Here is a 242515-nt window from a genome sequence, read left to right on the forward strand (position 1 = left end):
TGCTGGCGTGTGTCTTTCCTAAAAAGTCCTTTTTTTATTGTGTGTCAAAGTTCATGTAGTAGAATTTGTAACTGAATAGTTCAGGCAGGTATAATTATTTTTTAGGCATTAATTCTTTAAATTAACAAATAACACATAAACAGTTAAACATTTACCTCGTCATTAAACACACTGATAAATTAAATGGTGTGCAAAAGTGTGCATACACTTGTATATAAAAACTGCTAGAATGTTCTTTAGCAACATTTCCTGTACTTGCACCAAGGTAAGAAAGGATTCAGAGGTACAACACAGAGTGTATTCAGACTCCATATCCTTCTTCCTAGTTTAAAAACACAAATATTTTTTTATACTATTATTGTGTGTGTGTTTTTTTTTGTCATTGTCTTGTGATAAGATAGCCAGTGCAATAATGGACAACTACAACTGGGCATGTTTTCATCTAAATGGTCTGTTGCAAATTTGAGACTCAAGTTTCTAGATGGCCATTGTTTCATAGAAACTCATCACTTTTCCATCACTTCCAGCATGCTTGAAATAATCAGCAACCAGTCATGTAGTGTGCTTTCCCCAACAACTACAATGCTTAAAAAATTAAAAGAACACTCCAGTCAAACATCAGATCTTGGCAAACAAAAGTACCATCAACTCAAAATTAAACAAAATAAAATCACAGACTGATCCATAATTTGATACAGTAGCAAGAATGGATCAACTCAGGTGGCGCAGCCGTAAAAAATACAGGGTGGGAAGCCGGAGAGGGACCTCATAACTGGTGCAATTATGCGTTGATCAGGGTGTGGCTCTCCATACACAAAGCTGATCCACATATGAACTCGCCTCTAACAGGTAAAAAGATGCAGTTGGCTATTGCACACATGTCGGAGAGGGGGTGTCAGTCTCGCTCTCTTTAATCAGCAGTGGAGCATCAGTAGAGAGGAAGTGTAATGCAATTGGGTAAATGGATACGACTAGATTGAGAGGAAAATTGGGAAAAATGCAAAAAATAAATGGCATTCTCCCGATGAGATGGCGAATGATGTCCTGGGGAATCTCTTCCCAGTGAGCTCCTGGACAGCCTGTGGTGCATCGATGGATGCACTGATACATAAAGTCCTAGAGGCTCTTAGTTAGACTCACGTCTAAGGATTGCTAGGGCCAGTCAATGGCATTATTTTCTTTGACATCCAGCAACTGCCTACACACTGTGGCCACATTCACATCTGTCACATGTGCTTAGTGTGAACCTGCTCTCATCTGTGAAGAGAACAAAGCACACATTCTAGTGTTCACTGGCAAATACCAATCAAACTGTATGGTGCTGAACTGTGAGCACAGGTCCTACTAGAGGATGTTGGGCCTTTATGCCACCCTCATGGAGTCTATTTCTGACAGGTCAGAAACATGGACACTGGTAGAAGTCATTTTGTAGAGCTCTGGCAGTGCTCTTTTTGTTCCAACTTTTGCAAAAATCACAGATTCTTCTTTTTATTGTATTTTCTAAAACGTACCAACTTTTCTGGAAATGGGGTTTGTATTTTTTAAGGTCATTTAGGAGTCACTTTTTAAGTGATTTACAATTGTTATTGAATACAGTCCAATCAATAGAGGATTAATCTCACATTGCCATGTCATTTCAGTTCATGTGCTTGCAATGACAATGTTCCTACCTAAAAACCTAAAAATATTTATAGCTGTGACTGATAATCCAGAAATTTTGGTGTCATATTTTTGCTATTTACTGTTTGTACCTTATGTAATGTTGACATAGTACACAAGCCCTAATCATCTGCAGGATTAATATTTAACCATTGCTTTGTTTAGTCGTCCTCGAGCTGTTCCAAAAAAGGTTTAACTGAGAATACATGCCTGAAAGCAATAGGGTATTTAAACCTTAAAATACAGTGTAATTATATAGCTTTAAAAAGAGACGAATAATTTTAGGGGTCATGTGTTTCATGTGGTTGTGTACTGACACAGTATGAATGAGTATTAAAGTCTAATAACACCAGTACTGCTCTTTATTGCATTACTGTTGGATCATTCTATTACAGTCTATTTAAAAATGTTGTTATAAAGGGGGTGAGAAACCTGTTTTGCCAGCATACTCTTCTAAAACTCCATATAAACTTGTCCAGATTACCTGATTAGTTTGTTTTCAGTATGGGGGTGTCAGTGCCATGGCTTTGTATTGTATTCATAAAGTAAACTAATCTACAAAGATCCTCATAAAACTGCAACTGAACAAACAGCAGAAGTACTGCTCACAAAAAAAGCAATTTTACAATTAATTTTATTATGCATGCATGGTCATGTATCGTGGTCACTGTTAGCATGTTTAACTAATTATGTTAATTATTAAATAAGTAAATGCACAGTAAACACCAGAACAATTCTGTTCACTCTCTGTTAAAATGTTTCTTTGTTTATTAGGATTTTAACGTCATGTTTAACACTTTGGTTACATTCATGACGGTAGTTACTCATTACACAAGGTTCATCAGTTCACACAAGGTTATATCAAACACAGTCATGGACAGTTTGTATCTCCAGTTTACCTCACTTGCATGTCTTTGGACTGTGGGAGGAAACCAGAGCACCCACAGTAAACCCATGCAGACTGCCCCCACCTGGGGATCGAACCCAGGACCTTTTTGCTGTGAGGTGACAGTCAAGTCAAGTCAAGTCAAGTCAACTTTATTTATATAGCACTTTTTACAATAGACATTGTCTCAAAGCAACTTTACAAAATCCAGGACCAACAGATACAAAAAACAAAACAAAAAACAGTGCTACCCACTAAGCCACCGTGCCGCCCCTGTTGAAATGACTGTTAAAGATTTTCTATAAGTATCTTCTGTAATAAATGAGTGACTAATTAATCCAATGTTATCTAATATAGAAATGCGATAATATTTTTATATTATTAGCTGGTTAAAACCAATTGTTTGTTTATTAGGATGTTAACATCGTGTTTTACACTTTGGTAAGATTCATGACAGGACAGGTAGTTACAAGTTATACATGATTCATCAGTTCAAATTTTATGTCAAACACCATCACAGGCAATTTTTTATCTCCAGTTCTAACTTGCATGTCTTTGGACTGTGGGAGAAAACTGGAGCGCCAAAAGGAAACCCACACAGACACGGAAAGAACATGCAAACTCCACACAGAAAATACCCACACCACTCTATCTGGGAATCATATCCATGGCTTTCTTGCTGTAAGGCGACAGTGCTACACACCGAGCCACTGTGCCACCCTGGTTAAAACCAATTATTGGGCCAGATCAGGCCAGAGAGACCTGCTGCAGAGCAAAACAATCCTTTCCCATGCTTATGAGGCCAGTCTGAGAAAAAAAACCCTTTCATTGTAAGTAATGGAATGGATACATTTTTTTAAGTAAATCATTTAAGCAATCCAGCTGTTCTTACCCTTTAGGACAAACACTGGCAGCATATTTCTGCAAAATTTTGAATATGTACCTAGCAATTAAAATTTGCTCATATAAAAGAGCACAATTACACGTTAGACCCCTGACAAATTACTACATTTCTTTTATTTGCTGTGAAATAGTATATTGCGTAATTTTGTGCAAAAACTTGTTTATCTGTAAGCTTGATTGCTTGTATTTCATTTCGCTCACATGAGTTCACACCGCATGGATATGCAGTGTTCGTGCACACTTTGTTTGGGCACATTTGCATGGACATGCTCAAAACATGCTGCCTTTGTGCAAATGTATGTTTAGGCAAAACACAACCAGCATGCACCATATTATATTTAGGTTGTAAATTGGTTGTTGCCAACTTACCAAACAAATGACATTCAGATAATTTACCTGCTTTACCTTTAACACCTTTATGGAACTTTCTATTGATTTTGTTTTCAATGAGCACAAAAAAGGAAATTTTACAGGGTGGTTTGTTCTGGATCGGAACCCTTGTTCATGTTTTAATCATGTTTTATTGTTTTCTATATGTTTTGCCATCATATGTTGAAACTTTATAAATATAATGATGTAAATTAAAACTCTCAATGTTATTAGATTATTATTACTTTTATTAAGATCTGATGCTCTAAGGTAACATTTTATGTCATAGAGATAGTGATAAATAAGTAATGATTATAAGTAATGAAGTATTTAGATTAAAGGTTAGTAACACAGTTTTTAATTTTACTGACAAATGGTTTAACATTTATTCATTCATTTGTTGGTAGGGTTGCTGTGAATCTGATACATTGAGGTCACCAGCATATCACAGGGCAGACACACTGATACACACTCATACTTTGTGGATTTTTAGTGGGTCCAATAGGCTTGATAGCCTGTGTTTGGATCCTGGTTACCCAGAATTGAACCCAGACCCTTTTTACTGTGAGGCAACAGCGTTACTCACTACTTATCATACATTCACCATTAGAACATGGGAAACAATGGCCCTTAAAAACATTAAATATTAAAGTTTGTCCTTTAAGCAGTGATTTTAAAAAGACCCATCGTAAGGAAAACCGTTCTAACATCTACTTTTTTATTGGTTGGGGTTTTATTTTATTGGAGTCAAAAAATAAATATAACATTTAATTGCTTTTTTCAATTAAGCTTAATTTTTCATGGGTCAATCTATTAAACATACATGAAAAGACAGCTTTATAACTACTGCAGGCAAGTGCAAGAAGAGCAAGAGAATTATCTGAGGAAAACAAGTCACAGGAGGAGCTGCCCTGTGTCTGCCACACTGTTTGGTTTATCCCATACTAGGATAAAGTGTGATTTATAGAAACAGCTGCAGTCACAGAGTCACAGACAAAAGGGAAGCCCGTCCGCAGGGGCTCTATCCAAATCAACATCTAAAACCACAGATCAGATCAAAGCCGTATCAGTGTCATATAAGATGACAGGTGGTCCCTCTGTATCTCATCACAACACCAATTTAAAGACTCTAAAGCCTGTGATGCCAGTAGTTTATATTAAAGCATGGGTTATATTTACATGTATTTATTTCAACAGACACTTCTATCCAGGGTGACCTGCAAAAATAAAATCCAGATATTCAGCCGAGGGCCTTGCTTAAGAGCAAAACAGTGGCTTGCTAGCATTTCTGGGATTTAAACTGTAGTCTTACTCAGTCTTACTCTATGTACATCAAACAGAGAATTTTAAATGTCAACAACTGAATAAAATACAATAAAGCACTTCTAAAATTACTAATTTACTAATAAGACATCTGATACCTGCATGTGATCCCATTAATAAACTCTTAATGTCTGTTAATGCCCTATAATGGACTGGAGATCTGTCAGGGGTGTTTCCCACCTTTTACCCTGTGAATCATACCCACCACGACCCTGAAGACAGGACAAAGCAGTGATAAAACAGTAATTAAGTGAATAAATGAATAATGTCTGTTCACTAGAAAACCATCTTTGGAATACCTTCAGGCTCTTACAGTATTTCCATTTTACATTTAAAATCATTGTTACAATATGAAACAATTGTATTAATTGTTGTCTTAGCTTAAATTATATGACGTATTTATCAGTTTCTTTTAAATATAATGCATGCAAAATTTTAACTGGACAAGAAATTAAGAGATTGTCAGTTCAAGCATCATCACTGCTAGGTTGTCACCACCTCTCATTGGCTCTGATTGCATTTGGTCACAATTGTAAGTCCCTTTGGATAAAAGTGTATTTAATGCTAAAAGCAGTAAATATCTGGTAGCTAATTCAGAGTTCGGTTGAATCCCAAATGGATTCCTACTTTCAGTTAACTAACCTTTTAAATCTACAACATCATACTTTTGAACCCTGGTAGTGCCCTTTTGTTTCACCAGTTCAACATTTTGTAGGTAAAGAGTTTAGAGATTCTGGCCTTTACAGTTTATAGTCATTACAGTTCATTAATATTCATCCAGGTCTTATAAAAAAAACTGAAATTTAACCATTTAAAAGCTTGTTTTTTTCATTTAGATTGGGACTTCCTGTAAAACAAACACTATATAAAGCATTAAGTGTTATCCTATTAGGGCTTTTTTGACACAGTTTGTTGCCTCATGTTTCTTCAAAATCTCACATTTCAAAAATCAAGGCTCTTTTAATGTTGACACATGCTGTTAACTGGCTGTTAACTTTATAAAATTATGTACAGCTGCAGTTTTTAAATGTGTGTAGGTTTTCTTGCACTTAGAATCAGAAATACCCTGCATATATTTATCTGCTTGTTGACATACAGACTAAAACAGGACACAGTCAGAGCAGGGATATCACAAAGTCAATAAAAGTTCAAATGAGGTCACTGTAGTACAAGGCCTTTGCCATGATTTGAAAAAGCTAGTTTGTTTGTTTGTTTATTTGTATTTTAATGTTATGTTTTACACTCTTTGGTTACATTCATGAAGGGAACGGTAGTTACTCATTACACAAGATTCATCAATTCACAGGGCTATATTGAACACAGTCATGGACAATTTTGTATCTCCAATTCACCTCACTTGCATGTCTTTGGACTGTGGGAGGAAACCTGATCACCTGGAGGAAACCCCCTGCAGACACAGGAAGAACATGCAAACTCCACACAGAAAGGACCCGGACCGCCCCACCTGGGGATCAAACCCAGAACCTTCTTGCTTTGAGGTGACAGTGCTACCCACTTAGCCACCATGCCAGAAAAAGCTAGTAGTATACTGGGAGTTCATTTTGAGCATATCTGAATATGGTGTGGGAGGTTGGTGTTCAATGCTGTTGAGCTTCCTTAAAACAGAGTGTTCTGTCGTTTTAAATTGTAAATTGCTTCATTATTTACTTTCATGATTTAATGTCTTAGCTTTTTCATACAACATAATTTCATAATCCAAAATAAAGTAGAAATTTAAGGTGAATCTACAACTAAACAAATATTTGAAGTACCTCAAAAATAGCTGAAGTAATAAATATACATGAACGTAATTTTAAGTTTATTAACAGGTTTTATCTTACCCCAGTGCGTCTACATAGGATATTTCCAGAGAGGTCTGATTCGTTTTAAATGTCGATCTCACAAAGGCACTTTTATTCATTCTTTTTGGACCTGTGATAAAATTAAAACTTTTTGGGAAAAGGTACATATAGCTATACAGGAAATTCTTAATATACAGTTTACATTGTGCCCTAAATTATAGCTGCTTTATGGCCAATTAGAAGCAAACAGATTTTCACCCTCTTAATCTTCATTGCAAAAAATTTTATTTTATTGATTTGGTCTACCCCTCAGGTCCCATCACTAAATTTATGGCTCTCTCAGGTAGCATCTTTTCTCCCTCTTGAGAAGTTAACCTTTGACTTGCATCGGAAGACTGAAGAATTTTGGCAAATATGGTCCCCTCTTTGGAATTACATTGGAAATCTTTGAATGATTTTACTCTTGAGGGGGGGGGGGGGGGGTCATGTCCTTCTTTGTTGTTTTCTTTATATATATATTTATTGTACATTTTATTGCCATCTGTGATGTTTCATGACTGTGCATTTTTTCTTATATCTGCTTATTGGGACCCTTCTCTCTCCCGTTCCTTTCATTTGGAAGATATTGTATTTGTGAATGTGCATGTGTGTGTTATGTGACATGTGTCTTAATAAAAAGTTAATAGCTGAAGTAAAATAAAAACATAAATGCACATCTAAAGAAGCCTGTTGATTTTTAAAATTTGCCACATTTTAGCACTTAAATTACTCAGGTAACAACAATGGTTTTCTCTGTTGGATAAATACCACCAGCATATTTCTGAAACGGTGTCAAATTGCGAAAACATTGTACTACCGGTAGATGATAGCAAAGAGCCATGTTTGGGTAGGTAACAAGCACCATTACATGTTAGGCTCCTGATATATTACTACATGTATTTTACTGACTGAGTAGTGTTGATAAACACAACATAGTTTCATTTTCTAAATGTACACAGTTTATTTAGTATAAATATTTAATATAGTGTAAGTCACGTCTCTATCCTTGATTCAGTTCGCATATACACTGAGAGTCGATTCCACCATTTAAGCAATAGAAAAATGTGAATCGACACCACATTTCACCTCATGTTTGTGCACAGACTACCGGTTATCAGAAGGTGTTCAGTTCCGTCGTATGGTAAAAGTCTGCATACCACAAACAGGTATTTTGTTAGTGTATTATTCTGTAGAAATACTGCAAAGTAAAGTGTAGAGTTCCAGGCAAAAACAAAGTTCAAAATAATTCAATCAAGTGATTCAATTGGCACCTGAAGGCAGAATAGTTGAATTAGCCAGCTTAATTACCTCAGTAAGCTTATGCTCATTTATTTATTATTATTATTATTATTATTATTATTATTAGCCAGATAATTTTAACCGGATAATATGAATAATAATTGTAGCGTTTTACCTATTTTTGCATGATAAACAAGTGATACTAATACTCACTACAAAATAAGGTGCATAAACACATGGTTTGACAAGTTTTGTGTGAAGGCCTGGACAGAGCCCTGACCCTAACCCTATTGAATCAAGCCTTCTTGTCCAACCCGTTCTAAAAGAATGGTGGTTGTTAAGTTGCAGTAGGTTAAGAGGTCCAACAGGCCTGTGTTATTAAGGAAAATAGACTTAAGTTCCGTATATGAAACAATTAAAATGATGTGGTGGAGCATTATATGTAATTAGGTTGCTATAGGAAGCAAGCTGTGGGGTCCAGCCACAGACAGTGCTATCCCATCTCTGGGTTTACCTCATATTTATCCTGCAACTGCATTAAATTTGAAGGATGTCTAGGTCTACAGGAAATTTGAGGCCTTTAAAGTAGAAAGATCAGATTTGCAAATGATTGGAGGCAACTGGAGCAAAACAGGCTGGCATGAAAAAACTGTTTGCATAGTCAAAACATGATGGTTGAATTTGTTCTAAGGTATTATTGTAATTATAATTATTCAAACTGGGGAATGAAAGAATGTCATTTATTTCTACACAACATTTTAATTAAGTATTAAAGAAATTACTCCGTTGAATTTGAAAAAGTTTCCCAGGATGACTCAATGTAATAAGTGTTTCATGAGATGTTTGCCTGAGCATGATTAATCAAAGACAGTTAGAACTAAATGTGAACTTCCATATGTCTGTGATTAATTTGTTTTGTTAATAATTTCTGAAAGCCATCCTGGCAAACTTTAATTTCTTTAATCCTCATTAAATTTAGTATGGAAGGAAATGACATTTCACCCACTATGTTTTTTTTTCTGTACTAATTATCATGATTAAGACACTCTGTTCAGGCTTTAATAACTTTTATCTCATTTTAATATAAATTTGTCTTAGTGCCCGCTAATATGAAATCACTGTACCACTGATTGAAAAATGTAATTAGGATGAGACCTTCAACTATATGTGCAATTAGTGAATTAGAGTGCTAGTTCTTCATATGAAGCACCATGCCTCTTGCTGTGTGTTATGTAAGAGACTTGGTTATGAGCTTTTGATAAAAGGTTTTTAGTATTTCATTTTGATTTTAAAATTTTAATATTATTACAGTCTTGATGCAGCAAATTTTATAATGTTTTGTCCCTGTAGAGATTTAAGTGAATTACATTGCCGATAAACCAGCTAAAAATTGCATGTGATGTTTGTAATGAAAATGGACAGTGTTTTTTATCAGTGTTTTATATAGGATTCCTGTTTATTTAGGCATGCTATAAGATGAATGAATGTGTAACACTTTTTTAGCTATTTGGTATTGCCATTAAATTTAAAATGAGCACAAGAAGCCATTTTTAAAGAGCAAAAATGTATATCCTCTCTTGATTTTATTTATTTCAAATTTTTTTCTACTGCCCTAGCTTTTTGGGGTCGTTGGTTTTGCAAAATTTATATTATATACAAAAGACATCAGTTAAGCTAAATCTGAAGATTTATAGAAGACTAAAATAATTAGTATACATTTAAATACAATTTCTAAAATCAGTTCAATTTGAACAATTCAAGACTTGTTCTTGGTCTTATTTTGACTCTAGGGTATTAGTGGTTCTGAACTTGTCTTGGACTCAAAAGTAATCCCCATGTCTTAACCACAAGCAAAGGTCTTTTCAGTTATGCTACAATACATTGTTTACTGTTATTTATAGTATACATTATATTGTAATTTATTGTACATATTTACAATATTTATTAACATATAACAGTTTTATACTGAATGATGGTATTACAGTATTTACATTTACATTTTCAGCATTTAGCAGACACTTTTATCCAAAGCGACTTACAGTACTGTGACACTATATTGTCTAAGCAAGTGAGGGTTAAGGACCTTGCTTAAGGGCCCAACAGTGGCAACCTGGCAGTGGTGGGGCTTGAACCAGCAACCTTTGAATTACTAGTCCAGTACCTTAACTGCTAGGCTACAACTGTCCATGACCGGCATTTTTTTTGGCATTTAGCAGACGCTTGTATCCAAAGCGACTTACAGTACTGTGACAGTATATTGTCTAAGCAAATGAGTGTTAAGGGCCTTGCTTAAGGGCCCAACGGTGGCAACCTGTAAGTGGTGAGGCTTGAACCGGTGACCTTTCGATTACTAGTCCAGTACCTTAACCAATAGGCTACAACTGCCCTATTTTGATAACTACAGTGCAGTTTTATAGCTGACTGAAATCTCTAAGGTGATCGTTATGCCTACCTGGTAGGAGGATTTTTAGGTCATGGGTCATGACCATTGTAAATGTGTTTTTTGAAGTTCATGGTGTGCTGTGTGGAGCAAACATTAAGTATTAGAAGATATAAATGCTTCACTGAGCTATTGATTCAGAGTGCTAAAAAAGGGTCAGAAGTGTGACCCAGCCTGATCTTTGTCTACAGATTACACACACACATGAACCATGTATATGGTCCCGTAAACACAGGGTGCGATAGCAGTACAGTTTATTGTCTGTGACCACTCATAATAATGAGACACTTAATCATTGTATGTATATGATTTATACATAATGGTGAAGCCATTCTGCTCTTTATTGTGATCTTAAACAGGCTAATTTTGGAGCAAAGGCTTTTAATTGTACAAAGTCTAAGGTGATACAAAGCTAACTTTAAAGTGTGCAGTGTTATTCATGTTCAAGTAGTCTCTGGTTAATGGCCTACCTGCTGTGTTTTTGGTTTACATCTGACTATCCACACAAATTTCTCTCAGCCTAAAATGACAGTCTGGGGGTTTTTTTTCTCAACCCTGACAAAAGGACCACTGTTACGTGTACTTTTCTTCTTTATTAGATGGGCCTTGTTTGGCTATTTAAAATCTCCCTGCGCACTCTGGTGATTTATATGGTACAGTTGTGTGTAGCACACTTGCTGGTTGAGGAGTCTAGCACTTGCCTATTCTTTAAAGATTTCATCAATCAGTTTTTACAGAAAGCCCTAACGCAAGTGGAGAATCTTGCTATGCTTTTGCTTTGCTTTCGCTATGATTTCTCTATCCCTCCACTAGACACCAGAGGTTATTGCAGTGGCAAAAAGGTTTGTTGTACTGTGCACCATTCATTTTTTGATCAATCTTAAACACTTTGCCAGTCACTGCTGCCATATTACATACCTATAGCATTTATCTTTTTTTTCTCTCCCAATCTAGTTGTTTCACAATTCCCTGATTCTACCACCCCTGCCCTGAATGAGGTGAGCCACAGACATCATCATATCATGCGCCCCTTTCAACATGTGCACGGTCGCCACCCACTAGTGCATTAGACAGCTGTGCGACCTGAGCGCCCCAGCATGTATCATTTTAAAAAGTGCCCCAATAGTTTGTTAATTAGAGGCTTAAAAAGGGTGACCAAGGTATTTTGGCTGTATAGTTTCATATTCCCCCCTTCCATGTTTGAGGACTGACTCAACTAGCTTTGAATGCTTTATCAACTTGTTTTTAATTCATGGACTCTTTATGGTCTTTAACATACCGATAGTGTTTGTCCTCATGCAGTAATTAAAACAGCTTATTTACAAAGGTCTTACTCAGTTCTTGACCATAAACAAATGTAAGTCAGCAAGGTAATGAGTTATGTAAGTTTGAAGCTAGTTACAAGGTGTATGAACTTAATATTTAAATTTGAGTAAATTGTCAAAAAGCTTAAAACCTTGATATAATTAAAATGTACAATCTGAGAGAGTAATTCTGTATCAGCACATTTAATTTAACTTTTATTTCATTTTTGTAGATTACTTCATACTAAGAAATTCCACCTTTAGTTCTGACCACTGATCTCATTCTTCCAACTCAATAAAAACGTTATGGACTGATCCCTGTCTGACACCAAATATTTCTTTCAGTAAATGAGTGGAGGAGCTGAATTAAAAGGTCTGGTAGAGTGGCATGTCTTTGTGGACAGCTGAACGATCTCAGGTTTAGTTTGGCTGGTGCTGGGAGTCTGGGCACTGTGACACTCTGGAGCGATGCCTTTTATGTGCTTACGTAATGTTGGCCGTGTTACACTGGAGAGACATGGAACAACACCAAGAATCCCCCCATCCTCTTATTACAGGATATTCATAAGAAAGTGCCGCTTGTGACTGACAGAGGCCTCTCTAAGTGTGTAGGTCAAAAGGATCAGTGACGAGTCATTTGGAACGTCTATAACTTTCCATCTCTTGCCCGTTCACTCCTTCATTCCTGTTGTATAATTTTGCCATGAACCTGGAACAAAGACTGATAGGACGCTATGCATACATTTCACTTCAGCGATGTAATAAATTATTTGGAGAGCTAATACATTTGCTGAGTTTTATATTGTTATGGTGTTACTACTCATTAAAACAAATAATTATTTCATTTCACTTTTAATGAGACAAACCAGGCTACACAAAAAAGTTTTTTTAAACAACCACACTCATACATACATTATTTTACAGTAAAATCTTCCCTGTTTTAAAACACCACACAAAAACTATATATTTATTTAATGGCTTTTTACTCATTTTTTTAAAAAAATGTTTGAATTTTTCTTTGCTCTAACAGAGTTGGAACATGATTTACTCTTGTACTTATTTGTCTTCCTCTCAAATTACTCATTGCTAGTTTTCATTTAGCATCTGACAGCAACCTTTGACCCTCGACCTTACCCTAGTTGAATGGAATTCACAACAAAGAATAAAATTTCAGGTTCTGCCTTTGAGGAACATGCTCATCTCATCTTTAAAGTACTACATTTAATAGATATTTTGTCACATATAAAAACAGAAGGTCCATTATATACATGTTATTGTTTGTATTGTGACACATTGTATGTTTTCCCTCCTGATCAATGCAGTAAATGTGCTAATACTTTTTTTAAATTTATTCTATTTAGCTGTGGTCAAAATTGTAGAGATTCAGTTGGTCAGTTCAGCCTTACAGTCTCATCTGATGGACTTCTTTAAGTCTTGTTACATGTTCTTAACCAGTTCCTGTTGCTGGACAGTGCATCAGAATCAAAAGAACTGTGGGTCAGATCAAAAGTGGGCTTACAATCAAACTAGGTTATTTTCTTATGAGCTTCATACAGGCCGGTCCACTGCATACTGGCAAGGGCTTAAGTTGGATACAGGGTTTTGCACTGCCGGATATGCGAAGTTGGTGTGCTGTTTAGCTTTGAGTCGGAGACTAGCCAGACTGGAGTTACAAGTGTCTCTGTACATGTAAGGGCTGCCTGTGGTGGCGTAGGGGCATGTGGCTGCTGACACTGCCACTGAGTTTAGCGTAGAGCTGTTCAGGTTGTTCAAGTTGCCCAGGTTATTCAGGCCTGAACCAGGCACTCCTGTCACTGCTGAGGGCACCATGGAGGAGGCCATGTTCATGGAGGGGATGGAGCTGGAGGGGGAGAACATGGGCTGCGAAGACAGAGGGCTAACGTTCATGGAGTTAAAGAAGGGAAAGCTTTTGGCCGATAGAGGGCTGCTAGCCAAGCTTTTGGTGGCCCAGTTGTTGTAGGAGTAACCAGAGTACATGTCGTCGTATGGCTGCATAAGTCCATTAAACTGGGCACTGAAGCCATTCTTACACAGCTCAGCCTGCTGGTTTCTCTCTCTCTTTCTCCATTTGGCACGGCGGTTTTTGAACCACACCTGGAGTCAAAGACAAAAAGAGAAAAAAGTCAGAATTATAAGATATACAAATAAGTGCTAAAACTGTTCTCTTATATATTGCTCTTAAATATAATTAATACAAACTTAAATCAGTGATTTATTATACATGTATGATGAATAATTGTATTATTATAAATTTGTGTACCGTTCTATTTTAGTTATTCTTATCTCACATGCCCAATTATTATAGCCAAACAAACAACTGAGACTTTGTTTTTTTTACTATTTTTTAATAAAATTCTTCTAATATAATAATAAATAATAAACATAAATTTTTATCTGTTCCCATTTAGTGATCAACATTATAAACTTACATATGTTAAATGCAAAATTTGTCATTTTTATATCTCATTTTTATATATAGTTATAAACATAATAATTTAGATAATAATTAAAAAGAGAGGAAGAAGCATTTCTCCTGGGCATTGTCAAATCACATTTATTAAACGAATTCATTAGCTTATTATGAGCTACTTTTGTGAGAAATGTCAGGAGAGAGATTCTCTCACATTAGTCAAATTTATGATCCTATTTTTAGGGGATAAGGGTGGATTAACGTTTTAATTGCAAATTTTAAATGATAATATTGAATTTAGCTCTGTAAAGTGTATTGTCTTAGGCATACATTGCAGAAGAAATTTAATAGGAGATATCCAATTATAATTCATAATAAAACACATTGAGAATCTAGGTAATTTTCAGTAATAGGTGGACTTTTAATGATATTATGTCTTTATGATATACTTGTCATATCTTATAAAAAGGTATAGAGGGTGAAATGTCTTTATGTGATTTTTTGACTTTGTGATTTTTTAACTTTGTCATTTATTAAGATGGAACTCCGACTTTAGTTATAAGAAGCACATTTAGACAGCAGAGACAGTGTAGTATAAAATATATGGGCAAAACTGTGTGGACAGTGCTCCTGAAGTGTTTCAGGGCCTTTTCTACTCTAAACATCTGGGAATAGCAAACAAATAGCTCAATCCTCATTTCATTCGTAAATAAAACTCTCCTTTTTGTTCATATCATTAGAAACAAACTACTTCTCCAAATGTGTCAGTGCAGTCAAACAAGCTTTATTTATATGGGCACAGAAAGTAAATCTCAGCCTCAATGTTCATCATAATCACTAATTAGGTATTGAAAGGCCATGTCACAATGGTAAATTACATTACTGAAGTTTAAACATCATTAATACTCTAATTAATAAAAAAAAAACTAACAAAATAAAATTTAATAAAATGGAATTAAAGTGTTTTTAGAAATTCCACAATCAGCTTATAAAATTATTCTAAATTCATTTACCAAGGATGTGTTCTAATTATTCAGTCACAGAAAATGAATATGCCTTGCCATTTTATGTAAATCTTTGACCAAGAAAGATCTTCTTGTATAACAGTTCTCTGACAAATTATATTTAAAAAATCTTAATATTTAAATCAATGCTTAGAAATATATTTTTAAGGTTAATTAATCCATGACAATGTGTTTTACTTAATCTCAAAGTCATATGGTGCATTTTGGTATACTTTAAGGTATTACTTTATAGTGGTACATTCAGTTATTTTAATACGTGATGATATTAAACTGTCATAAAGTACACAGTAAATAGTATTAGTTATAGTATATGACAAGGTTTTCCTAAGGAAAATCCCTTACTGTCTCGTGGGGCTTTAAAAACAGTCTAGGTCAGTTTGGCTTCAGGTCAGGGTCATGATTGAGGTTTTAAGAGTGTATTGGGAACACATACTAATTCAATTGCATAAATCAACATGACACAAGAAGCATTCAAAATATGCTGCGAGAGCAAACGTCCTGCTAGGATTAGTGGGCCACATACACGGTTCAAAAGGCCACCGATAGACATTAGGACAGAGAGAGCGCCAGCCCTGTTGTTCTTTTAAAATAACCAAGACTGCATGCTATGTGACCTTTCCTCTGTCCGGCATGAATTTGATCCATTAGATGGCAGGCAGGCAGAAAGGCTGAAGCTGTGCTGTCATTCATCAGGCTGGCAGCCCACCTGCTTTATTCTCTACTACACTTCAATAACCAAAACTCCTGGTTGGTATTTGAGAGGGATTGGGACTGCATTTGCACATGTGTATATTTATATAAACATAACTAATACAATCATGTTGTGTGCAGTTTGATTTATTACCATTACATTACAGATTGTGATACACTGTACAAAAATTACTGAAGCTGCATGTTAAAAGTTGTGAGTGAATAAAAATCTAATTGAAGTCAATTCTGTTAAAATCAATCATATATCCATACAATCTCCATTGGAATGGGATGTTCAATGTTGCCTCGAACATAGTTTGTTTTTTAGTTTAGCTATTTTTATTTCCTGATAGAGCTCAATTTAGGGATTATTTTATATTCCAAGATCACGCAGCCATGCACAAGCCTAGACTAACATCAGCTGGAATGGTGTAATGATAATAACACCGTTATTGCAACACATTCCTTGGAGTAATGGCATAGTGTTTAGACCCCTTAATTCTGGTAAAGAAAAATTTAAATGTGTATCATGTAATTACATTCTTGATAATCACGTTCTAACAAAAACGTGGCAAAGCTCATTTCTCATTTAGCCTACCAAATGCCTATGCACAATGGTAGGTTTATTTGTCTGTTTGCTTATTTCATGTAGAAGAGCTTGACTGGCCTGCCAGCACCTGACCTGAACCCTATCAGTCTATCCATCAGCCCTGTCTTGGTGAGGCATATCCACCAGGACTTATCACCTACATCAGTGCCTCACTAATGCACTGGTGGCTGAATGGAAGCAAATCCCTACTGTTATGTTTTAAAACCTTGTGGAAAGCATGGAGGCTCTAATTGTAGCAAAGTGAGATCAATTCCATGATAATTCCCATTGTTCTTCAGACATACATTCAGCTAAGTGTGTAAGATGAGACACAGTTTTTACTGCAAATTTTAAACCTCCACTATTCATCTAAGTGTGTTCATCTTCAAGACATAAGAACATAAGATAAAATTTCTTGCATTCAGTTTTAACATTGGCATCACTGAAGCATAATTAAACTATATTATATATTTGATAAATGTGTCTCCAGCTTAATGAATTACTGAACACATACCCGTACTCGTGCTTCTGTAAGATTTGTCCAAACAGCTATCTCCTCTCGTGTACTCATGTCTGGGTAGCGGTTCCTCTGAAAGGTGGCCTCCAGTTCTTGTAGCTGCTGGCTGGTAAAATGTGTCCTCTGTCTGCGTTGCTTTTTCTTTAAAGAGCCATCCTCTGGGTTTGATTCATCTGTCTGGTTGTGAAATGACTTCTCTGTGTCTGTTCAAAATTAAAAAGACAATTTATACTGGCTGTTTTGTGCCTGTATTTTGGCATTCAAAAATATTATTTTAAATCAAAGGTACTGAAAAATTACAAAATACAACTTACGACAAATATGACAGTGGTGAGAATTGTATAAGTTATAACTAGTTAGCTTGTAACCACTTCTGTTTGCACTGCAGTACATAAATAAGATGGAGATTAATGATATTCTGAAGGTATTAATAATTTAATGAGCCACAGACTGGCAGCTAAAAATAACAAAAATGAATTTGTATTTAGAGAAGTTTATGCTGAGACTTATTTTTTATTATAATTGTGTTTAAAATAGTAATTTATATGACTTATGTTATGTGTGTCTGAGTACCACTGCTCTAAATTCTACGTACTACACAGATATGACATATTTTATTTTTGCATGGAAAAAAATGTCACAGACATAACCCTCCTTTCATAACAAAAGCACAACAAAGACAAATAATGACAGACACAAAACAGGCAGGACAAAACAGCATTTGTTATGTCTGGAGAAAATCCCACACTAAAGCAGAGTTGTGCAAATTGAAGACCTCACAGAAGGAGCTAAATTAGCAGTCCACATAATCCCTGGATCAGGCATTAGTGGCAGGGCAGGTTTGGAGCTGTTTGGCATGGACTTAGCAGCAGGGGCTCTAAATGATGAGCAGGCATTTTAACACAACACAATGGCACCATACATCAATATGACACCACATTGTTACATTTTAAAGGTGAGATGTATTTCGGATCTCACTTAACTAAGCTAAGTACTGTATTTTAAAATGGAATATTTAGAAAGTAAGCATTCACCAAAATGGAGCTCAAGAACATTAAGATTTGATAAAAAGAGTAAGTACATTCTGTAAAAGATTACAGGCTTATTAGGAATACAGTAGTGAAGTTTTAAAATGTACGTTTTATTCAAAGATAAGACATAACTTTGAGCAGTTTTACTTTTACACACAGGAAATGTTGTAGTACATATTTAGAATAGAATAGAATAGAATCTTTATTGTCACTATACACAGGTACAATTAAATTTCGAATGGCATCTCTCCAATAGAGTAACAACAGTAGACAAAAAAGACAGTTATAGTAAAATTACACAAATTATTTACATTCTAAAAAATAAGATTAAAATAAAAATTTTACACTCTTAAGTAAATTTACATTTGTAGCTTTAAATATTAAATACTGACTGTGTGTGACCCATATTTGATTATATGTGTGTCAATTTTTTGTGAGGAAAAATTAGTTTTAAAAAAAAGTTTCTAGTTGAAAATGCATAAGCATCCCAAAATTAATATACTGTAGTTCTTAACTTTTTAATTACGTTTTGAGAAGAAAGCATATAGCATTTTCACCATGTCCCATAAACTGAATTACTGTTGAATTACTGTTGGCTTGATGTACAGTATAGTCTGTTGCCCTGTTAAAAGTGGATTTATACGTGTACTTCATCCTTAGTGATTTTTCATTACATAATATAAATGTATCTTTATGTGGCTGTCCCTTTGCTCACAGCATTAATATATAAATGTCCCATATGGGTTTGCTTTTATAGTGATCTAAACTAAACTAAACATTCACAGGTATGATTGTACAGTGTAAAATAAAATGTTAAATAAGTACATATGCCCATGTTACTTTTTATAGGTGAAATATTTAAAATGCATATCAGTATTTGTATGTATGTACATTATGACAATACTGTAATATAATCACATTACCTACACTTTTAGATTTTATTTAGGTAAATATGCACCAACCAGTTAATAGAAACTATATGTCCAACAAGTTATATGCCATTTTTCTCATTTGTATGTGTTTGATTGGTTCCATATCAATCAAAGCAAAAAAAAACTCATTTAAGATTCAATTTACAGTTAAAAATATAAAAATCCCCACTAATGATGAACTTATTCCCATGTATACTAAGTATAAATACACACACTGTAACACAAAGAGCTCTATAGGTTTCAGCACATCTATTTTATATTTCACTTTATCATTACAGTTTGTGCTTTACGATTTTGTTTGAAAGTAGTAATATATTTAATACCCTTTTGTATATAGATGTTTAGCTCTGGGATTAACCTGGTTTAGTCATGTCGAGCAATTTTAGCCAGATGTTTCACTGGTTTTCGGTTCATTTTATTATTTATTTGATAATACAATACACTGTGTTGTTACTATACATTTAGTCTTCATGTTAAAATACTTCATGAAAGTTCTAGCTACTGTAATACAGTATATGGAGGTGGTAGTGTTATAGTAAACAGTGGGCGGAAAAGTGCTGAAAGGCTGTTGTCCTTCAGTTGATGGCTGAATTGCTGAGGGCTGATTTGCGCCAGTGGACACAACCTTGTAAAATTTGCATTCGTAAAAGCGTAAAAAATGTAGTCATCTCGGGTCAACTAAAGAATGGACTGAAATAAAGCATACTCGATGTTATTTCGTTCAGATTTTATTGTGTCTCGCCAAGTTGCGCCAATATTTTACAAGTACTGTCATCTGATTATTCAATAGCACGTTGATAGAGGAATTAAATTACATTTGATTGTTATCGTGAACGTATAGTGCATGTTCAATAGTATCCCAACAAAGTATTTCTTTTATGAACCAAAGACATGATGAATAGCAAAAATTTCAAATAAAAACTAAATACTGCATTTGATGCATGCTCAATAATCCAGGTACACAAATCCACAAAGTTGAACCAGTTCATCTGGACACAAGTTTGTTGTAGAGAAAAGGAAACAAAAACATCTTGTGTCTAGATAAACTGGTTCAACTTTGTGGATCAATACTGCATTTCTCATTATTTTATTAAGAAATTTCCATTACATCCTTACAATTTTTAGATGATAAAAGCTTAGACACGCCTAATCATAGATGTTTTTTCAGTACTTTCTTCCCAGTCTATAAAATAGTTTAAGGATTTGTCCAGTAAAATGTGTTGTGTTATAGCTTCCTTTCTCTTTCATCGTTTTTGTCCACACTTTTTACTGCTATGTGGTTTATGCTGTTTCTGAGATTTATTGAGGATAGGTCAAAAGGAATCATGACTTGACAACACCCTAGCAATACAAACACCAACGTAAATCAAAATATGTTGCTTATTGTTTCTATACTTATAGCGCCCTCATTATAAGATAAGATAAAATAAAGATTAAGATTAAGATAAGATCAAATAAGATAGCCTTTTATTATCCCACCGGGGAATTTGTAACGTTACAGCAGCTTTCAAGAATATAAAGATATAAAAGTGTTTATACATATATTCAAAAATTGAAATGTAAGCATATAATATAAAAGAAAAAGAATTACAAAAAATTACAAAAGAATGAAGTCTTTAAAGCAGAACAAAAATGCCATGTTTTATAAAAGGTATTGCACAAAGTATAACAGGTATTGCACGGATTTTAAAAATGTTCTGCACATTGTTCAGGTTTACTTAAAATTATTGCAGATATAAAACCATATGAATTGTTGTGATTGTGCTTGGGGCGGTGAAGAAACTAAGTAAAAACTAAGCTGTTGTACATTGTTTTATAGAAAGTGATTTATTAGGTATTACTCATTCATGTTGCAGTGCATCATTACTAATCAGTGTTCTTAAATGTATTTTTTTTATTTAAATGTTGAATTATGCAAAAAGGTAGTGTGAATGAACGAGCCATTATTTTAAAAAAAACTGTTTTCTTAATTTTTTCTAAATTACTAAATCTTTACTAAAGGTGTTTAACACACGTACCTTTATTTTCTATAAAGCTGCCGTACTTAATCTTTCTTTAAAAATGAATAGCGCTGTTTGTGGATTTGGAGACCAATTGTGTAACCAAAGTGCTGTTGAATCAGATTCTGCGTTAGGAATTCAGACATCACAGATTATCACAAGTGGGCACTCCTTAACTTTTACATGACTACCAGCTTGTCAACAACCACATTAATCTGCACCACCCATTTGTTTTTTTCTTGTGTTTTTGCTTCAAGCACATTTTACTTCCAGTCAGTCTCCACCTATACAAAAAGTTACATACAACATATTACTACATATTACTTTAATAAACTCTTGAAATTTAAACAGTGAGTTTGTGTGTTTTTTCTGGTTGGTGTTTTAGTGGCAGATTTGACTGTTTTACTATTTTTGGGGTTTACTATTTTAATTTTTTTTAAAAAGCAATTTACTTTCACGGACATTTTAAGCGTAAAATTGATGTTTTTTTTACTGTATTGAGTTGTAGTTTATTTAATTAATCTGTACTATATGATATTATGTTGTGTTGCATTGTATTGACTGACCGCTGTTGTCGTGGCCCTTGCATGGCGCATCGTGTTGCGGAGTGCCGGAGTCGGACAGTGACAGGGTGGGACTGCGAGCCTCAGTATCCGCCAGCAGATTAAACTCCATTCCCCAAACCCACAGGTTCTGCAATACATACACACCAACATTAACACACTGACTTCAGCAACTTTAGGAGAGGTACAACATTAAAGAATAGAGAAATGTCATCAAATGCAATGCGCACTCCAAATTACCCAGTGAATATAAAGTTTACTTTTTTCAATCATTGTATTACAGAAAAAGTTTATTATTTCTATTTCTTCTATAGCATTTATTTATCTTATTGAATTTTAAACTTAACATGGACCAATGGGAAACAAAACTTAATTTAAATATACTTAATTTTTAAACCTTTTCCTAAAATTCTGTAAACCTTTAATTGTTAAAATTATTTAATTGTTGCAATTATTTTACTTTTGTTGGCAGTTTCTTTTGTTAAAACCCCTTCATTTCTTGCATAATAAATCATCCTTAATTATACATTTGTAATGCATGGATTTTGCTTTATTCACAAATTTTAACAATGAAAGGGACAATATTAAAAATGTTAGTCGGAAAACTACTTGTTTTACCCTAATATTAGTACAATATTAATAATCGCATCATTGTCCCTCAGTGTTTACGATGTCTACCTTCGTAGTTTCATTGGGCCTATGTAAATGTACTTTGGTAGTTTAAGGAATTCTGGTATACAAGTATCAGATTAGGCTATTATACGCAGTTTTGTAATATGTGCAAAAATTATGTCAGATGTACACAATTAATGGCCGGTTGAAATGTGTTTAACAATCATTTTTTTACCCCTGGACGTTCAACTAGTCTAGTGGTTATATTTGTGAACGTCTAGTTAGATTTTATGCTATTTTATCGTCGTGTTCAGTAAAGAAGTCCCAGTGATTTGTCAACTGTTGACACCAAGTACTTAACACAGCCTATACTAAACTCAGTCCACGCCAAACTAAGGGTCATTCTCATTTATTAATGGGTTCGAGTGACCCCCAATTTATGCTCTTGGTTAAAAACCACCCACTGATCAGCTGTAACTTCAAAATGTGACGTGACCATGCTCGTTGACACTAAATCACGCGTGAAAGTATTTAATAGCTTATATTAATACCCTTTCATGACCAATGCACAATACAGATACCAACAACTACCCATCACAACTCCAAAAATAATCTTAACTATGTAAAGCAGCAGTGACCCGCTTGCTTTGTTTTGAAAACTATTTTTGTAGGACGAAGCACAAATCCACGACCCGGTAATAGAAGCTAAAATAACAGCTCGTTTATTTATATAGCAGCAGTTAACACCTTCTATATAGAGGAACATAATCAGATCCTCAAATCGATGCTATGGAACTGCCATAACTTTTTAACTGAAATCGTATTTTACTTAAATATATTGATTCTGTTTATATATTATTGTAAAATAAAAGCCCTGTTACATTCTCTTACGTTGGTAAATTTGCTGTATTGTTATTTATCGTTTAACCTTTTATTTAAGCGTCTTTTAATTTAATGTACAGAGTTTAATTGTTTATACCGGTGTGAAAAATCCCAGTGTATTCGTGCCTTACACCCGGCAGATTTTATCTTTTAAAAACTGCCAATATGAATTCCAGATGGTGTTCCTTTAAGATGTATGTTTTACAATGAATATGATGCGGGGACAGGTCAGCTTTCAATGCTGCTGTCCTGAAAGTAAGCATCAATATTTACGTGTAGGCCTAGCAATAGAAATGCTGCAAATGGCAAACTTAATGCCATAATAATGATATGTCATTACTTCTAAAAAAAAGAAGAAAAAAAAAGAAATTGCTATAAATTAATGACGATCGTGTTTATTTAAATGACAGATCATATAGTGATTAGCATAGACAAATTGGACCCTCTAGATAGAGCTCACTGAGGAGACAGAGGTCTAAAATGAGGTTTAATTAACATACCATGACCTGATCTTTAGATATCTTTAGTTCACCAGTTCATTCTTAGGTCTATAAAACTAATGTGAGGTTTTGAACACTTGGTGTAATAGTAAGCTATATTATATAAAACGGTATGTGTAAGATTTATTGAGCTAAGGAAATGTTATCTGTTTTATCGGGTTACTTAATTATTACATTTTGCTAATTTGTTCCAATTAAAAGCATGTACAGACAAGATTTCCTGCTCCACTGGAAGAGAATAGGCCCAAGTACCGCTGCTGTACCGACCACTGATTTATTTGTTTAAATAAAAAAACCAAATAATTTGGAGATTTCAAACTCGTAAACTTGATAGAAAATAATCTCATAACACATTCAAATAATCTAGTTAGATATTTTATATATTCACGTCAACTTGCTGTCAGTATCACTGTCTTCCAACAATCAACATTAAGAATAAATTTGATGACTAGATCAGACTAAACTAATATAAGTTGTTTTTTATTCTTTACAGTGAGCTATATTTTAGTACATTTAACACTATAGGTTAGTTATTTTGTTAGTTAGTATGGCAAAACAAGAAGTCGGTAAACCCACTCCCCTTTAAAGCATCAGCTATTCAGTAATCTTTGAAATTACTTGGTTTACTTGAATTTACTTTAATTCTTGTAATTAGTTTCACGTTAATATAATATTAAACTGAACACATAAATTTTAGCAGACGGTAAATATGTAAAAATGCTAAATTGGGGAACTGATTCTTTTTACGAATAAACAATAACAAAAAAAGAATCTACTAGCTTTCACAGGCGACACCTCATTAATAATATTTCAAAAATGCTAAGTCTTTGTTATTATTATTATTATTATTATTATTATTATTATTATTATTAGTTATAACAATAGTAATAATAATACAATGACACAAGAACAAGAAAATGCATTAAAAGTGTTTTACAATAAGATAAAAAGTCAAAGGGATAGAGTAGAAGTCCTAATCAAAGGCATTATTAAATAGGTGCATTTTGGGTTGATCAAAATAATGCGGTTACAGAAGATGAATAAATAAATGTAAATAATAACATCAACATCAATATTTTTTGGTCAAAGATGTTTATTAATTACTGGACAAAATGCATTATTATTATGTATTATTATTATTGTTGTTGTTGTTGTTAGTATTATTATTATTATTATTATCATTATTATAACTTAGTGCATCATACAAACAGTTTTATTGAGATGTTAGGACATCCCGACCGCAGAACATTTTACAGGCGGAATAATGGTCTGCATAACTATTTGATATTCATTATTCAGCCTTGGTTTTATTAGAATAACTGCGATGGTTTGGCCAAGTGCGCTTTTCACCCCTGATTTTACAAGTTGCTGCTAATAGAAAGACTGCTTAATCAACTTTCTTTTCGGAGACCTTTTTGCTTTTCTTTTTAGGCATATTTCCTGGGGTAGCCTTATTTGCGTAAGTTTAGAGCTTATGTATTTGCGTATGTAAAGTAAAAACATCAAAACATTACAGAAAAAGAAAAAAAAATAGAAATAAGGATTTAAAAAACAGCAGTGCGTGTTATGAAGCTTGATTGCTTGTTCATTTTAATGCATATGCGCCCCAAATTAAAAGATTCGTTTGCACATTCTCATTGATCTCATTAAAAATTATATATAATAAGCAATGAGATAATGATAGGGGGAATCCTCTCATTTTTTAGGAGATTGGGGAGTCCATCTGTTTGTTCGACCAAAGGCATATAAGTCTATTTCCACTGGCTGCTGCATTAGCCTGGGAATTATTCATAAACGCGTCCAGAATTAATTCCCTGGATTAAGAGTTGATTAAGATGTGTGTCACTTTGCTGTCTGAGAACTTATTAAGGACCCACTCGAGCCGACGGCAGATGGAATTTCTTCCCAATGTTTGTAGATGTTAATTTCAACCCTTCTAACATCCATTTGCATTTGCCTGTGTGTGTTAAAGCCACAGCTTTACAGAATAAGAGATGCACAGCTCGCAATAACACACGCAAAATAAGACGCTCAGTTTTAATACATGTAGTATAACACACGCAATATCATGTGCAACATAACACACGCAATGTTTATACACGCAATAATACACACGCAATGTTTATAACCGCAATATGTAACATAACACACGCAGTGTTTGTACACGCTGTATAATATTTTTTGCGTTCGCATGAGCACAATGCCAGGAAATAGACGCATTTATATTTTAATATGTTTGTATTAAAGTATGTAACTTTTGCTTGTAATAAAATAGATGCAGTACTGACAATAAAAGGAAGAAAATAGTTCAAGCATGGTAATCATGTTGGTGTAAGTAATTACACATTATCTAGGACACACAATTTTATTGAAAAGGATATTAAAGCTGCAGTGTGTAATTTTTGCTTTTAGATATGCAGCTAACTGTAACATTGTGTTTGTGCTGCCTGAAGTTGCACTGAAAGCCTAAGACAATGCTATACATCATGTTTTGGGAAGCTATCAAAGCAGCAGTTCTTAACTTTTTTTCTGATGGACTTTTTAAAAGTAGCTTTACTGCAGTCAGTAAATCATAGTGTTCTTGTGCAGCTGTCCCAAAATGACTACAACATCTGGGACAAACTTGATGTTTTGTTATTGAAAGAAATATTCAAGCTGCAAACTGTCATATCATCTGTTAGAAATAAAAGAAGTAAATTATTGCTACCAATTATAGTAATAATTTTTAAAAACCTGAATGAATTGCAAATTAATATATATTATATGGAACAACATAAGAATTTTTAATTGAAGATGTAATTAAACCTGCAAAATGTAACTCCCAAATAAAGTAGAATTCTTGCAGCCAAAAACTATTTCAAGCATCCAGATAAATTGTACTGTAAAAGAATGTTACAAAAGGCAATTTGCTAATTAATATCTGGTTAATAATGTTACAGTATCCCTAAGATGGATGATGTTTATCATTAAATATAAAGCCCTAATAATGTTACTTATAACATCCCTAAATATTGCCGCTATTATGGTGAAATTACCCATTAATTACACATTGCACAAGAGAAATCATATGATGTGTTTTGAGAAATGTAACTTTACTGTTTTATAGTGATTTTATTATAGTTAAGTTTTTGTTTAACGTTTTTCTGGCATAGTTTACCGTATCTGTAGGTTTAAATATCTCAGCAAAACCAAATAACCCAAATTATAGGTTTTATTATAGCTTTGTGGTATCGTAAGGAAGGTTATGGGTTTGAGCTATCTCTGGGCCCTTCATCAAGGTCCTTAAACCTCTTGCCTCCAGGGGCGCCACACAATGGCTGACCCTGAGCTCTGGCCCCAGCATCCAAACAAGCCGGGATATTCGAAAGAAACATTTTATTGTACTGTACACGTGTGTATATATAACAAACAAATGCATTCCATAATTAGTTTAAAATTTACCAACAGTTTACAGATATTCGGCTAAATGTTAAACCCCAGTAACACTGTACATGTAAAGCTCATCTTAGCATTGGAAACATACCCCAATAAATCTATACTCCAAATCAATCCAACCAGCTAGGTCTTATAACTATGTTTAATTTAATCTTCATTTTAATCTTACAATTAAAATTACTTTAATCCTACAGTTTATTCATAATGCATAATCGTACTGCTTGCTGGTGTCACACACTTTCATTATTGGTTTGTTGAGGTAATGGACAGCAAGATAATACTATTATAATAGTGTAAAAACGGTACAGTATTACTGACCACATACAATCTCTAGGACATTGCAAATTGTCAAGTCAGATACGTTTTCAGGGTTGGATATGGACTTTCAAGTCTTTGCAAGTAGATCACTGTTTTTTTTTCTGACAAACGACAGTTCATTACTGCATAAATGTGCTTCTTATTAAGTCATTAATTTTGGCAATATTAACGCATTGATAAACCCATTTACAGATGCTCAATGAAATAAATATTAGTCTTTAAATTCCAGCTATGACAGTATTCTAGTCTGCATTTCGTTGCAATGATTATTTCACTGGCTAACTTGTTTGTGATAAAACATACATGTCTTATAATATATAAATGATTTAAAATGCATATTTTGGTAATTTAACAATTTGATATACCCCATAATAAATTGTATTTATTAAACACGCTGTTAAATAAAGCAGAAGTTTTATTCGGATTAATTAGTTTAATTTGTAGTTCTAAAATAATAAATCAAAACAGAAATTTATTTATATAAAGTCTATTTACGCAATAAAAAAAATCTTTCCTGTTATAGAACGTCAAGTGTTTTCGTTAATAAACAGAACTAAAAACATTGTGAATCATTGGTCTGAACTGCAGTTACAAAACATACATTTAAAAGATTGTTGAATGGGCTATAATGCATAATATAATAAAATATTTAAAAAATGTTTTTTTAATTTACAGTATTAACACTTAGAAAAAAACTAAACAGATACAAATAAATAGAACAACACACTAGATGTTTTGCATCCAAAGAAATAAAGTCTTTGGGCTGAAACAAATCCACAAGCCACCATTTTTGCTTGACCTAAAGCACAATTAAGTTAGCCTACTGTAAATGCAAAAGTATTGTGGACAAAAAAGTAACCTAATAAATGCAAAACTTATAATGATCAGTGATATGTATTAATGTATTATGAGATGTGCCAATATTGGCCAAAACTGAGCAGTTGAAGTCCAGCTGTTATTATATTAAGGTATTATTTTTGTAAGACTGGGTTGTGGAAGTGAAATGTGTATTATTTCAATGCCGTTTTTCCACGATGTGATAAAATCATAAGACTAAAAATAAATATACAAAAGAAATTCCCAGATACGTTTTTAGGACTTGATATTAACAGTCAAGTCTATGCATGTAGATCACAGGAGTCTTTTTTTTAGACAAACGACAGTTCATTTATGCATAAATGTATAATATATGTTTCTTATTAATTCATCAATTATGACAATATTAACGCACTGATGAACCCATTTACAGTCTAACATCAAGCTAATACTATGTTAACATGTTACATATATAAAGTCTATTTCCAGTCTTGAACTATTTCAACACCATCTGTTTTTAGGTGAAGCAAATAATTGTGATTGAATTGTTCATTTAAGTCAGACCCTCTTATTATTTTATATAAGCTTCTCTTTAAAGATAAGCAATGACATTTAACTAACATGTTAACATGCTGTCGGTTCTGTTCTGAGTTACTTATTCAGACTAAATGTAAAATCAGTGCAGGGTTGGGATGCACTACTTCTGGTTTTAGTGGTGAACTTAAAACGCATTATTCCTATAATACAGGACAGGATAGGGTTTCTCCCAACTTGCTAAACTACACCCTTGATTTCTCTACAAACAGAATTACTATGTTCTCTACTGAAAATCAAGACTTTACTCACCTCAAAAAGCTCTTTGATTAAAATAATCCCTGGAAAAATTCAACTTTGCTGTGGCTGAACTGCTGCTGTCCTGAACTGATGAACCGGACAACCGTCATGTAGAAATTCCCTGAACTGCAGGAGATGAGAAAGCTGCCGTTTCTGTATCTCACATTTGTCTGACTGAAAGACTGCTGGGAAAAAGTGAAGGCTCGAACCCCATAAGCAAAGAGAAGGACTGATTTTACGCCAGACCTTATGCGCGACAGGTCCATACCAGAAAGGACTGCCCACTCTCTCTCTCTCTCTCTCTCTCTCTCTCTCTCTCTCCTCCCTCTCTCTCTCCTCCCTCTCTCTCTCTCGTTCTTTTCTCTGTTTGTTTCTCATTCCTATTATTTAACCAAACCGTTTTCTTTGTTTTATATATTTTTTCCTGATCAGGGTCACAATGGGTCCAAGAGTCACCTTGACAATTGGGTGACAAAAGGAAAACAAAGTTGGCAGAGGGCCTGTCTATCTCAGGGCATCATACAGTCACCATTGCTTACTTGCTCACACCTAAGGGAACCTGAAAGTAACAAATCCTATTCTATGTTATATGTGGGGGAAAACTGCAAGACTTAAAAAATAGCCACAGAGAACTTCACAAAGAGCAATGAGTAAACAAGGTATTTTGCTGTATGGCACTCACATTGGCGCCAAAAGTTCTCAGTCACCACTCCCATACATACCCATACAACCTTCATCAACATTTTATTTTCTACATTTCTGTTCAACAACAGCTTTGAAATAAGGCATACTCAAACCAACGTTTTTGCTTTACATAAAAATATGTATGTTTCTATTACAATTTTCATATGTACTTCAGGTAGCTCTGTGTAAGAAGTGATTGCTCAATTTAATCTCCCTCTTTCTCCCGTTCTTTTCTCATTGTTCTTGTTTCTCATTCCTATTATTTGACCAAACCGTTTTCCTTGTTTTATATATTTTTTTCTTGATCAGGGTTACAATGGGTCCAAGAGTCACCTTGACAATTGGGTCACAAAAGGAAAACAAAGTTGGCAGAGGGCCTGCCCATCTCAGGGCATCATACAGTCACCATTCCGCACTTGCTCACACCTAAGAGAAACTAAAAGTAGCAAATCCTATTCTATGTTATATGTGGGAGAAAACTGCAAGACTTAAAAGAAAGCCACAGAGATTTTCACAAAGAGCAAACAAGGTATTTTGCTGTATGGCACCCACGTTGGCGCCGAAGGTTCTCAGCCACCACTCCCATACATACCCATACAACCTTCATGAACATTTTATTTTCTACATTTCTGTTCAACAACAGCTTTAAAATGAAGCATACTCAAACCAACGTTTTTGCTTTATATAAGAATATGTATGTTTCTATTACAATTTTAATGTGTACTTCAGGCAGCTCTGTGTAAGAAGTGATAGCTCAATTTAATCTCCCTCTCTCTCTCTCTCTCTCTCTCTCTCTCTCTCTCTCTCTCTCTCTCTCTCTCTCTCTCTCTCGTTCTTTTCTCATTCTTTTTGTTTCTCATTCCAAACCGTTTTTCCTCGTTATTTTTTTCCTGATCAGGGTCACTATGGGTCCAAGAGTCACCTTGACCATTGGGTGACAAAAGGAAAATAAAATTGGCAGAGGGCCTGCCCATCTCAGGGCATCATACAGTCACCATTCCTCACTTGATCACACCTAAGGGAAACTGAAAGTAACAAATCCTACTCTGTGTTATAGGTGGGGGAAAACTGCATTAGTCAGATGTTTTTACTGACTAATGTATTTTATTGTTATTAAAGGCAAATGTGATGCCTGCAACACAGTTAGAAACATATTTACCACTGTGTTTCAGCACATTTCCTATTAATTACACTTTTAAGAATTTTGGAAGTGAAGATACTGATTGTTGTTGTTTTAGACATTTCACTACCTTGTACATGTGATTTGCCTTTGACATTTCAGTATAGCTTTAAGTACATGTACATGTAAATGTAAATGGCTACAAATGAGACCTTAGAATACATTGGCAGTTGTAGCTCATTTGTGATCAAGGTGCTCGATTAGTAATCAGAAGGTTGCTGGTTTAAGCCCCACTACTGCCAGGTTACCACTCTTGGGCCCCTGAGCAAGGCCCTTAACTTACATTTGCTTCAGTTTTATTTGATTTTAATTGTAAGTTGCTTTGGAGAAAAACATGTTCTAAATGCCACAAATGTAAATAGCTCTGTCTACAGATGATTAGCTCTGAGTACAGTGTTTAATTTAATGTATAAATAAGTCACTAAACCATTTATGTGTACATGCACCCAAAGTACACTTAAAGATTTCATCTGAATGTTGTCTAACACACATTTTAGACATTGTAAATGCATGCAAGATAAATTTTTACTTATTTTTACATTTTTTGCTTGATACAGCTGCTCAACCATTTCTGGTTGCTGTTGTCTGATTCTCCTCTTTGTAATGTGTCATACATTTCCAATAGAAGATAGATCTGGACTGTAGGTAGGCCAGTCAAGAACACACTCTGTGTCTACGAAGCCACACAGTTATAACGTGTGTAGAATGAGGACTGTCTTGGGACTGTCTTAAGAGAATAACCTTAGACTTTCTGGAGAGTCCCCAGTCCCCTTTGGTGGCTGCATATGTCTCTTAAAAACCTAAATATATCCCTCAGCATCAATATACAAGTCACCCATGCTGTGACAAATGTTGGCTTTGGCATGTTTTGCTGATAACAGTTTGCATAATCCATTTATATTTGTCAAGGAAACCTCAACATCTATTTTCCCAAACACAAGATGAGATAAGCTCAAGCCCAGAGAACTCAGAGAGGATTTTGCATAGAAATGAAGTATGATTCGCTCTGTGAGTAATAAAGGTTCAGGTTGCATTTTTTTAATGCAGGTGTTAGAGAGTGTTAGGTAACAACAGTTTTCTAAGGTACTCCTGACACATGTTGCTATATTTATAACAGTTGCATAACATTATATTCAGTGTCATCAGAGTGCTTGAAGGTCACACACATTCAACAATGGTTACCAGCCTTACTTACATAGACTGAGATTTTTCTGGATTCCATGAATCTTTTCACATTATTATGTAAGGTAGATGGTGAAAGAACTAAAATGTGTAATAACCTAATAACCTAAAAAATAATGAGTCACAGCCCATTTTGCATGAGACTTTGTATAACTTGAATTTTGTCTTTCTTTCAAACTTTTATATGTATTTTACCACTGTAACATGTTTAAAAATGTATGGTACTTTTGCCAGTTAAATACAGCGTTAAGATAATTAACATTAAAATTCTTGATTTTACTGCAATTCACATAATGTCCCGTCTTTTCCGGAAATGGATTTTGTATATCTGTGAATATTATCAAGAGGTTTGTAATCAAGCATATTACTCCACTACCACACTGTGCATTAAACTTGAATGTTTTCTGTGTCGCAGTGTACAATTGTTGTCTCTAAAATATTGTACTGGACATCCAGATTTGCGCCTAAAATGTACAATGTCCACTATATTTATAACATTTTGGTTGTGTTAACATCTCTCAAATGCATACCATAAATGATAATTACAAAATTTACCCATTCTGTTTACATCCTGGGGTGGCATATTGGTGCAACTGGTTGAATGAGTGCTGCACAACAACATAGGTTTCATCCTCTGCTCCAGTTATTGTCTGTTAGGAGTTTGGCATCTCTCTGTGTCCATGAGGTTTTCCTCCAGGTATTCTATTTTCTTTAACATCCATACAACATTCCTTTAACAGGTAAAAAAAAGATTAGATTGCCATTTGATTGATTTGCAGGACATTAGATATTTTTATTTCACTACCTTGTACATGTGATTTGCCTTTGACATATTTCAGTATAGCTTTTAGTACAAATTGCTACAAATGGGACTTCAAAACAAATTGGCAGTTGTAACTCACTAAAGTGCTGGATTAGTAATTAGAAGGTTGCTGGTTTAAGCCCCACTACTACCAGGTTACCACTGTTGGGCCCCTAAACAAGGCCCTTAACTTGCATTTGCTCAAGTTGTATTTGATTTAATTGTACGTTGCTTTGTTCTAAGCATGTTCTAAATGCCAAAAATGTAAATAGCTCTGTCTACAGATGATTAGCTCTGAGTACATGTTTTATTTAATGTATAAATAAGTCCATTTATGAGTACATGCACCCGAAGTACACTTAAAGTTTTCCTCTGAATGTTGTCTGACACATTTTAGACATTGTAAATGCATGTCTTGCATTTTGATTGTTTCCTAATAAAAATTCAGCTATAATTATATACACATTTTATGTTAGCCAGATTAATCAAACATAGCAAATACTGTAAAGTCATTTGGAACCTATACGAAGCACAGCTTCATGGATATATTTGCCAGCAAAGACATTTATCCTTCATAAGCAATAATGCAGTGAAGCAACACATTTTTAAACATATAGTAAAACAGTGGGCACCGGTGTGTGCAGTGGTAGCTGAGTGATTTAGGTACTAAACTAGTATTTAGAAGGTTGTCAGTTTAACTTGCCATTGTTGGTCCCTGAGCAAGGCCCTTAACCCTCAATTGCTCAAGATGTATTTGGTCACAATTATAAGATGTTTTGGACAAAAGTGTCAGCTAAATCAGAATCAGATTTATTGGCCAAGTATGTGGATACACGCAAGGAATCTGGTTCCGGCTGACGGTATCTCTCTAGTATAAATACAGTGTACAAGCAATGTATACATTAAACATTAAACACAAAAATATACAAACTATAAGACTATATACAGGCAATATACAGAAAAATGTATGGACGTGTGCATGTATGTATGTACAGTATTCAGTGACCAATGTAAATGTAAGTTTAAAGTACTATGTGGAACTGATGTAACTTGTTTATTCTGCATGTTCGTATATGATGACATTCCTGTCACACGTTGTTAAACAGATTATAATTTTATTGATACAAATTAGAAATGGGTGCAGCTGGTAGAGTGCCATACACCACCAAGATTATGGGGCCCTGGGATCGATCGTTTAATCTGATTACTGTCTGTAAGGAGTTTTGGTATTTTCCTCCTATGTACCTGTAGGCTTTCCCCTACCTTTCCCCACAAACATTTTCAAGGTGGATAAGATATTTCACATTTCTCGGATTATGAGTGAGTTAATAAGTATGTGTAGCATCCCATCCAGGTTGAATTCCTGCCTTGCATCCAGTCTTTCCAGGTAATGCCAGACCCTGAACAGGACTAAGCAATTAATGAAAACATAAATTATGTTTTAGCTGTATTGCCATAGTCTTGTGTGGATGATTTAACACAACTATTTTTAGACATTTGTTTAGTCTAGGCAGCAGGTTCTATCGAGTGGATATACAGTATGTTGGATTATATGAATGTTGCAAAGTACCACTGGTAGCTGTTGTAAACCATTTACACTGAAGAGTATTAAATTAAATAAGCTTTATTAAATCAAATGAAGGGGCTTAATGCAGCAGAGAGAACTGCAATGAAGGCAGGCAGATGTTGGATTTTGCACCTTTTGCTGATAACAATCTGGATTGTTCTTTTTGTCTTTGTCACTAATAACTCCATGTCTATTTCCCCCACAACAAGCTGAAATGTGGACTCAACTTACCACAGCAGATTTATAGTCCATCTGAAGTGAGCTTGCAAAGAATTAATGTATGCCTTTTTGTGTAATGCACTTTATGGTTACATTTCTTGATGCAGCAGTTTTCCGAAGTACTCCCGAGCCCATGTGTCTATTTGTATCACAGGAGCATGATAGTTTCTGATACAGTGCTATCTGAGAGCTTGAGGATAATGCACATTTAACAGTGGTTTTCAACCTAGCCTTACACTGACTGAGATTGCTTCGGAGTCCCTGGATGTTTTTACAATATTGTGTAGGGTAGATGGTTAAAGATCTGGAATATTTGCAAAGTTGCATTGAGAAATGAAGATTTATTTAAATGATGGTACATTAGATTAAACGAACAACTACCAAATCACAGATTCTTTATTTAAATGCATTTTTCATCCTAAATTAAAAGCATTTTTGGAAATGGAGTCAACCTTCACCCTGATTATTACATTACAAATGTCTTCAACCCACAATGTATAATATGAGGCACTTTTACAGAACCAGAACACATTCCTCATTATGTTTCCACATTCCAGGAGTATACTGTACCTGTGCATACTGCTAAAATGTTTAAAATGATTTAATAAACACCAGTATTAGATCAAGTGCCCTCCATTGTCCAAAGTAGTTCTTCTTCCCATTGTTCCCTCAATGAACTGGAAGGTTGTCTTATCCAGAATCATCCAACATGCTCCCCACAAACAATTAGAGACTTTATTAAAGCATTTTTGTATAAATCTGAAAGTGGATAAGACACAGCAGCACTGCTAAAGTTTTTTAATACCATGTCCACTCACTGTCCACTCTATTAGACACTCCTACCTAGTTGATCCACCTTGTAGATGTAAAGTCAGAGACGATTGCTCATCTATTGCTGCTGTTTGAGTTGGTCATCATCTAGACCACAGGTGTCAAACTCAAGGCCCGCGGGCCAGATCCGGCCCGCCACGTCATTTTATGTGGCCCGCGAGAGGTTTAACGACTGTATGATTGTTGTGATGGTTCGAGTCGTTACAGAGGAGACGCGCTTATAATTTAATGCGCTCCTGCGCCTTTAAGAGCCAAAGTGACATCGAAGTCATGGCAACTAACTTTAACCTTCGCTAAGAAGCCATGTGACTTTTACGGCAAAAGAACGCGGGGTAGCGTAGTCAGTAATGTAAACAATAATAAATAAATACAAATAATTATATTGCAATATAATACCCAAGCATTGTCTGTAAGTAGTGGCGTTTATATTCTCAGTTGTTAGTAAAGAGTACATATAGTAAGAGTATATCACAGCGTTTTAGTTACAAATTTACCGTAATTAAATACTGTTGTTACCGTTACTATAGCAATTAGTAACTTTACACACAATTTTAACTCGTTATTTTACGTTTGGTTAAATCTCATATTGTACCAGATGTAACACTTGACTACAGCTGTGTGCTTTTTACTGTATTAGGTTCTTTATTGTTTTTATTGTTTGTATTTTTACTTCATTTTGATGCACACAGTGTATCACACAGCTGGGGAGCAAATAAACCGACTGTGTTCTGAAGAGAGCTGTCTGTCTGTCTGTCTGTCTGTCTGTCTAGCTGAGAAAGGGGGATAAACTATTAGTGAGGGCAGAATGATTGTCTTAAAAATACACTGTAAAATCCTAAATAAACTGCATCTTTAAAAATGCATGCTGATTTTGTGACCTGCAAAGTGACACATCCCGCCAGTAGATGATGTTACACATATTTACACATGATCCTAAAATGTACAAGAAGATAATTAAGAAAATTAAGCATAAGGAGGAAATTTAATGAAAGTGAAAACAAGTTTGTGCTTCAGGAAGAAAAACCGGTGCGTCTCTTGTGTTATGAGGCCGTGTCTGTGGTAAAGTATAACAATATAAATGCAGAATTCAGCTTCCAAGAAAAACAGCAATGTGACTGCAATCACAGCAGGATACGTTACAATCGGCCCTTCGAGGGCCACCATAATGCTGATGTGGCCCTCGGTGAAAATGAGTTTGACACCCCTGATCTAGACCTTCATCAGTGGTCACAGGAAGCTGCCCATGGAGCGCTATTGGCTGGATATTTTTGGTTGGTGGACTATTCTAAGTCCAGCAGTGACAGTGAGGTGTTTAAAAACTCCATCAGTGCTGCTGTGTCTTATCCACTCATACCAGCACAACACACACTAACACACCACCACCATGTCAGTGTCACTGCAGTGCTAAGAATGATCCACCACCCAAATAATACCTACTCTGTAGTGGTCCTGACCATTGAAGTGTGAAACAGAGTGAAAGCAGGTTAAAAAAGTATGTAGAGAAACAGATGGACTACAGTCAGTAATTGTAGAATTACAAATTGCACCATGTGTAGGGTGTGATTCCTGCCCTGCACAGAATGTTTCCCAAGTAAAACTGGACCCACCGCAACTAGGGTGGCCACATTCATAGTCACAAAAAGGAGGACGTCATACCAGGAACAGGGGGACATGATACTGCAACACAGAATGAAACCATAACCCATATAACAGAGTTTTTGACCAATTTAAGCAAGAATTCTATAACAAATTACTGTTTCATTCACCATGTGTTTACTTTTGATATTTAAGTCTGTTCCTCGCTGCCTCCAAAAATTTACTTATTGACTCCAGTAGAGGTGTATGCAGAACAGAGCGAGCAAGCGAAATTCAACCACCCAATCACAGACTACAATTTAGAGGGCGGACCTTCTGCGATTGGCCAGTGGTGGGCGAGCATTTGTTTTGACATGTACCTGAGCCAATGACAGATAATATTGATCAAAAATGTAACCAGTTCATTCCAAAAGGAGGATTTTTAAGTGTCCGTCCTAGCGTTGCATGGGCGGAGGATCGGCAGCTGAAAAACCGGACTGTCCGAACAAAAGCTGGGTGGCTGGCCACCCTAACCGCAACCCTGGTCATGACAAAGCAGCTTTTGAATAGAACGTTTTTATTTGCCATAAATACCCGTGTACAGTACAATGAAATTCTTTTTTTTTTTGCATATCCCAGATTGTTTTTTTGGAAGCTGGGGTCAGAACACGAGGTCAGCCATTGCAAGGCGATACTGGAGCAGAGAGGGTTAAGGGCCTTGCTCAAGGGCCCAACAGTGGCTGCATGGCAGAGCTTGGATTTGAGCTCTTAACCTTTGAATTGATAGCTCTACCCACTAGGCTACCACTGTCCCGTTTTTGCATTTTGCATTCATGGGTGATTCTTCACTTGCGGGCTCTTTTTACCATCTTAACTTTTGAAAAATAAAATTAGTAACAATTTAGTTTTAATTATGTCAAGATAATGCTTACATGCTTTAGAGCAAAGACTTAATGATGGCTACAACTGAGCTTATATAGAATTGTAATATTTCATATTTATTTGCGAAGTGGCATAGCAAACTGTCATTATGTGTTGGTAATGACGTGTTGCGGTAATGACAATTTTTACTTTTTTTTTAAAGAAAAAACTAGCTAGGCCATGGATTGCACTTTAAATACATATAAATAATGTGTAAATTTCTTTTTTTTTGGTAAAGTACTGCCATATTGATGTAAATGGTAATGACGCTGAATAAATATACTCTATGATCAGAAGGAATACATGATTAAATTACTCATATTTCCAGACATTAAAATGTCAATCTTCTCTCATGGCTGGCATGTGCTTCCTTGCGAGTCTTTGTTTCCATGGTTACAACATAAACAAGTGTTACCTTCAAATGATTCCCTACAGAAACCATACACTGTTGCGGTAATGACGATAATGCTGGGGACAGTAAAATATTGCTCAAAAATATGCATAGGTTGTACAAATATGAAAAAATTAACATTTTGTTTTTTTTTAAGTTATTATAAAACTCATATTGTGATTTTTATAATGAATTGATCATGTTTTAGCATTTTATTAGAGCAGAGAATTTTTTAATCATCATAAAAAATGGAAATCATAATTATTTTGGTATGTAATTTTTTTTTGTGTTGCAATGTATGATGTTTTTAATACCTAAAATATTTGTTTTGTAATAAAGTATTTTTTAACACAAATTTATAACCTAGGGACATAATAGTTCCCCCAATTGAAGAATCACCCTTATATAAATGAAAGTTATGCGTGCATATTACGTTTCAGGCTCAGGTCTGTTTGTGATAAGCTTTCTGTAAACATGGACAGCACTATTGATTCTAGTAAGCAGTATTTCGTCACTACTAGGATTCAACCGTGCATGATGGATAAAGTGGGCGTTACAGTGACTCATTTACATTTGTCAAACTAAAACTACATGATGAACGTGCTGTTTTATAACCGGTCATGTATGAAAGTTTAAGAGTTTTAGGATTTTATATGACACATTTACAGCGTTAGAGAATAAACATGCCTGGTGTGATCGAGTATTACGAAAGAAAGACTGCAAGCGATTGGCTGGAATAGGGGAGCGTGTCAGATGAAAACATCATGGTAGGTTGCACTGAAGGCTTTTCCACGTCAGTAAGTTCACTAGTAGACCGGCTAGCTAACCCAGTGAGATTATATACAAGCACGAAGTATACAGAGCAACCGGGGCATGACGTGAAATTATCCAAATGTAAGACTTTATTTTTAATGCGCTTGTTTGGTGTCATTTCTTTAATGTGCGTCGTAACAAGAAACGTTTATTTTAATACATAGTTAGCTTGCAGGCTAGCTGTAGCAGTGGAAAGCGTATCGAACGCCATTTTGGATTGGCAGCTGTACAGGTACTATATATTGTGTATATTTTAACAGTGAGACACGCTTATAAATATTAAACAGTGTCTCTCAAATACTGCGACTTTAGACTAAAGTACATTTTTACTGACATTTTCTATATGACCACATTTTACGTCATAGCCGGTATGCTAATATGCTAACATTAGCAAGCTAACGTGCAACTGTCAATATCTAACAGTAGAACCCACTGTTATTATATATATTGTAATATTTGCTTTAAAGACAGCACTAGTAATCGTTAAAACTATGTTTAGGCGAATTAAAGTGCCAACAATGCTTCTTTACCTTTGTTTAGCACCTGTTAAAACAGGCCAGATTTAATTTGAGTTGGCATTGCAAAGTCAGTCAAATAAATAAAAGCTGCTGCCACTTTAATCAAATCCTGAGGCATTTGGGTCTGATAGTAAATTTGGGTCTTATGATAAGGTGATGGGTTCTTTCTGTGTGGTTTGCATGTTCTCCCCGTGTCTGTGTGGGTTTCCTCTGGTAGCTCCGGTTTCCTCCCACAGTCCAAAGTCTTGCAAGTGAGGTGAATTGGAGATACAAAATGGTCCATGAGTGTGAATTGACATTAAACTTGTGAACTGATGAATCTTGTGTAACCAGTAACTACCGTTTCTGTCATGAATGTAACCACAGTATGTAAAACAGTTGTAGCCTAGTGGTTAAGGTACTGGTCCAGTAATCAGAAGGTTGCCGGTTCAAGCCTCATCAGTGCCAGGTTGCCACTGTTGGGCCCTTGAGCAAGGCCCTTAACCCTCAATTGCTTAGATTGTATACTGTCACAGTTCTGTAAGTCTCTTTGAATTAAAAGCATCTGCTAAATGCCGAAAAATGAAACTTTCCTACTGTGTGTAAAACAATACTAATAAATAAATAAAGATAAGGTGATGCCAGTTATTGTAATTATTTACTCCTGGCGACTGTATGAATAGGGTTTCTCCAGAACATCTCACCTTCTGTTTGGGTCTTTAGATTCTTTGTTGTATTTATCCATCTTGATGCAGGCTCTCATCTTTCTCTTTTACCTTTAACTCTTCCAAACATCTTTTTGGTTGAACTGATTCTTCTCACTGAAGTCAGAGACTAGGTTTGATTCGTCAAGAATCCATTTGATTCAGTGTCTTCGTCAGCACTGAAATTTGAAGAGAATAATATTACTCCTGTCCCACTATTTCTGTAAAGAACCACAGAGAAAGCCATATTCTCACTTTTCGTTTCCTTGTATACATATGCAGCCATTCTATATATTTTTTGCTTAATGTGCTTTGACACATATATTTATCATCTATTTGGTACTATTGGAGTAGAATATTATTAAGAAATGTAGCGCACACAATGTGCATTACAACACCTCTGTTAAGCTTATCTAGAATGTGCATAGTCAGCATTAGAGACAATATAATTATTGGCAATTCTCTGTGTAATATAGGCAACCAAAATGTCATAATTAGAGATGGGACGATCGATCGGCTATGAATCGGTATCGGCCGATTTTTAATCAAAATATGCTATCGGCGATCGGCGATATTTCCTAAAAGTAGCCGATCCGATCGTGTGATATATAAAGATCACGTTAAGTTAACAGCTCAGTGGATTGATCCAGACTTTGAGCTACGAAGCACCAACCATCACCATCACCATTCATCAACCATCGTACAGAAACCACAGTGAAAGCTCTTCATGACCTAAAATAACATCATTAACGTTGTGCATCATACATACGATGTAATTTTGCTGATTGTAATATTAACTTTAAAAAGATAATTCAATCCGGTCACATCTGAGTCGATTCTATCAGCACGTTATATAAACTCCTGGTTCACTTTGGTAAATCGTAAGCGGTTCTTACTTGTGATGTAGATGAGAACAGAAAACGTTACAGAGCCAATCAGAGGCAAAAGTTTATTCATTACCAAATTCGTTAGTTCAGGATCATCTGCTGAACTTTTAGCTCCTTAGACGGAACGAGTCTGACGGTCGGTTACAGATCTGTGGTAATAGCAGTTTAATTAAGCTTTTTAATGAAGCTTTTTAATGTAAGAGAGTCACACAAAATGTTCTGTATTAGTTGGTGTTTATTTAAAACCACGACATTTAATTAATAACAGTAAACACGGAGAGATAACTGAGAAGAGAAACTTACGCTTCGCGAAAAATGACTCGTGAATCAATGAATCACTTATAGCGATACAGTGAACAAAGCGTCTCTTCTAAAGGCGCACACACAAACACGCGCGCGCGCTGCTCCGGTTTATCTTCACTGTGAGGCTCTTTTTAAGTTTATTTATTTTAATAACTGCTAACCCCCCGATCGCAATCGGCTATCGGCAGATGTCTCTGAAAGGAGATCGGAGATCGGAATAGGTGCCAAAAACCCCGATCGTCCCATCTCTAGTCATAATTGTGACAGGCCCATTGGCAACACTTATTGTTGCCACTTATTGTACTGTACAGTATATAAACTATATAGAGCTCCTGAAATAAGCATTAAACCTTCCACAAATTATTGCTTAAATGCCTGTTAGCAGTTATTTAAAATAACTGTGACTACTTGAGATAATGATCTGGTCCACATTTATTACATTATTGCATTTACATTTATTAAAAATCAAAAACTGAAATCTCTCATTCACCAAAATATTTAGACACTTTACTTAATAATTTGTAAAATACTATTCTGCAACAATTGCAGCTTCAGGTCCATGACTGTCAGTGTTTTATTAGCTGTTTTTCTCTCTAAATATGATTTTACTGAATAAGCACTGTGCTTGGGATTGTTGTCATGCTGAAAAATAAAAACATTTCCAATCGATTCCAATTCGCCAACACCACTGACAAAACTGTAGCCCCAAACCAGGAAAGACCCTTCACCGTGTTACAGTAAAGGACGCAAGCACTCATTGTTTCATCTGTCTCCAACTCCTCTTTTCTCATATTTTTGATGATTTGACCCAAAAATTTCAAACTTGGGTTTGTCACTCCATAATACTCATTTCCACTGATCTTCATTCTAATTATTGTAAGCTTTAGCATATCTTAGCCTTTTTACCCTGTTACCCTTTTGTAAAAATGGTTTCTAGTCTGCTACCCTTCCAAAAAGTTCATTCCGAATTAAGCTTCTGCAGACTGTATAAGGGTCAACCTAGCATCCTGATGAAGCTGCCAGATGTATTGCTGGACTTCTTCTGGTCTCTCAAAAAAGAAACTCTAAAAACTTCTTTCTTTAAAAAAATTCTTTAAAACAGCTTGAAAACCACATCTTGGGTATACAGTTTGTTTGCTGATTTCTCTTCGAGAGTGGCCTTGCTGATGCATAATTATAATTTTATATCATTCAAATTCTGTGATCTTTGGCATTTTGAATAGAATGATGTATGTAATGCATTTTTTGTTAAGCCAAATAAAACATGACCAGCCTAAGTCATGCCAAGGACACCACCTCTGAAGGTCTTGTATTACCTGGTATCAGGCTGTTGCCAGCAGTTCCTACATTTCTGTATGTTTTGAGGTTTCCTGTGCTATAGTGCATCTTAGTGCCATTTTTATGATTCACACTTGCCTGACTGTTATTATGATGCCCAACATCTAATAAAACCCTGACCATGTTTCTGGCTGCGTTACTTTGTAATTTGAAATTTGTAAATGCAGTGTACACACGGATTTTCTGAATAATTTAATAAGGTTAAAAAATATAGACGTGGACATGGGAAGAGACAGTCTTTTTAAACTGTTGGACTGTTAGTTTACGCAACCCATCCTTGCTTGTAAATGACTGGAATGGATTTATATATTTTTCTCCTAACAAAAACGTGTATTTGTCAGAGTCTAATATCAGCACTACGGGCCGTGGACTGTTTGCCTTTAACAGCATGTCTTGTGCATTTTTTTACTTCAAATGAAACTGTATGTTCATATTTGACTTTTAGATTCACTATGGTGGACAAGAATATATACATCATCCAAGGGGAGATTTCAACAGTTGTTGGTGCTATCAAGAGAAACTTCAGATGGAGTACACACACACCATTGGTAAAATGACCTTTATGTGTTACACACATGTACATGTACTTATCTTGATGACAATTTGTATGTTCTTTCCAAGCAAAAATATTTTCAAAACTCTTGCAATAAGGCCTGTTTTAAATAAATTGCACATGGTTTATAAAAATCAAAGACAGCAATTACAAAGCAGATACACTTTAACAAGTAGAGAATGAAAATCAAAACAAAGTACTGTAAAATCAACAAGTGTTAGAAAATGTATAGCTTATTCTGTTTACCCTTTCACAGGATGAAGAGCAAGACCCTCTTCTGAACAGCTTCAGTCAGCTGAAGGAGACACTCAACAATATCAAAGGTTAGCCTGCATTATACTTTGGTCTTTCCTCTAATAGCCTCATTTTTAATCAGTTAGGATATAATTATTTCAGCTTTTTTATTATAAAAAAAAAATCAAAGGTTTGAGGATAAAAATCTTGGCAAAACTTTTGGCTTAAAGGTGGGTTTGAATGAAGTCTTCCTGGGGTTGTATCAAACTTAAAACCAGGAAATCTGTTGTATGCTGTCTTCTATATCTGTCTTAAATGACCACAGACCTAAGCTCTTATGGCTATCAAAATCAACATGGAGTTGTGAATATATTCTAAAGAAAACATGAAGACTTGGATCTTTGTTGGTGCTTAACAGTATGCACTTGAGAAGAGGATGCAAAAACCATCAGTGTTTCAAAACATTTTGTTTATCTGCTAATGTTGGAACTGTTATTTGGCTTGTGTTGTGTGTTGAACCCCTCTGGTAATAATACAGGGGCAGGTTTGTGGACATGGCTGCTTGTAATTTCAGTGCCAACATTTGCAGTAAATATTCTCAGATGTAATCTTGTTAGAAATCACTGCTAGCCTAGCGGGACTGACACAGTAGTAACAAATGGAAATAGGCCAAGGTTGTTAGTTCATTATAATTAAAGACATTATTGTAGTGCTAACTGTTCATCAGATAAGTATGGTACAGTACATCATTACAGCACAATCTTTTAATACCTTAAAAAATCCTTTAATTAATTAAAATACTACATTTAAATGTAATTATTTAAAATTCAATGTGTGACTGGTTCTGCCCACAATGTAAGGTAAAATTGAATCAAATAAGCAAAGACCCATCTAGCATTTACAGTACCCCTTTTTATGCCAGTGTTTAAAGCATATTTATTCAGCTGTGCAAAATATCCACTGAGGAAAGGGATGCCATTTACAAGTTAGTCAATATTATATTCTCGTCCTCTTATTGTTGGACTTTTATTCCACCTCATAATTTAAAGAGTCTCATGGAAACAATTTCATTGTTTGTTCATTTAGTTTTCTAAATGCCTCATAATGAAGAGGGCTGCCAAAGTAAATGTTATGCAGTCCTGTGCAAGTGTTCTATTTAATGTAATGAATATTATCTCCCAAATTCATTAGTGAGAAGAGGTTGTGTTAGGGTTTTGGAGGTAGCCCTTTTTTAATATTGTCTGCCACTGGTATGACGTTTACTGGAAAGAGCTACGTGTTGTCAAAGTAAATGTGTTAATAAACCTATGCTTAAGAATGCCCATTAGGTGGTTTGAATAACGAATCTAGAGTTTTAATAGTTATTTATAAACATTAACATTTTACTCGTGAAATGACACTTTGGGCAGCACAGTGGCTAAGTGGGTAGCACTGTCACCTCACAGCAAGAAGGTCCTGGGTTTGATCCCCAGGTGGGGCGGTCTGGGTCTTTTCTGTGTGGAGTTTGCATGTTCTTCCCGTGTCTGCGTGGGTTTCCTCCAGGTGCTCCGGTTTCCTCCCACAGTCCAAAGACATGCAAGTGAGGTAAATTGGAGATACAAAATTGTCCATGACTGTGTTTAATATAACCTTGTGAACTGATGAATCTTGTGTAAGGAGTAACTACCGTTCCTGTCATGAATGTAATGAACGTGTAAAACATGACATTAAAATCCTAATAAATAAACAAACAAACAAAATGACACTTCATTTGTGTAAACTGGACTGCACGCTGTCTCTTGTGTATTTTCTCTTGCGTGCAAAAGTGCTCCAGATCTAACAGATTACTGTGGCAAAAGTGACTGATGTTTTGAACTGTTCATAATTCCCTCCACCTTGTTTAAAACCCCAGTTCCAGCTGAAAAAAGAGACCCAAAGCATAATGCTGCTTCCACCATGCTTCACTGATGGTATGGTGTTCGTTTGGTGATCCTCAATGTTGTTTTGTGCCAGATATTCCTTTTGGAATTACAGAAAAAAAAAATCCACCTTGGTCTCATTAGACCATAACACATTTTCCCACATGCTTTGGCGGACTTGATGTAGATTTATGCAAAATGTAGCCAAGCGTGGATGTTTTTCTTGCCACTATATTTTACAGCCCTGATATATGAGAATGCAGGAGATTGCTGTCACATGTAGACAACCAGTACCTGTCAGAAATTCCTGCAGCCCACTGCCACTTGCACAGCCATCGATCTAATCAAGGAGAGCCAGACCACCACAATTTCTCCACATGTCCAGTCTGCAGCCACTTTTTGTCACCTGCCAATGTGGGGATTCCCACACAAAGCAGTATTGTGTACAGAGAGTCACAGTGGTAAGGGACCCTGTTTGACCTTTCTCGCCCAGAAACACAGCTAATTGTGTTTGTGTGGATACCAGGCCAGGTTGGGGTCTCTGCTGAGATTCAAACTTATTTTAAATACTATTCAGGGGTTTGCTAGTGTGTTAACTTGCTGCGCCACCTGAGCGCCTTCAGTTTTTGATTTAAAAAAACACTCAAGACCTTTCACTTTGACCTTATTAGTGATTAAGGGTGAACCGATGGCTACGATAACACTTATTTTAGTATATTGTTAAACCCAGAACTCAGTGAAGTGTACACAAGTCCACAGTATATTTTGAACCACATGCTGTTAGATTTAGCCCTGCTTTTTGTCTTATTCAATTGCATTCTTGATTGGCTGTAGGTTGGATGTAACCTGTAATTTCCAAGCTAAACTAAATTTATTCAGTACTTTAATGCAAGTATGCAAGACCGTTGATGTGCAGCATATGTAGTGATATTATGTAATGAACTGTGTTTACTGTAAGACTCTTACATCTGAAAACTGGTCAATACAGTAGTAATTTGTTACTACAGTGCAGTAACTGAAATTAAAATTTGATGCGACTCTGACTGTGCAATAGTTTTACAAGGCTTTGCTCATCCATCACTGCTTCTTGGGAGTCGATGCAAGATGTGACCACTGAGCTGCATGGGTTAGGATGTCACTTTAAGCTTCAGTCATAATATCACAGTCTCCATATGTTCAAAAGAAAGTCCACATGATTAATCGGATGAAGCATGCAGATAGTGACTTAAGATCCATAACAGGTTACTAAGGAATTTTCATGTTACACAATATGAAATCTGAAACTGTAGTCGACACTGTTGACAAGTGGCAGTCTGTGGGTATATGGAGAGTGTTCATGGGAAGTTTCCTAGCTTCCACTGCCTCCTTCTTTCATCTCTCGGGAGCACTGCTAGATGGACAGGAGCGCCTGCGTTTGGGGCCTGGGAGGAATCCGCCATGCTTTTTCGCTCCATCACAACCTCCTTTCTCTGCCAATTTGACGTTCAAACACCAGTTGCTGCTTTATAGTTACTGTTCACATTTCCGTAGCAGTTACTATGATGGTCTGTCATTACTGCTTCGATTCATTTACGCCGGCTGTGATACAAAGTCTACGAAAGTATCTAAATAAGGTTTAATAATTTGGACTTTGCTGGACCTTTGTGTATTATTTTCATTAAGTTTCTTGTTCTTATTTTAGATAAAAACTTGCTGGGCAAACTCTATATTTTATCTAAATATAATTGTAAATTTCAAATGCTGTGACTACCTGGATTACGAACTAAATCTTGTATGGTCACATGTTTGACTTGTTTAGGACACTATTATTTTACTCCCTTTTTTAAGTGAGTCAAATGTAGTTTATTTAAACACAATATTATTTGTAATTCCATGTAGTTTAGTTCATACTCCTTGTATTTTTGTTTAGAATTTAGTTTTGGTTTGCATTTTTTAATATCTACTGTCGGGATGGGCTGTACGTGTTCAGCTGTTTGCTAGATGAAAGCTCACAAATACCTTATACATTTTGGTTATATTTTCAAACAACCTCCATGTCAAACTTTCTCCAGTTTGACAAAGGTCCTGTTCTCAGTCCCTGTACTGGTTGTATGATTGGCAGGAGCATGTGCCGCATGGCAGCAGCGTGCAGCTGTAAGAATTTCAACTGCAGCTTTGGATGGGTAAATATAGCAGAGGGAATTGTCAGGCCGTGAGATGGATTGTTCTGGGAAAGGAAGTGTTGTCTCTTCTTCCACTTTTTTATGCTTCTAAAACAAAGAATAGCCTGTACAGTCAGAAGTCTTAAACTGTAGCATGTTTCCATGATCAGCATTTGGTTTTGTTAGATACGGCAGCAACAGTGAAAAGCTGAATGGGTTTAATAGAGCTAGGTAACATACAACAAGCTGTGGTACAAGTTTTATCTTAATCAGTTAGAAAAATCACTCAGGGTTTCTCTGAATTTTGGTAGTCAAGAGAACGTGAAATAGCTTATCTTCATCTAATAGAATTTAATAAAATTAATTTAGAAACGGCAGTTTGATTTGAAAAATAATTAGTGTTTAGTTAGTGTTGTTAATAATAAGTGTTTAGTTAACTGATCCATCTTATATGGTATTAAATTGCTACAGATTGTATAGTCTGCAACAACGTATTTTGTTGAGTTGATTTTGTAATGTAGTCCACACTATCATAATGCTTACAATAATCTGAGTCAGATAATACAAAAAGCAAATATAGAAATACTAGAAGAGTGTAGCTTAGAAAGTATGCTCTGAAGCATCTGATTCTATAAACTGCACCAATTTCTGATTTTTTAAATGAGTTGTCAGGAAGTACAATAAAATGGTTAATTTTTAAAACCAGTAAATCTTCTAAACCAGTAGCTTGTAAAATTGTAGAAAATAGAAATTTATTTGTACCATTTCTCGCTGTTTCCAGTTCTATTTAAAAAAAAAAGTCTTTTTAATATGTGTAGTCTTTCCATGTATATTTTGTTTAGAGCATTTGTTAACAGGCTAATATACTGATAGATTTATATTTTTCTGGTTGTTATATGTTTTAAATGGTGTTAGTACATGTTTCTAGTATATTTTGACAACATAAAATGCATCCTAAATCATTAAGCCTGTATTTTACAATGTAAAAGCTTAGTGGAAAGTAGTAGCTAGTTTTCATCATTCAGATTCTGTAACACATATTATTTTTCCACTGTCGACAGGGGCAGGCACTCAGACATGCGTTTGCTAATCCAGAGCTTCTCTGAAAGTACAAACAAGTGTGTTAAGGTGACAAATGGATGTTAGATGATTGGGTGTTGCTTTTCAGGAAACCGTTTTTATGATCTGAAAGGAACAGGCACAGACACATTAGAGGAAAGCGGATCAAACTGCTTGGTAAATCCAGGCTTTTATAATGAACATTCTGGTTTTAAGAAACGGATATAGTGTGAAATCAGATCTAGCGCCGATGTCGGAACAGTAAGCCACTGGGGAGGATTGTTGGGGGGTGGAACGTGAACCATTGATCAACTCAAAGATGTAGGTCTGTTCTCCAGTTCACATTATATTTCTTTCTAATTTTCATGCAGCAGCTAGCGTCAGCCTTGCCTCGCTAAATCTTTAAATCTTTCTGCTGTCTTCTCCCCCACTATCTGCTACACTGAGGGTCAGATTTTTGAGAGGTCTGCTGAGAAAGCTGGAGTGCTAAATCCCCTTATTTTTATTCATACAAATGCAGGTTTCCTCTGATTGACAGCATTGTCTCTTACCCTTTCCCCACCTTCATTCCCTTACCTATTTTTTTAACAATAAGAAAGTACAAGCCACAACTAATTGACTAGAATTGCTTGAACCTTATGAGTGAGTAGGATGTAATTGCACTGCACAGTGCACCACATGGAAATACTTTCCTCACTGACCTTTATTAGACTCATCTCTTGTACCCTGAACAAAGGACAGAGCCAAGATTACTTAGCAAGGTTCTCTTGCTTGATCAAATTAGTCGGCTTGCCTTTTATCTGTGCTTTTTTTAATCTGAGCAATGTTTGAGCCCTCAGTGCCTCTGAACATCTGACTGCTACCAACATTACTGTGTATTTATTACTGCCTATTTTTTACTGGCATACCTCTTAATGTTGGCTTACACTGCCCCTTAAATACATTACATCATTTTGGTACTTTGTTGGTTGTGTATTTGAAAACCACTCAGATATACACCGATCAGGCATAACATTATGACCACTGACAGTTGAAGTGAATAACACTGATTATCTCATCATCCCAGCATCTGTTAGTGGGTGGGACATTATAAGCAGCAAGTGAACATTTTATCCTCAAAGTTGATGTGTTAGAAGAAGGAAAAATGGGAGTTTGACAAGGGCCCAATTGTGATGGCTAGACGACTGGGTCAGAGCATCTCCAAAACTGCAGCTCTTGTGGGGTATTCTCATCTGCAGTGGTCAGTATCTATCAAAAGTGGTCCAAGGAAGGAACAGTGGTAATCCGGCGACAGGATCATAGGCAGCCAAGGGTCATAGATGAATGTGGGGAGTTAAGGCTGGCCCGTGTGGTCCAATCCAACAGACGAGCTACTGTAGAACAAATTGCTGAAGAAGTTAATGCTGGTACTGATAAAAAGGTGTCAGAATACACAAAGAATTGCAGTTTGTTGCGTATGGGGCAGCAAAAGGGGGACCAACACAATATTAGGAAGGTGGTCATAATGCTATGCCTGATCGGTGTAAGTGTAATTGCAAACAACTTATAGAGGCACTATAGACCTATTTTTTAAACATATTTTAGGTGTGATAGCTATGACCCCAGAGTACTTGGAAATGCACTTGAAAACAGATTACAAATTGTGTGTGGGGGGTGGGGTGGGATCAAATAGGGGTTGAATATACTTTCCATGGACTACACAAGTATAGTAGATGTATAAAAATGTTTAATGACCCCTAAAGTCTGTTTACAACTTTTAGCTTATATTATCATGCATTTGTCTAACAACTTTCCCTTCTTTTTTGCTCTTGTGGTAATTAAACAAATGCGTTTTTGTCAGGTCTTTAAACACTATCCTTTTGTCCCGTGTTGGAATCTGTCATCTGATGTTTCTCTGGCATCCTCTTTTTGTATTCTTTCTTTTTTTGTCTTACTCTCCTCAGTGAAACTCAAGGTCAAGAGCAAGCTGCCTTACGCTCACAGCTGTGCATGAGTGCCGGCATGTCCCAGGGAGGCCTTCACTCAGTAGGCCGGGTATATCCTGCACTCTGGAGACCTCATGCTGTTCTTTTGCCATTTGATATCTGCACATATATCTTACCCAAGCGAATGGCAAGAATGCGCTTAGGAATAAACAGTGCAAGAAGAAGAGCCATAACTCAAATTAATTAGCCACATATTTAAATAAGTTTAGTTTACTCACTGAGGCACTCCACCATACGCACAAGTAAAGAAAGCAGATCAACCCACCAATTTGACGTTTGAAGACTGAATCTATTAGCCATAGCATTTGACACGGCGTTAAGAATTTAACAACTACTGACTGAGGCATATGCTAGAGTGAACTGCCTATGTGTCAGTAATTTGTCTAAAGGGGTTACTTCTTAATCCAGCTAGTAAACCCTAATGTAAACCAGTATTTTGGTCCTGATTATTTGTGTTTAATGTTCATGACACTGAAGCACTCTGAGATAAGAGAGAGATATTTAAAACAACATTTGCTTTGTTTGTTCCTGAGTAAGCCACCAATGTTAACATTTTAACTGCTAGTGTATTTAACAAATTCTGAAATGACAAATTTATTTATTATTTATTAGTTTCTTAATGCCACTAGACAAATACTATTAATGAACTCAGTGAAGTTAATCATTTACAGTCTTTGGTCTTTAGAAAGTGCTTTTTGTTTTATTTTTGTTCATTACTAAATGATAAAATATAGTTTGGAGAAAATTAGATTTCGGCATAGATTAATGTAACGTTTAAGTTTGGACTAGTTTAAAATATATAATTTATTATAAGAATTTTGTATTGACAATTTGAGTAAGGGTACTGAAATAAAGTATAATAACAAGTAATAATAATAATTGGTACAATAATAAATATAGGTATATAAAAACCTAATATTGGTATAATAGTAAAGTATTTATTGCCCTAAAAGCTTAAAAATATCTTTCTAATCTTCCTAGGAACTTAAAATGATTTGGCATTGTGTGGTCATTACACTGACATGTATGTATGACTTTGGGGAATTACCATTATCCTTTGTGGGCTTTGATAAGGGTTTAATGTACCCCTTTAAAAACTAACCCTGTAAGTACAATAGAGATGGGACTAGGGCTCTGACTTGTTGAGTAACGAGCATTTAACTAGAAGGGAATTTACAACTGCTCTCCCCTGAGGAGTGAGGCCTCCTTTCATTAGGCCAAAACTGCAGTCCTGGGTTTCTATTACAGTGTAATGCTGCTGCATGCTATTTCTCAGATTTTTATGTGTCCATTATTATGGATGTCCTAAACTCATTTTTAATTGTTTTTTTTATTTGATATTAGAACTGCTCTTATAATAATCTTCAAGCAGTCACTAATGGGTTAGCATTTTAAGCCGATCTTGGAGCATGTACTCCCTATCAGATCACAACATCCTTGTTTAAATCTGAGCCAATACTAATCTAGCATTTTAGGCCAGTATCTGCCTCATACCAATATGCAGTATAAGAAACAGAACATCTCTTACTGATGCACTTTGTCAGTAGTAGTTTAATTGTTCCTTTTGCATACAGTAAGTAAGTGTTCATAACCAATGTTATTTTGTTTATTTTGATATATTGTGTCTGTATTGTAGTCACAGTGCCTCTGGCCTGTAAATTAATTAGCCTCTACCACAAAGTCATATTAACACAGTACTGTTGTTTAAGTATGCTAGTTTTGAGCCTTTTATTGAGTGTTTTTTTTTTAAGTTGATTGGATGAATTTGATATTCATTGAAGTGTTTTGTTCAGCAGGTGAGTTTTAACAGCACTGAAGAAGGTGGTATTGTCAGTTTAGAGACAAGCACATTGTGGCCTTTGTGCTGTGGCAATAAAACACTCCATCATTCGGGATGATGAATGCGCGTTCCCTTTCTGCCATGCAGTCATGCAGCCCTGGTTAGTAGCTGTAAATCTGGCCAGTTAGCAGTCCACTAACCGGCGACTGACAGGCGGGACTTGGGCCTGGTGTGAGGACAAGATGCAACTGTTGTTCTGTTTCAGAGCCTCTCAACAATGTGCTGAGTGCATGGAGGGGCCTTGCACAACCATTAATCACAGACTAGGTCTGTGGGTGTCTAGCAGGCGAGCAGAGTGTGAGCTGGAGGTGGAAGTTTTAGTGGATCGTGGGAGGTCTGGTAGTGATGAAGGGAAGGTACAGAGATGTGTTCCTGCTGCGAGGTTAAATACCTCACACTTATTCCTTATATAATTCTTAAATGAATTAAAACACTACAGTAAATTGCAGTACGGCATGTACTATTTACAGTGTTTATTGTAGAATAAATATGAGTAAGAAAGAATTCTGACTTCTTTTAAAAATTGTTTTTATTTTTACTGTGGTTATGCAAAATTAGTACATAAATTGGTGCCTACTGAGAGAAATTGATTTGTACTTGGTCTTAACACGCTCTTAAAATAGTGATGCTTCTTATGTCAAGAGCATCAGGGAAATGCAGATTTCCTCAAGTTACACTCAGCTTTATTTGTGGGAGATGTTCTAATCCCTCATCAACACACCAAATGATTTTCAGCAAACAAAGCTGCTTAATTGCTTTCTGCTTTCTAAATTAATATCATACTATTGTAAATAAAAATAATCCTCTGTTTATTTTAATTAGATCAACGTGCAGCAATAAATAAAGGACCACAGTATCTGTTACTCATGCATGCAAAGCCCATACGAATAGTAAAAAGGCAGTGTCTGATCGTGGCTTTGTTAGCTGTACATGGATGTGCTCGGTATATGTCAGGAAATGCAACCACACACTGCTTTGCTTAATAAATTGAAGAGTAATTACATTAATAGTGTTGTCATAATTAGTCCTTTCCTTTATATAAAATTGTGTGAAATTTGACACATCCAGAGATAAACCCCTGTAAACCCCTGGCATTCCTGTATACTAGACATGTTCCTGAAGGGCTGTCTCTTTTTGGTGTTGCGTCTTCAACCTGATTTAGTAAATTTTGGATATTCTGCACATTTATTTTATGCTGACTTTCTGCATCCAGTATAACATCCGATAAACTACTTTGACTTTTTAAAGTCTGTTCTTTTGCTCCCTGCAGCTCCCAACACATCTCTTATTTCTCTACCCCCCCCTTAATATTTTTTTGGTATACAGCTACAGTCACATATGAAGCTATTTCGTTCTATGTGTAGTGGGAACCAGGCCTGTGAATGCTGGTGTTTTTGTGTGGCCATTATAACTTTTTTATTTTACCAGCACTAATAATACAAGTGAAGTTCCCAGGATAATTGCATGCAAGATGTTGCTTATTATTCGTTATGTAAACATGAATGGAATATTTGCTTTACACACATGTTTACTCTATAAGCACAGATCGGTGCATACATAGCACGAAGCATCCACCGGCGTGCACACACAATAAGCACAGTTGTCCCCTTCAGTTATCAATTCAGCCTTATTTCATCTGCATGTTTAATTTTAAATGCAGTATTAAATGCAAATAGGGATAAATAACAGAATTGAATGTTTGACAAGTAGAATGCAAACATCTTTTACTTAAACGATGTGAGGAGAACCAGTTCAGCCTTTATAGTGTAGATTTTAAACTGTAGCTTGTAGCAAACAGTACATTATAAACTAAACGTTTTAATCATAAGGAATAAGGATACAGTTCATATTTTAAAGATCTTCCTGACAGCATTACTGTCATTAGTATAACATGTCAAGCAGAATTTAATATTTATATTCATCAATATCTCCATCATTAAACAAATAATAAAACAATAATGTTAAACACAGATCCACATGTGCAGAGTTTAACATGCAGTCAGACTCCTCACTGACACAAACATCTTCTGTCTGTTATTTTAATGTTTAATTAAATACATTAAAAATTGTTTTGTTCAGTTTACAACAGCAGCATCTTGTCTAGCTATTCTAGCTGGCACATGTGTAGGTTGAGTCTCAAATTAACAGCCTGAACTCTCACTAGCTTTTCCAACAAGCTTCACATGTTGGAAATGAATTGAAATGATCTTTTTAAACGGACTGCATCAATCTAACAGTGATTTCTTTGTCAGTTATCGATTAACTAGATTATCATAAACACGCTGGCGTTCAACAGATAATAAATTGTTTATTTTATTCAAGGTTATGCGTCACTGCAACACTTTTTGCAGTCATGTCTTGCAAGCTGCCATGTTCTCCTCTGCTCTGTTGTGTTAAGGGAATTCTTTTGAAGTGATGATGATTTAAAAAATAACAACTGTTTGCTGGTGGACGTTTTTGCCGGCTGGTTTTAACCAAAAAACTAGCTATAAGCAAGTTGATGTAAATTAGGTGAAGCCTGGACAACCAAAGCACTTAAAAGCAACTATGCATAAACTTTGGTGCCACTGAGCAACTAGTTCCTTATCAAGTGCTGGATATAGTAATATTTGGTAAAAATGGAAGTAAAAATAGTAAAATAGAGTACAGGATCTCTGACACTTTTCTAGTTATAAAGTCTCAGAATAGGGATGTTAAGGTGGTGCAGTTATCTTTTATGTTAGACCACCTTGGCTGGTCGGGCGTTTACACAGACATTATTGGCAAGGTGGAGGGGTGACTGAATCTCTGAATCTCTGTGCGCCCAGTATTTTCCAGGTGAAATTGGACCTGCCATGACCCTGACCAGGATAAAGGGGTGGATTAAATTAATTGACCTACTATTATTTTATACTTGTACAAGAACTTGTTTATTGTATGTTTTAACACCTCCTAATGCAATTGCCCTGTCATTTTTGTTATCGTCTTGAAATAATCTACTTTCTTTTCAGTTGGTGCTTAGTGAAGCCTCTGGTTTAACCTATATTGCATTCTACTGTACACTATACTGTAAATTGTAAGATTCCAAATGCCTTTTTTAGTATTCATAGTAATTGGAATTAGGTATTTATTCTATAAACAATATAGATGCAACCAGACTTGGATCTGTGTTGCAGTAGCATGTGTTCTGCTTGGCGGTCTTAAATAAGGTTTTGTAGAAATTAAAGAATACTGCTTTTGTATAAGTGAATCAATACTATATTTCTGTGTTGGATGAGGAGACACATTTTAACAATATTGGTGGCCTGCATCTAGACAGGTATGTGTAGTGTAAAAACATCAGTGAGGATATGCAATAAAAGCTCTTCTTTAAACAATTTTTATGCAATACTTGATTAGGGATTCCATGCATTTCTGCTGACAGTTAGGAGCTGTGCAGTAGGTAAAGGTTGTATCGTGAATCTGGGTTCAATAGTTGGCTAATCCTGAGCAGATGGTTTGCCGATATAAGGGCTAATATTAGTATTGCAGAGGCATTGCCTTGTGTGATGTTCAGACCTTAAGCCTAGGGCATCCTAGTGTGAATCCCCGACTGCCTATATGGATAGGGCTAATAAACCTCACTCTGCACACAGCTGTTTGTTATTTCATGCCCCATAAGGGCCCGGTGACCACGAACAATCTAATACACATATCTAATTGTGCATTAGCGCATTGAAGTCCAACAAGTCTAAATCCACTGACTGACAGCATTATTGGCACATAAAATTTAAACAATGTTGTGGTCATGTCGCTATTCAGAAAAGATTATGCTTTCTTAGTCATTTTATTAGTGAAATGTGCCTGCTGTCCATTTTTTAAATACTTTACATAAGATCTGTGGCTAATCTGAATCACATGTCTAACAATGAACTAAAAAATTATATTTGATGGCGCCGTGCTGAGTGGCAGCCGATTGCAACAACTCCTTTTCAGAGATGTGACCTTTAACCTATATTAGGTTGATCCTCTACCTTGGTTCTTATTCCTTTACTCATTTTTTCTGATGTACCTTGAGCTGTTGTAATACTTGACTTTCCCTCTGGGATTAATAAAGTGATATCTATCCACTTCCCCTATGCATTTTGGCAACCCCTGCCTTTCTCAACATCTTCAGGCAGAGAGCCATAACATGAATGGCTGCACACACTTTTTTTTACAGTGTTTCTATAGCAGTCTGTGTGTGTGTTTGTGTATGTAAACCTACAGAGGGGAAAATGCTGGTCTTATTTTCTATGTGTTATTATTTGTATGTATTGGCAGATAAAAAAAAAATGGGACATAGGCATCAGCTTAGAGTTTCTATATTTATGCATCAAGTTTTGACTTTGCATATTCACTGGGCTATTTGCAGAGTGTCTATTTAAAGCTAAATACATTTCTACCAAATGTGTTTCCCATTTATGTCATCATAAATATTTGGAGCAGTTGAGCTGCATGTAAATAGACAAGACATTTACAACCACAAATCAGAAAAAAAGAGTTGGGACAGTTGGGACATGTTATTTTTAAACATAATTTTTTCACTGATTTCTCAACAAAACCTGAGATCCTCTGTCCATCCTTGCTCCTCAAAGACGAAGCTTTTCATAAATACTGCTTTTGTTCCAAATCAGGAGTATAATCAACTGTTCTTGTCTTCTGTATGAAATCACATCATTATTTAGTTTTTAAGTTCCCTCATTACATCAATTCAGGAATGGATGTATATTAACAAATAAAATGAAGTTGACCAGAAAAAAATTATATGTTTGAGTTCATACTGCAATGAAATAAAAGTTTCACACTGTTTTAATTTTCTATACTGTCCCAACTTTTTCTGATATGGGGTTGTAATTGCCAGTGGTTTGGGTGCTGCTGTCTCTATACTCATCATGTTCATTGAACTTGTCCAGATCAGACTCAGTTATTTTAATACATTTCTGTCACCAAATTAGCCTTTATACCCAAAAGCGTGCCCCCAACCCGACTAAAACTGGCACCTCACACAATTCTGCCAAGGGCAATAACAGTCAAGTGATGCCTTGGCATTAAAAAAAAGTAATTCATATTTTAGGGTAGCAGCTGGGTTTACAGCGGAGCGCTATTGTAAAGGTGACGTGGGTCAGAACTTTCTTGTTGGCGTCTGGTGCATGGAGGAGAAACAGGCGCTCTTAGATAATAAAACAACTGCCTGCCATTCGGGGAGCATATATAAATATTCAAGGGAGAAGTGTGACACGCGGCTAGCCTTTCAAATCTTATGATGAGTTCTTCATAAATAGAATGAAAAAGCCCGTATGCTGGCAGGGGTGGGAGGCTGGCTGAAAGGAGAAGGAGCCCACAGCTGACCAGGGACATGCTAACAACCTAGGACGACAAGAAGGTGTTGAGTGCTTTAAAAGTAAAATAGACCTGCCAATATACTGCCACTGCAGCTCCCTCCCTCAACAGTTGCTCATTTTTTATTGCTTCGTGGGGTGCTATTCGAGCTGCCTAATTTACGGACAGCCAAAACCAAGTGGTTATAATTCTTTGTTATTTAAAGATCCTAGCTAGTTTTGCACTGTGTAATATTAAGATCTCTCTTAATGCTGGTTAATTAAATGACTCGCGTTGTCTATGGCTCACTTAGCTACTCAAATTGCTTTGCTTCAGATTTGAGTGTGTTTTATTATTATTATTATTGTATTTAAAATAATGTACTATTGATATAGACCGTCTGCAAACCTAGTGAGTTCTTTTCATAGACAGCATTTTTCATCATCCTACGTGCGCTTTTGAGAAGAAGGCTGTCTAAATTCTTAGTTACCTTAAAATCCTGCCTACTGAGATGCCTTATTCAGTGCGGCACACATTTCTTACAAAAAATCTCATTTAAATGCAGATAATTCTCAGTGATTTGTAATTTTTATACAAGTGTACACAGTACACAGTTTTCTGTACGCAAAGGGAGATGTTAGCTGGGTTGAGTCGCCTCGCCTGGTTGAGTCGCCTTACCCTATAAGTTTAAATGGCCTGAGGCTAACTTGGTTGGCTTAGTAAGCTGACACTGCAGCGGTAGGCAGGGACAGCCGATAAAGTAATCGCTGTCTAAGAAGTGCGTCTAAATAATCTGCCTTCTAAAGTTTGATGTCAGTTAGAATTCTCTCTACTTAGGCAGCTACCTAGGTAGGCAGTGGGGAGCAAGACGGCTCACTAGGTTTTCAGACAGACCAATAGTGATTATATTAGACTTATAAAAAAAAAAAGACAAGTGATTTTTGTCTGTTTTGTTAACCTGGCAGTGTGTTTTGTCACAACTGATTTTGTGGTTGTACAGCCCGCCTTACAGAAGGTCCTGGGTTCGATCCCAAGGTGGGGCGGTCTGGGTCCTTTCTGTGTGGAGTTTGCATGTTCTCCCAGTGTCTGCGTGGGTTTCCTCCGGGAGCTCCGGTTTCCTCCCACAGTCCAAAGACATGCAAGTGAGGTAAATTGGAGATACCAAATTGTCCATGACTGTGTTCGATATAACCTTGTGTGAACTGATGAATCTTGTGTAACAAGTAACTACCGTTTCTGTCATGAATGTAACCAAAGTGTGAATCATGATGTTAAAATCCTAATAAACAAACAAACAGCCTTCCTTACTGTTGAGGAACTCCAGTATCTACTAATAATAATAATCTAGGTCAGATGGAATGCCTTTATTTGTCAAATATACAGTACATGTGTATAGTACAATTAAATAGGTGTTTTTTTGCAAATCGTAGGTGTTCTTTGGAAGTTGGGGTCAGAACGGTTCCCCTGTGGTCTATTAGTTTAAGTGCCTTACAGAGCCGAGATTTGATCCTTTAACTTTACAACTGGTAGCCCAAAGATCTACCCACTAGGCTACCACTGTATGAACTTTGCTTAACTCCAGCTGTGTCATATTGTCCTATGTACATTTAAAACAGTAAATATTTCTGCTAAACTGTCATGGTGGCACTCAACCTGAGTGATAAAATTATTACTTTAGATGTATGACATGGGAGCACTTGCTGAGGATCGGTGTTGACTCTTGCGCTTTAAATTCGCTATTATGACTTCTACCCATAACCATGTAGACAAAGCTCTGAATTAAGGAGTCTGTGCTTGTTAGTGAAGTTCCTTGTTTGTTTTGTTGCTGGGAAAGCTTTTCAATCCTTTATTTGTTTGTAACTGCTTTATTTTTAAGTGACAAAATGAGCTGCAGATAATTAAATTATCTTTAACAAAGTGTTAGACAATGAAAAATGTTGTGCAGTTTTGTTGTAAGTTGTTGAGTATTTGTACCAAAGGCAACTAGCTTGCGTTATGATAATGTTGGTGTAGAAAGATTGCAATAAATAATATGCATCTCTACAGGTTACAGTAATTGTCTTTTAGGGCTGGTCATGGCTTATTTTTCAGTTGCTTCAGTGTTTTAGGTGTCGCCACAACAGATCTGCTACACATACCAGCCCTGGCCCAGATTTTATGCCAGATACCCTTCCGTGATGCAACCCTCCTATTTTTATCCAGGCTTGGGACCGGCACTGAGTTTGCACTGACTAGTGCACCTCCCAGTAGCTAGGCTGATTTGGCCAACCAGTCCCCCCTCCCACATCACCTCAAACAACGACACTCGATTGCTACACAATATAGACCAAACATGCAGTGATAAAATTGGACATTGTGGTAAACCAGAACAATTAAAATTGTTTTCCAGGTTTATTCACCATCACAAATGTGTTGTTCCTTGCCACTTAAACAAGAATTCTCATGAAATGAAACAATTAGTAGAAAATATATGTAGTGCTCAAACATAAACTGCAGTTTCAGTTCATTCTGGGTCAGTTCATGTAACCTACTGGCATTTTAAGGTCAGTCAGAGCTCAAACCTGACCTCAGTTCAGCCTCTCATGACCCCACATGGATACTCCAGAGACCAGCTTTAATTTAATTTACCATGATTGCCCTTTTGAAAACCTTTTACCCTTCCTCACGAACTTCTACCAAGTCAATTCCACATTGTCAACATTCTTTATAATGTGAACATTTTCCATTGGTATTGTATTACAACTAATACTGGAGCAGTTCACAGATCCTAACCATATCAAATCAATTTACGTGCCCTTTGCTTACAAGTTCACTATTAAGCATTAAATGTTTAGAGCTTTTTTACCAACAAGGAAAGACAAAATTACATTAAACATGTCTGTAGGCTTTTAAAATAATGTTTTATAAATGTGGATTTTAACTGCTATAGGGTTAAGATGCATAGTCATAAATTAGGCTAAAACAATTTCTTTCTGGTTTAAACCTGCCTCTGCCAAAGACTGTGGCACATTGTGTGCTTTGTGGTTAAACCTGTTAACTGGGAACAGTGGGGATTGCATGCAAAATGACTGGCATAAACATTATGCCATGGCTTGTTACTATTTTACTTTAGAAAGAGTAAACTTGCATCCATTATCATTATCATTTGCTCAGTTTGATTTCATGGACATTGATTAGCTATGTTTTGTACAGATGCGACAATGGGATTAATAAATTTAAAGCCGTGTTACTATGAGGAGCAGCTGAGCAAATAACACTGAATTTTCGAAATTAACACACTACTAAGGTCAATATAGTCAACAATTTTCATTACAATTAAAATAGCTATACCAAAAATAGCTATATAATAAATTTGCTATATGAATAGCTGTACTATTCATATTTTTGTCATATTGCACATCTCTATCACCCATTCTATTATATTCATTAAAGGTAACAAAAGGTGGAGCCAATTATTTTCTGTTTATCAGGGGTGACATGACCAGTGGCGCAAGTGAGCAAGGAGACCCACTGTTGCCATAGCTAAATATACATCCCTGACAGCTTCATAATGGGTTCCAGGAAGTTCAGTCAAAAATAAAAACAAAGCAACATTTCTAGTTGATTGGTTTTGAAAGACCGTTTTTCCTTGCTGAATGGGAAAAATGTGGACTTCAGCATTCCATGGCAGTGATGCCAGTCGCATTGGATAAGTGCAGCGTTGCATGTGCAGAATGAACTGGAAGAGATAGACATTCAACAGACTGCAAAAACAAGCCATAAAACGTTAAATTAGGATAAACAAAATTAAGGCAAACGTATTAAATAGAATGACCTGTAGGGCCACTTCTTATGTAGGGCTTACCGATTCTTAAGTGTATTCTTATGTGTATTTTCTGCTTTTAAGCTCACTTTCTTCCTGTTTCTTCTAAGTTTTATAGTATAACATAAACCTTGGGTTTAAATCTAGTATAAGTTCGAAAGCATGTGTAGAAAAATGGTTGCTGAATGTCATCAGTCAGTCCTCTTTGCTGTTACTTCATTGTCCTACCATTACATACATCATTAAAATAAGATCTGCCACAAACAATATACATGACAAATTTGTACAAAAAAGCAAACCATTTAGAACCTTATAACATTGTAAGTAGTTTGTATGTTTAAATTGTTTGTCCTGTAACACAATTAAAAAATGAAATAAAAGGCATGCAGTGGTCTGGGTAGTCATCAGTGCTCAGAAGAAGTGAGTTGGACATTTTTTGAGATTGTAGAGATTGTGTTGTTTTTCTAGATGTTTGTAATCTCTAGTGAGTAACTGATTAATACCGATTACTTTAATTAGTTTGGTTTGCTTAGTTAGGTGTCATGGACTTCACTGTAGCATTGTAATGTCCTAGCATAGTGCTAATCAGTTGGTGCTGTTACTTCAGTCAGTCTGTGATTCAGCCATGTGTGCACATGCAAATACTGAGGCTATGCTGTTAACTTTGAATATGCTGATAGGCTGTTGATTAGTCAAGCTTTTTTAAATAGTTATTCATGTAAATTCAAGAGAAATTTTACTGATTTAGAAAGTATTAATACCTTTAGCTTAATAATGTGTGAAAGTGATCTTCAATAAGACCCGCTTTAGAGTGGATTACAGACCAGATGAGCCACCACATTTTCTTTCATCTGCTGTGGGTCAGCTATGCTTTGATTGGGGGTGGGTAGATATATTTCGTTCCGTATTTTATCTTTTTTGACAACTACAGTCGGCATCTAAACTACTAAATTGGATTTAGTCTAGCCTAAAATGGACTATACGGAGTTTTGAGGGTTGTGTTTGAGGGTTTGTGTTGATCTGATGAAAGCAAGAGTTATACAAACACTGTACTCTTTGCAACACTGGCACTTCGTCAAAGGATGTCTAGTGGCCAAATGCTAGGAGAACAAATTTTTTAAATAAACAATGCTGTTAGAACTTTAATTGTGTAAGACATTCTCATGTGAAAGAAGCTTAAATGTTTACAAACACATAACTGACTATTGCTGTCTAAAAAGAATTTTGTCATGAATTCATAAAGATAATGCACTTTCTGGCGTAGAGCCCATGTGCTCAGCTGTCCCACATTACCACACAGTACGGTGGAAGAGCCACTTAACACAGCTCGGTTTAAAATTACCAGACTGCTTGCAAACGGCTGTAGTGTTCTACTCCTCCACCACTTCTGGAAATTGTGTTTGTATTTCTTTTTTTCGCCTCTCCGGTTTTGGGTAAATTGTGTGCTGAGAGATGTTTTATGACAAACAGCAAGTCCCAGGGAAGTGCACTTTAGCCATCACTCGAAAGGACAGGGAAAGGATGTAAATTCGACTCAAGTGCTTTAGTGTTGGATCTTCAGATTCTTAAATTCACAGTTTCTGAAAGATGGTTGAGATCAGGCAAGTCCAAATTGTTAGGGAAAATATTTCTAAAACCAAATACAAATCGGAGCTTCACAAGACCACTACTGTTTGGAGTTTGCAGTGTTCTCTGTGCCCCATCAGTGTCCCTTTTGCTCTAACTGAGCTGGTTACAGAATTGCAGACATGTTGGCTCTCAGGAGAGTCATTTTTGACATTTGTCGCCTTGGTCTGCTAAGCTGTGCGGGGCATTGCCTGCCATTCTCAGAGTAATGTTACGGTGCCCCACTGGGTTTTAACCTGATCCGTGCCAGTAATTGCCCACTGCGGAGACTATGAGGCATCAGTGCCCAAAATTTTTGTCCCTCAGCCTGTGTTGTCCAAAGTCATCAGCTGTTGCTGTGGAGAGCAAGATTGGCACTTGCAGCTTTCAGGGGGTGACAGTGCATCCAGGACAAAAGGATTGTGAGAACTTTTCCACTTACTTACTATTAAAATTGAATTCAGCATTTCTTATTATATTTATTTATTAACTATAGTTTACTTTGTAACAGGTTCAACTACATTTTATAAACTATTTTTTTAATTTACATTTTTGGCATTTAGCAGACGCTTTTATCCAAAGCGACTTATAATTATTTTTATTTTTTATTTTTTTATTTTTATGCATTTTCTATTATTATTATATTATATTATATTATATATATATTACATTATTTATTATTTATTGCTAAATCGTAAGGAAAATGGGGATTTTCCTTACGATTTAGCATACTCAATTTTGTCGAGATTGCCTTCCGCTGCTGACAGATACCAGATTGCATCCGAGGAGAGCACATCGTTGTACACGCTTCTTCCGACACGTGCACAGCCCTCCTCTTCTCGCCCATGCATTCTGCAGAGGCGTCTCTTCCGCCAATCAGGGTCCATACACAGCGTATGAAGGCCCACCCACCCACACATAGTCCGGCCCCCAACCTGCAGATACGCGGCCAATTAGTATCTGTTGCAGGCACTGCCAATTATGCCCGCTAGATGGTGCCCAGCTGACCTGTGGCAACACTGAGTTTTGAACCGAGGGGTTCAGAAACTCGGTGCTGGTGTGCTAGCGGAATATATTTACAATTATGGCCGAACGCAATCAAGGGTTAAGGGCCTTGCTCAGGGCCCAACAGTGGCAACAGTGGTGATGGTGGGGCTTGAACCGGCAATCCAGTCCAGTACCTTAATCGCTGAGCTATCACTTTTTCAAACCTTATGTTCTGTTTGAGACACCAGAGCCTTTGTAACAGTTTACAAAATATTCTTAGCCTTTTTCATTCAGCTTAATACTTAGTGATCTTTCCTGATTTTTTGGAAATTGATTGTTTTTTGGAATGTTGACATTGTGTTCCAAACACCCCCTAATTTATACACCCGGCTAGAATACATAATTAAAGGAAGTCGATTTTTAGATCTTTTTAGTTTTTGTCTGGTGTTGAGGGTACGGATGACATTTATACACTCAAAAGTGTGCACACGCACACGCATACACAGCCCTACCACCCTTTTCTCTCTTTGGTTAATTTAGTTAATTAATTTGGTTCATTTTGAACTTTACCCACACCATTCTGTGTTCTCTGGGACCCCAAACAACAAGGCAGTAAAGTCAATGTCAACAGAACACAAGGGTTAAAGTAAACTGAAGTATACCATTAGAGACCATTAGCGTATCCCATTTTTATTATATAACTTACATTGTTTTATTCTATTTCTCAGGCACAATAATCATTATTACTGTTTTACATTGTTTGGGCTTTTCCGGAGGGTTTTCACTCTTTGTTCTATTACATGGCTATAGCAAACTGAAGCAGCACAGATTAAGATTAATCCTCCTTAATGTGCCGGCTCATAACAGTCATTAGGTGACTTGAGCTTAATCCAGCCCACCTAACTGCTGTGCTTTATAAAACACATACACAGGATTTGCAGTCAGAGCTGAGGAAATAAAACCTGACTAGTGTGTCAGCATGTACTGATTAATACAAACCCTATTTGCGGAAAAGTTGGGACATTTTGAAAACTGCAATAAAAAAAAAAAAGCACATGTAATGTGGTAATTATCATGTACCTGTATATAACTGGCAAAAGTACAAAGAAATGTCTTTTAATGTTTTGGCTGACCAACTTCATAGTATTTTGTAAATCTGAACAAATTAAGAATGACTCAGAAAAAGTTAGGACAGGGTAAATAGAATGGTTTAGAGTTGCACTGTTTTAAAATATTGGTAGCAGGTGAAGGTATAATGATTAGGTCTAGAAGGAACGATGGGTAGTGGCTCACCACTTGTGAGTTAACTATGTGAGAGAATTGTCACTTATTTTAAAGAGCATGTCTCAATGCAAGATTGCAAATATATAATATTGTATAAAGACTCCGGGAATGCAGAGATATCTCAGGCAGTGAAGGAAAAGGCTAGAAACCACTGTTGAATGTTCGTGACATTCAATCTCTCATTTGGCACTGCTTGATAAACTGTTGAAACAGAGTCGTTTATTGGGATTTTAGAGAGACATATACTGCTATCAAGGTGACATGGTTATTTCTTCAATACAGAGGCCTTATTTTGCACATTTTGCAGACACAGAGTGCATGTGTTTGACTAGTCTGTCTGCAGTTCAGATCTGTCACCTATTTTATTTGGCAGATTAGATTAGATTCAACTTTATTGTCATTGTGCATAGTACAAGTACAAAGCCAACGAAATGCAGGAGCATCTAACCAGAAGTGCAAGATAGAGATTATTTACATATAATACAGTAAAAAGTGCAGTAGTGACCAGATAAGTAAAAATGAAGGTGCATATATTAAAAACAGTAAACAGATAATGGTTGTACAGTGTATATTACAGTGTATATTGCTAATAATATAGCTCTACAGGCTTGTTAATACTATATTTAATGAAAACGCTGTAGTGCAGTAAAGGTGGCAATAATGTTATTTATTAGGATTTATTTATTTCTTAGGATTTTAAAGTCATGTTTTACACACTTTGGTTACATTCATGACAGAAATGGTAGTTACTCATTACACAAGATATATCGGTTCACAAGTTTAATGTCAAACACAGTCATGGACAATTTTGTATCTGCAATTCATCTCATTTGCATGTTTTTGGACTGTGGAAGGACACCGGAGCTCCTGAAGGAAACCCACACAGACATGGGGAGGACATGCAAACTCCACACAGAAAGGACCTTGACTGGCCCACCTGGGGATCGAACCCAGGACCTTCTTGCTGTGAGGCGACAGTGCTACCCACCGAGCCACCATGCCGCCCTGGCAATAATGTAGAACAGTAACATAAACGTATGCACTCTCCACAAACATGAAGTTCAGCGTTCCGCATTTACTAGACACCTTTATCCAGTGACTTACATTACAGTTACAGTATACAGTCCGAGCAATTAATGATTAAGGACCTTGCTCAAGGCCCCAACAGCAGCAACTTGGCCGTGATGGGGCTTGAACCACCGATCTTCTGATTACTAGCTCAGTATCTTAACCACTAGGCTACAGCTTGCCCATTACAAGCACCAAATAAACATGCTCATTATAATGATTAGAGATGCAGTCTCTAACGATGGTTTAGTTATAAGAACAGATAAGTACAGTTTCACTTTCGTTTCACTTGTGCAGAGTTTAACATGCATTTAGACCTTCGTACTGACGCAGAGCAGCTTCCCTGTTTTTTTATTTTATTTTTTATGTTTAATTGTTCTATAGTTCGTGATTTAAATAATGTAAAAGCATTGAGTAATTTTTCAGTGTTGGGATTAGGACCTTGACAGTCTTCATGTTTGAAATCGGAGGTTTCAATTCTCAATTTAGTGAGAATAAGAGGGTGATCTAGCTTGCGTTCAATTTTAATCAAACGTTTGCTGTTGGATGTATTTAAAAGACGTTTTTAACCAACAGTATAAATTGAATAAAAAATTCTTTGTCAGTTATCGGTTAAACAGTTAATCCTTGACTCCCCTAGTTTCAACCATGAGTTTGATACTTTCAGAGGCTTTAAAGAAAATAATTTTTACAATCGTTTTAATACTTGTTGCCAGATGAAAATTAAAAAGTATATTTTACATGAAACAAAGTGATCGTATTTTATATTTTTTAAAGTCTAGCTTGTAGCTCTCCTGGTGCTTTCCAGGTCTGGACAGGAGTGTAATTGTATGCAGGGCTGGTTTAGTATGCGCCACAGTGTCTGTGGGTATTGTGTCGTGCTAACACAGTAGCTACGGCCTGGAGTCCAGCTCTACAGTGCGTGGTTGCAGGATTCTCTCATTGCCCATGGGAATGCCATTAGTGCAGAGTTGAAGGAACGCGGCAGGTGAAACAAATAAGGCACAGCCTCTCTTGTCGGCTTGCTTCATTTCTCCTTCCCCTTTTGTCAGTGTATTTTCTTACCCTCCCTCTCGCTCTCCCTTGCTTTCTTGCTCTCTCACTCTTATTCTTTTTGTGCAGTTGTGGATAGTAGTACTCAACAGGAAGGGTGTGAAATTTGCTCAGAGCCAGAGCATGTGTGTCGATTTATCCTGTGGTGCTGCCCATTCTCAAAGGCTTAACCCTTTCCTTTACCACAAAGGAACCATCCGGACTCAACCAAGACATATCAAAGCTCACAAAATAAAGGAAGGAAAGTGTGGGTCTTGCTTGTTCTATTTTTTTCAAATTAGGGGTGACACCAGGGACAACAAGTACACATGCCTGGAACCATAAAAGAAATTTTTACACAAGAACAGTTTAAACCTACCTCACAGCCATAACAATAAAAATGAAATATAAAATAGTTCAAATTATAAAAATAAGATAAAATAAGCAGACAAACATAATACCAATTTTGCCATAAAATGACGTGTTTAACATGGCATTAAAATCTCCTCAAATTAGGGGTGCATAGCAGTCTCTGATAGAGGGCATACTGGATTGAACTGTAAAGGTCTCTACAGGTGGGGGCAGCACGGTGGCTAAGTGGGTAGCACTGTCGCTTCACAGCAAGAAGGTCCTGGGTTTGATCCCCAGGTGGGGCCGTCTGGGTCCTTTCTGTGTGGAGTTTGCATGTTCTCCCCATGACCGTGTGGGTTTCCTCCCACAGTCCAAAGACATGCAAGTGAGGTGAATTGGAGACACTAAATTGTCCATGACTGTGTTTGATATAACCTTGTGAGATGATGTCTGTCATGAATGTAACCAAAGTGTGTAAAGCATGACGTTAAAATCCTAATGAACAAACAGTCTCTACAGGTGGAGTATGTTTAATGCCTAGTGCACATTTTACTCATTACAAGCATTTGTGAAGTGTGAACCTGGTTTCTCTAGTTGCTGATCACTCACTGAGCCTCCAGTATTTTTCAGCTTGTTTGAAATTCTTGGCAGTAAGTCATAAGGTGTGAACTCCCAACAACCAGCTGCAGGCTCAGCAGCTGGAAACAGCCAATTTGGCAGTGACAAAACTTAACAGGGTCATGCTAAAATGATAAAATTGATTATTGTATGTAATCCACTGCATGGCCAGAAGTAGGTGGACACCTAACCATAAGCTTGTTGCACAGTTTGTTCTGAACCTCTTGCTCCTGCACCTATCCATACTTCCAACAATGTGTCTACAGTTTGACTGAATGGACCCAAATTCTCGGTTGAATGTTGGATGAAAAGGCCTTGAAATTGACAAAACAGTATTTCTTAAAGATTTTTATTGGGGTTGGGGTCAGGGCTCTGTGCGGGACACTGTACCTGAGCCTGATATGTAGTTTTACATCTTATGCCATATGTATTTAATATTTAATTAATACTTTCTGTTAACAGACATCTTCTCTTAACCATTTCTTGGATATTTGCTTATTAATTTCACCTGTTTTTTAGTGCAGCCTTGATCATGTACTTAATTAAACAGCCTGTTGCTCCCCTGCCCATCTCTTGTCTATGTTTTTTGCCCTTTTTCCAGGACAGGGGTGACATTCTCTGTTGGTGAATGATGCATCAAATAAAGTGTGACACCATTGCATAGTGTGCACTACCCTCACTAGATAATAATTAGAAGAAATGTGTGTAGTATTTACTAGGCTTAACGATCATACCACTTCTTAGGGTATCAATTTCAGTCACATGCACTGTTTGCACCTGATTGGCGTGTGACCCGGTCTAAGAAGTAATTGGGACCCCTAATATTAGCTACATGGAACGTTTGAAAATGCAAACATATTTGATAAGCTCATGTGCCAGCCTGGAGTCTTTGTGTGAGTGTCAGTGCTTTACAAGTCTTCTAAATCAGGCGCATTTTTATGTGCGCATCCGTGTTGAATTTTCACTGGCCTCATGAGCACAGGAAGCAACCTTCAGCAACACATTCTTCAGGAAGCGTACACATGCACAGACACAAACACACACACATGCACAGCGGAACTAAACTATCTATGCCTGCCATTTTCTCAAATGTTTTAATTCAGCATGATAAAACATCCGTTATTCGTAAGATGACTGAGCGTAACGCAATTCAGAGCAGCGGTCCATCCATCATGAGCTGTCCCCAGACTGTGAAACACATTACTGTACATCCAGACCTGCTCTGCTCTGCCAGAATAATTTGGCTTCTGTGCAAATAATGAAGCATAAAACACATTTTATTTGTGGGATAACAGGTGTGAGCCATGCCAGGATCTGATAATCATCAGGTCATGGCTTGTAAATTCATCATATTTTGGAATACTTGTTGTAGGTGTTAAAGTGATTTATGGATTAAGTAGTGTTATTGACGTTGATGTTTCTAGCCACAGCCAATACTAACTGGTGTATAAAATAATTTACAGAAAATAAAATAAATGTATCCAAGGCTCTTTTTTATTTCACCATGACTGTGAAGCTGTGCACATAGAAATCTATAAAGACACCATTTGTCAAGTTTGGAGTAGAGGAACTCTTGTGGCAGAGTGTACAGAGCCCTGAGCTTAAGCCTGTTGAATGCTTTTGGGATAAATTGAAATGTTGATTGTGAGACAGCTCTTAATAGAATTTATATTATCTGAAGAAAGCAAAAGTCTATGAGCCAGGCTTGCCTGCCCAAAATCGGTGCCTGACATTGCAAATGCTATTTGACTAAAATGGCAAAAATTCCCCCACACACACTTCAAAATCATGTGAAGAATCTTATAAATTAATGACTGTTTTAGCTTATTCTATTTTAATACCCATGATTCTGAAATAGGATATACACTGATCAGCCATAACATTAAAACCACCTCCTTGTTTCTACACTCACTGTCCATTTTATCAGATCCATTTACCATATAGGAGCACTTTATAGTTCTACGATTACTGACTGTAGTCCATCTATTTCTCTACATACCTTTTTAGCCTGCTTTTACCCTGCTTTTTAATGATCAGGACCCCCACAGGACCACCACAGAACAGGTATTATTTAGGTGGTGGATCATTCTCAGCACTGCAGTGACACTGACATGGTGGTGGTGTGTTCGTGTGTGTTGTGCTGGTATGAGTGGATCAGATACAGCAGCGCTTCTGGAGTTTTTAAATACAGTGTCCACTCACTGTCCACTCTATTAGACACTCCTACCTAGTTGGTCCACCTTGTAGCTGTAAAGTTAGAGATGATCGCTCATCTATTGCTGCTGTTTGAGTCGGTCATCTTCTAGACCTTCATGAGTTGTCACAGGACGCTGCCCACAGGGCGCTGTTGGCTGGATACATTTTTGGTTCGTGGGCTATTCTCAGTCCAGCTGTGACAGTGAGGTGTTTAAAAACTCCATCAGTGCTTCTGTGTCTGATCTACTCATACCAGCACAACACACACTAACACACCACCACCATGTCAGTGTCACTGCAGTGCTGAGAATGATCCACCACCCAAATAATACCTACTCTGTAGTGGTCCTGTGGGGGTCCTGACCATTGAAGAACAGCATGAAAGGGAAAGCATGCAGAGAAACAGATGGACTACAGTCAGTAGTCTATCCAGTGGTCATTTTGAATAAGACATGAAAAAGTGCTCTGTACAGTCAACCATCTATTCTCCTGCCGTCCATTTTCTGTTGCTACACGGCATCTCCACAACATGATATCTGGCCCTTGTGCATTGTTAAATATACATCACACATATATAAATGGGAAGGTTCCACATTAGTCTTTTTATGAAGTCTTCCAGGTTAGTTTGATTCATTTTGGTACAGTTGGTAAGGTTTTCTATCTTGGATGTGATTGTTCCATGAACATTAAGCTCCAAGGTACTATAAGATGAATATCTTTGAGATGATCTTGTATCTTCTTTCAGATCTGTGCTTCTCTCTGATTAGCTCTCTGTTTTAAATGCACTAAATGTATTTGTTTATGGACATGATTTACCATACTGATGGACCTTACAAAGAGATCTATGTAAAGTATTGTAAACTGTGTAATATAAAATGCTTATTTACAAATTGTACACACAGATGTTGACTGTCAAACTGAGTGTGTTGGCAAGATGATGTTTTGCATTAGATTAAAGCTAGTTTTACAATGACAAGGGGTGTAAATGTTTTTGACAAACTGAGAAGTACTTTACTACATTAGAATTCTGCAGTCTGTGAGACTGAAATATAAAAAATGTTTAGGATCTCACATCAGTTTTAAAGTGAGCATTTGCAAATAGTGACATGAATGCAGTAGCTTGCTGCAGTGTTGTAACGTTGGCTTAAGTATACAAGTCTTTATTAAATTGTTTGATCTATAAGGACCAAACACTTTCTCCCATCACATTTGCAGTTTATGGAGGGAAATCAGTGATGTCAGTGGATTAACATGCTTCACATTTCCAATGTAAACTATTTATCCTTGGAGTCCATTCTCCCAGCTGCAGTATTTGAACCCTGTCAAATCCTGCAGCGTTTCAGTCTCTGGTTAATATGAGTCCGGAGGGCAATTTGAACAAAGCCCCTCAGGTCAGAGGTGAGGTGCAGGGCTTCTGTTTGTTTGTTTGCGCTCTCGCTCAGCAATTTTTTTTAATATCAGCCTCAAGGTGTGGCAAACAAAGCCTGGATCGCTCCAGCACCCATTTAGATAGCTGCACAACTGAAGCAGGGGGGAAATAAAAGAGGGTTTGGATTAGGGGAAAGGACTTGCCAAACATGCCAGTTTGTCTGTGTGAATTAAGTTGGTGCTCACTGGTCACTTTATTACACACATAACCTACCCTATGTTAGAAGGTTACTAAAAATAGATTTCTAAATTGACTTTTTATGTAAATTTTTATTTAAAGTTTTATTTTATTTATGGAGAAAGAGGACAAGTTTATCCCCCTTAGATTAAAAATGAAAGTGGAAATATTGAGATTATACTGACTGAGCTATTACATTTAATTACGTACAAATTATTCAGTAAAAATGATGCAAAATGGTTTATAATCAGTGGGGAGACTAACCTAGATTATTTAAACATGGTAAAAAGTTAGCCTTGCTATCAGCAATCTCAAACTGGTTGCCAGACAAGCCAGACTGCCAGCAAATTAAAATTCAGAACTGGGTTTGCACTCGCAAGTTCGAGTCACATTGAGCTTGGCGTGACCCACCATACACAATATGTCTCAGTGTGGGAAGCCAACACTGGCAGGTGATAAGAAGTGGCTGCAGATTGGACACACATCAGATCCAGCTATCATTGATCATATCGGGTGTTGTGTAAGCAGCAGCTGATTCACAATTTGAAATTGGAAATGACTTAATTAGGAGATAAAGGGAGGAAATACATAAAAAAAACAAAAGGAAGCCGCTCAGGTGGCGCAGCGGTAAAAAGAAACGCGCTGCAACCAGGGCTGGATTCTGAGAAGCGTCGTATCGAATCCAGCCTTGCTTTACCGGTTCGAAGCTGAGTGGCTATATGAGCAACGATTGGCCGGTTGCTCATGTGGGGGGTGGGACAAAGAACCGGATGTGGGTCTCTCTCTGTCAGAATGCGATTGCGTTCTCTGCCAGCTGATTGGAGGCGCTTACACAGAGATGGGAGGGGGTGCCCTTAGGGTGTGTCTCTCCGCATGCAACGCTAGGTGGCGCCAAACTCGTCAATGTGTGGGTGGCAAAGATGCATCTGGCTGCTGCTCGTGTTTCGGAGGGGATACGGGTTAGCTTCAATCACCTCCGTCAGGGCAGAGTTCGGCATAGACAGAGAGGAAGCACGATGCTAATTGAACAATTGGATGTGCTAAAAGGGGAGAAAAAGGGGTAAAAATAAAAAAACAAACAAAAAAAAAACAAAAGGAAGCCGCTCGGGTGGCGCAGCGGTAAAAACTCACGCTGTTCACCAGAGCTGAAATCTTGAACACATCGTATCGAATCTCGGCTCTGCCTGCCGGCTGAGGCTTAGTGGCTATGTGAACAACGATCGGCCTGTTGTTCAGATAGGGGTGGGATTAAAAGCCGGGTGGGGACTCTCTCTCAGACTTGTGCGAATAGGACCTCTGTTGGCTGGTCAGTGGCGCCTGCACGGAGATGGGAAAGGAGTGCGGTAGAGGATGTGGCTCTCCGTACACAGCGCTGTACTGCACTGCACTCGTCAAGTGTAGGTGATAAGATGTTCGATTGCTATGCATGTGTCGGAGGGGGGGTGGAGCAGCCTCGTCCTCCCCAATCAGGACCAGGCACCAGCATTAGTGAGAGGATGACTGACGGGTAGAAATTGGATGTGCTAAAGTGGGAGAAAAAGGGAAAAAAACTAAACAAAAAAACAAACAAAAGGAAATTCCAAACTGCATGGCACTGTCACTATTATTGGCTACACATATTCTGGAACGTGGGCAAACGCACTGAATGTTTTGTATTTTAGTGATACAGCTTATAAACAGTGCTGTTCTTGGAGTTTTTGCTCATTTTGTGGAACTTTTTGTCTTGCATGTTTTTTTAAATAAATGGACACTGTGAATATAAATGTCCTCTACATTTCATTCTTGGATAGAAAAAGCAATTCTCTGATCTCAGTACGTAACCTAAAAGCTGCATTGAGTTACTGTGGAAGCTCCTGGCGAAGTTTTAATTTCTCTGGGGGCTTTCAAAATTGCCTGTTTAGGTTGTGCAAGGCATTGTTCAAAGCATTCATAAGATACTGCTGCGGGTTGTACAGGACGACCATATGGAGTTCCATAACATTGTTACTTCCTAATTGCCCTCTTCGACAAGTGCCAATTTCCTTCAAGAGCCAGAGGAGAGGGAAAAGAGAAAAAGCACCGCTTTGACATGTGTCAAATCTCTCCCCCTCCCCAGCGCAGGTGGAGCAGAGTATGGCTGAGATGGTTAAGATGAGGGGTCTCACCGGGTTTGTTTTAGCCTTGCCGGCCTCGTTAGAGCATCCCCTCACACCCAGAGCGGAGTTCTGCCGAGGCCCTGCCTTTAATTCTAGCAGACGATCAATAAGCATGAGAGTTTGGTTTTGGGCTGCTTGGTCACTCACAGGGGGACTAACAAAACACCCCCAGTCCTTCTTACTTCTTACTTTTCTACCCCTGGCAACCTTTTGGTTGGCAGAGTTTCTCTGATCTTGTAAATTATCTTTCAGTTGGAACATATTTGGTGCTGAACATCAGTCTGAGGTTGTAATGTGTTGTGTGCTTATTTGTTAAGACATTTCTTAAAATGTACAGATCAGTTTAAAACAACAGTCCATTAGGTAAGTAATAAAGCGTGATGGGCTGTTTTTACACCATAATGGTGTAACAGCAAGTCAGCAAGGTGACTGTAAATAAATGAGCCATGAATATTATGTATGCTCTTTCTGTGGCGATTACCTTAATGGCTGGATTGTGGCCATCTCTTGTGTTGGCTAGTAAAGCAGGATTGGCTAATGAAATGCATTTCTTTGTCTGAAAATGAAGCTCTTTCTGCTCCAGTGCCAATGCATGTGCATTTCTAATATTCCTGCACAGGTGCTCCCAGGAGGTTTGGTGACCTCAGGGCTTATTATATTGCAGCACAAGCCACACACGAATGCACAGCCAGAGCGCTAAAATATGGGTCAGTCTTTGCAGGAGCTCTGTGTTGTTAAAATTGTGGACAAACTAATATAAACAGTTACATACAGAAAGTTGATACATTTATGGGGGAGAAAAGAGGAAAAAATAGGTTTTAGTTTAGATTCGTAGTGTTGGCTCACTATGAAACACCAGAAAAACTAAAGTGTGTGTTAGCAAACATTCAGTCTCTGATCAAATCTCTGAAATTGCACTTGAGGAATGGAGCATAATTGCATAGTTAATTATTTTGGATATAATAAAACATTTAGTGGCCTCTTGTTCCCTAAGGAGGAGACAACTATTGGGATCGACATCAATGTTCAGCAAGCTTAAGATTAGGTGTCCACAAAGTATTGGCAATGTGGTGTATTAACTTATATTTATCATATTATATTTTATCTATTTTATTCAGGGCAGCACGGTGGCTAAGTGGGTAGCACTGTCGCCTCACAGCAAGAAGGTCCTGGGTTCGATCTGTGTGGAGTTTGCATGTTGTCCCCGTGTCTGCATGGGTTTACTCCGGGTGCTGCGGTTTCCTCCCACAGTCCAAAGACATGCAAGTGAGGTGAATTGGAGACACTAAATTGTCCATGACTGTGGTGTTTGATATAACCTTGTGTGAACTGATGAACCTTGTGTAATGAGTAACTACCATTCCTGTCATGAATGTAACCAAAGTGTGTAAAACATGACGTTAGAATCCTAATAAACAAACATCTATTTTATTCAGGTGTTTTTACACCCATCTGTACAGTAGCTATAGTACAATAGTAACACGTGAAGAGCTTGTTTTGGTTGCTTTGGAGTGGGTTTTTTGTATTTTCAGTGAAACAAATGGAGCTTTGGGAGATTGTTAGAAATATCATTCAATTGCTTGTGTCAAGGAGTACCCCCCTCCACATACACACACACACACACACACACACACACACACACACACACACACACACACACACACACAGGTACCTAGATGTAATATACATGGATGGTAGGAGAACTTTAATCCCCATTTTATTTTAGGCAGTGTCACTCAGAGGTCACATTGTGGGATTATTGTAGGATTGTCTCACCGTGAGACTCCATCACCTCTTTATTTATTTACTCATGTGGTCCTGGAGAATGCTCTGAAGTACTGAAGTCATACTTATCCTTTATTTAAGAAGATTGGCCTGCACATCTGAGTGAAGGAGAGCGAGAAAGCCATGAGAGAATGCCTCTGCTTGTTGATGGCCTCCCAGATCAATACAACACAATTGTGTTCTCCAGTCTGAGAGACCAGCATCAGTATGGTGGCACTTATTGGGTGATCGCCTCTGATGAAGTCTTTATTAGACTGTATTGACAGATTCATTTTAGCTCTCTTGCCCCACTCTGCCCTTTTTCTATCAGACCCCCTCTCTCAGAGTAAAGTAATAGACTCTAAGCCTGGCCTTAAAAGTTTCACACCTGCACTGTATTATTAAATTATCTGGAGTTTTAAAGCTTAAGAAATGCTTTTGACTTTTTCTGGTTTTGTAAAGTTTCTTTTGTGTTTTGTAAAGGTTTTTATAGACTTGAGTAAAACATCAATAAGAAAACACTGTAAAATTTTGATAATACAAGTACTGCTTGTTAGCTATTAAAATATTCATTACCTTCTGGTTACTCAGAAATCGCCCCCACCAACATGTGAAATATGCTATACCATCATAACAATAAAACACATTGTTATTGAATGGCACAAAAACAGTACAATAAGGAATCAATTAGGAATCCCAAGTAATATAATAGAAGCTTTCAACCCTAAACAACCCTAAAATCCTTGCAAATACTGGACTTATCACAAACATAGAAAACATCAAAAATGTAACAAAACACCTGTCAGCCATGATTATTAATTTCATGTAAACCCCCCAACTGAGGACTCGCATATGAAGAGAAATAAAACAAAAACAAAACAAGAAAGACTGACTTGATGAAACAACTTCAGTGATCCTGCCATGAATGTAACCAATGTGTTAACATGGCATTAAACCATAAAATAAACAAACTAACAAACAAACTCAGAAATCTGGATTTAACCGCAAAATGATTTAATGTCTATGTACAGAACTGGCCATTTCATTAGATAATGGAAAGAAAACAATGAGTCCGGGGATAAGGTGTGTGTGTGTGTGTTGCTTGCAGCTAAATATTTTGGAAGTTAGTCTTTAAATGACCTGGCTCAGGATAAAAAGAAGGGAAGACATTTTCAAATTGTTTCATATTTGATTTTCAAACAATCCACAGAGATATTATATTCTACAAGTTAATGCTTCGTGCTCACGTGCACTTTCTGAAATCCGTCTAAGCTCAGGTTGGGCTTTGAAGTAAAGTTGCAACTTGCTTTTTTTGTGAAGCCTTTTTTCCTAGAGAATCCTAATCCAGGCTGTATTGCTATGGCAAACAGAGCTCCAGCTTAGCGATTTCAGCGCCTTCCGTGACTCGTTTAAATTTCCCCATGTTGTTTTACCTGGTTTGTGTTACGTTGCCCTCAATCTCTCTTTGCTGTTGCTCTGAGAGGGGCTGCTCATGAAACCTTGGTGGACTGGCCCGAGGTGCTTTCCCATCCACTGATTCAGTGCTAGGACATAGCGTGTTCTACCTTCTACTACCCATGTGAGCTTAGGGCTTTATGACGATCTAATGAGAACCTGCACTTTTTTTGTGTTATTGAAATGCTTATGTAGTACAAGCGAAATCTTCTTGCATTATGAGTAGAACTTTGCTTTCCTGCATATTTTTTATTTCACCACACACGTCATTTGAGGCGTTTTCATCAATGCTAAATCCTACATCTTATAGATAGTCAAATTTCTATTGCTTACTATTATGTGCCAGTTTCTGTGGAAACTTTGCACTTTTCTATTTCATAGTTATATTATAAATTCTTAATTTTAATAAATATTCTTAATTTAAACCTAACAAAAATACAAAAACTGTATAAAGAGCATTCACACTGACCCTGGGGCACCTACACTAAATACATGGCCAAATACACTAAATTTACCAGCCAAAATATACCCAGCCTGGCATACAGGCTGGCAAGCTAACAAGCTTCCAGGTAGGTCATTATTCTTTAAACTTTTATCCTTTTTTAGTGGGTGGATCCAGAAAAAGGTAGCTCCTGCAACACTATTACCATAGCAACTTTGTGAACAATACTTTTAGCAGTTGGCTTGCTATCCAGTTATGTCTGCTGGATGCTTTGATTAGAGACAAACCTAGTAGACATTCCAAGTAACTGTTCTGTTTGGTTCCAGCCTACTACTTAGTGTTATATTCACAGTACTTTCTGATTCACTGTCTAAAACAACACTGATCTGTAAAAAAAGGCACTCTCTGACTGACATCAGGATGGCATGAGCTATGCCCTTGAAGACTTCATTCTTTTGAGAGGAGTTAAAATTTACTTGCATAGAATGAATGGCTGCTTGGTGCTTGTCCTCCAAACTGACAGTCGCAGTTTGGAACTTCGAACTTAAAGATAGTTGAGCATAAATGTCTGGCTCTGTTGATTAACATTTGTTATGTCTTTTTTTTAAATAAGTATGTGATGAATTTGGATGGATTTTTGAATTGAGAGGGACTTTAAGTAAAAGGAAACGTACACCTATCATCTTTGACTTTACATCTATAAGGTGGACCAACTAGGTGTTGGTGTGTCTAATAGAGTGGACAGTGATTGGACGTGGTATTTAAAAACTCCAGCAGCGCTGCTGTGTCTGATCCACACATACCAGCACAACACACATTAACACACCACCACCATGTCAGTGTCACTGCAGTGCTGAGAATGATCCACCACCTGAATAATATCTGCTCTGTGGTGGTCCTGTGAGAGTCCTGACCATTTGAAGAACAGGGTGAAAGCATGCTAAAAAGGTATGTAGAGAAACAGATGGACTACAGTCAGTAATTGTAGAACTACAAAGTGCTTCTATATGGTAAGTGGAGCTGATAAAATGGACAGTGAGTGTAGAAACGAGGAGGTGGTTTTAATGTTACGGCTGATCTGTGTTTTATTAATGACGTCACTTTAATGTAGATGAATAATCCGGTGTGAATTTGTAAGCTCTGTGTTTTGCTGTGCATTTATGTGTCATGTTGTTTTTCAGGCCTCTCAGAAGTGGAGCCCAATGTGTTCTTGAGACCCTTCTTGGAGGTAGTTCGCTCTGAGGACACAACAGGACCAATCACAGGGCTTGCCCTTACATCTGTCAACAAGTTCCTCTCCTATGGCCTCATAGGTAAAATTATACTTTATTTCAGCTACTGTTTTATTCTTACATTATTCAGCTTTCTGTGTTTCAGGATTGTCCCCATCTAGATGTAATTAATGGCAAATAATTAAAAAAACAGCACATTCATTAAATTTGAAAATACTGTTTTAGATGTGTCATTAGGAGGATGAATTACATGCCTTTTGTATAGCACTAGGTAGCTGTAAGCAGAGTCTGTGCTCATCCTTAGAGAAATATGTGACGCCAGTAAATGTCAAGTGTGAAACCAGTACACGGCTCCAGATGTTAGACATCCATCATTTTTCTTTAATCTCTCATAAATAGCTGGTCCTGTTGAATAAATAATGACAACACTTGTCAAGCAGCTATATGGTCTGCATGATAAAATAGAGATTGAGAGATCTGCTGCAACCTAAAATGATACTGATGAATGTAGTTACATTTAAGTACAAAGACAGCAAGGTGATGCAGCTGATTGAGTGGATGACACATGGCAACATTGTTTCCAGTTTCCAGTGTGATCACGACTTACGAGGAGTTTTGCAAGTTCGCCGTCTGTCTGGTTAGGCTTTTGCAAAATACCCTGTATCTTTTTAGCTCCCAAAATGATACAGAAGGTAACTGACTGTTCTAAATTGCCTCTAGGTTTAAATGAGTGAGTGCATGTGTGATTGTTGCGCTGTGATTGATTGGGCACATGACAGTTATGCAATACTGATAGAGTTACTGTGTTTGGGGTACTGGACACACGTTCTAGTCTTGATGAGGACAACACAGTAGAAACGGATAAATGAATGTTGTACAGTGTATAAATAACTGCCTTGTAGTTCAGGTAATTATTAAAATAATTAATAATAAATGTTTCATATTTTAATTCTGTAAATTACAGGCTTTTAAAACATGATAAGTTTATTTTTTATGTATTATTAATCAGCAAAAAGGCAGAATGTAGATGATTAAGACAGGAAATATCCACACATGCACGTGGCCAACAAATAAGTCCTGGGCTCTCAGTGGACTTGATTTTACGCCAAATCCACAGCACAGAACTGCATGGGTTTCTATAGCAACCAGCCCTGCCAGTCCAAACCACGGCTCTAGCTGCCATGGGAAGGATTTTCTTGAATGCACACATGCATGCATAAGGACACAGAGCTCTCTAAAGTATCTGGTATCATAAGCTTAAGTTTCTCATACCGTCCTGCCTGCTGTCATCACCTCGGCGAGAGATGTCAAAGTGAGTTGCTCATTTTATTTGCTTCATATAGAGTTGCCTATAACTTGCGATTTAAAAATTATGATTATTAAAATTAGACAAAATCTTGTTCAACATCTTTTTTATTTTATGTTAAGAAGCCATTTTTATGCATGTCATGCAGTCCTTCTCATAGCTTTCTGTACAGGTATGTGGAAATTTAACATATCCACTATATTGTACACAGTGGGTGGCACGGTGGGTCAGTGGGTAGCACCGTCGCTTCACATCAAGAAGGTCCTGGGTTCGATTCCCAGGTGGAGCGGTCCTGGTCCTTTCTGTGTGGAGTTCTCCCCGTGCCTGCGTGGGTTTCCTCCGGGAGCTCCAGTTTCCTCCCACAGTCCAAAGACATGCAAGTGAGGTGAATTGGAGATACTAAATTGTCCAAGACTGTGTTTGACATTAAAGACTTGAACTGATTAATCTTGCTTAAACAGTAATTACTTTTCCTGTCATAAATGTAACCAAAGTGCAGGGCAGACACAGCGTAGTGGTTAAGGTACTGGTCCAGTAAACAGAAGGTTGTCGATTCAAACCCCACCACTGCCAGGTTGCCACTGTTGGGCCCTTGAGCAAGGCCCTTAACCCTCAATTGCTCAGACAATATACTGCCACAGCACTGCAAGTCGCTTTGGATAAAAGCGTCTGATAAATGCTGAAAATGTAAATGTAAGAATGTGTAAAACATGACATTAAAATCCTAATAAATAAATAATATTGTACAGAGACTCAATGAGACTTACACTGAAAAGCCAAAACTTTACTACCAACTGCCTAATAAGCTGTCAAAAACACATATGACCCCTGCATAGTGGCGGGGGAATAGACCGAACAACCTAGCTATTAAGAGGCGCACTTTGAGGCGCACTTGTCAGTGCACTTTCAGTGCTGGTTCCAAGCTCAGATAAAATGACATGGGGTGCATCAGAAAGCGCATCAATTGTAATTATGTGGACCAGAATGATCTGCTGTGGTGACCCCTGAATACGAGAGCAACTGAAAGGAGAAAAAGAAATGATATCACTTACAGATATAATGTCTCAAATCTAGCACCTACATAGTTTTGTAACAATAATAATAACAGTATTAATACTTTAGTAAATTCTTAAATATTGGCTAGATAGTAGGCAAAATGGTGAAAGGATTTTAATTCATTTAGCCAATCTTAATACACACTAAGAGCTGCTTTAATACCAGGTGAACTATCTTTGACGAGCGTGACACATTAATGCACTAGTACAAGTGTGTGATTAAATGACCTTTTGCTGTGTGAGTGATTGTGTGCTGATTGACAGGTTATGCTCATTCAGTCTTCACTAATCTGCCATGGAGTATGACATTATCGTTATTCCATATTAGCATTCCACAGATGTAACACACACCACACTTGGTTCATTGTTTTATAGCTCAAGTAGACGCTCAGCTCAGCTCAGTTTCATGTATTGGCACATTCAGTCACCTAGCATTTGTACAGGATGAATAGTAGCTTAGACTAATTCAGCTCTTCAGTCTGTTAAACTGCTCGTAGATGGTTGTGTTATCCTTTTAAACGACGGTGTTTAAGAGGTTTTAAGTCATCTTAGAGAGCCAGCAGCAGTCACTGCATAATGAGCACTGCCATCTATTGACCAAAGATTGAAATAAACTCTTCTGCAAATGGTGTCTTCATGTTATTAGCTGAACTTTACAGTTTCATGGTTTTTTAGTTTAATTTTTCACGTCTCACCATCCAGTCTTTTGTCCAGTTGAGTTCTGAGCTGAGTTCTGTGTTTGTGAAAGTTTAATAAATGTCATTTTGTTTTAAAGTTGATGCCGTTTTGCTGTCTTGTAGCCCAGTCAAATCTATTAAGATGTACAGCATGATATTTTTTATTTAATTTTTTATTTATTTATTTATTTTTATCCGGCCATTTCTGACGTGTCTGGTTGTGTCTCAGTCTTTGCATACAGTGAGACCCGAGCTCTTCCAGCACACTGGGGGGGGGCGGGGGTCTGTGTTTGTGTGAGTGAGCTTGTTTGCTGCGGGGTTAATTCCCCTCAATCTCAGGCCTTAGGTTGGCTGGCTCTGGGGGATGGCGGCACTGACAGATATCCAGATCCCACTTCACCTCTTTTTCCTCAGTCCGTTACTATGAGATTTCCTACGGCTAAACTGTGGTGACTAGACAAATGAACACCACCATGTACACATTTTATGGTAGCTTATTCTTGATTATGCATCACATTTATCCTGAGTTAGAGTTTTAAATTGTAATAAAAAAATTATATTAAAATAGATAATATAATACATAAATGCAGTTTATGCGGAAACTTTTTACTGTAATATTTGTTTTATAGTTTAAAAATGCTAAAAGGTCTGGGCTTGGTAAACTGAACTAAAAATCCAGCCATGCCTGGAATATTTTTAAAGCTTCTCTGTTTGGCATTATGCAGTCAAAGGTTTCATACACAAAATCATGACAATCATTGTTATACATTTAAATAGTTTTATTTCAGTGCACACAGTTGCACCACCTGCACCAATCATGTTTTTATTAATTTATTTGAACTGATTTACAGTCAACTGTTTTTCCTGATTAAAATAGTTTTATTAAAGCAGTTCATTTTAATTTGACATTGTGTGGAATAAATAAAAATAAAAATAATCTTCTATTAAAAAAAACACAAAAATACTCTGTAATCAACCAGTGCTTAAAATGAAATAAAGTGCTACCTTAAAAGAAAAAGGATAATTTAACAACTTTTAATTGAAAGACTTCACCTAAGTGCACTTAATGAGTTATTTACATGACATAATTGTAATATTTGTTGGCTGGACTAATTAAAGCTGCGAATAGTGTGTTTTGTGCAAAAGTTTAGCTCGTTCTCATGTAACCCTAGAAAGACTTGGAAATATTTGACAAGAAGTTTGTTTTTATCGATGACCCAGACAATGTGTTACGTCTGTTAGGTCAGGGCGGCATGGTGGCTAAGTGGGTAGCACTGTCACCTCACAGCAAGAAGGTCCTGGGTTCGATCCCCAGGCGGGGGTGGTCCAGGTCCTCTCTGTGTGGAGTTTGCATGTTCTCCCTGAACCTGCGTGGGTTTACTCCTGGTGCTCCGGTTTCCTCCCACCGTCCAAAGACATGCAAGTGAGGTGAATTGGAGACACTAAATTGTCCAAGACTGTGTTTGATATACTGATGAACCTTGTGTAATGAGTAACTACCGTTCCTGTCATGAATGTAACCAAAAGTGTAAAACATGACGTTAAAATCCTAATAAACAAACAAAACGTCTGAATCTGAATCTTAAGAAATCTGCTAATTAAAGTCATTTTTTAAACAATGTTGTTGATGTTGTAGTAGAAATGCAACAATTCAGACCATATTTTACAGTATTTATAATACACTACCTACCAGATTTAAAGAACTGCACCTATCTGTGCACCCTGTGCTGAGGACAGGCATGCATTATACATAATACCCATGATGAGCAGCTTTCTCAGTGATGATCGTGTCTGAATGGACTTTGACTTACCCTTTTACTATGCGACAGCTGTTTGAAGCCCGCTCTCGCACATGCACACAGTCCCCCAGTCCCAGCCGTACCGCTGTTATTTCAATGAGGACCTTGCTGCCTGTCTGTGTAGCTGGTGCCAAGTCAGGATTAGTATCTTAGATGACTTCTGATGTTGTGCTGAATGGCCCATGGATCCAGTTTCCATGGAGATTAGGAGTTGGACGAGGTTCTCAAGTTTATTGGGACCCTTGCGCCCACATAATGCTGTATTTAGTAGAGCTCATAACCCTTTCTGTCATGTAGTCTCAGTACATGGTTGTTAAAACGGGGGATTTAAGAAGAAGAGTGGGTGTCCGTATTTTAAAAATAATGTAGGACAATTTTTTGTGTGCTAGTTAAATAAGTTTAGGCGTTTCTTACTTTTTCTATAACCCTTAAAAACTTGGATACATCAGTTGATCCACCAGGATAATTAAAGTTCGAAAGCTGTAATTGCAAATTGTAATTTGAAGCATGTCCTTTGATTACTTAGAGAGTGAAGGCCACCCTGTCTCCTCCCTGTGTAAATTGTACTAAGTGAAATGTTTTCCGATGATGACATGCTACCTGCACAATACTCTGGTTTCCATTCCAGGCAGCCTTTGCTTATTAGTTAATGAAATGCTCTTTAAAGTGGTGGGAAAGAAAAGCAGCCTGGCTCCAGCTTGCTATCTGGCCCAGTTTAGGTTTCAAAACACTGACTCTCGTTGCCTAGACAGCCAATTTACCCACCTGCCCACAAAGGACACATCTGGTGATTAGATGTCAGATGGCCATGATTGACCCTCCTCATGGGGCATTCTGTGAAAGTGGGAAATGTGTTGGACAAATCAGACTATTTGTATAAAATGGGTATTATTATTATTATTATTTATATTAAGAATAAGAATAATTATTATAATTAGAATTATTGTTAATAATGGCCATGTACTGACAGATCAGCATGATTATTACTATTATTTTAGAATCTGTGTTGTTTCTGTAGCATTTAAAAGTTGAACCCTTCTAAACCCCTATTCTTTACAGATGCCAATCATGAAGGAGCAGCAGATGGAATTGAGAATATGGCTGATGCTGTCACTCATGCCAGATTTGTGGGCACAGACCCCGCTAGTGATGAAGTGGTACTTATGAAAATCCTCCAGGTAATGGCTTTCAAAGATTGAAAATTGCACAGACCAGAAAGTGTTAGAGGTTGCAGTACATGAAAACTACCTTAAGTCCAAGACACCCTAGTCACACTACTGATTTCTCAGACAAAACTCATTTGAATAAGCCCCATAGCATTTTCTTGATCCGTATTCGTGGTCACCAAATTTATCCATTAACCAATAAGTCTTTTCTGTTTTACAGCATGTTTAGAGTTATCACTATGCAGTCAGGTTGCTGATTTTAAGCTCAGTAATGAGCAGTTTTATGTAGGAGCATTAGAGAATACTCAGGGGTGAATAGACCTAAAATGTTACTTTACAAAGTTGTTACGTTTTAGTATGAAATGTTTGACTGTAATTTACAAGTCTTTGCACTAAAGCACATAAGGAGTAGATTTGAAGCTCTGCTACCATCTACTAGTCTACTAGCTGGTGTGTTCCATGTTTATATACTGTGAATATAAAAAGTCCACACATCTAGGTAGGGCTGTGCGGTATATCGTAAATACATATACAGTGTATCACAAAAGTGAGTACACCCCTCACATTTCTGCAAATATTTCATTATATCTTTTCATGGGACAACACTATAGAAATAAAACTTGGATATAACTTAGAGTAGTCAGTGTACAACTTGTATAGCAGTGTAGATTTACTGTCTTCTAAAAATAACTCAACACACAGCCATTAATGTCTAAATGGCTGGCAACATAAGTGAGTACACCCCACAGTGAACATGTCCAAATTGTGCCCAAAGTGTCAATATTTTGTGTGACCACCATTATTATCCAGCACTGCCTTAACCCTCCTCGGCATGGAATTCACCAGAGCTGCACAGGTTGCTACTGGAATCCTCTTCCACTCCTCCATGATGACATCTCGGAGCTGGTGGATGTTAGACACCTTGAACTCCTCCACCTTCCACTTGAGGATGCGCCACAGGTGCTCAATTGGGTTTAGTCCATCACCTTTACCTTCAGCTTCCTCAGCAAGGCAGTTGTCATCTTGGAGGTTGTGTTTGGGGTCGTTATCCTGTTGGAAAACTGCCATGAGGCCCAGTTTTCGAAGGGAGGGGATCATGCTCTGTTTCAGAATGTCACAGTACATGTTGGAATTCATGTTTCCCTCAATGAACTGCAGCTCCCCAGTGCCAGCAACACTCATGCAGCCCAAGACCATGATGCTACCACCACCATGCTTGACTGTTACAGTTGTCTTGGTACTTCTCACCAGGGCGCCGCCACACATGCTGGACACCATCTGAGCCAAACAAGTTTATCTTGGTCTCGTCAGACCACAGGGCATTCCAGTAATCCATGTTCTTGGACTGCTTGTCTTCAGCAAACTGTTTGCTGGCTTTCTTATGCGTCAGCTTCCTTTTGGGATGACGACCATGCAGACCGAGTTGATGCAGTGTGCGGCGTATGGTCTGAGCACTGACAGGCTGACCTCCCACATCTTCAACCTCTGCAGCAATGCTGGCAGCACTCATGTGTCTATTTTTTAAAGCCAACCTCTGGATATGACGCCGAACACGTGGACTCAACTTCTTTGGTCGACCCTGGCGAAGCCTGTTCCGAGTGGAACCTGTCCTGGAAAACCGCTGTATGACCTTGGCCACCATGCTGTAGCTCAGTTTCAGGGTGTTAGCAATCTTCTTATAGCCCAGGCCATCTTTGTGGAGAGCAACAATTCTATTTCTCACATCCTCAGAGAGTTCTTTGCCATGAGGTGCCATGTTGAATATCCAGTGGCCAGTATGAGAGAATTGTACCCAAAACACCAAATTTAACAGCCCTGCTCCCCATTCACACCTGGGACCTTGACACATGACACCAGGGAGGGACAACGACACATTTGGGCACAATTTGGACATGTTCACTGTGGGGTGTACTCACTTATGTTGCCAGCTGTTTAGACATTAATGGCTGTGTGTTGAGTTATTTTCAGAAGACAGTAAATCTACACTGCTATACAAGCTGTACACTGACTACTCTAAGTTATATCCAAGTTTCATGTCTATAGTGTTGTCCCATGAAAAGATATAATGAAATATTTGCAGAAATGTGAGGGGTGTACTCACTTTTGTGATACACTGTATATTCGATTATACTTTTTTACACGATGTTGAAATTGACCATATTCGATTTATCGAGTATGCATAGAGGACACAGGTTACCATTTGAAAACGTTTAAAACACAAAAGCGCTAAGCAGAACGCTTTCCTTCACGTATGAGCATGGAAACTGAATCACTGAATCACTGAATCACTGACTCTTCAGACGAATTATTCATTGGAATCGAATTAGAAAACTGTTCTCTTATCTATGTTAAAGATTCATTCGTTTTGCTCACTCTGTGGGCAAAACAACTCCGGTTCAAGAGATTCAGATGTATAAACCAATCAGAGCTTCCTAATTTAAATTTTGGGTGGAATCTCTCTTCATTGGTTGCTGTAAAATTGACAGATAAGTGAACGAATTAACGCGTTTCAGATTTCAACCACGACAGCCGAGAGAATAAATTAGGTTAAATGATCGAAGACGGTTTTCATTAGTTGGGTGGATAAACACAGTTAAATATGGATATTTATATTCTGTAAATATTCTGGAAATATACAAGATGGCCTCCAAGGTAAGCTGCAGTTATGATTTTATACCTCTGTGTGGTTGATCTGGGTTGCGATACTGCTGTTTACCTTGCGATTTCATTTTGCAATGATAGCAAAGCATTATCAAATGTTAAACGTTTTCAGGATTTTTATCGTATCGTATATCGCCACTTCTCAAGAGCATTTCGAGATATGACTTTTTTAGCCATATCGCCCAGCCCTACATCTAGGTTATAATGGCTGTTTTGTGATGCGAAACATTAGACCAAGATAAATCAGATCAGTGTTTATCTTGCTATTTTGTAAATACGAGGGTTCTTCAGAAAGTTTCCACACCTTTTTAAATTCTATTTATTAAGGATTTCGAAAACAAATTCCATCACTTTTCTACACAGTCACCTTCCGAAGTGAAGCGTCTTACCAACTTTTAATGCCATCAGCAAAATAAGATAAGATATACTTTATTTGTCATATATACACATACAGTTGTACAGTACAATGAAATTCTTTCTTTGCATATCCCAGCTTGTTTCGAAGCTGGGGTCAGAGCGCAGGGTCAGCCATCGTACAGTGCCCCTGGGGCATACAGGGTTAAGGGCCTTGCTCAAGGACCCAACAGTGGCTGCATAGCAGAGCCTGGATTTGAACCGCCAGTCTGCCGGTTGATAGCCCAAAGCTCTACCCACTAGGGCTACCACTGTCAAAAATGTTTTTGGTTGAGCTTTCATATCATCATCACATAAAAATCGTAATAAATCTTTCCCTTAAAGCTTCTTTGAGCATCCAAAAAGATGGAAATCAGATGGCGCTAAATCCGGACAATAAGCTCTCTCTCAGTCTCTCAGACACGACCAATTACTGCTCCTCCCATCCTCACCGCTTCCAACCGAAATAGAGAAGTGCGGAAACATTTTGACCATCCCTTGTAGTTGCTTCTTGCCTTAATAGTGTTTACATAGACAACTGAGACAGGTTAGTACACACATGAAGCAATTACCTAACCGCCGTTATTTAAGGTGTTTTGTTTGCTTGAGACTTGAGCTCAACAGTTTGCTGCTGTGAACTCAGAGTTCAGTGACTGTTTTCATGTTAAGCTTGACTGTCTGTGATGTTTCAGGTCTTGAGAACTTTGCTGCTGACTCCAGTGGGAGCCCATTTGACGAATGAATCCGTGTGTGAGATCATGCAGTCATGCTTCCGTATCTGCTTTGAGATGAGACTTAGCGGTAAGCCAGTAAACTACAGTACAATCCTGTTAAAACATTCTAACTTAATGATAATGTTGACCCAAAAAATCCACAACAATTTACTGTTATTATGTTTACCAGTATTGCATTGACATTTTCTGTTGGCACAGTTGATCCTTTAACTGCTAACCCAGTGTAGTTCCCAGCTCCCTGCCCCCTGCCCCCAGTCCCTGAGCAGGGCACTAATAAAGCCCAAGAATAATCCTGACCAAACAGTGCAGGACTCTCGGGCCCTGAGCTGCTGCTGCTCCCTGTTTTCCAAGATAATCTCAAACTCACTTCATCCATGCTTTCTCTGCCCTTCACAGAGCTGCTGAGAAAATCAGCTGAACACACGCTGGTGGACATGGTGCAGCTGCTCTTCTCCAGGTAACCAGAGCAAGGGGGTGAAGGAGAACAGAGAAGAAAGACAGCTAGCGAGGGGGGTGGAGGGGGGGATTAAGGACCCAGTTGTCTGCTGGCTGCAAACATAATCAAACGGAACCTGAGACCAAACACAGCAGGAACTTGCTTTGTGTCTTTAATGGTTTCTAATTTCACTTTTAGATGCTTCCTTGATTTTTTCCACTTCTGTAGCGGACAAGGTTCTGTTCCAGCTAAAACACAGCACATCATTGTCAGTTACATGATATATATACATAGACACACATATATACAGTATATATATACAGTATATATACACACACAATTATTGACTGTAGTCCATCTGTTTCTCTACATACTTTTTTTACACACTTATGTTGCCAGCTGTTTATACATTAATGGCTGTGTGTTGAGTTATTTTCAGAAGACAGTAAATCTACACTGCTATACAAGCTGTACACTGACTACTCTAAGTTATATCCAAGTTTCATGTCTATAGTGTTGTCCCATGAAAAGATATAATGAAATATTTGCAGAAATGTGAGGGGTGTACTCACTTTTGTGATACACTGTACTTTCTTGAACTTGCATGAATTGGCCACCCATTTAGTTGTAGAGACACCATTAGACTCTTTACCTGACCGAATTTGTTTTGATATTAAAAAGAGGCAGAATATCTTACTGAGGATGAAATTACACATCTGGGAATATTTTCATTGCAACTCATATCAAAGGCTTTTCCTTCTTTCTTTGACATTTCCCCATTTCTATTTCCCCCAATTTTTATTTCCCCTTGTTGTGATTTCTTCATCACTTGTACCACCTGACGTCTCACACTAACATGCCTCATCCAATATGTGTTACAAATCCAGTAAAACATTTTCTTTGCTCTATTTTGACAATATATGGGCAATAATATGGGCAGTTGTAGCACAGTGATTCGGGTACTGGCCTTTTGAGTAGGTTGCTGGTTCAAGCCCTTGAAAAAGACTCTTAACCATTAATTGCTTTTGTTAGTTGTATTCGGTCCCAATTGTATGTCACCTTTTTTTAATCATGGCTATAGGTATTATATAGCTACATATTATTAGCAGCACTAAGGTCCAATAGTCCCAAAGCAACAGCAGAAACTGATATTTTGCAAGAATACGTGTTATGGTAAAAAGTACCAGTGGGTGGGACATTGAATGCTATGAATAAAAGCATCTGCTAAATGCCACTAATGTAAATGTGAATAGGTCCTGGAAACCTGGGTTTAATCATTACCTGCAGTCACTGAACAATTCACATGCTACCATGTGTTTTTGAGTTTCGTTCACCTCCCAAAAATATCTCACGGAAAGGTAATTTTAAAGTGAGTAAATCTGTAAGTGCAATGGCCCTCCATAGATTGGCGCATTGTACACAGTGTGTTCCTGCCTTTGTTGTTGTCAGTCAAAAGTAGTAGGATGCTGGTGCCCACTTACCCTGTGTGAAACCTAAATGCATATTTAATGGTTAAGATCTTAAATATTAGGACAGTCAACAATGCTGGCTCGTTCGTATGTTTTCTTTAAGAAGTAAATAAACTGAATGGTTTATTAAGCTTCCACTGCTAAAACCTTTCCCCTATCTCAGCCTAACTTCAACAAACGCAGATTCCAGGGACATTTCAGATTGGCACAGCGTGTAAGAAAGGTTAATCATCGGTGTAGATTTATCTCTTTATCTACAACACTATTACACTGCAATACATTTCAATCAAATCATGTGCAGCTCATCTCAGTCCTGCCGTGCAGGTCATAGTGCACCGCTTCTTTAATGCAATAACATGATTATGGATGGCATTTATCAGAGCTGTGTATCTGTGGAGACAGCACTTGTATTAGGCTTCAAGTCACATCCCACTCAGACAAGAGATAGAGCCTACAAAACAACCTGGTCTACCATCTGCATATAGATGAGGACTGTATATACACACACACCCACACATACAGACACACACACAATATCAAGGTTTCATTGAAATTAAGTTCTTCCATGGTTAGAAAATACATGTTTTTTATTACTTTAAGAACATGCATGCGATTTATATGGATTTTTTTGGTATACATTCACACTCGGGCCTTACTCTGCCCTGTCTGTTGTTTTTATAACAGAGTAAAGACAGCTTAACACTAAGTATGTGTTGGTGTGTATGTAAGTTTGAGCATGCATAATAGAGAAACAGGGTAATAAGCAGTGACTACGGGGTGTGCGCATGCGCCTGCATGTGTCAGAGAGCCAGATAGAATAATGAACAGCAGATCTTATTGAGTGCTCTGGAGGAGGCTTAAGCAACCTGCTGAAAGCATTAAGGATGTTAATCTGTTGGACTCACAGATCATCCAATAATCACGCCTGCAAGACAACACTCTATTAACGTAGAGCAGAGTTAACATCGGGTCCTGTCTGCCCCACTGGGTGAGTGATGGCTTATTTAAGGCAAAGCTGCAGTGTCCACACAACGCATCATGAGAACATCATCTCATCTAATTTGGCTAATGAACCGGCAGTGCGGGTCAAGAAGTCGTGACTTGTGAACAAAGATTGCAGTCCCTCCGACATATTGGCTCTCAAGTGACCTGTGAGGCCTCTTAGAATGTCCAGGACTTTTAATCTGCCCCAGCTGGATGAAACTCACATTATTCCAGCTCTTGATTTAGGCTTCTATAAAGAGTACTACAGAGTTGGACATGTTGGAATCGTGAACATCCTGGAAAATCAAATTATAATTCTGGACACTTGTCCAGTGTGTAAGCAATTTCTTAAACTGGTAATATTGTAATATGGCCAGGATTATTATTTCTATTGGTTTTTGCTTTAAGGTTGCTAAAAGGTTGATTATGAATATGTCTGTCTGTCTGTCTGTCTGTCTGTCTGTCTGTCTGTCTGTCTGTCTGTCTGTCTGTCTGTCTTTGTATCTGTCTTTGTATCTGTCTTTGTATCTGTCTTTGTATCTGTCTTTCTGTCTGTATATCTATCTGTCTGTGTATCTGTCTGTCTGTGTATCTGTCTGTGTCTATGTATCTGTCTATTTATCTATCTGTCTATCTATATATCTGGCTATGTATCTGTCTGTGTATCTATCTGTCTGTCTGTGTATCTGTCTATCTATCTCTCTATGTATCTGTCTGTCTGTCTGTCTGTCTGTCTGTCTGTCTGTCTGTCTGTCTATCTATCTATCTATCTATCTATCTATCTATCTATCTATCTATCTATCTATCTATCTATCTATCTATCTATCTATCTATCTATCTTATCTATCTATCTATCTATCTCTCCCTCCATCCCTCCATCCCATCCATCCCATCCATCCCATCCATCCCATCCATCCCACATACCCATGTGTGTATGTACTCGTGTGTGTTTGTGTATATATAAATGATTACAGATAAATTAAGAATAAAACATACTACTGGAAACCATAATAACTAAATGCTTTAAACTTCTTATTTAAACCATTTCTAAACCTTACTAGTCAGCTGCAAGATGTGACACATGACCTCATAAATATTTCATGCAAGAAAGAAAATTACAAACAAATAAACACTGGAACACGGGGCTATCTAAATATTCTCACTGAATCACTTTCCCTCCACTATTAGCCTGTTTCTAAAGCATAACCTTTGTTGTTTACATAGTGTTTTGTTTAGTTTCCATTTATTTGAACTTGTCTTATTTACTTGCATATTTAGTAGCTAGCTTGTAGCCTGGTGTTCCAGATACACTGATCAGATTGGCTAGCTAATGAATTAATGATTTGTCCACCTTTGTGCTAGCAGAGAGCATTCTTACAGTTGTTATGGATTAAATGTATGTCCATAAAGTATCCTTTAATACACATTTCTCACTGTCTCATTCCCATGAGTGAAATGATGCTGGGCACATATTGAAATTTACTTAAGTGTATTTTAATTAAGTCATGTTAGCACAGCCCAGTGATAATACTGTGTTTTCCTTGCAGATTACCACAGTTTAAAGAAGAAGCTAAGAGTTTCGTGGGCACCAACATGAAGAAGGTAAATATCTGTGCAAAACCAACATAGCCCCCCTCCCCACCACCACCACCCCCATTTGATTGTTAGTGTGATTTAAAAACTGCTTATTTGGATTTTGTAAAGCACATTGCATCCTTTCATCCCATTGCTTTAATGCAGCATATTTCTTATTTTATTCACCACCTTACTGTGCTGGTCCTTCTCTACAGATTCCAGGATGTATCCTGGACACACAGGAGCTTATTTATGCAGATCACCCTAAAAACACCAATCAGAGGGGCTTAGAGAGGGTACTTTTTATTTGTATAATCAAAGTGTAATGATTAAGCCACAGCTAGTGCATTTAAATACAGTGGATATATAAAGAATCTACACATTCCTGTTACAATGCTATTATTTTTTTTCTGATGTAAAATATGAGACCATGATAAATCATTTCAGATTTATTTCCATCTTCCAAACTTGCACACTCTGAACTACGGAACCCCTTAGGGGTCACTAACGGGAAAAAATATGTGAAGAGCAAAATCCGTACCCTCGATTTAGTAATCTGTACATACGGATTTGTAAACTATACCCACGGTTTAGTAATCTGTACGCATGGTTTAGGAATCTACATTAAGATGTAAAGAGATGCTTTATTCTCTTCAATGCTTCGCAACTGTATTACCACAAAACAGGGTTTAGACGCACAGTAAAACCGGTAGTGCAGATAGCGTGACCGCGGTCGGATTTTAAAACTGAGAGTACGATTTACAAATCCGTGGGTACAGTCTTGCTAAATTGAGGGTACAGTTTACAAATCCGTAGATACGGATTTACAAATCCTTGGGTATAGATTACTAAACCGTGCGTACAGATTACTAAACCGTTGGTACAGATTACAAATCCATACTTACGGATTACTAAACCATGGGTACAGGTTACTAAACCGTGGGTACAGTTTACAAATCTGTGGGTACGTTTTACTAAACCGTCTGTACAGATTACTAAACCATGGGTACAGTTTACAAATCCTTGGGTATAGATTACTAAACCATGGGTACAGTTTACATATCCTTGGGTATAGATTACTAAACCATGCGTACAGATTACTAAACCGTGGGTACAGTTTACAAATCCTTGGGTATAGATTACTAAACCATGCGTACAGATTACTAAACCGTGGGTACAGTTTACAAATCCTTGGGTATAGATTACTAAACCATGCGTACAGATTACTAAACCGTGTGTACAGATTACTAAACCGTGGGTACAGTTTACAAATCTGTGGGTACGGTTTACTAAACCATGCGTACAGATTACTAAACCGTGGGTACAGATTACTAAACCGTGGGTACAGATTACTAAACCGTGGGTACAGATTACTAAACCGTGGGTACAGTTTACTAAACTGTGGGTACAGATTACTAAACCGTGTGTAATAATAATAATAGAATTTTATTTATAAGCGCCTTTCAGGTCACCCAAGGACACTGTACAATACAAATATGATCAAAAACAAAACAGATGACAACCAATAAGGTACATCATAACAGATTAATACAGGGAACACAGAACAGCACAACAAGCCAGAGAATCAAGTATAAAAGGAATAAAATAAGAACTTGTGTGTACAGATTTCTAAACCGTGTGTACAGATTACTAAACCATGGGTACAGTTTACAAATCTGTGGGTATGGATTACTAAACCGTGTGTACAGATTACTAAACTGAGGGTACGGATTTTGCTCTTTACATTTTTCTTTTGGTAAGTGACCCCTACCTAAGGGGCCTCGTTCTAAACTAACACTTTGTTGAAGCACCTGTTGAAAACTTTTATGACAGATTGATTTGATGTCTATTAGCATGGCACACCTTGACTTGCCAGTTGTTGCCCACTCTTCCTGGCAAAAGCTCTCCAAATCTGTTCAGTTGCAAGTGCATTTTCTCTGCACATCCCTTTTCAGGTCACCCCACAGATTTTCCATTGAACTCAGATTTGTACTCTGGCTAAGCCATTCCAAAACTTGGAACATGGTGAAGCCATTCTTTTCTTAATGAGCATGCTTTGTGTTGGCCTGAAGGTTTTGTGCCAAAATTAAGTAATATTTGGAACTGATCATAATTTCAATAACAGATTTTCCCATGAGCAGACTTTAAGATTAGATTTTAATGTAACCGGGCTTGGATATTTTCCCCCCCTTGTTTTTGTCACCCTACTACATATGGAGGATGTAGGAGATTGCTGTCACATGTAGTACACAACCAGTACTTGCCAGAAATTTCTGCAGCTCCTTTGATGTTGCTGATGGCCTCTTGGCAGCTTCCTAGACCAGCTTTCTTCTTGTCTTCACTTTTTAACTATGATGTTACTAAGAACTTGACGTCAATCCACTGCTGTGCCATAATTTATCCACTTGATGATGACTATCTTTGCTGTGTTCCATGGTATATGTAACACCTTGGAACTTTTTGTACCCTTCTCCTGACTGATACCTTTCAACAATTAGATCTTTTTGACATGTTGTAAGCTCTTTGCAGGTAACGGCTTTTGCTGTAAGATGAAAATAAGTATGTCAGCAAAGTCCTACTAGAAGAGCTGAACTTTATATTTAGTTTTTCCACTTTAAACATTTTTTTTCTATTTTATTTTTGCATTTTCTCCCAGTTTAGTGTAGTCAATTTGTCTTCCGCTGCTGGGAGATTCCCGATTGCAGTCGAGGTGGGTATATTGCTGCTCACGCCTCCTCCGACCTGCGCGCAGCCCTTAGCGGAACCGTTTTTGCACTCTGCACAGGCGGCTTTCTATCTGCCAATCAAAGTCCTTACACAGCGTTTGAAGACCCCACTCACATAGTCCGGTTATCCCCCCCTAGCAGAACCGTGTCTGCTGCAGGCACTGCCAATTAGGCCCGCTAGATTCCGCCCAGCCGACCGTTGGCAGCGCAAGTTTTAAATCGAGGAGTTCAGAATCTCAGCGCTGGTGTGCTAGCGGAATATCCCGCTGCGCCACCTTGGCACCCAGTTTTTTTTTTTTAATTGAATTGCACTAATTATGGCTCACATTATAGGTGTGAATAAATCTGAAATGATTTTTTTTACATCGCAAAAACCTGCCATTTTAACAGGGGTCCATATACTTTTTAATATCCACTATAGGCTAAAAAGCATGGCTTAAAGCATTGACTGCCTGCGGGTGTTTTTGAAAGACTGAACAACAAATGCCACAGCAAGTTCTTATTTCTTGCATTAATTCTATAGTGCTTATAGATAATTCATCAATTTTTATTAATTTTTAGCAACTGCAGTTGAACAAATTGGCTGTATTTTTGGGATAATTATAATGTTATTTTTCTTGGACTTGTACTCTTTGTGATTAGTTTTTCTATTTCTTCTCATACACATTTCTCACATCAGTTTAGATTTATATTAAACAAAGCACAGAATAAACACAGTAAAGTTTGTATTCGCCACCCTTGCCCCAGTGTTCTTTCCTAACAGTGCTATTCCCCCCCCCCCCCAGTGTTTTTTCCACAGCTCTGCACTGGGTTGATCACCAACTCCAGCCCGCACCCCTACAAATCAGTCCTCTGCAGACTGATACAGAGCTTTAACTCTCAGTATAGTCCATAATAATCATTAATTTAATATTTACATAGTAATGTAATATAATTCTGCTTAAGTATTAAATCTGTCGGCTTCTAAATGGCACCCCTTGCCACATCTTAGCCCTCTTGTTGGTTAAGTCCTGATAATGCCATAACTGTGTGTGTCCAGGAGTCAAAAAATATTACTAGCCCTGGTCTCTGGATAAAAATGAATGACATCTCCCCATCAATCAAAGCAGCACTAGCTAATCTAAGGTGGCTAAGAGCTTAGGCATTTAGAATTAGGCAGTTAGCACTGAAGTTAGTACTAAATGTATAAAGAGAGAAACTACAAATGTATATAATTTATATATTATATTCATGTTATAATGAATTTAAATAATATTGTACAATATACTGAGGAGGAAATATATTCCATTTATTTTTGGATAGTCAATGTACTTTCAGTGAATACATTTACTTTAAATTACAAACATAACATCTTTGGATACCCATACCCTTATGCATACCCTTATGAGCCAAAACATTAGGGACCACCTCCACCCCCAAAATGAGCATGGCAGTGCATATTTAATAACAGTGTTGGGCTGATGGTAGTTACTAGTAGTACACATAATGTGGAAGCAGCAGATATGGGCAGTGTAAAGCCCTGAATGAATTTAAGAAACACATTTTATGGCCAGGTGACTGGATTCAAGTATTTCTGAAACAGCGAGTGGTGTGTACTGACTGAGAGTGGTCAGAAAATGGTCAAGCCACAAACTGCTAACAGTTTGTCTGGTGGCCAATAATCACTGCTGCCAGAGGAAAAGAAGGCCAAGGTTTACCCATGGAATAGATGGCACTGTAGGATGATCTGTACAGAAGTTGAAGGACCTGCTGGTAATCCTTGCAACTCCTTCAGATGTCTTGTGGAGGTCATGTCTCGGCTCTGGTTTTGACAGCAGCGTTAGGAGGATGGTGCAATTCTTTTTAGCAGACTTTCTTCAACTCTCCAAGGTTGCAAGAGTTCCTATTATTAGTGGAAGTCACGTTAGGAGATTAGCTAGGCCATAGAAGAATCATCATCTTATTAACTTAATTTGGCTTTGTTTGAGGTTGTTTGGTTAAAAATGTTCACCTTTGTATACTTAGTTTCTTGGTTGCTAAGATTAAATCTTCTTTTAATTTGTCCTTATACATAACTCCAGTCATGTTAACTGTGTGTAATGCCTTAGTACTTTTGAGAAGTGCATTTACATTGGCAGGATTTAGTGGACACCTTTTCCAAAGCAATCATGACTGAAAACAATTCAAGCAATTAAGGACCTTGCTCAGGGGCCCAACAGGGGCAGCTTAGTGGTGGAGGGGCTTAAAACAGCAGCCTTCTGAATACTGACCCATATCATGATGCTCCCATTTCCATGCTTTACTGTAGGTTTGTGTAGCTGAATTGTTGACAAAGATCTGACCCAGCGTGTACAGTAGACCCTTGACTTACGAATTTAATTGGTTCCGAGGGGCTGTTCTCCTCTTTTTCCCATAAAAAATAATGTAAATAGAATTAATCTGTGCCAGACCTCCCAAACCACCCCTTTTCTATCCTTTCTAATGTCTGAAATGGTCTTTTTTTGTTATAAATACAGGTATATTTTCCTCTAAATCCTAAATTATAGAATAGACATTCCTGTAATATACAATAATAAACAACAATACACAGTAGTACTGTACGTAAAATCACACATCACATTTCAGTACAGTACGTGTGCTTTACTATACACCATAATACATTTCCTTCTTGTTTTTTTATAAAATGTATCTACCAGAAACAACAATAACTCTCATATTTCTCTATTATTTCCTTCTTTATTTCAATAGTGTTGTATTTTGTAGGTGTAATTGCACGAAAGAAAGTATACTTTACTCAGCCGAGTTCCTTCTTCTCTCTCACTTACTTTCCCCTCTGTCTGATACACAGTGACAGCTACTGGCAGGACTAATTATACAACAACAGATAGTGATAGATTTTTTCATATTCTCAACACTACGCTTTGAGGCCATTTTAATATAGAATTTTACAAAATATAAAGAAAGAAAAAAAAAAAAAATATATATATATATATATATATATATATATAGAGAGACGGTCGGAGTCAACTTGTTCGTGACGTCATGTGTTTTGCGAATTTCGGTTTGTAATCCGAAATTTGTTCGTACATTAAGTTGAAAAAGATCGCTCGTAACACAAAATGTTTGTATGGTAAACGGTTCGTAACTCAAGGGTCTACTGTACATGGTTCTGAAACTCTGCATTTGTGTAAAGGCTTGTTTGCAAATTTTAGACATGCACATCTGGTCATTTTTAGCTGAGGAGTTCTGCATAAGCTGTGGGAACAGAGCCGATTGCATTGGAGTTCATTGCTTCCTGTTTTCTGTGGAACTGTTAATATAGTGTGTGAATAGTTTTCCTTGTTCATTTCTAAAACAAATATTTGTTTATGCTTAAATACAAACTCTTCGTGTTTATGATAAGTACAACTCAAAAGCCATTGTGTGTAAACATGAACTGAATATATGCACTGCAGTATATGTACCCACCCCCAAACCACCAGTGTATAAGTTCCTGCCCTGTCATTTGTCCTAGCCTGCACATTCAATCCTTTTGTGTAAAAGCAGTGTGTTCTCATGTCTTAGTATAGATGTTTAAGCTTCCTTCTTAGTGTCATGTAGTTTGTCATAGAGATGTACAGTATGTGTATGAATGCATTTCTTCATGGAAGTTGCATGTGTGTGTATTGACCAATTGTGTATGCAGAATGCCACAAAATATTTCTGTTCATTAGGTTGTGTATGTGTGTTAGTACAATGCATGGTGTGGTGTAGTATACTTGTCTGTTATTCATCTGTACTCTGTGCGCTTGTTCTGCACTAATCCTGGGGCCTGCCCCATTCTCTCCCGAGGCTTACAATATCTTATGGAAAAACAAACGAGTCCAGGTAAGAAAAGATAGCAGTGTATGTATACATTCCTCAAAGATTCTTGTCTCCTTTGAGCCAATTCAATAATATGACTTTTTAAAAAGTTAAAAATAGATAGATAGATGGATCCTTTATTGATCCTTTGCAGGCAATTTCTTTATTACAGCAGCTCACATCAGACAACAAACAACTTCTTACATACATTATAAAAACAAGCAATACAAATTCACAGTAAGATTCTATATACATGTAAACATTAGTCTTATGGTGCATGCATAGCATACAAAAATTTAGGTATTTATTATAAATTGTAATGAATTATTCTGAATTATTCTGAATTGTTGAACAGTCCATGGCATGAAGTGAGTGTGAATGGTTTGTGATTATCGAGTTAAGCTTTGTGAGCATTCTTAACTCTGCTCTAAAATGATTGTAAAATCTGGGGTAAATATTAAAATAGATTTAAGGATGTCCAACAAAGAATGTTTAAAACTTATAGTTCCAAAATGTGGCTGTATTCATTGATTTTATTTATTATTTATTTATTTTGTTGTGTAAATTAGATATTTTTTGTAAAGGTAAAGGGCAGCATGGAGATGCAGCAAGTCACCCCTATGGACTTTAATTTTCTTAGGCCAATAGAAAACATTCAACTGATAAATTGGTTACTCTAAATGACCCCAGGTAAAAATAAGTGAATGTGTAAATGTATGATGGATTAGAGCTTGTATTGTACCCAATGGGTGGCATTGGACTGCGACCCTGCCCAGGATCTAGTGCTTAGGGAGACTGAATTACTTCACAGTGCCTTAAAACATAACAGCTAAATTCTAAATCTTGATTTTTTTTTAAAATTAATTGTTTCTAATTGATCTGGTATGCTCAGTAAAAACATTTAGTGATCGATCCTTGATAAACCTGATGTTCAACACACCTGCATTCAGGCTTTGCATGTTTACATGCTTATTATCATGTTACATTTCAGGACTGTATACACAGTGCTCAAATAATTGTGGACTTCTTAGTATCAAAGTATTCTTGTATTCTGCTTTTCAGCACACTTGTTTTATGTGTGATTTACTTAAGAGACTTGATTTGTTTTCTAGTTGAAGATGCGGGCTGGTGGAACAAGCGAATCAACCAAATGGAAGAAACAGAAGCGTTCTCCCCGCCCCTCTCGTCACATTGTGCCCAGTCCTTCAGGACAGAAGGATCAGGCCCAGCTTAGCACGCTCAGCAACAATCTTTCAGGTAAACGCCCAGCTCAGCTTTGATCAGCTGTGAGAGGGAGTGAAAACTATTGCAGAAATGCAGACAAACAGTGTATGAGGTTTTTATCCACTGAGCTGTAGTTTTTCGTTTCTCTCTCTCTCTCTCTCTCTCTCTCTCTCTCTCTCTCTCTCTCTCTCTCTCTCTCTCTCTCTCTCTCTCTCTCTCTCTCTCTCTCTATATATATATATATATATATATATATATATATATATATATATATATATATATATATATATATATATATATATACAGTGTATCACAAAAGTGAGTACACCCCTCACATTTCTGCAAATATTTCATTATATCTTTTCATGGGACAACACTATAGACATGAAACTTGGACATAACTTAGAGTAGTCAGTGTACAGCTTGTATAGCAGTGTAGATTTACTGTCTTCTGAAAATAACTCAACACACAGCCATTAATGTCTAAATGGCTGGCAACATAAGTGAGTACACCCCACAGTGAACATGTCCAAATTGTGCCCAAAGTGTCAATATTTTGTGTGACCACCATTATTATCCAGCACTGCCTTAACCCTCCTGGGCATGGAGTTCACCAGAGCTGCACAGGTTGCTACTGGAATCCTCTTCCACTCCTCCATGATGACATCACGGAGCTGGTGGATGTTAGACACCTTGAACTCCTCCACCTTCCACTTGAGGATGCGCCACAGGTGCTCAATTGGGTTTAGTCCATCACCTTTACCTTCAGCTTCCTCAGCAAGGCAGTTGTCATCTTGGAGGTTGTGTTTGGGGTCGTTATCCTGTTGGAAAACTGCCATGAGGCCCAGTTTTCGAAGGGAGGGGATCATGCTCTGTTTCAGAATGTCACAGTACATGTTGGAATTCATGTTTCCCTCAATGAACTGCAGCTCCCCAGTGCCAGCAACACTCATGCAGCCCAAGACCATGATGCTACCACCACCATGCTTGACTGTAGGCAAGATACAGTTGTCTTTGTACTTCTCACCAGGGCGCCGCCACACATGCTGGACACCATCTGAGCCAAACAAGTTTATCTTGGTCTCGTCAGACCACAGGGCATTCCAGTAATCCATGTTCTTGGACTGCTTGTTTTCAGCAAACTGTTTGCTGGCTTTCTTGTGCGTCAGCTTCCTTCTGGGATGACGACCATGCAGACCGAGTTGATGCAGTGTGTGGCGTATGGTCTAAGCACTGACAGGCTGACCTCCCACGTCTTCAACCTCTGCAGCAATGCTGGAAGCACTTATGTGTCTATTTTTTAAAGCCAACCTCTGGATATGACGCCGAACACGTGGACTCAACTTCTTTGGTCGACCCTGGCGAAGCCTGTTCCGAGTGGAACCTGTCCTGGAAAACCGCTGTATGACCTTGGCCACCATGCTGTAACTCAGTTTCAGGGTGTTAGCAATCTTCTTATAGCCCAGGCCATCTTTGTGTAGAGCAACAATTCTATTTCTCACATCCTCAGAGAGTTCTTTGCCATGAGGTGCCATGTTGAATATCCAGTGGCCAGTATGAGAGAATTGTACCCAAAACACCAAATTTAACAGCCCTGCTCCCCATTTACACCTGGGACCTTGACACATGACACCAGGGAGGGACAACGACACATTTGGGCACAATTTGGACATGTTCACTGTGGGGTGTACTCACTTATGTTGCCAGCTATTTAGACATTAATGGCTGTGTGTTGAGTTATTTTCAGAAGACAGTAAATCTACACTGCTATACAAGCTGTACACTGACTACTCTAAGTTATATCCAAGTTTCATGTCTATAGTGTTGTCCCATGAAAATATATAATGAAATATTTGCAGAAATGTGAGGGGTGTACTCACTTTTGTGATACACTGTATATATACATATACACAGGGGTTGGACAATGAAACTGAAACACCTGTCATTTTAGTGTGGGAGGTTTCATGGCTAAATTGGACCAGTCTGGTGGCCAATCTTCATTAATTGCACATTGCACCAGTAAGAGCAGAGTGTGAAGGTTCAATCAGCAGGGTAAGAGCACAGTTTTGCTCAAAATATTGCAATGCACACAACATTATGGGTGACATACCAGAGTTCAAAAGAGGACAAATTGTTGGTGCACGTCTTGCTGGTGCATCTGTGACCAAGACAGCAAGTCTTTGTGATGTATCAAGAGCCACGGTATCCAGGGTAATGTCAGCATACCACCAAGAAGGACAAACCACATCCACAGGGTCAATATACACGGCCGGGCTGCTATAGCCAAACCTTTGGTCACTCGTGCCAATGCCAAACGTCGGTTTCAATGGTGCAAGGAGCGCAAATCTTGGGCTGTGGACAATGTGAAACATGTATTGTTCTCTGATGAGTCCACCTTTACTGTTTTCCCCACATCCGGGAGAGTTACGGTGTGGAGAAGCCCCAAAGAAGCGTACCACCCAGACTGTTGCATGCCCAGAGTGAAGCATGGGGGTGGATCAGTGATGGTTTGGGCTGCCATATCATGGCATTCCCTTGGCCCAATACTTGTGCTAGATGGGCGCGTCACTGCCAAGGACTACCGAACCATTCTGGAGGACCATGTGCATCCAATGGCGGTGCCGTGTATCAGGATGACAATGCACCAATACACACAGCAAGACTGGTGAAAGATTGGTTTGATGAACATGAAAGTGAAGTTGAACATCTCCCATGGCCTGCACAGTCACCAGATCTAAATATTATTGAGCCACTTTGGGGTGTTTTGGAGAAGCGAGTCAGGAAACGTTTTCCTCCACCAGCATCACGTAGTGACCTGGCCACTATCCTGCAAGAAGAATGGCTTAAAATCCCTCTGACCACTGTGCAGGACTTGTATATGTCATTTCCAAGACGAATTGACGCTGTATTGGCCGCAAAAGGAGGCCCTACACCATACTAATAAATTATTGTGGTCTAAAACCAGGTGTTTTAGTTTCATTGTCCAACCCCTGTATATATGCACACACACACACTGATCAGTCATAACATTAAAACCACCTCCTCGTTTCTACACTTGCTGTCCTTTTTATCAGCTCTACTCTAATTGTACTTCTACAATTACTGACTGTAGTCCATCTATTTCTGTACATACCTTTTTAGCCTGCTTTCACTCGGTTCTATAATGGTCAGGACCACCACAGAGTAGGTATTATTTAGGTGGTGGATCATTCTCAGCACTGCAGTGACAATGACATGGTGGTGTGTTAGTGTGTGTTGTGCTGGTATGAGTGGATCAGACACAGCAATGCTAATGGAGTTTTTAAATACCGTGTCCACTCACTGTCCACTCTATTAGACACTCCTACCTAGTTGGTCCACCTTGTAGATGTGAAGTCAGAGATGATCGCTCATCTATTGCTGCTGTTTGAGTTGGTCATCTTCTAGACCTTCATCAATGGTCATAGGACACTGCCCACAGGGCGCTGCTGGCTGGATATATTTTTGGTTGGTGGACTATTCTCAGTCCAGCTGTGACAGTGAGGTGTTTAAAAACTCCAGCAGCGCTGCTGTGTTTTATCCACTCATACCAGCACAACACACACTAACACACCACCACCATGTCAGTGTCACTGCAGTGCTGAGAATGACCCACCATCCGAATAATACCTGCTCTGTGGTGGTCCTGGGAGAGTCCTGACCATTGAAGAACAGCATGAAAAGAGGCTAAGAAAGTATACAGAGAAACAGGTGAACTACAGTCAGTAATTGTAGAACTACAAAGTGCCCCTATATGGTAAGTGGAGCTGATAAAATGGACAGTGAGTGTTGAAACAAGGAGGTGGTTTTAATGTTATGACTGATCAATGTATATTGGAGAGAGTGGCATTTTATTTTCTGATAAACCTAATGAATGGGGATGAATAATTTTAATTGGAGCTGTATACAATAATATACATTTCCCTGTAGCATTGTATTACTTTTGCTAAACAATAAATTAGATTTAATAGAAGTAAATGGAAAATCACTGTGTGTGTACTTACAGGCGGTGTGCCCTTCATTGACGAACAGGGTGAAGGCTTTGCAGCTTTGCCCATGTCTGACAGTACAGCCTCCTCCATCTCCAGCCCTAGTGCTGACAGTGGACTCTCCAATTGTTCTAAAGCCACCTCCAAAGAAGACCTCACAGACCTGGACAGCTGTTCAACAGCCACCACACCCGGTGCAGTGCCCTCAACTGAGCCCAACCTGGTAGACTCACAGGTATAGAAAAAGGTTTCTGGGGGACTTAAGTGTTGTCTGATATGTGGTTGTGCAGATTTTCTTCTAGGCACCAAAATATGCCTACAGACATTGACTGCTCCAAATCACTGATATGTTGGAGGGAGCGAGTGAATGTATGAGTGTGTGTTGCCTTGTCATTGATTGGCACAATGTCGAGGAATTATTCTTGCTCTACTTCTAGTGTTTCTAGGTAGGTTCTGGACATGCAGCAACACTACTTAAGATGAAGTGGTTGCTGAGAATTCAATAATAAATGCATGAAGGAAACTGTCATTTGGTTTTGGTTATTTTAAGAGGAACTATACTAAGTATTTGCTGTTGTCACATTTTTCGTTCATTCACTATGACGTTAGAAATTACTTATTGTTGAGTAACATTTTACTGTAGAGAAACTTTGACGAAAAAAGATAAATATTTGCTGAGGAATGTGTGAGAGTTCAGTGCTCAGAATCTTGGAAGTTTTTCATTTATGTCTAATAGTGGGACCACACACCAGTGGCAAGTTCTGGAAACAGAAGTACAAACATCTCTTTAACACTTAACACAACTAGGCCTTTTATATCGGATTGTCTTTTTTCTGATTGAGAATTTATTACTGCTTACACAATCCCCAATCTGATCAAGGAGAGCCTGAATACCACACGCCCCCTCTGACACATGTCCGATCTGTGGCCACTTCTTATCACCTGCCAGTGTTGGATTCTTACACAGAGCCAAATTGCGTATGGAGAGACATGCTAAGCTCTGTGTGGATTATCATCAACTTTCAGTTCTGGGTTCGATTCCCAGGTGGAGCGCCCTTGGTCCTTTCTTTGTGGAGTTTGCATGTTCTCCACGTGTCTGTGTGGGTTTCCTCCGGAAGCTCCGGGTTTTCTCCCACAGTCCAAAGACATGGTCAGGTCAGTTGGAGATACAAAATTGACTGTGACATTAAAAGATTGAACTGATGAATCTTGTGTAACCAGTAACTACATGTCCTGTCATGAATGTAACCAAATTGTGTAAAACATGACGCTATAATCCTAATAAAATAAAAATTAATAAACTGTCCGACTTTCCCTCTTTCAAACATGGCCGATTGTGTTTGTGTTCATGCCCTGCCAGGTTGTTGGCTCTGTTGAGATTTACTCAGCAGTGGTGTGCTAGCTTGTTAGACCACCTAAGCACCCCCAGATTGGCCTTTGGTACCAAACATTTGTAACACTGGAATACTGCTTTGCCTGAAAAATATAAAATCTAATGATGTTATTTACTGGATTATTAGCATATGCCTACTTTGCCACCTCCATTAATTGTATTTTGTATTAATTGCTAGTAATGTCTTATTACCAGGGTGAAGGAAGACGACAGGTGGAACGTACACAGTCGGCCTCGGTCGAGTCAATTCCTGAGGTGCTTGAGGATAGAGACCTGCTGGTGGATCCATCCGACTCCACATCCGTGCATGACATGGACTATGTGAATCCTAGAGGAGTGCGCTTTACACAGTCCACTCAGAAAGATGGTATACTGTCTCTTGTTTTTTATTTGCTTTTTCTTCAATACAATTCAACTGTTTGGTAATGAGATTTCTGAGAACGTGCTCAAAGAATTTGTTTTCATCAGGTGCAGCTCTGATCCCTTATGGACTCCCATGTCTTAGAGAGCTCTTTCGCTTTTTGATTTCTCTCACCAACCCTCACGACCGCCACAACACAGATGTGATGAAGCACATGGGTCTGCAGCTGCTTAATGTTGCTCTCGAGGCCACACACATTGCTCCCTACCAGTCACTGCTGGTCCTCGTCAAAGACGAGCTCTGTAGACATCTCATTCAGGTTGGACTTTTTTCATATGGCTTTTTGTTTCATTATTTCTGATTATTTTTTCAACTGTTAATATAAAATGTTGCTCTTTTGCAGTTATTAAATGAAGACCGAATTAATTTGTATGCTGCTTCCATACGAGTCTGCTTTCTGCTATTTGAAAGCATGCGTGGACATCTCAAGTTTCAGCTTGAGGTATGTAAATGCATGATTTCCACAAATGATGTTTGTAAACATTTGGTAAATGTTGCTATAACTATATTTTGTTGACATGAAATCTGTGAAGGGAATAAATATGGGTGTATGTTTGTTTTAACGTCATGTTTTACACTTTGGTTACATTCATGACAGGAATGGTAGCCACTCATTACACAAGGTTCATCAGTTCACAAGGTTATACTGAACACAGTCATGGACAATTTAGTGTCTCCAATTGACCTCACTTGCATATCTTTAGACTGTGGGAGGAAACCGGAGCACCCGGAGTAAACCCACGCAGACATGGGGAGAACATGCAAACTCCACACAAAAAGGACCCGGACCGCCCCACCTGGGGATCGAACCCAGGACTTTCTTGCTGTAAAGGTGACAGTGCTACCCACTGTGCTATGGGTGTATGTAAACTTATGACTTCAACTGTACACTGCAGTTTCAATCGTACATATTCAACTTTTCTAAGAAAATAAGCATTTACAGTGTATCACAAAAGTGAGTACACCCCTCACATTTCTGCAAATATTTCATTATATCTTTTCATGGGACAACACTATAGAAATACAACTTGGATATAACTTAGAGTAGTCAGTGTACAACTTGTATAGCAGTGTAGATTTACTGTCTTCTGAAAATAACTCAACACACAGCCATTAATGTCTAAATAGCTGGCAACATAAGTGAGTACACCCCACAGTGAACATGTCCAAATTGTGCCCAAATGTGTCGTTGTCCCTCCCTGGTGTCATGTGTCAAGGTCCCAGGTGTAAATGGGGAGCAGGGCTGTTAAATTAGGTGTTTTGGATACAATTCTCTCATACTGGCCACTGGATATTCAACATGGCACCTCATGGCAAAGAACTCTCTGAGGATGTGAGAAATAGAATTGTTGCTCTCCACAAAGATGGCCTGGGCTATAAGAAGATTGCTAACACCCTGAAACTGAGCTACAGCATGGTGGCCAAGGTCATACAGCGGTTTTCCAGGACAGGTTCCACTCGGAACAGGCTTCGCCAGGGTCGACCAAAGAAGTTGAGTCCACGTGTTCGGCGTCATATCCAGAGGTTGGCTTTAAAAAATAGACACATGAGTGCTGCCAGCATTGCTGCAGAGGTTGAAGATGTGGGAGGTCAGCCTGTCGGTGCTCAGACCATACGCCGCACACTGCATCAACTCGGTCTGCATGGTCGTCATCCCAGAAGGAAGCTGACGCACAAGAAAGCCCGCAAACAGTTTGCTGAAGACAGGCAGTCCAAGAACATGGATTACTGGAATGCCCTGTGGTCTGACGAGACCAACATAAACTTGTTTGGCTCAGATGTAGTCCAGCATGTGTGGCGGCGCCCTGGTGAGAAGTACCAAGACAACTGTATCTTGCCTACAGTCAAGCATGGTGGTGGTAGCATCATGGTCTTGGGCTGCATGAGTGTTGCTGGCACTGGGGAGCTGCAGTTCATTGAGGGAAACATGAATTCCAACATGTACTGTGACATTCTGAAACAGAGCATGATCCCCTCCCTTCGAAAACTGGGCCTCATGGCAGTTTTCCAACAGGATAACGACCCCAAACACAACCTCCAAGATGACAACTGCCTTGCTGAGGAAGCTGAAGGTAAAGGTGATGGACTAAACCCAATTGAGCACCTGTGGCGCATCCTCAAGTGGAAGGTGGAGGAGTTCAAGGTGTCTAACATCCACCAGCTCCGTGATGTCATCATGGAGGAGTGGAAGAGGATTCCAGTAGCAACCTGTGCAGCTCTGGTGAATTCCATGCCCAGGAGGGTTAAGGCAGTGCTGGATAATAATGGTGGTCACACAAAATATTGACACTTTGGGCACAATTTGGACATGTTCACTGTGGGGTGTACTCACTTATGTTGCCAGCTATTTAGACATTAATGGCTGTGTGTTGAGTTATTTTCAGAAGACAGTAAATCTACACTGCTATACAAGCTGTACACTGACTACTCTAAGTTATATCCAAGTTTTATTTCTATAGTGTTGTCCCATGAAAAGATATAATAAAATATTTGCAGAAATGTGAGGGGTGTACTCACTTTTGTGATACACTGTATAACTCTCCTATTTCTTTGGGTTTGGAACCGGCACTAAGGGTGCCCTGATATGTGCCACCCCGATGGCTGGGTTCACATATCACCATGCCCCTTTTGTATTTGTGAGCCCAGGCCAGGCCAAGTATTGGGACACCTACACATTACACCATTCTAAATCCATAGACAATAATATGGAGATGGACCACTATTTGCAGCTATAACATCTTTCAATTCCACTTGAAAGACTCTCTACAAGATTTTAATGTGTGTCTGTGGACATTTCTGAATTGCATTATCATGAGGTCAGACACTAATGTTGGGATGAGAGGGCTCAGGAGTCTGTGGGGGCCATTCAAGTTTTTCCACATTACATTTTAGGAAGTTTTTTGGGACACTGGGACACAGTGAAAAGTTGTAAGCATACGGTTGTCCAAAATGTATTGGTATACTGAAGCATTAAGATTTCCCTTTGCTGGAAGCATTTTCAGCCAGTCCCTGAAAAAACAAACCCTTTTTTTCTTCTAGGTCTCGAATCTATAAGATGCCATGTCATGCTTCTCAGAATTGGCATTGTTAATAATAAACACCTAACCAGTGCATTTCTTAGCAGAATTGCATTTGGGCAAGACGTTCTAATATCTGTTTGAAAATTTTGTTTAACTGTAAGCTAATTTGTTCTTCTTGTCTTGCAGATGTATTTAAAGAAGTTAATGGATATTATTACCTCAGAGAACCCTAAGTTGCCTTATGAGATGAAGGAAATGGCTCTTGAGGCACTTGTGCAGCTCTGGAGAATCCCTAGCTTTGTCACTGAGCTCTACATCAACTACGACTGTGACTTTTACTGTTCCAATCTTTTTGAGGAGCTTACCAAGCTGCTCTCCAAGGTGATGCATCACACCATTCATTTCCAGATGATTAAGCATCATATTTCCTATATTGCTTTAAACTGAATTTAAACTCTTGCTTCAGAATGCCTTTCCAGTTTCCGGCCAGCTCTACACAACCCATCTTCTCTCACTTGAAGCCCTGTTGACTGTTATTGACAGTACAGAGGCTCACTGTCAGGCCAAAGTGATGAACAGTGGAGAGCAAGAGCAATCAGAAACATTAACAGCTGAAGGAGAGCTCTCAGTCCACACCACTACAGATGCAGGTTTGACAGGTTTGAATACAAACAGGGGTTTGGCTTTTGGTGGATTGTGTTTATTAAAAACTATACATGTTCACCGTGGCAACATCTTTATTACTTTTAGAAGCTGGAAAGACTGTACCTGGTTCAAATAAACAGACAGCAGTGGAGTCTGGGATGCCATCAGTATGCCCTCCAACCAGTGGATATCTCATGTCAGAAAAAATGAAACTGGGTAGACAAGACCAAGAGGAAACTGATTCTGGTAAAGTGCTTATTATGTACCGCTGAAATAATGCACGCATGGAATGGTGATGTCTGTCATTGTGTCATTTATTCAACATTAAAATAATTTCAGTTTTACTTTCCAAATATTTCAGCTGAAAAGAAAAGTCCTAAAAAGCCCCAGCGTTTTACTAGCTGTCTTCCAGACACTCAGGAACTGCTGGCCATTAAGAACAAGAAAAAGGTAACGCCTTGTTAATCCTATTCACTGAGTAAAATTGTGACTTGGCATGACAAATAGCTTCATTATGTATTTGCTGCACAAATATTTAAACATTGTCTGCTGATTATTTAAAGCAGGGCTGGGTGATGCACTGGAAATACACCGATCAGCCATAACATTATGACCACCTCCTTGTTTCTACACTCACTGTTCATTTTATCAGCTCCACCTACCATATAGAAGCACTTTGTAGTTCTACAATTACTGACTGTAGTCCATCTGTTTCTCTGCATGCTTTGTTAGCCCCCTTTCAAGCTGTTCCTCAATGACCAGGACTCTCCCAGGACCACTACAGAGTAGGTAACGCTGCTGGAGTTTTTAAACACCTCACTGTCACTGCTGGACTGAGAATAGTCCACCAACCAAAAATATATCCAGCCAGCAGCGCCCCGTGGGCAGCGTCCTGTGACCACTGATGAAGGTCTATAAGATGACCAACTCAAACAGCAGCAATAGATGAGCGATCGTCTCTGACTTTACATCTACAAGGTGGACCAACTAGGTAGGAGTGTCTAATAGAGTGGACAGTGAGTGGACACAGTATTTAAAAACTCCACCAGCATTGCTGTGTCTTATCCACTCATACCAGCACGACACACACTAACACACCACCACCATGTCAGTGTCACTGCAGTTCTGAGAATGATCCACCACCTAAATAATACCTGCTCTGTAGTGGTCCTGTGGGGGTCCTGACCATTGAAGAACAGGGTGAAAGCAGGCTAAAAATGTATGTAGAGAAATAGATGGACTACAGTCAGTAATTGTAGAAGTACAAAGTGCCCTTATATGGTAAGTGGAGCTGATAAAATGGACAGTGAGTGTAGAAACAAGGAGGTGGTTTTAATGTTATGACTAATCAGTGTATATCAGAAATATGATGCACATTATCTTTATGCTGGTGTTAAACTAACAAAAGACTTGTTTAGTAATAAAAATGTATTAAACGTTTAAGGACTCTCTACATTTACAAATTGCATGGATGAATAAAGAAATGATGAAAATAATATTAACTAATAACAGTACTAATATTAACAATAACATTACTAAGGTTTAAGGGGTTCCTACATTTACAAATTGCATGAATGAATAAAGAAATAATGGAAACAGTGACTTTACTAATATCTAGGGCTGCAATGAAAATTTATACATTTTTCAATTAGTTTTTAGTATTCCTAAAACACCAGCACAAAGCAGCACATGTTCATTTTAATATTTATAGATGTTACAGACCACAGAACAGCCTTTAAAATGATTTGTATTCCACTTTTAATTTCCGTTTATTAAATTATAAAGTTAAAAAGTTGTTTCCAGAATATTCTTTTTAAAAGAGACTATTCAGTAGTACGTATATTTTAGAATTAAAACGTTTGATAGTTGCAATGGCTCTGTTATAGAGTATAATAAGTTCTGATAGTACCCACAGTATTCTCAGAAAGTGTAATGTTAAATGATTATTTGCCACTCTGATGTGATTATATTGTTCTTTTTTTTAGCTTCTTGTCACAGGCACAGAGCAATTTAATCAGAAGCCTAAGAAAGGCATCCAGTTTCTGCAGGAAAAAGGATTACTAAGCAGCCCAATGGACACCAAAGAGGTGGCCCAATGGCTTCGAGAAAACCCTCGGCTGGACAAGAAGATGATTGGAGAATTCGTAAGCGACAGAAACTATATGGAGTTGCTCGACAGTTTCGTTAAGTAAGTGTTTTGTGTGTTTTCATGAACCATTAAGATCTGATATGTATCAGTCTTGTAGTGCAGATAACAAGAAGTTGTATTTTCTTAGCCTACATTGAAGTCAAAGTCTGCTTTATTGTCAATACTGCAATATGTACAGGACATACAGAGGATTGAAATTATGTTACTCTCAGACTTATGGTGCAGCAATAAACATTAAATAAACACTAAATGTCAAATATATGAAAAATATGTGAATTGAATAAACACACTAAACACACAATATCTGAATTAAGGAGAACACTGGATTGTAAAAATTAGAGATGCATGAGTACCGATACTGGTATCGGGTATTTGCCCGATACCGCGCTCATTAACTTGTACTCTTACTCGCAAACGAGGCTTCGATACTAAACATCTGATACCGTGTGCCTAGTGCGACTGGTCGGTGCTAGATTTGCCGGCTCGGGAGCAACTCGGCGTTCGCTCGGCGATCAAAACTCGGCTCTCGATCGCTAAGTGTGAACTATCCAACAACTCGATCCGACCGGCTCGCCGATCGAGTTTTCTAGCATGTCAGATATCTGATCCAATAGGTATTGGTATCGGTATCGGCAAGTACAAAAATACATGTACTTGTTGGGAAAAAATGGTATTGATGCATCCCTAGTAATAATATGAAATAAATACATATATATATAAGTCTAACAGCTAAAATTTAGTAATGATCAGATTATTAAGATAGTTTTACCATTTACACTGAGCTGAACTGAAAGTGCATCAGACCAGATGGGCAGTTTGAGACCAGGATTATCATTCTAGGCCCTGTGATGGATTGGTCTTTTGTCCAGGGTATTCCTGCCTTGCACCCACAGTTTTCTGGTGGAACCAAACCTAACACGACCCTGACCAGAATAAATCAATGAATGAAAATGCTAAAAAATCCCATTTCATATTTCACAAATGTGTGATTATAAAAATGTTTGAGGTTGGGTTGTGCAAATAAATAGTTTCTCATGGAATTAAAATGCAATTATTAATGTAATTTGTCTTTACAGCACGTTCATGTTCCAGGGGCTGCGGATAGACGAGGCTCTGCGATTGTATCTGGAGGCTTTCCGCCTTCCTGGTGAAGCCCCAGTCATTCAGCGGCTCTTGGAGACCTTCACAGACAACTGGCATGTGAGTCAGCTGCCATGCACACATTCACCTTGGCAGGGACATAGTTATGCCGAAGCAAATACACACACAGACTACACACATGCCTACTGTAAATAGATTTTAGAGCGCAGCATCTCTTGCACACAATTACTAGGATACACACACACACACACACACACACACACACACACACACACACACACACACACACCAAACGCACTTCTTCCATTACCACACGCTAAGGCAATCCTGACCACCAACTGGCCCTATCATCAGCTAATTAGTAACTGTGGAACAGCAACCCTACAGGGAAGAAGGACAATCCCATTAGTCATCCAGGTAATCAGGGTAAGGGAAAATATTGCAGTGGCAAATGTGACATAAGCATCTGTAGTCGGAGACTAGGTTATACTGGTGGAAATAACAATAAGAATGCACCACTTAAATATGGAAGGCGACTCTCTGTGTGTGACATGGAAAGTATTCATAGTAATGTCTTTTCTTAGCGACAGTCTAAGAAAAGCATGTGCGCTCACATCATACAGAATAGATACAACAAGGTCTTGATGTCCCCTCCATCATCAACTTATTTTGCCAGGATTGGATTTACAGTCTGGTTTACAGATCAAGCACATCTCAGTCATTTTTATCTGAATAAATAATCTACACACGTTTTCAGCTACTGTAGATGTTGAATGGTTTTATTGTGCCCTGCTTATTCTTTTGCTCTCCATTTTCAGAAAGTGAATGGAAATCCCTTCTTGACAAATGATGCTGGCTTTGCCTTGGCTTATGCTGTCATTATGCTAAATACGGATCAGCACAACCACAATGTTCGCAAGCAGAATATTCCAATGACTGTAGAGGTGAGTAGTGCATCTTCAAACTACCACTGGCTATCCTTTATGCCTTTTTTCCAATGCATGATACCCTACTGTGTATTTAAAAACACACTATACCATAGGGTTTTGTTTGTTTTAGGATTCTAACGTCATGTTTTACACTTTGGTTACATTCATGACAGGAACGGTAGTTACTCATTACACAAGGTTCATTAGTTCACAAGGTTATATCGAACACAGTCATAGACAATTTAGTGTCTCCAATTCACCTCACTTGCATGTCTTTGGACTGTGGGAGGAAACCGGAGCACCCGGAGGAAACCCACACAGACATGGGGAAAACCACCCACCTGGAGATGGAACCCAGGACCTTCTTGCTGTGAGGCGACAGTGCTACCCACCTAGCCACCGTACCGCCCCCATAGGGTTTTGTGCCATGAAGCCTTAGAATTGCATTACATATACACAATTACAGTCCACTCAAATTAAAAACATGTTCGTTTTATGAATACTTATTTCTTTCTTTCTTTTTTGTCTGGACAAACTTTAATTTTAGAACAGCTGTTGCTATGAACAGTGACAAGGCTGAAACATCCTTTTCTTTAAACGTTTTAAGGCTCTCTTCTTCGTCTTTTCATTTTCTACCCATCCACTTTATCCAGACAATCTCACATTAAAAAGGATTTGTTTTATCCCAGACACCCTCCCTCCCTCTTTAAATGTTAGCTTTTTCGATTACCAAATTTATAATGATCTTATGATGATCTTATGTGGTTGTCATCCAACGTGTTTCATTTACATTTTTGGCATTTAGCAGACGCCTTTATCCAAAGCGACTTACAGTAGTGTGACAGTATACCGTTTGAGCAATTGAGGGTTAAGGGCCTTGCTCAAGGGCCCAACAGCAGCAACCTGGCAGTGGTGGGGCTTGAACCAGCAACCTTTTGATTACTAGTCCAGTACCTTAACCACTAGGCTTCAACTGCCTTTACATTGTATTGCCTTTTTCTGCAATATTTTGGTTATTCCACTTAGGGAATTAAACAAGGGTTGCCAAATTAAGCATTTTGTTGAATAAAACATCTCTCTCTCTCTCTCTCTCTCTCTCTCTCTCTCTCTCTCTCTCTCTCTCTCTCTCTCTTTCTCCTTCGCTCTCTCTCTCCTTCCCTTTCTCTTTCTTTCTCTCTCTCTCTCTCTCTCTCTCTCTCTCTCTCTCTCTCTCTCTCTCTCTCTCTCTCTCTCTCTCTCTCTCTCTTTCTCCTTCGCTCTCTCTCTCTCTCCTTCCCTTTCTCTCTCTCTCTCTCTCTCTCTCTCTCTCTCTCTCTCTCTCTCTCTCTCTCTCTCTCAATTCAATTCAATTCAATTCAAAAGTGCTTTATTAGCATGACAAATATTCACATTTGTATTGCCAAAGCGCATTTACAAACTAGATAATAAATGAAAAAAAAAAAAAATAAATTGCATACATAAACATTTATATTAATTTAAAGAATGTTCAATAACATTAGTAATTAGCCTTAAAAAATAACAGAAACAAATTAGAACAACAAGTATATAAAGTGTGTATATGTATGTGTGGAAAAAGTATTTGTAAGTGTGTGTGTGTTTGTGTGTGTGTGTATGATGGTGTGTGTGTATGATGGTGTGTGTGTGCGAGTATGTGTGAGTGTGTATGGGATACAGTATAAGGTCACTCACTGTCCCTCACCTGGTGGCAGGTGTGTAGGTAGAGAGCTGCGAGTGTGCAGCTCGCTCTGTGCTCCCCCAATAGGTAGGGCAGCTTGTCAGGGTTTGAGAGAGAATTAAAATTGGGGATAATTTTGTTGATTTTGGTAAAATATTGTTTTCGAATGTGTGTGTATTTTGTACATTCAGTGAGGAAGTGCAGCTCTGTCTCTATCTGGTTTGAAGAGCAGTGTTGACACACTCTCTCCTCTCTGGGCATCCAGGACTGTCTGTGTCGTCCCGTCTCGATGGCCAGGCTGTGTTCGCTGAGTCTGTACCTTGTCAAGGTGTTTCTGAGTTTTGGATCAGTTATAGTGCTGAGATAATCTGCCACACTATACTGTCTATTTAGAGCCAAATAACATTGTAGTTTACTTTGGAGTTTAGTTTGTGTTTCCCAATAGGCCAAATAGTTTATCTTTAATTCATGTGTAATTTGATCAGTTCTGATTAGGTTCTGGTCTTGAGTCTTAATAGTGTTAGTCTGTGTTAGTGGTGTGTTAATATGTGTTAATGGTGTGTTGGTGCAGTGACTCAGGACCAGTTGGATGAGGGGGCTGGTATCTTTGCTCAGCTCTTGGTATTGCAGAGCTTTGTAATGATACGAGTGTGGGTCGCTCTCTTTTAGATGATTCCAGAATTTTATTGCCCTTTTTTGTATATTAATAATAAGTGGGTATCGGCCTAATTCTGCCCTGCACACATTGTTGGTGGTGTGTCTGTGCACCTTTAATATTGTTTTACAAAATTCTGTGTGCAGGGTCTCAATTGGATGTTGTTCCCATTTGTTAAATTGTTGGTGTGTAAGCGGGCCCCACACTTCACTGCCATACAGGGCAATTGGTTCAATTATTGCGCCAAATATTTTGAGCCAAATTTTGATTGGGATTTCTACAGAAGTTTGTTTTTTTATGGCATAGAAGGCTCTGCGTGCTTTTTCTCTCAGTTCATTCACTGCCAGGTTGTAGTTTCCTGATGAACTAATGTTTAGTCCAAGGTAGGTATAGTTTTTAGAGTGTTCAATTTCATGATGTCCTAATTTAAATGTGTGTTTGGTTCCCTGAGATCTGGATCTTTTCTGGAAGGTCATAATTTTAGTCTTTTTGAGGTTGACTGTCAGGGCCCAGGTCTGACAGTACTGCTGCAGCAGGTCCAGTTTGTGCTGGAGACCCTGAGCGCTGGGGGACAGCAGGACCAGATCATCTGCATACAGCAGGAGTTTAATCTCTGAGTCGTGTAGAGTGAGACCGGGCGTGGCTGAGTGCTCTAACGTGGAGGCCAATTCATTAATATAGATGTTAAATAGAGTTGGGCTCAGACAGCAGCCCTGTCTCACTCCACGCTCCTGAGAGATAAAATTTGTTTGTTTATTGCCAATTCTTATTCCGCACTGGTTTTCTGTGTACATAGATTTGATAAGATCATATGTTTTACCCCCTACACCACTTTCTAATAGTTTGTAAAACAATCCTTGATGCCAAATTGAGTCAAAAGCCTTTTTAAAGTCAATAAAGCAGGCAAATATTTTTACATGGTTTTGAACTACATATTTTTCAATGAGGGTGTGTAGGGTGTAAATATGATCAGTTGTGCGGTAATTTGGTAAAAATCCAATTTGACTTTTACTCAGGACATTGTGCTCAATAAGGAAGCTTGAAAACCTTGAGTTAATTATACTACAGAATAACTTCCCCAGATTACTGTTCACACAGATGCCCCGGTAATTATTAGGGTCGAATTTATCTCCACTTTTGTAAATTTGTCTCCACTCTCTCTCTCTCTCTCTCTCTCTCCTTCCCCTTCCTTCCTTCCTTCCATCCATGAAAATGAGTTTTGGGTTTGGCACCTTCTTGTTTACATTAGAAAGACTTTTTTTGAATCCACCATTACCGGTTTAGTCGATTTTTTTTAATTTTTTTTTTAATTTTTTATAAGGTATATATAGAGCTAAAGCATGGTAAAGGTAATTACAGTAGACTTGATAATATGTATGAAATCACTTATGGTGCTCCTTAGCATTGCTGAGGTTTTGAGCAAAGGTACAATACTAATTAATTTGGTGTTGGTTAATTAATTCATTTTAATTAATAAAAGTTATATTGTACATTAGATAACCACAACAGGCACACATAGTTGACTAGTGTCCTAGAATGTGCAATTAATGTTTAGATAGGATCAGTTTATCAAATTACTGTGGCATGCATTAGTTGCGACCATTCTGCTTTACCCATTTATCATGGCTGACAGCTGTTATAGAGGGGGTTAGTTATGCACACATGGCTTTTTTCCTTCTTCAAACAGTGAATCACAGAAATAAGTTTACACCTCGGCCTGAAATACACGTATATGTAATAATAACAAAAGCCCTTGAGGGAGTGCAGTAATCTGTTAGGCTAGCTTAACATCACTGGGATCTAGTTTTAAAGCTTGGCAGTGCTATCGGCTAGCTGTGCATCCAGACAGGCATGGTTGGCTGATGAGGGGTGGCCGAGGCCCTGCGATTGATTGACACTGTGCCCAGTGTTTGCCATTGAAACCAGACCTGCTGTAACCAGGATAAAGTGTTTGGATAAGGACAAAAAAAACCTTAAGGATCTTTTGGGTGTCAGTTCTACAACATGCTTTAAGAATAAGTAGCAGAGGAAAGTTCTGAGTGAAAGTGGAGCTCTTGAGACTGAGGGTTTGTGTTGTTTGGCTGACGTCATGCATCCAGCTGTCTTGTCTCTTTGGCAGCTATAGTAAATGTCTGGAGCAGAGCCCCAGCATGGAACGGCCCAAGCCCAGCTGGCACTCCCTCATTCCCTTTGTTTACTCCTCTGTTTATTTCTCTTTCTGTTTATCCCTCTCTCCGGGGAACATAGCTTTCCCTTGTTTTACCTGTCATTAGGAAGGCATGCAGTAAAACAGTGGCCTAATGCCATCACTCAGCAGCCTTGGTGTGTGTGTGTTTATTTGGCTAAATTTTGCTTTAGACCTGTCTGCCCAATCCCAACTGTTCAGGGGCACCAGGAGCAGTTAACTCAGGTCACTTTATTGGATTTGAAAGGTGATAGGCTAGAGATCTTAGCTGGAATTAAGGCATTTTAATCCATTTCTTCCTTGTTTATTTTTGTGTATTATCTAGCAATTCAAGAAGAATCTTAAAGGTGTGAATGGAGGTAAAGATTTTGACCAGGACATGCTGGAGGATATCTACAATGCCATCAAGTAAGACTTAGCTAAAATAATTAGAATAATAATTTACTTTCAGCTGTTTTTGAACTGACTTGTCTAATTACTTGAAATGTAGGACCACAAACCTTATTTAATACCCCAAACCATGTGCTGTTTAAATAAAATTGGTTCGTCTGGACCATGTGGTGAAAAAACCCTTAATAAAATACCTCAGAGACTGGATTATAAGAAGAGAAGAGTTTTAATCTTGTCTTCAGAGAAGGATCGCACTGACCAAGTCTCACATGGAGACTCTGTGAATGCCTCCTGGTTTCTACACTCACTGTCCATTTTATCAGCTCCACTCACCATATAGAAGCACTTTGAAGTTCTACAATTACTGACTGTAGTCCATCTGTTTCTCTACATACTTTTTTAGCCTGCTTTCACCCTGTTCTTCAATGTTCAGGTCCCCCACAGGACCACCACAGAGTAGGTATTATTTAAATGGTGGATCATTCTCAGCACTGCAGTGACACTGACATGGTGGTGGTGTGTTAGTGTGTGTTGTGCTGGTATGAGTGGATAAGACACAGCAGCGCTGCTGGAGTTTATAAATACAGTGTCCATTCACTGTCCACTCTATTAGACACTCCTACCTAGTTGGTCCACGTTGTAGATGTAAAGTCAGAGACGATCGCTCATCTATTGCTGCTGTTTGAGTTGGTCATCTTCTAGACCTTCATCAGTGGTCACAGGACGCTGCCCACAGGGCGCTGGATATATTTTTGGTTGGTGGACTATTCTCAGTCCAGCAGTGACAGTGAGGTGTTTAAAAACTTCATCAGCATTGCTGTGTCTTATCCACTCATACCAGCACAACACACACTAACACACCACCATGTCAGTGTCACTGCAGGGCTGGGAATGATCCAACACACAAATAATACCTGCTGTGTGGTGGTCCTGTGGGGGTCCTGACCATTGAAGAACAGCATGAAAGGGGGCTAACAAAGCATGTAGAGAAACAGATGGACTACAGTCAGTAATTGTAGAACTACAAAGTGCTTCTATATGGTAAGTGGAGCTGATAGAATGGACAGTGAGTGTAGAACAAATGTTATGCCTGATCAGTGTATAACTACCCAGTCTAAGTATCAATAATACTTTTGTGTAAATGAACATTTTTCCCCCACAACCTGTTCTACAGGAATGAAGAGATTGTCATGCCTGAGGAGCAGAAAGGCCTCGTGAAGGAGAACTACGTGTGGAGTGTGTTGCTACACAGAGGGGCCACTCCTGAGGGGATCTTTCTCCACGTGAGCCCAGGAAGCTATGATCACGAGCTGTTCACCATGACCTGGGGTCCTACCATTGCTGCACTCTCCTATGTGTTTGATAAGAGTTTAGAGGACACCATCATTCAAAAAGCCATCGCAGGGTTCAGGTAGTGTGTGCCTTTTGTGTATGTATGGTCCCTGAGAATTTTTCGACCCTTCCCCTACTTCCCCACTTCCCCCTGCATTGCTTATAAAGGAACAAAACTGATGTCAGTATTTTGGATTCTACTTGCCATTCATACTGTATTTATGGTGGATTTTATCAGCAGTCTTATGTAAAATCTTTTAGTGGATTCATTATTCTATTTTACATTTCTTGCTGTTTTGTTAACAAAACAATACGCATAACAGTAATTATACTAAAACTAATAATCAAACATGGGGCCCCAAAAGGTTCATGAATAGCCCACAATATTACATGCCACTGTAAACTAGTATACTAAGGGAAAGTCCGGCTTATTTACATTTGGATATAATACAAAAAAAAAAGACAAATATTCAAATTATTCAATTCTCAGCAGAGCAACCGTCCTGACCTTTGAGAGGAGGAAGGTCTGACATTGTCCCTTTCCGCTCCTACTGCGATATGGAATTACCGGGGATGGTCTGGGTGCCTGCGTGCCTTGGGCTTGGGAGTTGGGGGATTGGACGTGTTGGAGAGGGCGAGTGGTGATCTGGCTCTCCCTGATTAGATCAGGGTGGTGCAGACTGTGCTGATTCACAATCGGGAATTGGGAAATGACTTAACAAAAATGAAACCGCTGTTGGTCCAGTCTTGCAGACCAACACCTACATTTTGTAACATCTTATGCAAAACATCAGATACTAAATGCTATAATCTGTGTGTTACAATTCATGACAACATTCTCTAATATGGTTTTATGGTCAGTTTTATGCCTCAGTATTTAAAATATTTAGCTTGAATGATAAATTATGACCTTTTTAAATATTGAATATAAAATGTAATTTCAAATACTGTAAGTATTCTTGGGTTTTGTGAGGTTTTTAAATAATTGTTAATTGTTGGACCTGCACCAGGAAAAATGTGCTAGAGAGCATTTAAAAAGCTTAGCAATAAGGCTGTGGGATTAAAAAAACAAAAAACGTTATTATTATTATATTAGCTTTTTTTCTTGAAAAATAAACACAAAACAGACATTAACAATCATTTAAAAAGAGGAATATGATGACTGAAACTACCACAAAATATGAGTCTTCAAGGATTTTCTAAAGTTTATCAATTTTAGCAAAATAATTGTCTTTAATTTACAAAATAATGTCTATCATAGAGTCAGACATTTCCAGTTGTGGGCGGCACGGTGGCTTAGTGGGTAGCACTGTCACCTCACAGCAAGAAGGTCCTGGTTTCGATCCCTAGGTGGGGTGGTCCAGGTTTCATTTCTGTGTGGAGTTTGCATCTCCCCGTGTCTGTGTGGGTTTCCTCCGGGAGCTCCGGTTTCCTCCCACAGTGCAAAGATGTGCAAGTGAGGTGAATTGGAGATACAAAATTGTCCAGGACTGTGTTTGACATTAACACTAGTAAACTGATGAATCTTGTGTAATGAGTAACTACCGTTCCTGTCATGAATGTAGCCAAAGTGTAAAACATGACATTAAAATCTTAATAAAACAAACAAACAAACATCATTTCCAGTTAATAATGCTCTGATATTTTTCTTTTCTAGGAAATGTGCGATGATCGCGGCACACTATGGCTTTAGTGATGTGTTTGATAATTTAATCATCTCGCTCTGCAAGTTTACCACACTCAGCAGTGAAGTAAGAGCAGCATCATGCTAATCACTTTATCACTGATTCATGTGACCCAGCATTTTTAGACTATTTATTTTTCATGTGAAATCAGAGCTGCTTTGTTTGTGACACTTTTTTGTGTGTTTAGTCTGTAGAAAACTTGCCTACCATGTTTGGCAGCAATGCCAAGGCTCAGGTAGCAGCAAAAACAGTGTTTAACCTTTCACATCGGCATGGAGACATCCTGCGGGAGGGCTGGAAGAACATCATGGATGCCATGCTTCAGCTCTTCAGGGCTGAACTTTTACCAAAGTCCATGGTTGAGGTAAGAGAACGCTTGTTGAGAAGTATTTCTACCTAGTCCAACCCAAACTTGATAGATTAGGCGCCTTGATTTTACAGGGGTGCTACACTGCCCTCTATTGGAAAAAACAGATGTTGCGTTCAGCTTGTTGGAAAAAAGTAACCACTTGTCTGCTTTCTTTAAAGGTTGAGGATTTTGTGGAGCCTAATGGGAAGATTCCTTTACAGCGTGAAGAGACTCCAGCAAACAGGTGACATTTTTGTCATGACTTTATACATTTATACAAAACAAAACATGTAATGAGACTAAAGACTGTGTTTCTTAGGGGAGAGTCAGCTGTACTAAGCTTTGTTAACTGGTTAACACTGAGTGGTGGAGCAGAACAGTCTGGTCTGCGAGGCCCCTCTACTGAGAATCAGGAGGCTAAACAGGCTGCTCTTCTTTGTATAAAGGTAAAAACATTGTGTACTTTACGTTAGATGAGTACTCCCAACGTTTTCATGTGTATTTGCAACATTCAATGAAAATTTAATTCAATCACTGAGAACTTATAATGCCACACAGTATTTCTAATTCTTGTAATCAAAAAACGAACATGTCTGACAAACAGAAATTAATATTTTTAGGTCCTACTTATAGCTAAACAGTACAACCACAAATTTAGCTTTGCTTTAGCTTAGCTTTGCTTACCAGAGCTGCTCTGCGTAAAATTAATTCCAATGTTTACGCTTTTACTAAGGTTTTGTGATATCCATGTAAAATCCCAGCTACACTACTGATGCATAGTCACACTGTGGACAGGGTGTATTATACAGATTTTGTGAAAACCTTTTGAATTTTTAAAAACATAAAAGAAACTCCCCTTTTTGGTCTATAATTCGGATAGTTAAAAAAACCTGAGACATTTATTTAAAGGTTTGTTTAAATATAACTGTATGGCCAAAAGTATGTGTACACCTTCAACATCTTGTTCCAAATCAATGGTTTCCCAATAAGGGCTACAACAGGCTCCAGTATTCTGCTTTCAACAAGATCTAAAAAAGGTGTATGTCTTCTGCCTGGCTTGCAGTCTATTTACTAATTCATCTCAAAGGTGTTCATTTGGGCTAAAGCTGAGACCACTAGAGTTTTTACACACCAAACAAGTCAGACCATGGCTGTGTCAGAAATCTCATGCTTCCATACTGAACAGTATGTGAAAGCAGTATGCGAGAGCGGGTAGTGTGTCCGAATACGTAGCATTCATTAAACAGTATGCGAAAAGTACCTGGATGAACTACTACCTGGGCAGTCATTTTTGAGTATGCAGCCGATGCACACTTAGAATCCGGTAATCTATCCCATAATTCAACTGGAGCTGCAAAGGCGTTTGTAGCGAAGAACAACGATAGTGGAAAGCGGAGTTAGACAAACATTAAAAATGTTATGATTTTACGAAGTACGACCCTGAATAACAGTATGAGCAGCTTTGTGGAGAACGACAGAATTAATTTTGTCTGATTTTTAAATTGTTATAACTGTGGCGATGAGACGTCATGCATCACATGATGTTGGTAAGATGGCGGACGCAGTGCGTATGAGGTTGCGTTCATACTGCAAACTTGCGTACTGAAAGAGTTTACTGCTTTACCGGCCGAGCAGTGCGCACTGCCTCGAATCTAGTACGTACTGTTTAAGTATGCAATTTCTGACGCAGCCCACGTCTTTTTGGGGCTTCCAGTTACACTGCCATACATTTGTTAGTAATATTTGTGTGGCTTAAACAAATACATTCATGAGAGGCGTCCACATCTTTTTGGTCATATGGTATATTTTGTAATTGTGTGGATAAAGCTAATGTCTTTAAAATTCTGTTTAGCTTATTTCTTGTTCTTTTCTTATAACAGCATTGTGACCCTGAGAAACTAATCACAGAGAGTAAGTTCCTGCAGTTGGAGTCTCTACAGGAACTCATGAAGGTGAGAAGAGTTTATCCACTAATCCAGCAGTGGTCAGCTCGGAATAACTTACAAAAGTCTATTAACTTTCTAAATTTTTATATATAATACAGTGTATTGCATATTTTAGAAGAGATATTTGCTCAAGTACAGAAAAATTCAACCCCCAAATTCAACTGTATCGATAAATATTATTTCTCTGTTAACTGAGACTTGTTTTATATTTTAACTCAATTCTATACACATACTATAATACCGTTTTAAGATGAGGATGGTTAAATATATTCCATTGCAATTGTATATGTTTATCTCTTTTCTTTTCTGTACAAGGCTCTGATCTCAGTGACACCTGATGAAGAGACCTATGATGAAGAAGATGCTGCTTTCTGTTTAGAGATGCTTCTGCGTATTGTTTTGGAAAACAGGTACAATGACTGCTAGAAAAATCAGGGTAAATTAGGGTGTTTACCATTGACACATAGTACTCACAGCATGGTGAGCTCTTTGTGGCAACAGCTGAACAACCTAATGCAAATTTGTGCAAGTTTCCTGCGCACTTGGCAGTTAACCCATTTTTTTACACCTGTAAAATTCAGTTTACAAACCTACTGTTCCAACTTTTTTTGGAAATGAGTTTGTAAATATAGCGACATATAAGGATATGTTTAAGTATTTTTTTAAATATAAAAAAAAAAATAAAGGATTAATTTTATACCAGGAAATATAGATATCTTTAAGTTTTTTTATGGTTTTCCAGTTTCCAGTTTCCAGTTTGCATTAATTTTCCCCTCTTATTGTAACAGAATAATACATTTTATTAAATTTTTTAAATTATATAAGTTGATGACATTCTGACTGACATTTTCTGTGTAATGTTTCTTCCAGGGACCGAGTGTCATGTGTATGGCAGACTGTGCGTGACCATCTATATCACCTGTGTGTGCACGCTAATGAGACCTGCTTCCTAGTGGAGAGAGCTGTAGTGGGACTGCTGAGACTCGCTATACGCTTGCTGCGTAGGGAGGACATAAGCTCTCAGGTTTCTACAAACATTTGCATCTACACGCACGCCTGTATATAATATGTACACATTATTATTTATGTAATGCGTTTTTATCTTTTCTGATTGTGTAGGTACTGCTGTCACTGCGGTTATTACTGATGATGAAGCCTCACGTGTTGTCCAGAGTTAGTCGAGAAGTGGCTTATGGTTTACACGAGCTGCTCAAAACCAATGCCGCCAACATCCACTGCACAGATGACTGGTACACTCTCTTTACTCTGCTTGAGTGCATCGGGGCAGGTGTCAAACCTCCAGCTGCACTGCAGGTCACCAGCACCAGCCCGGACAGTGACACAGGTAAAGACACAGAGTGCATACCATGTTAAAATGTTGAGTTAAATTCAGTTGCTCTGTTGTGAATTTTAAATACATGCATGTATTTAGGTGCTCAGTCTGACAGTGAAGTGAGCTCATACCACCACAGTGAAGTCACTCTGGATCGAGGATATACTTCAGACTCTGAGGTCTACACTGAACATGGCAAGTCCAGATTACCCCGCTCTGCTACTGAAGTTGATGTGGGCTGGCTAGTGGTGAGTGCATAAAGACGAAATGATGACTTTATATGATTATATACACACATTATATGGTCCTCTCATGAATTACAGCTACTTTAAAATAGGTCATGTAATCAGGGTATTCTATCATGCTCATTTCAATATCGAGACATTTTGAGATTATAGGATACATTTTGAGCTACATAAAAGACATGCATATGGTTAATTTACATTTAGGGTTAGGGCATTTCCTTATACAACTTGGTAAAAGACAGAATTTTGTGCAAATTTCCATAATAAATAACATTTAATATTCACATTTTTGTGTTCTTTGATAGGTTGGGAAGGAAGACTTGGATGGCTCTAAAGCACCAATCGTTTCAGGTTCCAAATCTCAGACTCCTCTGATCAACCAGTATAGTTTAACCTTGGGTCAGGACATGGGCCTGCATGACACAAAGTCGCTCATCAAGTGTGTGGAGTCTCTGTCTTTCATCGTGCGTGATGCTGCACATGTTACACCTGAGAACTTTGAGCTTTGTGTTAAAGCCATTCGAGTGTTCGTGGAGGCCAGTCTTAATGGAGGTTTGTCTGTTTTCTGGTTTGCAATAGTGTGTTAATTTTAACACTCATGCATGTCTCCTATTTTAACTTACAAAGCAACAAAATATTTTCCTTACATTTGTACAAGTTCAGATGCATTCTCCCCAACCACCACTGTCCTTTTTGTTTGTTATTTTCTTTAGAGGGTTTTCCCATTGCATAATATATTTAAACTTTTTGCAACAGAAAACAAAGCACTGTGCTTTTCCACTCGTAACTGGTTTTATTCCAAAGATACCAGTTATAGGGTTTCCGGTATCTGCTAAAATTAGCTCCAACAGGACCTTGCATTTGTCCATTGCTTGCTAGACTTGTCTAGCAAAATTTGTCATTTTTGCCAGCTTATTGAAAAATTGGCCATGAGCAGTGCTGCCAGCCTCACAACTCTGCTGGTGCATTTTTTTAATGAACAGATCTTATTTAATGCCATTGTGTATTCTGCTTCTACTGAAAGATACCTCTCAATATATATAAATAAATAAATAAATAAAGTGTATATATTAGAGTATTTTAACTCAGTTATTTCCCTCACATTTAACTTAAGATAGTAAACACTTAACTGATGTTATGTGGTGGTTATTTCTCATGTCAGCTTGCATTATCGCAGGAGATCGCGGATTTATGTTCCCTACATAGTGCACTAGATAGTGAATTAGACAATTGGTTTATGTTCCCTACACAGTGCGCTAGATTGTATATCAGATTATGGATTTAAAACGTGATCGGGAATAAAGTCTGTGTCGCCTGCGTGCGCGTTTGTGTGCATGAAGCTTTTCGTTACTGGCAACGCGTCAGCGGAGTAATACAGTTGTGGTGTGAAAAGCATAGTTAGAACGCTTCTCAACCAATCAGATTGTAAGGTCGGAACTAACTGTTGTATAATGTGGAACTATACCACAGTGTGAATTCATGCGAGTGAATTAATTAAACATGAATATTATATTAGAGTGCAGTTTGGCACAGAACCTGCTATACCTTAATAGTTTAAGCTACACCTCCAAGTGGCACATATTGGCTTAAAAAGTTGCTTACCTACTTGTATGCCTGAGTTCCATTGCCGGTTTTGCCAGATGGCATATCTGGTTAGAGTGGGTAGCTAGCTTTTGCAGGGCAACTTGCTTGCCACTAACACTAAACTCCAGTGATTTTGGAAGTGCTTTAATTAGAATTTAGTTGTTACTATTGCAATTAATGACACATTAAAAAACAGACTGGGTGTTCCTTCAGACAGAACTTTTCATTCTAACTTCTGACTGGGCTAGTTTTTGTTTTGTTTTTCATAGTGCAGAGGAACAATGCTCTAAGACAGAGCTTCAGGGGATTTGGGACTCTACCTTAAGGGGAATCTGTGTGAAAAAAAGAACACTCTATAATTAAAAACTTCAACTGTCTTTCTCTGAGCTGACATCATAATTTTGCTTCCTCTTATTTTATTCAAACACACCACTATAACAAGACTGCTATGAGCACAGCGACTCCTTTTCAGACCTTATATGTGCAGATTGACTCCTTTGGGATTAGGGAATCTTAGTGTGGTTTTGTTCCATAGCACTGTAATTGGATGTGTCAGTGTGTGGAAGCTTATTGGTGAGGTCTTCCTTAAGCTATATTTTAAGGGTGAGTCATGTAACTTGGGGCAATCTGCAAACTGCGTGACTTGTATGCCCTCGCTCTGTTTATTCCAACCTCTTTCAATCCAGCTCTCTTCAGCAGGCTTAGTTAAGACATTCTGCGCTTTTGACAGTTCCATTAAACATGGGGTTCTCATTCATCAGACGGCTCTTTGCCCTTGCGCAGATACCTGCTGTCAACAGGGCTTTACAGGCTCACTATGAAGGTAGCCGGATCAAAGTGTGCTGTTTTGATCTGCACCAAAGCTAGTGGAAATTTGCCTCCAAAAAGGCAATGTAGTTTTTCTTTGTCATCTGCACATAGGATCCAGGAAAAAAAAATATTTTGATGTGTTCCCAAGCAGCCAGGTTATGACTAAGAAAGGCTGCTGTTAAAAGATAGAGATGTAACTGTACCTGTTGAAAAGTGGAAGTCTATTAAACAGATTGACAAATCAAGGTTTAAAGGTTTGAATGCACTGCTAACTCTCTTTCTTCTTGTGCTTAACTGTGGATTTAACAGGGTATCGTACTCATGAGAAAAAGAAGAACCATAAACACGACTTAAAAGCGAGTCGGTTACGAAAGAAGCCTCGAGAGAAGGAGGGTGTGTCTCGACGAGCTAAACCCACTAGCCAGCGGCCCTCCCGTTCCTATAGTGATGATGAAGAGGATGAGGGGGTGCCGGCTAGCTACCATACGGTGTCTTTACAGGTTAGTCAGGACGTAAGTACCGCAGACCTTTCCCTACTATACTGTCAATCGTCATGCCTGTCGCGGGGTCTCTACGGTGGTCAGGTGCCGGGCACCTCTTGGGACGTTTTTTTGTTTCCATTTTCCATGACATTTTAAGATTGTGGGTACAATATGAGACACCATCACCAAAAAAAAAAAAATGATATGCCAACCCACCAATATTTGAATCCACCAGTACAGTTCGAGTCTCTGCTGTGTTTAATGGGGGGAGGCCAGTTTACAATTTACCTGATGCTACTGCAACAGCGACAGTTAGTCAATATAACAGGTGCAATATAACCACCACCACAATGGGCCCCTGAGCAAGGCCCTTAACCCCTAATTGCTCAAATTACGCACAGTCAGATAAATGCTTCTTCTAAATGCTGCAAATGTAACTCAATATTCCTTCTTGAAATCAATTGGATTACTTAATATTGGTAGATTGAATCCTGATTTACCAAGAATGTAAATGCATGTTAACAGTGGCAGTGAAGTGCCATTTGTACACATCATCTTTTGCATGTTGTATTTTGTTTTCGAAAAATATATTCCATGCACAAATACCCTTTTTTTCCTTTCTTTCAACTCACCACATGGTAAATACAGTGTCTGCATGCTTACCATTTCTATTTAGTTTCTCTATGTATTAAATTGATGCAAAAACATTGCTGAAATTCAGTGTTTGGTTTATAATGCAGCGCTTCTGTTCTAGTTGTTAGATCTGATGCACACATTGCACACACGGGCAGCCAGTATTTACAGCTCGTGGGCAGAAGAGCAGCGCCTTTTGGAGGCTGGTGGAAGGAGAATTGAAGCTGACTCTCAGACTCTGTGGTCCAGTTGCTGGTGTCCTTTGCTCCAAGGTCAGACATACAACGATCCACCATAACAGTGTTCTAGGTCATTCATTCAGTACAGTAATACATTCTAATGGAAATTTTTAATTCACACAAAGTTCATTTGAAACACGTTTTGTGCTTAAAGACACCCACTCACTCACTTGTATTCAACAACTCTGGTTTGTAATGGTGGTGTGTTTGAAAAGTGACTGTCTGGTCTGCCGTTACACAAAAACGGACTAAACGTACTATTGCCCAATATTTTAAAGTGAAAGCATGTTTGATGGAATTTTTAATCTCTGGAAGAACCCTTGGGTGCGCAAGGTGCAGTGCTGTTTTTGGAATCCCAAATTTGTCACTTATCATCTACATACAGACATCTACATCTTAATACAGACATATGTACACCGACCAGCCATAATATTAAAACCACCTCCTTGTTTCTACACTCACTGTCCATTTTATCAGCTCCACTTACCATATAGAAGCACTTTGTGGTTCTACAATTACTGACTGTTTCTCTGCATGCTTTGTTAGCCCCCCTTCACCCTGTATTTTATTGGTCAGGACTGTCTCTGGACCACTACAGAGTAGGTATTATTTGGGTGGTGGGTCATTCTCAGCACTGCAGTGACACTGACATGGTGGTGGTGTGTTAGTGTGTGTTGTGCTGGTATGAGTGGATCAGACACAGCAATGCTGATGATGTTTTTAAACACCTCACTGTCACTGCTGGACTGAGAATAGTCCACCAACCAAAAATATTCAGCCAACAGCGCCCCGTGGGCAGCATCCTGTAACCGTTGATGAAAGTCTAGAAGATGACCAACTCAAACAGCAGCAATAGATGAGCGATTGTCTCTCACTTTACATCTACAAGGTGGACCAACTAGGTAGGAGTGTCTAATAGAGTGGACAGTGAGTGGACAAGGTATTTAAAAACTCCAGCAGCGCTGCTGTGTCTGATCCACTCATACCAGCACAACACACACTAACACACCACCACCATGTTATTGTCACTGCAGTGCTGAGATCATCCACTACCTAAATAATACCTGCTCTGTGGTGGTCCTGTGGGGGTCCTGACCATTGAAGAACAGCATGAAAGGGGGCTAACAAAGCATGCAGATAAACAGATGGACTACAGTCAGTAATTGTAGAACTACAAAGTGCTTCTATATGGTCAGTGAGTGTAGAAACATGGAGGTGGTTTTAATGTTATGATTGATTGGTGTATGTTGCTAATTTCAATAACAACATATTTTGGATTTTAAGATACATTTTGAGCTATAAAAGGACATGTATATCCTTCATAGTGCTTCTATATGGTAAGTGGAGCTGATAAAATATACAGTGAGTGTAGAAACAAGGAGGTGGTTTTAATGTTATGCCTGATAAGTGTATGTCATATTTACATGGAAATAGCACAAAATATAATAATACATTGTGATATGTATTGAAAATGTTCTCATTGTTCTCAGATCCCATATAATTGTAGCACCATACTGTCTGTCACATTCTGGTAATAAAGTGCTTTTGCATATCCTTACCATGAATCTTTAAAATGTATTTTAATCTAGTGTTATCCACACTATATGACTTATTTGTGACTAAATTCCTGATGCCAGTTCTATCAAGTACTGAAACTCCAATCAATACGTGCACACACATTATTATAAAGCATTCACATTGACTGTAAACTTTATGATTTATTGATGTAACTCCTGCAGGTATGGCATGGCTGTGCTGTGATGCTCGAAGGCAGGTCCGAATGCAGGCTCTCACATACCTACAAAGAGCACTTCTTGTACATGATTTGCAAACACTAGACCCAGTGGAGTGGGAATCTTGCTTTAACAAGGTGAGACAATCCCATGTGACAGATTAGATAAACAGATAAAACATTAAACACCCAAAAACTGATGCTGACACACAGTTAAACTCTCTCCATCTCAGGTTCTGTTTCCACTGCTGACTAAGCTGTTAGATAATATCAGCCCTGCAGATGTTGGGGGCATGGAGGAGACCAGGATGAGAGCCTGCACACTACTATCTAAGGTCTGAGTGATATGTTACTATATAAGCATTTAAATCTTAAATATACATTTTCTTTTAACTCTGTTAACTTATAAAGAACAATCAGGATTTGTTTAACATATATAAAGCATATCTGAACAGTTTAAAAGTTTACATATGCTTATAGGGGACAAGGATTTCAGTGATTTAAGCATATGTTCCTGTTCTGTGAATGATTGAAACACGTCTTTGTCTTAAAAAATAATGAGTTTGAGTTCTTACATTAGTTTATTGTGGATTTTCTGAAAATATGCTGGGTCAAAAATTAAGCCAACGATATTACAGAAGTTTTAGACACTCAGATGGTACAGTGATAAAGCACGCTAGCCCACTCCTGCTGAGATTGAGGGTTCAAATCCCAGCAGAGCTATCAGCTGGTCAACACAAACTTGATTGGCTTTGTCAGGGGGGTTGATGGTCAGGGATTGTGGCTGAACAGCCTAGCCATTGGGAGGTGCATTTGTCAGTGCGCTCTCAATGCTGGTCCCAAGCCCAAAATAATAATAAAATCAAAAACTGCCAAACCAGGTATGCGGACTAGCAACTTCTAATTTATATCATGTTTATGTGGTTGAATTACATTTGACAATCAAGACAAATTACAGCATAAAGAGAAAAATGTATATGGACTTTTCTATTAAAAGTAGAAACTACTGTGTATATAAAGACGAATTTGCATCTGCGTAAATACTTTTTGTAAAGATTTACACCTCTCTCTCTTTCTCTCTCTAATATCTGGTTTGCTGGCTTCCTCAGGTATTCCTCCAGCATCTCTCCCCCCTGCTTTCTTTGCCTACATTTGCTGCTCTTTGGCTCACTATCCTAGACTTCATGGACAAGTACATGCATGCTGGATCCAGTGATCTTCTGGTAAGAAGCCCAGTAATCCTTAGCTCTTTTCAATGCAAAGTTTATATGTGATAGCACAATGGCATAAAGTATTTAATGATTTGGTTTTATACTTAAGCACACAGTTTATATTAGCTTGAAAAATTTCAAAAATAATTGTAGCTTTTTAATAAAAAAACATTGTCTATGCAAAATATATCCCTTTCTATAATTATTATGCACACACAACCACCCATTTTTGTTTCACACAGGTTTCATTGTTTGTCCTGTATTACAATATTTGTGTAGTTGTTAATTAATTTTTCTAAATCATTGTTGCTGTTGAACAGCACTGTATTTTATTTATTTTTTGAGCCATTGCTCACTGCACATAATTAAATAGCCGTACATAAACAACTGGTTACAGCTTGTAGGTGGCATAAAAGAAGGTAATTCCCCATATCAGTAAAAAGTTGCAAATTCAGTCTTTGACAATGCCATAGACATGTGTGTCTGGAAGTCCAAGAAAGCATAAATCTGCCCCTAGATGATCTTAAACATGTGTGAGCTTATGTGCACGAATTGAGCAGTTACTTTAGTAAGTTAACTGGTAAAACATGTCTTGGAGCAAGCATATGCTAGCCAAAATTAGAATTCTTACATTTATTGAGGGTTATCTGAAAATATGCCGGGTCAAAAATTAAGCAACCGATGTTACAGAGGTTTTAAATGCTCAGGTGGTGCAATTATAAAGCCTGCTAGTCCACTCCTGATGTGATCGGGGATTCAATTCCCAGTAGAGCTGTCAGCTGGTCAACACAGACTTGATTGGCTTTGTCAGAGGGGTTGATGTCAGTGTGCTCTCAATGCTCTCAAACTTTTTTTTATTGACCATCAAGACAAATTACAGCCTGAAGTACAAAGTGTATATAGACTTTTCTACTGTGTATATACGAGAGAGAGAGAGAGAGAGCATCTGCGTGAATACTTGTTGTAAAGTAAGGTCCATTTAATTTGGTAGCTGGGATTTAGGGGGTGGGAATTGGCAATGACTAATTTAGAAGACAAAATGCTTTTGCGTCTTACATGCCTGGATCCTTTCTGTGTGGAGTTTGCATGTTCTCCCATGTCTGCGTGGGTTTCCTCCAGGTGCTCTTGTTTCCTCCCACAGTCCAAAGACATGCAGTCAGGTGAATTGGAGATACAAAATTGTCCATGACTGTTTAATATAACCTTGTGAACTAATGAACCTTGTGTGTAATGAGTAACGACTGTTCCTGTCATGAATGTAACCAAAGTGTAAAACATGACGTTAAAATCCTAATAAACAAACAAACATACCTGAAATCTAATGAAGGATGCTGTCTAAAACATCCTACCTGTAACTGTTAGAATTACTGTGCACATTTTAACTGCTCAAGTCAATATTTATATTACGTTTCAGATAAGTTATTTCAGTGTCCAAATAACCAGGAAAATGCAGTTTTCTTGGTCTATGTTTATCATATTTGTATAATACAATCATGTGAAGTATATAAAAAACAGTTGACACAGACCACTACTGTCAGATTTCTTTACTCAGGTAACTTCCACTGCATAGTAAGCTATTTGTTTGTCACATTACGGACTGCATTGTACGTACCAGACATTGTTAGATCGAACAACCAACCAACCAGCGTTTACTCTTCTTTGTAGTTTGAGGCAATCCCTGAGTCTTTGAAAAACATGCTGCTGGTGATGGACACAGCTGGGATCTTTCATAGTGCTGACTCACGTACAGGCTACTCGGACCTGTGGGAGATTACCTGGGAGAGGATTGACTGTTTTCTGCCCCGTCTCAAAGAGGAGCTCTTCAAACAAGCAGTCATGCCTGGTAACCCAACACAGATTTATTCAAATCACTCTGTAACAAACTCTAGTCTGGCAGCTTTTGACCTTAGGTGCTAACTAGTAGTTATTAGCTTTAATTGCTGTGCCCTGTGTGTTTGTAGAGCCTGTACCTAGTGTCCCTGTAGAAGCTGCAAATCCTTCGGTTTCCATTTCTTCACCCTCCCCTCCCATGCCATGTTCTGCACCAGTGCCAGCTGCTCCTACAGAGCCAAAGACCCCAAGCAGACCCGCATCACCCCAGGATTTGCCAACACCCAGTGCCAATGGTGAGCTTTCAGGAGTGCTACTACAACATTAGGCAGATGGATCTTAAACTTTTAAGAACTTTAAACTAATTATTTTTAAACAATTAAATTTAATTTTAGTTTTAAACTTTCCATCTTTACCATTATTAAATATATTTATTTATATTGAAATCTGAAATGACCCCACATTCTCCTGCCGTTCTGTTTTGCAGGCCAGCTAACTAGATGATAATAGCCATGTTAGCTCACTTTTGTAACACACACAAACTAGTGGGATTCTCACTTTTATATAAGCATTACCCTGTCATAATACATTTGTGTTTTTGGCATTTGCCGGACACTATTGTTCATGGAGAGGTAGAAGTGCTACACATGTACCGGAACCTCTATTTTATCTGCATCCCAAACTTAATAGTACTGTATTGAATGGTATATCAGCTTAGTTCCTCATGTAGTATATGGGCCAGCTAGATCATGTAACCTTGGTATATTTACATCCTTAAAACTACATTACAATAAAATATACCATCATAACCAACATGCATGTGGGTAATATTAGCATACAGCTACTAGGCACTATAGCTAATGCCATAAACTGAATTGAATTAGTCTGAGTATGTTTATGTAGAGTTTATGTACAGTGTATCACAAAAGTGAGTACACCCCTCACATTTCTGCAGATATTTAAGTATATCTTTTCATGGGACAACACTGACAAAATGACACTTTGACACAATGAAAAGTAGTCTGTGTGCAGCTTATATAACAGTGTAAATTTATTCTTCCCTCAAAATAACTCAATATACAGCCATTAATGTCTAAACCACCGGCAACAAAAGTGAGTACACCCCTAAGAGACTACACCCCTAAATGTCCAAATTGAGCACGGCGTGTCATTTTCCCTCCAAAATGTCATGTGACTCGTTAGTGTTACTAGGTCTCAGGTGTGCATAGGGAGCAGGTGTGTTCAATTTAGTAGTACAGCTCTCACACTCTCTCATACTGGTCACTGAAAGTTCCAACATGGCACCTCATGGCAAAGAACTCTCTGAGGATCTTAAAAGACGAATTGTTGCGCTACATGAAGATGGCCAAGGCTACAAGAAGATTGCCAACACCCTGAAACTGAGCTGCAGCACAGTGGCCAAGATCATCCAGCGTTTTAAAAGAGCAGGGTCCACTCAGAACAGACCTCGCGTTGGTCGTCCAAAGAAGCTGAGTGCACGTGCTCAGCGTCACATCCAACTGCTGTCTTTGAAAGATAGGCGCAGGAGTGCTGTCAGCATTGCTGCAGAGATTGAAAAGGTGGGGGGTCAGCCTGTCAGTGCTCAGACCATACGCCGCACACTACATCAAATTGGTCTGCATGGCTGTCACCCCAGAAGGAAGCCTCTTCTGAAGTCTCTACACAAGAAAGCCCACAAACAGTTTGCTGAAGACATGTCAACAAAGGACATGGATTACTGGAACCATGTCCTATGGTCTGATGAGACCAAGATTAATTTGTTTGGTTCAGATGGTCTCAAGCATGTGTGGCGGCAATCAGGTGAGGAGTACAAAGATAAGTGTGTCATGCCTACAGTCAAGCATGGTGGTGCGAATGCCATGGTCTGGGGCTGCATGAGTGCAGCAGGTATTGGGGAGTTACATTTCATTGAGGGACACATGAACTCCAATATGTACTGTGAAATACTGAAGCAGAGCATGATCCCCTCCCTCCGGAAACTGGGTCGCAGGGCAGTGTTCCAGCATGATAATGACCCCAAACACACCTCTAAGATGACCACTGCTTTATTGAAGAGACTGAGGGTAAAGGTGATGGACTGGCCAAGCATGTCTCCAGACCTAAACCCAATAGAACATCTTTGGGGCATCCTCAAGCGGAAGGTGGAGGAGCGCAAAGTCTCGAATATCCGCCAGCTCCAAGATGTCGTCATGGAGGAGTGGAAAAGCATTCCAGTGGCAACCTGTGAAGCTCTGGTAAACTCCATGCCCAGGAGAGTTAAAGCAGTTCTGGGAAATTATGGTGGCCACACAAAATATTGACACTTCAGGAACTTTCACTAAGGGGTGTACTCACTTTTGTTGCCGGTGGTTTAGACATTAATGGCTGTATATTGAGTTATTTTGAGGGAAGAATAAATTTACACTGTTATATAAGCTGCACACAGACTACTTTTCATTGTGTCAAAGTGTCATTTTGTCAGTGTTGTCCCATGAAAAGATATACTTAAATATCTGCAGAAATGTGAGGGGTGTACTCACTTTTGTGATACACTGTATCTACCTGTAACACACAGCTAACAGGCAGCCTATATACCGATCAGCCATAACATTTAAACCACCTTGTTTCTACACTCACTGTCCATTTTATCAGCTCCACTTACCATATAGAAGCACTTTGTAGTTGTACAATTACTGACTGTAGTCCATCTGTTTCTCTGCATGCTTTGTTAGCCCCCTTTCATGCTGTTCTTCCATGGTCAGGACTCCCACAGAGCAGGTATTATTACATGGTGGTGGTGTGTTAGTGTGTGTCGTGCTGGTATGAGTGGATCAGACACAGCAGTGCTGCTGGGGTTTTTAAATACCGTGTCCACTCACTGTCCACTCTATTAGACACTCCTACGTAGTTGTTCCACCTTGTAGATGTAAAGTCAGAGACGATCACTCATATATTGCTGCTGTTTGAGTTGGTCATCTTTGAGATCTTCATCAGTAGTCAGAGGATGCTGCCCACAGGGCGCTGTTGGCTGGATATATTTTTGGTTGGTGGACTATTCTTAGTCCAGCAGTGACAGTGAGGTGTTTAAAAACTCCATCAGCGCTGCTGTGTCTGATCCACTCATACCAGCACAACACACACTAACACACCACCACCATGTCAGTGTCACTGCAGTGCTGAGAATGACCCACCACCCAAATAATACCTACTCTGTGGTGGTCCTGAGGCTATAGAACTACAACGTGCTTCTATATGGTAAGTGGAGCTGATAAAATGGACAGTGAGTGTAGAAACAAGGAGGTGCTTTTAATGTTATGGTTGATTGGTGTATATTCATTGTTTTGGCAGACCTTGTTAGCCAATAACTTAAATGTAGAATATGTTTTTATATATAAATATGTTTTGTCACTCATGTCACTCAAGCTGTAAGGTCACACATACCTACATTTTTTAAATTTTGGTTAGTCAGAGCTTTACATAGTGTTTTTAAGCAATCAAAATCTGTGAGTGATTAAGATCCTTCTCTCTTACACCCCTCCCCCCACCCCAAAACCTTACAGGTGATCAATTATCTCCGGTGGCCTCCACCCCTGCGATGACCACTCCAGTGAAGAATTGCTCAGAGTCCCTGTCTCCCCTCAGCCAGTCTCCTCTAATACTTCAGCCCTTAGCCTCTCCACTGCAGGTGGGCGTTCCTCCTATGTCCCTGCCAATCATTCTCAATCCCGCCCTCATAGAGGCCACATCACCTGTACCTCTGCTTCCAACACCACGTCCAGCTGACCCTGCTGAGGTCAAATAGAAGACATTAGTCCCTTTTTGAGAAGAACGGTGAGGGGAAAGAAGAACCTCCTTCACTGCTGTTCTTTTGCTTCATTGACATCATCTACCTGCCTCAAGATCAGTACCGACTAATACATTAAATTAAATGAGGCCAAGACTTGAAAATGAAGCATACAGTGGACAGAAAGTGGAAGTGACATTATGTGCTCCTTATTCCCATACATAAACATGCTCACACTAAGGTATATTACACCCAGTGCTGTTGATCCTTCAATAATCCAGTCTGCACAGATATTATTTATTTTGATTAAGAATGCAGCGCTGGAATGTGAGGAGCAGAAACACAAAGCTGGTAGAAGGTGAAACATTCAGGATTACATTTTTGTTCGTTTGTGCAGATGTCAAGTTGATACTGTAGTAGAAGAACATACACATTAAGTTATTTGCTTTAGGTTTATCATAATAATCTTTACTAGATATGACTTTTGGCATTCAAATCAGCAGCAACATTTAAATGTTATCTAGCATCGACCAAATGTTCATTCGCTGGTCAAAAGTGAGCATTCTTGACACTAGCTAATTGCTGGATGCTTGACTTTTGTAGTACCATTTCGCTAGTGTATGATCTCCCTCCACATTCATCATCATTGTTGTTTTTATGATAAACCCTAAATTTAAAGTTTTGACCCCGTTTAACCAAGTCATGAATCAAAACATTTGTAGTTGTCTTTGAGGTTACTAAGCAAGAGCTTGTATGCTTACAATGAGTTGGATCTTAAAGCATGAACTACTGTTCTACAAAGCAAAGTGATGAAAATATGGTGGTGACTGTACTTTTATGCACTACTTAGCAAGTACTATGTGGTTTAAGATTAAATTTAATTTAGGAAACAGTTACTAGCTGTTATTGAGCTTGTCACCTTCACTACAGCAATTCAAAGTACCAGCCGTGACCTGGGAGCAGAGCTACTGAAACATATAGCTGTCCTTATATGCTTTCTTTTTTTTTTTTTGGTAAATTTTTGGTCCTAATTAGGGCTGTGGTGGGTCGGCCACTCAAAACACACTTTAGAGACTGTGAACGGAGGCAAGGTGCAAACTCTGATCTCTTGGGTTCTGGTGCTATGTTCTATCTATGCTACCTAGTTTGCCATCATGATGCGACCTAAAGTAGAGTGTGGTTACATGCACACCGATACTATTACTAGTAAGACTTATTTTTTACTAGTAAGACTTATTCTAGTAAGAATTTTTTTACATTTTAGCCCAGTGATCTACAGCTACAGGTTTTCTACAGCTGTACTAATATACACAGAGATCAGAACAGCACCCTAAACTATATACTACCATGCTAAATTATATGACAAAGCTTTAGCGGTGTAGACGCATGTGGTTTGAGAGACAGTTGTGATTCATAAGATGCAGTCTATTATATTGTGTCAATGCACTATTGCAGTCATTTTCAAGCTTAATTATGCACCGAGATGCATTTAAAGCAGTTGATCTTATCTTTTTTACTTTGATGGGAAAAATGTAAGCCAAAAAAGGGGACAACTTCCCGGGTATAGAGTTCCCACTGATATCACTTCTTAGCCACACCACTTTGCTACTTGTCTGAGTAAAGGCCAAGTTGCCTCCTGTCATACTTCATCAGCTCTAATTAAATATGAACGACCAATGGCAAGGTTGCTGCTGCTATGAATGCAGGGTCCGGATTGCACTTTGTCAAAAAGATAAAACTATAAAACGACTCGAGTCCACACAAATTATGTCCAATCTTATTACACTGTCTAAATGATCTTTTGTTTACATATCTGGTATGTAAGGTTTTTACATTTACATGTGTGCTCAAAGCAAATCATTATATACACATTTAAAAAAAAGTTTGTCCTACATTTAATTATGTGTTGATTATCTGATGAAAATAGGCCCTTCATTAAAAAAATATATAAACATAAGTAAAAATTCTATATTAATCTTACACAGGGTCAGACGAGACCAGCTATGTTGTCATTAATGCCACACATTCCAGAATTCTTACCAAGACTACTCGCAGGCAGATTAAATCTTCTGTGTTGTCGACAGAAATCTGTATGTCAGGTTTAATCTTAATTGTTTTTAGTTTTGATAGGTCTTAAAGAGATTGTCAACTGAGTACAGTATTGACGTCACATGTGCATTAGTTCCTATTTCTCATGTTTGCGTAATTTGATGTTTAAGATTTGGGCTGATTAGCCACATTTTCTTGACTTGAATCTTGACAAAGAAAGAACATATTCATTATAAATTATATAAACAATAAACTTACAGGAGAGAATTACATGTTGAGTTAGCCATGAGGGATTCAATGATATTATACTCAATAATTTTGACGCTAAAGATGCTTTGGACTGAACTGGAAATTTGCTGGTTTCTTTTAAAATGAAAAACATAAACAGTGTCACAGGATCATGAAAGGAGAAGGCCACAACTTCTAACTGTGCTATAGTTCAAAAACTTTAGTGTTAGTTTTAGTAATGGACTACCTTGGACCTGCACAAAGCTCAGCATTCCTCTGTGTGATCTGAAGAACCTAAAGAACATACATTATGTGCCGAGCTGAAGAAATACTAAACAGCAGAAGTTTAAAATTATTCAGAAACAGTTTGCTGTTAAACTAGGATGGAACCTTCTTGTACCAGACTGAAGCAGACTGTCTCAACAGGTGGCAGTAAAGAGATGGATTTGTTTCCTCTCCTACAAGTCATGTGCTCTTGTTCTGCATTTTAGATCAATCCAACAGTAATTATTTAGTCATTTAAATTAAAATACACATATATGTATATATAAATAAAATGTACTTTTTACAATCTAATAAATATATGGTAAACAGAATAGCGTTCGTTTTTATTATATATTTCAAATATAGTTGTGATATACTTTGCATGCCTGGTATTGATGCTTCTCCAACAATTTAATGGTTGTGGACCACTGTTATGTCACAGAAAATTCAATACAAGTGTATTTTTAATTTAATTTGGGCGGCACGGTGGCTCAGTGGGTAGCACTGTCGCCTCACAGCAAGAAGGTCCTGGGTTCGATCCCCAGGTGGGGTGGTCCGGGTCCTTTCTGTGCGGAGTTTGCATGTTCTCCCCGTGTCCGTGTGGGTTTCCTCCGGGTGCTCCGGTTTCCTCCCACAGTCCAAAAACATGCCACCAGGCTAATTGGAAACGCTGAATTGTCCTATAGATACCTAGCCGCTAGATGCACAAACCAGTGCATTGTAGTACCAGTCCCAAGCCAGGATAAATAGGGAGGGTTGTGTCAGGAAGGGCATCCGGCGTAAAAACTGTGCCAAATCCCGCCGGCGACCCCTAATGGGAAGAAGCCGAAAATGCCGACCCCGTAATCGAAAAACGGGACAAAGGCTGAGGAACAAGAAGAAGAAGAATTAATTTAATTTATTTTAAATCTAACTGGTGTCATACAGTGTTATCCTAACATTAACTGTACTGTGGAAATGTGGGTGACAACAAAATTTGGACGATGCAGTTGAGTAGCCATCTGATAATAATTATTGATCGAGTAATTTACATTTACACATGTGATCTAGGAGTTGCATCAGTCTGTCTGGCAACTTAATTAAGTAGGTAGATTACAAATGTGCGGCGGCACAGTCGGTCGGTGAGTAGCACTGTCGCCTCACAGCAAGAAGGTCCTGGGTTCGATCCCCAGGCGGCGTGGTCTGGGTCCTTTCTGTGCGGACTTTGCATGTTCTCCCCGTGTCTGTGTGGGTTTCCTCCGGGTGCTCCAATTTCCTCCCACAGTCCAAAAACATGTAGTCAGGTTAATTGGAGACCCTAAATTGCCCTGTAGGTAAGTGTGTGTGTGTATGTGTGTCTGCCCTGCGATGGACTGGCACCCCGTCCAGAGTGTTACTGTGTTTCTTGCGCCAATTTAAAAGCTGGGATAGGCTCCAGCAAAATCCCCCCCCACCCCCACGGGCCCTAATTGGATAAGCAGTTGGGAAAGTGAGTGAGCGAGTAATCGTTTAGTAATTGGTCAAGTCACCCTGGGCAGCTAGTTTACCCAGCAGTCTTGTTAGACAAGGTTTGGTTTATTTTGCAAATTGTGATGGACCAATTTTGGCTCATTCCCTCTACCAAATGTTATGGCTGTGTATAGTAATTTAACAGTATTGCTTCACTCGAGTAAGGTCAACATTGGGGGACCTAGGAAAATTATTGTTTAGTTTACTTTATTTTAAATCATTGCACAGTTTTGTGAGCAGTGAGCCCTGCTTAAAGATTTTTCCTCCTGACCAGACTGCCAGTCCCTGCTACTAAAAAAAAAAAGCATCTTGTGATGCTGTTGCCACCATTATTTGAATAGGCTTTGTGCTACATGGCTGATGTCCTCTTGTTAGATTTACACAGCAGATACATTCTACTTTAGTTTCCTCAGAAGATTATAGATCTAATACACCTTTATTGATGCATTTTCTCCCAATTTTACTCTCGATTTAGCACACTCAATTTGTCTTCCACTGCTGAGGGATACCCGATTGCATCCAAGGAGAGCACGTCGCTGTACACGCCTCTTCCGACATGCGCACAGCCCTCCTCTTCTCGCCCCTGCATTCTGCACAGGTGTCTCTTCCGCCAATCAGGGTCCTTACACAGCGTATGAAGATCCCACCCCACACATAGTCCCCGGCCCCCACCCTGCAGATATGGTGGCCAGTTAGTATCTGCTGCAGGCACTGTCCATTGTGCCCACCAGATGGTGCCCAGCCGGCACCATGGAGTTTCGAGTTTCGAACCACGGAGTTCAGAATCTCGGCATTGGTGTGCTAGCGGAATATCCCACTGTGCCACCTGGGCGCCTCATTGATCCTTTTTTGTCCCAAAAAGACAATAACCAGAGCTTGTCCAAACTGCATGTTATGCCACTGACAATTGCAAAAAATGACCTCTGCTTAAATACATGCAGATGTACGTAGGTATTATAACCAAACCCAATGCTACAAATCAGATACACTGTTACCTGCAGATAAGAGTCTGGCATACAGTGTAAAACATCTGGTTTTATTTCAAATCATAAAGAGAAACACTTTTTTGCCTTTAGTAAACTAACAGTATTAGAAACTACACAGAAAATCTAGCTGAAAAACAGTGACCAAAAGACTTTGTACAACATGGAATGTTAAAACAAGATCAGTCTAAGAATTCAAATGAAACAAATGAACTTCTTAATGGGTGCCATAAAGATAACAGTGTAACATAAATGCATACAGCACTTCACTCACATACATAAACCGTTTTTTATACACGTTCTGTATCTTCTGAATCCCAGATATCTACAACATCTTTAATCACACAACACATCATCTGGAAAACCAACAGAAATCCTGCTGTTAGCCTGGATGCTAATGCCAGTCAGCTTTACAGGTGTATAGTGGAAAAAGTTCATTTTTGTTCATAACGTAATTCAAAAAGGAAAACTGTCATACATTTTATTTTTATTACACATAGTAATAGACATTTCAAGCCTTTTTTTGTTTAAAAGTTGATCAGCATAGCTTACCGCTTATGAAAATAAGACATCTAGTATCTCAAAATATTAGAATACACCGAGCAGGCATAACATTATGACCACTGACAGGTGAAGTGAATAACACTGATTATCTCATCACGGCACCTGTTAGTGGGTGGGATATATTAGGCAGCAAGTGAACATTTTATCCTCAAAGTTGATGTTGTTAGAAGCAGGACAAATAGGCAAGCAAGGATTTGAGTGAGTTTGACAAGGGCCAAATTGTGATGGCTAGACGACTGGGTCGGAGCGTCTCCAAAACTGCAAAACTTGTGGGGTGTTCCCGGGCTGCAGTGGTCAGTATCAATCAAAAGTGGTCCAAGGAAGGAACAGTGGTAAACCAGCGACAGGGTCATGGGCGGCCAAGGCTCATTGATGCATGTGGGGAGCGAAGGCTGGCCCGTGTGGTCCGATCCAACAGACGAGCTACTGTAGCTCAAACTGCTGAAGAAGTTAATGCTGGTTCTGATAGAAAGGTGTCAGAATACACATTGCAGTTTGGTGTGTATGGGGCTGCAAAAGGGGGACCAACACAATATTAGGAAGGTGGTCATAATGTTGCGGTCATAATGTTATGCATCATCGGTGTATGTCCTAAGATCAAACAGAAAAGGTAGTAAATTGTAGTAATAGTGATTAGTGGCCCTCAGTTCATCTGTGTTGCTGGGTCAGGTGTTTCTCATCTTCCTCTTGTCAACATCTCATAGATTCTCTATGGTGTTCAGCTCCATAGAGTTTGCTGGCCATTCAAGCACAGCAATATCATGGTCAGCAAACCATTTAGTAGTAATTTTGGCACTGTGTGCAGGTACAAGTCCTGCTTGAAAAGAAAATCGGCATCTCCATAAAGCTCGTCAGCATATACAAGTATGAAGTGCTCTATAATCTCCTGGTAGACGCTGGACTTCCAGACACCTTGACCTTGAATTCTGTGCCTCTCCACTCTTCCTCCAGACTTATTAAATTTACTTCTGAGTAATTAATTCTTAATCTGAAAAAGGACTTTGGACCACTGAGCAAAAGTCCAGTTCTATTTCTTCTTAACCCAGGTAAGACGATTCTGATGTTGTCTCAGATTCAGGAGTGGCTTAATAGTAAGAATGTGGAAGTTGTAGCCCCCTTTCCTGGAGACTTCTGTTGCGTGATGGCTCTTAATGCACTGACACCAGCTTCAGTCCACTCCAGGCTCTTAAAGTTCTTGAATCAACAATCCTCTCAAGGATGCGGTCATCCCTGTTGCTTGTGCACCTTTTCCTGCCACATTTTTGTACTCCAATCAACTTTCAATTCATATGCTTTGATACAGCACACAGCCTTTTTAGCAATAACCTGCTGTCATTTACCCTACTTGTGGAGGGTTCTGATGAACTGTCAAGTAAGCAGTCTTCCCAAAGATTGTTGGGTTCTGAACTGGATACACTGTATTTATACTCTTGAATAGTAATTTACTCAAATTCGAAATTTGAGATCTACAATAAATATAAAATGTGTTAGTTTACCTATTTGAATTATGAAAAAAAATGTAGTTTTTCCACAATATTGTAATTTTTTAGATGCACCTGTATATAACTGGAGGGGTTCACGTACACAGAACTCACCTGATGAAACAGACTAGCATCCAGGCTAAGCAACCTACCAACAAATCAACCGACTGCTGAATCATCATTTGCCATCCATCTTGGCCATTTCCTGCAAATAAATCCCAATGCTCTCACTGTCAAACAGTACAAAGTAAATGTTCTTCAGCGAGGAAGTGGTTGCTGAAACAAAATGGTTTGAAATGGCCTTCAGTATCAGCTGTGCTGCGGTTTGCTTTGGAAATCCGTTTCTGAAAAAAGATGAAAAGAAAACTTAAAATTTGTCAATAAATGAAGCAATAACTGAAATGACCAAATTTCTCAGTAATCAGGGTTACAGCTGGTGAATTGCTGGTTTAACCTCATGTTGATTGAAATGAAAAGGATGTAAAGTAGTATAATCACCCAGAGAAATAATTACATATGTGTTGTTTAGTGGCTATAATGAGCAACGTTCTCTCACAGGATAGGATGGCACCACTCCTACTTCTTACTCCTATTGATCCTATTCAAATTGATGTTTGCCAATCATGGACATCTGTTAGCATTGTGTATCAAAGGGGGTTAATTCAAGCTTGTTGGCTGTAAACTGGCAATGACTATGGACAAAATTTAATAACTTGTGTCCTTTATTGTTATTTCATGTTTTTACAACTGCTTTATCCTGGTCAGGGTCACGATAAGTCTGCTTTCCCCAGAATCATTATGCTCAATGCAGAGACACACCGGATATGATGCAAATCCATCACAAGGCCTTGAACATCAGAACCCCAAACACCCCTCCGACTGGCTGATAGCACTGCTGGGGATTTGAACCTTCTGAGCTAGAGCAATTTGGGTTAGAGCTCCTTTGTTGTTATTTGTTCAACAATTCATTTTCAATCCCCTTAGAAACAATTTAAAGATGCATATCCAACTTCTGGAAGTAAACTAGAGTACCCAGTGGGGATTAGTGGAACTACTCACAGACAGATACATGACACGAGGATCAAACCCAAGTGCCCAAAACCTTCCATGTTGTTGGGCATTACCCATACTTCTGCATTACCATGCTACTTGCTTGTTAAATGTTTATCGCTTATTTGTTCATACTGCACTAAGCACAAGGTGACAGACCTTTGACAGGGCAGCATACATTTATTTCCTTACATGTAAGGGACCTTTAAAGTAGCCAGTCCTCTTGGTGGAAGAAAACTGGAGTCCCCTGAGAAAACTCACACTGACAGAAAGCAAATATGAATTATGTCAAAGACGGTGACTGGAGATGAAGTTGAACCCAGGACCCATGTTGCTGTGCAGCATCCACTATACTAGCTGAACCACCAGACCATCCCTATTATTAATACTGTTTTTACTAGGGATGGACTGACCTGACAATGAACTGGTGTTTGGTACCTTCAAAGTTCAGTTACTGTAATGTGGGTTCTGATAGCCAAAATGTAAATCTTGTGTATTAAAATAGAATTGAATTAGTAAATACTTTATTATTATTTTATTATTACAGTAAAAGGGTGTAGAAATATTTTGTATGCTAGAAATGTAAAGACACCAAACAACTGGGCTGACCTTCCAGCGGGCAGAGAGGGAAAGGCAACCGATTTGAGCTTCTTCTCTTCTGCAGCAGAAAGGCAGTTCTTTACCGTCCTTTCCAGCTGATCCTCACATTTTTCAGAGCCCCACTGAGGAACATTGCAGTGGATGATGAAACGTGCTGCCATCCCACTGGCCTGGCTTACTGCCACTGAAAAAAAAAAAATACCACTGTTGAACAGGTTGCAAGTTGCACAAGACCAGAAAGTTACCAGACTACACTCAAACCTCATCATGTTCTAGTAAAAACACATTTATTAGAGAATACAATTCATTTTGTGAATTCTACCTGATGATACATCCAACGGGGCTTGTGCTTTCCTCAGTTCTTTTACAGCTTCCAGGAAATCTTTTCCTCCAGCCTTTTCCAGAGCATTACCTGTGCCACACATAGAAGTAACAGTAATGATCCAACAAGAATTGTTTGCACCTTTTCAGGACACTAAATACAATATCATCAACCTATATAATTGAGATAAATGCCTGATAAATGACTTCAACATAAAGGTGGGCAGCATGGTGGCTAAGTGGGTAGCACTGTCGCCTCACAGCAAGAAGGTCCTGGGTTCGATACCCAGATGGGGCACACCGGGTCCTTTCTGTGTGGAGTTTGCATGTTCTCCCTGTGTCCGTGTGGGTTTCCTCTGGGTGCTCCGGTTTCCTCCCACAGTCCAAAGACATGCAAGTGAGGTGAATTGGAGATACAAAACTGTCCATGACTGTGTTTGATATAACCTTGTGAACAGATGAACCTTGTGTGATGAGTAACTACCGTTCCTGTCATGAATGTAACCAAAGTGTAGAACATGACGTTAAAATCCTAATAAACAACATACAGGTACCTGGTTTCCTCCCAACTCTTAAAAACATGCAGGAATGTGGGGTGTGTGGGTGGGGTCTGTTTGTGAGAGTGAGAGTGCACCACATGCATGTCTGATTACTGAGCACTTCAGCTACCTCCAAACTTTCATTACACTGACAAGTAGGTGAACAGGCTACACTATAACTTGCCCATAGGTGTGGGTAGGTCAGTACATAGCTGAGTGAGTGATGCTCTCTAATGGATTGACGCCCTGAATGATTGTATCATTCATCAGCATGTGAAGGAAGTGGCTAGTGAAGATTATTGTTGGAGATGATAAATCTTATTATAAGCTTTAGGCATTATTTCAGAACTATGGGCACTACTATAAAGTTGGTTACCCTTGTTACAGACTCCACTTTAAATGTTATTTAACTACAAAAGTATTAGTGATTTTTAATCACTAAGACCTGCTTTTCTTGGGGTTTTGGGTGGGTTTATTGTCAAAGCTCTGTGCAGGCTCTATGCAGGCCTGAGCTTTTCAGAGAATACACTGTCAATGCTCAAAAGTCCAATTAGGGCATGCTTTACATTACTTGGGTCATTTAATACTGTGATCTTCAAAAATGATCTTGTTTTTGGCATTCAGCAGACGCTTTATCCAAAGCGACTTACAGTACTGTGACAGTATATTGTCTAAGCAACAAAAGGTTAAGGGCCTTGCTCAATGGCCCAACAGTGGCCACCTGGCAGTGGTGAGGCTTGAACCAGCAACCTTTCGATTGCTAGTCCAGTAGCCTAACCACTAGGCTACAACTTGTGTCCATGTTTCTTCTAGAAACAGTTTGCACATTCACTAGTGAGGACAGTTTTTAGATGCCAAAGGATTCGGCAATCAGCCAACCTGTTCTGTGAGTCCATGTAGCTTATGGCTGTCCATAGTTGATGCATTTACACAACAACACAGCAATTGACCAGGGCAAAAATTTGACATCCTATGACGATGAAGTGCTAAGTGTCATCAAGCTTTTCACTCTGACTCATTCTACTGCCTATGTTGGTCTATGGAGATGCTTTGATGTAGTTTGTATCTGTTAGCAATCTGACTAAAAGCAAAGCGTGTCCACATACTTTCACTATTAATCACCAGATTCCGGTCTACTTACCCACTGCATCTTTCAGATCAATCTCTGCATTGGTGGGATTAATTATTCCCTCAACCTTTATGGTTCCTATTTTGCTGATGTCACTCTCTGCAAGAGACAGCTGGTACAGATGATAAGCAACATTAGTGTTGTAGAACAGCATGTGAGTGAACACCAAAATGACGTGCAACGACAAATCCACACCTTTTGTCCGAGGAACAAACTCTTAGCTGAGAGAACAGTGAATCCTTCTCCTGGTCCGTCCTCCATTGTTGAGTTAAATCCATCTTTATCATTCTCTGCACTCTTCTGCAAGCATATGTTACAAATATGGTGTTTTTACAAGGTTTTAAGGACAACCAAAATACCTTTGTGTAAATGTATTAAATAATCATTTAAACATCAGTGTGAGTGTGTTATGTTGAGGTAGAAAGAATACATGAACACTGGACTGACCCTTGGTTTGCGGCCTGGTTTTCCTCTGCCCTTTTTGGGGGCTCTCTTGCCACCCTTGGCTAATTTCTCCATCTTTTCTGGTACAGACAGTTGTGAATCCACTTTCACTCTCCCTCCTCTCTTCTTGGAGAGCAGCTCAGGGTGGATACGAGGTAGGACGCCACCGTTTGATATGGTCACCCCTCTAAGAAGCTGGGAAACAACATGCATGTGATATACATAAACTGTCTTTGTTGACATTCTGGTTGTGTAGTAAATGCTGTTCAGAATGCAAATTATTTCTACTGTCCTGCTAAAAATGAACCAGATTGTTAATTTCTTTTAATTATTCCACAGTAAGACTGCATAGTAATGGCTAAAATGATTATTACATTTATTTATTACAATTACATACCCAATGTAGAAACTTTCTGCTAGGTTAGTTTTTTTTTTTAACTTTTATTTATCGTTATTTAAAAAAAAATAAAAAATGCTTTCCTGTCAAACTAATCAAACCTCATTAAATTATCTTTATTTCATCTTGATCATGGTTGTAAGTGTCCAGAACCACCGAAATACAATGATGCAAAGCAGAAACCAATCCATCACAGACCATTAAACATTCATTTATGCCTAGAAGCAACCTGGGGCACCTGGAGGCAATCCAAACAGACATGTGAAGAACAGTGCCTGAAGGTGAGGTTCAAAAGCAGGTCCCCAGTACCTACACTTGCTGCAGCATGTTATTGCCCACAGATATAGTTTTTTTTATTCTTGTTGTCAATAATAGTTAAACATTATTAGTGAAATAATGGTTATTAGGCACTAAAATAAGCAAGCACAACTTTTAGCCCCCAGGAGAAATAATAATAATAAACAACTGACAAGGATAAGGCCATTTTCTCTATCTTTATTGTACCTGGTTGAGCTCCTCATCGTTGGCCACTGCTAGCTTGATGTGCCGTGGTGTGATTCTTCCTTTCTTGTTGTCTCTTGCTGCATTACCAGCCAACTCCAAAATTTCAGCTAAAAAAGGAAACAATAAAACATCTAGATATATTAAGAATACTACAGTTGCAAACAAAATTATTAACCCCCATTGCAAATTAGGATCATTGGCAAACTAAACAACAGCTGTTTGCAATAAACCACTAAATTATTGTGTTTGCATGCTGTGGGGGATGAATAATTCACAGTAGGGGGTGAATAATTTTCACTGCAACTGTACATCATTTTTGAAGACAATGAGTGATTTTGCTTTGTCTGCCTTTACCTGCCAGGTACTCAATCACAGCTGCCATGTACACAGGAGCACCCATGCCGATGCGGTACTTATGTGTACCTGTACGCAAGTACCTCATCATCCTCCCGACAGGAAATATAACGCCAGCCCGGGCTGAGCGCGACAGCTTTGTGATCTTCTTCTTCCCTCCTCTGGCTGACATACTGCTGCAGATCCAATGAAAAGAAAAATCATCATATTAGAGGTAATTGGAGCAGAAATATAGAAAAAATTAATTCATTTCATCTTAACTATTTTGCAGGTATGTGCGTACAGGAATTTCACTTCTTAAAAACCCTACTGCATTTTTGAAAATGTACAGTAACAGTAGTGAGTTAACATCGAGGAAAAGTGTGCTCACCTGCCTTTGGTTCACAGTGTTACTGAATGGATTACCTACACAAATACAGTTACAAATGATGAGTATATAAATAAAATTAAACTTTAAAATATGATTACATTTTCTTATTGTAAAGAAATACGAGGCTTCACTTCCAAGCCATTGCTTCTACATGCTTAACATTAATTTTACATGAGAAAAGCAAAAGGCAGCAATAAAACCTATTTGTTTTTAATAGTGATCACAAATAATATACCAAAGAATACAGAATAATATAGCAAAAAGAAATATCATCTGACCTTTATGAGGTTTTCATCATTAAATTAAACTCTACACTTAGAACATTATTTACTATGAAATGCACAAGCCTGGCACAGATAAGCAGCGTCTGCTAGTGTTACACTTCATTCATTATTTACGCTGAGACTGACACTGTTTACATATAGTACAGCTGCATGATCATGTGTAATATAATAATTGTGAAAAATTATGTTCAATCCTGAAATCAAGATTATTTATTACAATCAATCCGCAAATGTTAATATACTGTATTCCTGGATTAATTATATGATGTGCATTTTATATTTTCTATAATATATTTATAAATATATGGAATCTTTTTATTTACATGAACACATTTGCAATACATCACACTAAAGTTCAATTTCGCAATTTCAAAAATGTGAACACCCATTCATATATGCCCATAAACTATAAGCAGGGTAAAAGTTAAACAGCAAGGTTATGAGGGTCTAACAATTTTTTTTTTAATTCTATATTTTTAATGGGATTCAAATTAGGGGACCGACTAGGTCATGTAAGCACACTTACTAGACACCACTCTTAAATTATTTTGGCTTTATGTTTATGTTTATGTTAATCTTTTGTTCTAAGGTCAAGCTTTTGTTTTTTGGCCAATAAGATTTTCATTTGATGTGTTCCTGGATATTAACGTATTCATGTTTGCTTAAAAAAATGTGTAATGCTCCAGTACTGTTTGCAGAGAAGAATACTTCTCTGAATGATGCTTCCACCTTTATACCTCACCTTGTTTAGTGTTCCTCCAAACACGACAAACTTAATTATTGCCAGAAAGCTCTATTTTATTTTATTTGATTACTGTTTTGTCTAAATGGCTGTATGCAAATTTTAGTTGCTCATTTATGTCCTTTTTAGCAAAGAAGATTTACATAGAAATATAGATATTTGCTAGATATTTGCTTCTTTTAACTAGGTAACTGTTGCTGCTGTGTTCAGATAATCTGGCAACTGTGTGACTGCTGGTTTTTCTCCTACGTTTTTATTGTTAGAGAGGATGCTGTGGAATCTTGTGGGAAAAGATGCACCATTAGTGTGGCGTGATTTTCTGAGCACTCCAATAATGAGTTATCAAACCAAAAGAGGTTATTATGATTATGTAGCTTTTTTCTTACAAAGTATTTTTTTTGTATCTGAAGCATAATTACTATAAGTTGTGTCACAACCAATCTGAGCATCTTCCAGTATTAGTTTGCAAAATATTATTTAAATACGACAGCTCAGTGGGTAGCACTGTCACCTTAAAGCAAGAAGGTTCTGGGTTCGATTCCCAGGTGGGGAGGTCTGGGTCCTGTCTGTGTGGGTTTCCTCTGAGAGCTCCGGTTTCCTACCACAGTCCAAAGACATACAACTGAGGTTAATTGGAGATACAAAATTGTCCATGACTGTGTTTGATGTTAGACTTTTTGAACTGATGAATCTTGTGTAAGGAGTAACTACTGTTTCTGTCATGAATGTAACCAAAGTGTGTAAAACATGACATTAAAATCCTAATAAATAAATAAGTAAATAATTTAAATACTGTTTTGAACATAACTTTGTAAGTATATGATCAGCAAGTATATTATATTTAATAAAACTAAAGCAGTAACATGCTGTATTGTTATGAAACTTAAAAGTCAAGTCTTTCACAATGAACAGAATTTTAAACTCTTCCAATTGTGTTTGTTAAACTGAAATAATTATTAGTATTAGATAATATTAATAAGTAATTTATACATGTACATATAAAAATGGGAAAGTACTCATATATAAAAGCCAATACTCAACTAACCCTCTTCAAATGAGCAGTCAGTTATGTTTGATTATTTAGCAAAAAATAATTAGAAATAATTACAATGTCTTATTTGTCATTTAATGTAGCAGGTTCGGAAACTCTAAATACAATAAAAATGAATGTTTTTACAGTTTATAAAAACTAGCGTGTGAATAAGTGAGCTGTGCTGTAGCGTTAATGCTTCACTGAGTAACAGACATTGCCTACAGATCACCTACTGATTCTACCCGCATTCACCTCACACACAAGCTAAAATACAACAGCCTGTTTAACACATTATAAAAACACACACTTGCCATATTATGCTGTAATTGTACATTTTGTATCAAATACAAAGGCGAACAAAAGTTTAAAGACAGAAATATGAGCTGTGTTTGGTCATTCTTATCCAGGCGGATTGAGCGGAGCTGCAGTCGCTACGTGGGCGACATGGAGAAAGACCCACTACAATATGCACACATAACCCACCGCGCATTAAAGGCCTCGCTTATAAACCTCGCTGCTTCACATGACAAACATAACCGTCCGCTATTCTAATGATCTACCTGAATGAAGATTCAGAAAGGCCAACGCGTTTGATTTAAAACCGCTCCACCCATCAGCTAACCCCCATTTTGTTTTGCAGCCACGGTGTACAGTAATGTTCGGCTCCGGCTGAGCTGCACACACAGCCACAGTGGAACTAGTCCCTCATCCGTAAACCTAATATCCAAGCTGCCTTTACATTCACTGCAATTTACCTGTTGTCTCCTACTTAACGCCACATATACAGAACAAATGTGTCGTTTGGCAATTCCACAAAAAAATTCCAGCTCTTATCCTTGTTCTGTGCCCTTATGCTGAGCTCTTCGTCTTCCCCTAAAAAAAGATAGTATACTAGAGGCGGTAGCAGCGAGCAGGAGATGGAGGCTGGCTCATACTCTCATGCTCATGTTCCTGATGCTGCTGAGGGCAAAAAAAGCCAAATGATTCCAGATATACATTTTATTTAGATATAAAATATCCTTTGAATGCATAAAAGAGACTCCTGATTATTAGAGGATATTTCTGGCCAACGTTTGGTGGCTGAAAATGGTATAGTTGTAAAAAAATACCAATATTTATTCATGCAAGAAAGACATTCGCTCACTGGCCATTTTATCAGTTGGGTTTGCAATTTTTGAAACCCATCTGTTGCTATGCAGAATTTGTAGGACTATTTTGTACCCCATTCTCTAATGAAAAGGGACCACTCAGGACCACCTCTGATCAGGTATTATTTTCAGTTTAGATATACAGTACATATATAATTATTACTGTGGCCCAACAGTTGCTATGCAAAATTGGTTTCCCCGATCCCTTTCATAAATTAGAAATGGACCATCATGGGTTCCACCTCTGACCACATATTATTTTTGATTGAAGGACCATTTTTAATATATTTGTGGCACTAAAATATTTGCAAACCCAGAAATGCCACGGTTACAGTTATACTAATTAGGATGCCACAAACTTATCTTTTCCATGTTCATTTTCAGCCTACTGACATTTAAATAGAAATTATTTAAGTATCTCTCAGAATTCTCAGAGCACTTTGCCGGAAATGTATGGATTCTTTTTGACTGAGAGTATTTTTAATGTATAAATGGTTGTATTTATTAGCTACACCCACATTGTACCTACATTTTCTTACCACCATTTAGGTAAGTCCTCTAACCAATCCATGCATGGAAAGGGAACTTTTTGAGTGGTGGGCCATCATTGGCAGCAATGACAGCAACATGGTAGACACTTACAGTGGGGTCAAAAAGTATTTAGTCAGCCACTGATTGTGCAAGTTCTCCTACTTAGAAAGATTAGAGAGGTCTGTAATTTTCATCATAGGTACACTTCAACTATGAGAGACAAAATGAGAAAAAAAAAATCCAGAAAATCACATTGTAGGGTTTTTAAAGCATTTATTTGTAAATTATGGTGGAAAATAAGTATTTGGTCAATAACAAAAGTTCAACTCAATACTTTGTAACATAACCTTTGTTGGCAATGACAGAGGTCAAACGTTTCCTGTAAGTCTTCACCAGGTTTGCACACACTGTAGCTGGTATTTTGTCCCATTCCTCCATGCAGATCTCCTCTAGAGCAGTGATGTTTTGGGGCTGTCGCTAGGCAACACGGACTCCACAAATTTTCTATGGGGTTGAGGTCTGGAGACTGGCTAGGCCACTCCAGGACCTTGAAATGTTTTTTACGGAGCCACTCCTTCGTTGCCCGAGCGGTGTGTTTGGGATCATTGTCATGCTGGAAGACCCAGCCACATTCCATCTTCAATGCTCTCACTGATGGAAGGAGGTTTTGGCTTAAAATCTCACGATACATGGCCCCGTTCATTCTTCCCTTAACACGGATCAGTCGTCCTGTCCCCTTTGCAGAAAAACAGCCCCAAAGCATGATGTTTCCACCCCCATGCTTCACAGTAGGTATGGTGTTCTTGGGTTCTTCTTCTTCCTCCAAACACGACGAGTTGAGTTTTTACCAAAAAGTTCCATTTTGGTTTCATCTGACCACATGATATTCTCCCAATCCTCTTCTGGATCATCCATATGCTCTCTGACAAACTTCAGACGGGCCTGGACATGTACTGGCTTAAGCAGGGGGGCACGCCTGGCACTGCAGGATTTGAGTCCCTCTCGGTGTAGTGTGTATACTGATGGTAGCCTTTGTACTTTGGTCCCAGCTCTCTGCAGGTCATCCATCAGGTCCCTCTGTGTAGTTCTGGGATTTTTGCTCACCGTTCTCATAATCATTTTGACCCCACGGGATGAGATCTTGACCCCAAGGAAGATTATCAATGGTCTTGTATGTCTTCCATTTTCTTACAATTGCTCCCATAGTTGATTTATTCACATCAACCTGCTTGCCTATTGTAGATTCACTCTTCCCAGCCTGGTGCAGGTCTACAATTTTCTTCCTGGTGTCCTTTGACAGCTCTTTGGTCTTGGCCATGGTTGAGTTTGGAGTCTGACTGTTTGAGTGGACAGGTGTCTTTTATACAGATAACGAGGTCAAACAGGTGCCATTAATACAGGTAACGGGTGGAGGACAGAAGAGCTTCTTAAAGAAGAAGTTACAGGTCTGTGAGAGCCAGAAATCTTGCTTGTTTGTTATTGACCAAATACTTATTTTCCACCATAATTTACAAATAAATTCTTTAAAAATCCTACAATGTGATTTCCTAGCTTTTTTTCCCCTCATTTTGTCTCTCATAGTTGAAGTGTACCTATGATGAAAATTACAGACCTCTCTCATCTTTCTAAGTAGGAGAACTTGCACAATCAGTGGCTGACTAAATACTTTTTGGCCCCACTGTAGAGGTTTGTGTGACAAAACCCAGATCTCTCCAGATTCCCCAAACATAAATCCATTTAATCTCTAAATAATGGCCCATCTTAATTCAGTACTGAACTACTCAATTATGAAATTAATCACTGTAACATGACAGCTTCTAATACAATGCTGTCCAAGGCCTTGAAGGTCATTCACATTGCACAAGGTTTGCCTTGTCCAGCCTCGTCCTTTATTGACTACGATTTCTCCAAATTCTTTTTACAGTATTATGTACAGTAGATGTCAAAAGACGCAAATACATTTTTGAGTGTTGCAGGCATCAAATACAATATTTGTACATTAACATTAAAAGTCAAGTCTTTGTACTTTTGTCACAAATAAATATTGAAGAGAAGTAATAATGCAATATTTTTTATTTGATTTTATTATATGAAATGTCCCAACTTCTGTAGAAATGGGGTTTGTACATATCAAATGGGTGTACCTGATAAAGTGCTCAGTGAGTGAATGTACATGTACACATTAATGTACACATTAGGGATAATATGGCATCTGTTAAAAATTTATTTTATATAACACATTTCATACCATGATATTTTGCAAAGTAGAAAAAAGCAGTCTTGGTGACTGGACTTAAACTCAACCGAGCCTAATTACTACTGAATAGTGGGAAAATCACCAATAAAAGAGGAATGGTCAAATAGTCAAATAGTCTGCTGATCATTTGTCCACCCCACTATAATCAATAAAACAAAGTATAGAATTGTGTGGTATTTTTAGATATATCTTTCTAAATATAGTCTAACTTTGTACTGTCATGCTATGCACCTCCTAGTTATTGCTGCTGCATTGATTATTAGGATCTGAGTTGTCCCCCTCAGTAACATCATCATTGGTCCAGTTTTATTCTACCTTTTGTCTCAGAAGTGTGTTATAAGAAACAATATATTTTCAAAGCTCTACAGTTATGGATTTTACATTATGAAATGTATTTAAATGTGTTTCCCTTTGACAACTTAATATAATTTAATATAAATCTATAAATAATACATAAGAGTTTATCAGCCTTTTTGTGCAATGCCTAACATGCTCTACAGAGGGCAGCAAAAGACAATTTCCTTACTGTGTGTGATTGTCTATGCACAGATGATTTTACGTTCTGGTGCAACGATACTGGCTTGTAGAAAGCAGGATTATGAAGAGAGAGAATTGGCCTGTACTGTAAACGTAAAGTTATGATATGTAATACCTTCCACTTGTCTAAAATTACATATTAAACACCATTTCTTACACATAAAATAAAGCAAAATACTCAGTAGTAAAAATGTACACTATATACTGGAACATCACTTTTACATACTTTTCTTCCACAAACTGTGTAATAAAATGTCTTATGGATATCATTATTAATCATTATTACTTCTTAACAAAACCATTCAGAAAGTTTTCACTACTCCAGAGTTTAGTGTAGTGAGTTCTTTACACAAGTTTGCACAGTTGTTATCTCCATTGCACAATAGGGACAGTTGACTAGAGCAACTGTAGCAAGGCAGAAATATGATGATATGACTGGAAAGCAGGCATCCTTAAACATTGCTAAACTCGAAGTTACAAAGATTTTCAATACATTCTGCTGAAAGTTGCTTGGGCCCATAATTTGGTGATTCAAAAGTAAAAAGAAAGACAACAATCAGTCACAGAAGGAAGAGCCAGGTAAGACAAGTCAGTTTACTTCAGGTCAGTTTACAAACCTGTGTGAAGGTAAGCAGGCAGCTGTACCTAAAATTAGCTTAAAATTATCTTAAAGAAAAGCTCTGGATCCTGTTTAGTAATTGAATGTCATACTACATCCTTGTGCACTGGATGATGGAATCTGCAATACTCATTGTGTGACAGGTCCTAGCTCAAAGGATGTCTGAAGATGACTTCCACAGCTGTGCACTGCTCTTCTGGGATCTTTTGGGGGGTAAATGTGCATCTTTCCTTAGAAATGGTCCAGGTTATGCTGGGAAGAGGGGCACACATGCTCTTAGTCAGCAGTCAAAGACTGAAACATCTAGACACCTGGTTTGAGCAGTCTAAACAGAAAAGTCTGCTGATGATTGGACCTGATCCACGGGGACTTTAGGTCCCGACAACACCCGCTTTCATTCAGCAGAGATGACAGATAGCACTATCTGGTTCATCTATTTTACACTTTAATCAACATTTCTATTTTCATATGAACCTTGCTCTGTCAGCACTAATGTAGTTTTTCTCCTTTTCATATTTTAAAGGTTAGACTATGTAGACTATATAAGTTGATTTATGAATCTTTCAACATTAAAACTGGTTAAAGCAACTGAATGAAAGTTTTAAAGATAGACAAAATAGATAAAAATCTTGGGCAACAAGTCTCCTTATGTTTGGCAAAAAGCTACTTACAACATTATAGCTCATTATAACCTGTGGTGGCAGGGGTTGGGATACGTTGGTGCGTCAGCAATTGTAATGAAATGAACAAATTCTGATTCTAATTCATCCCAAAGGTGTTTAGTAAGGATAAAGGCCGGGTTCTTTGCTGGCCACTAGAGGTCCCTCACACTGAATTTGGACTTGAACTATGTCTCATCATTCATTGTTATAAAAGATTTTTCATAAATCTAGGTTAAAATATTCACACATTAGCAAAATACTAAGTAAAATGTACTTTTATAAATGAATATACTTCTAAAATAACTGGTTTGGATAATCAATCAGAGAAGGATACAAAAAGATTTCAGCGGCTATCCCTCTATGTACCGCATAGAGCATTTTCAAGAAGTGGAAACCACCAACACCATGGCAAGATCAGGCCTACCCTCCAAACTGAATTACTGAGCCAACTGGATAGTGATCAGGAAAGCTACCCAGAGACCAATGGCAACTTTGAAGGATTTACAAGTCTGCATTGGCTGAGATTGGTTAGTCTGTGCAAAGCTCAACAAACATCATGCTGAAAATCCTAATGTCATGAGGAAAAAAGTTTTATGCTCAGATGAGACCAAGATTGAACTTTTCCGACTACACACCAAACATAGCACACCATCAAAAATACACGAGACCAGTGGCGATATCTCTAAGACTGCAAGGGAAGCTCAGCTTCCCCTAAAATATCAAAAATTAAATGGTCAAATATGTACAGTTGTGTTAACATTTCATTGACTACAAATGCGTTAGAACACGTTCATCTCGAAGACGAGTTCGTTCAGAATCAGACTGACTCGATTTTGTTAACTTCTCATACATTCCCATAGCGTCAGTGCATTTGCCCGTAGAAGCTGAGCGTCTCTTCACTTCAATGGGTCTGCATGGAACGGTTTTTTTCATTGCTTCGAAACTCGCCGGTCATTGGATAAATGCCACGATTTTGTCCCGCCCCCGGACGCTGAGCGTCTCTCGGGGTGAATGGAGCTGTGGGCGGGTCTGGACGCGAAGCTTCTGCAAGATGATTGGAGGATCAGTCGAAAGGCTGAATCCCGTTTTGATTGACAGCTATTTTGAGATCAACAAGTCACTTAACAACAACAACAACAACAACATTTTATTTAACAAGCGCCTTTCAGGACACCCAAGGTCACTTTACAATAAGACCATACAATAAAAAGCAAAATAATATATAATAAAATACAACATCAGCAAAAAAGACAATGTGGATAAGATAAAAGATGTAGATAAAATGAAGTAGATAAAAGCAAAGTTAAAACTCAGCTATAGGCCAGCTGGAAAAAATGGGTTTTTAGGTGAGCCTTGAATACAGTGAATGATGTACAGGCACGCAACTCAAGTGGCAAACTATTCCACAACTTTGACCCAGCTACACTAAAAGCCCTGTCACCAACCGTGCACAATTTACTGCTAGGAACTCTAAGCAAATGCTGCTCGGCCGAGCGCAAAGTGCGTACAGGAGAATGGGTCTGGAACAGACTACTTAAATATGATGGTGCAAAACCATACAAAGATTTAAACACCATGATAATTACCTTATACTGGATACGGTATTGAACAGGGAGCCAATGAAGATGTTCCAGAATAGGAGTAATATGCTCCCAGGATCTGGTGTTAGTTAAGACCCTCGCAGCTGAGTTTTGCACATACTGAAGCCTGTTCAACAACCGAGCCGGGAGACCATACAACACAGCATTACAATAGTCAATTCTAGATGTAACAAATGCATGTATGATAGCCTCAGCAGCAGAAAGGGGAAGGAAGGGTCGAATCTTAGAAATGTTCCTTAGGTGAAAAAAGGCTGTCTTGCAGATGTTTTTAATATGCGGTTCAAACGACAGGGTAGAATCCAGAATGACTCCCAGATTTTTGATCTGGGTAGATGATGAAACAATAAAATCTGGAATAGAGACAGTACTGTTACTCATCTTCTTAACGATGGCTGGAGAAGCAATTAATATAGCCTCTGTCTTGCTACTGTTGAGACTAAGGAAGTTAATCACTTAATCACTGGGAGCTTCAGTCCCATCGCGGATTTTGCGAGTGAAGTCGAAAGACAAACTGCAACTCATTTCTTGGTATTTGCTTGGTGAAATTACTTGACCATTTCCATTGTTCATTGTGTAAATAAAACACACTCATAGTATTTGTTTCAGTTTAACATAATTTCAACATTTCCTTGTTCGAGTTCAGGCCACTTTCTTGAAAAGGAACGGAGGGCAGAATTTATGTATAAATAAATTGACAAATTTTATGATGTAAGCTGACAATGAGCTTCCCCTCTTTGAAAGACCAGCAGCCGCCACTGCACGAGACCTACTGTGAAGCACAGTACTGGCAACATTATGTAATGGGATGTTTGTCTTCATCAGGAACTGGGCAATTTATCAGAATTGAAGGGAAAATGGATGCTGCCAAGTACTTCCAAATTCTTGAGGAAAACATACGGCCATCTGTTAGACAGCTGAAGGTAGCCAGTAGGTTCACCATTTAGCACAAAATGACCTTGAACACAAGGATAGGAAAAATCTGTAAATGGACTAAGAGAGAACAGTGCATTGCTGATCACCACAACAATTGCCAGAGCTTGAAGAGTTCTGAAAGAAAATGGGCAATATTCCTATTCGTAGGTGCTTAAAGGTGGTAGGGACATATCAAAACAGACTGATGACTGTAATTGAAGCAAAGGTGACACTTTTCCAACCCTGTTATTCTATATTTTATTATTTAGAATTTTTAGAACAGTTTTTTTTTCTCATTACTTGCTGTATGATGTAAAGCAATATGTGTAAACCTTGTGAGTTTTGATTCCAGGCTCTATGACATTTTTACAGTGTTCCTGAGCATGAGAGCTGACTAATTGACTCAGGTAGAGGTGTATGCAGAACAGAGCGAGCGGGCGAAATTCAACCACCCAATCACAGACTAGCATTTAGAGGGCAATGACAGATAATATTGATCAAAAATGTAACCAGTTCACTCCAAAAGGAGGATTTTTAGGTGTCCGTCCTAGCGTTGCATGGGCGGAGGACTGACAGCTGAAAAACCGGACTGTCCGACCTTAAGCCGGACGGCTGGCCGCCCTAGTGTTCAGTAGCGTTGAGGTCAGGGCTTTATGCAAGAAACCAAAGCTCCTTTACACCAAACTTATTAAGCCATGTCTTTATTAACCTTGCTTTGTGGGCGACACGGTGGCTCAGTGGGGTTGCCTCACAGCAAGAAGGTCCTGGGTTCGACCCCAAGGTGGGGTGGTCCGGTTTCCTTCCACAGTCCAAAAACATGCATGTTAAGTGAATTGGAGATTTAAAATTGTCCATGACTGTGTGTTTGACATTACACTTGTAAACTGATGAATTTTGTGTAATGAGTAGCTACCGTTTCTGTCATGAATGTAACCAAAGTGTAAAACATGACGTTAAAAACCTACTAAACAAATAAACCTTGCTTTGTGCATCGGGACTTAAACGGAGAGTTAAACTTAAGAAAGATATATCCTTTGTCGAACTGTTGTCACAACATTGAAAGCATAAAATATATTTTCTGTCAATCATTTTTATTCACCAGTTAGCAAGAAGTGTGGCTGAAACATGTGAACTCACTATTTAGGAGGGGTGTCCACATACTTCTGGCCATATAGTGGTCAGACAAAAATGCTGCCATTAAAGAAAGCAACATGAGGCCCTGTTAACTGTGGATTGTGTCACTTGTGTTCAACAATTCTATATTAAGGTAGACCAGACCTGTTTTTGGTTATTCTTGAATTACATCTGACCATTTAGAACAGTTGAGGGATAACAGTGGCAGTTTAGACTGTTAATGGCACACTCCAAGGACACTGGCTTTACATTTCGTGGTAGTTTGTAGGTAATAAGATTGAATGCACATGTGCACTTACATCAAAATGTAAATGTGTGTCATATTTTTTTTAATTCCAAACTATGCAGCTTCCCAAATTGATTTATGCAGTAATGTTTTATTTGTGTTTGGTTTCTAATGTGTGTGGCACAGCATGTCTTGAGAGGGAATGGACCTTGTGTCCTCTGGGTGGGGGTTTCCTCCCTATGAGAATAAATGATTTAAAAGAGGCCTTTAAATCGTGTTTCCTCTACTGTGTGTTTATTCCCATCCATCACACAGTACTGGATACAGATCATGTTCACACCCAAACAGTCTCTCCAGCTTTATATAACTGAAAAGGTGCAAAAAGAACATTGTGCACGTCTGGTGCAGGTTTTTAATATCGAACAAAAAAGCAGGGCGCATTCAAAATGAATTATGTAATAATTTTGCATTACATAACATACACACACTAATATGTACAATTAAATCAGTCATAGGAAACAAATTCTGGTTTGCTGGCAAGTAGGGTGGGTTAGGGTCCAAAAATATTACCTAGGGTGACAAATGTTTGAGGCTGTCCTTGCTGACCGTTCATTTTCATGTTTTACAACTGCTTTATCCTGGTCAGGGTCACAGAGGATCTGGTTTCCCCAGAATCGCTAGACGCATTGTAGTAATGCAACCCGGACAGAATGCCAATACATCAGGGGGCCTTGGTCATCCCTCCTTCAGACATAGCCACTTATGTATGTATGTAGTTGCCCAACTGGCCGATAGCACCACTGGGGATTTAAACCCCGGATCCCTGTGTTAATGAGCTAGCAAATAGCTGAGCAGATGAAAACTGGTGAGAGTTGCAAATCTCAGGAATATAGCAAGAAAGGCGAGGAGAGAGACAGGATTAGGTTACAGAGACAGGGCTGTAATGTCAAAATAGGCCCTCAAAGTGGCAACAAGCCCCAGGCCACTGACCTTGCCCTCTTTGCCAAGCCCTGAATTCCTGTCGGGTATTTTTAGAGATGGCATTTAAAGCTGGCAGTGCATCAACTTTTAGGCTTGTGTAGTATTTCCTGTTCCTGTTGAACATGGAGGTCTGGGACAAAGACACCCATGACAGAGCACTTCTAAAAATAAAGATTTCGCAATTGCTATAATGCTCATTGTTTTATTATTCCATCACAATTCAACACCAAATGCAATATTAGGTTTTAGCTTTAGGTTTTAATCTAAGCAAAGATCTTTTTAGTATAGCTGCACAAAAGGCACAAGGCTAGGCTTCTGAGTATGATAAAATGTTTGTCCTACCATAAAGCAAACATTTAAAAGTCTTGCCTTGCCCTCTGTGGCCAGGAGTTTAAAAAAGATTAACTGCTAATCAAAGTAATGCTAGTCAGTCTTAAGTCTATTGAACAGGGCAGTTTTGAGCTGGAGTTAAGTGACAGCTAGTCAAGTGGGTGTCACACAGCAATGTATGCCCTGTGGACCTAGGTTTGATCCTCTGGTGACTCTATGTAAGGAGTTTTGCATATTCTTCCTGTCGTCCGAATAGGTTTGCTTCAGGTAGTCAGGTATTTTTCCTCACCTTTTAAAGAGGATCAGAAGATTATTTGACTACTTTAATTGCCCCTAGATGGCATAAATGAGTAAGTGTGTAAATGTGTTGCCCTGCAATTAATCGGCACCCAGGACTAGGTGTATTTCTGTCTCTGCCAAGAGTTTCCAGGTAGAATTTGACCCAAAACAGTTAGTGACACAGGGTTGCTGGCTTCATGTCTTAAAAGAAGCACTTACCAGTGGTAATTTTCTAAGAATGGAACATTTTGTGTGCTAGGAAAAACTCACAAAGTGGGTGGAAATTGGAAAGACCTATACTTGGAGACAAGTTAAAAATCCATTGAAAAAATACACTGGGATAAATACAAAATGGAATATTCAGTTTATATATATATAGATACTATAAATATTATAGATATTATAAAACTAGGGGTAGCACGGTGGCTAAGTGGGTAGCACTGTCGCCTCACAGCAAGAAGGTCCTGGGTGCGATCCCCAGGTGGGGTGGTCCAGGTCCTTTCTGTGTGGAATTTGCATGTTCTCCCTGTGTCTGCGTGGCTTTACTCCGGGGGCTCCGGTTTTCTCCCAAAGTCCAAAAACATGCAAGTGAGGTAAATTGGAGATACAAAATTGTCCATGACTGTGTTTGATGTTAAACTTGTGAACTGATGAATCTTGTGTAACGAGTAACTACCATTTCTGTCGTGGATGTAACCAAAGGGTGTAAAACATGACGTTAAAAATCCAAATAAACAAACTATAAAATTATATTCTGATATAGATATTTACATAGATATTACTGGATATGCACAAATTTAACATGACAGAACACAAAGAAGTCCTTTTACAGTCTATGTAAGTCAGTATGCACTTTTACAACGATTTCCCATGATGGCAGCCAAGCAGGCTGAAAACCACAGAATGAACCACAAGCAAAATAATAAATTATAGTTAATAACATCTTTCAACCCTGTCTATAGTACAACTGTGACTTCACAATTTAAAAACCAAAATTAAGTCTTTACTATATTATTGAATTTCATTTATGTATGACCAACAGAGATTAATCATTACATAATGTGCTATAGATTTAAAGCCTACACAATGTGCAGTGTGGTCAGAGCTTCTAGTTTTTCCACTGTGATGCTGCAGACTCATTTGCTGTCTTTCTGTCCTCCATGGTGGTGACAGCTTTGATTTATTTCTATTTCTATTTATCCACCAGTAGCTTATGTATCATTTTCTTTTACCAGTTATACCCTATCCTTTACTGTACATGCTTTCTATTCTTTAGGGAGACATAAATCACTACACATGTGTGAAATGCTCTCTCAGTTAACATGCCCGGAGTGACTGAAATGAAGCCTGCTGTTACTGATGCTGAAGTCAGGGGTTTTAGTGACATGGGGTAATTAGTCATGAAAGCATAAACAGGGAATACAGGAATCTGATTTTTCTCAGGCCAAGTTCTGCATCTCTTCAATAAAAAACAACAAACGACCTGAAAGGTTTACTTGCTGGACATAAACATGACATTCACATTTAGGTGTGTAATAAAAATGTTTCCATAACCAGTACCAATAAGCCATAACTTATTATGAACCATGAATCACAAAATCATGATTGTTAAAGATAAGCATCCGGATTCTGCACCATGTTTTATATACAGTATGTGAGGTACTTCAATATAAGTATGCACCAATCAGCCATAACACCTCCTTGTTTCTACACACACTGTCCATTTTATTAGCTCCACTTACCATATAGATGCACTTTGTAGTTCTACAATTACTGACTGTAGTCCATCTCTACATGCATTTTTAGCCCCCTTTCATGCTGTTCTTCAATGGTCAGGACTCTCGCAGGACCACTACAGAGTAGGTATTATTTGGGTGTTGGATCATTCTCAGCACTGCAGTGACACTGACACAGTGGTGGTGTGTTAGTGTGTGTTGTGCTGGTATGAGTGGATAAGACACAGCAGCGCTGATGAAGTTTTTAAACACATCACTGTCACTGCTGGACTGAGAAAAGTCCACTAACCAAAAATATCCAGCCAACAGCATCCTGTAACCACTGATGAAGGTCTCAAAGATGACCAACTCAAACAGCAGCAATAGATGAGCGATCGTCTCTGACTTTACATCTACAAGGTGGACCAACTAGGTAGGAGTGTCTAATAGAGTGGACAGTGAGTGGACACGGTATTTAAAAACTCCAGCAGAGCTGCTGTGTCTGATCCACTCATACCAGCACAACACACACTAACACACCACCACCATGTCATTGTAACTGCAGTGCTGAGAATCATCCACCACCTAAATAATATCTGCTCTGTGGTGGTCCTGACCATTGAAGAACAGAGTAAAAGCAGGCTAAAAAATTATGTACAGAAATAGATGGACTACAGTCAGTAATTGTAGAACTACAAAGTGCTTCGATAAGGTAAGTGGAGCTGATAAAATGGACAGTGAGCGTAGAAACAAGGGGGTGGTTTTAATGTTATGGCTCATCGGTGTAAGTATATATGATAGTAAAAAATTCAAAAACAGCTGGTCTATGATCAACGCAGGCTTGTTTGCATTAAAGTTCCTACAGGTTTACCTCAGCCTGCACAAAATACCTATGAACCAGGTAATTTAAATCAGTTGTCCGTTGTCAACCAGGTAATTTAAACCATTAAAGCTAAAGTACAGTAATACATTGTTTAATATACAGAACACACATGCACATTAATACATCATTTTTACTAACCACTTCATCCTCCGCACTCAGAAATGAAGACTAAGATTTTCCTTTCCTGTTGCTGTGGTGGTACACTCAAGGTTACATATTTTGGAGCTGCAGGCCTATATGCTCTGACACTGCATCTTAAATCAATGTCTGCATTACTGGGACTGTAACTAATGTAAGCTGTGGCTGGAGCTGCTTACTAACTGTGCTTTGTTAATTACACAGGTTGGTGTTTTATGTCCACAGTAAAGTGGTGGAAATAATCAGCAATAAGGCTGTCAGATTGGGTGGGAGTATTAAGTAAATGCTATTTAAGTAACAAAGAGCTACATTCTTTCATTAAAGTGTCTTAAATAAAGACGTGCAGGCCAGAACAGGTAGGAGCGTAGAGAGCACTTACACTGATCAGCCATAACATTAAAACCACCTCCTTGTTTCTACACTCACTGTCCATGTTATCAGCTCCACTTACCATACAGAAGCACTTTGTAGTTCTACAATTACTGACTGTAGTCCATCTATTTCTCTACATACTTTTTTTTAGCCTGCTTTCACCCTGTTCTTCAATGGTCAGGACCCCCACAGAGCAGGTACTGTTTAGGTGGTGGATCAATCTCAGCACTGCAGTGACACTGACATGGTGGTGTTTTAGTGTGTTGTGCTGGTTTGAGTGGATCAGACACAGCAGCGCTGCTGGAGTTTTTAAATACCGTGTCCACTCACTGTCCACTCTATTAGACACTCCTGCCTAGTTGGTCCACCTTGTAGATAAAGTCAGAGATGATCGCGCATCTATTGCTGCTGTTTGAGGTCATCTTCTAGACCTTCATCAGTGGTCACAGGACGCTGCCCACAGGGCACTGTTGGCTGGATATTGTTGTTTGGTGGACTATTTTCGGTACAGCAGTGACAGTGAGGTGTTTAAAAACTCTATCAGCGCCGCTGTGTCTTATCCACTCATACCAGCACAACACACACTAACACACCACCACCATGTCAGTGTCACTGCAGTGCTGAGAATGATCCACCACCCAAATAATACCTACTCTGTAGTGGTCCTGGGAGAGTCCTGACCATTAAAGGACAGCCTGAAAGGAGGATAACAAAGCATGCAGAGAAACAGACGGACTACAGTCAGTAATTGTAGAAATACAAGGTGCTTCTATATGGTAAGTCGAGCTGATAAAATGGACAGTGAGTGTAGAAACAAGGAGGTGGTTTTAATGTTATGGCTGATCGGTGTATGTAGAATAATGACCCAGCTTCAAAGCCTCGGCATTATACGATTAAGATTTCCATATTTCATTAAAACTGTAATAACCATTAATAATCTTGGAATTTTCTTTTGCTTTATTGACTTCTTTGTGAATTTCATTGTGATCTCATCAGATATTTGTTTTAAATATTTTTATATTTTAATTCTGTGTTTTAGGCTGCATTGTGGCCCATCAGTTGTCATTCCATAAATTATTAAAAAAGGAAAAAAGTCTGTATAATCACAGTGCCTCCTAGTGGAGCTGGTTAGCTTTTTGCTACAGTGCTGCTCACATCTGGAAAAGAAGTTAAATCCATGAATCAGAAAATTGATGAGCTGTGTTATCGCTGTAGTAGAAATAGGGGTTGACTGTTGTTTGCTGTGACAAATAGAAGAGTCTCTCCAAATGCAGATGTTTCTGTAAGTGTGGTGCCTTTTTCAGAAGTGAGACTGTAATGCTTACCTGATTCTGGTGGTTTTATTGTAAATTAATGAAAAGATTAAGAAAGGTCTATGAAGTTAAAAAAGGTTGAAGTTCTAGATTTTTTTAAATGCAAGAAAAAGAAGGATCTTTGTTAACTGCTTTGTTTATTCTCTTATACCATTATTTAATTTACCATTATTAAATGTTTTCACTGACCAACTACATTAACAATATGTTTTTGTAAATGTGTTGCCTGCAACAAACTCCAAAAAAGTTGGGACAGGGGCATGTGCACCACTGTCATACTAATTTCTATTAATTACACTAATTGTTGCTTGTTTGCAAGTGGAGGTTTTGCCCCTTCTTGTTTGACACAAAACTAAATAGTCCAGTCATACATTTTTAATAAGACACAGATCTTCACTGCAGGCAGGTCAATCAAGCACAAGCCCTCATACTTGTAGAGTCTTACTGAAATAATTGACTTCAGGGAAAAATGTGACCTTGGCCGCTCAGGTGGCACAGCGGTAAAACACGCTAGCACACCAGAGCTGACATTTCAACCTTGTTGTTTTGAAACTCAGCTCTGCCTTCTGGCTGGGCTGGGTGGTTATATAAACAATGATTGTTCACACAGGGTGGAAAGTGGGATAGAGACCTCATAACTGGTTGATGGTGCCTGCACAGAGTCGTGGGATAATGCGTTGATCAGGAGTGGCTCTCCGTACACAAAACTGATTGCATATGATCTCACCTCGTGCAGGTAAAAAGATGCAGTCGGCTACTGCACACATGTCGGAGGGGGCGTGTGACAGTCTCGCTCTCCTCAATCAGCAGTGGGGATCAGCATCAGTACAGAGGAAGCGTAATGCAATGGGGTAATTGGATATGACTAGATTGGGAGGAAAATTGCAATGCAATAAAAAAAATAAATAGAAATGTGACCTTGATGAAAGCACACCCATGCTGTGGACACTGATGCCTTTTATGCCATACCAGATCTTGGATTTGTACCTTTACTGATAACAGTCTGGATGGTCTTCCTAATTTTTGGCTTGGACAACTCGTCATCCTAAAAAACAAACTGAAATGTGGACTTATTCGACCACATTTCTTCTGCGTAGATTTGATGTATAGCTTTTTCTTACAGGTTGAGTTGTATGATGTAATAGTGGACTGTTTTAAGTGCTGCTGAGCCCATGTGGCTATATTAATCTCGGGGTGGCACGGTGGCTCAGTGGATAGCACTGTTGCCTCACAGCAAGAAGGTCCTGGGTTTGATCCCCAGGTGGGGCGGTCCGGGTCCGGGAGTTTGCATGTTCTCCCCGTGTCCGTGTGGGTTTCCGTGAGCTCCGGTTTCCTCCCGCAGTCCAAAGACATGCAAGTGAGGTGAATTGGAGATACAAAATTGTCCATGACTGTGTTTGGTATAACCTTGTGAACTGAAGAATCTTGTGTAATGAGTAACTACCGTTCCTGTCATGAATGGAAATGAAATGAAAGTGTAAAACATGACATTAAAATCCCAATAAACAAACAAACAAATATTAAATATCTCAGTAGCATGATGGTTTCTCATACATTGCCATCTGAGGGCTCAAAGGTCACACAGATTCAACAATAATACCAAGCCTTGTCCTAGATGGACATAGATTTCTCCAGATTCCCTAAATCTATTTCTATTATTATGTAGTAAAATACAACTATTACAATTAATTTTGTCTGTTTGTCAGTAAAATTAAGTTATTAAAATTAAGCTTAAATTCCATTTCAACTTTTCCAGATAAGGGATTTATATTCTTATAGTATTCTACAGTATATACTGTAATAAAATACTTTGTTGAATACATTTAGGACAGTAAATCTATATTCACTCAACCATGTACATAACAGAGCTGTTATTTTTAAAAGACTCAAAACTAATCCCATATACCTAAAGATGTTGTAATAACTGTTTACTTCACACATAATGACAACCTTGTTGAAACCCCCAGCTGCTATTTGTTTTGTTAGTATGAGTTTATTAGTGTATGTAAGTGGGGAAAAAAAATCATGTTTAGTAATCATCTCCTAAAAGTCTGTATGTAAGTATTATGGCTTTTAGTTTACAGCAGAATACATTTACATTTACATTTTCAGCATTTAGCAGACGCTCTTATCCAGAGCGACTTACAGAAGTGTTTCTATAGTGAACATTTCATTTCTCAAGTTTAGGTAAACAACAGTCGAAGAACATAAATCTGCTAAAACCTGTTAGAACCAAAGTGCCTTTTTTTTTCTAATTAGTGTCTATTAGAATACACTAATAGACAGTCACCCCACAACAATACATAACAGTGTTAAATTTCAAAGACATATACTACATTAGCCTCTTATGAGCGCATCCCTTTGAAGCCCGTTACTGATTCAAACAATACTTGGTAAATATAGAAGCTGTGCCATCAGGTATTACGCAAAACCTCAGAGCTGGCTTTATGTCTCTCCACATTAAAGACTGGATGTGGTTCCATGGGTAATCTTGAAAAACTCGGCCACTGGGTCAGAGAGTATAGAGGAAAACTGCTCATTAATGGGGTTTTCCAACCACCTCTTTAATGCTAAATTTACCAATGTACATAACTGAGGCCTTATTTAATTCAAGGCTGTGAAAATCACGTCACGGGCCATGAAATTAGCCATTTATGGTAAAATATGCAATTTGCTGTAAAATTCAAAATTTAAGATTTGTGGTTAGCGATTCACATATGAAATATGAAGCACAATAGCATGGCAATTATGTTAGCGTAACAGACTTTTCTGTGGTGTAGTGTGCTGACAATGTTTGATGTGTGTGTTTATGTATTCAGTGCATTTTATCCCTCTGAGGATTTCATAGTCAAAGTGTGCTTCTCTACACACGTGATTATCTCTGTGCTGCACCTCAAAAGAACAAGCCAGTAAAGTATTATGCTCCTGATAGTTTGACATATAAGGACTTTTAGCAAATGGACAGCGGCCATCAACCCCTAGAACAACAGATGGATTTCTTGTCATTTATCTAGACATAAACGTCTAGATAAGGTTAGAATGTCTGCATTAATAGAGATCTGCACAGAAATCACATGTCCAGTGTGTGCACTCTGGTATATTTAATAGAAAAAGAGAAAAATTACAGTTTTATTGTATTAATTATTGATGTTTTTACTGGAAGTTTTGACCCAGTTGACTGGCACTTTTGTTGTGTTCTGCAGGGGTGTCAGTAAACTTTTCACAAGCAGCATCCCAGCCCCACCAACTGGTGCACTCCATATATAACACAGATTTACAGATGGATCTGCTTTAAAAACATGATGTCACGTTGTCTCTGCAGCAGTCCGCTTAACCAGGGTGGTTACTTGATGAGGCCCAAAAACACAGCAACACCGTGTGAGTTCCCAAAAAAAATAAGTATGCTGGCATCACATGCAAACGGAAAGCTGGCTTCAGAAAAATAGCAGGTTTGCCAACAGACATATCTAAGAGAAAGAAACTGTGTTATATAGAAAAACTTCCACCTGGAGCAAATTAACACTCACAAGGTGCCTCCGTGCCCCCTCTGCTGGCCAAAATGGCAACACAAAAGGGCATTACTCTTAACATAAGTCACTGCTAAACTCATTCAGCAGCTGCCACATTACAAGTACTGAAAAAATCTTGGTTTAGTGCAAGTCTGATGTACACACACACACACACACACACACACACACAATTAAGACATTTACTTTCAGACCCAATCTCTCTATCTCTTGATCTCTTTACTGTCAATCTATGCACTGTCAACCTGAGTCCTGAATTGATATTTTACCATACTTGTTCTGCAGAATACAGCCTAAACAAAACCAGCAGAAACAAACTAATACTAGACAACTAAAACAGCACAAATATTTCCCTGATTCTTATAAGTCATGCTGCTATTTGTTTACACACTGTCCACAAGGGTTGTGTAGCTATGTCACTAAGTATAGCTAATTAGTTTGCTAAAACCCAGGCTTAATTTTTTTCTGTCAGTATGATTTTGTTGAAACTGTCTTACATGTAAGCTGTTTCACTTAGAGATATATCACACTGCAGAAAAAAATGTATTTCACATTGAAAAACCAATGATTTGAAATGACCTCTAATGTCATTCTCCTTGTTCCAAAATCGGTAATTCTCATTCGAGTGTACCCACCCCACTGCCTGTCATCACATAAGCTCTATTGACTGCCCTAAATTTTTTTAGCTACCACAGTCAGACCATGGAAGCCACACTGGTAATGGGGGTGACTCACTGGTAGTGTAACTCAGGAGAAGTCCTTGACCCCAGGGGAAGAGGTGTTTATATTTGCACTGACCCATGCTCCTGAAAAATGGCCCTGGCCATCAGGTATGCATCAGCCTAATTTCTTTAAAGCCTGTTTGACACAAGCCAGCTGTGGCATTTCAATTCTGTTGAGGGAATAAAGTGCTGGAAATGATGCACCTGTCATACAGATATCCCAAAAAGTTTGTTACATGAACATAAGCAAATTAAGATCTTAATAAAGAGGAAACACCAATGGTCATTTTCAGAGAAACTGTTGGACGCTGCCAAATCATAGAGGCTTGGGTGGATCAGTGGCCTATTATGCTGGCCCACCTTGGGGTTGCCAAAGCCCTGCCATGGATTCATAAGGTACTACTGATATTACACCTGTTTTGAGGAACAGGTAAAGACATCATTAAATTACTAGGTAAAATGATGCTGTCTGTATTTGACGATTCACTGCTGAAAAGCTTAGAGCTGTTTTGTCCATACACAACTTTGTCTGTTTACTGAGTTAATCAGCTTATTGTTTGTTTAATTTGATCAATTTTAATACATTTATACAAGCAGATTTGTTCATCCATCAGAACAAGAGATTCCTACAATAAACGTAGGAAACTCTCAGTTTTGTTCTTGGAATGTTAGATTGTACAGAAGACTAAGGAATATGTTTAATATCATACACTAAATTCAGCAAAACACTAATTTAAATAATAAAAGGTTTTGTTATTTGAGCCAAGCAAAACATTCATTATCTAAAAGTCTCAAAACAGGAAAGTTGTGAGCAAGACTCAGATTTAGCAGCAGTATTAGTGGCAGTCTTGTAGTGCATTAATAAATGACATCTTTTTTGTTTTGTGCTATTCATTATAGTTGCATTTCTTTCTTTGAACCTTTAAAGATTAAAGGTTTAAAGATTTATTTTGTACTTTTGGGGTAGTACAGGCCTATTGAAAATGAATAGATGTCCTCCAGCAACTGCTGATGTGGTAGAAGATAAATACAGTATAATGCTATACAGTGGTACCTTGTAACTCAACGTCCCCTAAACTCAAAATCTTTGAAACTCAACGCCCTTCGTCGAGAAATGTGTACCCTTAAACTCAACGTTTCCCTTAAACTCAACGTGTGTGCGACTGCTGCTTTGCTTAGCGCTCGGCTTGAGCAGTGCAGTAAAATGTCATGCGAACATAAGACAAATCTGCATTTGTGTGGAATAATCATCAAATTTACTCAGAAAGCTCCACATGTACAGTGGATATAAACAGTGTACACACCACTGTTAAAATGCCAGGTTTAGTGATGTAAAAAAATTAGACCAAGATAAATAATTTCAGAACTTTTTCCACCTTTAATGTGACCTATAACCTGTACATCTCAATTGAAAAGAAAAACTGAAATCTTTAGGGGGTGTGGCTGTGTTCAGAATGAACCAATCACATTCAAACTCATGTTAAATAGGAATCAGTAGACACCTGCCATCATTTAAAGTGCCTCTGATTAACCCCAAATAAGTTCAGTTGTTCTAGTAGGCTTTTCCTGACATTTTCTTAGTCGCGTCTTACAGCAAAAGCCATGGTCCGCAGAGAGCTCCCAAAGCATCAGAGGGATCTCATTGTCAAAAGGCATCAGTCTGGAGAAAGGTACAAAAGAATTTCCAAGGCATTATATATACCATGGAACACAGTGAAGACAGTCATCATCAAGTGGAGAAAATATAGGACAACGGTGACATTGCCAAGAACAGGACGTCCCTCCAAAATTGATGAAAAGACAAGAAGAAAACTGGTCAGGGAGGCTACCAAGAGGCCTACAGCAACATTAAAGGAGTTGCAGGAATTTCTGGCACGTACTGGCTGTGTACTACATGTGACAACAATATCCCGTATTCTTTCTATGTCTGGGCTATGGGGTAGGGTGACAAGACGGAAGCCTCTTCTTATGAAGAAAAACATCCAAGCCCGGCTAAATTTTGCAAAAACGCATTTGAACTCTCCTAAAAGCATGTGGGAAAATGTGTTATGGTCTGATAAAACCAAGGTTGAACTTTTCGGCCATAATTCCAAAAGGTATGTTTGGCGCAAAAACAACACTGCACATCACCAAAAGAACACCATACCCACAGTGAAGCATGGTGGTGGCAGCATAATGCTGTGGGGCTGTTTTTCTTCAGCTGGTACTGGGGCCTTAGTCAAGGTGGAGGGAATTATGAACAGTTCCAAATACCAGTCGATGTTGGCACAAAACCTTCAGGTTTCTGCATCTTTCAGCACGGCAACGACCCAAAGCATACATCCAAATCAACCAAAGAATGGCTTCACCAGAATAAGATTAAAGTTTTGGAATGGTCCAGCCAGAGCCCAGATCTGAATCCGATTGAAAATCTGTGGGGTGATCTGAAGAGGGCTGTACACAGGAGATGCCCCCGCAATCTGACAGATTTGGAGCGTTTTTGCAAAGAAGAGTGGGCAAATATTGCTAAGTCAAGATGTGCCATGCTGATGGGCTCCTACCCAAAAGAGTGCTGTAATAACATCAAAAGGTGCTTCAACAAAGTATTATTTTAAGGGTGTGCACACTTATGCAACCACATTATTTTATTTTTTTATTTTTTACTTCTAAAGATTTCAGTTTGTTTTTCAATTGAGATGTACAGGTTATAGGTCACATTAAAGGTGGTAAAAGTTCTGAAATGATTTATCTTGGTCTAATTTTTTACATCACTAAACTTTAACAGGGGTGTGTACACTTTTTATATCCACTGTATCTGTGTTTAGATGGATTTTTCTCCAGTTTCACTTTTAAACTTGTGTTACAGTCGGGGTTCTGAGAAATTGTAAGAATCAGCTTTTCAGAAAGTCTAAAATGCTTACTGATAAAAAAAAATTATGTAACTTTAAAAATTAAAAAGATGACATAAAAACACTAAACTTTTTAATTATTACTGCTTATTTGTTCTCTTCACTAATTTAGAAGCGTAAGAAAACAATAAAGAAGTAAAGGTATTAAAGAAGTGCAGGTTTTATTGTATTTTTGATTTGTATTTTTTTAACAGTGTTTTGTATTTCAGTGTTTTATATATTATATTTGTGTTATTTTTAGTACTTTTTTTTTTTCCTTTTTTCTTCTTCTTTATATTGGCCTACAATATATGCAGTTCCACAGGACCATGAAATGCATTAACAGGCTTCCTATACATCCTTATTGGAAAAAATACCTTGAAACTCCCTTTTAAACTCCTTTTAAACTCAACACCACTCCCAGAACCAACTGACATTGAGTTTCAAGGTACCACTATGTTATAAAATGTAGTTTAAAAGTTTAATGTATAATTAGGTCATCTGTTGAAAGCAATTTCTCTCAGTATAGATAAAATAGATGCCATGAGTCATGAAGTCTATGAAGTATCCTGTAATGTTATCTGCTGCTGTATTGTAATTGACACTTATGGGAGACAGAGAAAAAATAGTTTGTTTTGCATATCATTGTGTATTGCAGATTACCTCAGATAATCCTTGCGATTAAACTTCCTTTGTGTATGGGCGCAAAGATTCTGGGCATAGTAAAGTCTGGGCATAGTAAAGTCTAGCGGACATTGATTTATGAATACAGCTGTGGGTTGGTGGCAGAGACACCTGTGCTGTCCTCTATCAGCAGTCATTCCCACACTGCGACACCACAAGCTAACCTGGGTAGGAATTTCACCCTACTAGTCCTTCTGAGGTCAAAAGGTACCTGCTTTTTTAACAGACCAATATTCTTTAAACTTCAGTCAGTTTTTAACCTCTGTAATGTACAATTTAAAAAGTGACCTTAATTACATCAGAGATTTTACTAACCAAGCTATGTTTAAGAGTATATTGAGTTTCTTCTAACACTTTACCTTACTTGAAAATGAGTAAAAAAGAATAAATTTATCTTTACTTTTATTCACAAGATGGTAAACTTGTGTAGCTAGACATTTTCTGATTAAATAATAATTCACAGATTTAAACATTCATGCTTATTTACAAGACTATTTGTAAAACTGATTAATGCTTAGATATATTAAAACACTATATATTTTATTATTGTAATGAGAACTTTTTTTTATATAACTTTAAACTCTTTTGAATAAACAAGGGATTAAAAACATTCTTATCATTTTGTGTGTATTTCACACATGCATGCTTTATTTCTTTCTTTCTTTCTTTTTTTTTTTTTTTTTTATGGATTTTCTCCCCTTTTTCTCCCCCTTTAGTGCATTCAATTTTTGCCCAATTGCATCATGCTTCCTCACTGCCTATGCCGATCCCTGCTCTGACCGAGGAGATCGAAGCTAACCCACACCCCCTCCGGCACGTGGGCAGCAAGCCGCATGCATCTTATCACCCACACATTGACGAGTGTTGTGCCACCTAGCGTTGTGTGCGGAGAGACACACCCTAAGAGCACTCTTTCCTTATCTCTGTGCAGGCACCTCCAATCAGCCAGCAGAGGTCGTAATTGCACCATTCTGACAGAGAGAGACCCATATCCAGCTTAGTCCTGCCCATCTGAACAACAGGCCAATGGTTGTTCATGTGGCCACTCAGCCTTCAGCCGGCAAGGCAGAGCTGAAATTCGATACGATGTATTCGAGATCCCAGCTCTGGTTGCAGCGTGTGGTTTTTACCGCTGCGCCACCTGAGCGGCATGCTTTATTTATTTTACCTTAATAAAATGAACAATTACCTTAGCAAATCATCTTCCTTCTTGTAAGAGGAGCTAATACATGGGCTGCAGTCTATCAGCTACCTTCTTTAAGACAAGTTTGACCTCTAAAGCATCAGTAATTTTTATTAGTAATTAAACATTCTGGTGAGCCACCCTGTTCTTGCCACTGTATACACCCTTATTTTTGAGGCCTGGCTACTGAAATCAAGTGGAACCATCCTGCACTGAAAACCACATACCGCAGAGGCCTCAGTAAAGCACTGCAATCTCAATCAAATTGGTTAACGTCCTACAAGCCAGATGTCCTTTTTAAAACCCACTTCCATGTTCCTACCATCTGTCACAATCAGAGGGAGACATTAAGGAGATCACTTTGGTGAGGTTATCTCCTGAAAAGAGAAAACCAGGTGAGGAAAGGCTATGTTTGTAAAATGGACTCCTTAGAGCAACCTTTCCCCATTGACCTAAGCCACCAGCACCACAACAGGCAAGCTCATCAGTATTTCCTTTTTTGGAAAGTAAAAAAAAAAACCTCCCGGGTTGACCTTGTGTAAATCTTAGTTATGTTTATCGTGTATGAGTTCCAGCACAGGATTACTCAGGAGCAATGGGCAATTTCAACAACTAGGCTACAGCCAAAAAAACATCTATTTAACCCCTCTGTACCATATAAGGCTGCCTTAGGGGTTCCTGGATAAATACAGGAGTGCATAATCACTGAAACTGAGTGCACTAGTCTGCCAAATGCTAAAGTCTTTGCTAGTCATTCAATACCCTGAAAGCTCCATAGTGCTTGATTTCATTTGGTTATCCTTGCAAAAACATGATTGTTTTGTAGATTAAAGAAAATTACATTTTCGGCCCATCAATTACTTCCTCTTTTTCCTTGTAAAGCTTCTAGAGTTAATACTCAGGTATTCCTTAAACAGATAAAGACACCCTGATCTCTCTCTCTGAGACAGTAAGATTTGGCTAAGGCATTCAGTACTAACAAAGCAGCTCTACTGTCCCCTTTTAGTATAGAACAAAAATTCTGAACTGTATAGATCACTGGGATTTAAACTCTATTCAGGAAAGTATCATTACTACTACAGTAACTATAGCAGCTACATTCTGCCTTAGAACAGTAAGATGTCCACTAAATTAATTATCTTTAGTTCTTCTAATTAAATATACATTTTGTAATAGAGTTTTTTCACTTTATGGTCAAAGGTGGCATGGTGGCTGGGTTCGATTCCCCGGCCAGGAGGCCAGAGTCCTTTCTGTGTAGAGATAGCATGTTCTCTATGTGTCTGCATGGGTTTCTTCCAAATGATCCAGTTTTCTCCCACAAGACCAAAGACATGCAGTCAGACTAATTGGAGCTACTGAAAAATTGCTCTTTGTGTGAGTGTGTGTGTGTCTGCCCTGTGTTGGACTGGTGACTTGTCTAGTATGTTTTCTACCTTTAGCACAATGTATGAATAAATGAAGGAATTTGTAGTCATGTCTTATGGTCAGGACAATGCCCCTTTACTATTTCAAATATTCATATAAAATAAAAGCTTTACTGTTATGCTACAGTTTTAATTGCTATTACATATTGGAATGCAATAAATCTAAATATAATTTTTGCAGAAAAAACTTGTGTTTCAGTGTCTCATGAAAATAAACTTATGTGGCAATAGAGAAGCATGTATTTTATAGACTTGCCATTTCTTTATTTGATAACATTTTAGCAGTGTTTTCAAGTAAAATTAAAAGTAAAATCAGTCAATAAGTACCCAAAACTTATCAATAAGTAAATCTTAAGAAAACCATCCTTGCATCACAAAACATCAATGAAGAAACATAGGGCATATGTTTAATATGGCCTATCAGATCTGCAGCTTTTGTTAATGCTGATGTTGGAAATTATGGCTAAACTTTGACTTTCCATTTCTGATTGGCATATGTTTTTTTAGCATGTTCCACACCTTTATTGAACAACATCTGGTGGGGCAGTGGAGTTGTAAACATACAGACTTTAGCTGGCATGGTTATATCTACAATTATAGGACACAAACTACTAACATTATTTTGATATTTTAGCAGGACAATGCTATACAGAGAACATTGTTGAATATTCTTTCCACAATTCCTGTATCTCTATTACTTCGATAAACCTGCTTCTGCCCTTCTTTATCCTCCTCTATATCCTTGCACAACAAAACATGAGGAAACAAAAGGCATATTTTGTAAGCATAATTCTAGAAAATATCAACTATGTATCTGACTACCACCATGTTTGACTTACAGAATCTTGTACAACTTATTTGTGTCTCAGTTCAGGCCTATTGCTATTATATCACAATTCAAACTCAAAGCTGAGCCACCTATCACAGTGGCTGTGGTGGGCAGCTTGATTTACTCACTACTCAGGAGAAGTGCTTGTCTGCAAATTCAGTAAGGGATGTTTCCAAAACTCATCTTCTTTCATGAAGGCTCTTTATGGCCCTTTGACACTTTAAATATGGCTAATTCATGAACATTACTTTCAGTCCCAGCCACTGATTTCTACGACTTAATCAGAACAGTTGACACTTGGTGTCATAGTAGCCATTCTATTAAGTTTACTGAGTTTAGAGAGGAATATCTAGACATTGTGGGCATAGTCATAGTTTTTTCCACTTCCTTATACATTTAGGCAGGGTGACCTGACCTAGCTGTTTTTTAAATAACACTGATTAACACAAATTGATGATTGACACTAACTGTGAATCTGTGGTAACTCTATTGTTTTTAACATGTACAGACAAGGCATACAAAAGAAAGTATGTGTGTCCAGTAAAGTGGCCAGTGTTTACAAACCCAAATTCGATGCAGTACAATTGTCGCCGCACAAAACCCATTAATGTCACTACCATGTCATTGTCAGTTCTGTTCTCTGAGTGGGCTACCGCCAAATGTCCATGCTTACAAATGAGACTGTGATTAGGTCTGGCTTGTTTATAAAGGTTACTAATGCTATTTAATTCTGTTTAGCTTTTTTATTCAGAAGGCATAACCACAACAGAGTTTGTGTATCTTAAGATCAGCTCACAACATTTGGGTTCTGTGTTTCAATTCCACAAAATTAGGAAACAATTGTTAAGATTGATTGTCAGCCATTTCCTATTTTAAATGAGGTCATAAGTCAGTAGTAATGTCAGTATTGCTTATTATTTGTTTCTCTTTGTGTGTTCTTCCTCCTTCAAAATGAATACAGCAGACATGTGGAATCTGGAAAAGGTAAATGCTGACAAAACTCTTGGATGAACGTTGTGCATGACTAATTAAATCCATTACCCACAAAAAATACTAAATCCTGAAATAAATCTTTGATTGCCGGTCAGCTAAGAGATTTTAAGTACAGTGTGCACACACAGTTGCAAATCTTTTTCAATCCCCTGACTTTCTGTGGTCTAAATTTCATCCAAGTTCTGAAAATAGACAAGCAAAATTTTTATTAGCTTAAAAAAAAACCTTTTTAAAAACACAAATACATCATTTGTGTTTTCAGCTGGAAAAGACCCTTTTATTTATTATTTTATATACAATTTTGATAGCAGGTTTATTAGTCTCGCTGACCACGCACACACATTTTTAATGTTATCCAGTTCAGTCTGAAAAAAGGACTATTAGCCAGCAAAACTTAAAAATAGGGCTAACAGTGAAGATAAATCTGTGACAAAGGCAATAAAGGCTAAATAGGTGGCTAAACTGGTTATTGCCACAGAGCAGTAGCAGAGTCAGACTCTTTTTTCCTGTGGAGCTAAAAGTTAGCTCTCCTGAGTTTTCTGTCAGTCAAAGTAGAGTATCCTGAACTTGCGAACTTAGCAATTGATGTACTTTTGCCTCTACTTGGCTCTGTGAAGAAACATTTTCTGCTCTCATCTACATTAAAAGCAAGTACTGCTTATGATTTACGACTGTTACTGAAATTGAATCACGAATTTCTATAATGTGCTCGCAGAATAGGCTCAGCCATCGCACTGAATAAGATAGGGCTGTATTATCTTTTTGAAGTAAATATTTCAATTAGCAAAATTACATCGTATGTATGATATGCACAACGTTTATGATATTATTTTAGCTTTTCAAGAACTTTTGAATTGGTTTCTGTGCGAGGGTTGATGGGGGGGGGGGGGGTGTTTGTGTTGGGGGGCGCAAGTTCGAGGTCGGCACACGAAAGGGGGCGCATGCAAACTGCTAATATAGAGAATAGTGTTGAGTATTTTTTCCACAATTCCTGCATCACTATTACTTTGATGAACCTGCTTCCGCTTTTCTTTATCCTCCTCTATAAGGAACAACATCCTTAGCATCCAGCCACCACAGTCCTCGGCAGCAGAGCTCAAAGCCACCCAGCTTTACTGTGCTATAATTATGGCCAGGGTAGCGTTTCAATGGATATTCTCACTTGAAAGCTTTTCGTGTTTCTTTTTGAAATGATATACTGCCTGTCCTGTGCCCCTTAAAACCGAGAGGGAGATGAAAGGTCTGTGCCAAGAATGGCTCTCTGTCAGAGGTGCACCCTGACCACAGAGAGGCTGTAACGTCACTAAAGCTTCGACAACGTGCAAGGTCACTTCAGCTCTAAATACCTCCATCAGATAGCTTCAGAGACTATAAATGCAGCTTGGGATTTAGCTGTATGCTATGATTCTGAAAACCCTGAAATGCAAACATTGACACCAATACAAGACAGTGATTTGTGAAATATGTTACATGCTGAATATATAAGCTATAAGTGTAAAATAAATGTAGATAAACCTGTGACAGAGAGATGTGTGTTATTCACACTGATAGAATGTGTAGCTTTACCCCGTATTTTAATTACATTTCCTGCCCTTACAGCTAGGATAAGATTTTAATATTAACCTACCTTATATAATGTGCATTTCTGCCAATAGTTCAGATATTATTTTTGTTTGATTATGTTATTATAGCTCGTCTTCTTCTTCTTGTCATTATTATCATTATTTATTTGGATGTTAAGGACAGCACAAGTATGCACATATACTTAATTATGTTTTTGTTTGACTTTTTATTAGGCTTTCTTCTTTCTTGATGTAAAGCACCTTGTAATCCAGTTTAGCCCCCCTTCTAACTATTGAACTATTGAATTTATATGTTTCAGCCACAACAATTTCTAACAGGTGTAAAAAATCAATTATATATATAAAAAAATTAGGTCCAATTTTGCAGCAACAGTTTAGAGAAGGCTCTTTCCTGTTCCAGCATTACTGTGCCCCTGTATACAAACAAAATCGATAAGAAACTACAGTGGTCTGCACAGAACCCGGACCCCAGCCCCACTAAACAGCAATGAACTGGAACATCAACAACTGGAGCAACATGACCAACATCAGTGCCCAGCCATTCAAATGCTGACATGTAAGTCTTGTAAAAAGCCTTCTTAGAAAAGTGGCTGTTGTTATAGCTGAAAAGATCATATAGAGGTCTTTATGTTTTAATACCATTTGTTTTGAAATAGGATGTCCAACAAGCATCATGATCAGGTGTCCAAATACTTTTGGCACTAATATACTGCTTAGTCAATGTCAGATTATTTAAAATAAATTACATACAGTGTATCACAAAAGTGAGTACACCCCTCACATTTCTGCAGATATTTAAGTATATCTTTTCATGGGACAACACTGACAAAATGACACTTTGACACAATGAAAAGTAGTCTGTGTGCAGCTTATATAACAGTGTAAATTTATTCTTCCCTCAAAATAACTCAATATACAGCCATTAATGTCTAAACCACCGGCAACAAAAGTGAGTACACCCCTTAGTGAAAGTTCCTGAAGTGTCAATATTTTGTGTGGCCACCATTATTTCCCAGAACTGCCTTAACTTTCCTGGGCATGGAGTTTACCAGAGCTTCACAGGTTGCCACTGGAATGCTTTTCCACTCCTCCATGACGACATCACGGAGCTGGCGGATATTCGAGACTTTGCGCTCCTCCACCTTCCGCTTGAGGATGCCCCAAAGATGTTCTTTTGGGTTTAGGTCTGGAGACATGCTTGGCCAGTCCATCACCTTTACCCTCAGCCTCTTCAGTAAAGCAGTGGTCGTCTTAGAGGTGTGTTTGGGGTCATTATCATGCTGGAACACTGCCCTGCGACCCAGTTTCCGGAGGGAGGGGATCATGCTCTGCTTCAGTATTTCACAGTACATATTGGAGTTCATGTGTCCCTCAATGAAATGTAACTCCCCAACACCTGCTGCACTCATGCAGCCCCAGACCATGGCATTCCCACCACCATGCTTGACTGTAGGCATGACGCACTTATCTTTGTACTCCTCACCTGATTGCCGCCACACATGCTTGAGACCATCTGAACCAAACAAATTAATCTTGGTCTCATCAGACCATAGGACATGGTTCCAGTAATCCATGTCCTTTGTTGACATGTCTTCAGCAAACTGTTTGCAGGCTTTCTTGTGTAGAGACTTCAGAAGAGGCTTCCTTCTGGGGTGACAGCCATGCAGACCAATTTGATGTAGTGTGCGGCGTATGGTCTGAGCACTGACAGGCTGACCCCCCACCTTTTCAATCTCTGCAGCAATGCTGACAGCACTCCTGCGCCTATCTTTCAAAGACAGCAGTTGGATGTGACGCTGAGCACGTGCACTCAGCTTCTTTGGACGACCAACGCGAGGTCTGTTCTGAGTGGACCCTGCTCTTTTAAAACGCTGGATAATCTTGGCCACTGTGCTGCAGCTCAGTTTCAGGGTGTTGGCAATCTTCTTGTAGCCTTGGCCATCTTCATGTAGCGCAACAATTCGTCTTTTAAGATCCTCAGAGAGTTCTTTGCCATGAGGTGCCATGTTGGAACTTTCAGTGACCAGTATGAGAGAGTGTGAGAGCTGTACTACTAAATTGAACACACCTGCTCCCTATGCACACCTGAGACCTAGTAACACTAACAAATCACATGACATTTTGAAGGGAAAATTACAAGCAGTGCTCAATTTGGACATTTAGGGGTGTAGTCTCTTAGGGGTGTACTCACTTTTGTTGCCGGTGGTTTAGACATTAATGGCTGTATATTGAGTTATTTTGAGGGAAGAGTAAATTTACACTGTTATATAAGCTGCACACAGACTACTTTTCATTGTGTCAAAGTGTCATTTTGTCAGTGTTGTCCCATGAAAAGATATACTTAAATATCTGCAGAAATGTGAGGGGTGTACTCACTTTTGTGATACACTGTATACACTAAACGGCCAACAGTACGTAGACAGCTGACCATGAGGTTGTTGAATATCAATTTGAGTAGATAGGCTCCTAAACTATAGTAAGAAGACCAGAATGAAGTGATTACAATATAAGAATGCCTTTTTTCTTATTATGCTTAGCCTAGTTGAAATCTGTGAAACCTTAGATAAGATCTTACTTAATGGCATTGTAAATTTTAGAGGCATACATATAGGTGAATACTGTGCAAATGTTGGTTTTGTGAGTGTGCAATAGTTTGAGTTTCATACATAGTAGATAGTATATACTGCAGTTTTATATATAAAAAAAAGCATAGCATAGTCATCACGCTTATCATTTAGAAAACTGAACTATTATGTATAATTGTATGGTAAGTAACAATTTGTAATAAGCATAAGGTTATATTTCAAACCCTAAGAGAGAGGTTGTGAAGCTCTGGCAAAAAAGTGGCAGTTGAAGATGCTAATTACAAATCATGTCAGACTTACGCAGAAACTTGGTGCTGTAGCAAGTCCTAATAATGACTCTACCAGAAATATTTTTCTTGACATTTTGGATGCATGTAAATGTGAAATATGTGGCAATAAAAATAGTCTCATGTCTATGTTTAGAACATGGTTCAGCTGTAGGCATAATAGTCCCAAAAGCTTGGGAACTATCAATTACACAGCTTTAGCACTCCAAAGAGCTAGTTGTTACCTCCCCTTGGAAAAGGATGTTTGTGTAGTGTGTTCTCTATCTGGACGAGTGTTTCCTGATTTGTATTATGAAAACACTGTATGGGATGATGTCTGTGGCATACCTAGTAAACACTGAGCTATATGCCCAGGAAACAGACGTTGTAAACATTGCAGTGTTTTAGTGAAAGCCTCTCAGTTTCACAAATTATCCGCTTAGTGTTGAAAGGATTCCTCAAGAGTATGTAGTCTCCCATTTACTACTAAGTATATAGCCAATTAGCTAAGCAAACAGTGAACATTCATTTGGACCACCTTTGTTTAAAGATCATACTGTCTTTCTTCACTAGTACATTGTAAAAATGAATTAGTTACACTAGGGAGTTTTTGGTCAACCCACTCACTCCACCATCACTTCCACACTGTTTCTGATCAGATCCTGTGACTTTTTAAAGTGCACCTTCTCTGCCCTTAGCAGACTACCTCGGCTACACTGGACTGCAACATCGGGGAGGCTGTGAAAGCAATCAGCCTTCTGTAGTCAGGGAAGAATAAATCATATTGTAATAACATACGTCAGCAGGTAAGAGGGAGCAGGGTGGGTTCTAAGCTACCTGCTATAAATCACCAGGGCGGCAAGTTTTCGTGTCGGTGTGGAAGGAAACGTGTAATCCACGCTACCACAGCATTTGCCTGGGTAGTGTGTGATTTAGTGCTGTGAGAAATTTGAAGGCCTTCATCCTCCTTGGTCCTCAGTGTTAAACAAAGGTAGGTAATTATTGGCAGAGACCTGAGAAAGTCTGTTGTGTTTTAGACAGAGACACAAAATATTACAACAAATTATAACAAAGGACTAAAGGGAATAGAATTGTGCCAAGAAAGACAAAAGAAAAAAAATCAATAAATAATTACTTGGTGTTTCTCAATCAAGACTCTTTAGTTTGGATCCTTATGTCCTGGTTGTCACTCTTTTTTTGCTGTAAACATATATACCGATCAGGCATAACATTATGTCCTTGTTTCTACACTCACTGTCCATTTTATCAGCTCCACTTACCATATAAAAGCACTTTGTAGTTCTACAATTACTGACTGTAGTCCATCTGTTTTTCTACATACCTTTTTAGCCTGCTTTCACCCTTCTTTAATGGTCAGGAGCCCCACAGGACCACTACAGAGTAGGTATCATTTGGGTGGTGGATCATTCTCAGCACTGCAGTGACACTGACATGGTGGTGGTCTGTTAGTGTGTGTTGTGCTGGTATGAGTGGATCAGACACAGCAGTGCTGCTGGAGTTTTTAAATACCGTGTCCACTCACTGTCCACTCTATTAGACACTCCTACCTAGTTGGTCCACCTTGTAGATGTAAAGTCAGAGACGATCGCTTATCTATTGCTGCTGTTTGAGTTGGTCATCTTCGAGACCTTCATCAGTGGTCACAGGACGCTGCCCACAGGGCGCTGTTGGCTGGATATTTTTGGTTGGTGGACTATTCTCAGTCCAGCAGTGCCAGTGAGGTGTTTAAAAACTCCATCAGCGCTGCTGTGTCTTATCCACTCATACCAGCACAACACACACTAACACACCACCACCATGTCAGTGTCACTGCAGTGCTCAGAATGATCCACCACCCAAATAATACTTGCTCTGTAGTGGTCCTGTGTGGGTCCTGACCATTAAAGAACAGCATTAAAGGGGGCTAACAAAGCATGCAGAGAAACAGATGGACTACAGTCAGTAATTGTAGAACTACAAAGTGCTTCTATATGGTAAGTGGAGCTGATAAAATAGACAGTGAGTGTAGAAACAAGGAGGTGGTCATAATGTTATGGCTGATCGTTGTATGTGTCTCTTGCATAAGATAAATGTACCATGAGCCTGGCTTACCAACAGGCGTACCATCTATGTATTATGTACAGTGTATTAGTATGTTTCAATAATAACAGACCCCAGTCTATGGGTGGTTTGGTGGGTAGCACTGTTGCCTCCAGCAAGAAGGACCTAGGTTTGATTTCCAGGTGAAGGGATCTGGGTTCTTTCAGTGTGGAGTTTGCATGTTCTCTCCGTGTCCACGTGGGTTTCCTCTGGGAGCTCTGGTTTCCTCCCACAGTCCAAAGACATGCAGCCAAGGTAATTGGAGATACTAAAATTTACCATAGATGTGTGTGTGTTTGTGTTAGTGTGTTATGGTGTAAATGTGTTTGTGTGCCTGGCCTGCAATGGACTGGCGCTCTGTCCGGGGTGTTTCTGTGTGCCTTGCGCCCTTCGAGAGCTGGGATAGGCTCCAGCAAGAACCCCCCCCCCCGCAACCATGATTACGATACGCGGTTTAGAAAGTGAGTGAGACCCCAATTTATATTTAACAATAATTATTTTTAGCTCAGGTCTAGGGAATATCATGGCAACATTGTGGCTACTGCCATGATAAGGCATACGTACTTACCTTATATGCTATGAAGGACATAAAGCTGTACTATCGACCTGGCTGGCCATCCAACAGGCACAATTATCTGTGCCTGAGGGAGGGAGCTCAATAGAGTTCCTTATTTCTCTTGCAAATGCGACCTTGGTTGGCTGGTCTGGAACGAGCATAGCAGGACTCTGTATGCAGTAAATCTCTCTATGTGACTCCACTCTTGGTAGGTGAAAAGAAGCGACTGGCAACTGCATGCATGTTAGAGGGGGCGCATGAGAGTTTGTGGCTCTCCTCATTCAGGGCAGAAGTGGAGCAAGTTGCAGAGGCTTTACAAATAGAGAATTGGAAATGACTAGACTGGAAGGGAAAAGGAGAAAATGCAAAAATAGAATTTTAAAAAATATGTATTCATAGAAAAGCTGTACAGTGCCCCCGGAGCAGACAGGGTTAAGGGCCTTGCTCAAGGACCCAACAGTCGCTGCATAGCAGAGGCTGGATTTGAACCGACAATCTTTCAATTGATAGCCCAAAGCTCTACCCACTGGGCTACCACTGTCCCACAACACCACCGCTAAGGTTTTAAGCTGTCGAGTTTGAATCTCAGCTGTGCTATCAACCATCTAACAAGCATGAGTAACTGTGCCTGAGGAAGGGAACTCCATAGAGTTCCTTACTTCTGCTGCGAATGCGACCTCGGCTGACTGGTCTGGGAAGAGCATAGCAGGACTTTGTATGCGATAAATTTCTCTATGTGACTCCACTCTTGGTAGGCGAAAAGAAGCGGCTGACAACTGCATGCATGTTAGAGGGGGCGCATGAGAGTGTAGAAGTGAATATTAAAAGACTAAAAGGAAAAAGGAGAAAATGCAAAATATAATTTAAAAAAGTATTTATTCATGGAAAAGTTTGGCTATATTGGTATGGCATCTGCTACACGCCCAGGTTTTGCCAGGCAGACTGTAAAGGCTGCCATCCAGCTCTGCTCTAAATCTACATAGTGCTGAGGTGTTCTTAGTAAACATGTCTACATCCCTACTTTCTTTACATATACACTAAAACAGCACCGTTTATGAACTCTTTCTTCTGAGTGATGTAGTAGCTACTGGCCTCAGGCATGCAGTCTGCTTATAGTCATGCTTTGAACTCTCAGCTGCATTAATTCCTCCTTTCACAGGTGCTCAGGAGAGCAGAGGACAGGTGGAAACAAAGGAAGTGTTAGAGAGTCAGCGCCCTGCGTCATAAAACCCAGCTTTAATCCAAACATTTGATAGCTGCCATAAGGGTAATTGTTCATGCCCATCCGTTGTGCATGTGAAACAGACTACTAAGTTTCATAAGATGCAGATGTGTGTTTGCGCATAAATGCTGTAATAATAAAGCCTAATGCAGATGTTCGGCTGAGTGTGAACAGGACAGAGGCTCAGTGAAGTCAGGTGCTTTTCATGTGGTGCTTGATCCTCACAGCTGATACAGTGGGGCCAAAAAGTATTTAGTCAGCCACTGATTGTGCAAGTTCTCCTACTTAGAAAGATGAGAGAGGTCTGTAATTTTCATCATAGGTACACTTCAACTATGGGAGACAAAATGAGAAAAAAAATCCAGGAAATCACATTGTAGGATTTTTAAAGTATTTATTTGTAAATGATGGTGGAAAATAAGTATTTGGTCACCCACAAACAAGCAAGATTTCTGGCTCTCACAGACCTGTAACTTCTTCTTTAAGAAGTTTTTCTGTCCTCCACTCGTTACCTGTATTAATGGCACCTGTTTGACCTCGTTATCTGTATTAAAGACACCTGTCCACAGCCTCAAACAGTCAGACTCCAAACTCAACCATGGCCAAGACCAAAGAGCTGTCAAAGGACACCAGGAAGAAAATTTTAGATCTGCACCAGGCTGGGAAGAGTGAATCTACAATAGGCAAGCAGGTTCGTGTGAATAAATCAACTGTGGGAGCAATTGTTAGAAAATGGAAGACATACAAGACCATTGATAATCTCCCTCGATCTGGGGCTCATCCCGTGGGGTCAAAATGATCATGAGAACGGTGAGCAAAAATCCCAGAACTACACGGAGGGACCTGATGGATGACCTGCAGAGAGCTGGGACCAAAGTAACAAAGGCTAGCATCAGTAACACACTACGCCGAGAGGGACTCAAATCCTGCAGTGCCAGGCGTGTCCCCCTGCTTAAGCCAGTACATGTCCAGGCCCGTCTAAAGTTTGTCAGAGAGCATATGGATGATCCAGAAGAGGATTGGGAGAATATCATGTGGTCAGATGAAACCAAAATGGAACTTTTTGGTAAAAACTCAACTCGTCGTGTTTGGAGGAAGAAGAATGCTGAGTTGTATCCCAAGAACACCATACCTACTGTGAAGCATGGGGGTGGAAACATCATGCTTTGGGGCTGTTTTTCTGCAAAGGGGACAGGACAACTGATCCGTGTTAAGGGAAGAATGAACGGGGCCATGTATCGTGAGATTTTAAGCCAAAACCTCCTTCCATCAGTGAGAGCATTGAAGATGGAACGTGGCTGGGCCTTCCAGCATGACAATGATCCCAAAAACACCGCTTGGGCAACGAAGTTCTGGCTCCGTAAAAAGCATTTCAAGGTCCTGGAGTGGCTCCAGACTCCAGACCCCAACCCCATAGAAAATTTGTGGAGGGAGTTGAAAGTCCGTGTTACCCAGCGACAGCCCCAAAACATCACTGCTCTAGAGGAGATCTGCATGGAGGAATGGGCCAAAATACCAGCTACAGTGTGTGCAAACCTGGTGAAGACTTACAGGAAACGTTTGACCTCTGTCATTGCCAACAAAGGTTATGTTACAAAGTATTGAGTTGAACTTTTGTTATTGACCAAATACTTATTTTCCACCATAATTTACAAATAAATTCTTTAAAAATCCTACAATGTGATTTCCTGGATTTTTTTTCTCATTTTGTCTCTCATAGTTGAAGTGTACCTATGATGAAAATTACAGACCTCTCTCATCTTTCTAAGTAGGAGAACTTGCACAATCAGTGGCTGACTAAATACTTTTTGGCCCCATTGTATATACTGTATCTCATGCTAATGTTCATCTAATCAACTCGATAAGGTATAAAACAGAAGATTATATAGAGAAATGTAATGCATCCAGGACTTCTGTTTGATGGCCTTTCTTTGCACTTCACAGTTTTAATTCACACAAAAAGGTCTGGAAGAGCTTTAAACTGTTGAATATGTTTTTGAAGGTAAACTTTATGTAGTATTACATGAGAATTATCACCAAGTTAACATACTACACAGTAAAAACTAAAATGATCAATCCCTGATTGCAGTCGAGGTGGGTATATTGCTGCTCATGCCTCCTCCGACCTGCGTGCAGCCCTTAGCGGAACCCCTTTTCACCTATGCACTCTGCACAGGCGCCTCTCTATCTGCCAGTCAGGGTCCTTACACAGCGTTTGAAGACCCCACCCACATAGTCCGGTCACCCCGCCCTAGCAGAACCGTGTCTACTGCAGGCACTGCCAATTACGCCTGCTAGATGGCGCCTAGCATTTTCTTCCTTTTTTCCTCCGATTTAGCATAGTCAATTTGTCTTCCGCTGCTGTGAATCCACGATTGCATTCGAGAAGAGTATATTGCTGCTCACATGCCCTCCGATGCATGCACAGTCCTAGCAGACCTCTTCTTTTATGCCTGTGCCTCATTGGATTTGCTCATTCTGCACAGGCGCCTCAGCCTGTTAATCAGGGTCTTTGCACAGCATTTGAGACCCCACCCACTTAGTCTAGTCATTTCCCCACCCATCAGACATGATGGCCAATTTTTGTCTGCTGCAGGCACTGCCAAGTGTGCCCGCTAGACGGCGCCCAGCTGACTGGCAGCAGAGCCGAGATTCGAATCACGCTGCGCTGCGTGGGGACCTTCACAGTAATTTTCAAGTGTCAGTTTTATTAACAATTGGAGCATAAATCTTGGCCACTGGGTTTCTGCTGCTGTCAAAACACTTTTTGGTCTGCAGTGACTGGCATCTTGTGGGAGAGCAGGCAATAAATGCTGATCTGCTGAAATGCTCAGGGTTTTACTGCACCTTAGGTCGACAGGTACAGAAAACAGAAAGAGAAATTATTTTGGCTGACCTACTTGTCAAGAATGAGAAAAAATTCTTGAATTACTGCAACATTTAGTTCCCAAACCATTAATAAGTTTAATAGGAAAGTGGATGTGACAGTGGTAAACATGACTCTGTCCCAGCTTTTTTGGAGTTTGTTGCATGCATCAGATTTAAAAATGTGTTTATATTAAACAATTTTTTTAATTAAGTTGATAAGTGAAAACATTAAAATTGCAAAAAAATAACGTTAAAATATTTTCTTTGTATATTTGCTAGTTAAAAAAATAATGCACATAGTTACCAATCATTCACCAGCTGTATTCTGTCTTAACCAGTAACAGTATTAGGAAGCCAAAATTCAAAGTTGCTTTATTTATAATTTTTTACTTGATACAAATTTATAGAAACCAACAAAACATATAAATGTCTTTGCCTGGATATTTTAATCATTAGAAACTCCAAAAATTATTCTGATCTAATGTGTGATATTCATGGCTCTTATAGGTGTATGTAAACCTTTGAATTTAAATGAACATACATACTAAAGAACAAACTTCATTGTAGTATTTGCTCTGGTTGTGGCACATGTATCATGTCATTGCTCGGGCTGTGTGCCAAACGGCATACTACTACTAAAAAGTATGTTAAATATTACTTAACCAATGGTATTTTTTGTTTGCTGAGATAATCTTCAAAACTAGTGCAATGTGTTTGGAACACAGTCAGAGCTTCTATTACAGATGCTTTTTGGCTTGTTTTGGTCTGTGTCTAGATTTATTTCAAGATCTTTTAGCATGCCTGGACCTGGGAGTTCTACAAATACAATGTAATTATTATTATCAGCTATGTTTAACTGGCTGCAGCCTGTCTGACCACAGGAATAATTGAAATGGCCCGTTATCTGGCCTGCATGCCACCTGTTGAACAGCCCTGGCCTATTTTAATATGTTCGGAATGGCTAAAGTTCTACAAGATAAAGCTTGTTAAAGTAGAATATAAAATACCAGGTCTCTAACTATGAGAAGGTTTTGTGTTGCCCCAGGCTGATCTTTCATCACAGTACCTATGTTAAAATCACCACATGCCAGCTGTTCTCACTTTTGCTCAAAGGTACACTATTTAATGCACTTGCATGCCGCTCTCATGCCATGATTACTCAAATTTTTAATGGATCCCATCCAGGTCCTCGTACCATCCTCTTGAATTGCAGCACAGTTATTGGTGCTTAGGGTCTGTGTTCCACAGCTGAGTTTAATCACATCAACACACATTCTGTATTTAACTTAGACTTAGAAGAGTGCGGCTTCAGCAAATGCCACTGCATGACTTTAAGCTTTGGGCAAACAATTAATTAGGCCAAGATATTGCTCACATAAGGAATACATTGTAGAAGGTCTGGTTTTTAAAACATGTGCATGATTTGACCCTAGAATTAAGTTATTTTTATTATAGTGTCCTAGAACTTATTTATTAGTTGAAGGTGCCTGTAACTCTTAGCATTATAGGAACACGTGTCCTAGCTGGTGATTATAGAATAGATGTTCACATGCCTTTGTCAGCTTTTTTGCTTTGCAGCTTTGTATATTTGGCATGTGTCTAATGGCAACATCGTTGCTCTGATTCAGCTGTAAAAACTGGAACCTTTTTAATCATCACATGGCATATCTTGGCCAGCTGACCATCATCATCATTAATAGTTTGTTAATAATTGTTTGCAAACTGGAAATGGATATTTATAACACATTGCTGACAATAAACAAGATTTATAAATATCTGCTATATGTGTTATCTGTAATTCAAGAGACACAGGGCTGATTTGTGAAGATCACCAGTTGAGAGGGGGTTGGAGGTTAAGGAGTGTCAAAGGACATTAGCTTTCTAATGTTTGACCCTAAGTGTCAGAACAACTGGCATGATGACTTCTCCACTACACAAGCTGCTGTGGTTAAAAGCAAACTCATCTTCATGCTCTCTTTTATGGCTAAATCGCTGCAGCTCAAACAGAGATCTTTATCTGCCTTGGAACCGTCTGTACATCAAGCACACATGCATTTGCATTTGAAATAAGAAAGGAATTAAGGAATTGGCTGCACTAAATTGCCCTTAGGTGTGAACAAGTAAGTAAATGTCTGGTTCAGGTTAAAGGTAAAGGTCTTTTCAGGCACAAAACCCACCTTAACACTTACCAGGATTAAGTGGTTAGTAAAAGTAAACTGATAAATACTAAGAAATGTGTAAGTGTGTGGTCCCAGTTGCCTAGTCCAAAGTGTATTCCTCTGATTTAAACCTACTTCTCAGGACCCTGGTGCGACACCCATACACAGTAAATTCAACTATATAAAAATGAATGCATAATAACTGTGGTCTTTGCTGTGGCACAACATCTAAAAAAGCCTGTGTTAAGTAATGCTTATGTTTATGTAGATTTTCTTCACCATTCATTTGGATTCCTTCTGCCTTTTAAAACCTGGTAATAGATTAATTTGCTATTTAAAATAGCTCCTAGTAGTGTTATACATGAGTGACTGTGATATCCTACAGTGGACTGGCACGCCTATCATAAGTATATTTAATTACAGTGTGGACAAGGGAAAGTAGTTACCAAATATGACAACTGAGAAACAATAAAATACATAATAATAAAATGTTTCCTGCTAAAGAAATTAATTAGAAAAGACAATCATAAAATTCATATTATTCTAGAATTATACTCCTGGTTGCACGGTAGTTCAGATGGGTTGGGCAGACCAATGCTGATCCTAGGTTTAATCCTTATCTTTGGACACTGTAAGGCCTTTCACATGTTCTTTTTGTGTCAGTGGTCTTTTCTATAAGTACTATGGATTTCTCCTACTGACCAAAAACATGCAGAAGGACAGCTTGTTACTCTAAATTGCCCCGGAGTGTGAATAAGTGGTGCACTCTAAAAAATGGGCACCTTCTTTAGGGTGTATTGCTGCCTTGTGTTTAGTGTTTCTGGGTGGTGTCATAATAGAGCAGAATGAAGTGGAAGTAAAATCAATGAAACATTTTAGTTTTTGTCTATTAATGATGGCAGCATTATTTAAATGATTGAATTTGGACAGTACAGACAGATCACACAGAGCAGATCAGACTGTCTAAAGATTTCACATGGTTTCCTCTCAGGTCTGAAAAAGGCATCAGTGCTGGGCTTTGAGGCTAGATTTCGTGAGAGGGCCGTAACTATCTTAGTGTAGAAGGCTTTTTTGCGTGGTGCCCTTTCTCACATATCCCACTGTGAGACAGACCAGCATTTTTGTCATGTTTTCATAACAAATTGGAAAACCAGATTTCTGAAGTGCTGCTGGGAAAATAGCTATTAGCTCAGGCTATTGACAAAGTACGTTTATGGTGGGTTACAACAGCAGGAGGTAAGTGAGGTAACTTAGTTTACCTGATGAGCTGATGTTTTACTAACAGCTTACCAAACTAAAATCATGTTTTAAAAAAGAGAGACACAATAAAGATCACCCTTAATTTTTAATGTCAGTTAATTCATTTATATCCTTAATGCAATTGGATTTACTATTTAATGCCATAATTTTAAAGACAGACTAAGTTATGTGCTTTTAGGTTAAATAAACATTGGTTTGGTGGATTACGTCAGTGAGATGCAGTCCATAATTTCTAAATATATATATATATACTGTATATATATATATATATATATATATATATATATATATATATATATATACAAATTAAAGAATACATTTATATAACATAATTGTATACAATGGTTTATGTTTTTTTTAATGTTTTTTCACATCAAATCAAATAACAATAACAATTTGAGTTAAAAGTATGTAAATAATTTTTTGTGTGTTCATTGACCATGTCAATTCCTTTATAGAAAAGGGTCAGATTTAATCTTTAAATGCGCAAATTATTTTAAGCCATTGATTTTGTAACACAATATAACGTGATATTTCAGCACATAAATGATGTATGGTTTTGTCTTTGCATAATGTTTTTCAGTTGCACATCCTGATGCAGCAGTGGACTGTGTTGAGTGATGTGGCTATTTTTATTATAGCAGCATGAGGGTTTCTCATGCTGTGCCTCTTGAGAAGGTAGTTGTCAAGATTGTTTTTGTTTATTTATTCTGAGCTTCTTGCTAAAATGGCTTGGGTTCTGTTTATGTTAGTGTAGATCTGTTAGATTTTAAGCTGTTATAATTTGGTGTGTTTTATGGCTATATTTTCTTGTCTACAAAGACAACCTAACTACCCCGTAACAACCCATAGCAACAACCTATCACCAAACTTAAAAAACACATTTACTTGAAAGTATGATTATGTAAGTCTTATTATTGATATACATTAATATTTATTATATAATTTATCAGTGTTTAAAATATTTTGCATTTATGGATGATTCTCATTAAGAGATGTCACATCCTATGGTAAATGGCACCAACAATTGAAACCAGTGGTATAAAGGATTGAGTTTATTTAGAGTGAGGTAAAGTAAAAAGACAATTTAATATGGTAATATATTCTCCCTTTCCCTTGTTAAGATGCTGTCAAAAAGACCACCAATATATATTTTTAAGTCAGTCCCATTTGACTTTTACAAAAGCAGCTTTGCATTTTATTCTAGGATTTTGGAACATTTGGAAAGCTTCCACTGCATTTGCTGAAATTAACTTTGCAGGCTTGGTAATGAGTTAAGCGAGATGAGGAGGAGTGAAGCTTAGATTAGAGATAGTGTCACCAACACTTATGACTGGAAAAGTGATCAAGAAATTGTGTTTTACTTCTAAAATTCTTTGCTCTACTCCTGTTCCTGTTGAGAATTTACACCACACACTTATTTTTGTCTTTCTTCTGCTCTGTCACTCTGTGGATATTGGTACCACCATGTTATCTGTATACTAGGATTTTTCTCATACTAAATTTGTATAGATTGTTCTTGCTGGTTCCTTAATGAATTGTAACCGACTCTAGAACAATACTGTTGTCAGTTCATTGATGTTAGTCTTACTGCATTATTGTGATCATTAGCCCTTTATTAGCCCTTATTATTAGTGTTGATAATAACATGTGCTTTTATTTAATTTGTATTTATTTAAACCATATTGCTTCCTTGTATGGTTTGTTCTTCATGCTCTTAATAGTGTCAAAGAGAATGGAGACCTCTGAGAACAGTTTCCATTGTTCCCTAGAGAGAAAACAGAACCCCTGAGGGTCAAAGTCCCCTTATTTGCTTCTAAAGCTTCCTGCCCAGACCTCTGCTATTGTAAAAGCACAGACTGCCCATTTGGCTCAACTGCTACAAATGTGTTTTTTTAATTTGCCTTGATAACTGCCAGATGATGAGACTTGGGCCAAACAGTATGTTTGGGAGAGGAACCCCTCTTGACAGCTTGTTGTTAAAGCACAGGATAAGCTTAGTCTGGAGACTGAGACTGTGGGGAGTCTAGAGATATGTTTTGGCATTAAAGCCCACGTTCACTTCCTGTACTGTAGAAACTGTTTTAGTCACCTGTCTCTTTGTGAACCTGAAACCTTTAAAGATACAGTAGAAGATAACAGCTGCACAGTTAGAATGACTTTTAGTTATTTTGGTTTAAATATTCAAGTCATAAAGAGCCTATTTAATCTTTAAATAATTCACCTACAGACAGAGATGGTTAAAACATTACAATTACTATATTTACTCCATTACATTTTCTTAAATGTTTTGGGAAAAGGTATCTGTGAAAGAACTTGATATATAGAGTTTATTTTTATTTGAAAATTTGTCAAAGTTTTAAATAAATACTAAAAAAGAAGCATATTTGTTTGAAAAATAGGGCAGTATATAGTCATGTGTCATATAAAAGCAGGGTATCAGGTCATTGTTTGAGTCAAATATTAACGGTGGCAAATCCAGACATGATGGGAGCTTTTTAATGCCTAGTTCACACTACACAACTTTTACACGATTTTTGCCCTGATTTTCGCTTGCCGACTGGTCGGCGCTAGATTTGCCGGCTCGGGAGCAACTCGGCGTTTGCTCGGCGATCGAAAATTGGCTCTCGATCGCTATGTGTGAACTACTCAACAACTCGATCTGACCGAATCGAGATTTCTAGCATGTCAGATATCTGATCTGAGTTGGCCGACTGGCAATGAGTGCTATGTCGAACAGCCAATGAGAACGCAAGATACGGTGTGAGGGGAAACACAGGGGAGGAGTTGTAAAAGGTGGTACAGGGGCTTAATATAGTTTATATCAGAATACCGGCACACACACAAGTTTTACAGCATTTCTTACCTTATTGTTCTCTACAAAACACCAACGCTGCATTGCAAAAAATATTTATTAACCTCCAACTCACTACACAACAATCCCAGCAAAATCCATCATTTATTTTTCTTCTTTGTTTTTACGCTGCACATCAGCGCACAAACTTCGCTCGCTACTTGTTGACGTGCATTTTTGGACGTAAAAATAATGGGAGACCATTAGAAGACCAGAGAAGCTCGTCTGCAATTCCAGTTGGTGATAGATCGTGTAGTGTGAAACCTCCTATCACCGATCAGTCATGTAGTGTGAAATACACAGCGACTTGAAAGACTCCCGATTACAATAGATCCAGTTGTGTAGTGTGAACTGTACAGCGACCTGACGACTTGGAAAGTTGTGTTGTGTGAACTTGGCATAAGTCGCGCTGTTTATTTTTTTATACTAAAACCTGCCATATAGTGAAATATTTAAACCATAAGTACAGTGGTACCTTGTAACTCAACATCCCCTAAACTCAAAATCTTTAAAACTCAACACATTTCGTCAAGAAATTTGTTTCCTGAAACTCAACATTTCCCTTAAACTCAACATGCGACTTCTGCTTTGTTCAGCGCTCGGGTTGAGCGGTAAAACGTCATCAAAGTGTGAATATGAGATGAATCTGCATTTGTGTGATAACCGTCAAATCCAGTCTGAAAGCATCCATGTATCTGTGTTTTCCTCACTGTTTCACTTTTAAACTTGTGTTACAGCTCAGGGTTCTGAGAGATTGTCAGAATCAGAATCAGCTTCTCTGAGAGTCTAAAACACTTATTGTTTAACAAAAAGCTTAATGTTACTTAATGTATTAAAAGGAACGACATATAAACTTCTTTTAATTATTACGGCTTATAAGTTTTCTCCACTAATATAGAAGCATAGGAAAGTGCAGGTTTTATTGTATTTTTATATTAATTTGACAGTTTTTCCATTGTATTTGTGGTTTTGTTTTAAATTAAATTGGTGTTATTTTTAGTGTATAAGTGTTAAAAACAACCCTATTATTTTACATTAGCCTAAAATATATGCAGTTCCACAGGACCATGGAACGCTTTAACAGGTTTTCCATACATCCTTATGGGAAAAAATACCTTAAAACTCAACGCCTTTTAAACTCAATGCCACTCATTTACATTTACGGCATTTAGCAGAAGCTTTTATCCAAAGCGTCTTATAGTACTATGACAGTAACTTGTCTAAGCAATTGAGGGTTAAGGGCCTTGCTCAATGGCCCAACATTGGCAACCTGACAGTGGTGGGGCTTGAACCAGCGACCTATCCATTACTAGTCCAGCACCTTAACACTGCTGGTGAGGTCTGCTTAGTTTCTGCCAGTCTAAAATTTTAGATTCATTTATTTAAATTTAAGAGCTTTTGATGATGATAACACTTAACACTATAACAGCAAGGTCATTGAATTATTTAGTATCCTGTGTAACATGTAATGTGCTACTTAATAATGATTTTCAGCAAGATCTTTTAATACCTTACATGATTCAGCATGTGTATTATGTTATTTTGTGGGTATGCTTATAATTTTTTGTTTGTATTTACAAGTTATAGACACAGTAACATGAAAAAGCTGCTTGGCTTGGAAGTTCTTGACTCTTAATTACAAACACAGCTGCACTGAAGAGCTCTATCAGGTTGATTGTTAAAGATCAGCATGTATCCGGTATAAATGGCTCTGATAAACTAAGCTTTGATAATAAGCTTTGATATGTTAAATGTTAAAGTAACCTGAGGCAACTACCACAGTTTCAAACAGCATGAGATAAGATTAACAGTTACTGCAAACTGAAGTTTATTTCCAGGGGAAGACATTTCCAGGATTTCATAGCATTGGTAATAAATGCATTAAAATTGCATACACAGAAATTATCACAGAGTTAAATAAGCACCCCTATGCATCTTAACAGAAACCATATGAAGCGAGCTTCACAAAGCTGAATCTTTTTCAGAACCTTTTGTATTAAAGGACAATGTGTATAGATGCAAAACCCGCACCCGTAAACAATATAGTTGACACAATGTACGTCATATTTATTTATCAAAATTATTTTTTTGAAGATATTATGTTTTTATCCCACAGCTTTTCCAGTGAAGGATTCTTGTGGTATAAGTGTTGGTTTTCAAATTCATATAACAGTGGACACCTTAGAGGTAATTTTACAGGCTGATGTGCATTCTATGATATTTAGGGGTGGAAAAGGACAATGCTGCAAATCCTCCCCACATTCTAAATGACTGCCTATATACGAAAGTGTCTGCCCTATTTTTAACTTTATCTATTAAAAAGTTCAAAAACAAATTATCTGACTTTTCTACATAGTCACCTTGCGATGCATTTTTCCCAGCTCCTTTTGCCATCAGCAAAAGCGTAGTTAAGGTACTGGACTAGTAATCAGAAGGTCACTGGTTCAAGCCCCACCACCACCAGGCTGCTGCTGCTGGGCCCTTGAGCAAGGCCCTTAACCCTCAATTGCTCAGACTGTATACTGTAACTGTAATGTAAGTCGCTTTGGATAAAGGCGTCTGCTAAATGCCAAAAAATGTAAATGTATCTATCTATCTGTCTGTCTGTCTGTCTGTCTGTCTGTCTGTCTGTCTGTCTGTCTATCTATCTATCTATCTATCTATCTATCTATCTATCTATCTATCTATCTATCTATCTATCTATCTATCTATCTATCTATCTATCTATCTATCTATCTATCTATCTATCTATCTATCTATCTATCTATCTAAGCTCTCTCTCAGTCTCTTAGGCATGACCAATTACTACTCCCCCCCTCAGTTTCCAACAAAAATATAAAAGTGCAGAAACTTTTTGAAGATCCCTCGTATTTGCCTGTCACTCCCATCTTCTCACCATCCTCACAAATCCTCACATTGACCTTCTCATTTTACAGCTCCCTAATGTTTTCATTTTTTTGTTTATTATAATACAGAAAATGGGTGGGGTCTGACTGCTTACCCCTAGTAAATTTCAAAATAAAACACATTTTAAATAACACAAACCATTTTTTCACAAAGAACCTGTTTTGTCAATTAGATGTATTGCGGCACTACTAACGGAGTGCTGATATAAATACATTTGACCATCCAGTGGTTACGGTTTCATATGCTATTTGTAATGATTAACCAAAAGATTTTCTGGTCACTCATGTGTTAATAAAATATGAAAAATAGTTCTAAATAGAATAATATCTTTATCTGGTAATGTACTGCTACAGTACTGTTCTTTACCCTCATATCCTGACATCCGTTTTCACTCACAAAAGGAAGAACAGGGTCAAAGCTTGGGGTCAGCCTCCTGGGCAATCTAGGAACAGTTGGGGGTTAAGGGTTTTGCTCAAAGAGCAGTGGCAGTAAATCTTTTCAGATACAGGTTGACTTCCAACATCTTCTGCCTGTACTGGCATTTAAGCCTCTATTCTTCTAGATATGTGCACATGTTACCACAGCCCCTGTTTTTATGTGGCTGTTTCTTCTTGATTAATTGGAGCAAAATTTTCACATGTCCATCAAATAAGTTTGTTTGAAAGTAACATATTGTAAGTCCTTTTTTGTAAGGGCTCCTCAGCCCTGAATGGTGATCATTTCAAGATGATGATCTACTATAGTAAACATATCCACCCCCTCTTACTAAGCCTGGTGATTTATTGTCAGTGCTCCTAGTATAAAAGTGTTGTGTTTAGGATCAATTCTTGATAATATCTCCTCAAATGAAATTGTGCAAATTTTACATGGTTATGTTTTATAAGACTTTCATGTTGGTTATGAAGATATTATGCAACTTGTATGAATTATTTTAAAGATAAATAGAGCTTAGATTGAATTATTAAACAGCATTTGAATGGATAGGCTACAGAGCCCGTCCCACCAGCTACCATTTTAAAAATACACTCACAGTGTTTGTTTTCGTGTTACCGTTCTGTATCACTGCCATGTTATTCCTTTACACTACACATTTATTACACATTTATTATTAATTATTATTAAATAAATTATAGAAACTTGTTGATATGAAACTATGTGATGTATTTTATATTTTGAGACTCTATAAGCTTGTTGGTTACCGATTTCCCAACAACTAATGACTGTCGGGTCAGTTAAAAGAAATTGCCAAAAATTGCATCCCTACTACACAGCCTTAAATCTTATTTTCAAATAAATGTCTCAAAAATGAAGCCCTACTATCACACACACTATTGTGTCCATAATAGATGTTCCTTAGTGTTTTCACGACAATGACCTTGCAAAGACATCTCCTGTGCTCGTGATTATTTGAAACTCTGACCAGGAAGCAATTTGTTAAGGTTAGGAAGTCTGGACTTTAGGTCACCTCAGCAGATATTTCCACTTAACTCTCTCTCTCTCTCTCTCTCTCTCTCTCTCTCTCTTTCTCTCTCTCTCTCTCTCTCTCTCTCTCTCTCTCTCTCTCTCTCTCTCTCTCTCTCTCTCTCTCTCTCGGGGGTGTTGAGCAGTGGGTTTTGTACTATTATATTTCTGCAGGGTGGAGTAAAAACAAAAGACACTATATATATCCAGATGATAGAAACACCCACACACATCATATATACGTGTGCAGAAAAGGAAATCTAAAATAAATATGTTGTTTTACTGTCTGACCTCGGGTCAGAGCAGAGTTATCAAACACACAACTTAAACTATAGAAATTATAATTTGCTAAAATGAAATTAATTACCAAATAAATTAGTCATAAAAGTAAAAAAAAAAAAAGCTTTATTTCTTCTCAAAACTCAGTTCAACCTTTTTAAAGTCGCACATTAAGCCAGATGAAATACTTTAATTCCAAAAAGATAAACAACACTTTAAAAATGTTTTATCCTTTTTAACAATGCTACAAAATGTGTGTATGTATTAATCCATTCCTTTTTCCAGATCAGACTCATAGTATAGTAAAAAATCTAAATCTTAAATATGTATAAAACTAAATAAATATGTTATACAGTGGTACCTTGTAATTCGGCGTCCCCTAAACTCGAAATCTTTGAAACTCGACGCACTTCGTCGATAAATTTGTATCCTTAAACTCGACGTTCCCCTTAAACCCGCCGTGTGTGCGGCTGTCAATTTGTTCAGTGCTTGACTTGAGCAGTGCAGTAAAACATAAAAATATTTATATCAAACAAACCAGCAGAATCTCACAATCACATTTATGCTGTCCGTTTTACTTTAAATAAATCCCAAAAAAGTTCATTATTTGATTTCTATCTTTGCTATCATTGCAAAATGAAAGCGAACGGTAAACAGCAGCACCGCTACGCAGATCAACCGCACAGCAGCATAAAATAATGACTGCTGCTCATATCCATGTGTTGTTCCATTAGGGATATAATCCACTAGTTTTTCTTCTTGGCCGTCATCTTGTATATTTCCAGAATATTTCCAGAATATATAAATCCACAGCCAACTGTGTTTGTCTACCTAACTAATGAAAACCGTCTTAGATCATTTATTCTCTCGGCTTTCGCGGTAAAAAGGTGAAAATGGTAATTCGTTAACTAAGCTGTCACTTATACCTCTACAACCAATAAAGTTTTTCATTGCCAGCTAACTGACGCACACTGGAGAAATAAAAACTGAAACAACAAAACAACTGAAATTCTGCCCAGAACCTTCATTCAGAAGCTCTGATTGGTTAATACAGCTGTTTATCAAGGCCTGAACAATGACTGAATCTCTGGATCAAAAGCGCACTGATTCATGGAGTTGTTTATGCACGCCACCATAATGAAATAGAGTGAGCAAAAACGAATGAATCTTTACCATAGATAAGAGCACAGCTCCCTGATTTGATTCCTATGAATATAAAATACCTTGAAACTCAACGCCTTTTAAACTCAACGCCACTCCCAGAACCAACTGACGCTGGGTTTTAAGGTACCGCTGTAAATCTGATATATAAACATGAAAAACTATTTAAACTTCAATTTTATGATAAAACGTAAAATAATAACAACAGATGTTTTGTTAAACTGCTTTTAAAAGCACAAAAGTTCTAAACTCTAAACATTTGGAAACTCAATAACAACCCTTTATTTGCTTCAACTTGATGTAACCCAGGTGACAACAAAAGCTGTCACAAAAGCTGAGAGAGGAGATCATTTCATTGCACCAAAAGATCAGTGGGTATAAGAAGATTTCCAAGACCCTGTACATTCCTAGAGACACCATTTGGAGTATTGTCCGGAAGCTTTAAACTTATAGTGCACCTGCAAACCTATCTTGGTATCTAATCCAGAGGATTAAACAATCTCATCAGGACAAGACCTACAGAAGGACCTGACGAAGGCTTGGACAAATCTTTAGCAGCAACCAAAAGAAGATCACTTAACAACTATAGACTTCATGGCTGGACTCTATGATACACACCACTCTTGACCAAGAAGCACAGGAAGGCTTGACTGGAATATGCATTTTTCCAATTTTCCTCACAATATATTCGTATCCAATTACCCAAACACATTTAACTTCTTCTCTTGCTGCTGCTCTCCATTCTATCACACACCATCTCTGACATGTGTGCAGTAGCTGACCGCTTCTTTTCATTTGCACAAGGCAAATTATATGGAGATCTGTATCAGGCAACAATCTCCATTATCCCTCATCTCTGTGCAGGTGTCCTCAATCAGCCAGCAGAGGCTGTAATTACAGCAGTTATAAGGAATCCCCTCCGGCAGTACCACCCTCGGACAAGCCAATCATTGTCCGTATCGGTAGCAGAGCTGAGATTCACACTCGTTAGTTTGAGTGATGTCAGCTCTGGTAGAAAGAATTTTAATAGGGCTGCAGTTTTTGGGGACACAGTTCTTTGGAGCGATTAATCAAATCTGGAGGTGACTGAAATAACTTATTAGAGGATATTAGAGCAAAATGATGTTCCACCGAGCCACCGTGCCGCCCCTTATGTCAACTCGTGTTATCTAAATTGCTTTTATGCATGAATAAATATTCTCTTACATTACAGAGACTTGAATTTCTGTATTTTTTATTCAATTCTATGCACATCTTTATAATATCATTTTTGGTAAGGGGCGGGCGGGGGGGGGGGGGGGTGGGGGGGGGGTTGAAAAGTTCCAACTGCAACCTTCACTGAAATGAAAAGAGATGTCAACCAAATGAGAAAGGACATCTTTAATGTTTCCTTTCTCTTCAGTCCCAAACCTTTGGGCATTGTCTTAAAAATAACAGAGTTGGAGTAAAGGAATACTCAGACAGGCTATTAAATGCTCTATCAAATATGCTTTACTAGCCTTTTAGAGAAACATTTCAATGGTAATAAAAATCCTAAATGGTGCTATAAATACAACAAAAGTGACAGATATAAAAAAGGCTAATATAAATTTAATCTCCTACTGAATTCCCTTTCATTGTGGCATAGTTGGACAATTACTTTCTCACAACATGCAACATTGAGCCTCACGCTACTTAGTCAGATAATTTTTTTATTTACTGGCCGTCTTGAAAATAATTTATTTTTATAAAAAATGGAATTACAGATTACAGATATGATTTGCGTATATTATAGCCATCTGGAATGTCAATGGTTTTGTCTGGGTAAAGTAGTCTATTATGCCATGTCTATAGATTTAGGTCAAATAGGACATTTTGAAGGAGTAATGGACTACTCAGTATTGCTCAGAGTAACAGTGCAGTCTCTGTAGAAAATATATATGCTCTTGCTTTGAAGTCTCTCCATACCACCTCAATCCACTGATGATTTCTCAGGAAGGCAGGAAAAGTTGGACTCGTGATTCAGAAGAATCACTAAAGCAAGAACACAGACATGGGCTGTCATTAAAGGCTACATTAAAGCTAATGGTTCTACCATGTGCTCTATGTTTTAGCCACAAAATAAATGAAAAACAATTCAAACTTATAAAGGGTTTCTGCATAAAAGGTTGAATTACAGATTAAATGTTATTTTTCTTTGTTTACGACCAATGATTTAGACAAGATGCTTTCCATTATGGCCATGATTACTAAAATAGACAAGCTACTGTTTGATCCAGCAAAGTCTGTAAGCACTTTAGGTATATTTATCAGATGAATAATTTACTGCTTTTTTTAACTGACTGAGATAGTATGCTCTTATTAACTTTTAATGAAAGAACTGCTTACATTAGTCTACCAACTAGATGCTGGCATACTAATGCTCCAGAAGAGTAAAAAGATGCAGTATTTGCTGCTGTAATATAGATCAATTGGTCAAAGTCACCACAAAAGCACCTCTAAGATTCAGTCCTGGAACTTTTGTATCAGTTAAATAATGACTCAAAAGAATTAACAAAGCACAGAGTTGTGTTTTTGTTGCATTTTATAAAACGTCTTAACTTTTTCGGAAATGGGTTTTGTTCATACACTTTTTTTTTGTTGTTCATGCATTTTCTCCCCCTCCCTTCCTCCCGACTTTTTAGTGCGTCATGCTTCCCCTCCACTAATGCTGACCCCTGCTCTGATTGAAGGAGAATGAAGCTAACCCACGCCCCCTTCGACACGTGGGCAGCAGCCGTATGTATTTTGTCACCCACACTAGGCGAGTGCACATTTGCGAATCAGCCTTGTGTACGGAGAGACACACCCTGATCAATACACTCTTTTCCCGCCTCTGTGCAGGCGCCATCAATCAGCCAGCAGAGGTCGTAGTTGCATCAGTTATGAGGAGTCCCTATCCGGCTTAATACCCCACCCCTATATGAACAACAGGCCAATTGTTGTTCATGTGGCCGCTCAGCCCAGACGGATGGCAGAGCTGAGATTCAATACGATGTATTTGAGATCCCAGCTTTGGTGTGCTAGCATGTGTTTTTACCGCTGCGCCACCTGAATGGCCAGTGTTCATATACTTAATCTTAAAAATAATGGTTAGGTGTGATGACCACAAACTAAATGTCGATTGATGTCTCATGTTTGATGAAGGTAATGGTGAAGGTCATTTTTTATTTCTTTTCATCATCCTGGTCAGGGTCATGGCAAGCCCAGCTCCTCCAGAAAACACTGGACTCAAGGAAGGAACACCCTGGACAAGGTGCAAATCCATTGCAGACCCCCCCAACCCCCCTAGCAAAGCCATCTGTGTGTAGATACCCGGCCAGCCAATAGAACCCGGATCTCAGCAGTAGTGGGCTAGCATATTTTACCACTGCACAAACCAACAAACTGATATGTAAAAAGCTTTTAAAGCTATTTTTTGCAATCAAGCTACATTTACTTTGAATTTTATTTGATTGCAGACAGTTTGAACCCAAGATATTTCATGTTTTGTCCAGGACCATCCAGACTGTTATCAGCAACAGTCCAAAAGCCAGGGTCTGTCATGGTATGGGGTCATGTCAGTGCCCTTGTCAAAGGTCATTTACACTTCTGTGATGGCAGCATTAATGCAAAAATGTACATTGAGATCTTAGAGCAACATATGCTGCCTTCAAGACGTCATCTTTTCCAGGGACGTCCATGCATTTTTCAACAAGACGATGCAAAACCACATGCTGCACACATTATGGCTGCGGAAGAAGAGGGTACGGGTACTGACCTGTCCCCAATAGAGTATGTGTGGAGAATTTCGAAATGACAAATGCGACAATGACGACCCCGTACTGTTGCACATCTTAAGACGTGTTTGCAGGAAGAATGGGCCAAAATAAAAGCTGAAACACTAAATTGCTTGGTCTCATCGGTGCCAAAACGTCTTTTAAGTGTGGTGAAAAGGAATGGCAACATTACAAAGTGGTAAATGCTTTACTGTCCCAACTTTTTTTGGAATGTGTTGCAGGCCTGAAATGCAGGAATGGATGTTTATTAATAAATGAAATAAAGTTGAGCAGAAAAAACATGAAATATCTCAAGTGCATCCTGTCTGCAATGGAATAAAAGTCAAAGTAAATGTAAGAAACTGTGTTTTTTTATTATTTGCATTTTCCATGCTGTCTCAACTATTTCTGATTTGGGGTTGTAATTACTAATGAGGAATTAGGAAGCCATGACTCAGAATTAAGTGATATTACAGAACTTTCTCCAGTTCCAACATTAATAAAGTTGCTATATGTACAGTTTAATTCCATCAGATTTTGTCATATTTTTGGAAACTCACAATAAACTTATTAAAGAACTTGAATTAGCAAAACAAAAGATGCACTGTACACAATTGTACACTCACCAGTATATGTAAACTTTTGACTTGTACTGTATAAAAGAGTAGGAAACAGTAAAAGGGCAATTAATGTCAAGGCAATGAAGACATTTTTATACTGCTGGTATCTACAGGACATCCGTAACATAAAAACCCTTTAGTTACGTGCCTCTTGTGCATAACTGAAGATTATATTGTTTTAACCTGCGTCACACTAGCGGTTTAGATGACTTATTGACCCTTTGTCCTTCAGTACTGGCTTCCAGCACTGCAGTCACATTCTGTAATCAATATATGAACAGTTCATCCAGGAATGGTTACCATGCTATTGTAGTACAATGCTGGCAAACTTAAATAAACAATACATAATCATAAGAGTGGATTCTTTCTTTTAAAGGCTCACTGTTCTTTTTGTACAATAGAAAAATGACTCTGGGGTTCTTACTACTAATAGTAGCTCTCAACGACTATACCACATGCAAAAGATTTTCAAGTGCTTGTTATGTACAGTTAATAATGAATGTGTGCATGTGTGTGTTTAAGTACATAAGCAATGCTAAAAATAACTACTAACCCTCTGTAGTATGCATATCTAGAGCTAGAGTTCTTTGAAAACAACAAAAGCTTTGATCTTAGCCTGATAAACTTAATAGCTGCGTATTAGACAACGCTTTATCTTCATATAGACAACATACTTTAGTGCTCTTGTTTTGAAAAAGCTAGTAAGTATTGACTTATAAAGACTTTAGCAAAAAGTATTTCTATGTGCAAACTACTTTATTTTGGACAGGGTTGTGGTGGGTCCTGCACTACCCTGAACAAACTCAGATAGTGACAGTAGATTAAACCTAAATTCTCAGGACCCGTGTTGCTTTGCTGCACTCACTTTACTAGCCTCAGTCATCTTTAGTAAGCAGATCTGGATTGCCGTAGTCTCCTGAATGCTAAACAGCTTATGTGTACTACCCCTTCTCTTTAATCCCCTGATGTGTCTTAAACCCATGCACAACCACATTCAAAGGTTCATGCATTGGTATTTGATTGTAAACAAGTTTGGGCATACTTGCCATACAAGTACTTCTTCTACTAACCTATAAAGCTCTTAACAGTCTCACTCCTTCTTACCTGTCTGATCTCCTTCTTCTCGGGTCTTCAACAGCCGGGCTACTCACAATTATTCCATCTAACCTCCACGGCTTTGGTAAGCATTTTCTAGAGGTGCTCCTTGACTCAACTCTCTCCCACCAAACAGTCAAACAGTCCAATTCTCTCTTTCTGTATTTAAATCTAATCTTAAAACGTACCTTTTCACACTTGCATATAATTTGCCTTAAGCTTAGACTGCCCCTTCATCAGGTCTTTTCCTTATTGTCTCCTTGTATGTACTCTCCTTATCGTCTATTTGTATGTCTTTGCTGTCAGTGATGCTTTATGTTATGAAATGCTGGCCACTATTAAATCCATCCCACACATAGACTTACTCACTGACACTTTTACTTTTTTTCATGTTTTGGGAGGTAAGAGAAATCCTGAGTACCCAAAGGACATAAATACTAATGTTGAGAGAACAAACTCAGATAGTGACAGAAGATTAAATCTAAATTCTCAGGACCCATGTTGCTGTGCTGCACTCACTTTACTAGCCTCAGTCATCTTTAGTAAGCAGTTCTGGATTGTCGTAGTCTCCTGAATGCCAAACAGCTTATGTGTACTACCCCTTCTCTTTAATCCTCTGATGTTTCTTAAACCCATGCACAACCACAATCAAAGGTTCATGCATTGGTCTTTGATTGTGAAAGATTTGGGCATACTTGGCATACAAGTATTTCTTCTACTAACCTATAAAGCTCTTAACAGTTTCACTCCTTCTTACCTGTCTAATCTTCTTCTTCCTTACAAACCCTCTCACTCTCTCAGGTCTTCAACAGCCGGGCTACTCACAATTCCTCCATCTAACCTCCACGGCTTTGGTGACCGAGCATTTTCTAGATGTGCTCCTCGACTAAACTCTCTCCCACCACCGGTCAAACAGTCCAATTCTCTCTCTGTATTTAAATCTAATCTTGAAACGTACCTCCTCAGACTTGCATATAATTTGCCTTAAGCTTAGACTGCCCCTTCATCAGGTCTTTTCCTTATTGTCTCCTTGTATGTACTCCCCTTATTGTCTATTTGTATGTATTTGCTGTCTGTGATGATTTATGTGCTTGTTGTCTGTGATGCTTTGTTCACTGAAAATTGAATTCTTGAAAAGCGCTATATAAAAAGTAAAAGAAAAGTACACCCAAATTAAATGGTAAAACTATATACTAATATAGAGCACAAATGGGGAAATGACAATGTTACTGCACGGTTTCATTCATATGTGGCAACTGGGCAGTCCAAGGATTTCATCAATCGTGGCTTGATGGTGGTGATAGTGCTAACTGACTTGTTTATCTACAGTATATTTTTGTCAATTTGCTCATCACTGCCATGCCTATTGGCATTCTTGAGCTCACTTCACCAGCACATTCTGTAGTATTTGATACTCTACTTCCCAAATATAAGAGGAAGTCCACTTGTTTCAGTCCCCCCCCCCCCACTTTTCCCCCCCAATCTAGTTGTGTCCAATTACCCTGAATGCGTCCTCTATACTGATTCGACCCTTCACCGCTGACTGAGGACGCCTCTCAACTGACATACCGGCACTGACTCCGGCACGTACAGTCAGTACAGACTGCATTTTTCCCCTTCACGAGTCGAGTTCATACACCGACAGGCACTGTGTACGGAGGGCCACACCCCCAACAGCATTATTCCTCAGCCCTGTGCAGGCGCCATCAGTCAGCCAGCAGGGGCCGGAGTTGCACCAGTTATGAGGACCTATGATCTGACTTTTTACTCTCTAACCCTGAACAACAGCCAATCGTTGTTCATGCAACCGTCCAGCCCAGTCGGAAGGCAGAGCTGAGATTCGATACGAAGTATTCAAAACCCCAACTCTGGTGAGCTAGCGTACTTAACCGCTGCGCCACCTGAGCAGCCCCACTTGTTCCAGTCTTGTACCTTCCACCTTAGTCTCAAGGTCTTCTTCAGTGTTTCTCATCACTTTAGTTTTTGCTGCATTTATCAGCATGTTATATTCCTTCACTGCCATCTCGATATGACACACCAGCTCCTGTTGGTGATGTGACCAATAATACAGTATCATCAGCATATTTAAGATTGCTTATGGTCTTTCCACTGAATCCTCTGGTAAATCCTTGTAGCACCTGTCTCACCACTTGTTCTCTAAGGATGTTAAGCAGACATGGTGAGACATTACATCCTTGTCGGACTTCCTTCCTTACCCTGAACCATGCTGATTTGTGATTGGCCGTCGTGGCTGCCCTGACAGCAGCATGTTTATGACTAAACAGATCCGTCAGTAGTTGGACCAGGTGTGAGGGGAAACCCATCTCTCATGGTTATCCCTAATTGGTCATGCTTTACCATATCAAATTCCTTTTGTGAAATAAATTAAACATAAATATAGCGTCTGTTTCCTTTCTCTTGCTTTCTTTATGAAGGTCTGGATTTGTGATCTGATCCCACGTGCCTCCAGTTCTTGGGTAATCTCTTCTTCAAGCTTGGCTTACTTATTTGTTAATCTGTAGTAAGTGCTTCATCCTGATAAAACTCTGGGTCTGTAGAAAGATGGTCCTGGGTTTAATTCCAGTTCTGGCTTGGAGCAGTCCAGGTTCTTTTGGTGTTTGCATGTTTTCCATTTGTGTGAGTTTCCTCCGGGTGCTCCGTTTTCCTCACACAGTCCAAAGACATGCAGTCAGGTTAATTGGAGCTACCGCCCCATTGGCAGCGTTCTGTGATCACTGATAAATAATGACCCACTCAAACAGCAGCAATAGATGAGCGATCGTCTCTGACTTTACATCTACAAGGTGGACCAACTAGATAGGAGTGTCTAATAGAGTGGACAGTGAGTGGACATGGTATTTAAAAACTCCAGCAGCACTGCTGTGTCTGATCCACTCATACCAGCAGAACACACACTAACATACCACCACCATGTCATTGAAACTGCAGTGCTGAGAATCATCCACCACCTAAATAATACCTGCTCTGTGGTGGTCCTGACCATTGAAGAACAAGGTGAAACAGATGGACTACAGTCAGTAATTGTAAAACTACAAAATGTTTCTATATGGTAAGTGGAGCTGATAAAATGGAGAGTGAGTGTAGAAACAAGGATGATCAGTGTATGTTTCTTTATTACTTAGCATTAATAGCCCAATTACATCCATTGGTATTTCATTCACATTGCTGTTTAGACTGTTGTAATTAAAAAGCCAAACACAATGTGTATACCAAATGTTTGATTTACAATGCATTTGTACTTCTTTCTCACTCATCCTTTTGTTCTGTCTGCAAGGCCTAAGAAGATTAGAAAGAAAAGCAGCTAGCTTTGAATACAAATACCATCCACAACATGCTGCACTAGTCAGTAATAATAAGTTTAGCACCTGTGTCAACAGCCTCTGTGCATGAGCCTAATGAAGATCTTTAGTGCAGTTTGGCCTGTCAAGTCAAGTGCATCATGGCTACAATTACCCACTGAGGTTTATCTGATGGAACAGTTCACTGAGTTGCTCTTTTTTTTCTTTTTTAGTTTCCCTAAAAGGAGTAACAGGCCAGAAGTGATGTATGTGTTGTCTGAACTGCTCGACCTCCTAAAGAGGAAGTGTGGCCTGTAATTGTTGTAACAGACTGCGGTCAGTCGTATTGAGTCAGCATCTACTCATCAGCTTTGTTAAATCATTAAAGGGGTTGATTTTAAATCAGAGTGCTAAACCCTCCTAGAGGATGCATAAAAGAACAGCATAATCAGGAACACATTTTCTTCGCCTGAGAATTAATTTAGACAAGCTGCTTATTATTTTATTCATGGTCTCACCATCTTCTTGTCTCCTCTAAGAATCTTAAACTGCTTGAAACTGATTCCAGATTTTTAAATTCATCCATCAGCCTCCTTGGTATTCTTCTCAGTTTCAGAACTATAGGAATGAAAGTTGGTGATGATTTTAGGAGAACAAAGCTGGAAAAAGACCACTAAAGTCCAAGTAACATGTAAGAATATGTTTACTGTATTTACTGTATTTTGGTTTAGTCCATTGATCAGTTAAATACTGTATATTTGCTGGTAATTTCAGATGAAGCGATTTAAAAAAGGTTTTTATTAGTAGTGTACGCAACATGTAAGTCAACAACATTAATTTATTAATTTGTAGTAACTGATTTACCTCTGATTAGGGTCACTGTGGGGCTGAAGCCTATCCCAGAAACACTGGGTGCAAGGCAGAACCCTGAAGATGGCATCATTTCATCAGAGGCACTTACCTACTCACTTATTTATGCATTTATTTGCAATCACTCACTCACTCACATATAGGGATAGTTTAGAGGGACAGTATAAATGAATAGAAATGTAGAAACTCAAAACTTCTAATTTGTTATTGTAAGATGCACAATTTTTATTAACTAATTTATCTTTATTAACAACTTTATTCTAATCAGGTGGTGGCAGGGTGGTACTATGGGTAAATTTACATTTATGGCATTTAGCAGACACTTTTATCCAAAGCCACTTACAGTTGTGGCAGCAATTGAGGATTTAGAGACTTGCTCAAGGGGCACAACAATTGATATCTTACAGTGGCGGGGCTTGATCTCACAACCTATGGACTACTTATCCAGTTACTTAACCGCTACACTATCAAGGACTGGCTGCTCTGAATTCTAAGTAAATAAGTGTGTTTAGAAAAATTCACTCAAACTTAACAAGTACCCAAAACAGACAGATCTAAGGGAGTTAAGTTAAATAATACAAAAAGTACTGCAATGCTGCACAGAGCTAATTATTTCTGACAGTGATTGCCAACAATGACTTTGCAAAAGAGTTCATTTACGGTCCCTGAAACCGTATTCCCCTTTCAGATGCACTATTTAATTCACAGTATGTGATTTATAAATTAAACAGGCAAGTTAGCTTCATGTGTGTAACTTAGCACACATTATTCATGATCAGAATCGAGTGTGATTTCTGTGATTTTTTGCAGGTAACATTAGCACACAGTTAACAGGATGGATGCTGTTAGAGCAGCAAACCAACTGCTAACAGATTTTAAAATATTCTAAAAAAAATGATTGCATTGTGATTAGGGCTGAAACGATTCCTCGAGAACCTCGAGTAATTCGATTACTAAAAATCATTTATTAAAATGTTTCCGCATCGAGGCATCGTTTAATCTATACAACTATATACAGCTCACGGTGTTTCACGCTGTGGGCAGGTGACGTGAAGAATCCGAGGGCTGCATTCGAAATCTCATACTTAAATAGCAGTACTTAATCAGGTACTTTTGCGTACAGTTCAATGAATACTACGTATTTGGACACGCCGCTCCTGCGTACTGTTCAGTATAAAAGGGTGATTTGAAACTAAGCCGAGATTTTATAGCACGGACTGCAAAATGGAGAGAGAGAAAATAGTGAGGGGCGAACAGAGAACGGGACAGAGAAAACGACAGAAAGTTTGAGATCATTTTAAGCTGGAAAAAACTAAAACTCAGAACAACATCCAAATAATCAGAGCATTTTGTTGATACGTTTACTTTTCTTCATTGCAACCACCACAGGCTTTTTTGAAGGCAAATGTACCTCATCTAGGAGATACAATCCTGACAGAACTTTTTTTGCCTCCTACAAATGCCACAAAGCCTCCCAACAAAATATTAAAGCTTTATGTTCTGCGTGAGCTGTAGCTGAAACTTTTAGTTCTGAAAGTTGCACAAATTAGAGGCTTATATTTATGTATTATTGCTTATTATTATTTATGACTTAGTTTTAGGTTGCCTGTATACATTTTAAAAGTAATTTGATTTATTTTTGATGTATTTGTTTTTGCATTTCAATAATGTTCTCTTTAAACTGTACTGTATGCAATGAATAAAAATGTACAAGTTGTTTTAAGACACATGTCTTATTTAATCTTATATGTATTTATTTTTGCTCTTTATTAAAGCAAAAGTATTAATCGCTGGAATAATCGATAGAATACTCGATTACAAAAATAATCGATAGCTGCAGCCCTTATTGTGATTACATTTACCACTAAACTACTTTTTATAGTCAGAATCCTGAGGATAAATAAGATTGTTAATGTGAAAATAAATGTGTTCAGGGCAAGTTGCTAAAAGGAGACATTTCACTGATCCTTGACTTATAAATTTGTTTCTTGGGGCATTTGATCAGCCCTTAAACTGCTGTGATTACAAGACAGGCACCCATGTTTTCTCAGCTGACATTCAGTGGAATCTAGCTGCAGGCCAGCAATTACAAAGCCTCTCCCCTTTAATAGCAAAAACATGGCCCAGCATTCATTGCTGTGTCCGGGAACTGGGTTTCAGCAATCAGTGATTGTTTTTTAGTGGGTATTTTAGATGTAATTGCCATTATTAATAAATCTTGCTTAAGAGAAATTTCTTTTTTGGTGTAGCAGTTAATACACAGGACTAGTATAAAGGACTTTTTAATATTCTTTTATTTAAATAAGTATGTGTGTGTTCTCATTTGTTTGTGTCTTTTGCGATACCATCCCCCTAGCATAATCAAGAACAAAGACAAAGAATTAGCTGTGGTTTAAAAGCCAGCCAAGAACCAGAAACAAATGTCTCTTTGGTTTTTGCTGGGACAAAAGAAGAGGCGAAAGTGGCCATGGCAGTTGTTTATTTTCAAATTCCTAAAATCCTGGTCTTTCCTCAGACACACACAGAAATGCTCTTTTCTCATTAAGGGATCAGACAGGTGAAGTATTTTTGTTAGGGTGCTTTTTGTTTAAGCACATTTTCTGTAGACGTCCCTCTTATATACAGAGTAAAGCGAAGACGTGCAGATTTCACCTTTACTTCCTTTTCAGAATCCATAGAGATCACTGTACTGATGTTATTTCACAGTATATTTGAACAGCTGCCTGACAAACATTTAATTTCTCAATAAATGTTTAATATGTTTATTTTAAAATCTTGATTTAAAATCAAGTAAGATATTTAAGAGAATTTACACTGAATAAATTACATAATAAGAATTAGAAGTAGCCACTGCCAAGTACAAATATTTTCCAGATGTTAAGAAAAACAAAAGAAAGGTTAGAAATCCATTAGGGAATATCAATGTCTTCCTGTCTGTGCTACTAAGAAGTATTTACTAAAATGAGCTTCTCAGCTATTTTCTTTTCAGTGGTTAAAGGTAAAACATGGTTTTCACATTTTTGCTTTTTCTCTTTCTTAAATAGTTTATACTTAAAAAGCAGCAGAACATCTATAATTTTAACAGTAAATCTCTGTGAAATATCCTTGAGTTTCCTTGAGTATATCTTAAAATATATGTTTATTCTATTTCTCCATTTTTCTCTTTTTCTTTCAATCTAGTCGTGTCCAATAACTCGATTGTATCTCTCCTTCACTGCTGCAGACTCCTACCCTGACTGAAGGCATGGACCTAAAACATGCCCCATCAGACACATGTGCATTTGCCAACTGCTTCTTTTCACCTGTCAGAGACGGGTTCACAGAAAGGGCAGTATTATGTATGGACAGACAAACACTCCCGTCCATTAATTTCCTTCAGGATTAATAAAGTATCTATCTATCTATCTATCTATCTGTCTATCTGTCCATCTGTCCATCTGTCCATCTGTCCATCTGTCCATCTGTCCATCCATCCATCCATCCATCTTCAGTATTCACCATCTCTATAAAAGCGACTATGACCAGCCAGCGGAGGCCGCAATCGCAGCAGTAATAAGGAATCTCTTTGACTGTCCATCTCAACAGACATAGCCAATCATGTCTGTGTAGGCGCTCGGCCGATTGATCACACAGCTAGGATTTTTTTAGTTTAAAACAACTTTTATCATATCCAGTATACAAGTAATTGTATGATGACATCCTCAAAACCTTCTGGTTTCTCACAAGATATTTATAGCAGTTAGTTAGTTTACTTAGTTAATACTTGTTTATTAGAATTTTAACGTCATGTTTTAAACACTTTGGTTCCATTAATGACAGGAACGGTAGTTACTCATTACACAAGGTTTATCAGTTTACAAGGTTATATTGAACACAGTCCTGGACAATTTAGTGTCTCCAGGTCACCTCACTTGCATATCTTTGGACTGTGGGAGGAAACTGGAGCACCCGAAAGAAACCCACGTGGACACGGGGAGAACATGCAAACTCCACACAGAAAGGACCAGGACCGCCCCACCTGGGGATCGAACCCAGGACCGTCTTGCTGTGAGGCGACAGTGCTACCCACTTAGCCACCGTGACATAGTTAATACTTAATAAAACAAGATAAAGCATTTCAATATCATGTCTGTGGTAAAAAAGAGAAAATTTTATGTGATCTGCATAAAAGAGAAGAAAAATATATATCTCTTGTCAGGGGAAAGGCGAGTAAGTACTGTAGCTCTTTCTTCCTACAAAATCCAACATCTGTGATTGTGCTACTATTAGTTGATTACACTTGGCAGTGCTTGTCATTCCAATTCGACTCAATCCAAGATAATGATTAGTATTTTTTTGACAGGATTGAGTGCTATTAACTAAACTGCTAGAATAAAGTTGTAAATTAAGACTTTAATACTAAAATTCCATTAGTTTTGGCAAATGCAAGCTAGTTTATTAGCATTCTTTCGAAATTTTGGCTTGCCCATGTGATCAACAGCAAACTTCATTCTGGCCAGGGTGCTGGACTAAGGTGCAGACTAGGATCAGGGGCTTTTTGCTTAAAGCCTCCAAGTCCATATCAATTTAAATCTCGCTTGACTATGGACAATGTCAGAAGTGTTTTAGCAGTTTAATCAATGACAGACCTGTTTTTTGAACGTTCTTGCACTTCAGCTGACCATCTGAAACATTTTCCTCTCAGCACAGGGCTACATAAAAGGCTCAAGACAAGGAAAAGCAGTATATCATAGATTTTATTGCAAAATAATATTGATAACAATAGTAAATGTGTGAATTTTATTTAGTGCAGTTGCATGTGGTTTTTATGGAACTGTTCAGAAGTTAGTGACCCAAAGCAAAGCTTTTTTTCTGTGTCATAAAAGATGGATTTTTATGTCTGAAGTGCCAGAGACATCCCCATATCTGTTCTCCTCTGCCCACACCTGTTCAGTCTGCCTTCTTTCAAAAATGATTTAAGAAGCAGCAGGTTGATGAAAAACAGCACAAAATCACACATGTTCACATAAACACAGTAAGTGCACTTAAATGGGAACAATCATCTATTTTTTATAGCAAATTGTGTGTTTTATAGCAAATTAATTGTAAACGTGTGTATGGGAGTTAAGTTTTCTTCTTAATTATACAGGCACAAAGTTCTTGTTTTCTTTCTGTTTTTCTTTATTTCTTGTTTGCTATTGATAAATATTTAACAGTAATGATTCTACTTTAAAGCATTATTTTTCACCTTAGCCATACCAGATGGAGAGAAAGTAGGACAATGCAGGGTGAACGGAAAGACAGGGTGGATCCATATTCTGTTTTTTTTTTTTTCTTTGATTGTGTTTATTATCCTGATGTGTTTTACATCTGGAATTTATTATGGGTTGGGGACATTTTTGGTAATGCAATGCCTGAATATAACGCCTTTGTGCTTCTTTAACTCACATTTACAGGCATGAATATGAAGTTCTTTCTCCATTTGTTGGTTCTGATCTGTTACAAAAGCATATAACGGGTTGCACAATAATGTTGGGCAAAAAACAGATTCCACTTTATCCCAAAGGTGATGGACGATGTTAAATTCAAGGCTCTCATTCAAAACAGTCCCAGGCTATTACTGTTACCATAACCATCCACACTAAACAAAGCACTTGGCACTATACAGACGAATAGGTAATGTTCTCCCAAAATCCAGTAAATCCTGATTCATGACTTCAGAAAGCATATTTTTACATCACTGGAGTCCGGTGAATGTATGCTTTAGACTAATTCAGCCAACTGATAATCTTAAGCTGCTTGGCCATGGTAACACGTGCTCTCAGCAAATACTTCTTGTGCTAATGTTCCTTCCAGATCCAGTTTAAACCTCTGCAGTGAGTGCTGTTTCCAAGGACTGATGATTTCTACATGCTACACACTTCATGGTTTGTGAACTTGCCTACTGCCTCAGATCTGAGCTGTACTTGCTTCTAGATAATTCCACTTTAAAACACACCTTTGTTTGAATTGGACAGCTCTAGTACAGCTCTAGTATGGCAGAAATGAACTGTCCCAATAAAGTTGAGGCACACACTGCTTAAAACACGATCAAACAGAAAGCAGTTTAAACAGGATTAGTATCAAACCAAAAGCCATGCTGAAGCAGCTTCTTCCACTCAGCCAGGCAACTCAAAACAAACCTCGCCCAGTGACCTCACCCACCATCAGCCCGATGCAATTAAACCCTGTAGTGTGGTTATTCAGATGCATAACGTTTAATTTTGGAGTACCAGAAATATCCTGAAGTTCTTATTAATGACATGTGGTTGTGATATACGATAGGTAAGTGGTTTTTATCCCATCATTTAAGCTCACATGGAGTTAAATTAGCCGCGCTGATAGCACAGATGTTAGGTCAGGTGGCCAAAACCTCTTTATTAGGTAAGAGCCAATATAAATAGGTCATTCAAACAGTGCCAAGCATACAACTGGTGTTCAGGACATGCTGTTCTTTATGTAATGCATGTGCAACAGCTACATTTCCTACCTTAAACAATATAGAAATACATTGATGGGCAGTTGTGGCCTAGCGGTTAAGGAACTGGACTTGGATCAAAGGATCGCTGGTTCAAGCCCCTTCACTGCCAGGTTGTCACTGTTGAGCCCCTGAGCAAGGCCCTTAACCCTCAATTGCTTAGACAATATACTGTCTCAGTACTGTAAGTCTGCCAAATCGTCAAAAATGTAAATGTAAATTGTCTTTCATTTACCTATAACTGCTTTACCCTGAACAGACAGTACAATTCACTCACCAATTAGCTACAACCTAGGAGCATTTTGTCCCTACTGGCAACCTCTTGGTTAATTTATGGGTAGAAAGGAAACTGCGGTACTCTAAGGATAACCATGAGGACACAAGGGACATATGGCAGACAACACACTGAGAAAAAAACTAATGTAAAAGTCTAACCAAGGTCTCCAAAGTTCTGCAGCACTCAATACCCGCTATACCACCTTGCTGCACTACACCCAATTTTCTGTGGTGTTTTATAAGTTTATTAAACATAGATCCTTAGTCCTTAGAATAAAATATGTAATTACAATCAAAAAATAAAGTATTTGTATTTAGATAAATCTTGAAAATGCATTTGACCATTTTAGTACATTTTAATTATAATATATGCTAAATAAATGTACAACCCATTTCCGAAAGGTTGGGACAGGAATTAACTGGTATTTATTTTAAAACAGCACAAAAAGAGATATTTTACATTTTACCTTTTCAACTTTATAGATTCTTACCAATTCAATATTTGCCAGGGAGCTTTTTACAGGTAAATAAGTAAAACATAATGCTATCATTCTATCAGCCTTGCACATTTATGTTTGTTTGTTTATTAGGATTTTAACGTCATGTTTTACACACTTTGGTTACATTCATGACAGGAACAGTAGTTACTCATTACACAAGGTTCATCAGTTCACAAGCTTATATCAAACACAGTCTTGGACAATTTTGTATCTCCAATTCACCTCACTTGCATGTCTTTGGACTGTGGGAGGAGACCGGAGCTCCTGGAGGAAACCCACGCAGACATAGGGAGAACATGCAAACTCCACACAGAAAGGACCCAGATCGCCCCACCTGGGAATCGAACCCAGGACCCTCTTGCTGTGAGGCGACAGTGCTACCCACTTAGCCACCATGCGCCTTTTTTTATAGGTAAACAGGTAAATAAGTAAAACATGATGCTATCATTCTATCAGCCTCACACATTTATGAATAAGGATCTTGAGAAACATTTTGTGAGTGGCAGCTAAAGAACAACAATTCACAATGCACAACAGCAAGGAATTTAGTCCTTAACATTATAAAAAGTGTCAGAGAAGTGAGTGATCTCTGTTCTTTAACCCATAACCTTTAATCTCTCAGAAGGCATTGCATAATAAAATGATGTGCTTCTGTAATTATTATAACCACATTGGTTTATAAAATCAATAAAGTGAAAAGTGGAAATGTGTGCTGTGGTCTGCTAAGTCCAGCTGTTCATGGAAATAATGCATGTAGTGTTCTCTGGGCCAAAGAAAAAAAGGACCATCCTAAATGGTACCAGCACAAAGTTTAAAAGCCAGCATCTGGCAAGGTATGGGGGTGCATTGGGGCCAATGGCATGGGTAACTTGCATATGTGTAAAAGCACAATCAGTGCTGAGTGGTACATGCACATTTTGGAGCAACATTTGCTGCTATTTAGATGAAAGCAAATAATGATGTATTTTTTAAACAAAAATAAATATTTTTAAGAAATATTTTAATTATAGTATACATCGACTAGGCATAACATTATGACCACTGACAGGTGAAGTGAATAACACTGATTATCTCTTCATCACGGCACCTGTTAGTGGGTGGGATATATATACAGGCAGCAAGTGAACATTTTATCCTCAAGGTTGATGTGTTAGAAGCAGGAAAAATGAACAAGCATAAGGATTTGAGCAAGTTTGACAAGGGCCAAATTGTGATGGCTAGACGACAGGGTCAGAGCATCTCCGAAGCTGCAGCTCTTGTGGGGTGTTCCCAGTCTGCAGTGGTCAGTATCTATTAAAAGTTGTCCAAGGAAGGAACAGTGGTAAACCGGCGACAAGGTCATGGGCGGCCAAGGCTCATTGATGCATGTGGGGAGCGAAGGCTGGCCCCTATGGTCCGATCCAACAGACAAGCTACTGTAGCTCAAATTGCTGAAGAAGTTAATGGCGGTTCTGAAAGGAAGGTGTGAGAATACACAGTGCATTACAGTTTTTTGCATACAGTATAGGGCAGCAAAAGGGGGACCAACACAATATTGTGGTGTATATGCATTCTGAATATGTTCTCATCTTTATAACAAAAGCTACTAAGTATTGTAACAGAACAGTATATTTAGTATACAATATATTAGAACAGTATAACAGATGACGGAGCATTTCCTTTGATCCTGCGGTGTCTTCGCTAATTTGCTGCAGCTGGGAAAGCCCTCTAAATACTGAATTTGTTGGTTTCCTATCTGGGGGCTCGTTGTCATGTGTTGTATGTTGTTAACGGTTTTTCAACACCTGAGGCCAGTACTTTTGTTTCCTAGCTGATATACCAGCATTCTTTGAACTCCTTTCCAAAGAAACTTAGTGCTGCGATGCCTCTTGGCATCCTACTGGATAAAGTGAGCTGCCTCTAGAGGCGGTATTATGGTATTATGTTTGAGCGGAACCACAAAGTATGGATTCACAATGGGTGTGGGCTTTGTCAGTTGGTGGAGTGGCTGCACTGCTTATTTTATAGCTGTTTCTGGCTCCTTACTGAGTTCCTCTTTCTTCATGCTGTTTCCAAGAACACAGGTTATTACTTCATTATGCTGGTGAACCAAGTAGCTGGCATTACCCTACTCTCTTTTTTCTAATTTTTTCTACTTTACTGTGTGAATTTGCATTTCTCTAGGGGCTTATTGCTGATGCCACTGAGGGGAAAGCACATGGCCACCTGAGTTTTCTTACATGCAATGTAGATAGCGTAGGCTTATTTCCCTCTGCGTCATCCTTTTCTTTTCTTTTCTGGCCCATCATGTGGATTGAGATACTCCCTACTCTGACTAAGGTTGTTGACCCCTTTACAAAACACAGATAGTAGTACATTGTGTTGATGTATGTGTTTTGTGATACAAGAACAATGAATGTTCTTGTTTATAAAAAAACAAGAATATAAAATGGTAATCAGTGGCTAATGTGAACTATTATTTTTAATAGCAGTTAGCTAACCAGTTTAACCAGGTACTTACATTACATTTACATTTTACATTTTCAGCATTTAGCAGACGCTTTTATCCAAAGCCACTTACATTATATAGTCTAAGCAATTGAGGGTTAAGGGCCTTGCTCAAGGGCCAACGGTGGCAACCTGGCAGTGGTGGGGTTTGAACCAGCAACCTTCTGCTTACTAGTCCAGTACCTTAACCGCTAGGCTACAACTGCCTACTTACAAATGGCATATTCATTAATTTTTAGATCTGGTTATTGTATAGTTTCCCAAGCCACATTCCTAGTGAGATATACATACAGGGGTTGGACAAAATAACTGAAACACCTGGTTTTAGACCACAATAATTTATTAGTATGGTGTAGGACCTCCTTTTGCGGCCAATACAGCGTCAATTCGTCTTGGAAATGACATATACAAGTCCTGCACAGTGGTCAGAGGGATTTTAAGCCATTCTTCTTGCAGGATAGTGGCCAGGTCACTACGTGATGCTGGTGGAGGAAAACGTTTCCTGACTCGCTTCTCCAAAACACCCCAAAGTGGCTCAATAATATTTAGATCTGGTGACTGTGCAGGCCATGGGAGATGTTCAACTTCACTTTCATGTTCATCAAACCAATCTTTCACCAGTCTTGCTGTGTGTATTGGTGCATTGTCATCCTGATACACGGCACCGCCATTGGATGCACATGGTCCTCCAGAATGGTTCGGTAGTCCTTGGCAGTGACGCGCCCATCTAGCACAAGTATTGGGCCAAGGGAATGCCATGATATGGCAGCCCAAACCATCACTGATCCACCCCCATGCTTCACTCTGGGCATGCAACAGTCTGGGTGGTACGCTTCTTTGGGGCTTCTCCACACCGTAACTCTCCCGGATGTGGGGAAAACAGTAAAGGTGGACTCATCAGAGAACAATACATGTTTCACATTGTCCACAGCCCAAGATTTGCGCTCCTTGCACCATTGAAACCGACGTTTGGCATTGGCACGAGTGACCAAAGGTTTGGCTATAGCAGCCCGGCCGTGTATATTGACCCTGTGGAGCTCCCGACGGACAGTTCTGGTGGAAACAGGAGAGTTGAGGTGCACATTTAATTCTGCCGTGATTTGGGCAGCCGTGATTTTATGTTTTTGGGATACAATCCAGGTTAGCACCCGAACATCCCTTTCAGACAGCTTCCTCTTGCGTCCACAGTTAATCCTGTTGGATGTGGTTTGTCCTTCTTGGTGGTATGCTGACATTACCCTGGATACCGTGGCTCTTGATACATCACAAAAACTTGCTGTCTTGGTCACAGATGCGCCAGCAAGACGTGCACCAACAATTTGTCCTCTTTTGAACTCTGGTATGTCACCCATAATGTTGTGTGCATTGCAATATTTTGAGCAAAACTGTGCTCTTACCCTGCTAATTGAACCTTCACACTCTGCTCTTACTGGTGCAATGTGCAATTAATGAAGATTGGCCACCAGACTGGTCCAATTTAGCCATGAAACCTCCCACACTAAAATGACAGGTGTTTCAGTTATTTTGTCCAACCCCTGTACATCAGCTTAACAATCAGTGGTGATGGAGATTTTTTTTCTGAAATTGTATTAATTAATATTAATTTTTATTTCATTATTTATTCCTCTTCCTCAAAAAGTCATCAATTAATAATTATTAAGTGTGGGTGAAAATTCTCTTACATATTAAACTGACCAAATTGGCGAAGAGTAGCCAGTCCCATGAGAACTGGACTGTATGTTCAGTTATCTCAGACACTCTGAGGAAAATATACAGCTGTAAAAACACTTCATATATCAGATGTTACCAGCCAAATAAACAGAGCATTAACAGACACACTTTTACCATAGAAGATCCACACGGTGTGGAATCCAAACAGCTTTAACCCAACACAATAATCAAATCTAAATGGTTTTTACTGTGCTGACTGATTGTTTTTCTGCATTGCAGACCCTCCATCTGCTCGACTAATTCCCCTCAGGGTACCTGTTTCCAATTTGTCTTGCCTAACTTCTTATTAAAGACAGACGCGGCTCAGACAGGCTGAGGGATGGAGGGCATAGGGGTGAGAAAATTAGCAGAGAGAAAGGGATGAACATTCTCAGCTTACATTAACAAGTATTTTTTTACTTGTTCTTTTGTGAAGGGGTATACTTCCATCACAATAAACCACCTGAAAGGGACAGTCCAGATGCTTACCAGCTGATCCACCACACACCACACATGATTGCTTTGACTTGCTGAAATGTAATCAAACAAATAAGTTTGGTATTAATTACTTATGGTCTGTTAGTATATTGTTTGCTGCCAGGTCGTTGGTGTCTGCATGTGGTTATATAATTAACAAGTGATTTAACTTCTAAGAATGTAAGTGAATGGCACTCAACTTTAAATTGTAAAAACTACTTATTTTAGATAAAGATTTACATGGTAAAATAGGTGTTTAATGTGTTTTGTATAAAATCCAGGTTTTATTTACACCCACCTACTGACTTTGTGGACTATTTACTGACAAAACAGATTGTGCAAGGTTTTGTTGAGTCACATTCAACTCATTACAAAATTGATACCTCCTACCCCTCCCACCCATCTCACCTCCATTGTAAACATGTGCAATACTGCTACACTTCTTCCTATACTTTATATACAGTATACAGCAGGGAAAATAAGTATTGAACGCATCAACATTTCTCTCAGTAAATATATTTCTGATGGGACTATTGACATGAAATTTTCACCAGATGTTGGTAACAACCCAAAGTAATCCACACATATAAAGCAGTCAAAACAAATAAGTCCAACAATTAAGTTATGTGTAATAAAGTAAAATGACACAGGGAAAAAGTATTGAACACGCTTACTGAAATTTATTTAATATTTAGTAGAAAAGCCTTTGTTGGTAATGACAGTTTCAAGACGCCTTCTGTATGGAGAAACTAGTCGCATGCATTGTTCAGGTGTGATTTTGGCCCATTCTTCCACACAAACTGTCTTCAGATCATGAAGGTTCCGGGGGCCTCTTCTATGAACTCTGATTTTCAGTTATTTCCATAGATTTTCAATTGGATTCAAGTCGGGTGATTGACTGGGCCATTCTAGCAGCTTTATTTTCTTTCTCTGAAACCACTTGAGAGTTTCCTTGGCTGTGTGTTTGGGATCATTGTCTTGCTGAAATGTCCACCCTCGTTTCATCTTCAGCATCCTGGTAGATGGCAGCAGATTCTTATCAAGAATGTCTCGGTACATTTCTCCATTCATCCTTTCTTCAATTACATAAAGTCTACCAGTACCATATGCTGAGAAACCACCATGATGTTCCCACCTCCAAACTTCACTGTTGGTATGGTGTTTTTGGGGTGATGTGCAGTGCCTTTTCTCCTCCAAACATGGTGTGTGCTATGACATCCAAAGAGTTCAATTTTGGTCTCATCTGACCAGACTATATTCTCCCAGTATTTTATAGGCTTGTCCAAATGTTGTGCAGCAAACTTTAAACGAGCTTCAACATGCTTTTTCTTCAGAAATGGAGTCTTGCACGGTGAGCGTGCATAAAGGCCATGGCGGTTGAGTGCATTACTTATACTTTTCTTTGAAACAACTGTACCTGCTAATTCCAGGTCTTTCTGAAGCTCTCCGCGAGTGGTCCTTGGCTCTTGGACAACTCTTCTGATTATTCTTTTGACTCCTCTGTCAGAAATCTTGCGAGGAGCACCTGGCCGTGGCCGGTTTATGGTGAAATGATGTTCTTTCCACTTCCGGATAATGGCCCCGGAACGGTGCTCACTGGAACATTCAGAAGTTTAGAAATACATCTGTAACCAATACCATCAGTATGTTTTGCAACAATAAGGTTGCAAAGGTCTTGAGAGAGCTCTTTGCTTTTACCCATCACGAGATGCTTCTTGTGTGACACCTTGGTAATAAGAAACCTTTTTGTAGGCCATCAATTAGGACTAAACCAGCTGATATTAATGTGCACTGATAGGGGCAGGATTGCTTTCTAAATATTGACAGATTTCAGCTGGTGTTTTGGCTTTCCATGCCTTTTTGCACCTCCTTTTCTTCATGTGTTCAATACTTTTTCCCTGTGTCGTTTCACTTTATTACACATAACTTAATTTTTGGACTTATTTGTTTTGACTGCTTTATATGTGTGGATTACTTGGGTTGTTACCAACATCTGGTGAAAATTTCATGTCAATATTTACTGAGAAAAATTTTGATGTGTTCAATACTTATTTCCCCCGCTGTATATGTGTTTAATGTTTTTAGACCTTAATACAGCAGACCCTTGAGTTACGAACCGTTTACCATACAAAAATTTTGGGTTACGAGCGATCTTTTTCAACGTAATGTACGAACAAACTTTCTTTCATGCAATTACACCTACAAAATACAACACTACTGAAATAAAGAAGGAAATAATAGAGAAATGTAAGAGTTGTTGTTTCTGGTAGATACATTTAATACAAAAAAAAGAAGGAAATGTATTGTGGTGTATGGTACAGCACACGTACTGTACTGAAATGTGATGTGTGTGTTTTTATGTACAGTACTACTGTGTATTGTTGTTTATTATTGTTTATTACAGTAATGTACTGTCTATTCTATAATTTAGGATTTAAGGGAAAATATACTTGTATTGATAACAAAAAAAAACCCATTTAAGACATTAGAAAGGTTAGGTAAGGGGGAGGTTCTGGAGGTCTGGCACGGATTAATTCTATTTACATGATTTCTTATGGGAAAAATAGGTTTAACGTACGAACATTTTGACTTAAGAACAGCCCTTCAGAACCAATGAAATTCGTAATTCAAGGGTCTACTGTATTTAAAGACTTAATTGTTGTGTAATTTTCCACCGTTTTAGTGTGTATGTATGTCACAGTGTATGTTTCTTGTTTCTTGGAGTTGCACAGACAATTTCGTTGTATTTTTTAATACAATGACAATAAAGGCATTAATTAATTCATTCATTCATACTGATCACTAGTGATTGAGCTACAGTACATACTGTGCATGCTACAACAGTTTAGCACCAGCCTTAATTAGTGACTAGTGCCTTTAGCTAGTCATTAAAGAGCTCAGATAAATCTCCCACTTATTTCTTCACTTTATACAAAGTACAGCAGTCATACCTTCCTATTTAAAACCCCCATGGACCCACCAGAGAGTGCTAATTAATGAATTAATTAAACCAACAGTTTATTAAAACCCTGAAGGTTTTAATTAAAAACCAATAGTTTAATTAAAGGTTCTTAAAGCTATTTTTCAGATATTGTTAAATTAAACAAAATGTATTGTTTTAAAATGTAATATCTAAAAAACTATAGGTTGCATATTGACATCTAAAGCAGGCATACTGTTTTAAAATTTAAGAACTCTAACTCTTTAATCTGGATCATATATCAAACAACCCAGCACTTTACTTAAACTTATTTTTTTTACATACACCTCCTTGTTTCTACACTCACTGTCCATTTTATCAGCTCCACTTGCCATATAGAAGCACTTTGTAGTTCTACAATTACTGACTGTAGTCCATCTATTTCTTTACATACTTTTTTTATCCTGCTTTCACCCTGTTCTTCAATGGTCAGGACCCCCACAGGACCACCACAGAGCAGGTATTATTTGGGTGATGGGTCATTCGCAGCACTGCAGTGATGTGTGTTGTGCTGGTATGAGTGGATAAGACACAGCAATGCTGATGGAGTTTTTAAACACCTCACTGTCACTGCTGGACTGAGAATAGTCCACCAACCAAAAATATCCAGCCAACAGCACCCCATGGGCAGCGTCCTGTGACCACTGATGAAAGTCTAGAAGATGACCATCTCAAACAGCAGCAATAGATGAGCGATCGTCTCTCACTTTACATCTACAAGGTGGACCAACTAGGTAAAAGTGTCTGATAGAGTAAACTGTGAGTGGACACGGTACTTAAAAACTCCAGCAGCGCTGCTGTGTCTGATCCACTCATACCAGCACAACACACACTAACACACCACCACCATGCTGAGAATGATCCACCACCTAAATAATACCTGCTCTTTGGTGGTCCTGTTGGGGTCCTGACCATTAAAGAACAGGATGAAAGGGGCCAACAAAGTATGTAGAGAAACAGATGGACTGCAGTCAGTAATTGTAGAACTACAAAGTGCTTCTATATGGTAAGTGGAGCTGATCAAATGGACAGTGAGTGTAGAAACAAGGAGCTGGTTTTAATGTTATGGCTGATCAGTGTATATTTTAATACAGTTAATTAGAAACTGCCACTTGGGTGGTGCAGTGGTCTATTACACAGGCCTACCACTGCTGACATCCAGGTCCAAATCTCTGACCAGGCATCTACACAGACTTGCCTTGACCCTGAACAGAACAAAGTGGTTTATGAAAATGAGATGAAAATTAGGTCTTTAAAGTCATTTAAACAAAAGTAAATTGGTTAGAAAATATGTCATTTATGTTGTTGAATGCTTAGAAATCCTCAGTAAATATAATAAGCTGTTATTAAATTAGAAGTTAAATAAATCTGTTTACAAGGACATACAACTCTTACTTCTTACGTAGGACAAGAGCTAGTACAACTTGTTATAATACATTTGTTTGCAAATATTAGGGGTGAGGGGTGGTTGTGGCAGAAATGTGTCATCAACACTGAATTCTGCACTGTAATAATAGACCCGTTATGACACATGTTTATAATGTAAAAATATTAAAGGTTCTTAGGTTCTTACCTACTAATACTTAACCTGTTACATATTACATACATATCAACATATATTACTGTAGATTAATGGTCAGAATTTGTACTAAATAATAAAAAGGCATTTAATCACTCATAGTCTGTCCAATAACATTGAGTTATAAGTTAGTTTTAGCCAATACCAAATACAACTGCATCTGCAAATCATTTAAAGCACTTAGCCTAAATGAGGTCTCTGGGGTTGTGAACAGTCTAAACTACTTTAACTTTGTCAGTAAATTAGAGAACACTAAAATTTAACTTTGCCCAATGCACTCATTTAATTTAGTCTCCTAATAAAGATTGAATCTCAAGTATGTTAGAATAATATACCTTTGGGATGAGACTATATTCGTTGCAAATACTTTTTCATACAGGTTCATATTAGACCACATCTTTTTATATTGTATATAAGTACAAACCTTATTTCTAGAAAACTTGGGACATCATGTAAAATGCAAAAAAAAATGATTGTGTGAAATGAAATACATGTATGAAGAAATGACTTTTAATGTTTTGACTGATCAACTTTAAAAATCATTAAAAAAACATGCATAAAGGTTGGGACAGAGGCATGTTTACCACTGTATTACATCACTATCCTTATTAATTACATTTGTTCATAGTTGTCTCAACACTGACCAGGATAAAGCGATAGTAAAACAGACAATGAATTAATAAATGAATTAATGAATGATTTTAGCTGTCATTGTGGCTACAAGTGGTGCAACCAACTAGTAAATTAAGAGAGGCAATTTTACATGTAATATTTTTTACACTGGTATTAAAGGATTTGGATAACTTTGTTGCCTCACTCACTTTCTTAACTGCTTATCCAATTAGGGTTGCGGGGCGGGTGGGGCGAGGTGCTGGAGCCTATCCCAGCTTTTCAATGGGCGCAAGGCACACAGTAACACCCTGGACGGGGCGCCAGTCCATCGCAGGGCAGACACACACACACACACACATATACACACACCCATTTACCTATAGGGCAATTTAGTGTCTCCAATTAACCTGACTGCATGTTTTTGGACTGTGGAAGGAAACCGGAGCTCATGGAGGAAACCCATGCAGACACAGGGAGAACATGCAAACTCTGCACAGAAAGGACCCAGACCGCACGTCTGGGGAGCGAACCCAGTGCTTTCTTGCTGTGAGGCGACAGTGCTACCCACCAAGCTACCATGCTGCCACTTTGTTGCCTAAATAACTGAAATTATGTCTTACAAAATGTGTTGTGTTTTTACTCTTGTTTCCTTTTGTTTCGGTTTTGATTAGTTGTCTGATTTAATTATGTGTGTCGAATATAAAATGACAGGAAATTGCTGGGGGTGGGGGGGGGGGTTTATACCATTGTTTATACCTTTATCCTAATATGTTTGCTGCTGTTTTTTTAATTACCTGTACTTTTCTATACAGCCTCATCTAAAAAAAACACACAACTGCATAAGCATAATTTGTTTATTCAAGACAAAGTACATGTTAACAATTTAAAATTTTAATATATTTAATGTGTTAGCTTACTTCAATCACTGTTGTTAGTACTTACATACTAAATGTATGTAACACATTAGCCTATATGAAATGACAGGGTGCAGGGACCAAGGTTTTAGATTACCGATAATGGAGCTGTAGAAACAGTTCAAGCAAAACCCAAGCAAAAGAATCAAATTCCTGACTGGAAGAAAGGCAGCATGTTTCCAGTAATCCCCAGTAATTTTCCTATACTTAATCAAATATCCTCAGGTACTCCCCTGTGTGAAACTTGCTACCTTTTACCTTCATGCATGGTAATTACAACCAAGCGGAATGGCTTGGCTTAATTGAAAGTAAAATTGAGTGATGAGAGCTGCATTGGAAATGGCATAACCAAGCATATTAATACTCAACCTAATAAAACGTATTTTCATTAGAATATGAAGCCACAGATAACCATTTGAGTTCATTTTATAGTTGCAAGATAAATGATAAATGTCTTCTTGTACTGATTGCTTAAAAATTGTCTGTGTGGGAGTCACAGATCCAACAATTAACTTTTAAAACTGGTGTAAAGACATTGCATTGGCAAGGTCAGATTACTTACTAACTAAATCAAAGTGGTAGTATTATAACCCCTTGATGAAAAAAACTTATTTTATATAATTGATTTTATACACCTGCTAACAATAAGTGTGGCTGAAACACTCACTCACTCACTTTCTTAACCGCTTATCCAGTTAGGGTCGCGGTTGTGCTGGAGCCTATCCCAGCTTTTTAATGGGCGCAAGGCTCACAGTAACACCCTGGATGGGGTGCCAGTCCATCGAAGGGCAGACACACAAACACACACACACACACACACACACACACAAATATTCACCTATAGGGCAATTCAGTGTCTCCAGCTAACCTGACTGCATGTTTTTAGACTGTGGGAGGAGACCAGAGCTCCCGGAGGAAACCCATGCAGACACAGGGAGAACATGCAAACTCCACACAGAAAGGACCCAGACCGCCCCGTCTGGGGATAGAACCCAGGACCTTCTTGCTGTAAGGCGAGAGTGCTGCCCACTGAGCCACCGTGCTGCCTTGGCTTAAACACCTGAACTTAATTATAAGGAGGTGTGTACAAAAGCCTTTGACCCTAAAGTGGACTTTAACCTGCTGTATAAGCTTAAACAGAGTGAAAATGTGTTTTGTTTCTAACAGTTCTGCTCTCCTTGTGTTGTTTCATATCTAGTCATTTGTATCTTCTTTTTAAACATACAAGCATCTTCATTTATTTTAATTTTTTATTGACTACTTTATCCTTTTCAGGGTCATGGCAAATGGCCTGGTTCAACCGGAAAACACTGGGTGCAGGGCAGGAATACCCTGGGCAGGGAGGCAATCCATCCCAGGGCTTTAGCTACCCCCCACCCAGACATAGCCAGTCATGATGCCCAGCTGGCCAACAGCACCACTGAGACCCAGGTGGGCTAGTGTAATAAACAGCTGCACCACTCAAGCATACAGCACTTTGGTCAACACAAATAGTTTTCAATCTGAACTTACTTAATTGTTAACTAATTCTGTTTAAACTATCATTAAATGGGAAATTAAATTTGTTACAGGAAAATTTTACTCAACAAAGTTGTATTTACAATTAAAGAACATCATTTTTCTAACAGGAACAGTTCGTGTGACTAAATGGCTGCTATTTAAAACATTTGTTTTTGTTAATTTCACTTTTATTCATTCTATTCATTCTATCTATCTGATATTCTATCTATCAGACTGTCTGTCTGTCTGTCTCTATCTCTCTGTCTGTCTGTCTCTATCTCTCTGTCTGCCTGTATCTATCTATCTGTCTGTCTGTCTGCCTCTATCTAGCTATTCATCTGTTTGTCTGCCTCTATCTATTTATCTATCTATCTGTCTGTCTGCCTCTATCTGTCTGTCTGTCTGTCTCTATCTATCTGTCTGCCTGTCTCTATCTATCTGTCTGTCTAACTGTCTGTCTGTCTGTCTGTCTGTCTGTCTGTCTGTCTGTCTCTATCTATCTATCTATCTATCTATCTATCTATCTATCTATCTATCTATCTATCTATCTATCTATCTATCTATCTATCTATCTATCTATCTATCTATCTATCTATCTATCTATCTGACTGTCTGTCTGTCTGTCTGTCTCTATCTATCTATCTATCTATCTATCTATCTATCTATCTATCTATCTATCTATCTATCTATCTATCTATCTATCTATCTATCTATCTATCTATCTATCTATCTGTCTGACTGTCTGTCTGTCTGTCTGTCTCTATCTGTCTATCTATCTATCTATCTATCTATCTATCTATCTATCTATCTATCTATCTATCTATCTATCTATCTATCTATCTATCTATCTATCTATCTATCTGACTGTCTGTCTGTCTGTCTGTCTGTCTCTATCTATCTATCTATCTATCTATCTATCTATCTATCTATCTATCTATCTATCTATCTATCTATCTATCTATCTATCTATCTATCTATCTATCTATCTATCTATCTATCTATCTATCTATCTATCTATCTATCTATCTGTCTGACTGTCTGTCTGTCTCTATCTATCTATCTATCTATCTATCTATCTATCTATCTATCTATCTATCTATCTATCTATCTATCTATCTATCTATCTATCTATCTATCTGACTGTCTGTCTGTCTGTCTGTCTGTCTCTATCTGTCTTTCTGTCTGTATAAAAATATATCTGTCTATCTATCAATCTAATCTATTTTTTATTATTTTTATTAATTCTTATTAATTTATATTTTTCATTTGGACGTTGACATTGATAACTCCATGTTAGTCTGTCGGCATAGTTTTTGACAAACACATAAGAAAAGTAAAGTAGCATATAATAAGTAACCCTTTTGTATGTACAAGGGTTCTTCAAAAAGTTTCCACACTTTTTAAAACTCTATTTATTAAGAATTTCAAAAACAAATAATATCCCTTTTCTACATAGTCACCTTCTGATGCATTTTCCCCAGCGTCGTACCAACTTTAATGCCATCAGCAAAAATGTTTTCAGTTGAGCGCATAGCAACTGATGCACCACTGCTTTCACATCATTCTTCCCCTTAAAGCTTCTTTGAGCATCCAAAAAGGTGAAAATTAGATGCCGCTAAGTCTATTACTCCTCCCGCCCTCACCGTTTCAAACCAAAATATACAAGTGCGGAAACTTTTTGAAGATCCTTTTATAAACTGGTAATAAGCTCCCAAACGCAGTAGTAGTCGCATAATTATTGCTCTGTCTCACAAAGGAAATATATCATTTCCAAGTTGTTTACAAGTTGTTACTATAGGAACTAGTATATATAAGTATAGAAAATAACATATGTTTTTAGATGGAAGATTCAACAGGTCCTTATGCTGTGGGACAGAAATATGTTTTGCAGACAGACTGCCTGAAGACCTAAATATTACTTTAAACATCAAGCGCGTCTGAGTCAGTCATGAGTACTAAGAAAAAAATTAAGAAATATTTTAGTGCTTTACCCTGTGCTCTGGAAATGTAATGTAGTAGCAAAGAAGTAAAAACAGACAAATTGTATCTAGGGAATATCCGGGGAACACAGGTCTTACTTCCACTTCCACCCATACGTGAGCCTCACTGTCTCTGTAGGACCATGTGGGATTACAAGATTTTAGAGATACATGAATATTTTGGGTTCAAATAAAAGTGTTCTCCTTTCCAAATTTTTGTGGCTAAATCAGTCTCTTGGCTAGACAGAAGTAAAGAAACCTCTCACAGGTCTGGAATTTTATGGATGGCATGCTGCAGACCACCTAGGTCATTTACTATAAATGGTCTTGAAAAGCAATTAAGCTCAGAAATAACTAAGTTGTTAACCACAAGATTGTCATGTTTAGACCATGTAATGATTTCTATGTAATAGATATGGTTCACTTTGAATATAGATGACATTTATTTGTATATGTAGCACTTGTATAATAAATACATGCCATGATAAACCAACTTTTCCATGAACATTTTAGCTTATTTCATTGTTTTTCAGAATGTAAGCTACCTTGTGCCTTTACCTGAAAAAAATACCAACTCACAAAGCCCTTTAGTTTGGTCTAAGATACACTTATTCCTGATTTAGGTGCTTTTCAACCTTTCTATCTTTCCTCCTGACGCACTGGTCCCAAAGGCTTGATAGAGTATTGACTTAATGGGCCCAAACAAGCAAAAGTTGTGGTTTTGGATCTCAGTTTAGTTTATTAAGTTGGTTAAGGGTGTAAACCACATAATTACATGACACAAATGTTGAAAAGGAATAGTAAAATCTTAGGAGCTCATGGGCCCCATTGCAAAAACAAATTTGGGCCCCCTCAACAAATTTCATATATGGCCCACATTTTTTTTTGCACTGGGTCCCATATATATATATATAGGTCTAGTAATGTTAAGCAGGTTACACAGATTCCCTAAATCTTGCTGTGCACTCACTGTATATTTTCATTACATGTATTCTGATATTTCATTGTCTTTTAGTTATTTTAATATTTTACTGAACTGCTATGGGTCTTTTGCTCTGTGCGTTGGTGGAATAAAGGCACACGACAAGGCTCATTTTAACTGTTTAGTCAGGACTTCAATGAGCGATGCCTAGCTCCAGCACCCGAACTACCTATTGGGTGGTTCAATGCTGGGGCCATACGGCGAGCCTCATATACAAAACTAACTGCAGAACGTCCGAACGCACATGTATAAGCAGGGTGCTGCATTCTGATTGGCTGAGCTGAATTGTCACTCACATAACGCCGCTGCAATATAGTAATTTAATAATAACAACCTGGCGAGAGCAGCCCTGGTAGTTACGCCCCTGAGTGGGCTAGTAATAATGTTTAGGTGTTATCCTAAATTGCATAATTGACATTTCATGTGTCTCTAGGCAGGTCCCAACTGTGAGCATCAGTTAATGACTGACCTTAAGGTTTTTCTTACTGGACTAAGGTTTCTCTTACTGGACCATGAAGGAATTTCATAACAAACTGGCCCAAAATACATTGTCATTAATTAATTTCTTTTATCTAGACAATGAAGTGCATTGCTTTGTTGTATGTTTGTATATGACTACATGACTATGCCCATGTCTTCAAAACAAGCTAACTAGCTGTCCTGTTACTGTTTTTAAAATGCCCACTAAGACTGTATTTGTATATTACATTTATAAGGTTGGCATCTTAAACAACTTGATACAAACCAAGCAACTATCAGTCAAGATGCTTGCTCAATCACCCAACTGTAGCAGCTTGTTCATGTGCCCAAACTGTGAACCTTCTAATCAACAGTGTAATAGTACCTTATACACAGAGGCTACCTACTTCTAGGCAACCTCCTCACCCCCGAGATTGGACGCTTTGAAAACAAACAACATTTCAGCCTATTAAATGACATTATACAAAAAAAAAAGAAATTTTGCTTGGGGACTGTGAGTTATTTAGTGTCCAGTATACTGGACATTTGGAATTAAGAGCATGAAATGTGCAAGATTCTGAAAAAATTTACATATTATTATTACCATTATAACATGTGGCATATCAAGTATTGTACATTTATGGCATAATGTAATACATGTTTATAATATTAAAAAGCATATACTAGTTTATACAGAAGTTAAAATTTACATTTTAATTATTTATATGAATATTTTAAATATTTAATTTAAAACTTTTAATTTTAAAAACTCAAACCTTAAAAATGAAAACTCAAACTTTTTAATTAAAACATTTAGCTGTGTTCATTTCCCCTTTTCTTATAAACAAACTTTCCTTTTATAGATATATTTTAAAAACAAGGAACATTACTAAAACATAAAACAGAATATTCAGTTTGTGAATATTAATTTTAAATTTTAAATTATCCACATATCTATCTTTCAATATAAATATTTTGAAAATAAATGATATTTAAATTATTCAAATCCTTTTGCATTTCAGCTTTGAGTTTTTCTTTTCTTTTTTTAACGGGACCTTGTGTGGAACTCATAAAAGCAGTTTCGTTCAACTTGAATGCAAAGAAATACATTACATTTTAAACATCTTATGCCTGATTTTTTGGTGCAGCCAGGGTTTCTGCACCTCTGAAAGCTGGTGCTATCACTACCCACCACTGGCAAGTGCTCTGCCCCACTGCATCTAACATCTTGGCTTAGAATCACTTGACTCCATATCACTATCCTGTTGATATTCATCCCACTACTCTCAACACTGCAGTCTATTACTATCATCTAGTAATTTAAGCACCTCATCTACTGTCAGCCCTTAACATACACGAAAAAGATATGTACAGCACGAAAAATGCAAAAAGTAATACTGATGCACATCTTCTAATTCATAGTTAGCATGACAAACTAAACAACATTCAATACGTTAAATCCAAATGTCCAGCTGGCTGGACATAAAACATTTGCTCGAAATTTAAGTATGCGTAAATATATATTCATCGCTTATATTGTTACCAATCATTACAAAAACCTTCTAAAAATACATCATTTCTAAAACACTTTGGTTATATGTGCACATTAATAGATAAAAACGTATGTTTTGTTCGGTCACGGAGGCAACAAGCGTCTTTATCAACAGCTGCCATCTTCGGGTCTTTTTTCAAGAAGCTTAAAAAAAATTCTCAATGTCTTTGACCAACCAGTAGAAAGACAGAGTTGTGTTGGAGTGTCTAAAAGTGAGTGTAACAAAGTAAAACTTCCTGTCGAGTTATAAAACCCAGAAAAAAAATGTCCAGTATACTGGACATTAGGAGTGAGGAGGATATGAATTTCACCACCCAATATGGGACATATTTTATGAAATTATAGGACGTATTGCTCTCATATCTATTCATGGCATGTAAAGCATTAAAGACTCTCAGCTAGCTTGGCAGGAAGACTGTACAGACACACATACACACGTACCTTTCAGGTGCAGAATTAAGATGCCATTTGGTCAGGTCTTTCCAAGTCATTAACTGCCAAATACTCTTCCATGTGCCAACTCACATGTACTGTGCAGGGGACAATTGTCCTTTTGTCTTCCAGCATGACTTGCTCCTCTTGATTACTTGTCTGAGGTAATTACTGTACTAAGTTTAGACATGTTTTCTGTACCAAAAGATTATCTACACTGACTACAATGCAAAAGAACAACTTTCTTTAAGAAAACTATGGTAAAACAGTTTGACTGGAAATTTCCATGATTATCTTAAAAAGCAATCTGATTTTGAGGAATTTATTGCCCCCTGCAAGTTAGAACAGGTTCCTGGGTTTTATTCTAACCTGTGTTTGTTTTTTCTATTTCTCCATAACCATACGACATTAAAAACTGTTACATGAAGCCACTGATTAAGCTAAAGTTGAACAGGTTTACTTTAATAAAATTTTTAACTTATTTAAGAAGAGATAGCACAATAATATTGATTACACTGATTTCTACGTTTGGTTTCTGTGCAAATTGATTAACTTAAAATATTAATTAATTATTAAAAGAGGGATGCCACCATTGCAACAATTAAGTTTGTGACATTTCTTTCCTCCTTTATGTTCCACAATCAATCATGAGTGGTGTTATTGAAAAATGGAAGTGTTTAGGAACCGCTGCAGCTCAGCCAGTTCTGAGGCACATAGTGCATAAAAGCTGTCAACGCTCTTCTGACTTAGTAACTGCAGAGTTCAAAACCTCTTCTGGCCTTAACATCAGCACAAAAACTGTGTGCCAGAAGCTTTACGTAATGGGTTTTCATGGCTACTGCATGCAAGCCTTACATCAATGCCAAGCTTCAAATGAATTGGTGTAAAGCACGCCGCCACTGGACTCTAGAGCACTGGAAACCTGTTCTGTGAAGTGACAAATCACACTACTTTATGTGGCAGTCTGATGGATGAGTCTACTTCATTGTGCCAACTGTAACATTTGGTGGAGGAGGGATAATGCAATGGAGTCGTTTTCAATGGTTGGCCTAGGCACCTTAGTTCCAGTAAAGGAAAATCTTAAAAATTCAGCATGCCAAGACATTTATGACAATTGTATGCAATTAACTTTGTGTGAATAGTTTGGGGACTGTGGCACAGTGCACAAAGCAAGGTCCATAACGGCATGATTTGGGGAGTTTGGTGTTAAAGATATTGACTGGCCCGCTCAGACCACAACCAAATTTAACATCTTTGGGATGAGCTAGAATAGAGAATGTGAGCGAGGCCCTATCATCCAACATCAGTGTCTGATCTCAGCCATCAGCCAGGAAATTTATTGTGAGGAAAAAGTTAGGACACCCCCATATTTATTACTACTTAAAATGTCTAAAATTAGAATCCGGTGCACCACATCAGCTGCAATGATTATAACATCGTTAGAGGACATTGGAATTTTATTTAAACCTCAGACATTAGTTTGGTTTGCTCTTGATTGTTGAAGTGAGTGGTATCACCATGGTGAGATCTAAAGAGCTCTCTGAGGCCTTCAGAAAGAAGGTTGTAGATGCATATGAGTCTGGGAAGGGATTTTAAAAGATCTCAAAAACTGAAGCTGAAGCGGAAGTGGACCATGCAGCCTGCCATTCCAGTAAATCCACCAAGGAATGGCTCAAAAGAAAGAAATGAAGAGTTCTGGAATGGCCAAGTCCGGATCTTAATCCTATTAAGATGCTGTGGGGTGATTTGAAATGGGCTGTGCATGCAAGAAACTCCTCAAACATCACACAGCTGAAGAAATTCTGCATTGAGGAGTGGGAAAAACTTTCTACCAGTCGATGTCAGAGACTGTTGGATGGTTATAGGAAACGTCTAATTGATGTTATTTCAGCCAAAGGGGGAAATACCAGCTATTAGGACATAGGGTGTCCTAACTTTTTCATTTTTCCATTTTTGTTGTTGTTTCAGTTTCATTTGTTTAGTTATATAAGCTCCATCTCTCAATAATGTTTAATTGAAGCTCAAATGTCCATATGTTTAAATATGTTCAAAAAGACAAAGGTTCTCATGGGGTGCCCTAACTTTTTCACATGACAATGTAATTGAGCTAGTAAATGGCATGTATTGGCTACTTGTGCATTGTAGGCCTATATTTCTGCCATGGGGACAGTGCCCTTACCAGGATGAAGTATTTGGTGAAAATAAATATATGCATACACTTTTTGCGCGGTGAAGATCAGAGGGTCATCTTATAGCAGCACGTGGGCTCAGGGCAACTAAATATAACTAGAGGGATTTGGGAGGCTTCAGTTCCTCCCAGAGTACACACACACACTCACACACACTCACACACACACAATGCTGAATGCTGATGCTACATGGGAGGAGCTTGGTGTACTGGAGAAGCGCACTGAGGGCACTGATGTGTGGAGTGAATAAGCGCGGCTCGAGTTTCACAGCACAGTCTCACCGTGGAGCAGAGGAACAGTAAGAGCGCACTGACTCACTGCAGCTCAGCAGCCTGAACACATTTATAC

The 242515-nt window shown here is 38.3% G+C and overlaps 3 protein-coding genes across 12 annotated transcripts; 1 reads left to right on the top strand and 2 right to left on the bottom strand.

The window, feature by feature from the left end:
- Nucleotides 1-12948: 12948 nt before the first annotated feature.
- On the bottom strand, nucleotides 12949-29189 carry pitx3 (paired-like homeodomain 3). The gene is made up of 4 exons (XM_062995165.1): nucleotides 29152-29189; nucleotides 21746-21872; nucleotides 17214-17419; nucleotides 12949-14079 (listed from the first exon to the last, which is right to left on the bottom strand). The coding sequence occupies exons 2-4, from the start codon at nucleotides 21852-21854 to the stop codon at nucleotides 13513-13515; spliced, it is 882 nt and encodes a 293-aa protein (XP_062851235.1). The 5' UTR covers nucleotides 21855-21872; nucleotides 29152-29189; the 3' UTR covers nucleotides 12949-13512.
- A 10108-nt stretch (nucleotides 29190-39297) lies between these two features.
- Nucleotides 39298-142304, top strand: gbf1 (golgi brefeldin A resistant guanine nucleotide exchange factor 1). 6 transcript variants are annotated; one of them, XM_062996134.1, is made up of 41 exons: nucleotides 39298-39385; nucleotides 43479-43581; nucleotides 43843-43909; nucleotides 79589-79720; nucleotides 85536-85654; nucleotides 89389-89497; nucleotides 89827-89887; nucleotides 93867-93921; nucleotides 94110-94190; nucleotides 101555-101699; nucleotides 105691-105908; nucleotides 107262-107433; nucleotides 107535-107746; nucleotides 107831-107929; nucleotides 110694-110888; nucleotides 110974-111166; nucleotides 111258-111398; nucleotides 111514-111602; nucleotides 113138-113340; nucleotides 114378-114501; nucleotides 115221-115346; nucleotides 120172-120254; nucleotides 121411-121647; nucleotides 123226-123319; nucleotides 123441-123617; nucleotides 123782-123846; nucleotides 123922-124048; nucleotides 125483-125554; nucleotides 125864-125958; nucleotides 126419-126572; nucleotides 126668-126893; nucleotides 126981-127129; nucleotides 127432-127678; nucleotides 129830-130032; nucleotides 130757-130907; nucleotides 132614-132744; nucleotides 132840-132941; nucleotides 133716-133829; nucleotides 135483-135660; nucleotides 135779-135943; nucleotides 139208-142304. In XM_062996134.1, the coding sequence occupies exons 2-41, from the start codon at nucleotides 43486-43488 to the stop codon at nucleotides 139447-139449; spliced, it is 5649 nt and encodes a 1882-aa protein (XP_062852204.1). In that variant the 5' UTR covers nucleotides 39298-39385; nucleotides 43479-43485; the 3' UTR covers nucleotides 139450-142304. The 6 variants fall into 6 exon arrangements, with proteins under 6 accessions (XP_062852204.1, XP_062852207.1, XP_062852206.1 ...); XM_062996137.1 differs by having other exon boundaries at nucleotides 129830-130020; XM_062996136.1 differs by having other exon boundaries at nucleotides 110974-111157.
- Nucleotides 142305-144482: 2178 nt separating this feature from the next.
- On the bottom strand, nucleotides 144483-211677 carry LOC134315138 (core histone macro-H2A.2). Of its 5 annotated transcripts, none has more exons than XM_062996143.1 (11): nucleotides 211632-211677; nucleotides 153734-153820; nucleotides 152197-152231; nucleotides 151827-152002; nucleotides 151473-151603; nucleotides 150575-150766; nucleotides 150323-150427; nucleotides 150140-150239; nucleotides 148461-148550; nucleotides 148148-148322; nucleotides 144483-146832 (listed from the first exon to the last, which is right to left on the bottom strand). In XM_062996143.1, exons 4-11 carry the CDS (start codon nucleotides 151996-151998, stop codon nucleotides 146667-146669), a joined length of 1131 nt encoding a protein of 376 aa, XP_062852213.1. In that variant the 5' UTR covers nucleotides 151999-152002; nucleotides 152197-152231; nucleotides 153734-153820; nucleotides 211632-211677; the 3' UTR covers nucleotides 144483-146666. The 5 variants fall into 5 exon arrangements, with proteins under 5 accessions (XP_062852213.1, XP_062852211.1, XP_062852214.1 ...); XM_062996141.1 differs by lacking the exon at nucleotides 211632-211677 and adding an exon at nucleotides 210884-210953; XM_062996144.1 differs by lacking the exon at nucleotides 211632-211677 and adding an exon at nucleotides 155011-155115 and having other exon boundaries at nucleotides 151827-151999.
- Between the last annotated feature and the right edge of the window lie 30838 nt (nucleotides 211678-242515).

Source organism: Trichomycterus rosablanca, chromosome 5 (genome assembly GCF_030014385.1).
Source record: "Trichomycterus rosablanca isolate fTriRos1 chromosome 5, fTriRos1.hap1, whole genome shotgun sequence".
In the NCBI taxonomy this organism is placed as follows: Eukaryota; Metazoa; Chordata; class Actinopteri; order Siluriformes; family Trichomycteridae; genus Trichomycterus; species Trichomycterus rosablanca.

Coding starts and splice junctions, on each gene's coding strand:
- pitx3 (XM_062995165.1), bottom strand. CDS start 21,854: ATGGAGTTTAATCTGCTGGCGGATACTGAGGCTCGCAGTCCCACCCTG. Junction 17,420..21,745: donor CAAGGGCCACGACAACAGCG/GTCAGTCAATAC, acceptor AATTTTGAACAG/ACACAGAGAAGTCATTTCAC. Junction 14,080..17,213: donor TTACAGAAGCACGAGTACGG/GTATGTGTTCAG, acceptor CTTTGACTCCAG/GTGTGGTTCAAAAACCGCCG.
- gbf1 (XM_062996134.1), top strand. CDS start 43,486: ATGGTGGACAAGAATATATACATCATCCAAGGGGAGATTTCAACAGTT. Junction 125,959..126,418: donor CGTATTGTTTTGGAAAACAG/GTACAATGACTG, acceptor TGTTTCTTCCAG/GGACCGAGTGTCATGTGTAT. Junction 126,573..126,667: donor GGGAGGACATAAGCTCTCAG/GTTTCTACAAAC, acceptor CTGATTGTGTAG/GTACTGCTGTCACTGCGGTT.
- LOC134315138 (XM_062996143.1), bottom strand. CDS start 151,998: ATGTCAGCCAGAGGAGGGAAGAAGAAGATCACAAAGCTGTCGCGCTCA. Junction 150,767..151,472: donor ACGATGAGGAGCTCAACCAG/GTACAATAAAGA, acceptor GTTGTTTCCCAG/CTTCTTAGAGGGGTGACCAT. Junction 150,428..150,574: donor AACCAGGCCGCAAACCAAGG/GTCAGTCCAGTG, acceptor ATATGCTTGCAG/AAGAGTGCAGAGAATGATAA.